This window comes from Pelodiscus sinensis, chromosome 16 (genome assembly GCF_052426305.1).
Source record: "Pelodiscus sinensis isolate ZL-2025 chromosome 16, ASM5242630v1, whole genome shotgun sequence".
In the NCBI taxonomy this organism is placed as follows: domain Eukaryota; kingdom Metazoa; phylum Chordata; order Testudines; family Trionychidae; genus Pelodiscus; species Pelodiscus sinensis.
The window spans coordinates 14,083,270-14,371,627 of record NC_143067.1 but is presented as its reverse complement, the minus strand read 5'-3'; the positions used below and the strand labels follow the sequence as shown (position 1 = coordinate 14,371,627).

At 46.4% G+C, this 288,358-nt stretch overlaps 1 protein-coding gene across 5 annotated transcripts; it reads left to right on the top strand.

Moving 5' to 3' along the window:
* Positions 1-84,908: 84,908 nt before the first annotated feature.
* Positions 84,909-266,748, top strand: JADE2 (jade family PHD finger 2). Of its 5 annotated transcripts, XM_006116053.5 has the most exons (13): positions 85,982-86,564; positions 101,050-101,107; positions 108,683-108,768; positions 138,177-138,334; positions 188,790-188,959; positions 220,030-220,241; positions 227,436-227,603; positions 229,445-229,561; positions 238,080-238,541; positions 250,664-250,781; positions 256,767-256,895; positions 261,163-261,975; positions 262,727-266,748. In XM_006116053.5, exons 2-13 carry the CDS (start codon positions 101,050-101,052, stop codon positions 262,729-262,731), a joined length of 2,496 nt encoding a protein of 831 aa, XP_006116115.2. In that variant the 5' UTR covers positions 85,982-86,564; the 3' UTR covers positions 262,732-266,748. The 5 variants fall into 5 exon arrangements, with proteins under 5 accessions (XP_014425488.2, XP_006116117.2, XP_075756510.2 ...); XM_014570002.4 differs by lacking the exon at positions 85,982-86,564 and adding an exon at positions 84,909-85,091 and having other exon boundaries at positions 261,163-266,748; XM_006116052.5 differs by having other exon boundaries at positions 261,163-266,748.
* The last annotated feature ends 21,610 nt before the right edge of the window (positions 266,749-288,358 follow it).

Sequence of the window (288,358 nt, the reverse complement as noted above, 5' to 3'; positions counted from 1 at the left end):
TAATTTTTCCTTCTCTCTTCCATCCAGTTGCTAACTTTTGTGTTGCATGCAATTCAGCTCTGTAACCAGCACTTTCATTTCAGTGTCAGTTTTTCATCTCTTTACTAGCTTATGGCTAAAACTGTCCTTACAGCAGTAATTGTACAGTTACTTACTTTCCAGTATAATTGTTTTGTGCTGTCTTTCTCTAGCTCTCAGATTTCCCTAGGGGAAGGGCTTCCTGCTGTGTCACCTTGATAGAGCCAGCCTCAGAATTCCTCTGCTTATTGTACAGCCTCAGAATTCCTCTGCTTATTGTACAGCCTCAGAATTCTTCTGCTTATTGTACACATCTTCATTGCAGGTGCAAAAATCAGATGACAGGTGCTTCATGAGGCACCCTTTCAAGCTGCGATGATTCCTTATTCCTACCTCATATGTTGCTTGCATCACTGTTGAAACTTACCAGCTGGTTACTCAGTTGGTAAGTGGAAAGTAACATGTATTGGCTTACACACCCTTAAGAGCAAGGTCTAGACTGCAAGCTTCTTTCAGAAGAAGCTTTTCCGGAAGAGATCTTCTGGAAAAACTTTTTTCGAAAGAGAGTATCCACACAGCAAAAACGCAACAAAAAAGCGATCTGCTTTTTCGAAAGACAGCGTCCACATTGATTGGTCGCTATCTCACATAGAAGGCCACCGGGAACCAGTTCAGGCAGGGCATTAGATCAGCAGTTGCTTCCAGGTACTGTTGTCTAAGGCTAGCTGAGACTCGTGCTTAAAGGGACTCCCATGGACAGCTGTTTTGCTACTTCTGCTGCCTGCTTGCCTACCTCTCCAAGGGACAGCAAAGTTTTAGCAGTGCATGCTCTGGTTGCCCAGCTTTTGGATGCCACAGCATTATTCCTCGTGACATGGAGCCGGAGCTGCCCCTGGGTATGTGATGGCCCCACAATGCCATGCTGCAGTTTCTGCAGCAGTTTGTGCAGGCTGCCTTCATGTCCCTCCACAAGCTCGACACCGAGCTCATCCTTGAGACCCTCTCCCTGTGTGTGGGAACAAGACCCTTGCAACTGCACCCCACAGTGGAGAGATGGTTTTGGAGGCTGGACACCAGTTCCGACTGGTGGGACCAGCTGGTCATGGAGCGGTGGGACGACCAGCAGTGACTCCAAAACTTCAGCATGCAGAAGGCCACCTTCATGGAGCTGTGTGCCTGGCTTGCCCCTGCCCTCTGTCGATGGGAAACCTACCTGCTGCCCATCATCCCCCTGGAGAAGCGGGTCGCCATTGCCATCTAGAAGCTTGCCACCCCAGACAGCTACCGGTTGATGGGCAACCAGTTCGGTGTGGGAAAGTCCACTGTTGGGGCCCTCCTCATGGAGGTAAGGCACTCTCAGGCTGCAGTTCCTGCATGGGGGAGGAGTCCTGGGAAGGGGGATCCTAGGGAAAGGGGTGTGGGGGTGGGTTAGGGGTAGGGGGGAAGCCCCGTCCCCGGGGGATTGTGCCGTCCTGCCCTCACACAGCCCTGCTGCTGGTGTGGCAGCCTCATAGGAGGTGGCTCCTGAGGTGTTTGGGAGGGGAGGAGGGCGGGCACCTCCCAAGGGCTCAGGCACTCCCTCTCATGCTCTGTTTTATGTGTGTTTGTTTGTATGCTTCTGCAGGTTGTGAGGGCCATCAACTCCATCCAGCTGTGCAAGGTCATCTGTGTGGGAAACCTGGACCCAATTGTCACAGGATTTGCCACCCTGGGGTTTCCCAACTGTGGGGAAATGATTGATGGAACCCACATCCCAATCCACACACCATATCATCAAGCCACCCAATACATAAATCACAAAGGCTATTTCTCGATGGTGCTGCAGGCCCTGGTCGACCACTGCAGACGGTTTACTGACATTTTCGTTGGGTGGTCGGGCAGAACACACGACGCCCATGTGTTTAGAAACTCCAGCCTGTACCAGAAGCTGGCACATTCTTCCCTCAGCGTGACTTTCAGGTTGGGGACGTGCAGATACCACTGTGTATCGTCGGGGATGCAGTCTACCCCCTAATGCCTTGGTTCATGAAGCCCTACACCAGCCACCTGGACCCCACCTGGGAACAATTCAGTGCCTACCTCAGCCGGGCCTGAATTCAGGTCAAATGCTCCCGCCTCGACATGGGGGAGCACAACATCCCCGAGGTGGTATCAGCATGTTGTGTACTCCACAACATTGTGCAGAGGAAGGGGGAGGCCTTCCTACTGGGGTTGGGGGCAGAGGCCGGCTGGGGAGGGAGGGCCTTCAAGCAGCCGTGAACAACTGCTATCCGCCAGGCCCATCAGTTGGGGGTGGGTACCCAGGAGGCCCTGAGGGAGAGTTTCTCTCAAGGACCCCAATAACTCTCCCCAGTGCCTCCCCACTAGGGGCCTGTGCCTTGCTCCCCTATATCTTTCCCACCACAAGCCCTCCCTTTCTCCCTTCCCTGTACTCTCAGTAAACACATCTGTTTTGAGTTGAACAAAACAAACTTTGTATATATATTTTTTATAATAAACTGGGGAGGATGGGGCTGACAACCTGGATGGGGGAGAGAGGAGGGTGCCTCAGGGCTGGGAGTGGCTTGTGGTGTGGCTGGAAGTGCCACCTCCCTTTAGGGGACCTTGGCGAACTTGAAATTGGGTGGGGTCTGGGCAGGAGGGGGGGCTGGAGTGGGGTCTGGTATGGCAAGGGGGCAGTGGGAGGGGGCATAGGCATAGCAGGGGGGCAGGAGCAGGGACAGGAGTCGGGCGTGCCATCATTTCCTGGATGGTGGCACACATGTTTTTGCCCTGTTGCACAAGCTGGTCCCCCATGTGGTTCCGCCACTCAGCATCATCCCGGACTTTCTGGGCCAGAGTTTGCTGCATGTTGTGCAGGATGCCCACGTGCTGCCTCGTGAAGTCCTCCTGGATCCTCCTGCATTTGTGGCTCCCCCAGGGTCAGGCAGCTGTCTCCGATGACGTGGATCACCCCTCAGTGAGGGCTCGTCCAGCTGTGGAGAATGAAGAGGGAGAGGCGGTCAGTCATCCATGCAGACATAGTCCCTGAGGCCGTGCCCTCTTCTGTGAGCTGCGACCAACAGTCCTCGAGCCAGAGGACAGGGAGGTCCTGGGAGCAAGGCTATGTGTAGCTTACCCAGCAGGCCCTGCCTCACATGGGCCCTGAGGTGCTTAGGGGGACCATGCTTCCTGCTTCCCCGCATCCCACGGACAAGCAAGCAAGGGAAGTGTCTGGCCACAGTGGGATCCCATGAGCTGGAGAGGGGCCTGGAGCAGCCTGGTCTTCCATGGGGCCCGCACACACACCTGCATCTGGCAGCATTGTCCGTGGGAGAGGGTGGTGCCTCGCACGGGCAGGCATGCCCATGTGCTGTGTGCAGCACTCCTCAGTCTGTGTGGGGTTGTGCGTGCACCCTGGTGCCCAGCCTGCTTCCAATGGTGGCTGGTGGTGGGAGGGCATCCCCTCAGAGGTCAGACGTGTGTGTGGCCACCTCTGAGCCTGTGAGAAGGAGCCCGGAGGTACTCCGGGGCTGCTTCCTGAGGCCGTGTGGTGCAGACTGACGCTGCACTTGCTTCCATGTGCATGGACTGCAGCAAGATGTCCAGGCCAAGCAGGCCAAATGATGATTGCACCCCATCCCCTCTGCGTCTGCCTCCCCTGCCCTGTGTGTGTGTAAAACTGAGAGCACTCACCTGATAATCCCTCCCCACCCTCAGATGATGCCTGGAAGACAACCAGGGTCAGGGTGACCATGCTGGCCATGTCCTCCTCCTCCTCCTGCAGCTGATGATCATCCTCCTTTTCTTCCTCCTCCTCTTCGGCAGGGAGCTGCAGGCAGGCGATGACAGATGTCTGTAGCCCTGAGTCCACCATCACAGGTGGGGAAAGAGCTTTCAGTACCCCCCCAGGATTTGGTGGAACTCCTGGTAGTAGGGGAAGTAGTGCGGTTCTGCCTCAGAGTGAGAGCTGCGCTCCCTGACCCTGGCGGAGCTCCTTAACCTTGCTTCTCACCTGTTCTAATGTCCATGGGGCTGTCTCCTCTTGGCCAGAGCCTCGGCCATCCAGCTGTATATGTTGGTGTTTCGTCACTGGGAGCAGAGATCCTGCAGGGTCTCTTCCTCCCCCGACAGCTCGAGGAGGGACAGGATCTCCGCTCCGGACCAGGAGGGTGTATGCCATTTGGTGCCCCTGGCTGGGTCCTGGGAGGCTGGTGGTGCTCCCTGTGAGAGCCAAAGGGATTTGGGGAGGGCTTGTGGCTGAGCCATGGGTGGCAGTCAGAGCTGTGCAGTGAGGTGCAGCTCCCAGGCCCGGCTCCCTGCCACAAGGCTTGTACCGGGTGGCTGCAGCTTTAAGAGCTGCCAGGAGACAGGAACTAGAGTTTTGATTAGTTTGGATGGAGTAGCCAGCAGGGCACCTGTGTTATTTCCTGGAGGCCTCTTCTTTTGAAAAAACACCCTCTTTTGTGTCCACACATGCCCTTTTCCAAAAAAGCTTTTTTAGAAAAAGGCTTCTTGCTTGTAGAAAGAAGTTTACCACCATCAGAAAAACACCTCTGTTCTTTCGACTTTGTCAAAAGAACTCAATAGCAGTGTGGATGTAAGTATTGTTTTTCCGGAAAAACACTGCAGTATAAACCCACCCTTAATGATGAAGATACTTTATATTTCTGTAGTAGGTTCTGTGTGAAGATTCCAAAGCACTTTGCAAACTCTAGGAAGAATGAGACTCTGCCTTTCTTTTATGCCACAGCATGTCTTGACCTCTCCAGCTCCTTCTTCTCAGTGTTGATTATTACCTCTTCTCTCTTGCCGGGGGGTACGTCTACACTACAGCGCTAGTTCGAACTAACTTAGTTCGAATTAGTTAATTCGAACTAAGCTAGTTCGAACTAACGCATCTAGAACTAAAAACTAGTTCGAACTAGCGTTTTGCTAATTCGAACTAGTAAGTCCACATTGAGTGGACTCTGAACAGGGCTTAATGATGGCCGGAAGCAGTGCCGGCAGGGCATAAAAGGAGGACTTAGAGCATGGAGATACTGTCTCAGGCTAGCCGAGGGCTGCGCTTAAAGGGTCCCGACCCCCACCCCGGACACACAGTTCTAAGGGGTGCCCCGCTTGCAAAGAAGTTCTGGCTTGGAGTGCCCTGAGTGCCCACACTGGGCACATCACACCACTCGGCCATCAGCCCGGCTGCACTTGCCGCAGGCTGCCATCTGGGGAGAGGGAGTAATTGGGGGGCTGCAGGAGAGCTTCCACCCCCAGAAGCCCGCAGAGCCAGCCCAGTCCTCCCCATCGGGGGCTCGTACCCCATTCCTCCCTCACCTCCTTCCACTTGCCCTTCCCTAGCCCCCCTTCTTATTGATGTACAAAATAAAGATAACGTTTCTTCCAACATTGACTCTGTCTTTATTGAAAAAAACTGGGGGAGACTGGGAAAAGGAGGTGGGAGAGGGGAAGAGAAAGGCTGGGAGAGGGGAGGGCAACTAACATGATCAGGGGTTGGGAACAGGTCCCAGATGAAGAGAGGCTACAGAGACTGGGACTGTTCAGCTTAGAAAAGAGGAGACGGAGGGGGGACAGGATAGAGGTCTCTAAAAGCAGGGGTTGGGTGGAGAGGGTGCATTCAGAAAAGTTCTTCCTGAGTTCCCATAAAGAAGGACTAGAGGACACCAAAGGAAAGGAATGGGTAGCAGGCTTGAAACTAGTAAGAGAAAGTTGTTCTTCTTCATAAAGCAAATAGTTAACCTGTGGAACTCCTTGCTGCAGGAGGCTGTGAAGGCTACAACTAGAACAGAGTTTAAAGGGAAGTGAGATCAAGTCATGGAGGTTGGGTCCATGGAGTCCTATTAGCCAGAGGGTAGGAGTGGTGTCCCTGCCCAAAGTTTGTGGAAGGCTGGAGAGGGATGGCACGAGACAAATGGCTTGGTCATTGTCTTCGGTCCATCCCCTCCAGGGTCCCTAGGGTTGGCCGCTGTGGGCAGACAGGCTACTGGGCTAGATGGACCTTTGGTCTGACCCAGGACGGCCATTGTAAGCTCAGGGCTCAGTGTCGGGGGTCTCAGTGGACCCCCTTGATTTTCATGCACACCTGGTCCTGGGTGGCCAGGCTGGCAGCTCTCCTGCCCTAGACGGCCACTTTCCTGTGCCTAGTGCGGAGATCGTGGACGAGGTCCACGATGTCCGCACTAGCCCAGGAAGGTGCCCGCCTCTTGCGGTCCAGGGCAAGCTCCCGGGAGCCGCCAGCCTGGTCCCGGCAAGAGGGGGTGGGCTGGGGGGCATCGGGTGGCTGGCTCTGTGCCGTGCCAGGTGCAGGGTCTGCTAGCTGGGTGCTGGCAGGCTTGCACCTGGCACGGGCACCGTAGCCAGCCCGTGCCCCTTTAAGGGGTCCGGGGCCGGGAGGGGGGCATAGAGTTTCCCTGGTGTTGGCCAGAGTGGCCACCAGGGAAACCTGGGGAGGGCTAGCCTCCCACTAGTTCGAACTAAAGGGCTACACAGCCCTTAGTTCGAACTAGCTAGTTCGAACTAGGCGTTAGTCCTCGTAAAATGAGGTTTTCCTAGTTCGAACTAAGCGCTCCGCTAGTTCGATTCAAATTCGAACTAGCGAAGCGCTAGTGTAGCGCATAGGAAAGTTAGTTCGAACTAACGTCCGTTAGTTCGAACTAACTTTCTAGTGTAGACATACCCTGGAAGATTTATGGGGGCCATGAACCTGTGTAAAATGCTTATTTCTCTTTATGTACTGTGAAGAATGCACCCAGGAATAATATATGATGAGTGCATACCGTTTCTCCTTCCATGTGCACAGAACACATAGCTTTTTGAAGTAATGTGAGATATGAAGAACAGGTTGACTTGCATTGATGAACTTGCATATGAACCGTTCTAGCAGTATTTATGTCCCTTATAGATCAGCAGGGCTTGACAAACCACAGTGAAATCTACTCACCAGTCCCGCACTGCACATGCGCCAGACCTACATTGCGCATGCGCGTGCCCCTGGTAAACGGGGTGACCGGCTGAAATCTACTCGCCATGGGCGAGTAGATTCACTGATGTGTTGAGCCCTGTAGATGAGCATACAAAACTAAAATGTAACGTTCATAGGAGTAGAGGTTGCACCAGGGGTAGACAATTTTTGATGGGGGGGCCACAGCAAGAATTCGGTAAGTGGTCAAAAGCCGCACTTTTCTACTATATTAATGGAAGCAGTGCGGGGTTTGGGAAAGAGGTTGGATGAAGGAGGGGGTTGTGACCTGGGGCAGAGGCTGGGCTGCAGGAGAGGATTCTGACCTGGGAGGGAGAGGTTTAGGAGGGGGTTGTGACCTGCGGCAATGGGTTGGAGTGTGGAAGGGGGTAGGGTGTCAGGTGCAGGGTGGCAGTGGGACCCTTGGGCAGGCTCCCTGAATACTTCAGCCCCACATGTTGCTCACATTGGCTGGCTCCTGGGGCCAGCATGTGTATTTGTGTGTGGTGTGCCCTTTGGGGGGAGGGCACAGCGGGTCTCGATATGCTGCAGCCACCTTCAAGCACTGCCTCTGCAGTTCCAATTGGCTGATTTCCAGCTAATGGGAGCTGCGGGGATTGTTCTGGGAGTGGGAGCAGTGCACAGAGACTTCCCTCTCCCTAAGGGGCATGCATTGCACAAAGACACATATCCTGGCCCCTGCAGCCAGCTGCTTTGAGCGGTATGTGGGGCTGCAGCAGCCAAGAAGCCTGCCTGATGGTCCCACTGGGCTGAAGCAGGCTGGACCCAAATGTTTGGCAGGTCCGACTTGACCCAGGGGCTACATTTTGCCCATCTTAGAAAACCACTATGTTAAAGCATGAACGAGCTACCCCATGGAAGATGCTTTCTGTGGATTCCTCTAACTTTAACACTGTTCTCTATGCATTCTTCTAACTTTAACACTAACAACTGTGCTTGGCATCAGGTATCTGGGCAGTACAAGAACAGGCTAAATAGACATTTGTTGAAGTCTTTACTTTAAATCTTGAAGTGGCAGTTTTGCCCAAATAAAAGTAAAATCTAAAGACTTCAGCGTAATGATTACACCACCAGAAGCGTCCATAACTGTCCAGCTCTCAGACAGCCACTCTGGCAGAGCGAGATTAGCAGTATAAGAAGTTACTCTCTGTGAATGCTCTGTTTACTGTTTGTAAAGAGCATTCCAAATGACGATAGAGTCTATGGTTAGCTGAAGAGTCACATAAGTGAGGTCTGCCAAGCAAAGCAGATGTTCCAAGTATCAGGTTCTCTGAAGGAACGTGAGCCCCTCCCACTGTCTACTTGACAGCAAGAAAGGAGTTAGCATCACCAAATGATTTAAATATGTGCTCCTTCCCAACCCAAATTATGCTGAGCTTTGCAGGAAATAAGACACACCGCAATAACTCCATGCTTTTCAGACTTTTCTTTGCCTTTAACTTAACTTAATGACAGACAAGCTGTCACAGTCCCAAGTCCTCTGCATTAGCTATTTTGAGGCTCTTGTTCCTGAGAAGATAAGCTTTACAGACTTTGTGTGAGACTCAGGAAAACAGGACACTGCTTTCTCATTAGCTCTAGGGCTTCCACAAGAGAGAAATAGAATGACCATGAATTTTGGTATTGTTGTGACAGAATGATGTCTCTTTGCTATAGCATTCCCACAAAATGACATTAATTAAGGGGAGGGGGGAGTAAACCTTTTCCTCCCATCCAGAGGAAGAGGCCAAAGAACCAAAGTGCAGCTGTGATTGAACTATGTGGTGAAATGTGTAATTCTGTATAGCAGGGCTACTCAACATGCAACCCCTGGGCCACCTGTGGCCCTTTTGTTTGCAGCCCACTGTGCGTTTGGGTTTACATGGGGCTCAAGACACAGCCTGCGGGTGGGATCCTTTGAACATGGCCTCCACTGGGAACACGCTTCACAACGGCAAGGCGTTTCCCAGGGGGGTGAGCATTGAAAGATGCAAGCGGCTGGGCTGGCTAGAACAGACAGGTACAGTGTGTCAGCATTTCTAGCCCCCTGGGAGGAGGAGCTGGGAGCACCGGGGCATTGTGGGAAGTGCTTTGTATTCATGCCCATCAGTGTGAAAAAAGCTATTTGCATATATATTTGCATGTATATACAACCACACTTAAGTTGCGGCCCTCAGCATGTGCTGAGAGTATCATTTGGCCCCCGGGACTTCCAAAGTTGAATAGCTCTGCAGTATAGTATTAGATACCACAGAGGTGAATGTGCTGTAAATGCTTAGACAGACTAGAGTAAGTTCAATTGTTATTCAGTATAAGAATAGATTCTTACTTGGTACTCTGGGGTCTATACCTCAGACCACAGCTACTCATGAACACTGAACTGTGTTTTAATTATGTTGGAGAACTACTGGGTTGTATTTCTGGATCCCTTAACATAATCATGTATATGGGACTATTTTCTTTCATAGACTAAAGGTTATATGGAAGTCTGTAATGCAAAGAGAATGTATTTACGGCAGTACCTAGAAGTTGACATTTCAGCATATTTACACTTTCCATTTTATAATATGAAAACAGATATTCAGGAGGCTTTTCAGCTATATAGGAGGCTAAAGTGACCCTGCAGTAGTTACCAAATGGTTAATACAAATAAAGTATTTTTTATTTGAAAGTGTGCAGAGGTGTCCAAGTCTGTTTTATTTACTTGAATATGACCATGTTGCGGTGTGATATATTTGTGTGTGTGTGTGGCTTCATGTCCATTTTTGTCTTTACTTTGTACTTAGTATGTAAAATTCAAGGCCAGAAACTTAGGTTTTGGTTGTTGGTTTTTTTAATAAGTGTAAGCCTGAACTTTCAACCACAGCCTCCAGGTTGTCACACAAATTTTGCAGGCTTTATTAGTTAGGCATGCAAAATGGGGGGTGTAAAATGTGGAGGCTTAAGCAAAAATTGTGTCCTGTATTACTCAGAATTCTGTCTTCCACATCAAAGTCTTTATCCCAATTTAACACCTAGGGTCCCATCGTATGATGGGAAGTCAGTACATCAACCCAGATCATGAAAGAAGGTGGAGTGCAGGGACTTCATGTAAGTGTGCCATTTGGAAATGCATTAAATTAATTTCCCCAGGGTGAAAATAGTAACTACCTTCTTATTACCCAGGGATGGATGTGGACATGGAGCGAAGGTACTGAGTCAACAATACAAAGAGTTCATGATGTTCTGTTTTAAATGTGTGCAGAGAATGAAGCTTCTTCTTCGAGGATGTCCCCGCGGGTGCTCCACTGTTGGTGCTGGGCTTGCCCCGGCGCCGCAGACGGAGATCTTTCTGGAAAGCAGTCTCTGGCTGGACCGCGCACGTGCCGTGCTGCTCGCGGCATTCACGCTTTTTTGTGAGGTGCGGTCCGGCCCCCGCCAGTTCCTTTCGACCGCCTCAGGCTGCAGATAGATGGAACTGTGCTCTTTGGCAACGGGCGTCTTGCTGTGAGTCTATTTGTATAAAGTTTTTTCTCTCTCCTTCCTTCCCCGGTTGTTCCCTTCTACCCTAGTTTAAAAAAAAAAAAAAAAAAAGAGGAAAATACAAAAAAAAGAAATCTCCTTGTTGCGCCCGTTGGCGAGTTATTCCTTGTTTCCCCTGTTATTTCTCTTCCCACTTATCCCAACCTTGTTTAAAAAAAACCAAAAAAATGGAAAAGGAATCTGTAAATAAGCCTGAGGTGAGAGCAGAACTCTTAGAATGCCATCCTCACCGGGCTTCAAAAAGTGCAAGAAATGCCATGAGGCAAAGCCTGCCTCTGACAGCCACAACCAGTGTATTAAATGCTTGGGGGAATCTCATGTACCCCAGAAGTGCTCACAGTGCTCCAAACTAATGTCGCGAGCACACAAAGACAGGGAACGACACTTACGCACGTTCTGATTTGATAAGGCCGTGCAACAGCAAAGCTCTTCACAATCTGAGCAGCATTCAAACACGAGGGCGTCATCGCCTGATCCGTTGTCTAAGAAGAGACCCAGACCATCTTCAATGGGGTCTCTCCCGATTTCTACCCATAGCTGAGTCAGCCATAGTGATAAGCCTGGCACATCCGGCATGTCGGCATCGCACTCTATATCCTCAGCAAAACAACCGCCTCCGGCACTGCGAGTAGCTTCGGACTATCAGCAACTAAACCCTCGGCACCGAGGGATGTGGTACCCAGGGCGTCTTCGGCACTGATAGTGTCGGCACCGAGCACCATCTCGACACCGACCCAGGAAGTGGTGCGGGGGCAGACATCACGTGATGTGCTCCTCGCAGAGGAAGCAGCACCGGGCATACCGGCACCGACGAACGTCTCCCACCGCTCTATTGTCAGCTGCACCGATGCTCCGGCACTGTTGATACTCCGGCACCGTCAATACCCGCGTGCCGAAGCACGTCCCACTCGCCCATTTTCTCGCTGGCACCATCGCCATCCCCTCCGGCACCACGATCCCCAAGCTATCTCCAAAGCCCTCATAAATCTCCTGATCCACCAAGGGATAGTCCATCTCCCTTTCTTGCGGCATTTCCCGTGCGGGATACTAGACTTTATAGACAACGCTCCTTCTCTCCTGTCCCTTCAGCGAGTTCCTATCATCAATTGAGATCCCCGGGTTCCCCACGCTTTCATCACTGGCAGCGTCACCCATCTTACTACCCTGAGAGATGATCGCCCTTGGATAGACTCTATCACGCGGACGACCGCTATTTCTGTGACCCTCACAATAGATATTCCTACTACTACCGTTCTCTATCACATTCCTGTTCTCGATACGGCTACAACTCCGCTAGACATTCACCTCTCTCTGCTCCATTTACTCCACCACTCCAGAGCACACTGCCGCCTTGCACGATTTCACAGGTCTCTCACATACCTCCCGACGATCGACCAACCGAGATTTCTCCTGAAGAGTCCTCACCACCTGATGAAGCAATTGTTCCAGACCAGGTTTCACCACCGGACAACCTGCGTCAATTTCAAGAGTTGTTTAAGAAGGTTGCTATCACACAGGAGATACCACTCGAGGAGGTCAAAGACAAACAACACAAGCTGTTTAAAAATCTACAGCCACAGCATAGGTCTTGCCTTGCAATTCCTTTGAACGAAGTGCTCCTTGACATTGCTGATGAGATCTGGCAGACTCCAGCATCAGCCTAACTCACTGGTTGTTGACGCAGCCCAACGACGATCTAGGGCTCTACAGTTTAAACAACCAAACAACGATAGAGAGAGTAAAAGATTGGACCTCTTTGGTAGAAAGGTCTATACATCTGCAAACTTGATACTTTGTATCACGAACTACACAGCTCATCTCTCTAATCATGTGTTTGACACTTTTTCGCGACTACGCTCATAGACTACCTGCTGGAATCGAAGAAATCTATCCTCAAATCCATCATTCCGGAAGGATACACGTCAGCTAGGACATCGCTGCAGATGGCTACCAATGTGGCAGACACGGCGGCACGTTCCAGAGTCACTGCCATAGTAATGCGCAGAGCCTTTTACCTACATTCAGCAGATGTACCCAAAGAGTTACAATCAAAGGTTGAAGACTTTCCTTTTGAAAGGGACAACCTCTTCACTGTAAAGACTGATACGGTTCTACATTCTTCCAAGGTTTCCCGCATAACATTGTGCACCCTTGGGATGGATACTCCCCCATTTAGAAGAAAACGTTATATCCCTTATTAATGGAGGTACGACTACTCTTATGCCCGTCAACAGTGGCTGCAACAACACATGCAACCTCAGAGGCCCTTTGACAACCAGCGCTCTCGCCAGGCGCCACAATGTTGATGCAACAACAACAACAACAACTGCAACAGGATCACACCCAATACCAAACAGCAAGTTTGATATTTCGGTCGAGGGCACGCATCCACCTCCGAGCAATGTCATCCAGCTACCCATCCGCATATTCCACCAACGTCTGAAGCCCTTCTTCCATCAATGGGCAAAAATCACCTCGGACAGATAGGTAAGGGAAGTTATCTGAACAGGCTACACAATACCCTTCAAGTCTATTCCTCTCACCTCCCCTCCTAACCCATCCCTTTTCAGGGACCCCTCTCACGAAACCCTTCTACAAGAGGTCTCTCACCTCCTCTCTATAGGAGCGATAGAACCGGTCCCACTAGAATTCAGGGGCACAGGATTTTATTCCCAGTACTTTCTCACCCGAAAAAAGTCAGGGGTTGGAGACCGATATTAGACCTACATCATTTGAACAAGTTCCTCTGAAAATAAAGGTTCAGGGTGATCTCACTCGCCTCCATAATCCCCACTCTGGAACACAATTGGTTTGTGGCCCTCAACCTTCAGGATGCTTATTTCCACGTATCCATCCATCCAGCCCACAGAAGATTTCTGCGCTTTGTTCTCAACACAGACCACTACCAATACAGAGTGTCCCCTTCAGCCTCTCTTCTGCCCCCAGGGTATTCTCAAAAATCCTGGCGGTAGTCGTGGCCCATCTCCGAACACGAGGAGTAATTATCTTCCCATACTAAGATGATTGCCTTCTCAAGGCATGATCTGCACTTGAACTTCTACACATGGTTCGTATTACCAAACATGTCTTCCATGCCCTAGGACTCCACATAAACGAGCAAAAGTCCACTTTGCACCCTACCCAGAACCTGGAGTTTATAGGAACCTGACTTGATTCCAGGGCCTTCCTCCCACGTCAGAGATTCAACGTCATCCAAGATCTTATTCAAATCATCATGGACAGCCCTACAGTCCAGGTCATAAAGTGTCTGAAACTTATGGGCCACATGGCCTCCATGACGTATGTGGTGCGCCATTCCAGACTGCATTTTCGTGCTCTCCAGTACTGGCTGTCACAGGTGTACAATTTTACGGGACACAACTTTCACAGGTCGGTGTGCCTACCATGACCCGTCCTTCAATCTCTTCTTTGGTGGACGCGCCCCCACAATCTCCTGTCAGGGGTGCCTTTCCAACAATAGCACAAACACCAGATTACAACAGATGCCTCCCTTTTGGGATGGGGCGCTCATATGGGCACGATTTCAGCGCAGGGCCAATGGTTGCCATGGGAGTCACTCCTCCATATAAACGTCCTAGAACTGAGGGCTATATTCAACACCTGCAAATTCTTCCGCGATTATATACAGAATTCAACAGTAAGGATCCTTACCGACAGCATTGCAGCGATGTACTACTTAAATCGCCAGGGCGGAGCCCGTTCTCGATCCCTCTGCATGGAATCCATCCGCATGTGGAACTGGTGCATTCACTACAGTGTAACACTTATGGCGTCTTATTTACCTGGCCAAACGAATGTCACTGCCGATTTCCTCAAAAGACACTTCGACATGAAGCATGAGTGGGAAATCTCCGACCAAGTCCTTTGACCAATATTCCATCTATGGGGAACTCCCACAGTAGACCTCTTCGCCACATACCGCAACAGGAAATGCCTCAAATATTGTTCGAGAGCGGGTCTCAACCAGGGTTCCCTGGGCAATGCCTTCCTCCTCAGCTGGGAAGGGCCCGTCTTATACACATTTCCTCCAATTCCACTCATCCCAACAGTCCTACAGAAACTTAAAGCGGTCCGAGCCAGAATTATCCTGATAGTCCCGGCCTGGGCTCATCAGCACTGGTATCCCTTTCTCCACTGCATGTCCTTACATGCACCAATTCGCCTTCCAACCCTCCCTTATCTTCTTACTCAAAACAAGGGCCACCTACGGCTTGGCTCCTAACTGGTTAAACCCTTCAGAGGCTTCATGATCAGCCTCAGTGCAACAAGTCCTCATACATAGCAGAAGACAGACAATGCGAAATACTTACCTCTATAAGTGGCGTAGATTTGCTTCCTGGTCTCTCATAAACCAGCAGCTTCTGGAAATGGCTCCTCTCCCAGTCATCTTGGACTATACACTCCATCTAAAAAATACAGGATTATTGTTATCTTCGATTAAAGTGCATCTTGCAGCAATCTCAGCATTCAGACCCACAACTGAAGGGCTTTGGACTTTTATATCGACCGATCAAAACCTTTCAGAAGAACGGACCATCTGTTTGTGTCCCTAGCAAACGAGTCAAAAGGACAACCATTGCTGGCTCAGCGAATTTCGAAATTAATAACCAACTGCATAAAACAAGCCTCTAACCTTAAACGTATTCCACTTCCGGTCCAGCCCCAGACTCACTCCATCAGGGCTATGGCCTTTTCCACCACTTTTCTAAAAGGGGTCTCCTTAACGAACAGTTGTAGAGTAGCCACTTGGTCCTCACATATAACCTTTGTGAAGCATTACGCCATTATCCAAAAGAGACAATCCGAGGGGGCGTTGGTGATGGCGGCGCTCTCCACAGCAGACAAATAGGGACTCCGTTTCTCCCTCCTTCCATTGGGGTGATTATTGCTACTCAGTCACCAACAATGGAGCACCCGCGGGGACATCCTCGAAGAAGAAAGTGAAGTTACTCACCTCGGTGAGGTAACTGTCGTTCTTCGACATGGTGTCCTCACGGGTGCTCCATTTCCCGCCCTCCTCCCTGCTTCGGAGTCTGTTTTCTAGTTCTGTCTTGCAGACTTTGAGGCAGCCTCAAGGAGCTGGCGGGGGCTGGACCGCACCTCACAAAAGAGCGCGAATGCCACGAGCAACACGGCGCGTGCGTGGTCTGGCCAGAGACTGCTTTCCAGAAAGATCTCAGCACCAACAGTGGAGCACCTGCGGGGACACCATCTCGAAGAACGACAGTTACCTCACTGAGGTGAGTAACTTCACTTTCCATTTTTCCAGGAAGAAGCAGGTCTTCTAATGAGTGTGAATAGTACAAAGGAAAACTTTTTTCCTTTTGGTGGAGGAATGTATGCGAGTGCTGGGTGTGATATTGAGTTGGCAGACTTAGGCTACATCTGCACTGCATCCCTCTTGTGCAAAAGCCTATGCAAATGAAGCACGGATTAGCATATTGCCACACTTCATTTTCATAATTAATTAGGGGCCGTTTTTGCACAAAAGCCATTCTTTCTCATTTTTTCAGGAAGAATGGCTCTTGTGCAAGAAGGTGTTTTTGCACAAAAAGGAGCTGTGTAGACTGCTCCTTTTTGCGAAAAAGCCTCTTGTGCAAAAACGGCCCCTAATTAATTATGCAAATAAAGCATGGCAATGCGCTAATCCACACTTCATTTGCATATGCTTTGCACAAGAAGGAAGCAGTGTAGAAGTAGCCAGAGAGGTATATGTTTAAAGTTTACAGCAAGGATATCATTTGACTTGGAATTGTAATTAATCTTTCTTAAGTGACCACCTAAGACAACAGAACAAGTCAATTGCTTTATAAATTAGTCTTTAATTACTGGTTGATCAAAAGTGCCCTAGAAACATGGCGATGATTTAAAGTAAGATGGGATTCTTGCCTGTTGTAAGAGTTTCTTTGTTTTGGATTCATGGTATATTATGATGTCCCTATTCTAATCTGCTTTTGATACTCAGATATATGTGGTGACTAGTAAATGTGACAAGCCACAAAACCTTAGCCATCTATCATAAATAAAACTGAAAATAGACATTTTGGGTCCTGGATAAAGTTTGTACCCTTTATGGCTAGGCTTTGAGTGAAACTTTAAAAGAAGAGATGATCTCTTGCCCTAGTACAGGGCAATTTTTAAAAGGGGGGCACTTCATAAATTTCCTAAGTGGCTCCAGGCTGCCCTGGAAGACATGGACCTCAGGCAGAAGGGGCAGGGGCAGGAGACTTCTCATGCTCCCGCCTTCCCCTCACAGACCCTCATTGGCATAGGGATGGGGAGCGCGTAAAGTCCCCCTAAACCCGAGAGAATCATCAGCTGTTTTAAAACAGCTGGTGGTTCCCTCTGATGCCCTGCGCCTCTGGCGTAGCCAGAGAGTTTGCATACTTCCCCCTGCCAGGCCAATTAGGACCTGGGTGCGGGGGAGCACACAAAGTCTCTTGCCCCCTACCCTGCCCTGCCAACTGGCCTCTCTCTAGCTGTCATATGCCCTTGGCGGGGGAGGAGGAGAGGAGGAGGAAGCGATATGCGCACTTGAGGAGTACAGGAGCTGCCGAAAAAGCTCCCTGCTGTCGGCAGAGCCGCGGCTACACTTTACTTTCACTTTCGAAAAGGCACGTGATCGGCATAGCGCCCGAGCGTGAGTATGCAAATGAAGCCCAGGATATTTAAATCCCGGGCTCATTTGCACTTCCGAAGTGCTTGATTTGCATCCCTCTGTCAGCAGAGGGATACAGTCTAGACGTAGCCTAAGAAATGGATACTCTACTCTAGGAACAAGCAAGTCCTTTTCCTATAGCAAGACAAGTGTCTTGGAAATCCAGACACTCCCAGACTTTGGGAAGGGAGAACTCAGGATTCAAAGCTGGATCTGGATGAAAATTTCACAGTGAAACCTGTGTCTTTAGACTGGGCTGAACCAAAATTCTGAAAATGAAGCATGCTGTTAGAACAGTGTGGAGGAGCTTGTATTACTACCTGTATGCTGTACTAAGTCTGTAGAGAAACAATGGATGCTGGAGCAGCCCCTGTCTACGGAGCACCCGGACTTGCTGAAGACTTGGAGCAGCTCTCTGCCCGCAGCATGTGAAAAATTGCTCCAGCCCCTGCTGGTTAACCAGAATGGGTAAGAATCACTCATTAAGGGTGATGCTAACCAGTTAGCCTTTCACATTCCTAGACCTTATAGTAATCTTTGGAAAGTCAGAGGATCTGTTATTTTTATCAAGACATCCTGTTTTATGTATTGTCTTAGCTGTGATGTAGGTGTGGTTTTAGCCATGAGAACTGGGGAGCTGAGCTGTCACATTATAAACCTTCCCCACGTACAAAGAAATTATGCTGAGCCTAACAACTTCTGCTTCAGCAATGCCATATGACTCACAGCTCCACCTAGGACCTTCCTTTCTATTCGATAATATTTGATACTGCAAATTCTTTTACAGTCCTAAATATTTTACATATTGGGCCAGATAATTCAAAATATGAATATACTTTCCAAGTGGAAATACATTTTTCATTCTTTTTCTGTCTGCATTCCAGCAGCCATGAAAATTGTAGGGCACTAGCTCTCAGCCTTCCTGTGTCTGTTTCAGGTTCCTAGTATAGATCACAGTTTGGTTCCATATTAATACGACTTCCCTCTACAATAAAGTTCTTCAGTTTGGCCCCATCTCTTTTATTGAGGCTATTATAAAATACAAAACAAAGTTCTCTGTGTTGAAAATTTCAAGTTTCCTATGTTTTTTATAACTGCTTCAGCCATGCCAGAACACGCAGGGACTGAATCATTTTGAATATGCTGAACCCAAAATATAAGACAATAAAGCTGTACAAGACTGGGGTAACAGCGGCATGCTAACAGCATGACTCACCACTACAGCATCTCCTGCTGGTCACTCTGGGAATTAGCTCTGCTCAATGCTGGAGCACCCTCTTCCAGCTGTTGTCTCACCTACTGTTACCTGTTCCCTGCTAATGGCTCCATTACCTTATGTTAGGACCTACATTCTTCCCAGACCACGGCACACTTCCCTCCAGGTACTGCCTCACAGCAGTGCCCCCACACTCTGGAGTCCTCCTCCTCAGGGAACTCCCTCCTCCCAACCACCTATACTCACCTGGCCTTAGTGACCCTAACTGCCAGTCATCATCTAGCCCCTTACCTCAGAGGCAAACTGCAATTTGACATGGCCACTCATCATAAGCAAGGAGGTGAGGGCCTGCTGCCTTTGCCTGCCCTGGCTGTCTTTCTGCAGCCCTACTATCCCTCAGGCCCCTGTCATTGGACCTCAGCCTGGGACTACTCAGGCCAGTGCTCCCCTGGCTCACCCTGCCTTTCCTCAGCATTGCTTTGTTTGTGGTACCCTGGCTGGCAATCACCTAGAACATTTCCCCTCCAGGGCAGGAACAAGAGTGTGCTCAGCCTGGCCAGCCATCTCTTTTATACAGCCCTCCTGAGCTCTGATTGGCTGCCATAAGGCCTCTCATGATTGGCCCCTAGCTACAGCCCTCTCCCAGGGCTGTTTTTAACCCTTTTTATGCCTGGAGCAGGGTGGCCACCCTGCTGCACACGATTACACAGTACTTGGGAGCTACATCATCTGAGCATGAGGTCCAGCGGAAGAAGTTTCCGTTTCTATGGATTAATTAGTTTTGTCTTTGTTTCCTTGTATCACATTTCTGCTGCAATTGTTCTTTCTGGATCTTCAGAACAGCAACAAGGATGAAAAGCTATAGTGACCCAAAAGCTATAGTAAAGGCAATGACTGAATGGATTGTGGAAACTGAATGACCCTCACACCTTGAATGAGGTGGATTGAATGAAGAGAATTGAGGCAGAAATATAGGACAGCCTGCCATTAGAGATAACAGCACTTAGATTCTGTGATGATGGACACTGTATAAACACTGTGTCCAGTATGGGGTGCTTCAGCCAAAATACATCTGGCATTCTTCCAAGTTATTTTACTGTTTACTATATAGGAGCAGTCTTGGGAATGTGCAATGATCCATCTTGAATGGATGGGGTGCTTGGCTCAGGATGTAATCTGCATTTTGAGACCTGCATTAAAGACGAATGGCCGCAGAATATTGGATTTTATGCAGATTAGATATTGCCCTAGGCTCCTAGACAGTTGACAGAATGGTGCTCAGTAGGGCAAAGTTTGGGCATCCTCACTGTACAGTATTCCTTCTGATGGTGTGGAATCAGTCAAATGCAGTAATTACAGTAGATTCTTGACACAATGTAATCAGCTCATGTAGTCTAGTGCTAACGTTCCCTGTTGCACTCCCCCACGTCATCTTCAAATTTCCTTGGTTAACTTTATGAGCTCCTGAGCAGAAGGCTGAGTCATCGCACAGACCATTGGCTTTATCTTTAATAAAAAAAGTTTATAGTCTCAAAAAGCTGCAGGCCCATATGGTTTCATATCTGATTTGTTTCAAGACATTTAGGTAACAAGTTGAAACACTCTCCCTTTGACATATGTTTGGGCATGGATGGGGGTGGATTTCCTTACTAAAGGCATCTTCCTCCAGCCTTTGAAGACAGTGATACTGTCTTTGATGCATAAGCAAAGAAGGGGCCTATTCTCATGACAGTAATATAACTGTATTTCTTTCACAGATAACTTGACTGTAGGATGTTCTTTACAGTTTGTCTAGGAGTCTGGGGGAAGAGTCTTGCCACACATTGCTAATCCTAATCAGGCAGAATGTATTATAATGTGCAGTACAGTATGTGTCCTCTCATTCATACACTGCACTCCTGCTTAAAGTCAGGAAGCCTTTTCATCTTAGAAGATAGAATAACTTTTAAGTCTTAAACCCATTTACTTTAAAGAGAAGCTTTGTGAGATTAATCATGAATGACATGGATCCAAAGGATTTTGTAAAAAAGGATCTTTTGCAGGGACTGGGAACTTTTGGAGAAGAGAGGGCACTCTCTAGTGACCTCTTCTGGACAGTGCTTGGAACAACTTCCTTAGGAGAAAACTCCAGGCCTCTGAAACTATGGCCTCTATTTCAGTGTGATGTGGAGCAACCTTGGATGGTAAAAGGGAGTTAAAGTGACCTGTTGGATGCTCGGATAAACCCCCAAAATGATACATGATGTTATACTATCAATTGCTTGGCAGAGGAAGACAGTTATGTTTTTGAGCCAATTATGAAGCCTCTTTCAGAAAGGATAAAGTGACATCTAGGTATTGATGTGAAAGGTTTTAACCACAATGCTTTCCACATACAATACTTATGTTACCCAGAGGCACTAAGACCCAGGGCGGCCCGTGAGCCTAGGTGAACTAGGCAGTTGCCTAGAGCGCCGCTGGCCCGGACACCCAATGATGACGTCACGGGGCACCGGGGTGCCCCGAAATGACGTCACGGCCATTGACGCCGTGCGAGGGGGGTGCCAATTGCGCTGCCCACCTGGGACACCAGCTACCGCACCTGGCCTCGGGCCACTCCTGCTGAGACCACTGACAAAGGGAGAATGAAGTCTGCGCTACAGACTTAGTTAAGGGCCAGTTGGCTTTGGGGGATCATTGACAGGTAGGATTGAACCTGTGCATTAGGAGCTAAAGGTCTACCGCAGGAGCTAAAACCTAACTGGACTTTAGCTAAGAGCAGATGTCACTCACTCAGTGATCTCAGTGTCTCTGGGTTAGCTATAGGGGTATGTCTACACAGTACTGCATACCCTGAAATAAGCTACGCAATTCGAGCTATGCAAATTGTGTAGCTTATTTCGAAATAGCTTATTTTGAAATTTGGCGTCGTCTACATGTAACCCACACACCTAGTATGGTTACTGAGTACTGCAAGTGGCACCTAGACCACTGCAACAGTTAACATCAAGAGACCTCTACAGCATGAGCTGGGAGCCAGCTGGCTTTTAGTTCAGAGGGTAGAGGCTTCTAGAGTCAGCTTCCGAAGGTCCCAGGTTCAAATCCGCCGTGGTGGTGGTTACATACACAGCACTTATTTTGAAATAAAGTACTATTCTGCTGACTTCTTTAATCCTCGTACAACAAGATTTACAGGAATTCTGAGTAAGAAGCCCGTTGTTTCAAATTTATTTTGAAATAATGGGCTTCTTGTGTAGACAGCACATAATGTTATTTCGGAATAATGTATGCTATTCTTAAATAACTCTGCTGTGTAGTCATACCCCAGCTGACTTGATAATATGCCACCCCAAGCATCCTCTGTCGTAAGGACTGTTTAGATGAACAGTTAATGCATAGCAAGGTGGGGGGTAAATTTACATCACACTGTCTGAGTGGCCCCTGCTGCTGTGTGTTGCCATTCTGTGATTTTATCTACTTCTGTTTCAAAATAGGTGGATCAAAGTGCACTGGGAATCTTTTAGTGTGTGGCAGCACAGTCCACACATACAGTTAGTGGGTGGCAAGCTAGTGAGACAATTGTGCATCCCACTTTGCATGCACTAACTTTCATCTAGATAAGCTCTAAATCTATCCTGAAATCTTTAGACATTTGAGTAATTAATATGAAACATAAAGTTTATGTTTGTTCCAAATCAAAGTCTCTATGGGTAAATCGATACTGCCCACATTCTAGCACTACTGCAGCACTGTGATGGGGGCAGTGTAATCATGCTTTATCATTGGGGGGCGCTTTTCTGATGATTAAAAATAACCACACCCCAAATAAGGGGTGGTAGCTTTATCGCTGGGAGCCACGCTGTCTATGCTGGTGTTTTTCAATGCTAAATTTTGTCACTCAGGTGTATTTTTTCACGCCCCTTAACAACTAACAGTTTAGAGCGGAAAGTGGCAAGGTAGACTCAGCCTGAGTCTGAGCTTTCTTACTTTAAAAGAAACCATAGTCATTAGTTATTTCCATTTATTGTTCCTGATACTGGGCTTAAATTCCAGATTGAATACAGGAATCTTAGAAATGAAGGAACCAACACAGCATCCTTTGAATCATTCTTTCCTTTCTACAATGTTTGAATACAGGGTGTGCATCTTAATGTAGACAGAGTTCTGCATGAGTAGGGAGAACAGACTCAATTTCAAAAGACTTTCCGTATGGATGGGGGAGGACAGTTTCTCACTAAACAGAGGTCTACTGATTTGGATTTTCATAGAATCATAGGACTGGAAGGGACCTCGAGAGGTCATCGAGTCCAGTCCCCTGCCCCCCATGAAAGAGGTTTAACCAGGTTGAAAGAGGTTTAACCAGAGGTGGGCAAAGGGGCCTATGTGGGCTGAATTTGGCTTGCCAAGAGGGTTGATTTGGCCCGTGGCTGCCCTGCCACTCCCTTGCCACTATGCCAATCAAGACCTGGGGATGGGGGAGCATGCTAGTCTCCTCCCTCCACCAGGGGCACATGGCATCAGAGGGAACCACACACCCCTGATGGGGGAAGGAGACTTCACACACTCTCCCCCGCCCCCAAGCCAGTCAGGGCCTGGTGGCGAAGGAGCACATGAAGTCTCTGGCTACCCATCCTGCCCTGCCAGGAGGGAACTGTGCACCCCTGGCAGGGCAGGGCGGAGGAGCCAGAGACTCTGTCTGCTCCTCTGCCTCCAGGCCCTTCCCAGCAGCGAGGGGAAACAAGATGCCTCCCAAACTAATGGGAAAACCACCCATTCCCTCCCCCCCATGCTTCTTTCTAGTTTTCTTGCTTTGCTTTCTTGGGGGGGGGGGGGGGAGGGAGGGAGGAACGCATGCCCTGATTGGCCTGGGAGTGGAGGGAGCATGGGAAGTCTTCTCACACCACCAGGGGTGCATGGCACCTAGCTGTTCAAAACAGCTGACGGTTTTCTCTAGGCAACAGGTGCCCTGGCAGAGCTGAGTACAAAGACTTCATGCTCTCCCCCACCCCAGGCCAATCAGGGTCTGTGGGCAGGGGAGCACTCAAAGTCTCCTGCCCTGCCCCTTCTACACAAGGCCCCGCCCCTTCCAGGGCAGCCTGCGACCACTGCAGAAATTCCTGAAGTGGCCCGCTTTCAAAAATTATTCCCCACCCCTGAGTTTAACAGTAATGCAACTGTGTGTGGAATATGGGTAACTCCTACCCAATGTTAAAAGGGACCACAAACATTCATGTGTGAGGGAGGGGGCAAGTGCCCTTGGGGCAGTCACTGGATGTGTTTACCTTCTTGAAATAGATAAGCCTCATTAAAGAGGAATGTTATTCAGAGGCTATGCTATTCATGCTTCCCCTGCCTATAACTTTCCTAGGGCTGGGGGCGCGTTTCTCCAGTTCAGTTCTGCTAGATAAATACATTTAACTTCTCCTTGGCAAACATGCAATTCCAGCTCAAGTCTTTTTATAATGGTCTGAATCAAAACCTTGGATCAAGGGCAGCATTGGGGAAGCTTAAACACTGCCTTGTAGCTGAAGGCACTTGGAAGAATTAGCTGACCCTTGATTAAGTCCCCTGGGTATTCAGAACAAACAGATGTTCTTGTATTTCACTGAAGCTGTTTTAAAATTGTCATTTGAGAAGGCTGGACAAGCCTAAAATTCACCCAATCTTCTGTGTTGTACCTCCCAGGTGTGCGCTTTGCTTACTGCCCACTCCTTTCGCTTTGCAACCTTTGCAAACTGGCCAGAATATAATAATCCTGCCCTTTGAGAGGAGGATGGATGTACAATTCAAACCAGTGCCTACTTAGAAAGGATTGGGCTGGCAGAATTCAGGGGGCGGAACAACCTGAATGTGGCAAAAATGTATAGTTTAGTATTGGCTAGTATTGGTTATAAGACTATAAATATGATGCATAATGATTTCATATATAATGACTTGCTTATAAGTTTTGTATGCTTCTATTTTTCTCTCTGTGTCTCTCATGATTAGATAAAGTTTACTGCAAGAACTTGCTCCCTGTTAGCATTACAAATTAAGTTGTACCTCATGTCTGCATCAGAAACTAAGTTGTGTCTTCTCGTAACTATTAATCTTGCCTGAAACTGCACAATTGTGTGGTGTGAGTGGAGGATGTGTGTGTGTAAGTGTGACACCCATCACAGATGCCCTGGTGATCAAGAAGAAGTGGAAACTTGGAAGATAATGAGAAAACATGCATTGTTTGTCTAGGCTAAATTAAATTAGCAGCACTGACAACCTTGGAGACAGGCAGAGACCCCCAAGAGTCAGAGACAAAGATGGAAAGCCTGACAATCACCATCAAAGGATAACTGGAAAACACAGATTAACACCTCTTAAGGATAGATGATTGCAGCATGACACTGCAATATCCATAGACCCAAATGGGAACTTCCATGTATAAGAAGGGGGGCTCTGGCCATTGAACTCTGGGTGCAGTCCTGCAAACCAAGCCTCAGAGGAGTCTCACAGAAACCCCGACGCCTCACTTGGGCAGCCTTGCCTGGCCAGTAAGACTGACTTGAGCCACAACAGACTGGTAACTGCACCATCTGCAGGACCTGTGTGTGTGTGTGTTTGTCTTTATAAAGCATATGCTAACTGCTTGTCTACTGTATTCTCAATAAATGTGGCGTATTGCCTTTTCCCCGAAAAAGATTCCGTGTGCTTCTTATAAGCATAACATGAATATGCTCACATCATATGTACAGTTGCCATTGGTTGCACTGGCGTAGGTGGTTGGATGGCTGTACTGTTTGACAGCCTTCTGTCTGGTGAAGCCAAACATATTTTTAGATTTGAGAGGAAAAGTTTTAAAAGTAGATTAATGTTGGCCATTTTGGCTTTGTACCTCATCTGGATGCACTTTTGTTACTAACCAATACAGCACGAATTACGAATTGCAAAGGTGAGCGTAAAATCCTGTTGTTGCTATTGCTCTTTTATTTATTTTAATGTCTCAATTGTGGAAGCATCTATAGGTCTGTTGTACACTTTGAAATTTGAATTTGGTGAATATATAAGCTTAATGTAGCTCTCTGGGGTGGCGACTATATTTTGGTTCGATGTTTGCATAGCACCTAGATCTCCAGGTCCATGATTAGAGTGCTTAGGTAGCGTGTTAATATAAATGATGATGAGGATAATAATAATGAAATAACAGTCAGTTATATTCACTATCTTAAATCTTTATTTTTTATACATCTTGCATTTTTAACTGTACCACTTCCTGTGCATGTTCCTAAACTGACTAACCACAAGATTATATTGCTATAACCCTCATCTTTCCTCACTCCATCCTCTTCCTTCTGTTAGTCATGCTCATGGGTGGCACATGAACCGCTAGCTGGAGGATGCTAGACCCCCAACCCTGCCCCTTCCACACGAGTCCCTGCCCCTTCCATGCCCCCCGCCCCCTGAATCCAGAGTTCTCCACCATAGCCACCAGCTTCCCCTACCCCCAGGCTGGTTAGTGCCTGCAGTCCTCCTAGCCCCAAACCACTGGGAGGGTGAGCATGTGGCAATGCTGCTGCAGCCTCCCTAGCTCCAGGAAGGCTAGCAGCATGGCCCCAGCCCCTGGAGACCAACAGCACAACCAAAGCAAGGCCTGAGGAGGGTGTGGGTGTGGCCCTGGCTATCTGGGGAGGCACAACCTCCCCCAGGCCTCTAACCACCACTCATACTCATTTTATCCCATGAAAATTTAGGTTTGGGATAGGGACAATGTCTTCCTATGACTTCTGAAAAATGTTTAACACACTTTTCAATGCTGTAAAGTAATAATCATTAATTGCAATTAACAAATGCCAAGGCTGTTCTGGGGGATTTTTTTTCTGGGAAAGTATCTTTACATGTGTTTTACCCTTATTGGATATTGGCTAAGACATATGCTAGTTCCAGGTATCTATGAACTTTGGATGAGAAGTGGGGGTTGAAATTTGTGTCCAAATATTGCAGCTGGAACTTACCTCTGATTTACATTTTCAAAAAGTTCTACCTTCTTCATATCACTAAAGTTCATAAAGTTAGAAAGAGTCCTTTATAAGCAGAGCTGTGTGTGACTGAAGGTACCCCTCTGTTCACACCCCAGACACTATTGTAATAATCATTGTACAAAATGTGCCTTGAGGTATCATTTGAGAACTAGTAATTCACTGATTAATAATGTGTGTAGTAATATATTAAGTTATAAACAAGCTGAAATTAGGTCTGAAATGATTTTACAGCAAGTCTGGATAAACCAGTTTCTCAAAGGACAAACTGATACAGCTGTTTCTTCAGAGGGGTAGCCAAGTTAGTCTGTAACTGGAAAAACTTAAAAAACAACAAATAGTCTAGCAGCACCATAAAGACTAACAAAACATGTAGATGGTATTTTGAGCTTTTGTGGGTACAACCCACTTCTTCAGATGAATGGAGTATTAAACATCCAGTTCCAAAATAAATAGAGGATTGGCGGTGGAGGGGAAAGAAAGTGTTCGGCTAGACTGCGGGGGGGGGGGTTGGGAATTGTGACGGGGCGCCACGACCCCGCACTCTAAAAGCCCCCATGCCAGCCCTGTATGGGAGGCAGCGAGCAGGGAGGAGCGCAGGCGCAGTGTGCTCCGACGCCGCCAAACAGCAGAGGTGGAGGACGCCCAGGGTGACATAGGTGCTGCCCCATGCTTTAAGTGGGTAGGCGGTAGCTCAGAGGAGGAGGGAGGTAAGGAGACATCAGCCGGGAGAGAAAGCAAGTCGCCCAACCTGAGCGCGGGAGATTTAATGAAGGGAGACTGGCGATTAGGGGAGCACAGGAGGAAAGGTGCAGCACGAGAGGCCAGGAGCATAGGTAAGGGGGAGAGGAAGCAGCCCGGGGCGGGCATATTTAGAGAGCCCGTGGGCTGGTGTGTTTCAATGGGAAGCCCCGCCAACCGGACCAGACTGGGATACGTCTGAGTCCTTAGGGCCCTGGGCTGGGGTCTATGAGTGAGGGCAGGCTCGGACACCCCACTCCCCACCGCCATAGACAGCTTTGTCATGTGGGTCCCTGCATGGGCAAACTAACCTACGGAGTGAAACTGAGGAAGGAGATTCAGACTGTAAAGTTATGGGTGCGGGATAAAACCCAGGATTGTGGGGACACGGGGGGCAAATAGGGCCACAGGGTGACGGAAAAACGTTACAGGGATAGCATCCCGAAAAAACTCCGCCGCGTCCAGGGAACGCGTCTACTCTTCCACTTTTTTTTGTGGAAGTGTAAACGCGCTCTTTTGGAATCGCTGTCTTCCTCATTCTACGAGGAAGAAGGGAGCTTCTGAAAGAGGGTTTCTTTCCAACATTTGGCCCAGTCTAGATGGGCCAAAAGTTGTAAAAGCCTCTTCCTACAAAAGAATTGGAAAAAGGTATGCAAAATGTGGAGTGCATTTTGCGTACCTTTTTCCAACAAAACTTGTGGTCTAGCCGTTCCCAAAGGGAAAAAATAGTGAATTAGATTGACATACATCTATGTCATCAAAGATGATAGGCACTCACCTACCAAGTAGCCATTCTTTGGCAAGGAAAGGGGGCAGGAACAAACAGAACTGTGTCTTAGCAAACAGTAGCAGCAAGGGTACCTTTTTATCATGAGACTTTGTCTGTGTCCTCACAGCAGGAATTAACTTTATCTAGGGAGAACCCTTGGGAAAATACATTTAAAAAGGGGCACTGGACTGTATATAAAGTGAGGGGCAGAAAAAGTATTCAGCAGTGTTATTGGGAACATGCAGTAAGGGATTTCATTTAGAACCAAGTCTAGTTTAACTTTTAGTTATAGGAAGTGTTTTATCTTTAGTTCGCTTTTACCATTTCTGACTTTAATGTTGTATATTCAGTCTCACTTAAAACCTCTCTGTTGTAGTTAAACAAAATTATTTTGGTCTTTAATCAAAGCTAATTCAGAGTTATGAACTGTGTGGGTAATTCCATTAAGGGTGGTGAGCTGTTGTATATTGATCTTTCTAAGGGGCAACAGACCTATTATATCTGAAATGTCTGGAACCTATGTTTTCGGGGGAAATCCAGAACTGGGAGTGTGTTGTGGGTCACCCTGCAAGTGGTAACCACGGCTGGTGGAAGCAAGAGCTGTGACTGGTGTGTGGCTAGCAGGCTGCAGCTGTACACAGACACTATAGGGTGTTATGTGCAAGGTGGAAGATTGTGAGTGGCCCAGGAGGGAGCTGCAGCAGCAAGGCCTCCTGAAGAACTTGAGTGCTATGCAAAGGTGGTACAGCCCCCTCTCCTGTCTAGATTTCACCCTGTAGCAGTGTTCCCTGTAAGCTGAGTGCTTGGGCAGCCACTTTGGAGAGATCCGGGTGCCACTCAGTTGATTAGCTGAATGTCCACAGCCAGCAGCATGTTTTTCTACTGGGTGGTGCACATTTGCACATGCCTCAGTTCACCTAACAAAATTTATTCTGTACACAGATAGAAAAAATTAGAGGGAGATTGCCCTACAGTGTCACATTTAGCCACAACCAACCACCTCATTTTTATTTGCAAAGAGACAAATATGCTTTCCAATTAAAGGAAAGCAGAAAGAACAAATGTAAAATCTTCATCATATACAAAGTAGAGTGTCTGTTTCTCACATTATATGACCCTCTGTCTAAAATTGCCTCACAACACTCTACTCTCCTTGAGAGTGTGATAGAAATAGCTGGTTTAAAGGGGCTGGTACAAATAAACTGCAATCATAGTATTGTTTCACAGTTACACAGCCATGTGCATCACACCCCAAACTTTAGGTAAGATCAGTTATAAAACTAATGGTGAGTCTTTGGTCCTATCTTGAACTATGAGCAACAATTCTCTGTGCCATAACCTAGTGAAGCTATTGGATACAATGTATTTGGGAAAAGTGTTTTCTGCCATTAAACCATCTATCCTTAGTGGAATAATGGGCTGCAATGGAACGGCTGATAAAAGCTTTAAATGCACAGCTGCTGATGCAAAGCTATAATGCCTATTTAGTTTGTTTAGTTTGCTATCACACAGCATATAAAACAGTTACCGCTTGCCCTTTGATCAACATTTTTTGGTATAAACTGAATCTGCTGACAAATTCTGTCACCAAAAGGAAGTTCAGCTCTTTGATTAAATAAAAGGAAACACATGAAAGCGGAGAGTTTAAAGATGCATGTAAATAGAACAGAATTTCATTTTACATAACTTTCTTCATGCTCAGGGTATCTCAAGGCATTTGACAATGTGATGAGTTTGACAATTATGGGATAGTGTCCTTTTAGTGTAGGCTGATGCAGCAGCCCAGACATGCTTAAAAGAGGCTCACGCATAGTCCTCTTTTGAATGAGACTGGGATGCTAGCCAGAGCATTAGGTTTTAGCCAGTCTTTAATGTAAGTGCCATTGACTTTTTAATATCTACCTGGGGCAGATGCCAGAGATGGTCAAAAGTGAATGTTTCATCAGAAAGATGGCACTTCAAACAGCACTGCACCTTTCAATACTGTACAGGCAGTCCCCGGGTTACATGGATCCGACTTACATCGGATCCCTACTTACAAACGGGGTGAGGCAACCCCGCACTAGCTGCTTACCCCCAGCAGACCAGGGAGACGCGAAGCTAGCGTCCCCCCCCCCCCCAGCAGACCAGGGAGATGCGGAGCGGCTATACTCAGCAGACACCTCAGCTTGAGAATAAAGGACTGACGGAAGTGAGGTGTGGGAGAATAAAACTGAGCTCTGGAGAATTGTTTGGCTAGAGTTTCTCCTACAATATGTACCAGTTCCGACTTACATACAAATTCAACTTAAGAACAAACCTACAGTCCCTATCGTGTACGTAACCCGGGGACTGCCTGTACTGTGATGTCAGCAGGGACACGGGGTGAGACTTGAGCAGATGACCTTGGCATTAGGACACTGACCTATAAGAATGCAACGTGAAAGCAAAAACATCCAAAGGATTCAACTGAGTATAGCTTTGCTTTTGGAGGGGTTAATTTGAAACAAAACTCAAAGTATATTTCTGGGCCTGCAAACTCCTCTGCTCAGACTCTTCAAAAAAGTTGGCACAAGCCCCATTCAACTGAAACCATTGCTTTTCCCACCACTTTGAGACATATGAAAGAGTGTAGGTCCCAAAACACAGGTAAGAGGCTATGTCTAGACTACAGGCTTCTTTTTTGTAGACTTGGGTACATAATACCCACACTAGCCTTTACCATTGCTAGCATGCCTGAAAATAACAGGATAGATGTGGCATCATGGATTTCAATCATGTGAGTAGATACTTAGGTTCTGGACAAGCTTGTACAGCCTGTGCTGAAGTGAATGCTACACAATCTACACTTACCATTTACACTTTGGGTACGTCTAGGCTACATACCTCTTTCACAAGAGAGCATCTAGGGTGTGTCTAGACTACATGCCTCCGTCGACGGAGGCATGTAGATTAGCCAGATCGGCAGAGGGAAATGAAGCCGCGATTAAAATAATCGCGGCTTCATTTAAATTTAAATGGCTGCCCCGCTCTGCCGATCAGCTGTTTGTCGGCAGATCGGGGCAGTCTGGATGCGCCGCGCCGACAAAGAAGCCTTTCTTGATCGGCACAGGTATGTCTCGTGAAACCAGGTTTACCTGTGCCAATCAAGAAAGGCTTCTTTGTCGGCGCGGCGCGTCCAGACTGCCCCGATCTGCCGACAAACAGCTGATCGGCAGAGCGGGGCAGCCATTTAAATTTAAATGAAGCCGCGATTATTTTAATCGCGGCTTCATTTCCCTCTGCCGATCTGGCTAATCTACATGCCTCCGTCGACGGAGGCATGTAGTTTAGACGTACCCCTAGACTCCTTAAAGCAGATAAAAAAAGCGATCTGCTTTTTCAGAAAAGAGCATCCAGACTGCCTGCAAACTCGTGGTCGGGCTGGGCACACGATGCCTGCATCTTCCGGAACTTGGACCTGTACCGCAGGCTGCAGGCTGGGACATTCTTTCCGCAGCGCAACTTTGCGGTTGGGGGTGTGCAGATGTCTATGTGCATGGTGGCAGCCACGGCCTGCCCTTTATGCCCTGGATCATGAAGCCCTACACTGGCCACCTGGACGCCAGCAGGGAACAATTTAACTCCCACCTGAACTGGGTTCGCTTGCAGGTGGAATGCGCCTTCAGGCGTCTGAAAAGGAGGCTTAGGTGCCTGCTCACTAGCCTGGACATGGGGCAACGCAACATCCCGAGGTGGCTGCCGCCTGTTGTGTGCTGCACAACCTAGTGGAGAGGAAAGAAAAGGCCTTCCTCCCAGGGTGGGGGACATAGGGTGTGGTGGAGGGGAGGCAGTTTGAGCAGCCCCAGACAGCTGCCATCCGCCAGGCCCACCAGTCAGGATTGCGCATTCGGGAGGCCCCGAGGGAGACATTCTCCCAAAGAGCCCTATTACTTTCTTCAGGGCCTTCCAAATGGGGCCTTGCTCCTTGCCTCCTGTATCTTCCCCCCCAAACGCATCCCTGCCCCATTTTGTGGACATACACAGAGAGACAGGTGTGGTTTTCAAAATGCTTGCAGTTTAATGCAAAGTTCTATGTAGCAAACAGTAACACTTTTGTTATGAAAAATAAATTTTCTTTTACAAAAATAAAGTGCTTCCCTCACTGGTAGGAAGGGGGTTGTAAACCTGGAAGCAGGGAGGGAGGCTCAGGGCTGAGGGTGCAGCCTGAACGAATAGCTCCTGCCACCTCAGGTATGGGTGACTCATTGGAGACGGCCTTGCATGCTGCCTGGGGCAGTAGGGGGCTGGGCAGGAGGTGGGATTGCACTTCGGTCTGGGATGGCAGGGGAGGAGGGCAGGAAGAGCAGCAATAGGGACAGGACCGGGGAAGGCCATCACCTCCCGGATAGCAGCACAAATAGCGGTGTACTGCTGGACCAACTCGTCCAGCAAGCGATTGTGCCACTCTGCCTCTGCCTGTATCCTCTCTGACAATGTGTCCTGCATCCTTTGGAAGACCCTGATGTGCTGGCGCGTAAGTTCGTGATACGTGCGCCAGTGCCGGCGGCTTCCATGCAGACGACTGGGTGATGGGACAGGTGTGGCTCGCCCCTCCTGGACAGCTGGTCCAGCTGTGGAGGACAAGAGGGAAAAGTAGTCAGTCATACATGCTCACACTGTCCCTGAGGGCGTGCCCTCCTTGACAGCATTGAGTACCTGTTCTAGGGACAGGGAATGCTGATGTTCTCTCCGCAAGGCCTGGTGTGGCCTGGCCAGCAACCACGGCCTCACTGGAGCCCAGAGCTGTACAGGCCACCAGCCTGCCCCCATCCACACACACACACCATGGCCAAGCAGCACAGAGAAGTTTCTGACCAGTGTTGGTTCCCACGGGTTGCAGAGGGGCCTGGAGTTGCCTGGCTCTCCCAGGGCCCCCAACCTATATGCCTGTACCTGGCAGCACTGTCTGCAGGAGCAAGTGGTGCCTCGCACGCTTGCGGGGGTAGGACGGCCCTCCCTGGTGTCGGACATGTGTGGGACCCCCCAAGCTGTGATCAGCATGATGCGCCATGGTAGCGCACCATCCCCTGTGCTCCCGCCTCCCCTGCCCTGTGTGTGTTGCGACCTCAAAGCACTCACCTGATGTTCCCTCCCCAGTGTCCAAAGTTGTCTGGGAGGCCACCTGCATCTGGGTGTTGGACTCCTGGGTAAGGGTCACAACGCTCATGGCATCCTCCTTCTCCTTGTCCTGGAGCTGCTGGTCTTCAGGGGTGTCATCCTGGAGCTGCAGCCGCTGCTGTACAGGTCTCTCCATCCCCAACTGCACAACTTTCTCCAGAGACAGGGGTTCCCCACCCCCTAGGATTCGGTCAAGGTCCTCATAGTAGGCACAGCACTGTGGTGCTTCCCCAGAGCGGGAGCTGCGCTCACGGGCCCTGACATACCCCTGCCGCAGTTTCTTGACCTTGGCTCTCACTTAGTCTAGGGTGCGGAGGTGGTGGCCTTTCTTCGCAAGGGTATCGGCCATTCGGCCATAGATGTCAGGATTCCTCTACCTGGACTGCAGGGCCTGCAGAGACTGTTCCTCGGTCCAGAGCTCCAAGAAGGTCTTTATCTTGGGGCCAAACCATGATGGTGCCCAGCGTTTGGTGCCCCTGGCTTGGTCCTGAGATGTGTCCCTGGAAGGGCCAGGTTGGTCTCGGGGGGCTTGTGCCTCTGACATGGCTCTGTGTGGGCCTACCAGGGAGAGCCAAGCCGTCAGGGTCTTGCTGGGAGCTGGCTTCCTGCCACAATGCTTCTCCTGGCCGCCTGTGCCTTTAAAACATGGCAGCAGACAGGAACAATAGAGGTGCAAGGACTGTGAAGGAGTGTCCATCGGGGCTTTTTCCTGGAGGCCTCCTTTAAAAAAAAAAAAAAAAAGGCTCCCCCGCATCCACACATACCTTTTTTCGAAAGATCTCTTTCAAAAAAGGTGTTATTCCTCGTAAAATGAGGTTTACCACTGTCCAAAAACCATCATGTTCTTTCGATTTAATTTTGAAAACGCGGTGGCAGTCTAGACACAGGTGAAGTTTTTTCGAAAAAACTCTGTAGTCTAGATACACCCTAAATGTACAGAAATGGGGTGTGTGCTTATAGAGGATATGGGTGACTACACACCAAAAGTTAGATATGCACAAAATGGGGCTCGATTATGTACTTATCCCTTTTGTGTCATCATAATTTGATCAAAGCAAACAAACTAAATCGCGGGGCGGGGGGGAGGCAGGGAGCAGGATGTGTTCCTAGAAGGACCGATGATAGCTAAATAAAGAAACATGAGAATTGGAAAAGACTCCAAAGACTGGAAAGTGCCATAGTTGTAGACAAAATACCAGATGGAGAATCAAAATATTTCAGCTGGAGGACTGGGGAGTAGATACGATTTGACAGGAGAAGCCTTCATTAAGTTGTTGAATGAGAATAATAACACTTAGCATTCATACAGTGCTTTACAGTTTCAAAATCTTCAAATAAAAATTGATTTTTCCAACATTACTGATAGGCTGGCAAGAAAGTATTATTATCCCCATTTTACAGATAGAGGAACTGAGATGTGAGGGATCTGATTCTGACCTGACTTCCATCAGTATCAATAAAAAACAACTACAGTAAACTACCGATAATCCGGCACCTTTAGGACCTAGGGGGAGCCGGATTATCATATATGCTGGACTATCGGAAGGGTTCACCAATGCAGTACCAAGCTAGGGGATGATGTGTGTGCCTCTCTTCCTCCCCACCCCCTCAGGATCAACTCCTCTCTCTCCTGTCCTCATATGCATATCCTGGACCTTGCAGAGAGGCCTCTCTAAATCCCAGGAAGGAGATACTGGTGTTGTGCAGGCAGCTAAGCCTCCTCCCAATACAGGTGGAATGAGAGCCATGCCAGGTGACATCCTCCCAGTGCAGGTGGAATGAGAGCCGTGCCAGGTGACATCCTCCCAGTGCAGGTGGAATGAGAGCCGTGCCAGGTGACATCCTCCCAGAGCAGGTGGAATGAGAGCCATGTGAAGAGACATGGCATGGGCTCTCATTCCACCTGCTCCATTCCAGGAATAAAGGGGCCTTATCTCTTTGCCCCTCTCTGGGCAACAAAAATGGGGGCAGGGAACAAAGAAGCCTGAAAGTGGATTTAATGTAAATGAGAATCAGGCCCAGGAAAAGCATGCTACAAAGTAAGAAGCCACAGGGTAAAAACTCTGTTAATCATCTACCTTTGATATTTCCAAACTGATTTAAACTGGGCTCACACCCAGGCACCCACTGATACTCACATTTTAAAATACAACATACTAGAGGTCCTTAACTGAAATAATTTTTGTTTTTTCTTAATTTAAATCATTGCTGTGGAGTGGGGCTGGAGACGAGGGGTTCAGTATGCAGTCTGCCCCTGGGAGAGAGGACTACTCCTTACCTCTCTCAGGGTATGTCTACACTACCCTGCTAATTCGAACTAGGGTGGTAATGTAGGCATACCGCACTTGCAAATGAAGCCCGGGATTTGAATTTCCCGGGCTTCATTTGCATAAGACGGGCGCCGCCATTTTTAAATCCCGGCTGGTTCGAACCCTGTGCTACGCGGCTACACGCGGCACGGGGTAGCTAGTTCGGATTAGGCTTCCTAATCCGAACTAGCTGTACGCCTCGTGGAATGAGGAGTACAGCTAGTTCGGATTAGGAAGCCTAATCCGAACTAGCTACTCCATGCCGCGTGTAGCCGCGCGGCACAGGGTTCGAACTAGCCGGGATTTAAAAATGGCGGCGCCCGGCTTATGCAAATGAAGCCCGGGAAATTCAAATCCCGGGCTTCATTTGCAAGTGCGGTATGCCTACATTACCCCGCTAGTTCGAATTAGCAGGGTAGTGTAGACATACCCTCACTGCGGCAGCTTGGGGCCTGTCCATGGACAGAAATGCCTGTCCATGGATGCTGCAACTGCAGCAGGCACAACCAGTGGAGGGGAGCATGTCCCCTGGTTGGGGGACAGACACACAGAGAGATAGACACATAGACAAATTCTCTCAAATATAGAGTGGATAGCTGTCCCTTTCTCCACTCCTGCCGCCCCAATGGGGTTATAGCTGCCCAGTCTCCATCTCTGGTTCTTTTTTTGCCCCCTGTGGTCATTTTACAGTATAAATGTGCCTACTTGCAGACCTCACCCTTTCCATTATATGCATTCCAGGCACATACCATTGTCCTGGAATAACCAAACCCTCACCCTGTTTTAAGTTATGATAAGAGGAAGCAGCATATCAAATTTGGTGATCCTGGCTCTTAACTCTTAAGGGGAGTTTTTGAAAAAACAGACTCATGGACAGACAGACACTCAAACACTCTCAAATATAAAGTAGATTTACTGTAAATATTTTTATTGTTTGTGACCCAAGAAGCTCTTGATATCAACTGGCAGAAGACACAGGCATACATAGGGTACAGAGATCCTATGTGTTCACCAAAAAAAAAATTGTCTAAAGACTTTAATAAAAGCCTGAGTCACGCTGGTCATCATAATCACTGACAGATGTATATACAGAAAATATGTGAGAAGTCATGTATAAAATACTGAAAAATACATTTTTAAGGTCTGAGTTAAAACAGGTCACCAACAGCTAATCCACATACTCCTGGCAGATGGGGGGAAGAGATGCTTATCTCACTCTGGCTGGTCAATTGCAAATTGACTATTGTATTGCTCACAATGGCTAGTCTGAGGAAAAGGCTCATGCATACATTGTGGGGGCTGGAGGAAAAAACAAAAACTGCAAGAGATATTCTGTTTAGGGGTAAGAGAATGAACTTTTAAAAGAACAGATAACTCCCAGGTATTCCTTTAGTCTATGGGGATAAACTACCAATGGGCTTGATCTTATGAAAAGGGGGGTCTTGACCAAACTGGATGAAAATGCTTGGGAAAGAACTTGGGGTAAGCTATCTAGTGGGGAAGAGGACATTGCCTCATTAGTTGCTTAGACTCTAGAAAGCATGCTATAATTTTGTTTTATATGTAGCTGCTAGCAGATTTACCCGGCATTGCTCGTATCGTTTTTTTAAACTTAATTTAAGTTTTTAAAATGAACCATATGTGCCATTATTTTTTGAAATTACAGTGATTACAGAATGTTTTCTGCATTTTTCTTTTTGGTCTCCTTCATGTATGTATTTTGAGTTTTTATTTATTCTACTATATATTTTAGAGAGTTTGTCTGTCTGCCTGATCAAGAACTCCTCCTAAACGGTAAGAGCTAGAGCCACCAAAGCAATCCCATTCTAGGCACATCCCATTTTCCTGGCACAACCAAACCATTACATTGCTTTAAGTTATAAGAGGAAGTTGTATATCGAATTGGTGGTCCTAACTCTTACTGTTTAGGAGTTCTTGCTCAGACAGATAAACTCTCTAAAATATACAGTAGATTTGTTTCCAATATTCTTGCTCAGTGTCATTTGAATCTCCATTCTTTGATGATACATTTATTCTTCACCTTTGAGGATTGGACCTTTGTTGATGAACAACTGTTCTGGCCCAAATGCATTTCCACTCTCTGCGTTCCATTAAACTATGTACATGCTAACCTGGTGTAGAACTTGGGCTACTTCAACCCTTAAAAATCTTGCTGTTGTGTGATGCAGGGTTGGGACACCTCAGGTTCTTTGGTGGTTTACTTAGCACACAGCTGAATAGAAGATGGTGGATTGGCTGGTATAGCTGAGATCTTAATATAGCAAACTGCAGTAGATGTCTGAAAAACCAGAGAACCACCATCTCAGGTGTTTCCAACACTCACGAGGCAGATCTGCACTTCAGGGAAGATGAAGCAGCAAGGATGGAAGTAGAAAAAAAAATCATACTGCCAAGCATGGGAGTTTTTATTGTATTGATTAGCTTCTAATGCTCTAAGCATAGACATTGAATAGAATGTTAAAGTCCTTTGAAACAAAGCTACAAGTATTAGCCAGTTATATTTTATCTATGGCCTTTCTAATATTAAAACCATTAGATTTTTATTTTATTATTTTACATCTGGCAATTTTTATTTAGTTTCTAAATGCTGTTGAAACTTGATTCATAGCTATTGCTCACTCATTGGCATTAATGTTGTATTGTGAGTAAAAGAGATTCTCCATTGGTGTTTTTCACAGCAGCTAATACCAAGACACAGCCATTGCATTTGACGGATCATTGGAAGCTGATGAAAGCTCCCTACTCAGGAACATTACATCTAATAAATAAACTTCTGAAAGTTCTTCAAATAAAATCAAAAGCCTCCTGCAAAAGAAACAGAGAGGTAGCTGTGTTAGTCTGTTCTTGGTAAAACAAAAAAAGCACTTTAAAGACTAACAAGATGGTTTATTAGGTGATGAGCTTTCATGGGGGCAGACCTACTTCTTCATAAATCCTGCAAAAGAGACAGGTGAATGATTTCAGAGGCCCAATTGATTGGAGGTAATCCCCTTCAATTAGTTGGGTCACATTTATTTTCCCATAAAAAGGGGCCTTTTGATTCAGTACTCCTTTCACCATGAGAAATGTTCGAGTTTTAGGAGGCTCATACTCCTGTGAAGTTGAGATTCAAGTTTGTGGAGAAGCACTGAAAAATCTCCTGTTGCATTTTGCACATACATATCTGGTAGTGGGCCATTCAAAAGATGCACCAGTATGTGTCACTTGTCTGAAACTATAATTCAGCTCTTTGAACATTTTCTCATGATTTCCATTAAATATTATAACTGTGTGAATTGTTTTGGTCTTAGTTCTGTTTACTGCATATAAGGAATATTGCTTGCTGCAAAGGAATTACTCACAAGCTACTCTGAGTAAAGTTGCAGTCTTATCATTTATAAGCAAGATGCCTTCATGTAGATTTTATATGCAGCAATGCAAACCAAGGTTTATCAGTCAGGCTATGTCTACACTACAAAGTTAATTCGAACTAACAGCCTCCCACTAGTTCGAATTAACTTTAATAGGCGCTACACATGCAAACCGCTAGTTCGAACTTAATTCAAACTAGGTAAACCTCATTCTACGAGGACTAACGCCTAGTTCGAATTAAGTAGTTCGAATTAAGGGCTGTGTAGCCACTAAATTCGAACTAGTGGGAGGCTAGCCCTTCCCAGCTTGCCCTGGTGGCCAGTTTGGGCCAAACCAGGAAAACTCTTCTGCCCCCCTCCCGGCCCCGGAGCCCTTAAAGGGGCATGGTCTGGCTACACTGCATGTGCCAGTTTCAAGCCTGCCAGCACCCAGCCAGCAGACCCTGCACTTGGCACGGGATGAGCCAGCCACCTGCTGCCACCCAGCCCTCTCCCTCTTCCCGGGACCAGGCTGGCAGCTCACAGGAGCCTGCCCGGGGCCGCAAGAGGCAGGCGCCCGCCTGGTCAAGTGCGGAGATCGTGGACCTCAGCAAGGTTTGGGGGGAAGCCTCCAACGTCCACGATCCCCGCACTAGCCACAGGAACGTGTCCGTCTACAGCTGCATGGCTGACAGCCTGGCCACCAGAGGCCACATGTGGACCCGGGAGCAGGTCCGCTGCAAAATTAAGGACCTGCGGCAGTCCTACTCCAGGGCCTGCCAGCCAGGGGCCAACCCGGAGGCCTGCCCCCACTTTGAGGCCCTGGACCGCAACCTGGGGGCTCACGCCGTCCATGCCTCCCGGGTGGTAATCGGCCCCAAGGCAGAGGGACCCATCCCTGATACGGAGGAGGAGGAGGACGCCGAGAGCCAGGAGCCTGCAGGGAGCCTGCCCAGGACCCAGGACCTAGGACCCCCAAGGCATCCCACAGAGCACATCGGCTGTGTCGTCCGAGGCCGAGGAGGGCTCCGCATGTGAGTGCCATCATGCTTCCCTTATGTGTACGGGGTGGTTGGGGGAGAGGGAGCCCAGGAACCGTGCGCCTGGGCCTTGCCCACCATGGAGCAGCAGCTGGGTGTCATGCAGGGGCCCTGGCCTTGCAGAGGGGGGCTGGGTTTCACCCACCTTGTTCCCAGGGAGAATTGACCACTGCTCTTGTTTCACCACAGCCGCAGCACCTGGGACTGCAGGGTGCACCACCCCGCCTGCAACAGCCACCCACACCCGGGCCAGCAGGCACACCAGGAACCAGGAGGACTACCAGCGGCGGCACCTGCGGCTCCTGGAGCACCAGCTCCGCACCCAGGACCACTGGGTCCAGGAGGACCTGCAGCTGCGGCAGTGGAGTTTGGAGGCGCTGGAGGAGCAGGGCCGTGCCCTCAGAGGCCACCTCCAGATCTTGGTGGACAGGTTCCTGCCTCCTCCTGCACCAGCCCCTGCGGCCGTCCCAGCTCTCGCTCCTCCTCCCCCTCCCGCTTCCTCCGCACCCCCTGTCCCTCCTGCCCTACCCTCCACACCCACTCCCCTCCAACACCCCCGCACCTGCAGTGCTGCGAGACGAGAGAGCCAGCAGGACCCCCAAGCCTGAGCTTTTCCTTCCCTTCCTCCCCCTTCTAGCTCCCTCCTCCCAGGTTTCCCCCCTCCCCTCTCCCATCCTCATTTCTCCGTGCCCTCACCCCAGTTAAGTAAAATATAAGAGATTTTGGTTGTCAAAACAGGTGTGTTTATTTGACATTAGGAATGGGGGCTAGGGAGGGGAAAAGGGAAGGAGGGGAGGGTGGAAGAAGGCCCCAGTAGGGCATGCAGGGAGAGTTCAGTCCTCCTCCTCCACTTGGAAGCTCTCCCGCAGGGCTTCCCGGATCCGGATGGCCCCCCGCTGGGCTTCCCGGATGGCGGCGGTGCGGGACTGAGCATACTGGCAAGCCATGCGGTCAGCCTCAGCTATCCAGGCTTGTAGGAAAGCCTCCCCCTTCCGCTCGCACAAATTGTGCAGAACACATGCCGCCACCACAGGAGGGATATTGTGCTCGGCGAGGTCGAGGCGGGTGAGGAGGCACCTAAATTGTGTTTTCAATCGTCCGAAGGCCCCCTCGAACACGATGCGGGCCCTGATGAGCCTGGAATTGAAGGCCTGGCAGGAGGAGTTGAGGTGCCCCATGTATGGCTTCATGAGCCAGGGCTGTAGGGGGTAGGCCGCATCCCCCACCAGACACACGGGCATGTCCACGTCTCCAACCCTGATGTGGTGGTTGGGGAAGAAGGTCCCGGCGTGCAGCCTCTGGCAGACAGAGGAGTTGTGGAACACCCTGGCATCATGTGCCTTGCTGGACCAGCCCACATTAACGTCCGTGAACTGGCCCCAGTGGTCACACATGGCCTGCAGGAGGATGGAGAAGTACCCCTTGCGGTTGATGTACTGGGAGGCCTGGTGTTCCGGGGCACGGATGAGGATGTGCATCCTGTCGATGGCCCCCCCGCAGCCGGGACAGACTGAACCCTCCGGTTCGGGGCACTTTCGCCTCCTCCTCCCACCATTTTCCCTGGGGCGGCTCATCCCCTCTTTGCAGCTGCCCTCCCCCCCGGCACAGTGGCTGGTGAGTGCTGTACCTGCATGAGCACTGCTCCGACGGTGGATCTCCCCACACCGAACTGGTTCCCGACGGATTGGTAGCTGTTAAGCGTGGAGAGCTTCCAGAGGGAGATGGCCACACGCTTCTGGAAGGGGATGGCGGGCCTCATGCGAGTGTCCCGTCACTGCAGAGCAGGGGCGAGCCACTCACAGAGCTCCAGGAAGGTGTCCCTCTTCATCCTGAAGTTCTGGGTCCACTGTCTGTCTCCCCAGCGCACCAGGACGATGTGGTCCCACCAGTCGCTGCTGGTGTCCAGACGCCAGATGCGGCAGGGCCCGCTGGCATCCGGGCACTGCTGCGGCTCCTCCACGGCCCCCAGGGACGCCAGGTGGAGAGGTAGGGGGCTGACGTGCACCAGGTGGTGCCAGGCAGCCTCCAGCCATTGCTGGCAGGCTTGCAGTAGCAAGTCCAAAAACTGCACCAGAAAGCCCAGGGCGAGCTCTTGCTCCATGTTGCCAACTGCGGCGGCGGCCCCAAAGGGAACCACCGACACAGGCAGGCGCAGAGAAAAACGCTTTGCTGTCCCTCGGCGAGGTAGGCAAGCAAGCGGAAAAGCTGAGAACCGGCTGACCAGAGGGGTCCCTTTAAGCACGAGCATCAGACAGCAGCCACACAAAGCAACTACTGACCTGATGCCCTGCCAGAACCGGTTTCAGCTGCCCTTAAATGCGCCCCAGCGTCCAATCGGTGTGGACGTGCTAGTTTGAATTAGCAAAACGCTAATTCGAACTAGTTTTTAAGTCTAGATGCGCTAATTCAAATTAGCTTAGTTCGAATTAACTAATTTGAACTAAGTTAGTTCGAATTAGTACTGTAGTGTAGACATACCCTCAGATATTATCTGAACAGGCCACATTACAAACCTGCTCATTATTTACTGAACAGTGACTGTGCTAGATTCTGTCCAAACATACAAAAAGTTACTGTCCCTGGCCTTAGGGCTTCCATTCCATATTAATGTAGCAGTTACAGAGTTACACATTTAAAAGTGTAAAGATACGTCTATACTTGCTCCTAGTTCGAGCTAGGGATGCAGATGTAGGAAACCGAAATTGCTAATGAAGCGGGGATTTAAATATCCCGCACTTCATTAGCATGATCTCGCTGGCGCGTTACTTGGCTCAACAGCTGATTCGAACCAGGAAGTGCGCTCCTGGACGCGTTAGTTCGAACCAAGCCCCTTGGTTCGAACAAACATTACTCCTCCAAAAATGAGGAGTAACGTTAGTTCGAACCAAGGTGTTTCATTCGAACTAACGTGTCCAGGAGCGCACTTCCTGGTTTGAATCAGCTGTTGACCGGAGTAACGCGCCGGCGAGATCATACTAATGAAGCATGGGATATTTAAATTCCCCCTTCATTAGCAATTTTGGTTGGCTACATTTGCATCCCTAGCTCGAACTAAGCAACAAGCGTAGACGTACCTTGAGAGGGAGAGACGTATTAGTCTGTAACTAAAAAACTACTAATGGTCCTGTAGTTTTGGTTAGTCTTGCAGAGTATGTCTACACTACAAAGTTAATTCGAACTAACAGATGTTAGTTCGAATTAACTTTGACAGGCGCTACACGAGCGCTCCGCTAGTTCGAACTTAATTCGAACTAGCAGAGCGCTTAGTTCGAACTAGGTAAACCTCATTCCACGAGGACTAAGCCTAGTTCGAACTTCCTAGTTCGAATTAAGGGGTGTGTATCCCCTTAATTCGAACTAGTGGGAGGCTAGCCCTCCCCAGGTTTCCCTGGTGGCCACTCTGGCCAACACCAGGGAAACTCTATTGCCCCCCTCCCGGCCCCGAAGCCCTTAAAGGGACACGGGCTGGCTACGGTGCCCGTGCCAGGTGCAAGCCTGCCAGCACCCAGCTAGCAGACCCTGCACCTGGCACGGCTCGAGCCAGCCACCCGATGCCCCCCAGTCCTCCCCCTCTTCCCGGGACCAGGCTGGCGGCTCCCGGGAGCTTGCCCGGGACCGCAAGAGGCGGGCATCCGCCTGGTTTAGTGCGGACATCGTGGACCTCGTCCACAACCTCCGCACTAGGCACAGGAAAGTGGCCATCTAGGGCAGGAGAGCTGCCAGCCTGGCCACCCAGGAGCAGGTGTGCATGAAAATCAAGGTGGTCCACTGAGACCCCCGACCCTGAGCCCTGAGCTTACAATGGCCATCCTGAGTCAGGCCAAAGGTCTATCTAGCCCAGTAGCCTGTCTGCCGACAGCGGCCAACTCTAGGGACCCTGGAGGGGATGGACCGAAGACAGTGACCAAGCCATTTGTCTCGTGCCATCCCTCTCCAGCCTTCCACAAACTTTGGGCAGAGACACCACTCCTACCCCCGGCTAATACCACTCCATGGACCCAACCTCCATGACTTGATCTCACTTCCCTTTAAACTCTGTTCTAGTTGTAGCCTTCACAGCCTCCTGCAGCAAGGAGTTCCACAGGTTGACTATTTGCTTTGTGAAGAATAACTTTCTGTTGTTAGTTTGAAGCCTGCTACCCATTCCTTTCCTTGGGTGTCCTCTAGTCCTTCTATTACGGGAACTAATGAAGAACTTTTCTTGATGCACCCTCTCCACACCACTCATACTTTTATAGACCTCTATCCTATCCCCACTCAGTCTCCTCTTTTCTAAACTGAAAAGTCCCAGTCTCTTTAGCCTCTCTTCATATGGGACCTCTTCCAAACCTCTGATCATTTTAGTTGCCCTCCCCTCTCCCACCCTCTCTCTTCCCCTCTCCCACCTCCTTTTCCCAGTCTCCCCGAGTTTTGTTCAATAAAGAGAGATTCTATTTTTGACCACACGTTTTCTTTATTTTGTACTTCAGGAAGGGGGGCTAGGGAAGGGTAAGTGGAAGGAGGTGAAGGAGGAATGGGGTACGAGCCCCCGATGGGGAGGACTGGGCTGGCTCTGCGGGCTTCTGGGGGTGGAAGCTCTCCTGCAGCCCCGCAATTGCCCCCTCTCCCCAGATGGCAGCCTGCGGCAAGTGCAGCCGATCTGATGGCCGAGTGCTGGCACCCCTGAAAACTGTCTGTCTGGGGTGGGGGTTGGGTCCCTTTAAGCACAGCCCTCGGTTAGCCTGAGGCAGCAGCTCCATGCTCTAAGTCCTCCTCTGATGCCCTGCCGGCACTGCTTCCGGCCATCCTTAACCCCGGTTCAGGGTCCACTTAATGTGGACATGCTAGTTCGAATTAGCAAAACGCTAATTCGAACTAGTTTTTTAGTCTGGATCCGTTAGTTCGAATTAGCTTAATTTGAATTAACTAATTCGAACTAAGTTAGTTTGAATTAGTGCTGTAGTGTAGACATACCCTAACATGCTACAGGACCATTTGTGTTTTTTTAGAGTTACATGTTGTGACTCTAAACCACTATTCATCTTTCTGCATGCTGACCTACTGTTACACATTGCAAACTATAGCTGCAAGATGCACAACAGCCTGATAAATGTGGTATACATATTTTCATCCCACTTGTTTAACAATAATCTGGGTTGCAGTTAGGTTTAAGAATCAATTAAGGAAATGCCACTTTTTGTGGCTACCCCAGTAAAGCACTAAAAGTTAATAGCTCAAAGAGCACATGTTGTTTAAGTAGTTTTGTCTTAATTTTATTTGCTTTAGACTGCAACATTTTTAGGAGGCTCATAGAAGGAAAGAAATGATTGTTTTTAACACAGTCAGGTGGATAAAAAGGATCAAGAGTAAAAAGTCTTAAATTGCCAAAAGTACTTGAAAATAAGTACATTTATTTCTGATCTGCCTCAACTTCTTTGTTTATAGCGACGTTTGTATTACCATTGCTCCCACAATACATATTGGTGACTCACAGTGAAAGGTCTATAATAATGTTTAATTGCTCTGACGTCATTCCAGAACCACTATTTATTGTCCAATCCACCACCTTTATAGGCATTTTATTATATAACTGGCAGTGAGAAAGAATCAGTAAAATTATTTGTAAGAGAATCTGAATCAAATAAAATAAGCAACAGAAGAGCATAATGAAGTAGGATGTACCAAGAGCTTATATGCATCCTGCATATGGTGGTACATAACAGAAGGTATGTGAAAATTCATTGACATACTTTGTCATGTGATAGTTGTCAGTAAAATTGATATTTTTCTTCCTCTAGTTCATATTGTCAGTTTGCCCTCAGACCTGTGCTATCATTCCCAATGACCTTCCACTCTCAATTTAGCCTTGCATCACAATCTGATTTTTTTTGCCTTGCCTGTATTGTAAGATAATATGGCTTCCTCTGTATTAGCAAGGGGACATGTAAATTTACAGTGCGACAGAAATTATTTTTAATAGTTATGGCCCCCATTTTCCAATGTACTCAACACTTGTCAAGTCCTATTGTCTCAGTGAGGGTATGTCTATACTACAGCACTAATTCGAACTAACTTAGTTCGAATTAGTTAATTTGAACTAAGCTAATTCGAATTAGCGCATCTAGACTTAAAAACTAGTTCGAATTAGCGTTTTGCTAATTCGAACTAGCATGTCCACACTGAGTGGACCCTGAACCGAGGTTAAGGATGACCAGAAGCAGTGCCGGCAGGGCATCAGATTAGGACTTAGAGCATGGAGCTGCTGTCTCAGGCTAGCCGAGGGCTGTGCTTAAAGGGACCCAACCACCACCCCGGATAGACAGTTCTCAGGTGTTCCCCGCTTGCAAAGCAATCCTGGCTTGGAGTGCCCTGAGTGCCCACACTCGGCACATCACAGCACTCGGCCATCAGCCCGGCTGCACTTGCCGCAGGCTGCCATCCGGAGGGGGGCGTCAATCAAGGGGCTTCAGGAGAGCTTCCACCCCGAGGAGTCCGCAGAGCCACCCCAGTCCTCCCCATCGGGGGCTCGTACCCCATTCTTCCCTCACCTCCTTCCACTTACCCCTTCCTAGCCCCCCTTCCTGATGTACAAAATAAAGGACACGTATGTTCAAAAATAGAAACCCTCTTTATTGAACAAAACTCGGGGAGACTGGGAAAAGGAGGTGGGAGAGGGGAAGAGAGAGGGTGGGAGAGGGGAGGGCAACTAAAATGATCAGGGGTTTGGAACAGGTCCCATATGAAGAGAGGCTAAAGAGACTGGGACTTTTCAGCTTATAAAAGAGGAGACTGATGGGGGATATGATAGAGGTCTATAAAAGCATGAGTGGTGTGGAGAGGGTGCATAAAGAACAGTTCTTCATTAGTTCCCATAATATAAGGACTAAAGGACACCAAATGAAATGAATGGGTAGCAGGCTTCAAACTAACAACAGAAAGTTGTTCTTCACAAAGCAAATAGTCAACCTGTGGAATTCCTTGCTGCAGGAGGCTGTGAAGGCTAGAACTAGAACAGAGTTTAAAGAGAAGTTAGATAAATTCATGGAGGCTGGGTCCATGGAGTGGTATTAGCCAGGGGGTAGAAATGGTGTTCCTGGCCTCTGTTTGTGGAAGGCTAGAGATGGATGGCACGAGACAAAAGGCTTGGTCACTGTCTTCGGTCCATCCCCTCCAAGATCCCTAGGGTTGGCCGCTGTTGACAGACAGGCTACTGGGCTAGATGGACCTTTGGTCTGACCCAGTACGACCATTCTAAGCTCAGGGCTCAGGGTCGGGGGTCTCAGTGGACCACCTTGATTTTCATGCACACCTGCTCCTTGGTGGCCAGGCTGGCAGCTATCCTGCCCTAGACGGCCACTTTCCTGTGCCTAGTGCAGAGGTTGTGGATGAGGTCCATTATGTCCGCACTAGACCAGGCAGGCGCCCGCCTCTTGTGGACCTGGGCAGGCTCCTGGGAGCCGCCAGCCTGGTCCCGGGAAGAGGCGGAGGGCTGGGAGGCAGCAGGTGGCTGGCTCGTGCCGTGCCAGGTGCAGGGTCTGCTGGCTGGGTGCTGGCAGGCTTGCACTTGGCACGGGCACCGTAGCCAGTCCGTGCCCTTTTAAGGGCTCCGGGGCCGGGAGGGGGGCAGACAAGTTTCCCTGGTGGTGCCCAGAGTGGCCACCAGGGCAAGCTGGGCAGGGCTAGCCTAGTTCAGATTAAGTGGCTACACAGCCCTTAATTCGAACTAGTTAATTCGAACTAGGCTTAGTCCTCATGGAATGAGGTTTACCTTGTTTGAATTAAGCGCTCCGCTAGTTCGAATTAAGTTCGAACTAGCGGTTCGCGTGTGTAGCGTCTATCAAAGTTAATTCGAACTTACATCTGTTAGTTCGAATTAACTTTGTAGTGTAGACACACCCTGAGAGCTTTGGGGCACCAAGCACTTTTTGAAAATTGGTCAGTTTTTTTAGGTTACCTGAATGGGAGACGCTGGGTGCTGCTCAATAATAATGAGCCCAATCCTGTTGGCTCCTTACTCACTATAAAGACATTCTGAGTACAGAATTTGGGGTTTGATCCAATAATAACCCCAGTAACTTTGGTCAGAATTTGGTTCCAGGTTTTTAGTTGGAATTGGCATTTAGTGAGACTGCTGTGACTGCTCTTTTGCTGAAAGGAATCCTTTCTCATAGCAAATGTTGGCCCTGGACAATAATACTACAGAGAGTATCTAGAGAACGAATGCCAGCCTAGCAGCATTACATAGGCCCCTCCCAAATCACATCCATTTCTCAGCTGTTACCTGCCTTAGGTGTTAGCAAAATCATATTTATTTACTTCGCTATGTTGCTTTAATGAAAAAGCTACTTAAAACAAATAGAAGGACATTTGCAACCAATTACATTATTGCTGATCAGTCAGATTATAAAATTATGGTTAGTTATGGGCCAAACTCTGTGCTCACTTATATTCCTTGCTATCCCACTGAAGCCAACCATGTTGCGACAGTGTGCAAGTCAATGTGGAATCTGGCTCACTATTCTGTAAATATACCCTTGGGCATATTTAAAATCATGGTTTTAAAGCCTTTATTTCTCTCAACCACAAGCGAAGTTAATACTCCAGCACCAAATTCAGGGTTGATCAAATTGCTAGCAAGCAATCTCTTTAGGGGGAAAACTTGCTTTATAATCTGACTTCTGGAGAGGATTGTAGCAAAATTGCTGCTTTCTCTTCCATGGTAGAGGCACTTCTTTGGTGTTTTAAGCACTGCTCCTTTTTTCTTAATGAATTCTGACATTTCAGCCTTGTTTTGGAATAAAGTACTTAAGAAACCAGGCTCTTCTGAAGCAAAGTTTGATTTAAATTAATTAAAACAGGGAATTTTCTAGTAACCTGAAAACTCTCATACAGGGCTAGAGCCAAGATTACAAGGAATTTTTCACTATGGGATCCACGAGTCACACACTTTTCCCCCAAAAAACAACTATTTATATTGCCTGTCATCTTGTATTTAATTCTTGTTAGTGTTTCTGTGTAGTATTCAACAGCCTGTGTGGTTTGCACCAGTGGTGACTGCATTCTAATGGTACCGGTAGCTCCTGTCTGCTCCTTTTCCACCTCGCCGGCATGTTGTGAGGCTTCATTAGCTAATGGGACATATGTGTTACCCAGTTAGAGTACATCCATTGAGCCCAGTGGGGTTTCACACCTGGGAGAAAAGAATTTGTCTTACTGTGTGAAAAGTGCCTTAAAATGCTCATAATAAAAAATGCTATATATTGTGAAGTGTTATTGGGCCCAATCCTCCCATCTCTTGTCTGTTTTTACTCATCATAGTTATACAATTGGAGCTCCCATTGGGTTTGGCACTGTATGGAGGCACAGAGACATTCTCTGCCTGGAAGGGCTTGTAGTCTAAAGACACACACAAGCAAGGGGTAAGAGATGGGGGTACAAGCAGTGAGGCATTGACATCACTTTGTTAGTTACATGGATTGTAGTGATTGGGTGTGGGTTTTTTTTAATTGAAGGCAGATACAGAGTGTAAGAAAAGGAAAGTACCATGAACAGGGACAGTCACAGCTCACACTTCAGCCATGCTCCAGGCTAGGTTTTCTAGGCAGCCTAGCAGAAGGGAATGTAGAGGAAGGGTTCGAAGCAGGATAAAGCAGTGGCTGTTGGGAATTTATCAGGGAGTTCTTCCCACATAAGGGGCAGTGTGGGGGAGAAGCAGGGAGATGTTTAAGGAAGAAGCTATGGCAGTAAAGGCTGGCAATGCTGTTGGAATCAGGTTGTGGTTGGTGACATGGTATGTTTGTGGTTCAGCTAGGACCGGTAGAGGGACTATGTTCTGAGCTTAAAGGGAATGACAAGAAGCTTGTGTTTGATACAGAGGTAAAAGAGAACCAGTGGCAGGATTCAGTGGGCTGATGAGGTCTTTGAGGGTAACAAGTTTGTAGTCAAGCCCTGAAAAGAGAATGCTGTGACAGTCCAGTTGTGATAAGAATTGGATGAGAGTTTTGGCTGTGTATGCTGAGATACAGGCTGGATTTTAGGGTTGTTGTGTAAGAAAGTGTTGCAAGATTTAGAGAGGTCCTGGACATGTGGATCCAGTGAGAGGGCTGAGTCAAAGAGGGCACTGGATTATGGGCCTGAGAGACTGGGAAGATGGTAGTGTTGTTCACAGTGACAAAGAAAGGTGGAAAGAGGACGATTTGTGGGGAATGATCAATAGCTCAGTTTTGGCCATGCTCACTTCATACAAGGACCTGTTGAGCCCCATGGAGTGGAAATACAAGGCCAGGGTCCTTGCATAATGCCCTTTATCCCTATGTGATCTGCAGGTGTGAAGCCGGGCGGTGGGGCAGGTCAAGCCTTTCTCAGCCTCTACATTAGGGGTCAAACCATGCCAACCCTTGACAGAAGAATTGCAAAGTAAATCTCTCAGTGGTTCCTTTTCCATATATGAGAGTCATCTGGCATTCCTCTGGAATTCATTCTTCAGGGGTGGGAGCTTTGACCCCTTTGGAATAAGTCAATATTCTGTTTCCTAAATCCATAGTTTCTCCCATGATCCATGTGGTTCTCAGGGATGCCTCAGAGGAAAAGACCATCCACACAGAGATCCCTTATCTTTGTTCTGCTGTTCATGTTCCCGATCTCTATCGGAGCTGTGCTTTTAGGGACTTCTCTGGCCACTGCTGCTCCCAGAACCCCAATCTGGGAAGGAAGGTGGTTTTTCATGACATGGAGGGGGGACTGTCTGTGGGTTTGATTCAGGGGAAACCATCTTACACAGATTATCATTCTTTAGCAGGTACATTAGGGTGCTTTCAATTCCCTTTTCTTTCCATTGTATTTGACATTTCTGTTTGACTATTTTTTCCCTGAATTCTTTCGATGAAAGAATATTCACTTTTGTATCATTGTTTTTCTCATGGCTTGTCCCGTGTAATGAAATATTAACAAAAGTGGGTGGCATGCAGGGTTAGAAAAAAAACCCCAAACTTTCCAGTTGGTCCAGTCTTTTACAGTTTGTAAATATGTACAGAAATCTCACACTAACAAGCTTTCTCTTGAGATTTCAAGGGCTTCACGCTACAGTTGTGGAAGAAATACTAAGAGAAAAGTTTTATCCCTTCGGATTCTGGTCAGTACTCAAACCATGATTTGCTGAGGTACGGAGAAAAAATAATAACTAAAAATAGATGTGCAGTAAAACATGACCAAGCCACTGAAAAAGGTTCCATTGATCTTGAATTTTGCAGAAAGGCTGGTTCTTATGTTCAAGCTGCTTTGCCCATTCCTTTTGAAATATAAAATCTAGTGGTGATATCTTCCTAGAAGGCAGTGTGATGAGTAGCTTCAGTATTCAGGCAGGATTCTTCATTGATGTCCTGCTGACTGTAAAAGATAATCAGCTGTTTGCTCTTCTCCAAATCTTTACATCTAGAAATGGAACAAAGATAATTTGTTTCCTTGATTAATGTATTGTGGTTTTTTTGTTTTGATTTTTTGTTTTTGTTTCTAGTGCAGGGAGATGGTGAAGAGATGTGTGTAGCTACGGTGAGGAAATGGGTGGTGTAAATATAGATGCACATTATGTTTATAAATCAAAGCTCAGTGAGTAGAATTCTGCCCCAGTTATATCAGGGTACGTCTACACTACAACGTTAATTCGAACTAACGTAGTTCGAATTAGTTAATTCGAACTAAGGTAATTCGAACTAACGGATCTAGACTAAAAAACTAGTTTGAATTAGCATTTAGTTAATTCGAACTAGCATGTCCACATTAAGTGGACCCTGAACCGGGCTTAAGGATGGCCGGAAGCAGTGCCGGCAGGGCATCAGAGGAGGACTTAGAGCGTGGAGATGCTGTCTCAGGCTAGCAGAGGACTGTACTTAAAGGGTCCCGACCCCCACCCCGGACAGACAGTTCTCAGGGATGCCCCGCTTGCAAAGCAGTCCTGGCTTGGAGTGCCCGGAGTACCCACACTGGGCACATCACAGCACTCGGCCATCAGACCGGCTGCACTTGCCGCAGGCTGCCATCTGGGGAGAGGAGGCAATCGGGGGGCTGCAGGAGAGGTTCCACCCCAAAAGCCCGCAGAGCCAGCCTAGTCCTCCCCATCGGGGGTGTATACCCCATTCCTCCCTCACCTCCTTCCACTTACCCTTCCCTAGCCCCTTTTCTTGATGTACAAAATAAAGGACAATTGTGTTCAAAAATGGAATCTGTCTTTATTGAACAAAACTGGGGGAGACTGGGGAGGGGAAGAGAGAGGGTGGGAGAGGGGAGGGCAACTAAAATGATCAGGGGTTGGGAACAGGTCCCATATGAAGAGAGGCTAAAGAGACTGGGACTTCTCAGCTTAGAAAAGAGGAGACGGAGGGGGGACAGGATAGAGGTCTCTAAAAGCAGGAGTTCGGTGGAGAGGGTGCATACAGAAAAGTTCTTCATTAGTTCCCATAAAGAAGGACTAGAGGACACCAAAGGAAAGGAATGGGTAACAGGCTTCAAACTAGTAACAGAAAGTTGTTCTTCACAAAGCACAGAGTCAACCTGTGGAACTCCTTGCTGCAGGAGGCTGTGAAGGCTACAACTAGAACAGAGTTTAAAGGGAAGTGAGATCAAGTCATGGAGGTTGGGTCCATGGAGTGCTATTAGCCAGGGGGTAGGAGTGGTGTCCCTGCCCAAGGTTTGTGGAAGGCTGGAGAGGGATGGCACGAGACAAATGGCTTGGTCACTGTCTTCGGTCCATCCCCTCGAAGGTCCCTAGGGTTGGCCGCTGTCGGCAGACAGGCTACTGGGCTAGATGGACCTTTGGTCTAACCCAGTACGGCCATTGTAAGCTCAGGGCTCAGGGTCGGGGGTCTTAGTGGACCACCTTTATTTTCATGCACTCCTGCTCCTGGGTGGCCAGGCTGGCAGCTCTCCTGCCCTAGCCAGCCACGTTCCTGTGCCTAGTGCGGAGATCGTGGATGAGGTACATGATGTCCGCACTAGCCCAGGCGGGTGCCCGCCTCTTGTAGTCCCGGGCAAGCTCCCGGGAGCCGCCAGCCTGGTCCCGGGAAGAGGGGGAGGGCTGGGGGGCATCGGGTGGCTGGCTCGAGCTGTGCCAGGTGCAGGGTCTGCTGGCTGGGTGCTGGCAGGCTTGTACCTGGCACGGGCACCGTAGCCAGCCCATGCCCCTTTAAGGGCTCCGGGGCCGGGAGGGGGGCATAGATTTTCCCTGGTGGTGGCCAGAGTGGCCACCAGGGAAACCTGGGGAGGGCTAGCCTCCCACTAGTTCGAATTAAGGGTCTACACAGCCTTTAATTCGAACAAGTAAATTCGAACTAGTCTTAATCCTCGTGGAATGAGGATTACCTAGTTCGAACTAAGCGCTCCGTTAGTTCGAATTAAATTCGAACTAACGGAGCGCTAGTGTAGCGCCTATGAAAGTTAGTTCGAACTAACATCCATTAGTTTGAACTAAGTTTGTAGTGTAGACATACCCTCAGGGACCTTGTAGCTTTGTATGGAGAGAAGGTGAAATCCTGACTCCATTGAAATGAATGGCAAAACCCTCATTGACTTCAGTGGGGCTAAGGATTTCAGTCAGAATGTTTACATTACTGTTGCACTTATTATATACCTACAAGAGAAAAGACTGACTCCCACCAAAATACATTAATTGGCAGCCCCATGAAGCCAGTAGCCTTGCAAGGCTGCCAGCTGGGCTGGAGCAGCTCCCTGTCCATGGAATCCATCTTAATTGGTTAAACGTTATGTAAATGTACTGTTTAACTGGTTAACTGATTAAACGGGATTTTACATCCCTATATTGGAGAACTGTCGTCTGCTGCGATTTCTATAGAAGGCAGCTGTGTGGTTGGCCGAATAATCTTTTGAATCTGGTGTCCTCTAATCGGTGAGGTTGTCCATTGACAATATTTCAGGAGGTCCCATAAACTCAGAGAAGGAGGTTCTTTTCCTCTCAAATGATTTAATGGAGCTTCTGGGAGATCTGAAAGCATTGTTAGAATGATTTCAACAAGGCTAGCATTTGCCCCAAAAGTATTTGCCGCAACAAGGCTAGTATTTGCCGTTGCGATCATATACATCCATTAGACATTGATACTGTATTTTAGTAAGAGTATTTGGCAATTGTGTAATAATTTTCATGCCTAGATTTCAACATGTTTTGCAATGGTAAGTACCTACCAGTTTAGTGCCACTGGTAGTCATGGTTATTATCCTCATTTTACAGATGCTGCAACTGAGGTATACAGGTGAAATGACATGCCAAGGTCACACTGTGACTCAGTGGCAGAGCCTAGAACCTTGATCAATGTTCTGTCCAATGAAATAGACAGCCTCCAATGTTATAATATGGCAAGCCCACTAACAGTTCTGTAAGACAATTATCTGTTGTATAATGCAAGTGGCCAGATTGCTGAGCTTCAATGTGCACTTGTGAATTACATATTTATACCAAAACAAAAGGAAAAACTATGTAGCACTTTAAAGACTATCAGGATGGTTTAATAGGTGATGAGCTTTCGTGGGCCTATGAAAGCTCATCACCTATTAAACCATCTTGTTAGTCTTTAAAGTGCTACCTAGTTTTTCCTTTATTTTTTAAGCAAGATCAGACTAACACGGCTACCTCTCTATTAATATTTATACCAAGAGAGGTATTTCCAAAAGCCTTTGATTCAAAACGTTTGTCCTCCTAACCCAGAAAGACTGTATTTGTATAAGAGGCCAAGTAAAGTGAACAATACCTGCTTCTGCAGAGACATTAAGTGCTAGTATTTTGTGGTCACTTGCTGCTTATCCTGGGCAGGGAAGATGCACCTTCCTCAGAAAGCTAACAATGAAAGCTTTTGTGGTAACATCTGTTCTTTGAAAGTGACAAAGTCGAATCATCTGCAGAAGCAACTGTTCTCCTATCAGACTAAGGGATCTTTCAAAAACAATTAACACTACAGCTTAAAAAAAACACAACTAGAGTCTTCGACCCTCTTTGTATGACTATTCTAGGTCCTTATCTCATCCCTATCAAATTCTAACAGATCAGTTTTCTGGAGATTAGTCATGGAGTTAAGGAGGTTTTAATCTTCAAGTTGCTGATTTTAATCCTACCCAAAAGGGCAGTGATCAACAGAAACTGGCTGTTCAATGACAGGGTAAACAGAGTTGGGAGTATTGGCCCAATTCCGGTGGACAGGAGTGCATATTACAAAAACATGACAAATGGCACTCAACTGGGACTCATCTCAACAGTGAGGCTGAAGATGTATTAGTATGGACTTTGAACACCTCCCCACAGGTTGAACCTCCAGGTCTCGGTGAGAATACATTGACTGGGCAATGTGTCGAAGCTCTCAGTGCTCCTGACTGCACCAAAACTACATGCATTTGCAAATATGTACGTGTAGCTAACTGTAACATTGTAAGTCTTTCAGACGTTATCTGAGGAAGTGGGTTACTAACAAAACACTGTGCTAATACAGCTTCTTTATTTACTGTGAGAATCTGAACATCACACTCATTTTCACACCACCTAATATTAACATTCAGGTGTTTGGGTAAACTGGTAACTTAATGCCCCAGGGATTTAATTACCACTACTGTGTAATCAGAACTAAAATGTAGAGAAAGCTGTAGCTTTTAAAATCAACAAGAAATGTCATTCTCTGCAAAGCAGTCACTAAGGAGAAGTTACACAGCGTACTCTTAAATGTTGTGGTTCTTCCTATAACTGAACTTACAAGTCTTCTATTACTAACAATTTTCTTCCAAAGCTCAAATTTTCTTTAGTGATTATCAGACTTCACAATCTCTTGTCACTATGTTTTAATTTTGCTCTCTCTATAATTTCCATCTTAACATGTGTGGTATTGAATTAAAAGGCATGTGCACTGTTGGAAATGGAATTCCTGATTTTCATGTATTGGCAGAAAGCATTTGTCTGAACTATGGCCTTGGAAAAGAAGCCACAAAAGGCTAAATAGTCGCCTGCCACAAGAAGGTAGAAAGAGCTTGTAGATCTTAGCTAATGGGATCTGGGTCGTGTGACATTGTTCTCTTTTTCTTGGGACACCTTGGATGGTTGTCTGCTGGAGAACTTTAGGGTTAGAACTCTGTAGGTTTAAGGCAAAGGCCAGGAGGGATTTGATTAGCAGACCAGCATGGCACATCATTCCCTGCTGGCTCTGCAGATATCCTACAGAGAATGCTTGAAGTAGCATGAACTCTATTCCATCCCATCCACAACCACAGCTGCTATTCCTCAACCACCTGGGGAACTCAGGAGCATGCATTCAGGGACAGGGCACTAGTGGGGCGATATAGAGAGGGGCCTTCCATTTGCATTCTTTTGTCTCCATAATTATAGTGTTTCCATTCTCCACAAGGGCTATGAGAAAGAAGGCGAATATCCACAGTGCTCAGAGGGTGTACTCCACAATCTCTCCTACCTGCGGGAACAAAGGGTTACACACAGTGCATCTTCTGGAGGAGTTCCCTAGGCCCTTGGCCCATTGCTGGATGAGCCAGGTATAAATTCTTATGTCTTGCAGATCAGAGAGATGACTTGGTTCATATATATTTATGTTTTGTCCATTTCCTAATAAACAAAGGGAGACTTAGCTCTAATATTGTCTGCTCTCTCATTGCCAAAGGAAGGGTTAACTGGTTCCCTGTGTAAAAAACAAACCAAGTTGCATCTCCGCCCCTATCTGTCAGAGGAAATAAGAGAGGCCCTATTAACAGGCCTTGTACAAACAAAGCATTGGCCGGGGCTAGTGCCAGCTATTACCATCCAGTAGCATTGTTTGTTTTTCCATGCGCTTTATCTTACAACTGAAATGAGAGGGCTAAAAGGGACTTCCTGAATGTTGTGTAACATTCTGTGTCTGTCAAGGTGGAAGACAAACAAACTTGACTTTGACCTTAGGAAACTTTTCACAGGCCAGGTTGGTAGATGTCTGCGGGAGTCCAGCCAGGGAGGCTATATGCTTTCTCCCTTAGGCTACGTCTAGACTGCAAGCCTTTTTCGAAAGAGGCTTTTCCGAAAGATACTTTCGAAAAAGCTTCTTTTGAAAAAGAGCATCTAGACTGCAATCTCTTCTTTCGAAAAAGTGAGCCGCTTTTTCAAAAGAGAGCACCCCGGCAGTCTGCATGCTCTCTTTCGAAAAAGCCCTGTTTGCATTCAAGAACGCCTTTTTTCAAAAGAGCACTTTCGAAAAAAAGCATTCTTCCTTGTGAAATGAGAAGTACCGCTGTCAAAAGAAAAGCCACGTTCTTTCGATTTAATTTCGAAAGAACGCGGCTGTACTCTAGATGCAGGTGACGTTTTTTCGAAAAAAGGCTACTTTTTTCGAAAAAACCCTGTAGTCTAGACACAGCCTTAATGACTGAAGACTGCAGTGGATCTTCCCTGGCAGCTATACCCTTTCAGAACCAGCTAGGAAGTATGAGATTTGGGTCTTCCTAAATGGACTACTGTTTGCTATTGGTACTGGAGAACCCCAGGAAAGAACTGCAGTAAGAGGAGGCCAATATCTTACCAAGAAAAGAAGGTGACTCCAGTTCACACCTAGGCCAGATCTACTCTAGACCTGGAAGACTGGATTAAGGTACACAACTCCAGCTAGGTAAAATATGTAGCTGGAGTCAGTTTACCTTAAGCTGAGCTTGGCACTGTCTTCACAGAGGGAGGCTGATGGGAGCAAACACTCCTGTCAGCTTCCCTTACTTCTCTCAACTGCGAGGACCAGCACTGACCGAAGCCTTCCTCAGGTCTTAACTAGACCTGCTAAATCGAATGCCAGAAGATCGATCTCCAGCGTGGTAAATGGAGACATGGCCCTAGACAAAGAGACCTAGTTAGGCTCCCCAGCAATGTTCCATCTACATTTTTCCATCCACGTGCAGAATACATTTTGTTATGTGTGCCAAAGCATGTGAAGATGTGCACCATCTATAGAAACACACGCTGCTGGCTGTGGGCAGTGTGGGTGCTTTACTAATCAGGTGGGTGGCATTTGAATCTCTCGTGGATGACCGCTCAAGCACTCAGCTTACAGGGAACACTGCTTCCCAAGGCACCTCTACACTGCATGCTTATTCTAAAATAAACTATTTTGAAATAGAACGTCCACACTCATTGGACGCTGAATCATATATAAGGCCACCCGGAAGCACTTCAGGCAGGGTATCAGGACGGCACTCTCTTCCTGGAGCTGCTGCCTGAAGCTATCTGAGGCTTGAGCTTCATGGGAACCTTCTGTACAGCCTAGTCTCAGGCTCTTCTCCTTTGCCTACCCCATAGAGGGACAGCAATGCCTTTCCTTTGCCTGCTGTGGTTGCCCTTGCAGACACCTCAGCTCTCTAGCCATGGAGCCTGCCTGGCCTGTGAGCAGTTAACGGCTTATATGTCTAAGTGCACTTCCTGCTGCAGTTTCTGCGGACTGCCTTTCAGGCCCTGCAGGAACAGGACCCCCAGCTGTTTATGGGGCAATACCTCTCTGCTCTCCAGGTGCTGCTCTTGTAGCTTGACCTCACCCTTCCTCCACTGCACATCAGGCACCGCTTCTTGTGGCGACTGGACACCAGCGCAAGCTGGTGGGACAAGATTGTCCTGGAGTGGTGGGATGACCAGTAGTGGCTCCAGAATTTCCGTATGCAGAAGGACACCTTTCTGGAGCTGTGTGAGTGGCTCACCCCTGCCCACAGGTGATGGAACACCCACATGAGACCTGCCATCCCCCTTGAGAAGCAGGTAACCATTGCCATCTGGAAGCTGGACAAGTACCGATCTTTAGGGGACCAGTTCAGCATGGGGAGATCAACTGTCAGGGCCATGGTCATGCAGGTATGGCGCTCTCGTGCTATTGTCCCAGGAGGGGAGTGAACTGTACTGCTAGAGAGGGGCTCCATAGGCAAGGGGGAGAGCGTGATGGTGGTTAGGGGGTGTGGGGGTGTGGAAGCCCCCTATTTGGGAGGGCTACAGAGGAAGGGAAGCTATAGAGTTCTGATGAGCGTGGAGAGTGACCAGCAGGGCACCTGTGGGATTTCCTGGAGGCCTCTTATTTAGAAATAATTCGAACTGCCCCTTTTATATACTTCCTGTTCCGAAATAGCTATTTTGGAATAGGCGTTATTCCTCCTAAAATGAAGGTTACAGAATCTGGAATAAGGCACCTAATATTTTGAAATGATTTCAAAATAATGGGCTTGCTATGTAGACGTTCGCGTAGTTATTTTGAAACAACGCTAGTTATTTCGAAATAACGCTGCTGTGTGGACATGCCCCCAGTGATTAACTAAAGGCTTTAACAATTCTTATTTTGAATCACCAAGTTCACCTCTCCCTCATTGTTACAAACAGCTCCATACAAAGGGAAAGAAGACTGCTTTAGAAACCTTCACTGAGAATCTTCCAAATATTTCCCTGGGTGTTTTCTCTGTGTGGAATAGCACCAAGGATATGGCTAAACTACAAGTTTTTGTCAGAGAAAAGTAGGCAAAATGCGCTCCACATTTTGCGTACCTTTTTCCAATTCTTTTGTTGGAAGAGGCTTTTCCGACATTTGGACCAGTCTAGGTGGGCCAAATGTCGGAAAAAAACCCTCTTTCGAAAGCCCCGTTCTTCCTTGAAGATCGAGGAATACAGGGACTTCTGAAAGATCACGTTTTCTCTTCTGCAAAAAAAAGTGGAAGAGCAAACACATTCTCTGGACGCAGCAGAGTTTTTTTGGGGATACCTCTGGTATCCCCAAAAAAACTCACAGGCTAGCCATACCCAGAGAGGCCAGACTTCGATTTCTCAGCAGCAGAGTGTGTCATTGCCGAGAACAGCAGTGGATGGACCCAAGAGTCAGCAAACTCATTTCATGTAAGACGTTGATTCCACGGGGATGGGCGCATAGCTAGTTAGTTAAACAGAACCTGAGGTAATTGAAATTGTAAGCTGCTGTACTAATGAGCTGTCATAGTCCCTTCAGCTAGGTGGGCCTCTTCCTAGCATTTCTTTTAATATTTATTAGCTGGTATTTTTACACACAGATTTTTAAATAGCCAGTGGCAGTCCTGGCCCAAATCACAGCAAAACAAGTGACATCTCTCTGGTCTTCGTCTCTGGGGCAACAAGAGGGACCCATATACAAGGACATTTTGCAACTCATGGACCATTCTGGTCTCCCTTTCTTCCTGCAGGACTAGAAAGAGAGGAAACAACACAGTGAGACTGCCTTCTCCCTCTCTGCAAGCATGACCAGAAAGTCTGATTTTACCCGTGCACATGGTTGCACATGCTTGAGCCCTCTTGTCAAGGACCCTGCAGATCATAAGGCCCGCCCGGCTTGTGCATTCCTCTTCTGACTCTTACCTATTCCATTTTGGATTTCTGCTGCTTACACTTGATTATTGTAAATCCCATAGAGATCTGATTGCCACAGGCCCAGCCAGACCAGATAAAAAGCATCCTTCAGGATCCCCAGCACTATCCCAGAAACTTTCCTGACATTAATGCAAGTATGCATGGAGGAGAGCGGGAAGGGGGGAAGAGAATACATTATGGAAATGACAAAGCAGTACTGGGCAAAAAACAGCCACTGCTCTCCACTGCTACAGCAGCCCCAGAAAACAGAAAAAAATGTTTCTACCCTAATTGTGAATACCTGGCTGCTGTAACCAATGGGATATGGGGAGATCTGCACTAGCTAATGCTGGCAGTCCAACAGAACCCATCAGTAACAGGCACCCTAGTGCGCACTAACACTTCTGGAAGCACAGCAGACTGAAAAAAGCTTAGAGCTCTATTTTCACCAGCACATTGTCCAGGTTGGTATGGTACACCAGCCCGTTCAGCTTGCAGTGAATTTGTAGTGTAGCAAGACAGTTCGGGAAAAACCTTCATGGCCTGGTTTTGCTCTTACTCTTAAGCTCCCCATTGTTATTCTAACATTTCCCTTCTCCTCCTTCCCCTCCTTCCTTTGGCAGGACAAAGAAGCCTAGGAGGCTTATCTGCTCTGTCTCCCTGAGTATGAACAGTCTGTGTGCCGAAGTACCTGTCACTATCACATGCCAGGTTTCCTTTGTGTATTTGTTTTTCCCCTCAGCAGTTTGGCTTCAGGCTCTCAGCCCTGCCTCAGGATCTTATGCCAAGGCTGATGCCACCACCTTGGGGCAGGGCAGGATGATATATATACATTGATCAAGGTTCCCATCCCTTCTTTTAGGCCACCTTCCCCCCATCCCTGGCAGCATAGTGTAAACCCCAGAGGACCCTTTTGGAAATTAAATGTGTAACTCGTAGAATCTCATTTTCTTCTGATGATAGAGATAAAATTAACATGAAATCCTCCTCCCACACCTTGGCAGCTGCCACCATCACTGCCCCGAGGCTGGGGAGTGTACAGCCTTTGCTGGGAAGGTGAATCTAGCTTTTGTGACATGGGTGGGGGGTAGGGCTAGTGCAAGTGACACTCGACTACAGTGGATAACCTGCTACCTCGTTCCTCCCCACAAATTGCAACAAACTCGGATTTCCAGGATCCGAGGAAGGGAGCATCTCAAAGTCTGAACCCTGATTTCTCATCTGACAGCACAGAGCACTTCTGTTAGGCCACCAGGCTGAGATCTCATGAGTTGTTGCAGTTCTGCACTAACTGATGGTGACCCTGGACTCACCTCCCAAGGTAGCAGCTAAACTCTCTTTTATCTGGTCATTAGACCATTTCTCTCCATAATAAGAAAGTCATTAACATTAGCTACCAGGTACAATTGATTTGAAAATTATAACCTCCTTAAAGTGTGCATATACTGCGTATCCAGTGTGTTAGAAATCTGACATGTACAAAGTGCCTCATTGATGGTTGTGTGTCTATAGTACGACACATGAGAAGACTTCCAAAATATATGAAACCTAACTTCAGGTATTCCATTTATGGGAGAGTTGAGCAGCATGAATGTTGTTACTCTGGCCCACTTCCTAAAAGTAATTTTGGTTTAATAGCTGATGTGTATCAGGGCCTACACCTTGCCCTGGTGGGGAAATGGACTTGATCTAATAGGCCCTTGTTGTGATATTTTACAAATATAGGGCACAACCTATAAGTCCTCATATTTTTCATGCAGGCCTGACTCACATAAGGACCCACTGACTTCATGTTGCTTTTGTCGAGGGGTTAGTGATATCAAGGTCTTTAGAATCTGGCCCAGATGTATTAACTCTTGAAGTTATATTATACCTCACTGGCAGAGTCTCTATATATAGAAACCATCATCACACTTATCTAGGTGCCAATTCAGCAGAATAACCACCATTGTGCTATCCATGCATGATGGAATTCAGCAGAATGGATTCTTTTTGCTGGTTTTGACAGTGCAATATGTTCATTGCAATAAAGACCGTATCTGGAGAAGGGGGAAGGTTTGGGAGAAGAGATGAGTTCAGTTTTCCCATGATTAGATTAAGCTGCTGATGTGACATCCAGGACTGGAGATATTGGAAGTGCAGACTGAAATGTGAATTTGGATGGAGGGAAATGGTTGAGAATGAAAAGATGGGTATACAGATTTATGAAGCATAAAGAAGGTAGTGGAAATTGCCCAGAGCACAAGGTAGGAGGGGGAGAAGAAGTGGATGCATTAAAAAAGATGCTAAAGGAATGGCCAAAGAGCTAGGAGAAGAACCAGGAGAGGACAGCAGCATCCAAACCAATGGAGTACACGACTTTGAGAAGAGCTTAACTGATTGCCAAAAACAGCAGAGATATCAAGGAGGATGAGGCTGGAGCGGGACCTTAAGATTTTCTCATGAAGAAGTTGTCCTTGAGGAGAGCAGTTGCAGTGAAGTGGAGAAGGTGGAAGCCCAACTGGAGGGAATACAAGATGGAATACCTGCAGAGCTGTAGACAGCGTATTCAGTAAGTTCAGGGATGAAGAGGAAAAGAGAAATGGGGAGAACCAGCATGCTCATACTGTGAGGAGAAGACACCAGGGGAAAGCAAGATATTAAGGAGGAGAGCAAGCCGGGGGGGTTAGGGAGGTCAGGAAGTGGGGAGGGGTGAAATGGAATAGGTCTCAAAATATTTTCCAGAGATGAGTGTCATTATCCCTATTGTACAGATGAACAAGCAGAGTCAGAGAAGATGAGTTAGCAGCAGAGTTAGAAATAGAACTCAGGTATTTTAACTCCCCAACACTATTTCCCTGTACCTTCTGGTGCTCGGTACCTCTCAGAATCAGCCCTCAAAGTGGTACATTCGATAATGGATGTTATTATGTAGGAGCAAAGTTCAACTATAAGGGTACATATACACTGCACGGCTATTTCAGGATATTGAAGGTATCCTGAAATAGCTACACCGTGTCTACACAAGCCACCTGTTATTTTGAAATATTTTTCAAAATAACGGGTGTGTTATTTCAGCATCCTGGGATCCTTTGTTCCAAGAGGGTTAAGGGATGTCTCAGAATAGTGTGTTATTTCGAAATTTGGCACTGTGTAGATGTGTCAAATTTCAAAATAGAATCGAAAAAACATATCTTATTTCGAGTTTAGGGTGCTGCGTAGACGCACCCTAAGAGGGAATCTCTTACAAGCATCTTTTCTTCCCATTCCACATGTAACCACATTCTGCCATACACTAATCCCATAAAGAGAACTTTTTTTAAATAAAATTCTACGCAGAACATTTTTTTTCTACTGTAAAGACAGTACCCGTTGACTTAAGAAAATCATCTTAAATTGTGGGTGTTTTTTGTAGAACATGTTCAGATTAATCTGAAACAAAAAAATGCTACCTGTTCTTTTCTGGTCCCTGGCAATAGTGCAAGTGAGAATGTGTAGGAATTTAATTCTTTTAGACATGCATCCTGAAAGTGTTACACTTACAATTTTCCTTCAGAGAGCCACATTTTGTTACCAGCTACACCACTGTAAATCCAGAGTAGCAGAAATAAAGACAGCGGAGTTATTCCAAATCACACTATGTAAATGAGGAAGTGGGTCTGGCTCACGAAAGCTCATCATCTAATAAACCATCTTGTTAGTCTTTAAAGTGCTACATAGTCCTGTATTTTGTTTCAGCTACACCAGACTAACACGGCTACATTTCTATCACTATGTAAATGAGATTAGCCCAAATTAATTATTAGCCCTATTCTGAAGTTTTCTGCAGTGCTGCTGTGCACTACTAAACAGCTGTTGAATTTTGCATTTGGGTGACTGCATTTCTTTTGTGAATTAAATGACCCCTATATGTAAGGTAGCATTCCCCACACGTTCTGCACTCAACCAGTTGGCAAACTTTGGTATCACTGCAATGCAAGAAAGAGGGCCTGTGTAAATAATTAGGTTATGTCTACACTACAATGATCCATCGAAAAAAGGTACGCAAATTGCGCTCTGCAATTTGCATACCTTTTTCCTATAGTTTTTTTCAGAAAAGGCTTTTCTGAAATTTGGCCTGTCTACACTGGGCAGAAAAACCACCTCTTTCAGAAGAGCTCTTCTTCCTAATGTGAGGTGGAAGACGGTGCTTCCAAAAGAGCACATCTCCTCTTCCGCTTTTTTTTGCAGAAGAGCAGATGCATTACACGGAGGAGTTTTTTCTAGATACCTCCTGTAGCACGGAAAAACTTGGTAGTGTAGACATAGCCTCAGATGGTGATGATCTTCACATAGTCTGTCGCTCATTTTGGGAGGCATTTTGTGGTCCTTTTGAAAGAATGGCATGTGGGCCTATTTCTGCTCACACTGACTTCTATGGGAAATATGAAGATTGGAACCAGATCTGGATCAGTACTTCTCAGGATTCAGAGAAGTAAGGGATGGGGGTTTGGATCCAACATTTTGTTTATTGTCAACCTCTAATATAAAATATTAATTGTAGGGCTGATTCTCCAGTCCTCAAAGGGCCACATAAGCATATATAAGATTGCACACTAACAACCTGATCCAAACCCCAGTTAAATTAGTGGGAGCTGCAAGATACACAGTACCTTTTGCTATGCATTTACATGATTAAATATGGAGAATGAAAAATCAGTATCAACTCCCACTGGTTTTATCTAAATTCTTAGACCAGGCCATCTCATTTTATTTATGTCCAAACATTTGTTATAATGGAAATAAAGTAACTGTGAGACTCTTTCGGACATGATAATGGTTTTCCATATTGAAAATAAAAGTCCCTACTTCACCATTTATATTCTATAAAAGCTTCACATTTATATTACAACAGGAGACGATTCAAGTGACATTATCTGATAAATATCACATTAGACAGCTGCAATTTACAATGCATATATTTTTAATGGTGCTTCTAACCTAAATTAAATGCTCCTAAAATATGGCACTTATGGAAAACAAATGTGTGTTCTAGCAATTTTGTTGTTCGGGGTACACTATTCTTTAAAAAAAAAAACAGATAACATCTTTATCCTGTCATACAGTAAATTATGCACTTTCGCTTTCCTCTGAGAATTTATTCACTGAAATGGAAATGTCTTTTTTACATGTTCATACCTCCAGAGAAATAGAGTGAAATTGGCTAAGTTAAGTTATATACAGAGCATCTCGAGGGAATCCATATAAAATATGGAATTTCAGCAGTCTTAATACTTGTATTGTTCATGTATCTTAAACTCAAATGGTGCATTGATGGTGGCTCAGATCCTTAATCTTTAACAAAAGTGGGAAAATAACTGCATTCTGTAAAAATACCAGACAAAGCTGGTGTTTACTCATCTACTACTGACATCCCATCCCTCACTTCCAGGAAGTGATATCACAGAAGAAAGGGGGAAAGCACCATTTTTTCCTCATATGCTGTTTTTTGATGTCAAAGAGTAAGGCCTGGTGTATACATTAGACCAGCAGATCAGTTTAAAGTACACAACTCCAGCTACGCTTACCTTAAGCCGCGCTGTGGTGGTGTCCACACAGCAAGAGGCTGATGGGAACTGGTGGGGGCTACCCTCAGCATTTGATTTATGGGCTGTCAGGGCTGATCATCTCTCTGGCACTCTGAGTGCAGAAGATGGGGGCCCGCAAGAAACCCTGAATACCTTGACTCTATAGACTCTGCTTACAAAAAAAACCAAAAAAACAAAAAACAAAAAAACCCACCCAGGCTACGTCTAGATTGCATCCCTTTCCTGTAAAAGGGATGCAAATTAGACGTATCACAATGCTAATGAAGCGGGGATTTAAATCTCCCCCGCTTCATTAGCATAAAAATGGCTGCCGCTTTTTTTCGGCAGGGAGCTTTGCTGGAAAAAAGCGCCAGTCTACACGTGGATCTTTGGGAAAATAAAGCCTTTTCTGAAAGATCCCTTATCCCTTATTTTAAGAAGGATAAGGGATCTTTCAGAAAAGGCTTTATTTTCCGAAAAATCTGCGTCTAGACTGGCGCTTTTTTCTGGCAAAGCTCCGTGCTGAAAAAAAGCGGCAGCCATTTTTATGTTAATGAAACGGGGGAGATTTAAATCCCCGCTTCATTAGCAATTGCGATACATCTAATTTGCATCCCTTTTACGAAAAAGGGATGCAATCTAGACATAGCCCCAGAGTCACAGATGCACTGGCTCTGAGAAAAATTTTCTTATTTTCATAATAGCTTAATACGAATTAACTATTTTGAATTAAGTTAACTCAAATTAATGCTGTAGTGTAGACATACCCATAGTGAATGAGGGAGGGAAAGCATAGATTCACACAGAAAAGTTTAACCAAACAACCAAAACTAAGAAAAATGCTGTGATTCTGACTAAATACACATTTTCCCTTTATTTACTCACAATCCCTTCCTGGTTCAGTCCACTTCCATGCTCCGAATTCCTTGGAGGCATGGTAGTTCTGCCTGGGTTTAGTCATTCTGTGTCTCTCAACTCCTGCCTTAATTTCCCCACACAAAGAAAGCAGGCAATGTATCTTATACCATTCAGATTTCAGCTATGTATCCCCATTGGTTCTTCTGGCCCCCTGCTAACACTCTTGCTACCTGAGTTTAACCCCATAGTCACCAGGTGCTGGCCAGAACTCCTCCTATCCTTTACATGGCTCTACATTAGACCTACTAAATCGAATGCTAGAAGATTGACTGCCAGAGAGTCAACCTTCTTGCTGGTGGAGACATGCCCTTAGGGATGGAGCTTCTTGTATTTCACTTTTATTCCCCCCCCCATAAGAAGTGACAGCAAGGTGTGTATGTGTGTGTGTGGGGGGGGGGGAATAAAATTGCTGGCTTCCCTGGGAACTTGGGCCCAGGAGACAGGAGCTGCCTTTGCAAATAAATGGCTCTATAAGAGTTTATTTTTGGAATATGCCCAGGGATGTTCAGGGCCTAGACCAGGATAGCATTCCCTTGCTGGAAGCCGATGTTGGGAAGAAAGAGCTACTTACTTTCCCTTTTGTCAAAGCTATTAGGCTCAAATACCTTCATTTTTTAATTTTGTTTCTTTTTTTATTTATGTTTCAAACCATGTTTTAAAGATGAGTTGGAATGCTTTATAAAACAAATCCTTATTTTTCATGTTAATTATTATAATTAATAAGACCTTTTATAACTGTTTCTTTGATTGTGTAAACTGCACAGCTGCTCCTAGCACTGTTCATTTTGGAGTCTACAAATGTTTCCTTTATTAGCCAAATGTCGTAAGTGCTGCACTCAGTTGTATTGTAGGGGCTTCCCTCCCCCCATTATATTTTAATTTTAAAAGTTTAAAATGTTTCCAGAAGGTGAGAAGAGGAATAAAACTGGGGTTACAAGAAAAAGTACATTGCAATGGAATCTATTGTGATGCCTAAATTATCCACACAAAGCATAAGGAGATATAACAGCTCTCCAATCACAGCCACAGCTCATAAAGCTGTTCAGCTCTCTCACAATGCTTCTGATTTCCCTAAAACGACTTTTTACACTTGTAGTTTCCTTGAAAACTGTAACTCTTGCAATGCAGGAATCAAAGGAAAGGTTTGCTGCATTTGACTCCAAGGTAAATTTGCTTTCTAATAGAATGCAGCAAGAATGGGAAGAAAAAATGGTTCTTTTATATAAAGACTGTAGGATCTATCTCCCCAGATCATTCTATTATAGCTCATACTAGAAGATAGAAATTATTATTTATTACTAGAAAATTTACCTGGTGTTGCTTGGGTCCTTAATTAAGTTAATTCTTGTTTTTTAGAAATGAAAATGTACATGCTTTCTTTAAATCATTGCTCTGGCATAGGGCAGGGGATGAGGGGTTCAGTATGCAGGCTGCCCCTAGGAAAGAAGACTATCTCAGCTTCTCACTGCAGCTTGGGGCCAGGTGAGAAGCACCTCTCTCCGGCTGCTGCAGCTCCAGCAACCACAGACAGGGGGAGAGGTACATGTTCCCCTGCTGGGGTAGATCCAGTCCTACAAATCTATTATTTTTGCTTTTTGTTTTTCTGTATCTGTTTATTATCCTGAAAACTTACACTTATCTTAAAAAACAAAAATTGCATAGGCCCAAATCCTCAGCTGTAGCCAAACAGTTGACAAGGCAAATGGGAGAGGGGTACACAAATGGCATTAAGCCACCTTTCTGCTTCCCAATCCAGCTTGCTATGTGCCAGTCCAGTCTCCAGATGTAAATTAGAGCAGTTCTCAGGTGGTTCTAACTTCTGCTGACTGTCAGATCCCCCACAAGGCAAATATAGCAGGCAGGAATCAACAGGATCCTATTGCCTACCCCAGCTGCAAGTTGTGCAATGCCAGAAAAGTTAATATGACAACTCTGTGTCATCAAGGATCTCTACATTTTGATGACCCTCCAGTGGTCATCAACTCTGGCTTTAGGCCACTTTGTGCTGATGATGTGGAGAGAAATGGGCCCACTTGCAGCTCAGAATCTGAAACTTATTTGTTCATTGCAATGCTTGTCAGGAATTTCAGAGCTCTTAAAAAGTCATAAAGAGGTTGTTTCTGAAGGTCTTGAAAGTGATCTGAAAGTGATTTCCGATGCTATATTGCAATTTCATATTCTGTGAAGAGTGCAAGCTTACTCTTACTGACCTGTTCTGCTGTTGAGTCCAGTGTTAATAGACACTGCAGATTTTAAATCTGATCCACAAGTAGACAAAGTTTGTTCCTCATTTCTCTTCTGTGAGATCAGTCTGCCCCATGATGATTAGTGGTCTTAATCATGGTGACAAGGGTTAGCATATGCAATTGTCATGAGATAATTTAGATGCAGTATTTTATGTCTATTGTCTTTGATGCTGTTAAAATATTTCTGAAATCGTAAAAATGAATGTTCACTAGATATAAATACTGTAATCCAACACTGATGTCAATGGAGTTGTACCTGCTTATGAATGCAGTTAATTTGTTCCAAAGTATATTATTGGGCACCACAAACAAATAATTTTGATGGCAATTTCATGGTGCTTTTAGGGACCCATCTTTACTGAACTTAATTTTTGATGCAAATTATATAAAATATCAGAAATATCTTCATGTAAAAATATCATGTTAATTCTAAGTATTTGCTCATCATCTCAGACCTTCAAATCTATAGGGAGTCCACCATTTTTTGCCATTTATTTTGGTGTTGTGCTGCTCTGTTCAGACTTCTGAGTGTCATGCTGACAGATTTAGCTTCTTTCTCTATTGTTCTGTGAAATGTTTCAGTTGCCGTCTTTTTCTCTTCCCAGATGTTGTCCATAGTACCACTAGCATTGGCAATTGTGTTAGTGGATCCTCAAAACATGTCCTAAATCTGTCCATTGTCGTCATCTTAACATTTTTGATTATTTAAATTGGTTTGCTCTACTTAGAATTTCTGATGTTGCAAGAAATACTTTCCAATGAACTCTAAAGACATTTGCTTTGGGATGAGTTGATCTTGTCAATTTTTTGTAGGTTTCTAAGACTTTTCTCTATAAAGAAGGACAGCCATACTGCTGGTGTTAAAAAATCCAATTGTTGACAGTACCAATCATGCTACTTCTTCATATCTAAAACTTGTTTGTTCCTCTCTAAGTTGAAGGTCCACATTCTATGGGCATGTCTAAACTTACTGGAAGATCAACGCTCTGAAGGTCGATCTTTTGGCATTCGATTTATAAGTTCTAGTATAGCCCCGTAAATCGAACACTGAAGGCAACCCCCGCTGGTGTTCAGTACTCCTCTTTTTGTGATGGGACTGTTGGCTCCCATGGGCCTCCTGCAGTGTGGACGGAGCCAAGGCTCAGCTTAAGGTAAGCCAACTACAGTACTTTGCATAGCTGGAGTTGCATACCATAAGCCAGCCTTCTGGGTACAGTGTAGACCTAGGTTAGGTGTTTCTTGAAAAAAATTCCAGGATAATGTTGCACGTGGTTTTCCCAGGCACTGAGCGTCACATGATTCCTCTTCAAATTATTGTAGTCAGTAAGGTCACCCATCTTTGGCAATATCACTATGAGGGTTTTCTTCCATCGGATTGAGTTCTTTTTTTGATTTCATGCTCTAGCCGAAAATACAAGGAAAATCTGCAGGGGTGGTTTTGTTTTTTAGTTATGCAAAAATAAATACTAACAGTGTTTTGGTGAATGAAGAGGAAAGAAAAATGTTGCTTGTTTCTTCCCCAGAGATCATATTTCCTCTTGTTGCAAAAGTGCTTATTTTAACATCAATCATATTAGTCTGTGCTGTGTAGACAACTCTGGGGTTTTTTTTAGAGGATTTGTGCTACATTACTTCTTCTACAATGTTTTTCTTTTTTTACTATTAGATTTATTTCTCTGATAAGCAAATACCAACTGACAACATTCTGTCAAAGATCTTCATAACTGTCACATAAATGTCATTTCATATACATAGGCTATTCAGTTTACATAACATGACATATATAACAATTATATACACAAACTATGTTAAAAAACATTGTAACCTTAATAAAGTGATGAACTCACAAATTAAGAAATGACAGAATTCAAACTGCCTTAACCTTAATTTTATAACCTTAATTCAGCCCCCTGGTGCACACAGAATCAAAGAAATGTAAGACCCGAAGAGACCACGATAGATCATCTAGTTCAGTCCCTTGCACTGAAGCAAACTACAGTTTGCAGGCTGCATCCAGCCCACCAGCCATTTTAATTCGGCCCTTGAGTTCCTGTTTGGGTGCAGAGGTAGGGGGCATGTCATAGTTCTGTGTGGCTCCTAGAAGCAGCATCATGTCCCCCTTCCAGTCAGCTCCAATGCAGAGGGGCATCCAGAGGACGCCATGCACTGCCCTTGCCCCTTGGCTCCCATTGGCTGGGAGTCTCAACTAATGGGAGCTGCATGTGTGGCACCTGCAGATGGGGGACAGAGCACCGAATAGCCTGGCTGCGTCTCCACGTAGGAGCTGGCTAGAAGGGGGACATGCTGCTGCTTCTGGGAACAGCTTGAGGAGATAAGCACTGCCTGGAGTACCCTAGGGTGCCCTGTGCCCCACCCCCCTGCTCAAGCCTTGATTCCCCCTCCTATCCCCTGAACTCCTTGGTCCCAGCACCCTAACCCCCTCATTCCCAGCTCCATCTCAGAGCCTGCATCCCCTGCCCTAGCCCACAGTCTCTTCCTGTACTCAGTTCAAGCCTGGAGCCCCCTCCTTCATCCCAAACCCCCTCATCCCTGGCACTATCCTAGAGCCTGTACCCCCAGCCAGAGCCCTAACTACCTCCTGCAGCCCAACCCCAATTTTGTGAGCAGCCCTCCATACAATTTCCATATCTTGATGTGGTCCTTGAGTCAAAAAGTTTGCCCATGCCTGATCGAGGCCATCACTGACAGGTGTTTGTTCAACCTGTTCTTAAACCTCCAGTGACAGATCACACAACTGCCCTAGGGTATGTCTACACTACAACGTTAATTCAAACTAACTTAGTTCGAATTAGTTAATTCAAACTAAGCTAATTCGAACTAACGGATCTAGACTAAAAAACTAGTTCGAATTAGCGTTTTGCTAATTCGAACTAGCATGTCCACATTAAGTGGACCCTGAACCAGGCTTAAGGATGGCCGGAAGCAGTGCTGGCAGGGCATCAGAGGAGGACTTAGAGCGTGGAGATGCTGTCTCAGGCTAGCAGAGGGCTGCGCTTAAAGGGACCCGACCCCCACCCCGGACAGACAGTTTTCAGGGGTGCCCTGCTTGCAAAGCAGTCCTGGCTTGGAGTGCCCTGAGTGCCCACACTGGGCACATCACAGCACTCGGCCATCAGACCGGCTGCACTTGCCGCAGGCTGCCATCTGGGGAAGGGGGGTAATCGGGGGGCTGCAGGAGAGGTTCCACCCCCAGAAGCCCACAGAGCCAGCCCAGTCCTCCCCATCGGGGGCTCGTACCCCATTCCTCCCTCACCTCCTTCCACTTACCCTTCCCTAGCCCCTTTTCTTGATGTACAAAATAAAGGACAATTGTGTTCAAAAATGGAATCTGTCTTTATTGAACAAAACTGGGGGAGACTGGGAAAAGGAGGTGGGAAAGGGGAAGAGAGAGGGTGGGAGAGGGGAGGGCAACTAAAATGATCAGGGGTTGGGAACAGGTCCCATATGAAGAGAGGCTAAAGAGACTGGGACTTTTCAGCTTAGAAAAGAGGAGACGGAGGGGGGACAGGATAGAGGTCTCTAAAAGCAGGAGTTGGGTGGAGAGGGTGCATACAGAAAAGTTCTTCATTAGTTCCCATAAAGAAGGACTAGAGGACACCAAAGGAAAGGAATGGGTAGCAGGCTTCAAAGTAGTAACAGAAAGTTGTTCTTCACAAACCACAGAGTCAACCTGTGGAACTCCTTGCTGCAGGAGTATGTGAAGGCTAGAACTAGAACAGGGTATGTCTACACTACCCCCCTAGTTCGAACTAGGGGGTTGGTGTAGACATACCCACAGAGTTTAAAGGGACGTGAGATCAAGTCATGGAGGTTGGGTCCATGGAGTGCTATTAGCCAGGGGGTAGGAGTGGTGTCCCTGCCCAAGGTTTGTGGAAGGCTGGAGAGGGATGGCACGAGACAAATGGCTTGGTCACTGTCTTCGGTCCATCCCCTCCAAGGTCCCTAGGGTTGGCCGCTGTCGGCAGACAGGCTACTGGGCTAGATGGACCTTTGGTCTGACCCAGGACGGCCATTGTAAGCTCAGGGCTCAGGGCTCAGGGTCGGGTGTCTTAGTGGACCCCCTTGATTTTCATGCACACCTGCTCCTGGGTGGCCAGGCTGGCAGCTCTCCTGCCCTAGACTGCCACTTTCCTGTGCCTAGTGCGGAGATCGTGGACGAAGTCCACGATCTCCGCACTAGCCCAGGCGGGTGCCCGCCTCTTGCGGTCCTGGGCAAGCTCCCGGGAGCCGTCAGCCTGGTCCCAGGAAGAGGGGGACGGCTGGGGGGCATCGGGTGGGTGGCTCGAGCCGTGCAGGGTCTGCTGGCTGGGTGCTGGCAGGCTTGCACCTGGCACGGGTACCGTAGCCAGACCGTGCCCCTTTAAGAGGTCCGGGGCCGGGAGGGGGGCAATAGAGTTTCCCTGGTGTTGGCCAGAGTGGCCACCAGGGAAAGCTGGGGAGGGCTAGCCTCCCACTAGTTCGAACTAAGCTTAATCCTCGTAAAATGAGGATTACCTAGTTCGAACTAAGCATTCCGCTAGTTCGAATTAAGTTCGAACTAGCGGAGCGCTAGTGTAGCGCCTATGAAATTTAGTTCGAACTAACGTCCGTTAGTTTGAACTGACTCTGTAGTGTAGACATACCCCTAGCTACTTTACTCCAGCACTTAACCCTTGTAGTCCAGAAGTTTTTCATAACATTTAACGTCAAACTCTCCTGCTGCTTTTTAAGTCTGTTAGGGTATGTCTACACTACCCCGCTAGTTTGAACTAGCGGGGTAATGTAGGCATACCGCACTTGCAAATGAAGCCCGGGATTTGAATTTCCCGGGCTTCATTTGCATAAGCAGGGAGCCGCCATTTTTAAAACCCCGCTGGTTCGAACCCCGTGCAGCGCGGCTACACGGGGCTCGCACTAGGTAGTTCGGACTAGGATTCCTATTCCAAACTACCGGTACACCTCGTGGAACGAGGAATCCTAGTCCGAACTACCTAGTGCGAGCCCCGTGTAGCCGCGCTGCACGGGGTTCGAACCAGCGGGGTTTTAAAAATGGCGGCTCCCCGCTTATGCAAATGAAGCCCGGGAAATTCAAATCCCGGGCTTCATTTGCAAGTGCGGTATGCCTACATTACCCTCCTAGTTCGAACTAGGAGGGTAGTGTAGACATACCTTACTTCTTGTCTTCTCCACGGTAGTTAGGAGAAAGGGGGACCCAGACCCTCCCACACCACTGGGTTCCAGCCCAGGGCCCTGTTGGCAGTGGAGGATTCCGCTGCCTGCTTGGCGGGGATGCCGGCCAAAATGCGCCGAGCTCCCGGAGGACAATCCTCCACCCTGGGTTACGTCCTACTGTTCCGGGCACGCTGCTCAGCTCCCGGGGCATTGCTCGGTGGGTCGGGTCCTCCCAGACAGCCCCCCCATTGGGCAGTCGCTGTGGCTGCTGTGGCTGAAGCTGTTCTGAGGCTCAGGCCTGAGCTCCTTCCCCTATGGAGGTCAGCCCTTACAGGGCTGCTCCAGAGGCTTTTATAGTTTGTCTCCAGTGGTACATGCCCAGCAGGGCTATGGGGGCGGGGCCTTCTCAGCCAGTTGTGGCTTCAGTGCTGGGCTGAGGCGCCCTGTGACACTCCCTTCCAGTCCTGTGGGACTGTTGGCACCACACCATTGAGGATGTGAGGAAGGAAGTGCCCTTAGAAAGTGGCCTCCCTTTTCAAAATACAGCTAAAAGCCTTCAAAGTCCCATACCTTGGATCATAACATTTGGTTTGAGGTGATTGAAATCAGAACTGTTTTTGGCCTGCTGTGAGTTTAATTCCCACTTTATTTCCATCAGTTCTCTGAATAATTTATTAGAGCTAAAGGTTCATCACTTGCTCTCTGAATTCTTTATGTTTTTGTTGAATTTACCAATTTATCCTTTTGTTCTCTTCATATTACCTGTACAATAGTTTTTCCGGTCAGGGCTATGCATTAAGGATTAAATGCACTGGTGAGGTGGCCATCAACCACACTCAGTATTTAAGCCCCGAGTTGGAGGCCATATGGAGGAGCTATGTGCACAGTAGCCACTTTGCCAGGAGCTCTGCACATATCCTGGGCGCTTCAAAAAGAGTTTGTGCTGACCAGAGGAGGGATCATCAGATCCATATTTAAGTAAATGTGTTGGCTGCAGTGTAAGTGGGGTGAAGTGGCCACTCTTGTAGCACAGAGACTGGAAGAGTAGCCCTGGGACAGGGAGGGTCTGTTTTGCAGCCTAACAGTCTGGTTGTAAGTGGAAAGGTGAATTTAAACTCTACCGCCCACTTACATTTCTGCATAAGTCGATCACTCAGGGTTTATGCAGCTTTGTATTGCATTCCTTTTAATCCCAGATTGTTCCTAGGGTTCTGATTGCCTGTGATTTAGTCTTAAAATGTCCTTAGTGCTTTTTTAACCATGAATCAGTTATGTATCCTGTAAATTTTTATGGTATGTATATTTAGTTTCATATAGTTTAATTGATTTACCGACCATCCACTAGAGCTGGAGCAGCCGCTGCCGCCATGCAGGTGGAGAAGCAGCTGCCACCATGTGGCCCTAGTATCTGGAGCAGCCATTGCTGCCACATGGCTCCAACCCCGGGTGCCGGTGGAGCAGCCACCATGGCCCCGCAGCCCCACACTGTTGACTCATGTTTAACTTGTTGTCCACTATAACTACGCTGACAATCCGTCCCGGAAAATCTGGGACAGTCCCATTTTTAATCTCCTGTCCTGGTGTCCCCATGAAGCACTGAAATGTGCTGAAAAACCCTGAGACTTCAAATGCAACTGCGCGCGGTTTCCCCTCCACCTCCTTCGCTGGGGGAATAGGAGTCAGGGACATTCCCTACTCAATAGAAACAGCAGGAGGCGGTGCCTGTTGGGACACGGGAAAGCAATTGATTTGTGTGTGCGCGTGTGGGGGGAACGCAGGGAGATGGCATGGGGCTCAGCTGGACTACGAAGTGGGGTTCTGTGACGACGCGTTAGGGTTCTCCCGCCTCCTGCACCCCTGTAGTGGCACGAACAGACTCCACCAGCCAGTAGAATAGAGGGAGTTTATTGCCTCTCCAGGATACAGCACAGCACAGATGTAATCTGGTTACAGGGCAGGCCTAGGATGCCTCAGCCCCCCTTAATATGGGGGAGTCTGGGCTCCTAAATCCCAGCTTGTTGCCTAGGCTGCTTCCTCCATGATACCAGACAGAGACTAACCAACTCTCTTCCAGCCCTGCCCCCCCCCAGCCAGGGCTGGCATTCCACCTTCCTTTGTTCCTCTCCTTGTGAGGTAGCTGGTCAGACAGGTTGAGAGACCCCTTTTGCATAATGACTCATCCCCTGTTCTGCTGGGCCGTGGTACAGACAGCAGCCAGTGGGGGTTACCACAGCCCCAGCATAGGAACCAGCACGGTACTCCCACTACGTCACAGGTTCCAGGAAAGAGAATATGGGGCTTAGCTGGGCTGCAGAGGAGGGGACAAAGTGCCAGGAACCTGGGCACAGAGCTCAGCTGAGCTGCGGGAGGTGAGGGGAGGCACACAGAACTGGTGTGGGGCTCAGCTGGGCTGTGCATGATGGGGGTAGGCACAGGGAATAGATGGGAGGCTCAGCTGAGCTGTCAGGGTGTGTGTGCAGGGAATCGGTGCAGGGTTCTGCTGGGCTGCGGGGGAGGGAGGTGCCAGGAAGTCTAGTGTTGGGGGGGAGGTGGCATCAAGGGGTGTGAAATGACCTCCTCTGGTTCAGAAAAATCCTTCACTTGGGACCAGTCAAGTCCCAAGGATACCGGACCAGGAAGTTCCAACCCCTATTCCAAATCCCCTCCTGCACCCTCCCTCCAGGCCTGACATCCTACCCCTAGTCCATTCCTGCACCCTCCACCTTGACCAGACACTCTACTCCTATCCTGTTCCTGCATCCACCATTGCTCCTGCATCTCCCTCCTGGCCACTCTACTCCCAGCCTGCTTCTGCACCCTACATCCAACCCAGACTTTGCCACCTCTCCCCCTTCTGCACCCCATCTCCCTCAGATCCTGTACCCCATCCCTATCCCATTCACTGGCAGCTCCGTCCCACACACTGAACCCCTCATTTTTGTCCCCACCTCAGAACCTAAGGGGGTCCATAAAATTCATCAGAAAAGTAAATCTTGCCTATAGGAGGTCCTGAAGTTCAGTCCTCCCTGTCCTTTCCCCTAGCCCTGTGGAGTGCCAGAGGAGTGAGGTGTCTGAGCTGGGGGTTTTTGCAGTTTTTTTGTTTCTCACTTGTATGGTCCCCAACTGATTTTTCTGTGTGTCAATGGCCCCCGACCCAAAAAAGGTTGCCTACCCCTGCCATAAATAAAGAAAACATTGAAACCTTTTGTGTTGGACATAAATTAATATTTTACTTTATTTAAAACGAAGTTTGATAAGCTAACATGAGAAAGTTAAAATGCTTAATCTGTTTAATAATTTAAATTAAACTGTTCTCCCTAGCTGCAGCACTAGCAAAATGGCTCAGGCATAATTATGTAATTAACAGTGAGTTTCCATTAGCAACTGGTGGTCCACGGAAAGGTTTATATTGAGCCAAGTGGTACATGGGTCAAAAAGTTTGAGAACCACTGAAATAGAGGCACCCTAGGCCTCTCCACCCAAGAGACCGCTGCAGGCTCCCTACTGTTCCACAAGAGCCCACAGAGAGATTGGGTCTGTTACCCACGCCAGTGAAATAACCATGCCATTCTGGTATGAATGATGGACAGACTCACTGTGAGTCTTCCTCATCCAATCAGTTGATGATTTAATCAGTGTGTTAAGATGCTACGTGAAAACACTTGGCGCATCCACTGAAAGGCAGGATGTATCATCTCTCTACAGAGAGGGTTGTCATGACTTGTGTCTCTGGTGAACAAGCCCTTTGTGAGCTCTGTGAAGAGATGAGATGTTTTGACTTTCAGTTTCAAGGGATTTGTTCTTCTGTTTTTGGGTTTCGTGTTGCCTAGACCTCAATGGAGTTAGCTGTGATAACTTATTTCTGAATTATACTGACACATAAAGTGAAACCTGTGCTAAAGACCCCACATCCATTGACAAAGAGCTGCTGTCAGAAGAAGTCAATTCAAAGTCTCTCCAATTTTCTTCAAAGATTGCCTCTACCAGGCAGTGGGGCTTTTTCTGATTGGTCCCTTATATTTTTGAAAGATGACTAAATGTTAACTGGAGCTTCTTGGATAATATCAACAGATTGCTTTAGGCCCAATCCTAGCTTAAAATTTAAATTGGATCAGGCCCTTTGTAAGCAGGTTGGGAAGTGGTCTCATTTGGCAATTATTATTAGGCATTATTTACATAATATAGGCATTGCCATCATGGTATTGGCACATACATTTCTCAGTACCTTTACATATAAAATAGCCCAGCCCCATTGATCTTCATGGGAAATGTACCTTTCAACCAGTGGTGGTGAAGTTTTGTGACATGGTCTCCTCCACCTTGTAATTGTTATGGTTACTTCAGTATTGTCATTATAACTTGTGGAAATGGGGGCACTAGATAGTTTTGCAGCAACTTCAAAAAATGCAGTTGCAGTACATCTAATTAGGGATGTAAATTCCCATTCATCAGTTAACCTGTTAATGATAGGTCACATTGGGGCTGCCGCTGGCTCCCAGCCCCCTACGCAGCATCCCCTGTCCACAGCAAGCTGGACTCCCCACGGTGAGAGGCTGCTCTGGACACTGGCACAGTCCCTGCCTGTGGGACCTTCCAGCTTCTCCATAGACCGGGGCTGCTCTGGACAAGAGCAACCCCTGTATGCAGTAGGCCTCCTGCAGGGCTGAAGCAGCCCCCCCACCTGTAGTAGATGGGAAGCTGCTTCAGCCCCCTCTGATTACCAGTTAATTGGAATAGGTAAGCATCATCTGTTAAGAGGACTAAGGAAGTTGTCCCATGAAATTGTGGGACAGTTCTGGATGATTCCCAGGCCCTGAGTCAAATGCAGCTGCATCCATACTGCAAAGTAACAGGTCTCGGGTCCTGGATCTCCTCTTGAATCAAGGTTGGACCCCCTAGTGCTGCAGTGTCCTGAGACCCTAGGTCTGAGGTCTGGGTTAAGGCAACTGCAGTATAGTTGCACAGGGGTCTCAAACCCATCCCTACTGGTAAAGGACAGTGGGAGGAGTTCTTAGAGGGAAGTCACATGACACCCTTTACTTCTCGTCATGTGTCCATCTTGACTCTAGAAGTTTTACCTCCATCTACTACTCTAGAAGGACTTCCTGTGGCAGGCAGGCGTGATCTAAAGAGTCATGGGCATGGCTAGTAGTGTTAGGGGGCACGGCTAATGTGTCCCTATTTTTGGTTCAGAAAATATGGTCACTGTAACTCTAACCCCTAAATCCCTTTCAGCAGTACCCCTTCCTAGACAATCAGTTCCCATTATGTATGTGTGAAACTGATTGTTCCTTCCTAAATGGAGTACTTTGCATTTTTTCTTATTCAACTTCACCTGTTTACCTCAGACCATTTCTGTAGTTTGTCCAGATCATTTTGAATTTTGACCCTATCCTCCAAAGCACTTGCAACCCCTCCCAGCTTGGCATCATCTGCAGACTTAATAATCGTACTCTTCATGCCATCCTCTAAATCATTGATGTAGGTATTAAAAAGAATCAGTCTCAAAATTGATCCCTGCAGAACCCTACTTGTTATGCCTTTGCAACATGACAGTGAACCACTGATTACTATCTGAGAATGGTTATCCAGCCAGTTATGCACCCACCTTATAGTAGCCCCATCTAGGTTGTATTTCCCTAGTTTATTGATAAGAAGGTCATGCGAGACCGGGTCAAATGCCTCACTAAAGTCTAGGTATACTACATCCACCGCTTTTCCCTTAGCCACAAGGTTTGATGTCCTATCAAGGAAAGCTACTTGATCGGTTTGACATGATTTGTTCTTTACAAATCCATGTTGGCTGTTACCTATCACCTTATTATCTTTCAGATGTTAGCAGATGGACTCCTTAATTACTTGCTCCATTATTTTCCCTGGCACAGAAGTTGAACTTACTGGTCTGTAGTTTCCTGGGTTGTTCTTATTTCCCTTTTTATAGATGGGCACTATATTTGCCCTTTTCCAGTCTTCTGGAATCTCTGAACCTGCATTATGATACAGGTTTTAATTACATATTCACATATTAATTTTCCCATATGGCTTAAGCCTCATTTAGTGCACAGGATGGACAATAATCAATTAATAAGCATTTTTTCGGTATTTTTTTATTCTCATTCAATGTGTAGCCTCAGGCTTTATATACAACACACTATTCAAATCCTGCTCTGAAAACAGAATTATTAATTTCCTCTTTGTCTTTTCTCTGGTACTTATTACTATAGTATCCAAGTGATCTGCAAACATTAATTAATGTAAAACCTCTGCGGTGAGGAGGTAGTAGTATTTCCATTGTGCAGATGGGGAGTAGAGGCAATTAATGTAAAAATGCATCCACTAATTTTGGGTGCCCAATTTGAGATGCCTAGGCACTTAGCAAAGAACACTTAGCATTATATGCTACTTTATATGTTTAAATACAATCTGGGTGCCATGTTTCAGAAAAGATGTGGAGAAATTGGAGAAGGTCCAAAGAAGAGAAGGTCCAAAGAAGAGCAACAAAAATGATTAAAGATCTAAAAACTGAAGGAGGGAAGATTGAAGGAACTACGTTTGTTTATTCTAGAAAAAAGACTGAGAGGAGACATAATAACAACTTTCAAGTACCTAAAAGGTTGTTACAAGGAGAAGGGAGATACATTATTCTTCTTAAACAAGTGATTATAGGACAAGGTGCAGTGGGCTTAAATTTCAGCAAGGGAGGTTTAGGTTGAACATTAGGGAAAACTTCTTATCTGTCAGGGTGGTTAAGCTCTGGAATAAATTGCCTGGGGAGGTTGTGGAATCTCCATTATTGGAAATTTTTAAGAGCAGGTGAGATCAACACCTGTCAGGGATGGTCTGTAGGATGCTTGGTCCTGCCATGAGGGCAGGGGACTGGATTTGATGGCTGCTTGAGGTTCCTTCCAGTTCTAGTATTCTATAATTCTGTGATTCCCTTGACTTAATTTACAGTGCTTAGTGCCTCTGCAAATCATCTCCCAGATTCTCAAGTTTGGCACTAGAAAATGAGAAACACACAGTTAGGTATTGTCTGTGAAAAGATTTAAATGACTTGCTTAATATCATCCTGTAGTTCTGTAGTAGTAGCAGGGATAGAATACAGTTCTCCAGAGTGGCATTCAACTGTCTTAACTACGAGATCATTCCTTTCTCTTCCTCCAGTCTCCTGCTTCATTCACTACATACTTTCCAACTTCTGCTACAAATGAAGCAGGGTCCTATAGAAAACAGCCTTCTTTACAGCACAGCCCTGCTCCATCCCTAGAGCAGGTGCATCCTGTGCACAGAATAAGGCTGGGATGATGGAAAAATAGTGTTATCACATAATTTTAGACTGGACCATACTACATATGTACAATTGGAACAAATTGAGGTTGCACAGGCAAACTCCAGTCCCTGTCTCACCAGACTCCTTGAATATGTCAACTGCATTTTTCCCATCTCCACTAGCATTTGAATCAGATGGCTTCTTTCTCTACAATGCCTAGGTACCAGCAAGAAAGGGTTGATGAAAATACAAGAGAAACAGGCTCCTTCCTCTTAGTTCTAGTGCTTGGCTCAACACTAACCTGGGCAGCTGGAAACAGTCATTACAAGTGTAAGGAGGGCCTGAATCAATGCCTCCAATACAGTTCATGCTGGATTGGGAAAGAAATCCTGGGTGTGGTTAGGTAAATACTCTTCACTCAGGTTGCTTAGGCCTGCAAGATATTGTTAGAATGGTGTATTGCCCATTTTAACCAATTTGGCTGTTGTGGGGGTCACAATAAATGTTAACAATAAAATGCAGGAATTGTAAGATATGGCCACCAATGCTTGCAGTTATTGTGGGAATGCACAATGCAGAAAAGTCGACTGTTTTTAACTCAGAAGGAGAGATCCTGTCAGTGTAAATACACTTGGATGGACAGAGACTGCTCTTTCAGAGCCCTATAGATGAAGCTAGGGAGGGAGTCAGCAAGCTGCATGCTCTCCAGCCATGAGCTGTAAGACTGGTTCAACCTGTTTCTCCCCACTGTTCCAATGATAGAATTAAAGAAAGGCTCCATAAGGGGTCTTTTTTGTATGTAAATGTACTCCAGTGGATGCTAGAATCTCTTGTGGCTGGACTGTATTTTGGGCCAAGAGCTGAAATCACTGAGGGCTGAAATCACTAGGTTTGGCCCAGAGCCATATCCACCATAAACCAGCTGAAGATTCAGCCAGCAGGGCGGTGATGGTGAAGTGTGAGGAGTGGCCAGCGGAGTGGCAACAGAGAGGGGTGATGAATGGCCAGCAGAGCAGTGCCAGAGAGCAGTGAGCAGGTGGATGGCAAGTGACCAGCAGAGTGAGTGAGATGCCTTCTACTCCCCCTCCCCGCCCGCCCAACTCAGGAGGGGAGGTGAACTCTGCAGATGCACCTGTGAACTCTGGTCTGCCCTGACCAAGGGCAGCGACTGACGGGGGGGGGGGGGGGGGGAACGGGACGGGACAGAGAAGGGTTTGGCATGTGAAGGGGACAGCTATATTGCTGGACTTGAGAGCCAGAGAGGAAAAGGACATTGCCCAGCCTACTTGAGCTGGGACGTTTACTTGTGGTTTTGGTTATGAACTCTGTTTGTGGTGTTTTCCTATGGACTTGGTCTGTGGTGTTTTCCTAAATTAATGCCACGTTACTTCCCACCCTTTTTATTAAAGGTTTCTTTTCTACACTCAGACTCTGTGCGTGTGAGTGGGGAAGCATTGCCTCCTACAGGTGCCCAGGGGTGTTGTGTGGGGGCTAGAGACCATTCTGTGTTGAATAGACGGAGAGGAACCCCTAGATATTGAACCTGGCCCTGGCTGCTGCTGGTGTACCTGGCAGAAGGGTTACATAAGGAAAGCTCTTCTGAGCCACCATTGCCTAGGCTGGAGCATATTCAGTCACTGTGGCTTGGCCACATGATTAATTTGGTCAGTTGCAGTAAGAACTGTGAGGGCATGGTACATGCTCAGGAGGACAAAGTCTTAAGGAGACTTTAGCTGCTAAAATCAAAGAAGTCTCTACTGAGTATGTGCAAACTGCAATTTTGCAAGGTTTAAAATAAGGATGGATTTTCACAGGGATGGCAAAATCACATCCTAGACACAAAAGTTATCCCTGCCCCCACCAAATTTCAGTTCCCTGCTGCAAAGAATGGGGGCATTTCAAATAAAAGATCTCAAGGTATTTTTAATATGTGCAAAACAGTACATTACTATATTTGCTTAATTTTGTTCTTGGATATGCCTCAACTGAATTGGCTGAGCAAAAAAAAAATATATATATATATATATATATATATATATATATATATATATATATATATATATAGCACACACTCAGCATGGAAAATTGCATTGCAAATGGTTAAAATTTGACAAAATTATAAGTAACTGAAACCAGGTTCTTATAACAGGAACCTTTTTAATGGGAGGTGCTGCCAGCTCCCACTCAATAACTAATAGGCAGTTTTAGGTCTAATCAGTTCAAAAGAATTCTTTCTAGCAGATGATGTTTGAAAGAAGAAAGTGGACTCTATTGTTAAATATACTACAGTATTCTCCAGGAATGGTGTCAACTACTGTTACTTACAACAGAGCTATTGTAGTGTTTTTTGACTGTTCCTGTGGAATACTGGAACATATTTGAATGCTAAGGTACATTTTATACCCTTGTAAAACTAATTCATTTAGTGAAACTTTTCAGTTTAAACTAGTGGTTCTTGAAGTGTGGTCCATGGACCACTAGTAGTCTGTGACCATCTTGCAGGTGGTCCATGGGCTTGGGGCTCACCCCCCTACAGCTGGGGAGCCTATGCTGGTGCTCCAGCCCTGAGCCCCCCTGCAAAGTTGGAGCGCCAGCGATATCTTCCCACTATAGGGAGGGGAGGGAGGCTGGCTGTCGGAATGGCAGTGCAGGAAGCCTCTCTCTGGAGGCTTTCCCCACTGCTCCCATTGGCCAGAATCATGGACAATGGGAGCAGCAGGGGATGGTAACTGGGAGTGGTGGGAGGCACTGAGGCAGGTAAGCACCCCCATCCCCTTCATCCTCAGACCCTGCACCCCCATCACCCTCACACATGCCTTCCCACTGAGACCCTCCACCCGCAGCCTGTTCCAGCACTCTCGCTTCCACCCAGACCTCCCGCCCCCTTCCTGCTCCTGCCAGACCCTCCCTCCCCCCCAGCACCCTCCTGCACTTTCCCTTCCACCCAGATCCCCCAACCTGCTCCTGCCATCAACCTCCTTCCTGGCCAGATCCTGCCTCTCCCCAGCACCCTCCTGCACTTTCCTTTCCGCCCAGACCCCCCAACCTGCTCCTGCATCAACCTCCCTCCTGACCAGATCCTCCCCCCCTCTTGCGCTTTCCTTTCCACCCAGACCCTTCAACCTGCTCCTGCATCCAATATCCTTCCTGGCCAGACCTCCCCCCTCCAGCTCACTCCTGCACCCTCCTCCCAGTTAGACCTCCCCCCCATCCCTTCCTGCATCCATTTTGTCATCATGGGTGGTTGGCAGGTGGTCCACAGAAAAGTCTGCATTGAGCAGGATGGACCATGGACCAAAAAGTTTGAGAACCACTGGTTTAAACCCATATTTTAATACGCTTTTTTGAAAAACAGCCAATTTTAATTTTCATCCTTCCCTTTTGGAATAGTAAAGCATCTGTAAATTACTTGACAGGATCTGTGAGCAGTCACAGACAAGATGGAATAATGAGGGAGCAGCTACTGTATATGAGAAAACCTAAGCAAACTGCAGTGTTTATTTTGAAGACGTCTCCATTAGAGGGGGGGAAAAAAAACAGCACAAACTGCCTTAAACAACCAGACTGTTTAGGAAGGTTGGGCACCACCTCCCCCCACTTCCTCCCCTCCACCCAAGATTCCTCACTGCATAGAAATAACTGTTCTTCCCACCGAGTAGGTGTCTAGTTCAAGCAGCCAGTGGTGGGTGTGGCCAGCTAGATACTGGCGCTAGGTCCTGCTGCTGCCACCGCCACAGAAAATACAGAGGCAAAGCTGAAGCAATAGCAACAGCCCCTTCGAGAAATCAGTAACCGATTGAAGCACATTGTTTGTGGCTGACAAGGTCAAAGGGAGAACAACCCTGGAGAGCCGCCCGCCCTCCTTCCCTGGAAAACTGTGCAAAGTTTGTGGTGTTTTTAACCCTTTCTGTTTTTGCGGGTGGGGGCGGAGGGTTTGGGGGAAACAGCCCCAAGAAACCAGCCCGAACAGATCCTAGCACCACAATGTTTTATTTTCAAATCCCTCCTCTCCGTTGGCTTTGCTAACCGCCCCCCCCCACCCCGCCTTCGCAGCCTGTAACGGCCCCTCCCCCGCCCCCTTCTCCAGAAGTGATCAAAATAACAAGGGGGTGCAACCCCGTGTGCTAAGGCGGTGGGGTCTCAAATACCCTCATCGCCACCCTCCCAGCTACCCAGCGAAGTTTGTTTGTCAAGAGGAATAACCCTCGGTTGCATTTTTATCCTGATCTTGCCACCCTCCCCCTTCCCCACCCAGCTTGCACTTTCAGGCACTTCTGGGCCATGCACGCCCCCTTTTGCCCCTCCCGCGGGTCTCCTGCAGGATTTTGGGGGGTCCCTCTTTCTGCCTTGCCCAGGCTCTTGTTATTTGCAAGAAACGTCCTTTTGACGCAGGAGAAATGGCAAATTTTAAGTACGTCATTAATATGGCGCCAAAAGATTTTTTTTAAGTATAAGCTTATTTTTTAAGGTTGCAGCAGCAGCCCAGTGTACGCCTGTGCACAGAGCGCGGCGGAGACAGGGGGAGCGAAGCACAGGGGGGGAGAGGAGGTAAAGTGTGTGCGCTCCACGGGGTGAGTGTGCACTGCTGCGGGCGAGTGTGCTGTGTGCGTGTGCGAGGCTGGGGATCATTGCGAAAGCGACCTGATCAGACTTGTACAGCGTGTGCGTGTGTGAGCAACGCGACCCCGCTACAGCTGCTAGTCTCTATCCAGGGCAGAAGAGATGGGGACCCAACGCATCGGGGGGAGGTGAACAGCGGGGGGAGGGGGGGGCTGGGTGGGGAGGGAGAAAGGCACCACATGCACAAACACAATCAGAGATGGGACCCGTGTCGGCTGCACCTGGACCTGCTGCTGCTCAGGAAGAAACAACAAACAAGAAAAAGAGAAATTGAAGACAGAATTGGGGGGGAGGGAGTAAAATAAGCCTTCTTGAACCTCCTCCTAATTTAAAAAGTCACTTCTCCGGCCCTCCTCTCTGCCTCCCCCCAAAATAAAAGGGCAGCAGCAGAATTTGTTGTGGTTGCAAAGAGATCCTAAGGAAGTCTGGGTTAAAAAAGAAACAGAAACACGCACATAGGGCTCGCTGGATCGTGCACAGAGCGGCCATCTCGGCTGGAAGCAATTCTTTGGGGTTTGCATCCATGGAGTTACTTTGTATCCACTCCTAAGAGGAGGGTGTCATCTTCGGATCCCGCAGGGGGGTTATTCCCCCCGCCCCAGCAATGATACCAGATTGATCGTGCAAAGGGGGTTTCCTGGTCGTTTCAGTCGCTGGAGCATCCCCCCGCCCCTTCCACACTCCTCTTTTGTAACCTGAGGGACAGACTCAACTCTTTGGACCCTCTCCCGGCAAAGGTAAAGGATGAAGGACGATTGCATTTTAGATTGCTTTAATTTGCAGCTGATCTTTATTTTGCATCTCTCCAGCTCTTTCCCCCCGCCCCTCATTTCGCTGGGCTGACTGCTAGGAGGGAAGGTGGCGGTGGGAAGAAATGTGCAGCATTTTACCCAGCTAAATTGCGCATGTTGGCCACTCATGTTTTAAAGAGTAAAGGGGGAAGCAGCAGGAATGTAAACAAGAACTTTTAAAGGGTCGGCGCAAAAGGTTTTTATTTTTTTCCAAATTAATGACTGCGGCAGATCTCACCCCAAACCACCTCTGGGTTGGGGAGCGGGGGAGCACCACAGTTTATTTTTGCAGCGGGCAAAGCAGTCGGGCACCAGGGTGCAAAGGGATCCGGACGGTTTGGTTGGGGGTGGGGGGAGTGTGCGCGAAGGGAGAAAAAAAAAGGGGGGGGGAGGCTGTGAAAGGTGCCACCGCCACGGAGAGACACGAGTTTCATTTTGTTGATACGCAGCACGTTTGGGAGCCTTGAAATTCTTGGAGCTGGTGCACATGATCTGCTCCTCTCACGTGCTGGGGCTGCCAGGTCCCTGCCAAACCCTGCACGGACCCAAACAATGCGCGGGGGGGGGTGGGTGTGGAGAGGCAGGCTGCTCTGCCCCCACTGGGGAGGGGGGACGACATTGGATCCCGGGGTGCGCTCTCTGGGCGCCCCGGGGTTGCAGCCCTGCCGTAGCGAGCGGGTGGGGGAGGGCCCGCGGGCGAGGGACGCACGCTGCTGCTGGGGGCACGGGGAGGTTTGGGAATGGAAATGTACAGGCAGCGGGCGGCCGCGGCAGTCCGGCTGCGCGTTGGGGACAGGACTGTAGGGGGCATGGCTGTTGTTTACCTTCTCAAACTCTCACGGTTCCCGGCGGGCTCCTCTGGGGGCGTCTCATCCTCTCCTCCATCTCTGCCTGCCCACCCCCTCGCTCATCCCTCCTGCCTTCCCGCTCCCGTGCATTCCCTCGCGCCCCTCCTGCAGCCTGTTCCTGCTCTCGCTGCACGCCGGGCGTTCTCATCCCCGCTTCTCGCCTGGCAGCTCTTCTGCTGCCTGCCTGCCCTCGCTTGCCTCTCTGGCTGGGATCTCAGCCATTCTCGTGCCTTTTCGCCCGTGCCCCATCTTCCTCAGGCCCCTTGCCTGCGGCTCTCTCTCGCTGGCTCGAATCCCCCCTTCCCCTTCTCTCTCCTGCCCCCTTCACCCCTACCTGTCTCTCACGGCCCCTCTCCTGGCAGGTGCCCTTCTCTCACGCTCAGCCCCTTGCCAACAGCCCCCGCTGTTTGTTTTCTGCAAGGATCACGTCTTTCTTTCAGGGGATGCATTCAGCAGCATTTGAGGAAATCTCTTTAAGCTAGGATGGGAACAAGAAGTCCTGACATTGAGCAAGGGATATCCCCTCTGCTCTCTCCCTTTGCTGCGGGAGAGACGTAGACATCCTCCAAAATGTCCTCAGATGGGCGGGGGAGAGGGGGTGTTTAGACCTGAGCGCCTTAATACATCCCTTCCCCTCCTGCTCTAACACAACCACCCTGCCCCCACCCTTCTCTGTCGCACTATCTCAGTCTCATCTTCACTCTTCCATGGTCCAATCCTTTCTATGTTCCCTCTGGCTGGCTCTGATTCCCACACCCAGTTTCTTCTCAGGGATGCACCCCATGTCTCTAGCGTTCTTCACTGCTACCCACAGTTTCCCACTGGCCTCCTGGTGCCCACACTTTCTGTCCCTGCCAGCATCTCACTGGCCCCCTGGTGTTTACCTGCTTTCATTCTTTCACTGATCTCCTATCTTCCTCTTTCTATTTCACTGGTTTGTCTACGCCCCCATCTGTTTCAGGCTTATTTTTCCGACTTGTTCTCCTCTTTCCCTTCCTCTAGGGGGAAGCAAAACGCATCCGAGATAGCCTCTTCTGCAATGTTTATTTTGCAAAGCAAGTACCCTGGTTCCTTGTATCACATGTGCTCATAGCTTACAGAAATAGGCATGAGCTCAAGAAGGTTTATTTCCCTCTTGAATAACCAAAGTGCTAGGGATCTCGCCAGTGTCTCTGGGGAATCATTTAATGATCAGCATTAGCCTCCTACTTGCACAATCTTGACCATATATTTTACAAATTGATGCATCTCTTTGGTGGAGCAACTAATGGAATTTTAATTTTAGGAAGTGGGTTTACATTTAATTTGGAGCTAATTGCCTTTTCAAATGACAGTGAATCCATCTGTCAACTCCCCTCTTTGAAAGGTGCTATCAGAGTGAAAAAGTGTGGGTAGTTGAGAGCTGCTTCTGCAGGGTGCAAAAGCTACTGAATTTTCAAGCTCAGCTGTAGTTGTGGAAGTCCCCTGTGACTCTAAGTCCCATTATAATCTTTTGAACAGCCAGTACAAATCTCAAACTACCTAGCAGGATGCTCTTTCCAAATACCAAATCAATTTGTTTCCCCTTACCACCAACTATCATTACAAAGAATGAACTTGCTATTTTAAATCTGGATCCTTCTTACCAATGAGATATTTGGAAATGAGGATTTGGCGCTAAATATCATATGGAGCTCAACCTTTCTCTTAGTGTAAAGAACCTTGGTCTTAGGAACTGTGTTTGATCTTTAAGCATTTATTAGCCATTGAGGTTAAAGTAATTGAACTAGAAGTGAAAATAATTTGCGAAAAGGTTACAATCATTGTTCGGTAGGAAAGTTCAGGTGGTTTTCTGCAAATTGAGGTTATGTCCAAAATCTGGAGGGTGTAACTGAGTTAAGGATTGTGGGCATGGAAGTGGAATTTAATACAATCCTGATTCTGCTAATAGAGCATTTGGCCCCAAAGTGTCTGAAAGTTGCCTGATGTGTTCCTCAAACTACCAGTTTAGCAAGGACTTGTCCCGTGGGATTTTGTGCATGTTCTGCAAGGTTCTGAGTGCCCTTAACTCCCCTGGACTTCAGTTGTAGTCGAGGGTGCTTAGCAACATATAGGACAGATCCATGATTCTGTGCATATCATCTGGTGCCTATAGGGCCTGAGTTACCTCTCTGATGTCCCTGATGTGTTTAGATATGTGGCAAGAGTTGGCTCATGAGAGGATGAAAATAAAAGTCAGAAAAGGAAAGTAAAATCATAAATATTAGTAAAGAAAAAATCCCCTTCTCGATATGGAAAAAAATGCAAAGCAGAGGAAGTAAGCGGGAGTTGTTTTGTTTTAAATTTAAATGAGATTAAAATTTGCTGCCACAAACTTGCTTAGTGTAGAGAACAAGGACACTTGTCTCTTCCTGAGACACTTTAGATGCCCTTTGCTCTAACACTGAAACTGACTGCAACCCACACAGAAATAAATGGGTCAAATTCACCGCTCCGGATGCAGGGGGGAGCTGTATGACACCACCTATGCCTGTGGGGATGCTGCTGTAGAGGGTGCGTTCATCCCCAAAAAAGGGCAGCATTAAACTCCAACTGAGGCATCTCATTTGAAGTCTGCTCAGGGGAGCCAGCAAGCCAAGACCCATCCTGTTTCAGGCTGTCTACACACACTTTTGCAACTGTGCTAGCTCCAGGCTGCCCATCAAAGCAGGGGTTGTGGGTGGTTTGCAATGCAGAGGGCAGAGGTGGGAAGGCTGTGCAGGAGGGCACCAGAGGGCAATGTTTTTTTCTATAATTAACAATGCACAGTGTTTTTGCTGCAGAGAGAGTAAACCAGAAGGCAGCACATGGGGGACTGATCCTAACTTAAAAATAAGTAATGAACCACAGCTGTCTTTTAAATAGATGCAGTGAAGTGCTGAAATAATAGCAGGGATAATCAGTGGAACAGATTTATGGCACCCCTGGTTCTTAACTTCCCTTTTCCTTCCACTGGCCAGTCCTCCCTGCAGTCATATCCCGCAGACCCTGTCTGTCTCCATCTTGTTCCTGAGCACCCAGCTAGCCAAGATCCTGATCTCTCCCTTCCTCTTCCTCCTTCTCTCCCAACACTCTCTAACATTAAAGGAAGAGTCCCCCTCTGCTTTTCTGTCCCTTAATCCAAGCCTTCCCTTTCCTCTCTCCCAGGAATAATCTCCAGCAGTCTCAAGTCTTTGCTTGCCTGCCCTGACTCCTTTCCTGCACCCAGGGGCAGATGAGGATTTTGCGGGGCCCAGGGCAGCACAATTTCGCGGGGCCCCCCTTTGACACGGCACATGCGCTGGGCTCGGGGCGGCCGCCCCGCTCACCCTGCCCTATATCCGCCACTGCCTGCACCTCCTAGCTGCCTCCTCAGCCAGACTTTACCACCAGGATCTAAAAAGCAGGAGATTGACCATGATCTGCTTGGGTACCAAGACATTCTCAGTTCTCTGGACTGTAAGATTCCTTGGGTTTCAAGGTCAGGGTGCCCCCTAGGGTGGCAACCAGGGAATTGGTGCTCATGCCTGGTGGGTTGATCAGGCATCATGGTTCACATCCAGGTCACTGTGCAAGTGGTAGCTCATGCTTCCTGAGTGGGGCTTAAGCAAACTGTGGCTTAGGCTTCCTGCGTAAGAACCAAACAGATAAATAGCCAATGGCTCATGCAGTCCTGAATGCCGGATTAGTGGTAGGGGGACCTGGGCCTGCCCTACTCTGCCAGATCCCAGCCCAGAGCCCTAGGAGCAGTGAGTAGCCCTGCCGCAGACTAGCCAGGGAAGCGTGAGATTGCTGCCTTGTCTCTTGGCGGCACAGTGGAGTCAACATCTCACTTCCCTGGGCTACTTCCTACTGGCAGGTGGTGGGACTGCTCCCAGGCTGCTGGGCCCTGGTTCCTCTTCTCCAAGTTGAGTGCCTTGCTCTCTGCTTCCTCTCCAGGTCTCCGTCTCCCAGGGGAGCGGGTGGCCTTCTCTCAGACCAGTTGAGGGGGACCATCATCTGCCATAACTGTTCGAGGGCTCTGCTGGCACTTCAGTACCCTGGGAAGGACATCAGGCTCCTTTTCTGGGCCAGAGTTGAAAGATCTGGCCTTATACTTTCTGCTCTCTTCTACATCCTGAGAGGGGGTGATGGAGCTGGGTCAGCAGTAGGGATGTTAGAATGCATTTACATTGGGAGGGGGAAGGAGGGAGGTGGCTCCCTGGGAGCCAGTGCCTGCAGGGAGCCTGCTTAAAATCCGGCTCCCTGCAAGCACCGACTCCTGCCTGCCCCCACCACCCCTCCTCCGGCTGCTGCCTCTGATAAAGTGGCAGGAGTGCAGGGAGGGGAAGGAGGAGGGGGCTGTGTGTAACGGTGAAGGTTAACCGATGAGCCCATTTACGCGATTACACTATCACATCCCTAGTCAATGGAGCTTCCAAATTGGATTAACTCCCTTTGGGTATGTCTACACTACCCCGCTAGTTCGAACTAGCGGGGTAATGTAGGCATACCGCACTTGCAAATGAAGCCCGGGATTTGAATTTCCCGGGCTTCATTTGCATAAGCCGGGCGCCGCCATTTTTAAATCCCGGCTAGTTCGAACCGCGTGCCGTGCGGCTACACGCGGCACGGAGTAGCTAGTTCGGATTAGGCTTCTAATCCGAACTAGCTGTACTCTTCGTGGAATGAGGGGTACAGCTAGTTCGGATTAGGAAGCCTAATCCGAAGTAGCTACTCCGTGCCGCGTGTAGCCGCGCGGCACGGGGTTCGAACAAGCCGGGATTTAAAAATGGCGGCGCCCCGGCTTATGCAAATGAAGCCAGGGAAATTCAAATCCCGGGCTTCATTTGCAAGTGCGGTATGCCTACATTACCCCGCTAGTTCGAATTAGGAGGGTAGTGTAGACATACCCTACAAGACAGAACCTAGATGATTTACCATCAGAAATAGTGAATTGTGGGGGAGGAATTGGAACCAGTGTGTGTATTTTCTTGTCAGGCTTTAATAATGTTCTGTAGAGGTTTGTTAACCATGTGAAGCTAATTCAGGCCTGGTGCAAGTGGGAAGCAGTGCAACATCCAGTAAAACTTTGGGAGCTGCACTTGGTCATGACTAGGGCTGTTAAATTTAGATTAATTGACTAATCGAATAGTCAATGCAATTTGATAAGGGTGCCTCCGCCTTTGAAGTGTAGCAACAGCCCCAGGGCCTCCATGCGGCGCTGCTGCTTTGAAATGCTGCGGAGAGCCTGACGCCGGGCTTCCTGCGGCATTTCAAAGCAGCAGTGCCGCATGGAGCCCAGGGTACTCCCCAGCTGACCCCGGGTTCCATGCAGCTATGTCACTTTGAACCATCCCCTCATCCCCCCCCTTGCTACCTCTTTCTGATAGAGGCATCGGGGGAAGCGACTAGTTGACTAGTGTGTCGACTATCAGATAAGCATTTGCTTATTGGGTAGTCAACTAGTTGTTCACATCCCTAGTCATGTCAGGACTGAATTTGACCTGTGGCCTTTTTGGACAGCAACGCTGCCCTTTAACTGAAAAGTTTGTTCTCTTGTTATCATAAAACAATCTGATACAGCAAATGCAAAAGCCCCATTGGAGTTCTTGAGAGTTTTGTCTGAATAATGACAGAGATCTGTAGAATTTGGCTCCAGAAGTGCAAAGATGAAATTTATATCACAGTCCAAGGAAGATGAATGACCCTGTGAAAGTATAACATCTAAAATCTCTCCCTCCTCTTCTATGTTTGTTATATCTGTCTAATTCCCTATCAGACATACCTCAAAGCAAAGCAAATACAGGCAGTCCCCAGGTTACGTACAAGATAGGGACTGTGGGTTTGTTCTTAAGTTGAATCTGTATGTAAGTCAGAACTGGCATCCAGATTCAGCCGCTGCTGAAACTGACCAGCGGCTGACTACAGGAAGCCCGAGGCAGAGTTGCTCTGCCCCGGGCTTCCTGGAATCAGCCACTGATCAGTTTCAACAGGCTGAATCTGGACTCCAGTTCTTACATACAGATTCAACTTAAAAACCCCAGGCGTCCCCAAGTCAGCTGCTGCTGAAACTGATCAGCGGCTGATTCCAGGAAGCCGGGGCAGAGCAACTCTGCCTTGGGCTTCCTGTAGTCAGCGCTGGTCAGTTTCAGCAGCGGCTGACTTGGGGACGCCTGGGGCAGAGCAGCTTGGGTGCTGCTGGGTTGCTCCAGTAGCGCCACTCCTCGGCGCTACTGGACCATCCCAGCAGCACCCCAGCTGCTCTGCCCCAGGCATCCTGATTCAGCCGCTGCTGAAACTGACCAGCAGTGGCTGAATCAGGATGCCTGGGGCAGAGCAGCTGGGGTGCTTCTGGGTTGGTCCAGTAGCGCCCAGAGCGGGCTGTGGGACCAACTGGCAGTGCCCCAGCTGCTGTACCACAGGCGTCTGGAGCAAAGCCGCGGAGCACGGGGGCAGCGGGACAGCCCAGACGCGCCGGGGCTGTCCTGCTGCCTGCGTGCTCCGCGGCTTTGCTTCCCGTCTCCCTGGTCTGCTGGTCTCCAGCAGACCAGGGAGACGGGGAGCAAAGCCGCAGAACACACCAGCAGCGGGACAGCCCCGGCGCGTCTGGGCTGCCCGCGTGCTCCGCCGCTTTGCTCCCCGTCTCCCTGGTCTGCTGGAGACCAGCAGACCAGGGAGACGGGGAGCAAAGCCTCTGAGGATGCCGGCAGCGGGACAGCCGTGGCGCGTCTGGGCTGTCCGCTGCCCACGTGCTCCCCGGTTTTGCTCCCCGTCTCCCTGGTCTGGGGAGACGTGGAGCAAAGCCGCGGAGCACGCGGGCAGCGGACAGCCCAGACGCGCCGCGGCTGTCCAGCTGCCGGCATCCTCAGAGGCTTTGCTTCCCGTCTCCCTGGTCTGCTGGTCTCCAGCATACCAGGGAGACGGGCAGCAAATCCCGTTCGTAACTGCGGATCCGACATTAGTCGGATCCGCGTAACTCGGGGACTGCCTGTAGTTAATACTGAAGGGAAAACATTCCCCTTTCATTTAAGTCACAAAAATGGAAGTAACTGGGGTTGTTATAGGAAAGTTATAGATTTGGAATAAAGTTTCACAAGTTGCCACCGGGGCCACTGATTTCTATTTGTATTTCTGTTTCTTTATGTTAGTGTCAAACATGGAATTGGTTTCTCATAGCTCCCACTGCAATTTAGCAAGAAAACATAGAATTCAGTGTCTTTTTCACCACTAAATAAGACATCATTAGAGAGGGAAAGCTATGAGCACAAATAAGTTCTTAGGATAAGCATATACTCTTAGTCCCTAAAAAACCAAAACCAAAACAAAAAAAATCCCAAAACAAGCCACAAATATATGATAATCAAATAATTTTTATTGGAATTTCCTCTCCAGAGAATGTATTTAGATCCATTAGAGTTTAATAAAAGGGGTCTACTCGTGTCAAGTCAGTATAGGAATTTGTGAATATAGTTTGCTGTATTATTCTGTCTTTCATGTTAAAAAATACCTCTATGGGACAGACCTTTGCAGTCAAAATTATATTAGCATCTTATTTTGTTTGTGCTCCTTAGTGACCTGCTGTAGACGTGATCTTAATAATTGACTGCTTGGAATGCACTTTTGAGAAAGTAACTGGAGCATTGTTAGACCATGGTCTTGTGCCTAAGTATGAACTGTAAAGCTGAAATCAGAGGGGATGGGATGTCAGGCAGATTTTTGTGCTGTGGCCCCCATGTTCTGAAACATGTGAAGTCTTCTGCTACACTGCTTCATCTACCATATCCCAGAATGCTTTATTCTAGCAAATACCAAATGTTTCATTGCAACCCCAGGTACTTGTGTTGCCACAGTGTGATGGTGTACTTTGGAGACTAGATGCATGGGGATGCTCCAGACCAGAACCTCTTCCCAGGAATTTCTGATGAGCTAAGATGTGCCAGTAGATTTCCCAGAGCATGTGACAGGTGAAGGGATAGTCAAAAAGTATTTCATTTCTGAATGTCCACCAAAGCCTGGGTCAGAGCTAGACTGAGCTTTTAGGAGAATCCAGGGGTATGGCAAGGCTCATAACTACACCACCTGAGATGGACTATTGCTCAGAACTATCTCTGTAAAGCAGGGTTCCTCTGAGCTCCTCATTTGTGGTGGAGGAGGAGTAGATGCAGCATATACTTCCCCCCGCCAAACCTCCACCTCATAGAGAGGGCAGAGCCATGGCTCCTGGAAACTCCCTTCCACATCCTTGCCCACTCCATGCAGGGGGAGTAGTGGGTATTTAGCCTTGTTCCCTCTTCCCACCTCCGCCTATGTGGACCCAGTCTTCAGGGAGTTCCTCTGAGGGTATTCAAGGCAAGTCATGGCACTGCTATCCCCTTACTTCTTAAATATGTAGACCCGTGGCACAATGTAGCCTAGGGGTGGGGAACCTTTTTTGGGTCGGAGGCCACTGACCCACAGAAAAATCAATTGGGGGCCACAAACATGGCCCCTGACTGAAAAGGAGAAAGACGCTCCCCACATTCCCCTCACACACCAGATCTTGGGGGGGGGGGGGAAGCTAGTAGATTTTGTGTGCTCCGGCCCTGTGATGGGGTGGGGACTGGAGCACCAGCATGGGCTCCCCAATGCTGGAGAGGGAGCCCTGAGCCTCAGGGGCCAGATCCAGCAAGCTGGGGGCCAGATCTGACTCCTGGGCATGAGGTTCCCCGACCCTGATGTAACCCTTCATTTTCAGTTTAGTTTTGTTGTAGGTCCCAGAGTTAATGTGTCTCAGTCTGACCATTTTAATTGACTTTAGGCTAAAGGGGACTGCCATGTTTATTCATTTAGCACTTATGAACATTTCCCAGCCTGAACCCTGACAATGCTGTACAGGTGACAGTTTCACTTTTTTATGTAGTCCATGCACAAGCAGTTTTACTTTTAGGTGTTCAGGCACCACGGCAGTGTTTTAGTGTTAGAGTTGCAACCACTTCTGGGGGATGTTCATTTGTGTGTAAAAAAACCCCACATCTTTTCTATTTGAATTTTTAAACAAGCATACATAAAAGCCTTTCTAATGGCCTTTGCTTATGTAAAACCTAAGTTCGTGGCAAAATTTGACCTGGCAGTGACCTTTTAAGAGCATTATTTTTTTCTATTTGTTTCTGACTTTGAAAAAGATGCTCTATGCTCCATTAAAGGTGAAATGAAATTAAAACATGAATCACAATTATTATTTAAAGTGTCACGTGTGTGTGGATTTCAAAAATTACTGAGTATGTTTTCAAACCAAGCTGGTTGTGAAAACTTACTTCACACCCCAGGCAAGGCTTGCATCCAGGCTGTTACAGTTCTATTTTCTGTGCTAGAGATGATGACATAATTAAAGAAATGTAAGGAATTTCGCTCCCTGAATTATTACGTAGCATGCCTGAAGGGAGGGTTTAGTAATCTAATCAGCAGGATGAAGTTACTTAGACTCCCTGGAATCACATGTTTAAATTCTGGTAGAGTTGACTCAGCTATTTATTCCTTCAAGACTAATGAATTGAATTCCATGTACTTCACTGCGTAGGGGCTCTCAGACAAGACATTTGAAGCAGCTTTCTTTCTGTTCTGCATAGAAATTAAAAACCCTACAACATGTTTCCTAAGAGCTGTGACTAGTCCAGTGCCCTTGGCTAAAACTTCATCTTCCTTCGCTTGTGCCATACTTCATCCGCTCCCAGATCTGGAGGCATTTCAATAGTGGTATATGTTTACATGACCAGATTCTGCTCAAATTAATGGAATTAATCCAGATTTATGGCAGAATTCTGTATAGCAGAATTTGTGTTAGATGGTGCGATCCTGGTTCCACTGAAGTCAGTGGCAAAACAATTGACTTATGTAGAGCCAGGAATTTACCTATGCTGTGTAAATCATTTTGGAATGAAAGATGCTGTGTAAATGTAAAATGGTATTATATACTGATCCTGTAATCTTTCTGTATTTAGAATTCACATGAATTTTGATGGGGGAGATGTGTTTGGAATATCTGCATTATTGCCTTATCAGATTAATGTTTTCCCTTCTATAATGGCTTCCATCCAAGGATCTCAAAGCATTTTATGAACACAAATTAAATTTATCCTCCTTTCTCCTGGGGACAGGGGAATCTGAGCCTTATTTACAGGTGAGGAAAATGAGTTACAGAGAAGTTGAGTGACTTGTCTTATGTCACTCAGAAAATCTATAGTACAGTTGGGAATAGGACTGAGGGGCCAAATTTAGTCAGGGTGAAATCAGTGGAGTTTTCAACAGAGTATGCCAGAGAAGAAATTAGTCCTAGTTACCTGATTCCTAGACCTGTGCCTTGACCACATAACCATCCTTCTTTCCTTGGTCAAGGCCTCAGCAGTCAATGATACCATCATGTCTTCCAGGAGAACCTTAGGTGGTTGACACATGCCTTGGTGCTCTACTGGAAATTCCATTGGGTGCTACTAGAATGCTCTGGTTGTCATGGCTTTCTGTTTCATTCTGCTAGCTTATATTTCTTTCAGCTGTATGTAGAATAGCCGTAGGTGTCGGTCAATCAAAAGCCCAATCATTGCACTCCCAAAATCCTGTGTACCAATGAGGACCAATAGGAACCAGTTGAAAAATGTCCAACTGGAATTTCCACTAAGGATAAGAAAACTGCTGTTAAATAACTCTTCAATATCTTTTCCCCCAAGCAAAATCCAATGGCTAGTAAGCACAAGACTGGTTTAATAACATCTGTTTCCTCTTGAATCACTCCAAGTATTGATATTGCCATATTCTCAAGGAACATTTTTAATCATGTTATGACAGAGCAATGTTTTGCCACAACACTGATAGTTAAATGTTTATGTTACTTTGTAGTATTATCCCTTATAATGGTGTGATAAAACATTGCACGCATACTGAGAAATAAAGACATTGATAGGATTTTATATGTTTACTTATTTGTGGATATACTCCAAGGGAAAATGGCCTGCTATGGTCTGCTGTCAAGTGTGGGTTGTTGCTAATAGCTACTCTCATTAAACCATACACACAAAATACATACTAAAGTTTTTATTCTGTTTTTCCTCCTAAGATTTTAGGAAGAAAGGAGGGGGGATGCATTTAAGTCCTCCTTAGCCTTCTTAGAAAAAATAAATTATTGGGAGGGTTGCCATGACTGTGTGTGTGTGTGTAATATCTGCTCACATTCCATAATAAAATATCTTAGTTTAGTCAATAAGGGTATGTCTACACTACCCCGCTAGTTCGAACTAGCAGGGGTAATGTAGTCATCCACGCTTGCAAATGAAGCCCGGGATTTGAATTTCCCGGGCTTCATTTGCATGAAGCTGGCCGGCGCCATTTTTAAATGCCGGCTAGTTCCACGAGGCGTACAGCTAGTTCGGATTAGAAGCCTAATCCAAACTAGCTACTTGGTGCCGCGTGTAGTCGCGCGGCATGGGGTTCGAACTAGCCGGCATTTAAAAATGGCGCCGGCCGGCTTCATGCAAATGAAGCCCGGGAAATTCAAATCCCGGGCTTCATTTGCAAGTGCGGATGATTATATTACCCCTGCTAGTTCGAACTAGCGGGGTAGTGTAGACATACCCTAAGACTTACCACTTTTCTTCTGTAGCTCTAAAAGTTCTGCCCAGAGGAGGGGCAGTACCATTTTCCACATTTTATAGATTGGGAAACTGAGTCACTTAAAAAAAAAAGTCTCTTAATCTGGATGGTTCAGTTTTTGTGGGTCCAATATTACACTCCCAGGATCTGATTGTTGGGGCTTTTGAACACTCACAGCTCCCACTGACTTCAGTCAATTCTGTGACTTCTCGAAGGTCACAAAGCAAGTCAGCTGCAGATGAGGGAATATCTAGGGGGCTGATGGCACCCAGAGATTGGATTGCTGAACTGGGCAGTACAGGAGGCCATCCCTTCAAATGTTTGGGGAAATTGCAGTTAGTGCAGGATTTGGCAGCTCAGCTGAGTGCCCAGTTCTGCCCCATCCCCCACAAACAGGTAGGTGAAGAGGGGCAGGAGGGTGGGGCATTGTTTTTCAGACAGTCGCCACATTACCCCATGATCTTCTCCTACTTCCATTTGATTCCCAGGTGAAGTTTATTGGCTAGTCACTTGGAGACCTCTCCGAGGTTGTGTGAGTCCTCAGCAGTCCTGATGTAGGATGAGTAATAGACCTGGGAGGGGGCTGGGGCAGGGCGTTCTTGGTGAGGGGCTCAGGTCTCCCACCTTGATTTGCTAGAGACTGGATTTTGTGACCTTTGGGACACAATGCAAGACTCAGGTATTCTCAGGCTTTGCCGGGATGGATGAGGGTTGAGATGGAGGTCTTGATGAAGGTTACATTCGTGTTATAGAAAGGTCAGTAGGAGGTCTGTGTTCTGGAATGTATATTTCAGGTATGTATTAGGCATGTTAAATATCAGTGAATTGAATAGTCAAGTAACCTCATGAATTCTTATCTGTTAGTTGACTAGTCTATAGTCCCCGAGGGCGGGGCCAGCAGCCAGTGTGCTCCAGCCTCACTCCCGAGAAGACCCCTGCCACTCCACACTGCTACCTCTCTATCAGAGACAGCAGCGTGGGGTGCCAGGTGGGAGCTGGTCCGCAAGGGGAGCCAGTTTAAAAACCAGCTCCCCTCACAAGCCAGTTACCTGTCGCCCTGTGCTGTTGCCTGTGATAAAGAGGCAGTGGCGTGGGGTGGCAGCAACCCCAGTCTAGGGGATAGTCTGAGCTCCGAGACCCGGTGTGCCTGGAACTTGCCTGCCCGCCCGGTTCCTAATATGCTTTAAATGCAGAGCCACAGCAGGGTAGGTCCCAAACCTGTTGCAGCCGCTGGCCACCCTGCTAAAAAATTTACTGGCAAGTGGGGGTGGAGGGGAGGAGGAATGTGTGTAGTCTATAGCATTAACCTGTAAGCTTTTGCTTATTTGTTAATCAACTACACGTTTACATCCCTAGTTTGTATGGAATGCATCTAGGATTTGACAGGCATGTGTGAAGTCTAAGTTGAATGGATATTGTCTGAATGAGCAAGTAAAATGATGAGTCACAGGGTGACCTACTCCCTTTGAAGTCAATTGCAAAACTCCAATTGACAACAGTAGAGCTCAGACTTCACCCGCAGACCCTATTGAAAGTGCATAGATCCATTTCTTAAATCTATTCCCTTCTTCAAACTATAGCTCTCTTGTCATATTCAACAAGTGGTTGCTACTTGCTTCAGTATTTCAGTCCTTAAGTGCATCTTTTCATGGGTTCTCTGTGCTGTAGTGGGGAGCGTTCTTCACAAGTGCATTTGGTTGCCAGACATGAATGGGTATTAGTCGAATTCCCATACAGAGAAAAGTGACAAAAATATGACAACATCCTTGCCTCCTAGCAGCAGACAGACTAGGAAATTTTGCCACCCTTACAGTTTTGTGAAGTAGGGAGTCAGTGTTGTTCTACATTCTTCACCCTCGATATTTCTCTGTCATAAGGGGAAGTATTTGCTAGCATGGTAGGGTTAATGTGATGCATAGATATTCAGAGATACCGTGATGAGTTTCCTGAACAGTAAGTGTAACATTCAATTTCTTTTGTTACAGATGGAAGAGAAACGAAGAAAGTACTCAATCAGCAGTGATAACTCAGACACCACTGACAGTAAGACCTTTAATTCAAGGCTTTGAACAAGATAACTAAAACAATTCACCTCCAGCAGGAAAAGCATTTGAATAATTATTTTGCAAAGAGTTAGGAAAGCTGCATTTACTGGGTAGTGTCAGTACAATAAATTGTGCATTGGGATCCATTTTCAGAAATGCATAACTGATGTACAATGAGTTGATATCAATGTAAATGTGTGGCTGTGGGCGTCTCTTATCTGATAATAGTGTCCTCCTCCCGTGAGCAGTTTGGGCAAGAGAGCTACAAAGCAGCTCTGATCACAGAACTTCAAATAAAACAAAGCCCTTATTAGACAGGACACTGCAAACTGTTTTCTCACTTTTATTACACTCAGTGTGCCTTCAGCTTCAGATGGAATCATGTTGATGGAAAGTAAAGTTCCTACAGGGTAACTATGTATTGAACACTCCCTGTCGTCTCTGTGGAAATGGATCCCCTTGATTCCTCACCATGAGAGGCGGATTAGATTGGAAAAAGGCATTAAGGCCTCAATTCAGCAAGGCATGTAGGATTATACTTAATTATAAGCATGTGTTTCACTTCATTCCCTATTCAGTAACACATTAAAGCACATGCTTACGTGCTTTGATGAATCGGGGCCTTCAGAAATAACCTTGAGAATGCCCTCCTCTCCTACTTGCTTCAATGCCATTACCTGCTCCTGGAGAACTGTAGTGTCCCAGAGACCCTATTGTAACCCCTCAGCTGATCTCTACAGATTTCTGTTTGTTTCAGACATAGTACTAGTAGCCCCAGAAACAAATAAGTAGACATGGGCTTTATTGAAGTCTAGGCACCTTGCAGGATCAGACCATTAGAAGGTTGAAGACTAAGGGTACACCTGAGTTATTCCGAAATAGCTTATTTTGAAATAGAGCGTCCACACTACAGTGAAGCCTCAAAATTAGTCTGAGGCAGGCTCTCCTAATATGGATGCACTATCTTGATTTAGAGCCCCAGGAAGCACTGGGGAGAAATTTCTTGGAATGGGACTGGTGAGGAGCTATTTAGAAATAGGAGCAGTGGAGCATCCACACTGAAGCTATTTTGAAATAGATATTTCGGAAGAGGAGTTATTCCTCGTGGAATGAGGTTTACAGAAGTCAGAATAAACTGCCTGTTATTTCAAAATTATTTCGAAATAATATAATTACTGTGAAGAAACTCGCATTGTTATTTTGGAATAATGCTAGTTATTCTGAAATAATGGTGCAGTGTAGATGCACCCTAGGAGATTCTCAGCCACTTACATTAAAGTCATGGCCTGTTAACAATGTTCCCTCTCATTTTTTTCCCACCCGCGTGCAGAATAAATTTTGTTATATGCACTAAGGCATGTGTGGATGTGCACCACCAGTAAAAACACATGCTGTGGGCACTCTCCTAATAGGCTGGGCTGCATTTGAACCTCTCCTGGGTGGCTGCCCAAGCTCACAGCTTACAGGGAACGCTTCCTGTCAGTTCTAAGGATGTTAAGAAGCAGGTAATTGACTAATTGTGTGCTTGATACAGTTTGTATCGAGTACATGATTAGTCGATAAGGGACTCCGCTGCAGCTCCGCAGTTTAAATGTAGTAGGAGCTGGGTGTGCATCAGGGGTAGGAATGGGACATTTAAATCACAGCGCTGCAGCGGGAGTAGACAGGGGACCTGGTGTGAGCTGGGACTCAGCAGTCCCGACTCGCGCTGGGTCCCAGACCATTGAGCCTCTGCCTTTTAAATGTAGTAAGAGCCGGATGGCTCCTGGAGTCGGTGTGAGCTGGGACTGAGCAGTCCTGGCTTGCACTGGCTCTGGGACCGCTGTTGCTCTGCCTCCCTTGCCCCTCCCCCACACCACCGAGACAGTGCTAGGGGGGCAGCGGGGGGGGGGGGGGGGGAGAAGTAGTTGAGTAGTGACTTGACTACCCAATAAGCCTCCTTGAGTAGTCTCTCACATCCCTAGTCGATTCTTTTTCCTGTACGATTTTGTCCTTACAAGGGGGGTTTGATGAGCTAGAGGGTAGTTGCAGGTCCCACAGCTATAGCCAGAATAACTGCCCTCCATGGTGGGAATCGTAGGAGGAGGCAGCACCAGTAGGGCTGTACACCAATGTAGCAGTAGGGCTCCTCTTTTGTAGTCAATACCTTGTATTGACACTGGGGTTTCTATACAATGAGTCAGCGAGCAAAGAGCAGCACTGATTTTGCTTCCTAAACAGGTCCTTGCTGGCACCATGTGCAGTGACATGGTGACATCTAAGTTGCAAAGACTTCACTAGTGGAGGATGAGTGGCCTATCTCTGGAAATGGTTCCTGGAGACAGTAGTGTTTTGAAAGGCTTGAGGATTATTAAGGATGGGCTGGGAGCATGAGATTCATAGTCCCACAGTTTAGCCTCTGTGAGATCCTGAATGCTGGTAGGAGCCTTTGATTTAACAGCTTATTGAGGGACCTCAAGACCTCTCAGTATGTGCTGAGTAGAACCATTAATGGCTTTCCCCCAGATCTCAGGATTCAAAGGTTACCTTGTGTTTTTGTCACTCATTTAATTTAAGCCCCAGACTGCAATGTTCAGCCAGACTGTGCTTAGGTCTAGTGTTCTGGATGGCTCAAGGGTTATCAGTAGGGTACAGACCTTTCACTTATAGGTTGCTTATTCAGGTACTGTATAGCCCAGGTGAGTGATGGCTCTACAGTGTCTTTCATGAAGTTGGTTCAGTGAGGTGAGTGTTTTCTGGGAAACAAGTGTCCACACCATGACATGATTCCTTTTTTGTGTCTTAGCCAAGAGCAGAGTCTATATTATATCTCATGGAGTTTGCCCCTGCTTATATGGAAGGTCCGTGGCAGGACTGTGGGAGTGATGCTTGCTGTGTTGCCCTTGCCCTTACTGTACCTGGTCTCTGGATATCAGGTCTGTCCAGCTCCCGCTGGAGTCTTTGAAAGTTGGACTGGGCTCATATAGAGCAGTTCAGGCTCCAGGGCTGCTCCTGTCAACAGCACAAACTTCTCAGAACGTAAAATAAATAAAAAAGCCAGGATTTCTGATCTCGGACTCTGGGTTTTCCCTTCCTTCAGAGGCTAAACTCCAATTTCTCTCCCTTTAATCTCCTAAGATGCAGAGGCTTACTAAACCTAGTAGTGTTAACTAGCTTCTGAGGGTAAGGCATATTTAATCATGGTATTAAACAACACGGACTTATCTCTATTGGACTTTGGTATTTATGCAGCAGGTAATATCTCAGCTGTTGACAAATGCTCTCCTGCAGTGTAATTGTAAACAAAACTATGACCTTTACTATGCCTTTGCCAGAAAAGAGATGGAAGCCTGGTCTATTATCTTGGTTCAAATGGTTTTAATGCCACATTGCAGTTTGCTTTGAGGCAGGTAAAGTGGGAATTATTGATTTGGTCTCTTCAGTGCAAATTATGGGCCTGATCCTGTAACCCCCGTTCCCTGAGGAAGGCATACTGTTGTGATTAATAACTGCAGTCTTATGCTGTGTCCTGTACCCACATGTTCCCTTAATACACCTTTGGAACTCAAAAGTGGTTTATATGTATATTGAACTCCAAAATTTGGCCTTACATTGCTGCAATGAAAATTAGTATTGTTGTCAGCAGTTGTCACAGTGAAACCTAGTCTGCATTCCGCCTCCTGCAAAAGAAATACAAGAAATAAAAAGGCACAAGACAAACTAACATCTCTTTTCTTGTGTCCTAAAAATCAACACAGCTGAGATTTAGCAAGGCATGGGAAGGAGTTGATTTCAAAGCCAGAATTCCCCACCCAGAATGCCTGAGGGAGAGGCAGCAGGGGTACCTGCTGATATCAGCTGCCACAAAGGAAGTATGTAGGAGAAGGTTTCTCTGAGACAGGGTAGTGAGAATTTGCAAGTGCCAAGGATAAAAACTTGCTGTTGAGACAGCTTGTATTTTATTATATTCTTAACAAGTGACCAGTTATTCTGGGGAGATTTAGGACAGATAATCCTTGAATTATTTAGCACAACAGGGTGTTGGTCTCCCAGGGTTCTTGCACACTTTGATGCACACTCTGGGCCCTACCAGATACAAATAATTGTGATCTTTGAACAAAGGGCTAGATTGTCTGGTGGTGTAAATCAGCATCACTCCGTTGACTTCACCGACTTACACCGAATTGGCTGAATGATACCAGCCTTCGATCTTTAAGCTTTTTTGAAAGCTTTGTGTTAGGTTGTGTATCTGCCAGCTTCTTGCATGGTTTTGTTGTGTTGATATACAATGTAGAGTTGTCCTAGCATGTGCCCATTCAACCATTGGGTTAAGTTATCAATGGCATTTAATTCTTAGTAAACATAAATGACGGTTACCCTGGACCCAGATATAAAAGAGCTATTTATAGCGGTATGCGCGTTGCTGTAGATAAGATTGAGGTGTCATGATGATGATATTTACATTTTTGTGTTATTATTTATTACCTAATATGTACAGAATTTATTATTATTTTTTGAGACTTGGTACTGCACAAGACTCAAAATAAGAGAGTCCTTTAATTCATAGTGTAATCCCAGGGTAACGACAGTTTTACCGCTGAAATGTGATGAGAATGTTGTGTTTAGTTTAGGGATGTAATAGTGTAGTTGGTTAACCGATTAACCAACAAGAAAAATAAACTTATAGGTTAATGCCATAGACTACACACCTTGCCCTTCTCCCCTTCCTTTCCCTCCCCTACACCTTGCCAGTAAATTCTTTAGTAGGCTGGCGAGCAGCACAGCTCAGTCCTGGCTCGCGCCGGGTGCAGGACCTAACCCCTGCTGCGGCTCTGCATTTAAAGTGTATTAGGCAGCCCGGCTCAGTTCTAGTTCGGGTTGAGTCTGGGAGCTCAGCTTCCCCCTGGACAGCAGTGCGGGGCAACAGGCAGCCGGTCCACAAGGGGAGCTGGTTTTTAAACTGGCTCCCCTTGAAGACCAGCTCCCGCCTGGCACACTTGCTGTAGCCTCTGATTCAGAGACAGCAGCGTGGAGTGGCAGGTCGCTCCACAGGAGTAGAGCCAGAGCACCCTGGCTGTCAGTCCCACCCCCAGGGACTATAGAATACAGGCAGTCCCCGGGTTACGTACAAGATAGGCACTGTAGGTTTGTTCTTAAGTTGAATTTGTACGTAACTCGGAACTGGCTCCAGATTCAGCCGCTGCTGCTGAAACTGACCAGGGGCTGACTACAGGAAGCCCGAGGCAGAGTTACTCTGCCCCCAGCTTCCTGGAATCAGCCACTGATCAGTTTCAACAGCGGCTGAATCTGGAGCGTGGGACAGAACAGCTGGGGCGCTGCCGGGTAGGTCCCCCCAGGACCAACCCGGCAGCATCCCAGCTGCTCTACCCCAGGCGTCCACAACAAAAGCCTGGTCTGCTGCGGGGGAGGGGGCGCATTACCTGCGCCCCCCCCCCAGAAGACCAGGGAGACCCGGAGCAAAGCCGCAGAGGCGGCTGGGTCCCGCGCCTCCAAGGCTTTGCTCCGGGTGTCTCTGGTCTGCTCAGGGTGTCCCTGGTCTGCTGGGAGGGGTCTCCAGCAGACCAGGGACACCCGGAGCAAAGCCGCAGAGGTGGCGGGGTCCCGCGCCTCCAAGGCTTTGCTCGGGGTGTCCCAGGTCTGCTGGGGACCCCCCCCCCAGCAGACCAGGGACACCCGGAGCAGCTTTTCTCGCCCCGGAGGACGTGGTGGCAGGACCACTGCACGTCTGGGTGGTCCCACCGCCCGCGAGTTCCGGGGCGAGAAGAGCCCCGTTCGTAAGTGCGGATCCGACATAAGTCGGATCCGCGTAACTCGGGGACTGCCTGTAGTTGAGTAACCGATAAAGAATTCATGAGGTTAATCGACTATTCAATTAACCAATATTTAACATCCCTTGTTTTGTTCCCGAGTACAATGTAGGGTAACTTTTCACTAGGTGCAGCTGTGTGCTGAGGGAGTACCTCTCGGCTTGAGCATTAAGAGACATGATTTCTAATTTTGGCGATTTCTTTACAGGTTTATCTGAACATCAGTTTTGCCAATGCTTTGAGCCTTGGCAGCTGAAGTCTAAGTATGGATTTGGGTGCCACTTCATGCACCCAGGTTAAAAAATTTTAGCCCAGAATTGTTATTTTGTCCCCTAAAAAGCTGTCCGATTTCAGAGGTGCTGAGTCATGAGAGCTAGCAAGCCCCTCTTATTTAAGTGAAAAAATAAGTGGTTGAGTGTCTGCCTTTAGGCAGCCGAGTTTCAAAATATTGGTCTGAACGTCTGTGTGCCTCTGTTTCCCTATCTCAGAGGGGGGATAATAATGCTCACGCACATTAGTAAAGCACTTTGGGATTTAAAAATGCTAGATAAGAATTATCTAATTATATTTTGTCTCAGTGTCAGTCCCAGTTCACTCTCACTCCATACAGACTTGATGCTCTTCATGTCAGCAATTGGCTTCAGAAATGCCCAATAATGGAATTGAGATTAGACTGACGAGAAGTTGACTGCCTTTCATTTCTAGTTTCCTGGTCTCCTAATATTTTTTTTTGTTATTTTTGGTCTTTTGTGGTGTGAAGTGGACTTTTAATTCTCATTAGCAGCAGATTGACAGTGCTGGAGCCTGGAGAGCTCTGAGTATCTATAGAGCAGGGGCAGCGCGGAGAACAGTTGTGCTAGGTTACCCCATGCCATCCCACTCCCATGCTTCCACCCTCTACTGGGGGATCACTGGGGAGGATGAGTAGACAGTTGATTCACCATGGCCCCCATTCAGTCCTTAGTCCAGGGTTGGTCACAACGGCCTCCACAGCCGGCTCCAGCCTGCCAAGTGCGCTCCTGGCAGGATGGGAGGAGACTTTGCGTGCTTCCCTGCCCCCAGCCCTAATTGGCCTGGGGGTGGTGGGAGGAGCATGTGAAGTCTCCTCCCACCCAGCGCTTCTGAGCACCGCACGCTCCTTGCAGGATGGGGGCAGGGTGGGAGACTTGGCATGCTTCCCCCTCCCCCAGGCCAATCAGGGCTTGAGGGTGGGGGCGGCGCGTGAAGTCTCCTCCTGCCCTGCAAGGGGCTCAGCATTTAAGTCAACTGCCAGCTGCTGCTTAGCTGGCAGTTGACTCTAAGCACAGCACTCCTTCGGAGGGCAGGGGCAGGGGCAGGGAGCGAGAGACTTCATGTGTTCCCCCTCTCCAGGCCCTGATTGACCTGGGGACTGCAGGGGGGAACATGCCAAGTCTCCTCCCACTGCCAGGGGTAGGGCTACCTAGAGGGAACCGCCAGCTGTTCAGAACAGCTAGTGGTTTTCTCTGGAGGGGGGGGGGGGGCAATCAGGGTCTGTGGGTGGGGAAGCACAGAAGTGTCCTGACCCTGCCCTGTCTGCCTGAGGCCCCACCCCTTCCGGGGCAGCCTGGGGCCACTTCGGAAATTTCTGATGTGGCCCCCAGGTCAAAAATTATTGCCCACTGTCTCCCAACTGAGTATCCAGCAAGGGGGCCCCTGTTGTGATGGTATTTTTTGTGACACAGATGCCAAAAAAGCTGTGGTCACTTTCTTCTGCGGGTAACTCTTATTTTTGTGTGTCATTTAAGGTCACACGACATCCGTGTCAAGATGCTCCAAAATTCCAAATACAAAATCCAACTGGTCAAGACAGAAGGAGAAGAAGCCCTCTGAGGTTGGTTGCTCCTCTTGTTTCTAATCAGTCCCTACTTCGGTAACATCAGTATTTGTCCAGGTGTAATGAAAACCAGCATAGCCACGGCTAGCAGTAGGCAGAGTTGCTAAAGCCACTTTCCACTTGTTCCTCTGAGAAACTCCATACGTCTGTCAGCATGCGCTCAGCAACAGAGGCACGTTGCTCTTCCCTCTCCCCGCTGGCCCGTTACAGCTGTGACACTCCCTGCACATGTCTATTGAGACTGTTATGACAGCATGGAGTTACGGGGTGAGTCGTGAATAGCTGGGAAGTAGCAGGATGGAGGTGGAGCTGGATAGGGTCCTGTGTCAATAGGGCCCTTCCCTCAGGGATCCATAAAAGTTGAGCTTGCCTTGAGTATATCAGCCAGAAAGCTGGCCTGACAATGGCCTACAAGCATCTCCAGTATGTCGTAGAGATGTAATAGGCTCCTGCCCTGCTCCTGGCTCCTGGGGAGCCAGCTGCTACCTTGTGCTGCTGGCTCTGTATCATGACCCACAGCCTGCGACAGCAGCTGGCTCCCTGGGAGCAGGCTGGGAGCTAGGTGTGAGGCTGGGAGCTGGTATATGCCAGGAGCTGGGTTAAAAGCCGGCTTTTGGCAGGCACCAACTCCTGGAAAGCTAGTGCTTCTAACTATGTAATGGCTGGATTTTTCAGTGGTTTCATGGTAATTTTTTGGCAGTTTCATGGTAATGGTTAATTACTTGCGTTTTAACATCCCTAGTATGTCATGATGCTGCTCTCCTAGTAAAGTGTCCCCTGGATTCTCTGTGAGTAGGTTTGGGTTTTATTACAGTGTATTTATTTGCCCAACTTTCCAGTGATCAGCTGCCTGGCAAGTTAGCCTAAGGCCTTGCAGAAGGAGGCATATCCATCAAGTATTTATATTGCTGTCATATAATTAGCTGCCCCAGTAGACTGTAGAATTTGACAAAGTAAAGTTTGAGTTAATTGGTCACATGGGTCATATACATTAGAAGTCTCTGAGGTCAGAGAGGGAAGTATCCTCAGTTTAACATAGAGATTCCCCTCTTCTGGATAATTAGGGTGTACTGGGGACTATTAAATATGAGCTAATACAGTGGAGGTAATATTTAACCCAGAGGAGGAAATAAAGTTTCATTATTTTCCTTTTCATTCCGCTGCGGGGCACACATGCATTAGGCTGAGGTTGGTGGCATATGGCCTTTTGCCGTGCCATTCCCTTGTTCAACTAATAGGGGATAAAAGACACTGTCCACGTTGCAGCAGAAATTGTGCTAGCTGTAACACCCACTGCTGGCAGGCTTTCAGCACAGTTTCTCTGAGCCGGTTGGAGAGGAGCTAGTTTTTCTCTGAGAACCATGCTGTGATTGTGTTATAATACCATCCTGTAGCATGGAGTGAAGCTGTATCATGTTTTGCCTAGCGTGGTCCTCAGACGTAATTCCCATGGGCATGGAAACTATACTAGCAACAGCTGTGTTGTAGCAACAGCAGCGTTTAAAGCTAGTCATTGCTATCTTGGTTTCATCTGTAGCGTGAACAGAGCTTAAAAGCAGAGCCAGCCTCCCTTTCCATTGGACACAGGTCCATATACAGACTTGTCTCTGAGTTTAGAGAAAGGGGTCTCAAACTTGCAGCCTGGGGGTCAGCCCTGGCCAGAGCAGTTTCGCAATCAGTCTGGGGAGCAGCAGCAGGCTGTGGGGGTGAGGGGCTTGTCCATTCCCATCACCCTCTCCCTGCTCCTTCCCACCACTGACCATCTTCTCCCCCCCTCATTGCACCAAGCGGGGGGCCTGGTACAGGGCAGCAGCAGTAGTCAAGCCTGCTCCCCACTTATCGCTGCAGGGAAATCTGCATGTGTGTGACTGCAACAGTCTTGCTTTTTCCCTCGTGTATAAGTTACTACAGCTTAGGTTCTGTATAGATTCCTTTAGATTTCCTTAACCATCATGTGCCTTACAGCCCCCAGCCTTACACTTCATCTCTCAATTTGGTCCAGTGAGTGCATGATCCTCCATGGCAACCTTAATTTGCATCACAGTGGGTAGATATTTGGGGGTGGTTCTCAAGGGCCTACATTCACTCCCCAGACTGGATGTGCTGGCTCCTCCTCACTGGGACAGATCTAAACAAACCAGTTGACATACGTCTCTATAGCCTGAGTGCTTTTGTCTAAGTCTATGTCTACAGTGCGGGGTTTTTTCCGGCAGAAGATATGCAAATGGAGCAGTCATTTGCATATCTTGCACTCTCATTTGCATATCCTCTTCCTAGCCTTTCTGCAGACGAGGTTTTGTTGTTAAAAAGCTCTGTGTAGATAGGGCCATTTGTCGGAAAAAAAACCCTTTTGTGCAAGACCCTGTAAACCTCATTTTTTGAGGGATAAGGGATCTTGCGCAAAAGGGCCTTTTTCTGACAAATCGCCCCATCTACAGAGGGCTTTTTATCGCAAAAATCTCTTCCACAGGAAGGATCGGAAGAGGATATGCAAATGAGCATGCAAGATATTCAAATGAGCGTTCCATTTGCATATCTTCTGCTTGGAAAATCCCCACAGTGTAGATGTAGCCTGAGAGACAAGCTGTCTGAAGAGCTGCTGTGGCAGCTGAGGTCAGCGCAGGGACTCTTCAGATAACCCTAGCTTTAAAAATCTGAGGGCTTCTGAGAGGAGGGCTTTTCTCTCTGTGACTCACATGTCTCAAAGTGCCTGAGTTTGTTGATCTTTTAAACCCTTTGCAAGATCTTTCTCAGCTGTCAGAGCAGGCTGATAAAATAGGTTCTCTGTTATGTACATGGTCCTTGAGAGAGAGGTGGCTGGGGACAAAAAGCAAAACAAACAAACCAAAAACCAAAAAGAGGAAACTTGCAGCATTGTGTCCTCCCTGGACACAGTGGCCACATCCTCTAGAACAGCTGTTTCTGCCTACATGTGACACATTTCAAAAGGCATCGGATTAGTTATTTGTGAATTTCCAACCTCTAGAAGATCTAAGATCACAAAGAGTCCACATTGGAACCCCGTTACCACAGCAGTCATTTGAATTACTCATCACAAACCAAAGAGGAAACAAGGGCCGTTTAGCATGGCACTGCAGAGTGGGAAAGCTCTATCATTTTCATGCCACAAGTGCCATATTTCACTGCCCGACCAAATACAGTTCCCTTCTGAAGTGTCATGTGTCAGGAATTCTTCCTTTGCACTAGACAGACACATCTGTTCTTGCTGCTCTATAATGTAAGTTGAAAAGGTTACATTTAGAAGCCAGATAGAATATGATTATCCATGCTGAGCAGTAAGGAAAATAAACCGATGTTCATCTAGTGATAAAGTAATTCACTGGAGATGGGACTGAACCAAACCCCCGGGTTCTAGTACCCCTGGGCTGTGAGGAAGTTCAGACCCAGGGCCAAGTATTGCTGCTATCGTAACTGGAACCAAACCCAGCTCTGAGCACCAAAGCACCGTGGGAAAAGTCACACCTGGAGCCATATCCAGCTCTGCAATTCGGCAGGTTCAACAGTTAGTACAGACGAATGGTGTCAGCTTTCATCCCAAACATGGCTGCTTTATGAAATGCCATATACAGGGGTCCGTTCTCAAACTAGTGAAATGTACTCAGCTCTGGAGCACTACCCAGCTATTAAGACAGAAAGTGAAGGAGGATGTCATGTCTCAACTGAAACTGCAGGGGGAATTTTGGGAGGCAGAGTGTCATTACCCAAGTTGTAATTTGGCCACTTGACACTTGTGCTCACAACCCAGCTCTTTCAAAAAGTGTCATGGGAATTTTAACAGTCATTAATGGTCAGAATCTCAGCTATATATTTCTCATCCACCATCTCTAGTAGGCTAGTCCAATCCACACCCACTTGGGGCACTGATTCTTTGGTTTCTGAGGGCATGTCTAGACTATGTGCGGCTTCCAAAAGAAGATACGCAAATTCAGCTCGAATTTGCATATCTTCTTCCGTTTTTTTTCTTGGAAGAGGCTTTTCCGATATATATGGCCCATCTACATGGGGCCAAATATTGGAACCCCCCCTTCGAAAGCCCCTTGTAAACGTCCTTTTAGGAGGAATAAGGAGGCTTTTGAAAGATGGGTTTTTTCCGACATTTAGCTCCGTGTAGACGGGCCAAATATCAGAAAAGCCTCTTCCGGGAAAAAAAATGGAAGAAGATATGCAAATTTGACTCTTCTTTTTGGAGCGTCGACTAGTTGACTAGCTGCTTTCATCCCTACTATGGAGTGTTTGCAATCTGAATGTGGATAGTTTGAGCCCATCTCTTGCTGTTAACCTTTATGGCTTTGGCGGGAACCCCTGCTTTTGGGCATGCTACTATGAAAAGATCCTGGAAACCAGTGATTTCATGTTCCTGGGTAAACTCAAGCCTCTTTCAACTCCCCTCTCAAAGCTGTGTTCTTGCTTTACTGTGATTAGGTTGGGGGCTGAGGTGCCATCTGCATTTCCTATGAAAACAAAGGTGTTCGTGTTGCATAGTTATTAGCTAGGTCAGGGGTGATCTTTATTATGAAAGACTCTGTGACAAAGGATTAGCCATACACACGGTAAACCTGATGCACGGCAACTGGAAAAACAAGCTTCTTAGCATGGAAAAGTACTGAGCTGTTTGTAAACATCTGTGGTGCAGGCTCTTGCCAAGGGAGCACACTCATATTTATTAGTGCACATCCTGGACTCTTCTTTGATACAGTACAGACCCTGGGCTTGAGTCTCCATTCCCCTGCACCTTGTAGAGCCATTTACCTCAGGGCAAAGCTTACGGTCACCCTACCCTGCAGAGCAGCTAAGCAGTCATGCCCAGGGAACTGAAGTAGCCCTGCTACAGGTGGGATGGGTCAGATCCATGGGCAACCCTTCCCTTGGTTTGTCCTTGCCCATGCCCCTGCCGCATGCGAGCTGCCGGGCCAGCTGGTTTTCATGCCATGGGTGAACACTTCTCCCCAATCCAGCCCTTGCATTTATATAGCAGAGCCACATTGATTCAGCTGTCAGCAGAACCTTATATCCACGGTGTGATTATCATCCTCAGGCCTCGCTCTATTTAGGTTTTTATGACCTCAGTTAGGCTACGTTAACATTGCATCCCTCTTGCGCAAAAACCGATGCAAATGAAGCATGGATTAGCATATTACTGCACTTCATTTCCATAATTAATTAGGGGCCATTTTTGTGCAAGAGGTTTCTGTGCAAAAAGGAGCCATTTACACAGCTCCTTTTTGCGCAAAACCCCCCTCTTGCACAAGAGCCGTTCTTCCTGAAAAAATGAGGAAGAACAGCTCTTGTGGAAGAGGGTTTTTTTGCGCAAAAGGAGCTGTGTAGACTACTCCTTTTTACGCAAAACCTCTTGAGCAAAAACGGCCCCTAATTAATTATGGAAATGAAGTGCGGCAATATGCTAATCCACGCTTCATTTGCATACGCTTTTGCACAAAAGGGATGCAATGTAGATGTAGCCTTAGAGCTCAAGCTTCCTTGAACCCAACACCAGCTTGAGTTAAAGTCAAGTTGTCCTGCCCAGTCCTGAGTATGATGTGTGGGTCTCCCAGTAAGCAGAGGGCCCCCAAAAGATGGGGCCCACTAGAGAATGTGGAGATTTGTCCCTCTCTGCTCTTGCTGCTGCAAGAACAGGGTAGGCAGGGGATGCCTATGGGATGTGGGAGAAAGTTCTCTCTCTCTGTGGAGTAGGAGCTGAAATGGGCCTGGACCACAAGTCTCCAAGCTCTGCTGCATTTGCTCTCTGCACAAAACCTGTGTTGCCTTCAGTTGATGGGTCTGTGTGGCGTTGTGAGATGGATTTAGTTACTGGAAATTCCATGCTGTAAGAAAGATTTCTAGGAAAGCTACCCAGCCAAGTAAGAATGGTCATATTTGCTGAGTCGTGTTAGGAAACGCAGAGGCCTCACTGAGAAATTTGTAAATTGAATCCAACGTCTTTGTCAATCTTCCCAAACCAGTGTGGTTACAACAAATTAATGCCATTGTCTTTTGATTTGCTGAGAAGGATGAAACAAAGATGCCTCCTGTTCCCACTTTAATTTCAGTTGTTCACTGAACCCCTGGCATCCAACAGTTTGAAAAGAAATGAGAAGAGATTAACGGATACCAGATTGGCTTCCAGAGGAACAGATTAAGTCTCTTTTTTCCCCAACAGACAGATAATATTAGTGCTTACAGACACACAGCAGGCATTGCTATATTTCTTAGTGCTGCTGCTGAATATTGCCGCCTCATCTCAATTCAGAGAGAACTAGATAAATGTGACATAATGCAATTGGAAAAGAAGGTCACTGGCTAGAGCAGTGGAGGCAGAAGTGAAGTTGAAATGGACAAGTAAAGTCATTAACTGTCTGGTCACCAGCTGGATGCTGGTGCAAAGGGAACATGCACAGTGGAATAGCATCCTTAGAGCTTCCATTGCTGAAATCACAGCATTGTTTTCTCTTTTAACAAAAGCATTTGTAAATTACATGTGTGATGGATGGGGTCACAGAGATCCCCTTGAGACTGTCCCTGGAGGGGCCGATCTTACCACTGAGAGGCTACGTCTAGACTGCAGGCTTCTTACGCAAGAAGCTTTTATCGGAAGAGATCTTCCACATAAACTTTTTGTGCAAGAGCACATCCACACTGCAGAAGCGCACCGAAAAAGCAATGTGCTTTTGCGAAAGAGTGTCTAGACTGCATGGACGCTCTCTCGAAAGTAAGCTCTGATTGCTATGCACAGAATGGCCACCAGGGCAACCGTGCTTTTTCCTCTTTCCTCTTTTTGCACAAAAAACCCCTCTTCCCCATCCACTCCGTTTTTTCGACTTTTTTGCGCAAACATGCACTTGAGGTGTGGACGCTCCGTGAGTTTTTTCGGAAAAACGACAATTTTTCTGAAAAAACTCTCTGGTATAGACATAGTCAGACTGCCCACCTGCCCCCTGAACCCCTCTCCCCTGTTCTGCTGAGCCAGAAGCTCTGGTTTCCTCCAGTAAAAGTACAGAGTTGGTGTCACAACCCACAACAAAGCAACACAAACATCAAATCAGTTCAGGTCTGGGAGGGCCTAGTCACAGGGAATGGACACAGTACCCAGGTGCACATCCCAGTGGGACCAGAAGTCCAGATAAATCCATCTTACTCAGTGTAGAAATTTTTCACAAAGCAAGCTCATATGTTCACCCCCTTTAATCAATTAAAGACAGATACACACAGCTGCTGCCCTCCCTCCCCCAGCCCGTAACAATTATTTACACTGGGTTTGATAATAAACAAAAGTTACTTTACTGAGTATAAAAAGTGGGATTTAACTGCAAGTGAGAACAGATAGTTACTAAGCTAAAATAAAACAAAGCCCACCAGCTAAGCCTAATACAGTAGGGGTATGTTTACACAGCATCCTAAACTTGAAATAAGATACGCAATTTGTGCTATGCAAATTGCATATCTTATTTCGATTGTATTTCAAAATAGCGTATTTCGAAATTTGGTGCATCTATACATCGCCAAATTTTTAAATAATGCACTATTTCGAGACATCCCTTAACCCTTGTGGAGCGGGTGTTACAGGGTTGCCGAAATAGCACGCCAGTTATTTCGAAAAATATTTTGTGCGTGTTTCAAAGATGCAGGGTGGCTATTTCGGGATATCTCAGGTATAAATTTCTCACCTTAGTTCTCATTTCAGATAAAGCCCTTCTCAAGCCAGAGCTATTCTTTCTCTGACCCAGGTCCAGCAGCTCCTCTGCATCCCAGTTGTTAGAGTTCTTTTGTTTTCAGGTGTTTTCATGTATCCACTTTTGGAGGGGAGCTGTCTGTGAAGCCAGCAGAAAACAACCTTTATTTGCTTACCATTTTTTATATAGAATTTCCCCAGGACAGGAAGTCTTTGTTCTATTTCTCACCCCCCTGTGGAAAAGTACAAAATTCAAGATGGATTTCAGCATCAGGTGACATGATCACTTGTCTTTGTAGAACCAACCATAGCCTAGGCTTACAGGAAAAGCAAGACTACTCACAGATCATTGTCTTGAATACCGGGCCATAAAGTTCTTTGAATACTGCTAATGACCTTTACTAGCACATCTAGGCTACGTCTAGACTGCATCCCTCTGTCGACAGAGGGATGCATATCAAGCACATAAAAATTGCTAATGAAGCAGGGATTTAAATATTCCGCACCTCATTAGCATAAACATGTCCGCCATTTTTTCTCGAAATGAGATTTACAGGATCTGTCTAAAAAGGCTTTATTTTCGACAGATTGTGTCTGGACTGCCTTTTTTTTAAGAAAAAACTCCCTTTCGAAAAAAAGCAGCGTCCATGTTTATGCTAATGAGGCACGGGATATTTAAATCCCTGCTTCATTAGCAATTTCGATGTGCCTAATCTTCATCTCTCTGTCAACCGAAAGGTGTAGTCTAGACACACCCCTAGATGTATAAATGGGTTTGTACTTCATAATTCTAACTTCACATACAAGAATGATACATGCACACAAATAGAATATATACATTCAGGGGATTACAAGCTGTCCAATGATAGGTTAGATGCCCCATTTTTATGGAACATAGTTGAGTTATGCATATTCATATTCAAAAACTTATTTCCACAAAAATATGGAACACCACAATGTGCTTGCGAAAGTGAGGGGCCAATAGTACTGACTAGAGCCCAGTATAAAATCCTGCAAAACACAACCGATCAAACAGGATGACTTAACTGGTTATATTGGGTTTACTGTAAGAAAACCTTCCCAATGTAGCTCTGTCAGTCCTTTTCCTGTGAGCCTCCTTTCTCTCAGTCTATTCATTGGCCTTCCTACACCATCCTGATGTGCTGCAACCATGGGGAGCTGCCCATTTTTTTCTGCTGGTTGATTTCTTGGTCCCTTACCTGAAACATCCTGCTGTTCCAGGGGTGGACCCCCCACAGCCCTGCCAATGTGCCTCAATTCTAACCCACAGCGCACTGTTAAATGATCTCTCATGTCTGCCTATGGATGGCTTGGAAACCACCTACTTTTAAGTGAGATGAATCAGACTTCCAAACGAAAATGGATTTATCACCAAATGAGAAGATTTTCAGTAAAGTTTGCATTTCGGAAGCCATTGCTCTTGGTGCATTGGCTGTTGCTATGTCTTATATAACATCAGTCGAAACGGTAGTCAGAAAGAACAGAATGTTATACCTAACACCAAAAAAACCCCAACCCCCCAGCAAAAAACCCCTGATAGATTAGTCTCCAAACCCAAAAAGCATCCCCCTGTCCTTCATGCTGTGAACCATTGTTCCACAGTCACAAAAGAAATTGCGACCATCATTCATCGCGCTGTACATACAGCTAAATGGAATATGTGAACTGTAGAGAAACTGTCCACAGTAAATCTTGGTTACTGTGGTGGATAGAAAGACATCAATGAAAAGTTCCAAATTATTAGGTCTACAAAGGGGAAGAGATTCAAACATGAGATTTGAAAAGCAGATAACATCCCTTACATTTCCGCCTGTACTGCACCCTGTCTCACCAGCTTCTGTATTCTGCATGCACTTGATTTTGAATGATGGATACAATTTCCCTCCAGTTTCTTGGCAGTGCTTTGCAGTACAAAGGACTTTGGAGTGGCTTTGATTTATTTCTGCTAAAACTTTTTAGGACAAAAAAAGTTTCGCTTTATAAATTAGGTATGAGTGTTGGGTGCTGTTGTTTCCTACAGTCAGTTTTGAAGCAGTAGCTTACAGTGTCCTAAAGATTTCATGTAGGGCAGGGGGGCGGTTATCATTCTGCTTTGAGTTATGGGAACTGAAGACAGTGGTGCCACATGAACGTAACTGAAGGGGCAGGATTAGGAATACAAATCCCCACTCAGACAGAACTGTTGAGAAGGATTTAAGGATTTGGTCCGATGGTCACTTCACATTTTATTGAGTGAACTGCACATTTCCTGTATGTTCTGCCTTCTCCCTGGCTGATGTATGGACAAGGGACATTTGTCAAGGCTGGATTTCTGTACTAGAATGGCAGCTGGCAAAGGAAGGACATGATAAATGTATTTCAGTGTGAGCCCAATCCCGAATCCAATGATATTAATGGAAGTCTTGCCACTGACTACTGCAGGATACTGGATCACTCCTATAGGCATTAGACACAGCTTATTACTTAGAGAAGGGCAAGAATTCTGCAAATCCATATTCTGGTATTGGAGGATCAGGTGACTGGATTCCAGGATCTTTCTGACCTAGAGGGCTTAATGCTATGAGATCCTGAGACCTTCATATGAGGTCACTCAATGCATAGTTTTTACAGAGAAAGGCTCCCAAAATCTGGCCCGTAGCACTGCACCTCCATGTAACTGTGTGCATTTTACCTCCCCATGGAATGTGGACCGCTACGCGTCTGGTACAAGTCTGTTCCTAAGAGAATGGAGCTGGAGAAAGAAGTGCTGCACTTGCACTTGCTGATTGCCAGGAGCAGTGGGGTAAATAGATATCACATGCCTCTGGGGCTATTAAATAATAATCATTGTAGAACTGTAGACGTTAGAGATGGAAAAGACCTACTGATACTGTGCATCCTTCTAGGATGTGTTAGGTTAGGCACGTTCTGGTCTCACACAGCATAGCATAATTTAGTGTGCATTCTCACAGCGCAGAGTTCTTACACAATAGTCCCTGGACTCGCTGCAGTTTTAAAAGCTAATTAAAAACCGTGCTAGGCGTGTGTTTCTTTAGTTTAGATTTAAAGACCAAAACAGATTCAGCTCCTTGGATTTCAGCCAGAAGCTGATGTCTCACAAGTGGAGACTAGTTACTAAAGGATCTGGAGCCAATATTTTAAATTGATATTTGGGGCTAACCAGATAAGTGGCAGTTTCATTCCTACGATGCAGTTGTCTTAAAAGGATGGTTCTCAACTAAGAGTTGAAAGGAGGAGCAGAAAGTTAGCAAGACTGGTTAGGCTGCTTTATTTGAATTTTGTGAGCAAAGAGCCTTGAAATCGATCCTTGAAAGTTTTGCAGAAAGCTAGTGAAGAGACTTGAAAATGGAGCCGATGGCAGAGAAAAATGTGAAGCAGTAAAGAAATGGAGCAGAAGTGTTTTGCACTAACTGAACCCTCTGAAAGGCAGCACGTTCTGGGAATCCTACAAGTAACAAATCGGACCAGTCAAGTGTAGATGTGACAAAACCATTGACTATCATCCCCAGGTTTTTCTTGTTTCACTGGGTTTCAGAGGTGATAAAAGGAAGTCCCAGAGGCAGAGAGACAGTGACTTGTCAAAGGACAATCAGAGGCCAGTGTGACACCGAAGCTTTCTGTGTTTTAAATGGGTGTTGTGAGAGCACAGGGGAACTCACTTTCAGGAAATTCAGATGTAAAGAAACCCCATTTGTAGTGAAATGGAACAAAAGGCCCAGATCATTACAATGCATCACAGTGCACACAGCACTGTTCTGCTTGTAGTAACTCTGCTTGCAGCAAGAATTGTTTGCACTTATATACTACTGTCCATCACAGTCTAAGTGCTTCACTAGAATTGGTCCAGATACTCAGCATGGGTAAACCAGCATAGTTCCTTAATGTGCACAGGAGGTTTAACAGGTAGATCGATTTAGGGCTTTAATTCGAAATACCAGGTCCCTGCCACGTGTAGACGCGGGCAGTTAGTCTGGACTTGTAAATTTCCAAAATAAATAAATAAATAAATAAATAAAATGGCGACTGGCCGGGAAGATGCAAATCAAGCGTGGGATATTTAAATCCCGGGCTTGATTTGCAACTTCGAATGGCTACATTAGCCTCCCTAGTTCGAACTAGGGGGCTAGTGTAGACATACCCTTATGGAGTCAGGCCTCTCGTCTTCAGATGGGGAAGGGTTTCTCATCTTAGTTTAAGATCCCCACAAAGATCAAACCACAACTCTCCCTTGAAACAACACATAATTCCTCTGAGCTGGGGCTTCTGCTGTTATCTGGTCAAGTCCTTCCATGGGGGGGTAGGTTCTGCTAAGACTTGGCACTCCTGCATTTTGGAGCCTCTGCCATGTAGGAGTTTTTTTCCTTGATTTCCTCAAAGTTAAAAAAAGGAGATAGATAAATTCATGAACCCATCAATGATCCATCAATGGCTGTTAGCCAAGATGGTTGGGGATGTGTTCCTCTTCTCTGTCAGAAGCTGGGAATGGCTGACAGGGGAGAGATCACTCGATAATTCCCTGTTCAGTTCATTCTCTATGACGCATATGGCACTGGCCACTGTTGGCAGACAGAATACTGGGCTAGATAGACTTTTGGTCTGACCCAGTATGGCCGTTCTTGTGTTCCTTTCTTGGTGAGTCCCCTCCCCTTAGAAGCCTTTGCTTTCTGTGTTCTGGGGGCTGTTCCTTTCCTCAGGCGCCTCTGTTCTGTAGCCCCATCACATTGTCAGGGGACTTCCTTACCTACTTAATTGTTGCCTCACTTCCCCTTGTCAGAGGTATCCTCTGAGGAGTAAGTTCTACAAATAATGATACAGGTTGCACCTCTGAAAACTGGCACTCTTTGGTCTGGCAACATCAATTCTCCTGGACCAGAGAGCCCTGGAGCCTAATGGCAGGAGGGCCATCCAGGGGCAGCAGGGTAGGCAACCAGGCTGGGGGCAGGAATTCTGTAGCTGCCGGTGGCAAGTAAGGCTGGAGCCAGAACCCCCAAGTGGAAGCCAGCGGAGCCAGGGGGGCAAGAGACTGGAGGCAGGGTGTCTACTGGGGTGATAGCCTGCCAGCTGCAGTGGGCTTTGGGGCTGGTGGCAGGGGACCTTCCCTGGTCTGGCAAAGTCTCTCATTCGGGACTGGTCAGATCCTGAGGGTGCTGGACCAGGGAGGTCCAACTTGGGCTTGTCATTATCACTTGTTTATGATGACACCAATGGCGTGCTAGATGCTTACCACATTCGGAGACACTCTCCCCTCAAGACTGGCCATCATGAATGCAGTCAGTCTGGGCTAAGCCAGTGCTGTGGCAGGTTGAGGACATAGCTGGATATGACGGATTGGACTGAAAACCCTGGCCATGCTAATACAAAGTGGCTCTCAAAGATAGCTTGCATACACTAGCAATCAGAGGGTTTATGGAAGAACCAAAAAACACAGCACAAACAGAGCAGGGTGTGCGCGCGGCTGCTCATGAGAGTCCCTGCAACAAGTCCGTGTTTGATAGTGTCCAACGTTGAAACAGCTAAGAAGAGAACAAGAGAAAGTGAATCTGTGCATCTGGTGAAAAGTCATTTCAGCTGTGATTAATTGATCTGAAAGCATTTCTCATGTGAATGGACTTATAAGTGGTATTGTCACTGTGGTCAAACACTTTGGCTGTGTCTAGACTGGCAAGTTTTTCCGCAAAAGCAGCCGATTTTGCAGAAAAACTTGCCAGCTGTCTACACTGGCCACTTGAATTTGCGCAAGAACACTGACGATCTAATGTAAGATTATCAGTGTTCTTGTGCAAATACTACGATGCTCCCGCTCAGGGATAAGCCCTCTTGCGCAAATGTATTTGCGCAAGAGGGCCAGTGTAGACGGGGAGGACTGTTTTGTGCAAAAAAGCCCCGATGGCGAAAATGGCGATCGGAGCTTTCTTGCGCAAAACCGTGTCTAGATTGACACGGATGCTTTTCCGCAAAAAGTGCTTTTGCGAAAAAGCATCCGTGCCAATGTAGACGCTCTTTTCCGCAAATGTTTTTAACGGAAAAACTTTTCCGTTTAAAGCATTTGCGGAAAATCATGCCAGTCTAGACGCAGCCTTTGTGTTAGGTTCCTGGCTGGGCAACTGCAGGAGGCAGGAGCCCAGACTTGATGGGTCAATAGTCTGGTCTGGTTTGATAAGAGTCAGTGTTCTTCCCTGGATAGTGATAGAAATGTAGCCGTATTAGTCTGGTGTAGCTGAAACAAAGAACAGGACTATGTAGCACTTTGAAGACTAACAAGATGGTTTATTAGGTGATGAGCTTTTGTGGGCCAGACCCTGGCCCACGAAAGCTCATCACCTAATAAACCATCTTGTTAGTCTTTAAAGTGCTACATAGTCCTGTTCTTGCTTCCCTGGATAGACGTTGTAAGGACTAGTCAGTAATGACAGCTGATGGGCCAAATCCATTTGTGGTGTTAGTCCACTGACACCATTGCATTTACACTGGGGATTCACCCAGCCTCCTCTTCTAATACCTGAGACAACATTTTCAAAGAAAGGCCCATTTAACAGGCGCAGTAACAACTCCGGAATGTGATGAAGCTTGCTGGTTGCACTTTTGAAATGGCTGAACGGGCACTGGGGTGGGGAGAGTGAACATGTGTCTGCAGAGTTCTCTCTCTCTGCTCATCATGCTAGAGGGATTATTTTTTGGACACTGACTCAAGCCAAGAAACTGCATGCCAAATTGGAGGATTATTGTCTTCTTCAGCATTTAACATGCTCAAAGGTGGAGGCAGCAGGACATCTCTGTAAAGTGGTCATTACAGACCCGGGGCTGGATTTGAATTTAGGGCTGAAAGGCTCCACGCCTTGAGCTCGCTAGTATCCCATAGCTTTAAATCAAAGGTGTAAGGAAAAAGGAGAGAGTATTAGCTAGAGTCAGGAAACTAAGAGGGATCTTTTGCCAGACAATCCCATCTGATTCTTGTCTTTTGTAGTTCAAATCCAGGCTAGAAAAAAATTAGCATTTTGCTGAAACAAGGCACTTGACAAGCCAGAAAATGAGGGTGCTCTAGTCTTTCAAACAGAGCTCAGGTCTGGGTCAGGTGCTCCTGTAGCGAGTATGAAGGTTTGGAAAATGGGATCCAGCTCTGAAATCAACAGGATAAGAAATCTCAGTCATAGGAAGATGTGACATGAGAAAAGGAATCTGTTTGAAACCAGCAGGTGACATTGAACTACCAGCATTTTCCTGCCCCCAGCAAAATGTCCTGCAGCACTGCCCCATGCTTGGCAATGCATCACCATTGAATTAACAATACTCAGCACCAGCTCTTGAGAGAAATGTTACTGGTACCATGATCCATCTCTGGACAGGTCAGCAAGGAGGGATTTAATAGGGAAGTATAATTTTCCAACTGCTGACAGATTTATCTCCCTTTTTATATTTCCTATGGCAACATTTTAAAAGCCCTTTTATTTTTTCTTTCCCTCACATCCTACTGTGAGACACTCTTCATCTCTCACTTTGCAAACCCCGTGAAGCAAATAATGTTTGAAATTGGCATTGGGGTTGTTATTTTTTATGTGCTTTTCTTTTCCGAGGAGCACATTCTCTGTGCTTTCAAGTCTCACAGATATAGATTCCTAACCTCTGTTTCCTCCAGCTCAGAAGTAAAGAAGTGGCAAAGTGACAGGAGAGACACTGAAGGATTTACTAATTCTTTTCCCCTCTTTAATGGTGATGCTGGAGTACACCAAAGACTGCCCTACTAGGTATTTATTTGACTGAGGATGGATCACTTGATTCTGCTCCATCTTCCTGCACCTGAGCTCTGGACAGTCAGGCACCAGAAAAGTTGTTTTGAAATGTGACCCACATTTATACAACAGACCTCTCTGTTTCCTTTTCCTTTCTGCTCTTCGTGCTTTGCTGGAACATCTCTACAAAACTTAAGCGAGTAAGTTGAGTTACAGTGTGTATGCTTTGACTGCCAATATGTTTTTAGCACTAGGGTACCAATACATGATAAACTTTTTAACATTATTGTTCAGAAATGTGGGGAAATAATCTTTAATCAGCTAACAAAGAACTGCCAGAGGCAGAGCAAGGCCTATACCCCACTGTAAAAGAGGCCAATGGAAAGTTTCTCAATGTAGCAAGACAACAGAGGTTGACAGAAACCATATATAATGGGAAAATGCCAAGTGACTGAGAGATGCATAGAAGAGCCTTACTGAAGGGCAGCATGTATCCCCATGCAGACAGCCAGCATGTCGTCTGGGTGTGTGATATCAGCACACCAGGAGTGAAGCAGGGACCTCCTGGGCCAAAAGCAGCTGCTGCTACAACTTGAACTAAATAGCCAAGGCTCCCAAGCTGGGCCTGAAGCAGGCTCATAGCGTTTATCACTGGTGGGGACCCTGTAACACGCCAGTCATTGGATTATACGTACATCCCATAGGATCTATTTTGAAGACTTACAGGACTTGTGCTGACCCTTTGTGAAACGGTGAATTTTACCCCACTGTGATTTTAAACTTAGTGTGCAGGAGCCTGAAGAGAGGTTAAGGTGCTTTCAAGACTGAGTTGCAGCCCCTCAGTGGAGGAAAAGAAGGAAGGGGAGAGGAGTGAAAAGAGTGTGACCCAATCCTGGTCAGGAGTTGCTGGGATGGCAGCTCTGGAAGCTGACATCGTCTGAATAGGGATATGGTGATGTGTTGACTGTTCAAGACCGGAGTGCGGGGGGGGGGAGGCACTTAATCTTAATGGGCAGCATGAGGCCTGGGTCACTTGCTGGTTTGAATTAAATGGTGGGTGCTCTATAACCGGATATCTTTAAATCAAGTTGTGAGGACTTCAGTCACTCAGAGTATGAGGATGGATATGGCTTTGTGGCCTGTGATATGCCGGAGGGCCAACAAATGACCATGATGGTTCCTTCTGGCATTAAAGTGCATGTATGAGTCTGTGAGTGCTGTGCTGCCCCACAACCTGCCCCAGCCCTGACCTGCAGGGACCACCTCTCAGGGATGAGAGGAGAGTCAGTGCCCAGGGCCTAGAGTCCTAAGCCTTTCTGTGGCAATTGCCAAGAAGAGTTTGGTTCATACTGTTTTAAGAAAACATGACATTATCTAGCTGCTGGGCCTTTAAGATCCGGGAGAGGTTCATTGCAGCTAGCATGGAGCTGAAGGTAGGAATAGACTTGACAGGCAGGAGGCAGTTCCCCTCAGTGCAGAAGATGAATACCACCTACACCCCATATCTGAAGTGGGGGATTAAATGAGGCATAGGCCCAGTGCCACACCTCAGAGCAAAGGTGAATTTCACCTGCTTTGCTTATCAGGCCGTGGTCCATTTCTTGCCATTTTCTTGTTTTCTTTTCTTTTCCTTTGGATTAGCCTTCAGCACAGAGCGTGATTAGTTTATTGGCAGCAGTGAAAGTAACTTAAACTTTCTTACAGGTACTCTCCCTACCAGCTCTTTAAATAGCTCCCTGCTGGCTTTTGCTGTAGCTCAGCCAGCTCTTGCCAGAGCCGTGCACCAGGCCGCCCTCACTTCCCCCTCCGTTTATTGGGTATCCAAGTATGCCAGTTTTGCTAATGTCTTACTGTAATGCCTGGCAGTAATGCGCCTCCCTCGGACTTCCTTTTGATTCTGTGTTTATTCTTCAGATCTGTTTAAAACATTATCTGCCACTTTCCGGAATAGGTGGCACATAAGAGCTTTGCAAATGGCATATTGAAAGCACACGACGATTTGATTCTGTGTGTGCCTCTCAAGATCACAGCGCCATGGAAATGCCATTCATTTTCATTGGGATGATATTTAATGATGGTATTTATCATATTAAAGCAAGTGTCAAGGCAGAACCAATAATGCAGGGGGGAAAAGCCAGCGGGAAGAAGAAAGATGCCTAACCGCTGTAGCATTGCTAAAGATTCCCAGCCTGAGCTCCGAGAAATGATGGAGCTTGTGGCAATCCCGCATCTCCTGACATGGTTGCTTTTAGAGAAAGAACGTTGGTCCAGGTGTATGAGCTTTATGCTAGAGGAGTGAGGCACCTAAGCACTCTTTTCTGGAAGAGGTATGGCATTCAGAGCTGGTTATAAGGGAGCAGCTAGGCAGAGTGGCACATGCCTTTTAGCAGTTAGTAACAGCACCTGCTGTGATCCGGGTGTGCCCTCCAGATATTGAGAGTAGGTGTCAAAGAAAAGAAAGTCAGGAAAGGGGGAAATTGGGTGATGAGTTACCTCCTCCTCCGCTCCTTTTGTTAGAGGGAGTGTGATGGTGTAGTAAGAAGGTGTTGCCTGCTCCTCCAGATCCACTGATGGAGATTGGAGGTGGTGCGAGAGGAGAGTCAGCCTGGGAGCTGCAGAGCTTGCATGGGAGATGGGGCCACCAAAAGGAGATGGGCCTGATTTGCTAGTGCTTGAGGCTATCCCTGGGGTAAAATTTTCAAACACATTTATGGGTCCAAATGTGCAGATAGGGAGCTTTTCAAAAGCATTTAGGCAGGTTAAATGTCATAAGCCCCTTTGATATCAGTGGCAGACGTTGAACCCGCTGGAGTGTTTTGAAATTGTGGCCCTGGGGCTTTGTCCCCTTCCAGGTAGACAGAGTTCTCTATAAACTGAGATTTTGATTGTGCTACCTCCCAGTTCAGTGAAACACAAGAGGGAGAGAGCTACCCTGGCTGGTACATTTCTGAAGTCACTACAGAGTCGCTATAGTTTGTCTCATGGCTCATGTTGGTTATTAAATTAGAGTTGTAGCTCTTTAAACAGTTCACATTGTTTGAAGAAGCAATTAACATCTTCCAAGCAGATCAGCGGAACTGGTGTTGCTAAGCAGCAGACCTTTAAAGACTATTTGTCAATTTCTGTAGAAGGGAGGAAATAGTAAACAGTCCTATTGAGAGAAAATTGCTTGTTTTCTAGTACACAACTTTCCCTCCACCACCAGGTCCTCAGTTCATCAGTGCCCAATTTATCCTTTATTTAGTTTTCATAAATAATTCAGAAGAGTTTGAGTAGAATAATTGAGTCTTTTCCCAACCCTAATCCCAGACAATTCAAAACAAAAAGACATTTAGATTACAATTTGAGCATATTAGCTGCTGGTAGGTTTCCAGACAACTGATCTGCTTTCCTTTAGAATTTCTGTGGCATTCTATCATTTCTGAAGTGTTCTGCTTTGATAGTTAGTAATTTATGCATTTCCAATTCTTCATGAAAAAAACCCAGGCATCATCATGATAAGTGTTGGCACACTTGCTGCCTTTGAATATGGAGGCTTATCTGTCTTCCAAGAAGGACTAAATAAGCGAAGCAGTACTATTGCAAATCCAGCCTGCAATGTGCCTTATCATCTTTGGGAAACAGATAAAATCATACTTATTTGATTTAAAATTAGAACTAATCTTCTATCCCAATGTGAGTGGAAAAGCCAGAAGGGACAAGTTTGGGAGAAGATTTAGTGCAGGAAGACACAGGCCTGTGATTTGTGTAATACATGGATGAGAAGATGTGCAGAACACTGATTTGCTACTCCTTTTTCAATGGGAAGATCTGTGTTATTGCACTCACAACACCGTATACTTCACTTCAACCCTAGGATCTTATAATCCATTTGCAAAGTTGTCTCTACCTTTACTCAGACTAGTGACCAAAAGCAGATAAACTGCATGGTGTAGCCTTTCAATGGAGATACTACCAGGGTGCAAGACAGTCTCCAGGCAGTGAAAGAGCTGTGACCCTTTCATGCAACCATTCAGACTAAGAAAGAATTACATAAATAACCCCAAGTAGCAGCTGTACACAAAGCAAAATGTGTCATTCTTAGTCGGGTGAGGAGCTGTGTCCACAAAGAACGAAGATCCTATCCACACAGCACACACAAAGATAAAATGAGTTCACTTTGTGCTGCAGGAGGAGCAATGAATTTTTAATGCTTTTTATAGTTGCCTTTGTGCTCCTATGCCATAAAAGTTTTCCTGCAGACAGAGAGTGGCACTGCCTACCAGCAAGTTTTCCTGCAGACAGAAAGCATTGGGAGCAAAGCGGCACTGCCTACCAGCAAGCGACACTGATCACCAGTTTTAGGACTACTTTCCTCCATTCAGAGCCTCCTTTCAGTCCACTGTCTGCAAAAAGCCTCCAGATGGCAGGAATGGGGTTTTCTTTAACGCAACAATGACGTATTACTTAGCCATACTCGACTCTGATGATGTTCGGTCCATGAATGACAGCTCGCCTTTGAGGGAGTGTGTTTGACAGGTACTGAGATATGATGATGATATGGACTTATAAATAGAGAAACAAATTGATAAATGAAACTAAGCTTTATTTTCTGAATCCTTACTACAGCCATTAGGGTGATCTATATAATTGGAGAATCCGTTGCTTTTTTTATGTGGGCTCTAAAGAATCTGCAGTTTTTAAGATGTAACATGACCTATAGAGACAACGAACAATCCAACATTTAGTTTTCCATACTGCATGCTTATCTACATCCATCACATAGAGCACAAGACCTGACTGGTCTTCCCATCTCTGCTACAGACTTGTATGACTCAGCAAGTCACTCTGAATCTCTGTACTTCTATATCTTTGATGAGTGCATAACTGGTTGGATAACAGTTGCCAGAGGGTAGTTATTAATGGTTCACAGTCATAACAATTGGGGTTCCACAGGGGTCAGTCTTGGGACCAGTTCTGTTCATTATCGGGCCTGTATGCAGGAATTTCTGTGGGGTGCTTTTTTTGTGGAGTGCAAGGGTGCGAGCGCACCCCACTATGGTCCCCCAAGTAAGTGTGCTCCGGGCAGCCAGGGGAAGGAAGGAGCGGCGCACTGCCCGAACCTCCCTCCCCCATGCTTCAGCCGGCCCGGGGAAGGTTGGGGCTGATTTCCCTCCCTCCTGAGGTAAAATCAGCCCCAGACTTCTGCTGTCCAGCTGGAGCATGAGGGGGGGAGGCTCAGGCAGCGTGCTTCTCCTGCCTTTCTTTGGCTGGCCGGAGCATGCTTGCTTGCGGGACTCTCACCCTTTGCACAACTCCCCTGCATACTGGCCTGATTCATCAGTTCAAATTGCTAACTGGAAATATGCCTGTATTTGAAGCCACATTCAGAAGCTGTTCTCCAGCTTTATTCTGGCTGTGCTCTGGAGAACCACGTCTACCCCCATGCTGGTAGCCGAGGGGCTTCCACAAGCCTTGGTAAGAAGGGGAAGTTTGACTTTCAGTTATCTCCCAGAAACACGTTGGCCGAGGTACCGTCTTGGATAAATTGTATTGGACCAATCTAAGTTGGTGAGAAAGACAAGAGTTCTTCAGGTTTGGGAGATATACTCAGAGTCAGTGTCACTGTCAAATAGTGACATGCACCTGACGAAGTGGGTCTTTGCCCACGAAAGCTTATGCTCCAATAAATCTGTTAGTTTATAAGGTGCCACAGGACTTCTCGTTCTTGCAGATTCAGACTAACACAGCTACCCCTCTGATACTGTCAAATAGAAAATGGAACAGATGGTCTTAGCATAAATAGTTAACACATTTTTCAAATGACCACTTAAGGTGAAGTGGCTCCTTAACAACTCCCCAGTCATGTGCTAGTTAAAGGGACCACATATTGTTGTAATGAATCATAAATCCAGAGAGTCTGCTCATATTTTGTAGCATCTAGCAAAGGTATGAATGTAAGTTCCCAGGTGCGTTTTTTTGAAGCTGTTGTGCACATTTCCTCTGAGGGCAAGGCCTGAGGGATCCGATACAGAGCAGCGGCTTTGTGAAAAGCGTAGCAGCGTCAGAGGCATTTCCAAGTCTGCTTGGATCCTCTTGCCCTCTCTGAGAAAGCCTCAGCAGGACCGGACACCACCCCGTTGGTCCCCTCACTTCCTATGGGACTTGCATGTGGGACTGAGGTGACAACAGTGAAGGGGGAATCACTCCTCAGAAGTGGGGGTGGATGGGCAGAGGCTGTGGCTGAGCAACAGACCCCGCTAGAGCAGCAGTGGCCCCTCTTGCAGCAACTCCTGTGTATCCTGGCAGCAAAGGGCAAGGAGTGGAGCACTCACCTCAGCTGTGGAGAGGGGAGGGAAAAATTTACACTCTTGGGCCCTTCCTGCTGCTGCCAGCGGCCCCCCCAGCCAGTCCCACCACCCGTCCTGGGGCACAGCCTGTCTGCCTGGCGGGCAAGGGGCTCTCATGCTATTGCTGCGGTTAGGAGGATACTAAGCTGAGCAACAGCCCCCCTCTCCCCTCACTATGAGACCTTTGAGACCCAGATGGAACGAAGGTCTCAGAGGTCTCCCTACTTTTGCTGTGTGTAGTTAGTCCATACCAGGGGTGGGCAGTTGTGATCTGGGTTAGGGGACCAGGCCATAGAGATCTGAGCTGTGAACTAGAGCAGGGGATTAGGGGGCAGAGGGTTTCAATTGGGATCTGGAGCAGGGGATTGGGGTGCAAGAGGGGGCAGAGGGTTTGGGTTGTGATCTGGGTTAGGGGAATGGAGTGCATGACCTGGGAGGGGATATGGGTGCAGAAGGAGGGACAGAGGATTTGAGCTCTGACCTGGGGCAGGAGATTGGGGTGTAGGATCTGGGAGGGTATATGGGGGCAGGAGGGGGCAGAGGGTTTGGGTTATGTGGGGTAGCAGGGCAGAGGGGTTGGAGTGCCAGAGGCAGGCTGTAGCTGGGGGACTTACCTGCTTGACTCCCAGCCAGAAGCCTTCTAAAGGAGACCTCCCTGCCTGCCCCACCCCACACTGACTGTAAGTGCCATGTGGTTTTTGAACAGCTACAAGCCTGAGGGGAAGGGGGAAGGGTGGTTCGCAAGCTTCCTGTTAACAACAGGAAGTTCCCAGTGGCCAATGGAAACCGGCCAATGGAATTGTGCTGAGGGCGGGAGCAGTGTGTGAAGGCTCCACTAAATCGAACTCAAAGGATGCCCCGTCAGCACTGCTACTCCTGCTACTCACAAGAAGTAGGGGAAACTGATGGGAGTGTTGACTCCCATCGACCACCTGCTGTGCGGACAGTGTGGAAACACATTTTAAGATACGTTGACTTCAGCTAAGTAATTATGGTAGCTGGAGTTGCGTATCTTAATTTGACCTTCCACTGTAGCAGAGATCAGGCCGTAGCGCATTCTTTTATATGGTGTAAATCCAAAGTAACTCTCTCATGTCAATGGAGTTAGTAGCTCAGGGTAAAACCAGAGTGAGACCATCAGCTCCATAGTCTTCCCTTTCTGCAACAATATTTTTAATTTTATAATTGAATCTTTTATTTTTAAAGCATTAAATATTCCTTATAACTTAGCCTAGTCTTTTTTTAATCTTTCTGTTAATTAAGAGACTAATCAACACAGCACAGTTGAACTCGTGATCTGTTGCACCTCTAAATATCAGATGATACGTAACTTTTATACTGATGGCAGAGGTAATTACTTGGAATAGTTTCTCTATGAGGTTAAGTTGTCAAGAAAGATGATGAGGAGATGTGGAACTTTTTGCTTCTAAATCACCAGTTTAAATCAAGTGATTGGGAGTGGCCAAAATTGCCTTGAGGTAACAGTTCTCTGGCTTATGTGCTGGGATTTGGTGGAGTTAGTCTAGTTATTGTTAGACAGATGTCCATATCCTAATGTCACTGTCACAGTTGGCATTTCCACTGACAATCTCAGTTTGCCTTCTTACAACAATCCTCAATGAATCCTCTAACTCTGAGTTCTGACGCCGCACTTGTCAGTTGCGGACAGAAAAAATGTAAGGGTGGTTTCCCAAGAGAAAACTAAAATCCCTGGGTGATGCTGCAGACATGTTCGAGCTGGGGTCCTGGTAATTCTGTGTCCATGACAGGTTAGTGTAATTGCACAATCATACTGCAATAAAAAAAGTAATTGGGAGGAAGAAAACATTCTTGAATTTCCACATGAGCTGTGTTTTTCTCAGCGGTGTTTTGTCCTGCGTTTGACTGCTGAGCCAGAAAATTCCTAGGCAGATTCTCATTATTTGCACATCATGAAGGAGTGATGTCATGTTTGTGATTACTTATACAAGCAGGTCTTTGAAGTCAGTATCATCCCCAAGTAGCTGATGTGGGTGGATGGAGCACCAGGAGGAAGAGGCTGAAAGTACTGATTTGACGAGGTCGAGTAGCTGAACGCACACTTCAGTAAGCCAGCAGCGATCTAAAAGGCAGGCAGTGCCTCTGAGACAGACTTCAGACAAAGTTAGCAACTGTTTCAAAGAGAAAAACTTGGCTCTGCATATCTCTTGCTGTTGTCCTGCTTGTTATCAAGTATCAATTTGTTCTTCACCTGAGATTCTCAGAAGGTGAAATTGCTGAAGGCCAGCACAAGATCATGAATCCCACTTAAGCTTTTCAGTTGAGTCTAAGTGGGACCTGGTGTTTGGATCCTCATTTTATAAGGAGTAAAGGTAATTTCGAAAGAAGGGTTTTCTTTCGAAATAACCGCATCTAGACAGCATTTCTTTTTTTGAAATAGGGTATTTCGAAATAGTGCCCGGAAGCGATTATGCAAATGAAGGGTGGGAAATTCAAATCTGCGCTTCATTTGCAATTTTGCTCAGCTACATTTGCGTTCCTCTCTCTAAAAGAGGAATGCAGTGTAGACATACCCAAATAGAATTATTCCTTGTCCTAATGGACTAGCCAGCTGGCAAAATAAAATGTTCAGGTTGATACTGAATCCTGTTTGCTTTATAGCCTTTGGAAACAGCCACTTGGTGCTACTGAGTAACATAAACAGCTTTTCAGTGTGAATGGTGACATTGGGGACTTCAGATCTATCACTAAAAGGGCATATACATACATTGTGTTTTAGCACATGCATTAGAGCAGCAATAGGTTTATTTATTTTTTGTCAGCCTTCGTGTTGCTTGGTATTCAAGGATGGAAAACTGTAAGGTCTGTGACATCTTTTTCACATTACTTCTTATGTTTATTTAGCATTTATCTTAATGTTATTTTAATTTTTCAGGCTAGCAGCATCATAAAATATTACTGCAGTGTTCTTAACAATTAATTTATATTGGCACATGGAGACTTCAAGGAACTTGACCTTTCTCAAACCCAGCTTTGCTCTGACTATATAACATGTAGGCTGTTAATTATGTTTTTATTGGAAGATGCAGCCAGACTGGGTCTGGGCAGTTCCATTTAACTCTCTATAAATGTGGTCAAAAATGTCTCCAAACAAATGCAGCAGGGGAAGGTTGCTGCTGCTGTTCAAAGAGGTAGCAATATAGAAAAGGTTGTTTATGTATTTGTATTTAGCTCTAATTGGGTTATCAGCTGAGGCTCTCAGGATTAAATGAACTGACCTAAATACTGAGTCTCAGTTAGGGGTTAATGTCTATTTTCCTATATAGTATCTGATTTGGTTTCCAAAATACCCTCCAGGACATTTGATCTTTGTATTGAAAGTGTGAAGCCATCCTGGAATCATTCATTACAGTTCATGCCAAGCAATAGTTAGTTTGAGAATAAGCACTGAGAACAGATTAAACAGCATCTGAAGAAAACACCTGATCCATCCCAGCCTCACATAAGGTAATGCAGAAGTAGCCTGAGACAGATTGATTAGGGCTTGCTGGTGTCTGGGTATTATTGCTGGTATTGTGGGTTATTATTTGAGTAATAACAGATGGCGGAGAAAAGGAGAAATCATCCATTTTCATTTACAAATGGTTCTTTATTCTCCAAGAGACAGGGTAGCTCTAGTTAAATCGTTGCTGTCAGGCAATCCCCTGGAAGAAAAACCTTATTTACCACAATCTGTTTTATGGAATTATTTTTTCCCCTACAGTGAAACCTCAGTTGGTCCAGGGGCAAAATGGGAAGGGGAGATGAGCAAAATCATTATCCCAGGGCTGGAGAATTCTCCGAGAGGAGGGGCCCAGTTGAGCAGTTTAATGGGTCAGTGAGAATCAGAGTGTGTTCGGCTGCAGGCTCTGGCCATGTAGGCAGGCATGTATACCACCATTTACTTTGATTTTTTTCCTGTTCACTAAACAAGCTATTTTTCCCCAAGACTATAAACAATAGCCATCCCTTTGGGAAGCCAGACAGAATATTAAAGTGTGAAACAGCTTTATAACCTAGTCATTCCTTTGCATTTCCAGCAAACCGGCGTGCTGTTAGTGAGCCCCAAGATGGGCCAGGTATTGTTCTTAACATGTGAGTCATCCAATAACCGTTAGCAATTAAGACCAACAATTGCAAGCTCGTCAATTTCAGAAGTGTTGCTGACATTTCAAAGAAAACCTTAAAAAGCAGTCTGGTCATATTCTGGAATAAATTTCCATTTTCTTCCTTCGCTTTTTATTACTAGACATACTGAAAACAGAAGGCCAGAACCCTAGCTGGTGTAAACCGGCATATAAAGATTTATGTCAGCTGAATATCTGGCCCATCTTCATCTACTCCTTTGGGATCTCTGGACAGTAACACTGCAGAGCATTTAGGATAGTCTGATCAAAGCTTCTGATACTTTGTGAGACAGATCCTGGTCTCAGTTACACCAGCGTAAACCCAGAATGTCAGTGATCCTTGCTGCTTTTGGTAGGGGGGGAGGAAGGGGAAGGGAGGATCAGGACAGGAAGAACATGATCTTCCTCCTGGAGAACATGAGGACACCAGCCACCTCAAATGTCTTTCTTGATAGCAAAGCTTATGAGTGGCTCTTGTGACATCTCGGCCCCAAATAGCAGGAATCTCACAAGGTTTCCGCCATGGGACAAAATCTTCTCAGTTGCCAAGTCAGAAGCTAAGTTTGGAATCAGAAATCCAGGGGCAGGTTTCAATACTCAAGCTTCCCAGACCAGAATTCTTAGGAATTTGGATTCACGTGTCCATTGACCCCAAATATGTAACGGGAAGCAGGAGCAGTGACTATCCTAGTTATGGGTACAGACTCTGTTCTCAGCCATTTGCAGCTTTCTGAAATAATCACATTATGGGATGAAATTTCCCAGATTTAGTCTTTTTCCAAAGGTAGTATTTCTTAGGAGTCCAAGGTAAATGAGTCACACAGCTTTTTAATATCCAGGCAATGCAGGGGGAAAACCCTCATTAAAAAAAAGTACATGCAATGTTTTTGAAAAAAGTTGTGGGATTGGAGTGGCTGGAGGTAGAAAGTTTTCCCACACTCTTCCTGCTGTTCTATTGGGGGCTTGCACCCCAGGTGTTGCTCTCTGGGATTGAAATTGAAGATAACCTCTGAATGATTCCTTACACCTTTTCTCCCCAGGTACACACAGTGAGGGTCAGCTATTTCACCCCCTTATAAACTATTTGTCTTGCCCATTAAGATTTATAATTAACACAGGAGTTTTCCTTTAACGATGCTGAATGTAGCTCAGCCCATTGTTTTTCAGCGTGTCCCTGAATTTCTGTGTTGCAGAGTTCACTGGCAATGCTGTGTTTACTTCTGAAATGGGAGCAAGGTCAGAGTCAAAAAATCTGGCTGTTCTTAAGTTCCTCTGCATTTGCAGGAGCTGCTCTGACTATGTTTTAACACTCACGAGTTTTAGAAAAAAAGACCCAGAGTATTTTGTATGAGAATTGTGTTGTACCCTGAAAGGAGCAGTTTCCAAAGGCAGATCCTAGAAGAATTTTGCTGATTTCTCTGCATTTGTAGCAGATAATAAAAACTAAAACCTGCATGGGAATCGGGGTGACTGGGTGATATTCACTACAATTTTATCTGTATCAGCCATTCAAGAAGAAAGACACCAACATGCCTCTAGAACGTTGAGTGCAATGAAAAAACAAAGTCATTGTATTTTGTGTTGAGCTCAAAGTAGATGTTTGCATGAATATGTTAAATCCACATATCTCCTGGAGGATAATAATACACCCTTTATTTTACCCTTCTTTACATTAGCAATCTTTTCCCCAGCATTGATTGAAGTATAAAGCCTGACTGTCACATGTACCCAATCCACACTCATGTAAAATGGAGTTACTCTTGATTTACACCTGTGTAGGTCAGATAACAGTCATGCCCAATATGTTTACATATCAAGATATTTGCTGCTATTTCAATCTAATCTGACAAATGCTTAACACAGCAGGAGGAAGAGAAAAAAAGAAAGTGAATCCCAGGCTACATCTAGACTGCAGGCTTCTTTTGGAAGAAGCTTTTCCAGAAGAGATCTTCCGAAAAAACTTCTTCCAAAAGAGAGTGTCCACAGTGCAAAAGAGCATTGAAAAAGCAATCTGCTTTTTTGAAAGATAGCGTCCATATTGATTAGACGCTATCTCACATGTAAGATGTGATTACTATGGATGGAGTGGCCACCAGGGCACCTGTACTTTTTCCTCTTTTCTCTTCCTTTGAAAGAACTCCCTCTTCTCCGTCCACACATGCCTTTTTCTAAAAGAGCTCTTCCAGAAAAAGGTTTCTGCCTTGTAGAAAGAGGTTTACCAATGTTGGAAAAAAACCCTCTCTTCTTTTGATTTTTTTTAACGTGATTGCAGGGTGGACGTAAGCGAAGTTTTTTATGAAAAAGCACCATTTTTCTGGGAAAAAAACCCCTCTGAAGTGATATTCCCTACTCATATAGGCCAGATGTGCTGGTCATCACGATTTGATATTCTAAGTGCATGAAGTCCCATCTGATAGTTACCTGCACCTCCCATGCTGACAGACTTCTCCTGCTCCTGGAGAGCAGAATAGTCTGTAGTTTGTTCCCTCTCTCTCCCCTGCATTCTCTTCTGGTGATTGTGGTCCATGTTCATCTAAACCACCAAGTTCCAGGATCTGAACCTGCTCAGAAACAATGAGACCTCCCCGTGGAAAGACCAGAATTCCCTGGATCGTTTTGTCTCAGCATCTTTAAGCAGAGATGACTCGGCAATCAGTTGCAGTCAGCAACTTCCCCTCTCTGAGAGTGTGAATACCAGGAAAGTAAAATAATGTGAGAGACTCAGGAAATGAAGAGACACTCTGTGAGAGCCGTGGCGTTCAGTCCTGTTCTTTGAGCAGGCCCTCCAAGAGTCTGTCCCCCTAGCACTCGCCCTAAGTGAAGGGGAAGCTGAGCTGAAGATAGGAAATGTTCTTGGAAGCCCTTGCGTTGTAAGTAGGCCCACCGGGGCACGGGAATGACAAAAAGGGCAGTCGCCTCTGGACCTGGTGATTCAAAGGGGCTCAGGGATCCTGGCCACGGTTGTTGCTACTGCGGCAGCAGATGTGGTCAGGGCCCCAGGCCCTTTAAATCGCCCCTGGTGCTCTGCACAGTGCACGCCATGCAACTCTCAGGGCTGGGGAGGGAGCACTGCATTCTTGGTAGCGTAGTGGACTGGCTGCCCCTAGTCCCATTCCTTCCACCCTAGGCCCTTCCAGGAGCACAGAGCCGCCCTCCCCCACCTTTATCCACGGGACTGTGTTGGTTGTCGGCTCCCTTGGTTGTAATACAAAGGACCCTCCCTCCAAGTACTTGTGTCAGATTGAGGGGAAATTTGTGTGGGGGAAAACAGAAGTTCTGATGCTATATCCTCATGTGTGACCAGGAATTTACTTGTTCTTCACCTGCCTCAGGTGGGTCCCTCTCTTTTCTCAGGCCTGGCATGACTGTCCTGTTGGGAAATCCCTGAAGACAGCAGAAACACAAACACTAGCTTGCCAGGGGAATGCGAATGCCCCCGTGCAATATCTCATCTCTGCGGAGTCACTTAAGGCCGTCTCATTGTCTTTTGCTGTAGGTTTTTCGTACTGATCTGATAACAGCCATGAAGATCCCTGACTCACACCAGTTGAGTCCAGATGAGTTCTATATACTGGCTGATCCCTGGAGGCAGGAGTGGGAGAAAGGAGTCCAGGTCCCAGCGGGCGCAGAGGCAATACCAGAACCAGTGATTAGGTAAGTGAGCACAGTACTGATTGTGCTGCTAGATGCACACTCTCTTTTCCAGTCCCTGAACAGGATACTTATTTACTTGGCATTTTTCTGCTCGTCTGTTTATTTGAGGAGCTTCCAAAATAATTTGGGCTTCTAGTGCTGTCTAAACTGCAATGTAGAGCAAATAAAGCAGGCAGGCCTGGAGCTGGAACTAGGTGGAAGTGAGCCCTAAGCTGGTAAAACAGCATCAGTCCCAGGATTCAAATCCAGTGGGAGGGGGCAAATGATCAAATGCAGTAGAACCAGGTGACGCTTCCAATGCAGCAGTAGCCTGTGCTTCTGTGAGGACAGTCAAGGCACTGTGGAAATGTGCAAGAGGAGACAAGTGAAGGGCAAAATCCCTTAGTAAGCAAGTAATATGTATGCGAGAACATAGCCCTCTGGCCAGACAGAAGCCTGGTTTTATAGGCTCTCAGACCTAACGTCATGGTCCTGGAAGGGCACACTGCACTGTACAAGCTTTGGAGCATGCCAGAGGCCATCCATGCAAGTAGCTTAGTTCGGACCATTGCAGAAATCAGCTCTGTAATGGGTGATAAATGTTATGCCACGGGACCCAACATTGCCATTCAATTGATTCCTTCAAACGAATCCTTCTGTATGGCCTGAGAATGTGCTGGTAGCGGGCTGAGGTATTAGCTTGAGGGTGGGATTTGAATTCAGGCTTCCCACCCCTGCCCTTCAGATGTTATGACCGATATGTGAGTGCTCTCCTTTGAATTGAGTCCTCTCTCTCGGATTGCTGGGCATGAGTAAGAGGAGCACTCTCGGGGGATACCAGCTTAGAAGGCTTAGAGGGGATAAAATACACATAAAAATCCATGCACACGTTAGCTTCTTCAGTGATGTATGGGCATGCAGTGTCTGCCGGGGAGAGCAGCACCTGTGCTAGACTCCCACAGGAATCAGTGGAAGCTAGCACTTGGTAAGGGCTGTAAGACTTGGCCCCATAACTTTAACCCACTATCTTTTAGTGCAATCCACTCTGACAGATTGCGCATGTGGGAATAGGACGCTGGGGAGCAGCGCACTTAACCCCTGTGACGAGATTACATAATACATGCTGAACTGCAGGACAACGGGATCATGACTCTTAGCTGGTGGGAGTATTCAAAAGTCCCAGAATTTGGGTCATACGTCTCTTAAAGTACGTCAAACAACTACTCCCTTGGGACTCCATTGGTACATGTTGTATCTTGTGAAGGGTAATAAATATAGTCAAAAATATTGTTGCAGCGTGATGCAAGAAGGGGGAACAATTTGGTGTTTCCCTCTGGCTAGTAAGGGTAAGAGAAATATTAGTGATAGGAATCGTAAGAAACACCATCAAGAAAAAGTGTCTGGCATGAGGTCTTTCATGACCTAAGCCTACAGTTCAGACAAAGCTAAGCAAATTATATTAAGGATTTGGGGTAGGATCAGGTAAGTTGCAGGGCATGGCTACTGTCCCCACAACCCTCCGGCTTTATTACTGAACACCAAACTCTATTTTTTTCTATTAAAATTGACTTCAGTTCTTCCCTTTGGCATATTATGACACCCAGCTGTCCACATTATCAAAACTTTGGGTAAGTTATCTGCTATATTCCAGCAGGCTGCTGCCAGCAGTGTTTCTACCCCTTGAGCTATTTTCCTTTTTTCTTTTTCTTCCTTTTAAGTTGTATGAATCATTTGGATAAGAATATCAAAGATCTTTGGGTTCCAGGCCTTGAAAATGGTACAAGTTATCCTGGAGTCCCTGTATGTTGTTAATCTTTAAAAAATCAATTTAAAAATGCTTTCACGGAACTCAGCAGGGGGAGATGACTTCAGATTATATGCAGGAAATTCTGCTTTGCTCCTCAAATGATGGAGGAATTTCAGTAAAGTCAATAACTTCGTCTGAAGCACAGTTTGTCCCTCAGTGACAGCTGCTATTGCAGCTGCCGGCCAAAAGTTATGAAGTAAACTTTTGTATGCACATGCCCCCCCTTCCCAAGAGAAAATATAGAAATAAATGAAACTTTAATGAGAAGTCTGAATACATCAAAAGGGAAGTTGTAAAAAGGGACTTCTGAGTTGATTTACTCCCTGAAAAACACCTGTGTGTGGATTCTCTTATTTTAGTCATCTTCGATAGCTAACAATAGTCTGAACCCAGCCTCTTGGACTGAAGGCTGCTTTTGGCTTTATTTCAAGATGAAAAGTGATAGTTTGGCATTGCTTGTGCAGTCAGTGCCCATCTAAAACCAGCCTGAGCTATCATACTAGGATTTCACATTTTTGCAAAATACTTTAGTTTCTAGGCATTTTGTGGGCCATCTTTTGTTTCCTAGCTTTGTGAGCCAAATCATCCTACCCATGCAAGGAGCCAGGGAAAGCCTGGATAGCAATAGAACCTGCCCAGGTGTGCTGCACAGATGGAGAGACTGCACAGAGGCCCTGTGTTTTGTTGTGCACTGGGAAGGATGGTTCTATGGGGTCAGAGGATTGGGTTGGGACAAGTGTGTTGTAGAGCATGGCCATTGTGATCACAGTGACCCATTTACACTATCCTAAGGCCATGTCTCCACTTGCCTCGCTGGAGGTTGATCTTTTGGTGTTTGATTTAGCGGGTCTAGTAAAGACCCGCTAAATCAAATGCTGAGGGCACCCTGTGTCAGCACCAGTACTTCTCACAGCTCTGCCTCTAGGGACTGTTTGAGCATTCACACAGCATTCCCTGTGTTCTGGTTAGATTCCCAATGCCCCACCTCCTCATATCGTTCCTCTATTCACAGATAGACCCAGCTCCCCTTGTGCATAGGAACCAGGATTTTGCCTTGAGTCACTAAGTGGAAACGGAAACCACTGTTTCCTGTATCGCTAAAGCAGGTGCGGCCATGCTGTCCAAAGCAGCACGTGGTATTTCAGCAGGGCAGCTTGCAACAGCCTTCATCTTCAGTCCTGAGGGAGCAAATGGAAACAGTCTCTCTCTCTCTCGCTCGTTGAAAATTCCCCAGGAGAGTTCATTTTGACAGGGCCCAATCCACTGTTTCCATGCTGTAATTTTCACCAGTGCAAAGTGAGTGGAATAAAGCATCTTCCTTCCTGAGGTAGCACTGTACACCCTCTATGCGCTCCCTTTATCTAGCATTAAGTGACTGTGCCTGGTGCAGGGTTGTGGTGAATCGGGCCCACAGAGGTTAAACGGTGGTAGTGGCAGATTTTCGCTTTTATATCCCACAAGCATCTTTCATTGCACAAAACAGGAAGCACAGCAGATGTATGTGCATGCCCTTCCTCCCCCCAGCTCCCTGTTTGGTACAGTCATTGGGCTAGATGTTTTCCATTTTTTGATGCGTTAGTCACAGCAGTTTGCGCTGCTAGCTATGGGTCAGAACAGGACCCCCTGCCACCTCCTAGTTTAAGAGTAACCCAGGAAGGAACATGGCTCCTCTTAAAACTTGTCTTCTCTGGGAGGCCAGGGTGAGACAAGTGCTCTTCACCTTGCTAACTGCATTTTAGAGGATTGAAACGACTAATATTCTCAGGACTCGCAATTTGACTTTTCCCCAGAGTGAGGGCTTAACTTTTCCCCTGTCTATCTCCGTCAGGGGTCGTTAACTGAAAATTGAAATTGCAGTCAGCTCTCTCCCCCAAACATTTTATAGTGCTAATCTCATTTCAGTTCTGAGCATAGGAATAGTGTGTATATTTGCCAGGGCATAAATGCACCATTTAGTATATGTTAGAGAAGAGAGGTTAAAACGACTGGGACTTTTCAGTTTAGAAAAGAGGAGACTGAGGGGGGATATGATAGAGGTCTATAAAATCATGAGTGGTGTAGAAAGGGCGAATAAAGAAAAGTTATTTATTAGTTCCCATAATAGAAGAACTAGAGGACACCAAATGAAGTTAATGGGTAGCAGGTTTAAAAGAAAGTTCTTCTTCACACAGCGTGTAGTCAGCCTGTGGAACTCCTTGCCAGAGGAGGCTGTGAAGGCTAGGACTATAAGGGTATGTCTACACTACAATGTTAGTTCGAACTAACGGACGTTAGTTCGAACTAACATTCATAGCCGCTACACTAGCGCTCCGCTAGTTCGAATTTGAATCGAACTAGCGGAGCGCTTAGTTCGAACTAGGAAAACCTCATTTTACGAGGATTAAGCCTAGTTTGAACTTACTGGTTCGAATTGAGGGGTGTGTAGCCCCTTAATTCGAACTAGTGGGAGGCTAGCCCTCCCCAGGTTTCCCTGGTGGCCACTCTGACCAACACCAGGGAAACTCTATGCCCCCCTCCCGGCCCCGGAGCCCTTAAAGGGGCACGGGCTGGCTACGGTGCCCGTACCAGGTGCAAGCCTGCCAGCACCCAGCCAGCAGACCCTGCACCTGGCACGGCACAGAGCCACCCACCCGATGTCCCCCAGCCCACCCCCTCTTGCCGGGACCAGGCTGGCGGCTCCCGGGAGCTTGTCCTGGACCGCAAGAGGCGGGCACCTTCCTGGGCTAGTGCGGACATCGTGGACCTCGTCCACGATCTCCGCACTAGGCACAGGAAAGTGGCCGTCTAGGGCAGGAGAGCTGCCAGCCTGGCCACACAGGAGCAGGTGTGCATGAAAATCAAGGGGGTCCACTGAGACCCCCGACCCTGAGCCCTGAGCTTACAATGGCCGTCCTGGGTCAGACCAAAGGTCCATCTAACCCAGTAGCCTGTCTGCCGACAGCGGCCAACCCTAGGGACCCTGGAGGGGATGGACCGAAGACAGTGACCAAGCCATTTGTCTCGTGCCATCCCTCTCCAGCCTTCCACAAACTTTGGGCAGGGACACCACTCCTACCCCCTGGCTAAGACTACTCCATGGACCCAACCTCCATGACTTGATCTCACTTCCCTTTAAACTCTGTTCTAGTTGTAGCCTTCACAGCCTCCTGCAGCAAGGAGTTCCACAGGTCAACTATTTGCTTTGGGAAGAACAACTTTCTCTTACTAGTTTGAAGCCTGCTACCCATTCCTTTCCTTTGGTGTCCTCTAGTCCTTCTTTATGGGAACTCATGAAGAACTTTTCTGTATGCACCCTCTCCACCCAATCCCTGCTTTTAGAGACCTCTATCCTATCCCTGCTCCATCTCCTCTTTTCTAAGCTGAACAGTCCCAGTCTCTGTAGCCTCTCTTCATCTGGGACCTGTTCCCAACCCCTGATCATGTTAGTTGCCCTCCCCCCTCCCAGCCTTTTTCTTCCCCTCTCCCACCTCCTTTTCCCAGTCTCCCCCAGTTTTGTTCAATAAAGACAATGTTGGAAGAAACGTTATCTTTATTTTGTACATCAATAAGAAGGGGGGCTAGGGAAGGGTAAGTGGAAGGAGGTGAGGGAGGAATGGGGTACGAGCCCCCGATGGGGAGGACTGGGCTGGCTCTGCGGGCTTCTGGGGGTGGAAGCTCTCCTGCAGCCCCCCGATTGCCCCCTCTCCCCAGATGGCAGCCTGCGGCAAGTGCAGCCGGGCTGATGGCCGAGTGCTGTGATGTGCCCAGTGTGGGTACTCCGGGCACTCCAAGCCAGGACTGCTTTCCAAGCGGGGCACCCCTTAGAACTGTCTGTCCGGGGTGGGGGTCGGGACCCTTTAAGCGCAGCCCTCGGCTAGCCTGAGACAGCATCTCCACGCTCTAAGTCCTCCTCTGATGCCCTGCCGGCACTGCTTCCGGCCATCCTTAAGCCCTGTTCAGGGTCCACTCAATGTGGACTTGCTAGTTCGAATTAGCAAAACGCGTTAGTTTGAATTAGCTTAGTTCGAATTAACTAATTCGAACTAAGTTAGTTCGAATTAACGTTGTAGTGTAGACGTACCCTAACAGAGTTTAAAGAGAAGCTAGATAATTTCATGGAGGTTAGGACCATAAAAGGCTATTAGCCAGGGGATAGAAATGGTGTCTCTGGCCTCTGTTTGTCAGAGGCCGGAGAAGGATGGCAGGAGACAAATTACTTGATCATTGTCTTCGGTGCACCCTCTCTGGGGCACCTGGTGCTGGCCACTGTCGGCAGACAGGCTACTGGGCTTGATGGACCTTTGGTCTGACCCAGTACGGCCGTTCTTATGTTCTTAGGCCCTACAATACAGCTTTGCTTTTGTTGTCTGAATATTTTTTTTTTCCATTTGAATGAATGATTTAAAAAAGAAATAACAACCGTATCTCAGGGGGTTTGGGGAATCAGGAAGCTGTACCTGTTAAGGAAAAAAGTCCAAATCCAGTTACAGTAATATGGAGCCTATTGGGCACTCTTCTGGCTTTCTAAAAACCTGTGCTCAAGTACACAACATAGAGAGTCTGGTTCTCATTTATGAGGCCATTGGAACAGCTGTAGCAGCGTAAAGAGACTTGAAAACAGGTAACGTTCACCCTTTAACACTCAGAGAAGGGTAAAGTGGCCATTGTATAAAGGAGAATTAGGGCCATAGGTTGTAGCCAGCAAGAAGAGGAATGCTCTGTTTTAACTCAGTTGTGCTAATGCTGTCATTTTGACAGTGATTTGTATGTGAAATTCCTAGAGGGGAGGAGAAGCCTCGCAGAGGTCTGGGTGCTGCGGACTGAGGCAAATGGTGCGTCATAATATATTTAGCAAATCGTACTGCAACCCACAGGAAAACAGATTCCATCTCTGGGGAGCTAGGGCACAGTTAGACAATGAGCAGACAGATATTTTGTGGAAGGGGGGAGTGTTACTTCCTACCCAGCAAGTCAGTCTCTGGCTCCCAAAGGGATTTTATAGCCAGCTACTGCCATTCTTTTCATCTTTCAGCTGGGATTTGCAAAATGAACTCTTCCTACTTGTGCATTGCCTCTAGGTCTTGCAGATCCAAAGCTGAAAATTAGATTCGGAAACATTTTATTTTCTTGAGCTCTGAAATGTCAAAGCTGTGGGTGAGGTGGAGAGAAACGGATTTGTTTTAAGGGGCACTTGCCCCAGAAAGCAATCATCTGAAATGACTGAAATCAAGAGCCACCTTAAAACAAATGGATTGCTGAAGGTGAGCACTGTGGAGTAGCAGGTGATGTACAGGATCCAGACATAGAGTTGAGCACCGCGAATGGAAGGTGCAGAGCAGAGACTCGTCTTTTGGCTCAGCGGCATGTTGGCTTGGCCCTCACTACTGTCTTGCATAATCCAACGCTGAAACCTGATTAATTCCATTGAATGTTTCAATGTTGTCATTGTCCATCAATTCATCCGCCTTGTCTGACAGTCTGTGAGATCACCTGTCGGGCAGTACTTATCAGGGCTGTTTCCTCTAGCTAGCCGCTTCTAGTTGACCAGTACCTGATAGGGTTTTATTTTGTATAGATGTGTGCCAGAGAGTTGCCCAGAGTTAAAGAGGCCCGGCACAGATCTATAATACCCTTTGAAGCTGAATGAAAACAGAGGAAATGAGCAGTTAAAAGCAAGCTTCCTTGCTGGTCAGCACTGGAATCACAGGATGGCATGCTTTGCTTACTGGGCTCATGCTAGCATTAACCCACAGCTGTACATCTATAGGAATCTGGTAATAATGCCAATACTTTGCCTTTTTATGGAGCCTATAATCCGAAGACCTCACTATACAGCCGTAGAATGTAACTTTGCCACTCCTGTGTGGGTAAACTGAGGCATGGGAGGTTGGGGGGGGCTAAGTGGCTTGCACAATGAGGGTACGTCTACACTTGCTCCCTTGTTCGAGCAAGGGATGCAAATGTAGCCGACCGAAATTGCTAATGAAGCGGGGATTTAAATATCTCATGCTTCATTAGCATAATCTCGCCTGCGCGTTATTCCACTCAACAGCTGATTCAAACCAGGAAGTGTGCTCCGAGGCGTGTTAGTTTGAATCAAACACCTTGGTTCAAACTAACATTACTCCTCATATTTTGGGGTTTGAACTTCCTGGTTCGAATCAGCTGTTGAGTGGAATAACGCGTGGGTGAGATTATGCTAATGAAGCGTGGGATATTTAAATCCCCGCTTCATTAGCAATTTTGGTCGGCTACATTTGCATCTCTAGCTCAAACTAGGGAGCAAGTGTAGACGTACCCAGAGTTAGTAACAGAGCCAGGAATACATCTCAGTAGTTTCAGCTCACAGGGTATGTCTACACTACCCCCCTAGTTCGAACTAGGGGGGGTAATGTAGTCATACGGAGTTGCAAATGAAGCCCGGGATTTGAATTAGGAAGCCTAATCCTAACTAGCTAGTCCGTGCCGCGTGTAGCCGTGCGGCACGGGGTCCGAACTAGCCGACATTTAAAAATGGCGCCGGCCGGCTTTATGCAAATGAAGCCCGGGAAATTCAAATCCCGGGCTTCATTTGCAACTCCGTATGACTACATTACCCCCCCTAGTTCAAACTAGGGGGGTAGTGTAGACATACCCACAGTGCCCTGTGATGTAAGATACGCTGTCTCCTCTATGTAGCTGAGTCAGGGAGTTTTCAGTGCATGGCTTCCCTCAACAGTGTCTGTCATTCTGTTGGTAGGCAGAAAGAGTTTGTTCTTGATGAGTGAACACAATCTATGATGACATGGTTTGAATGCAGGCACTGAGCAAAGTAAAATAAGAGTAGGAGGGCGCAGCCAAGTTAATGGGAATTGCCCACTGTCACCCAGTGAGTCAGAGGCAGAACTGGGAACAGAGCTCATGACTCATGACTCCCTATCCTCTGCTCAAACTACAAGAAAACATATCTCACTGTTGTATGTGCCTGTGGCCCTGTGAAGCCCCCTCCTGTCTGAACAATGAGAATAGAGAAGTGATCAGTGTGATTTGTCCCTGTGGATTTGCAAAGAGATGCAGCCTACCCACATCTGCTGGCCATGTAGGCTGGACTTTTCTCAGTCTGAGATGCTGGCTGACTTTTGACTTTGCAGCTGCTTCTCCTGAGGCTCAGCCACAGAAGGGGTAGTGGAGGATTCTGCAGCAGCTTATGTGTCTCTGTAGTAGTGGTGTTGGATTTTTTTCTGTCTGATCCAATTTGGGTTTCTCTTCTGGAGTCTAACAAAGATGTGCCTCCTCTTGGTAAGTCTGGGTTTGGAGTTGCGGGGACACATTCTATAAAGGAACAGACATGATATAGTCTAGCGCTTTCACAAGGAAATACTTGTGTGCCAGTGGTCTCAATACCTGGGCACTCTGGCCTTAAATTTGCCTCCGTTTGTTACACTATCATACATAGATTCCTCTGAAAATCAGGACTAAATCCTGAGGCTTTTAGCTGATCAAAAGTAGGGGTGAAAGTAACTTAAATTTCGTACAGATACTGTACTATCACAACTCTCCCCTTGCCCCGGGAGGGTGCCTCAGTGCAGGGGGGTTTTGCGATACAATATACCTGTAAAAATTTTAAGTTTGGGATGGAATACGGAGGGTTCAGGGCAGAGGGTTGGCGTGTGGGCATGCAGGAGTCAGGACACAGAATTGGGGATGTGTGGAGGTGCAGGAGTCAGGGTTGGGGTACATGAGGAGTTCAGGACATGGGGTTAGGGTGTGGGAGGGATGCAGGAGGCAGATCAGGGGATTGGGAATATTTGTGGAGGTGCAGGAGTCCAGGCCAAAGGCTGGGGGGTGCAGGAGTCAGGGCTGGGGACGTGGGGAGGTGCAGAAGTCAGAGTTGGGCTGTATGAGGGGCTCAGGGCAGGAGGTTGGTGGAGAGGGGGCAGGAGGCAGGGCAGGGGGTGGAGGGAGAGTCTGTAAGGGGCCCTTGAGTCTGCCCTAGGCCCGCTCTTTAAAGAGCTCGCCCCAGGCTGGCTCTTGCCAGAGCAGTGCACCGGGGCGCAACCCCTTACTTTCACCTCGGATCAAAAGATAAAAAAGTCCAAATGGAAGTGGCCTGTATCTGCTTAGGGGATCAGAAACCCTGGAAAAAGTGATGTGGGAAGAAATAAAACTTCTTGGATTGCAGGAGCACCCTGGGCCTCTGTAGGGTCCCAGTGCAGCCATTCCCAACTCTGGCTGTGATGGCCTGACCTCCCTAAGAATCAGTCTGGGTGGCATGCAACTCCTCTTTGCAGGACAGAGGTTCCCATGCAGCTCTTGTGGCCCAGTGGGTGTTCTGCAGTGAGAAGTAAATAAAACTGAGTCGCAGCCTATAAGCTGGGCACTTCTGCAGATGCTCAGGAGAGATTCAAATGCTGCCCAGCTGATTAGCAATGCACCCCCAGCTTAGGTTTTGTGTTTCTACTACACGTGCACATGCCTCAGCGCACATACAATTTATTCCACACATAGATGAAAAAAATATGCACATGGATGGAAAAGATTAGAGGGGACATTGGGAGCAGCATCTGAAATAGACATTTAAAAATCATGGCAACCTGAGAGGTGACTCTATGCCAACAGTTGGTATCAACAGTCATGAAGCCCTTACTCATTTCGGGCACTCAGACAAAATGTCCATTGGATCTACCTTGTACCACACGATTCCCTGTTTGCAGGCTCCCATCAGAGCACTACTTGATAAGCACAAGTGTTGTATTAGCAGTGTGGATGGGGTGTCAGACCTCTGGGGAGTGGTATACCAGGCATCATTGACTGCTGGTGTGACATCATACTTTATTACACCTCCATGGTCAGACCCTGAGCTGGTGAAATTGGTTTCAGTTTTCCTGGGTAGCCTAAGGCAATCTTTGTGAACTGCAGTTTCCTCATATATAAAATGTGCATCATTTGTATACTAATGCAAGAAGTATGGGTAATAAGCAGGAAGGACTAGAAATGCTAGTCAATGAACACAACTATGACATAGTGGGCATCGCAAAGACTTGGTAGGATAACACACAACTGGAATATGGATATTGAAGGATATAACTTGCTCAGGGAAGACAAGCAGGGAAAAAAGGGAGGAGGAAGAGTTTCTTTATATATCAGAAATGTATATGTCTGGGCTGAGGTTGAGATGGAAATAGGAGACAGACTTGTGGAAAGACTCTAGGTAAGGATAAAAGGGGTATAAATAAGGGTAATGTCGTGGCAGGGGTCTAATGAAGACATGGGTGGTTAGTGCAATTAGGTCTGGGGGAGGCAAGCCCCTCAGCCCCACCCTCTCTGCTGAGCACCCCCCCATGGGGAGGGGAAGGAGGCTGGGCAGCAAGCCGAACACACACACCCAGTCTCCCCGGAACAGAGCACTGGGGAGGGAGAAGGCCATGCAGCTCCAGCCTCCCTGGCTCCTGAAGCACAGGGAGGGTCAGTTCTGGGGGCAGCAATGCCTTCCCCCACCTACACTACCAGGCACCCACGACTGAAGATCATCTAACCAGAAAGAAGAGGTGGATAAGGCGTTTTTCGAACAACTAAAAAAATTACCCAAAGCATAGGACTTGGTGTGATAGGGACTTTAACTACCTAAACATCTGTTGGGAAAATAACTCAGCAGGGCACAGATTATCCAACAATTCTTGGAATCTCTTAGAGACCATTTATTTCAGAAGGTGGAGAAAGCTATTAAGGGGAAATTGCTTGAAAATTTGAAAGTGGAAGACAGCTTGAGTAAAAGTGCTCATGAAATGATAGAGTTCATGATTCTAAGGAATGGTAAGAGGGAAAGCAACTCAATAAAGAAAATGGATTTCAAGAAGGCAGACTTTAGCAAACTCAGGGAGCTGATAGGTAACATCTCTTGAGAAGCAAGTCTAAGGGGAAAAACAGTTGAAGTGAGTTGGCAGTTTTTCAAAGAGATATTATTAAGGACACAAGAGCAAACTATTCCACTGTGTAGGAAAGATAGGGAACATTGCAAGATACCACGCTGTCTTAACCAGAAGATCTTCAATTATCTCAAATGCAAAAAAAGAGGTTTACAAAAAATGTAAACCTAGATGAAATTACAAAGGATGAATATAAACAAATAACACAAGCATATAGAGACAAAATTAGAAAGGCCAAGGCACAAAACTAGATTAAATTAGCTAGAAGCATTCCACAAATGCATTAGAAACAAGAGGAAGACCAAAGACAAGGTAAGCCCCTTACTCAATATGAGTGGGAACAATAACAGAAAATATGGAAATAGCAGAAGTGCTAGATAAGGATGTTAAATATCCTTAATTGAATAGTCGAATAGCCTCGTGAATTCTTATCAGTTAGTTGACTCTTTTATAGTCCCTTGGGCAGCCAGTGCTCTCTGGCCTCACTCCCAAGGAGCCCCCTGCCACTCTGTGCTGCTGCCTCTGTATCAGAGCCAACAGTGAGGGGTGCCAGGCGTGAGCTGGTCCTTGAGGGGAGCCAGTTTAAAAACCAGCTCCCCTCGTAGACTGGCTGCCTGTTGCCCTGTGCTGCCCTGGGCTGCTGCCTCTGATAAAGAGGCAGCAGCACGGAATGACAGTAGCCCCTGTCTACAGGGTGTCTGGCACGAGCTGGAACTGAGCTGAGCTGTCTGCCCACCCAGCTCCTAATACACTTTAAATGCAGAGCCGCAGCAGGGGAAGGTCCCGGACCCAACATGAGCCAGGACTGATCCGGGCTGCTGGCCAGCCTGCTAAAAAATTAACTGGCAGCTGGGGGAGAGGAGAGGGAAATGCATGTAGTCTGTGGCATTAACCAATACACTTTTTGCTTAGGGTTAATGGTTAATTGAGTACACTATTACATCCCTAGTGCTAGCTGCCTTTTTTGGTTCAGTTTTATCAAAAAGTTTAGTAGCAGTTTGCTATCTAACTTAATGAATGCCAGTGAAAATGAGGTAGGATCAGGAGCAAAAATAGGGAAAGCACAAATTAAAAATTATTTAGACAAGTTAGATATTTTCAAATTGCCATGGCCTGATAAAATATGTCCTAAGATACTCAAGGAGCTAACTGAGTAGATAGCAATTCCAGAATACTGGAAAGGGGAAAACATAATGCCTATCTATAAAAAGGAAACTAAAGACAACCTGGGGAATTACAGACTAGGGATGTAAGCAACAGTCAACTATCCGATAAGCAAATGCTTATCAGGTAGTCGATTAGGAACTAGACTAGTCGCTTCACCCTCCTTGCTGCCCTCCTTGCTACCTGTTGCCTTAAAAGCCGGTTCCCCCCACCAGCACTGTCTCCACGGTGGGCAAGGGAGGCAGAGTGCAGTGGGGAAAAGGCACGAGCAGGGATTGAAACAGTCCTGCTCATGCCGGACTCACTATTGCTCCTCTCCCTTTGAAATAGAGCTGTCCATGGCTCTTGTACATTTCAAAGGAAGAGGCATAGAGAGGAATCCTCATTGTGCATTTCAAAGAGAGAGGGGCAACGAGATCGTGAGCGCCCCCCGTTATCAACTAATCGAGTAGTCGATGGAAATTCCATCAACTACTCGATTAGCTGATTAATCGAAATGTAACATGTTTATTACTGAAGTTAAGCTGACTGGTTTGTATTTGGAAAGATAATAAAGCCGATAATTAAACAATCTGTTTGCGGGCACCTAGAAGATAATAAGGTGATAAGTAACAGTTGCCATGGATTTGTTAAGAACAAATAGTGTCAAACCCATCTGATAGCTTTCTTTGACAAAGTAACAAACCGTGTGGATAAGGGAGAGAAGTAGTAAATGTAGTAAATCTTTACTTTATCAAGGCTTTTGATATTGTCTTGCATGACCCTCCCATAATCAAACTGAGGAAATACAACCTAGGTGGGGGTACTATATGGTAGGTGTATAACTGGTTGGAAAACTGTTCCTAGACAGTAGTTATCAGTCATTCACAGTCAAGCTGGAAAGCCTGTCAAGTGGGGTCCTGCAGGGTTCAGTACTGGTGCTGGTTCCATTTAATATCTTCAACAATGATATAGATAATGACATGGAGCAGGGCTATTCAACTTTGGAAGCCCCGGAGGCCACAATGATACTCACTGCACATGCCCGAGGGCTGCAACTTAAGCGTGGTTGCATAAACATGCAAATATATATGCAAATATATGCACATAGCTTCTTTCCCACTGACGAGCATGAATACAAAGATTAAGGCAGGACTACACAACACGCAGGCCCCATTTAAGTCAGTTCTGCTGATATTAATAAAATGCAATATTTACCCGATTTCCACCCATAGGACAGCACTTTTCATGAGCAATGACAGTCCAAGAATTTAACTACTAAAATGCATATCAACAGGAGATCATTATATTGACTACTTTTTTGTTTTGGCTCCCACCTGCGGGCCACATGTTGAGCCCCACGTAAACCCAAACCGCTGCAAACAAATGGGCCACATGTTGAGTAGCCCTGACATAGACAGTACACTTATGAAGTATGCAGAAGATACTAAGCTTGGAGAGGTGGCAAATGCTTTGGCAGATAGGATTAAAATTCACAATGATTTGGTAAAAACTGGAGAAATGGTCAGAAGTAAGTAGGATGAAATTAAATAAGGACAAATGTATAGTATTCCATTTAGGAAGGAGCAGTCAGTTACACAGATAAAAAGTGGGAATGATTGCCTAGGAAGAAGTACTGCAGAAAGGGATCTGTGGGTCGTAGTAGATCACAAGCTAAATATGTGAGAGAGGATAACACTATTACAAAACAAAACATAATTCTGGGATGTAGTAGTAGGAGAGTTGTAAGTGAGGGTATGTCTACACTGCAGCACTATTTCGAAATAACGAGTACTATTCTGAAATAACTTAGTCCGCGTCTACATAGCAGGCAGTTATTTCGAAATAGTGTCAAAATACCGTCAAACTGGAAGACTTCTTACTCCGACTCATGTAACCCTCATTGTACGAAAATTTTAAGAACAAGTTAAACACCTATTATAGATATTCTAAATAATAACTTACTCAGGCCTTGAGTGCACGGGACTAGACCTCTCAAGGTCACATCCAATCCTATGATCATGTGATTCTATAATACTTCCCTTCCTCACAGGATTGTTGTGAAGATAATTAATTAGCACATATGAAGTGCTTAGTACTCTGGGAGTGGAGGGGGTCATAATATCTTGCATGGTGAATTGCAAAGGGCTGGTAGAGCTTTGCCTGTGCACATCATTCTGAAGTACATCTGAGAAACCCATAGAATCGTGTGTTGTTTCGGAGAAGCATATTAATGTCAGTGAAAGGCAGGTTGGTTCTCCTATTAGGATATTTTCTCTGGGTTGACAGTGGGCTGCCATGAATTGACTCTGCGAAAAACTCCCATGCACTAGCTTGTTACAGTCAAAAACATCCTCCTTGATTTCAAGATTCAGGACGAATGCAAAGGATCATGAATATAATTAAGAAAATGTTCTTAAAACATGCGTGGTTGTATGTTGTTACCTCACATACCCCTTCAAAAAGGTTGTTTTTATTTATTTATTATATCTTGGATCCATCCATCCATACAACAGAGGAGAACTACACAGTCTGGATCATATTTGATCATAATGATGGTAATGTAAAATTCATACCGAGGTTGAGCTTTTTGCAGCTCTGCCTATGCAGCTTCATTAAGAGTTTTATAAACGATATTTGGCTAATTTCTGACCAGCTGTAGAATCACAGTCATATGCTCTGAAGCTCATAGTATCGGCAGATGTGTGCCTACTGCTTGTCAATTGCAAAACCTTTCTCCATTGTCCTTTAATAGACGGATGCAAATGAGTGTAAATCTGTTTGCATTATTGAAATAATTCTGGGAACATTATCTGGCTTAGATAATTAATTCCAGATGCTTTAATGTTAGTAGCTTGGCTCCAACTGTATGGAGAGGCAACTTTTCTTCTTTTTATATCAAGAAAACATACGCTCCAACTTCTTTGGTTTTGCTAGTAGCAATTCCAAAATATAAATTGCTTCATTAAATTGAAATCAGCAAAATGTTAGCAACTTGCCTCCTCTGTTTTAGAAGAATTAGCATATAGTTTTGCTCTCCAGACATCTACCTGCAGCCTTACAGTATAGGCAGGGGGAGCCCAATGTAGAGTTAATGTGGGTATAGCAGATAGGGCATTCATCAGACGAGGCAGGAAACCTGTGATATCTGCCACTGATTTGCGTGTATTTGTATGCCCTTTCTCTGTCTTGTCTGTTTAGATGGTAAATTCTGGAGCAGGAACTGTGTCACCATTGTGTTTGTACAAGGTTGTCCAATCTCAGCTTGCACTTCAAGGATTTACTTCTCTACTTTTAAAAAGAAAACAATGTTTTTTACAGATGGCTGGTTGGCTAGTGCTGAAAGCTGGTAGGATATAGGGTTGACATGTTTAATATAAGCAGGACCGGTCAGAGTGTTCTGAATGTAGCTGTTAGAAGGGTCTCACTTTTTTGGAGCACTGAGAAATAGAAGCTCTTGGAGCAAATTCCCATGTGAACCAACTGAACTAACTGGGGCTTTGTTCGCAGTGTTACCATATTTAAGTTCTACCACCTCCACACCAAAAGAGATCAGGGTGGTGAAATGCTTATTTACGATGAAATGTTCAAAGGAGAGTTTGTAGACCCATTACCAGCACCTGCTAAACAAATGACTTAAATATATGACTGACACACATAGGAAAGGGAAGACAGTTTGAAGGCTAATGAGTGGGTCAAAAAGCTTATGCCTTTAGGATTATAGGGATTCTAGCTCTTGTATTTCCTCAATCCCATACTTTAGGAAATCTGCTAAAATGTAGTGGATATTGTAGGTAGCGTGTAATTGAATAGTCATGTAACTGCACAACCTTTTAGAGATTACATGACTATTTGATAGTCCCTGGGGCAGGGCTAGCAGCCAGTGCACTCCTGGCCCCATTCCTGGGGAGCCCCCTGTCACCCCACACTGCTGCCTGTGATACAGAGGCAACAGCACAAGGTGTCAGCAGCCCCTGTCTGTGGGGGTCCCAGCTCCCCATGGACAGAGGCTGCTCTAGCATGCAGTGAGCCCGGGCCCACCCAATCCCCATCCTTCTCCTGCCCTCCACAGCAGCATGGGAGGGGGCAGGCAGCTCCTGCCTGGCCCCCTTGCCTCTATAGGAGGCAGCAAGGGAGGGGCAGGTGGGTCTGCAGAGCCAGCAAATGCAGAGAGACGCTTAAAAGTCAGCTGCCCATGAGTATGGGCTCCTACCTGCTCCCTAACCCTCTGCGTTGTTGCTTCTCTCAGAGGCAGCAGCGCGAGGGGGTGCAGGCAGATCCAGTGCTCATGGAGAGCTTGCTTAAAACCAGCTCCCCACGGGCAGGCTCCTGCCTCCCCCCCACTTGCTGCCTCTATTGATACAGAGGCAGCAAAGTGAGGGGGGGGTGTAGTCGACAGGATTAACCGATAAGCCTAAGATTATCAGTTAATTGTGTAGTCGACAACATGCTGACATCGCTAATTGTTAGGCAGCAGAAGAGAGAACTGATCCAACTGGTATTGTAACTGTATTTTATATAATTTTTCTATTTATCCTCCATATAATCAGCAGTTACAGTAAATCACAAACTTTGCCATGTCACCTTATGAGTCATTTTATATTAACTCTCTACAGGGGTGCTTGTTGGGATACTGCTGTTTTTAAAGGACTTGGGGAACAGACTGGCTCAAAGGCTTTGTAATGATATTTACCGCCTTTCAGTTCTAGGTTATTGATATAAGTCTAGCCTAGATAAGCATCAAAAGCCCTTGTTATCTTCTGGGTTTTTGGTTAGAGGGCTGTGTACAAAGGTACTGAGGTCTTTCTGCAGCTCCTCCAGGCAAAAGTTTCCAATGTGGGATAATACGGGCTCAAGAAGTTAAGGTAGATTTCGGCTCCTGTTACCTTGCAGGGCAAGGAAAAAGAAAAGTGAGGTCAGCCCTTTTTATCTAATTGTTCACAAGGATACATGGAATTGCACTCACCAAAGATATAGTCTGTTGCATGTTTTGTTTTTACCACAAAGAAGCCAGTTCATTGGCTTTCCTAGTCTTCAGATATGAACATTATAGCACATTCTGGATGGATTTAATGAAACACCTGGCATTGGGTACTATTGGAAACTGAGCTAGGTAGACCTTTGATCTGACCCAGTATGGCCTCTTCCCTCGCCGCTGCCCTGGGGATGCTGAAACACATGCTCATCTCCTCCCTATGATGGTGATGAGGCTCCTCTTTCTCCTCCTTTCTCTGGGGTGGGGACAGGGCCTCAGTGGAGGGGGCAGGGCTGTAGGTGGGACTGGGGGCCTGGCTCCCCCTTGAAACTTCTCAAGTCTTCTCAAATGTTCTGTGGCAGACGATGTGATGGGCACTTCTCCTTTTATAATAGCATAGATTCAGGAAAATACATGTTCTGTTGGTCAAGCCAGTCTATTTCTTCATCCAGTAACTACTTTCCTTGGAACTGGTTGGTATGAGACCTGAGTTATTTTCTGGTCATTGAACAAAAGTTGAGACTTAAATAATGTATTTGTCCAGCTAGCCTCACTCATAGCCTGAACTGTAAATGTGAGAAGGACATGAACATCAACACTTTGGACTTGATCTAGTCTTCTGAATATCAGGCTTTTTTATATGGTGATAAACTGTTCAGAAGCGAAATTGGAAAAGCTGTCAGGGTTTAACAAGGTGGCTATTTAGTGCCTCCTGTTCACTTGTTTTTCTTTTTTTTAACACGCCAGGGAAGCGTGAATCAGTTTCTGCTTAGAGGATTAGATTGTTCCAAAGGCCTGGAAGCACCCATGCTGGTTACAGATTGTTAATAACAGATATTATAGAGCCAGAAGGGGAAAAGAGAGTATTTTCTCATTGTACCTCTTCATTGAGATTTGGAGATTCAGCTCTGTTTCCATAAAAGGAACAGGATTGGAATACCTATCAATGAACAACTTGTGCCGATATTTGAAGCCCCTATGTCTTGCCTTTAATGCCTGGTAAAGAAATACAGAGATTTTCTTGTAGAGATTTGCAAACCCTAATTGCAAGATGCTTGGTAGTGTAACAAATCCAGGATGAAATGAAGGAATCACTGAAGAGTCAAGTATCAGAGGGGTAGCTGTGTTAGTCTGAATCTGCAAAAGCGATGAGGAGTCCTGTGGCACCTTATACACTAATAGATTTATTGGAGCATAAGCTTTCGTGGGCAGAGACCCACTTCATCAGACAGGCATCTGATGAGGTGGATCTTTGTCCATGAAAGCTTATGATCCAATAAATCTGTTAGGCTATGTCTACACTTGCGGCTTCTTGTGGGAGAAATATGCAAATGAGGCTAAGCGTGGAATATCGCCGAGCCTCATTTGCATACCTAATGAACCGCCATTTTTGCAGAAGAGGCTCTTGTGCCAGAAGGAGCTGTCTACACAGCCCCTTCTTGTGCAAGAAAAACCCTCTTGTGCAATGCCCTTATTCCTGAAAATAATCAGAGTAGTGGCATTGCGCAAGAGGGTTTTTCTTTCGCAAGAAGGGGCAGTGTAGACAGCTCCTTCCAGTGCAAGAGCCTCTTCTGCAAAAATGGCGGCTCATTAGGTATGCAAATGAGGCTCGGCGATATTCCATGCTTAGCCTCATTTGTATATTTCTCCCGAAAGAAGCCGTGGTGTAGACATAGCCTCAGGGTGTGTCTAGACTACAGGGGTTTTTTTCAAAAAAACTTCCCTTGTGTCTAGACTGCTGCTGTGTTCTTTTGAAAGTAAATCAAAAGAGCGCAGCAGTTTTTTCGACCATGGAAAACCTCATTTTACGAGGAACAACGCCTTTTTTTTGAAAGTGCCCTTTAGAAAAAACGCATTACTGAATGCGAACTGTGCTTTTTCGAAAGAGAGCATCCAGACTGCCTGGGTGCTTTCTTTCGAAAAAAGCGCCTTGCTTTTTCAAAATACTGGCTATAGTTTAAATAAATGCTCTCTTTCGAAAGAGGCTTGTAGTCTAGACCTCCTCGTAGCTACTGAAGGGTCAAAATATCAACTGCAAGCAGAGACCCTTAATTAAGTCAATGGGAGTTTTGCTTGAGTGAAACTGTTTCTACCCTCTTCTTGTACAGAGCTATTGGTTAAACTATCAGGAGAAAGCTATTCCTCCCGGTCGGGGGAAAATTTAGGCCAGTATGTACAACCCTCACTCACATCACTCAGATGAAGAAGAAGAAGAAGAAGAAGAAATAGTGCCATTGGCTTCTTAGGACTGCTTGTATGAGTAAGCAGGGCTTGACAAATTATACAATCTACTTGCCCGTGGCAAGTAGATTGTAACCCGGAAGAGCCGGGTTCGGGTGATCTGCGCATGCGCAGATCGCTGGACAGCGCGGCTGGTGAGCGGGGCTCGCCGCGGTTCGGCGAGCCCTGTGAGTAAGGATTACTCGTGAATGGGAGTTGGCAGATCTGGCAACTTCCTTTGTGCCAGAAATCTACCTGCCTAGCCCTTGCCTTCTAGAAACATACTTGGTGCAGCCTCTGGAATGAATTTACACCACAAGAATGAGCAATTTGGACCAGTTGTCAGACTGAAACTGATAAATATGCAGGTTAGCTTTCGTAATACTTCCCCTAGTCTGGGCTGTTGTCATTAGCTGGGAACTGCGAATATGAAGTTCTGTAAATGTACTAAGACACTTGAATTGAGTGGTTTTTGGGTCAAACAGCCAATCCAGAAATACTACAAATTCTTACTTTTCTGAACAAAACAGTCCCAGGGAAGCCAGCTGAATATGTTGTTTTAACTGATTTTCTTTGTAAAGAAATAGTTTTCTCGCCAAGAGTATGCAGGGGCATACCACACCATAGTTTTTCTTCCTGGGACCAGCATCACCAAGAACTTCGCTGGGCCATCAAAAATGTTCTTTGGCTGAAAGCACTAAATATTCTTCCAATCTTTCTCTCAAGGAATTCTACTTGCACTCTTTAAAAACAGTATAGCCCAGATTTTGCTGTTAGTTACTCCAGTTACAATTCTCCTAACAATTGCTTGTGATAAAAGTTAAACTAGCACCTCTCGGGTGCTACATATACCCCCTGGGTGTGTCTAGACTACATGCCTCCTTCGACGGAGGCATGTAGATTAGCCAGATCGGAAGAGGGAAATGAAGCCGCGATTAAAATAATCGCGGCTTCATTTAAATTTAAATGGCTGCCCCGATCTGCCGATCAGCTGTTTGTCGGCAGATCGGGGGAGTCTGGACGCGATGCCCCGACAAAGAAGCCTTTCTTCATCGACACAGGTAAGCCTGGTTTCACGAGGCTTACCTGTGTCGATGAAGAAAGGCTTCTTTGTCGGGGCATCGCGTCCAGACTCCCCCGATCTGCCGACAAACAGCTGATCGGCAGATCAGGGCAGCCATTTAAATTTAAATGAAGCCGCGATTATTTTAATCGCGGCTTCATTTCCCTCTTCCGATCTGGCTAATCTACATGCCTCCGTCGAAGGAGGCATGTAGTCTAGACACACCCCCTATGTTGAACTAACCCAGTGCAAAACATCTGTGGTTGACTATAGATAAAAATATTAATGTATATAATCCATTATTAATCTGAAACTTGGTTGCTACACAATTATAGGCCACTGATGCAGCTAATCCAGGTGACTTAACTACCATTTTAAAATCAAACCACTGTCAGCTATTTTAAAGTATCTTCTTGGTACAAAGTTCCTTATTTGAGCTGTGAATGAACCCATAGCCTTGGAAGTATAGTTGTGTGACTGATGGTTTTACAGCCCTGAATAGCAGCTATGATAATGTCATATCCAGGTCTGAAGTATGACGCCAATCACCATAGTGTCGAGGCATGACTAGACTAAGGGTCATGCCGTGTGTAAGTGCCACTGCAGTTGTTGGCATTGATATCATTTCACCATTGTGTATGATTCCATCATTTTCCCTTATGTCACTTGGCAAATCTGCTGTAGGACGCAGTACTGATAAAGTGTAATAAATCTATTATCTTAAATTCATAAGAAGATTGGGCATCTGTTCTGAATGGCCCACCAGATTCTATTTTAGTAAACAGATACAGCCCTAAGAAAATGAAAATCGTCTCTTTAAATTGCAGAATGCTTTTTTTTTTTTTTTTTAAAGTTCTAGTGTGCTTTAGAAGAATTCCCCCGTGAATAAAGCTGGCAGTAATAACAATATCAGCAGCCACTGAAGGCTGCTGGCAGAGTTATCTTTCCACTGACTTTCCTAAGCTGATTTATTTATGGGCACTGGACAAGACTAATTTAGTCTGGAATGTAGGTAAAGAGATGATGACTGACTAAAGCCTTTGCTGTAATAAAATTAGGTATTTGCATAAGAGAAGCACTATGTGGGATAATTTATCATTTCTATGTAACACGTTGAAGAGAAACATTCTAGATATAAAAAATAAAATAAAATGCTCAGCTGGGTGAAGCATTCAGGTTTTAGAGATGATTAGCCATGGGAACTCACTGAGTAATTTTTATTAACATGAAGTATCCTCCTGGTCCTCAAGAGTGGTGGAACCCACTTAGTGCTCCTTCAGAAGTGCCTCTCAGGCCTACCTCATGACTAACGGATCCTGGATTGATCACAATTCCCAGACCTTAGTTTAACTGGGATTCTTGGTTGATACCAGATTTTTGAGATTCGGTGCCTACACCTTAGAGCTGGGTATGTACAGGAATAGCTCTAGGGGAAACAGTTCTGTTGCAAAGAGCTCCCAATACATCACCGTGAAACGTAACGTAGATGGAAATAAAAGGCAAAAGAAAAAGACCTAGCCATCAAGGGGAAATGGATGAGCCGTCCCCACCCCTCAATGATCAAACAGTACGGACCATAATCAGAGCCCCTTGAAGCAAAGTGGCTTCAGCTCCCAGTGTCCTTGCTGGATTCTGTGTGGCCACTGTCCCGAGAGCCAGAAGCACTATGGATTAATTTAAAGAACAGAAGCTTTATAATAAGGGTGGGGAACCTAAGGCCCAGGGACTAGATGTGGCCCCCGGCTTCCCTGGATCCAGCCCCCAAGGCTCAGGGCTCCCCACCGTCATTGAGACGCCCAGGCTTGCGCTTCAGCCCCCCTTTCACTCCTCGTGGGGCCGGAGCACACAAAATCTACTAGCCTGAGCCCCCCAGGCTCCGGTGTGCAAGGGGAATGTGAGGATTGTCTTTCTCCTTCTCAGTCGGGCTGCAGGGTGGTAGCAGGTCTGGCTGGTGCTGGAGGGGTACTGGTGCTGACTCCCATCTCCCACCCATGGTGAGTCTTCAAGGAGTTTAGAGGAGTCCTGCGCCTCACTGACGAAAGTGCCGTATTCAGTGTTGTGCTGTCAGCTCTTCAGGTGGCGCTGGAACGAGGCACAGGCTCCGCAGCAGGGGAAGCTCAGGGAGTGAGACTTTTCTTCTCCCTTGGGTGGAACCCTACAAGTTGCAGGGTCTGGTGGCTGGCAGGTTGCCACTTCTCTTTTCCTGGTGTACCTGGCTTGTGACTGCCAAGGAGATGGGGTAGCATGTGGCTCCTTTCCTTAGCCCAAACCCTGTGGTCAGGCAGAACCTTTCCCTGCTGCCTCCTTGAAGGCAGCTAGCTTGGGGCGAATTCTTACGTGAGCCTCGAGTGATTCAGATCAGCTGGGATTCTTTCCTTCGGCTCAGTACGGACACAGAGTATCTGCTCTCGCTGTTGGGAAATGAATCACTTTCCTTCCCTTAAAATGTGCTTATCTAGTCTCTGTGTAGCCCCAGGCATGAACACGATTTCTTGGGCTTATGGTTAGTTATCATGGCTGCCCTGCTTCTCCCATTCGTGGCTCAGACAGTGCTTGCTGTGTGGTCACAGGTGTCTGTGACAGGCCATCCTGTGATGTCCTACGGAACTTTCAGTTCCCTTGTGCCTCCTTCTAAGGTCCTTGCACAGGAGTGCCAGGCAGCCTTTCGGCTTCCCAGTTTCTGCTTCTGGGCTATTGTGGGGGCTGCTACTTTAAGCCTCATTGTGATGCAGGTGGTCAGGCTTCCCTAGACTGAGCACCCAATAAACTGGCTGGAGCCTAACGCAAGGTTGAGAGTTGAATCACAATCTGTGAATCATCTCTGTATTGTGCTTCCTTGCATATCCAGTATTCAGTAAGCTCCAGTGACTCAGCTGCCCGGAGTATATTAACCTCTTATCTCTGGAGACAGCAGCCTGTACCAGTCCAGGTTATGGACAGTGAGAAGATGATAAAGGAATTATTGCATACCGTATCTGCTCCACTTTCTGGTCCTTAGCTAAAAAGAATATTTCCGTTCCCAGTTATTTAACTTGATCGTTGCTTTATCCTGCCAACTTCTTCCTTCTTCTACCAAAAGGGGCATCTTGTATGTGATAAGGAGTTATCACAAGAGCATGTCTGGGCATGTAAGAAATCAGATTGGCTTCTGAATATGAGGAGTATTGGACAGTCATCAAGTAGGAGCATCTGTGACCTAAATTTTGGAGCATTGGGCTAAGAGTCGTGGGCTCCATTCTGAGTCTTCGCTGCATGGGCATGTCACATCACATCTCCGTGCTTCTCTCATTTCACGAAGAAAGCAGCAGCAACGATCCCCCTCCCCATATATAATGTGCTTTGCAAGCTATGGGACACAGAGAATTATCTAAGGATGAATTATAATTGTTAACCTTACCTGCCATCTGTGTTGGCTCCAGTGGTGCATGTAACAGGTATGGCTTCTCTGTGTGGTTTGTGATGAGGAGCTGATAAATATAACCGCAAATGAGAGAAAGAGAGAAGAAAAAGTGTGACTTTGAACTGCAACTGAACTTGACCAGCTTGGGTCTCATTCACTGAACCATCAAACCATCACTTTCTCTCCTGTTTCCTTTGTCCTCCCCTTATTCCCTCTATTAGAAAAGGCTGGTTTCTTCCCTCTTTCAACACAGGGTGATTCAGAGCATTAAAAAATACCATTTTTAAGATGCAGTGCATAGAGTCATCAAATCTGTGTATGTAGGAGGTGGGCACTTAGGTACCTGTAACTCAGTCATTTCAGGGAGTTTGCCCAGATGAAAAGGGAAGCTATAACAGGCCAGTTGTACCACACCCTGAGCAGAGCCCTCAGAGGTTTCCTGTTCTAACATCACTTATTAGCGTCTCCCTGAGATGACTCATCTCTGTCTGTCATCCATCATGTCACTGCAACTGCAGGCACAGACTCACTGCTTTAAATGGAAAAAAATGTATCAGCCCACTACGAAGGATATCAGGCCGCAATCTTAATGTGCTGCATGATCTGCTGGCCATGTGATTACCCTAAGCAGACACAGCTACTAACTATGTCTCCCTTTCCAGTGTGACACTAGCACTGGATGTAATCCCTAATCCCCTAGCTGCTCTAGGTCCACAACAGCCCCAGGGTTCAGGGCTCAGGTTGGGAAGCTGGTAGTTCAGGGCTAGGGGGGACGCTGGTGAATTTGTCTCCCTTGTTCTCTCCCAACAACCATCTTCCCTTCTGGCTCAGCATGCTAAGGGTGTGTGGAAGTAGGGCTTCCCGTGGGCTGTTTTGGAGACTGAAAGGAGGCAGATGTGGTCTGGCTGCAGGAACTTTATTCAGGGGGAAGGGGCTGGCTCAGTTCCAAGCCCAGTGAACCAATCAGGTCTGTGTTCTTGAATATCTCTGAACGGACGGATGCCCTCAGGGTGGATGCTCTACATTGCAGCTCCATGAAATGACCCCTTCTGGTGGTCTGTCCCTTAGCTCCTGAGCCCCTTCTCTGGATTGGAAGAGGTGATGTTCTCTTAGGAAAGAACGCCCATTTTAAATGTTGTTGTGTTCTCTGAAGGTGCCAAATGGACATTCCTGGGGATCAAAGTCCATGCCTGATCCCTAGCCCCAGGGGTGAGAGAGTAGTTCATCAACTATGGCACATTCAGCTTATACACGGGGCGTGCGTCTAGACTGGCAAGATTTTGCGCAAAAGCAACTGCTTTTGCACAAAAACTTGCCTCCTGTCTACACTGGCCGCGAGAATTTGTACAAGAACACTGACTTTGTACTGTACAAAATCAGTGGTTCTTGTGCAAATACTCCGACGCTCCCGCTCAGGGCTAAGCCCTCTTACGCAAGTATTCTTGCACAAGAGGGCCAGTGTAGACAGGCAAGTTAATTTCTTGCGCAAGAAAGTCCAATGGCTAAAATGCCCGTCGGAGCTTTCTTGTGCAAGAGAGCGTCTACACTGGCACGGATGCTTTTGCACAAAAGATGTCTTTTGCGCAAAAGCATCTGTGCCAGTGTAGACGCTCTTTTGCGCAAATACTTTTAACGGAAAAACTTTTCCGTTAAAAGTATTTGCGCAAAATCATGCCAGTGTAGACGCAGCCTGAATGTGTATATTATTATTCAGCCTCTGTCCTCAGACTATTAATGGCAGTGCCAACTGTTGAGAGGTGGGAGACTGTGATGTGTGTATGAGACCCACCACCATCTCATTTCATGTAAGTGACCATCCAGGTTTACCTGTTGGTTGCAGCTGACCTGGGCTGAAGTTGAACCAGTCACAAAAAGCTCTGTAATCCAGAAATCTGAGGCATTCAGTTCTCACCATGTCATGTTGGAAACTTTCCCTTTTCATGTGTGCAAAGTGCTTTAGAACAAACCTTGCTACTTGGATTAGTATTTTCTGGATTGTTTGTGTGGATAATTTTCACCAGCCAGTATCACAGTTAAACATGGAGGTAGAGTAATTGTGCATATAAATGACTATTTAGACCTCTAAGTCAACATTTTACCACTCACCTACTTGGCATTTCCTGTTCAAACAATCACTACTCTTGGGTATGCGAAATATGTGCACATATTTCTGAATGTCTTAGCTTAGATAGTAGTACAGCTCTTTCAGGAAATCTCTCTCTTCTTACTCAGTTCTCACTCAGGAAAAACCTCCCATGAAAGTGAGAGGGCTTTTACCGGAGTAAGGAATGCAATATCTAGCCATCAAGTTTCATCTCTCTCTCAGATCCATATCTGAGATGAATAAAACAATCACTTTTTAATGGAGTAATGATTTTTTTTAATGCACTGTATTTTACTTAGTCACTTTGAGGCCTTTTCTTTTTTTTTTATTGTTTTCCTTTTCCTTTCTGGCATTATTTATCCACTGCCCACCCTCCTCTTTTGGTCCATTTTTAAATGATTCCTCTTCCTTCTTCCTAGAGGTATTAATCACCCAGTCCTTGTGTGACTTTTTCCGCTCTTCCCAAGGGTTATGATCTGTTCTCTTATTGTCCCATACCCATCATGCAGAGCCTTTAATGCTCCAAACTATTATGTTATTCATGTGTCTCATCTTCCACGGCAGGTTCATCACTATATAACGTTGCTTTCATCTCCCATTGCTCCCTATGTTAAACATCCAGAAGTTCCTTTCTCGGCTTTTCAAAGCACATTATTGTTGCATCCTGCTGACAGCCTCCTTGTTTACTTAGTTATTAAGCCCTGTACTAGGGACAGGGCAAAGATGCAGCAGTGCAGTGAAAACTTCTGCCTCAGGTGGCTGCAGGCACCACTAGCCAACAAGCTGTGGGGGAACACAGTCTTTGTGCCATTGTTGAAGAGGAAAGGTCCGTATCTCCAGCCAGTGCAAACTGGGGATAGAGCCATGACTCCCACCCATTTGAAGAAGCTGGTGCCAACAACAGCACTTGGCCGGGTGAGTCCTGGACTGCCTAGTTTCTGCTCAGAGGGAGGCTCTTTTCTTACGGTAGTGTGGTGGGATAAACTCAGTGACATGCAAGGAGCCCTATTGATACCAGCAGGGGTTTGAATAGGAGCATAGACTGGGCTTCTACCATAGACTTTGTTGGAAAGCAGTAGTGCTTTGCTTTCGGATACAAAGGCAATAAGTCCTTACCAAAACCATCAGGCACAGTGGTTTGTCCCAGTGGTCTATCCAGTCCATTGTGTGACCGGTGTTAACGAAGCCTGAAAATAAATACTGTAATTGCTTTCCTTCATAGCGACTCTGAACCTGCTGTTAAAACCCAGAGGAGGACTAAAGCCCAAAATAGGAAGCCCACTAAAAACTCCGTGGGGCAGGAAGACTCCAGATGCTGCATGGGGTTCCTGCTGCGCGGAAAAACAAGGAATTTGGAAAGTTGCTTTTTTTAGCCTCCAACTCTTCTGCTGTTTGGATTACAGAAACCTATCTGAGTTGTTAGACAGTGCCAGCAATCTGAGTCCATTAGCTGTCTGCTCCATAAACGGCACAGGAATGAACTCGTAGCCTTGAGTTTAATGTTTACCTGACTACTTCTGTTTAAACAGAAGAGGTTAAACTCTCTAAACAACCCAATAGAAACTCTTCAACACAGATAAAAGGAAACAGCAACACAGTCAATTAAAGTAATTAAGAGCTTGGCCTTCACTTTCTATCGCAAAACAAAATCAATGTAGGCTCAGAGTGTGTGTCCTCTAGGCAGGCAGCTGGTGGCAGGGGGTGGCTCTTCCTAAGCCAAAATCAGTGTAAGGGCACAGAATAGCAGCCTTCTTGCTTCTGTCCACTAACCCACATTCCTTGGCAAGTTGAATGGGCATTTTGTCAACCTCTAGAAAGCCTGCTCCCTTGGTGTCATCTCCCCCTAATATCAGCTATAAATTGGTTCTCCCTCCTTGAAAACACCACCTCCCAAACAGTAGCACAATAACAGACCATACATATCTCTCTTTGGGGGCAGTATTGACAGAATTATGGTAGTGCTGACCCCAAGCATTCAGGAGTCATGAGTCAGACTCTAAGAACCACTTTGGAGATTCTTTTGAATGTCCTTCAGGATCTTCTCTACAGCCAGGAGACACTGAAACTTTCTTTTTGGCTTTTAAAACTATAGCTGAGAGTCTTACTTAATCACTGGATTCCAGGAGCCTGGCGCTTGAAGAAAAAGACCAAATATTGTGGAGCTCACAGTAAAATCAGGATATTGGTCTCACTTGCAGCAGCAGACACCATCCTCATTTGCATTTTTAAACCTCCAGTATTGTTCAGGATTGCACTGTGTTAAATAACCTTTGTTGGTGTCTGAAAGCATAGGGACATGAAGCAGAATGTCTCTTCCTGATGAAAATTGTGTAGATATCACAAGGGGCTATTATTCTATACTTCTGAGGTGGGGCTTTCCTACTACTTCTTCCCACATTCACACGCCTGTTATAACTCAGGGTTGCTTAATTTGCTAATGGATTTGTCAAATCAGAGTTGGCAGGAGCTGACTTTGGAGCAGTACAAAATACTCCAGGCTAATAATGATGGCTTCTATGATTTTTCCTCTTTCTAGAAAACAGAGATGCATTTCCACTGCAGTGTGTTTGAGCAGCATAAAATCACTTCCCAAGTGAAACAAGGTTATGGCCCACTGCCAGCAAAACCTCCGCCTGCCTATGTAGATCTTCCAGGTTTATAAGTCAGTGGAAATGTGAATGAAGCCGAGTGGCAGCAGTGTGTATCATTTGCCTGATTAATTGCACTGCAAAGAAGTATTATGGCCACCGGCAAGGGAAGTTGATTAGCTTTGGGATCGGTCCCCAAATGGACACATTTAACGCAACAGAGATAACCATGGCAACGTGTCTGGCATTTATGTGCAGGCAGCTTGGGCATCTGAATCAGAGAAGTATAAGACAAAATGGCTGCTTGGTAAAAGTCCGCACATATTTTTAGGAAGCTGTTTTTCTCTTGCATTCTGTTCCTACTCTCTCATTCAAGAAACAAGCATCAGAACCGAAGCAGGGACAGCGCATGGGGAAAGATTTTTCAAAAGGAAGATAGTTTGCGGAGTACAAAGAAATGTTGTTTGTGAAAGACCAGGCAGGACTTAAAAGGAAAGCTCTGCTGGCTGCTTTCAGGAATTTAAACGCAAACGCTCAGAGTGAGAGTGAGGATTTTTAAAATGCAGTGTTTATTGTTATATACTAAGGCATTGCCCTTCCTTCATGTGGCTGGAGAATTTGCTCTGTGAGCCTGATAAGGAAGATGGTCCATCACCTTGACAGGCAAACTTTGGCAACTTAAATCAACTCTTCATTTTCTAATTCTGTAAGAACATTTGCCTTGTTCTTTAGATTTATGGCTTTCAGGTCTTCAGTTTTCATTTAGCTTATAGTGGGAGGGGGCCTGAATTGCCATTTTTTTATGTTGTTATAAATGAACGGTGCAGATTTTTCTAATAGGTCACATTACTAAGGCGTTGTGTACTCTTAAAAGTTTAAAGCGCAGCCCTTTAAAGGGTGGCCATGGCAAGAGTGCTGGGAGAGGGCACTATGTAAACCACTTCCATGAGAGGAGTAGCTAACAGCCCTGGGAGTGCAGCTCCCAGCACTGTAACCTGGTTCCTACTGGCGCTTTACAGCACTGGACAGTAAATCCTCGCCATTTGTGGTGGATGCATTCCAGGTACCACCATGGATGGTGAAATCCATGAATACAGGGTGTGGCAGCTCCTGGCCACCCTGATGAGCTCCCCATAGCTCCTGAACTCACAGTGGCTGCCAGGAGCCATGAGAAACTCACCACAGCGAGCTCACTGGCAATAGGCTTCCCCCAAGGCTATGTCTCCCTCTAGGCCAAGGAATGGGGTAAAATGGGCATATGGGAGAGACTTATGAATATGTGACATCACAAATAGCGATTAAGCAGATCATGAGGATCTTCTTTAACTTGCTGTGCAGGGTGTGCGTGTTTTTTCAGTCCCCTGAGCTAGAAAATTACAGCACTGTAAAGTGCCAGTGTAGACTTAGCCTAAATTGAGGACTTTCTTGCTTTCGTTACACCCTTAACCCCAAGCAATGTCTCTGCAGTACCTTATCCCATGCATCTGTGTACTAAAAAACTGTGTGCATCTGTGTACTACGGTGTGTGTACACCCTACAGTCTCAGGTTTCATACTTTGTCCCAGTCACCTTGCCTGCATGCAGCTAAACCCCTAGGAAAACAGCAGATGCAACTGTATTAGCAGACACAGTTTAAAAGTGCAGATACCGTTTCCCTGGCCATTATTTAGCCATGTTTTAGATCAGACTTCTGCACATGGTTTTCAAAGGGTCATTCTGAATACAGATGAGCCTGGCAAGCTGCATATGAACTGTGTGAATGGGCACCCTGTTTACACTGGGTTTATTAAAGCTAGCGCTCCCACCGTGGACAAGTGAAATGAGTTATGAGCCCTCTGCTACTTTCCCCCCCCCCCAAGAAACATTATTGCAAAAATCCATGACTTAATCCAACATATTCGGCAGCCTCCATTAGGAGAAGCCTAGGACTGAGTCTACATGTAGACATAATTGCCTGTTGCTACTAGCAAGGGTGGTCATTGTCAATTCAGACTATAGCGACTGACAGTAGATGCCTGGATTGTTACTTGGCCTCAAGACAAACAGGGCATTTCAGCATCCAGTTCTGTCAGCTGCATCCGTGTTATTGTAAGATTAGCTGCTGGCGCAGGACATAGACAAATGGTCAGGGTGGTTGTGCTGGGAAACAATGCAGCATTTCCTTCCCAAGACACAGCGTCACAAGTGAAAGTGTTTGAGTCACCACCATGAGCTCTCATTTGCACTAGAGCAGAATGCTGGATTATATTCTGATTGAATAGCATTTTGTAATCATTCTGCACATTTCTACAGGAGGTCCAAACCAGTGGTGAGCCTGCGGGCTGCACGTGGCCCATTGGGATTCCATGTGTGGCTTGCAACACCCCCTCTCTGCTCCCACGCCTCGCGTGCCCTGGGGTCTCCACACTTACCTACTCTTCCTCCTCCCTCCCAGCACTTCTGGAGCACCATGAATTGGCTGATTCATGTCCCATCTCCTCCCCCTCCTTCCCAGAGCTTGAACTCCTGGTTCATGGCACTCTGGAAGTGCTGGGAGGGAGAGGAACAGGGGTGGGACATGCTTGGGAGAGGAGGCAGGGAAGAGGCTGGGCAGGGATTTGATATTGTAAAGTAAGTGTAAATGTTTCTTTTTGTATTATTTGCAGTAAATGACAGTTCTACGGGTTGAATCTCTCATGTCCGGCACCCTCGGGACCTGATTGGTGCTGAACCAGAGAATTTGCAGAGTCAGGGGAGGTCAATGTTATCTAGCAGCATTACCAACACTTCCCCTGCTTACTGGGCCCTTAGAAGATGTTTAGGGGTAAATTAGAGCTAAATAACAGCACAGAACACTGAGAGCCAGGACTGGTGTCTAAACAAACTTAATGAGATTGCGGGAGACTTGGCCACGCCCATGATACATGGACATTCCGCTAACTAAAATCGTGCCAGACCCCGGATGTTGCCCGAATAGAGAGTGCCGGACTAGAGAGGTTCAGTCTGTATGAATATATGAATGATTAAAGCATTTCTACTTGTTTTAAAATATTCAGAATGCCATATAATAATGTATTTAATCTTATTCTTGGGGTCATGGTTAGTGTACATGACTGATTTCAATCTTGTGGCCCGCTGAGATGAAGGAGGACCACTCATTCGGCCCACTCACTAGCCTTGTTGCCCATTGTTGTCCTAGATCAGGGCTACTCAACTTTGGAAGCCCCAGGGTCCACAGTGATACTCACAGCACATGTCGAGGGCTGCAACTTAAGTGTGGTTGCATATACATGCGAATGTGTATGCAAATATATGCAAATAGCTTCTTTCCCACTGACGAGCATGAATACAAAGATTAAGGCAAGACTACACAACATGTAGGTCCCATTTAAGTCAGTTCTGCTGATATCAACAAAATGCAATATTTACCCGATTTTCACCCATAGGACATCACTTTTAATGAACAATGACAGTCCAGGAATGTAAGTATTAAAACACATATCAACAGAAGACTACTTTATTGACTACTTTTTTTTGGCTCCCACTTGCGGGGCCGCATATTGAGCCCTGTATAAATTCAAACTGCACTGCAGGCTGCAAACAAACTGACCATGGGCTGCAAGTGGTCCCCTGCCGCATGTTGAGTAGCCCTGTCCTACACAGTGGAGAACATGGTTTCTAACACATTGCTGTCCCAGAAAATCTAAACCTTACCCTCAGTAAATGTGAAGAAAACATTCAATCATCTATAACTGTTCCACTTAAATCTCACAGAAATGCTATTATTACAAGTGATTGGAACAAGTGCCGCATTCTTTTTTGCATCATCTCATATCAAATAGTATTGATCCTGATTGAAGTGGTAGCAATGAGTGTGTGTTCCCATGCAGAAAATCCAGAGTAAGGGTTTTTTGCTTCCCAAGTCTGAGATGCACAGTGCAATGCTATACGGCAGGATATCCAGACTTGGGTGGATTCTGAGTCTTAGGGTTAGGGTTTAGGTGTAAATCTGGTGTAATGCCACCGAGGTCAGAAGAGTTACACTGGCATAAAACCAGCATCAGTTATATTCAGGTTCCCAGTTTGTATCCTGTCTCTGTACATCTAATCGAGCAGAAACTTAACTACACTGCTAAAGTAGACGTTGAGTCCAGGATGAGCTCAGCTAACAATTATTGAATCAGTTTAATTTCACGGTAAGATCTTGATAGCAGAGTTTGTCTCCATGGGTATGTCTACACTACCACCCTACTTCGAACTAGGGTGGTAATGTAGGCAACTGGAGTTGCAAATGAAGCCTGGGATTTGAATTTCCTGGGCTTCATTTGCATAAAGCCGGGTGTTGCCATTTTTAAATGTCCGAGGAGTAACGGTAGTTTGGACTAGGAAACGTAATCCGAACTACCTAGTCCGTGCCGCATGTAGCCGCGCGGCACGGAGTCCGCACTAGCGGACATTTAAAAATGGCGGCGCCCGGCTTTATGCAAATGAAGCCTGGGAAATTCAAATCCCAGGCTTCATTTGCAACTCCGGTTGCCTACATTACCACCCTAGTTCAAACTAGGGTGGTAGTGTAGTCATACCCCATGAGACTAATAGGAACAGCTTCACACCAATTACCCAGACATTGCCAAACTCTCTGACAGCCTCAGAATCAGTTCACTACTTGGACAGTCAGTTTAAAAAAAAAACTCACCATCCAACAGCTCTCAGTGTCATCACTGGGAGCTGATGAATCCTGAACACTTTTGAAAATCCTGGCCTTATTGTGCAGAATGTCAGTTATAGAATCACAGAAGAGTAGGACTGAAAGGGTATGTCTACAGATCAAAGCTATTTCAGGATACCAGAGGTATCCTGAAACAGCTACCCTGCGTCTTCACAAGCCACCCGTTATTTTGAAATATTTTTTTAAAAAACAAGCCTGCTATTTTGGCATCCCGGTAACCCTCATTCCACAAGGGTTAAGGGATGTCTTGAAATAGCACTTCATTTGAAATTTGGTGCTGGTCAGTTTCAGCAGCGGCTGAATCAGGACGCTTGGGGCAGAGCAGCTGGGGTGCTGCTGGGTTGGTCCAGTAGCGCTGAGGAGCGGTGCTACTGGAGCAACCCAGAAGCACCCCAGCTGCTCTGCCCCAGGCGTCCCCAAGTCAGCCGCTGCTGAAACTGACCAGCGCTGACTACAGGAGGCCCGAGGCAGAGTTGCTCTGCCCCAGGCTTCCTGGAATCAGCCGCTGATCGGTTTCAGCAGCAGCTGACTTGGGGACGCTTGGGGTTCTTAAGTTGAATCTGTATGTAAGTCAGAACTGGCGGTCAGTTTCAGCAGCGGCTGAATCTGGATGCCAGTTCCGACTTACATACAGATTCAACTTAAGAACAAACCTACCCTATCTTGTACGTAACCCGGGGACTGCCTGTACTTGAAAACTGTTATCATGTCCCCTCTGAGTCTTCACTACTCCAGATCCCAATTTTTTCAATCTTCCCTCATAGGCCATGTTTTCTAAACATCTGAGCATTTTTGTTGCTCTTCTCTAAACTTTCTCCAGTTTGTCCACATCTTTCCTGAAGTGTGGCGCCCAGAAGTAGACACAGAACTTCATATGAGACCATATCAGCGTGGAGTAGAGCAGAAGAATTGCTTACATTCCTGCTACTACATCTCATAATAATGAGCTTTTTTTGCAGTGCTACACTGTTGACTGGTGTTTAGCTTGTGATTCACTATAACCCCACAGATGCCTTTTCACAGTACTGCTTCCTAGGCAATCATTTCCCATCTTGCATGTGTGCAATTAATTGTTCTTTCCTAAGTGGAGTACTTTGCATTGATAGAGCAAGGCTTTGGGCATTAGCAGTTCTTATTCCTGACTCTGCAGCTTGTGACACCTTGGTTCAGTTATTTGATTTCTTGGTGCTTCAATTTCCCCGTCTAAAAATAGGTAGGGTGTTGCTTACCTGTTTCAGAGAGGAATTGTGAAGCTTAATTAACAAATATTTGGAAAACCTTTTGGGATTGTAAGAATATAAGTGCTATATATAGTAGATAAAAAGAACCACTGTTATTAGGATGCTGGAGTCCTGCCTAATGAAGGGAAGTTCCGCAATCACATAAGATTTAGAGGTTCTTCTTACAGGAGACACTTTGTATTAATATTTATTTCTTACAATTTTCTTAGTAAGTGTGAGTAAACTGAAGTTGAACAGGAACCTTGGAAACAGTATCATATTGTAATAAATAAATACAATAAGGCTTTTTTATTTTCCACAATGTGACCGAGTTAGACTTGGTAAGATACGTTCCATAATACCAGTGACTTGTTTTAAACATATCGATTGAGGCTAAATTATAGTGCATAATGCTCTGTATCGGTTACATCTTTCCACATTAATAAATATTATCTTAATAATCAGTTAATGTGAAGGAAGCAAACAGTATCTCTTCCATAAAATCCAGTTCATTTTGAAATTAAGGAAATTAATGCTAAAGTTTATATTGAAATGTTGGAGAAACCATAACCTTCCATTGATTGTGACCTTAGCAACCATAGATTCCAGTCTGCACCTTTGGTATTCTGGGGATCTCAAAGCCAAGAGTTAAGTACTATCTTGCATTTTCAAGTTCTTGGTATATAGCTAACACAGCTTAGTCGTGTGATTGTAAGATTGGGTGAATGCTCTCTTCTTTCCAATATCTTAACACTGAGTTCAGCAGCATTGTATTTCAAATTCCTTTTTGCAGAGGGGTACTTTGGATGATATACAGGGCCTATGCATATCAGTGTTTCATTAACACACTGGGGTTTGTGCCTGCCTAATTCCCCACAAAAATGCCAGCACTTTGAACTTGTAACCTCAGCTATCACAGGGCAGCATCATAAGGTACATCTACACCGCGACACTATTTCGAAATAACAAGCACTATTCTGAAATAACTTAGTCCATGTCTACACAGCAGGCAGTTATTTCAAAACAGTGTCAAAATACTGTCAAGCTGGAGGACTTCTTACTCCGACTCCTGTAACCCTCATTGTATGAGGAATAAGGGAAGTCGGAGGAAGAGTGCTCTGTTTTGAAATAAGTGCTGTGTAGATGCTCCTTATTTCAAAATAAGGTACGCAATTGATGTGTGCAGATAAGGTATGCAATTGAGTTACGCCCTGCAGTGTAGACACACCCATATATATTGAAAAAACATCAAGGATTCCTCCAGCCACCATCAGTTTGCACTTGTTTTTCTGTCAGACTTAGTACGTTCTCATGGCTGTCAATACAGTAAATTGCCTATGCAGGCTGTGCCTTTGACAGTCGCACAGAACGTTAATCTTTCACATTTATGCTGGGCTAAAAATAAACCCTTCTTCCTGCTGAGGCTCAAAGGCCAACATTTTGTGCATCACCAACTGGACATGTTTCAAAGTATCACCTGTTGCAGCCGGCAGTTCAGTAAGCAAGTTACATAACTAGGACTAATAAAGGCTGACAGCCTGATTGTGCTGTATATTTCCCTGTATCTGTTCAGGCATTTCTTTGTACCAGTGACATAGGAATATTCATTGAAATTGGGTATTTTTTTCCAAAAGAGCATTAAGTTTTCCTAAGGGTCACTATGCTCAGCCTATCTGTTGATTTCCCGTAGACCTGCTGCCTTGCATTGCTAACCAGAAAGGTAGGTTAATGGATAAAGACAGTGTCAGTTCTTACTGGTCCCAGGCAAGTTGCATTAGTGACTCCTATGATCCAGGTGATTGGGTGCTCCTTAACTTAAAGCACTGAAACTCGCCATTGATTTTCATAAGTCTGAGCTTTATTGCTCATGCCTGCATTCTATGAATAGTCATTCATAGAGCCCTCATCCGCAGCAGTCAGCACAAAATGAGTCACGGAGCTCTGCATTGACCATCCACAAATGTGATACCTGTGGCTATACAGCAAATATCTGAAAATCTGCAAGATTCTAGATACAAAATGTGTATCCACATCTGCATCCACAAAAATTGAACCATGGCTATCGACATCTGCAGATGCAGATACCTGCAGATATTAAGTAGATATCCATGGATTTGCAGGGCTCTAGTCATACAGAACATCCCAAAGACCCGAAGACATATCCTAGATTGCACCGTGCTCAGTGTAAAACTTGGGAGGGAATCTCTAAGGGTATGTCTACACTACCCTCCTAATTCGAACTAGGAGGGTAATGTAGGCATACCGCACTTGCAAATGAAGCCCGGGATTTGAATTTCCCGGGCTTCATTTGCATAAGTCGGGCGCCGCCATTTTTAAATCCCGGCTAGTTCGAACCCCGTGCCGCGCGGCTACACGCGGCACGGAGTAGCTAGTTCGGATTAGGCTTCCTAATTCCACGAGGAGTACAGCTAGTTCAGATTAGGAAGCCTAATCCGAACTAGCTACTCCGTGCCGCGTGTAGCCACGCGGCACGGGGTTCGAACTAGCCGGCATTTAAAAATGGCGGCGCCCGGCCTATGCAAATGAAGCCCGGGAAATTCAAATCCCGGGCTTCATTTGCAAGTGCGGTATGCCTACATTACCCCGCTAGTTCAAACTAGCGGGGTAGTGTAGACATACCCTAAGGGAATCTCTAATAATCTAGTTTCCAGATTATTACAGTGGCATCTTTCATTGGCTGACAGACAGGGGTTTTCATAGTGCATTGCTTCTTGAAGTCACCCTTTGAATCTTTCCTGGAACTTAGCTTGCATTTTGCTTCCGTAGCAAATAATGATACTTTGCCATTGTAGAGCACTCTTCATCCATAGCTCTCGAGGGACATGTTTACACTGGGGAATTATTTTAAAATAACCCCCCTTATTTCGAAATAACAAGATGAGCATCCACATGATCAAGCCTGTTTTTTCAAAATAATAACTCCTACTTGTGAATAGGAATAAGCTTATTTAGAAATAGTTATTTCAGGAGTTATTATTTTGAAATAACTTATTTCAAATAACCTGGTAGTGTAGATATATCCAGAGTGCTTTACATAGAGGTTTATAGGTCAGTTCACAGATGGAGAAATCAAGGCACAGACCGATTAGGTGGCTTGCACAAGGTCAAGCAGTAAGTCAGTAGACAAAACAAAGAACCCAGGTATCCTGACTCCCATGCTATGGCTCTGTTTACTGAGCCAAATAGTCTCCTCTCTTATTCCTGCAGCTGAAATATTGTGTTCTGATGGCAGTGAATTAAGATACTATTTTGAGACTTGAGAGACCTAGGTTCAGTTCCTTGCTCTGCCAAAGTCTCTCTCTATCACTTGGGCAAGCCACTTTATCTCTCTGTTACTCGGTTCCCCATCTGTATAATGGGTATAATAGCACTGATGCATAGAACTGCCAAGAGGGTAAATACTTTAAAGGCTTTGAGGCACTCATATTACAGTAACAGAGGACACATTACTTAAGATAGATGGGGTTCATTAATGTTGTACTGTGTGTAGTCAGTACAGATTTTGGCTCAAAGATTTCTCAGCTGCAGCCCATCTTGAATATAAAGCAATTAGTCATTTCCTGTTTCCCTGTCCCCTTCCTGCCATTCACACTCTCTCAGAGGAGAACCCCTTTCTGCACGTGTTAACTTATCCCTGTCAGTGAACAAGCATAGACTAGAGATGGCCATGCTGGCTTCTTGTTCCAACAACCCCATTCCTGTCCCCTTTATGAGCTGTGCAGGGAATGTGTCTTAGAAGTGTGCATGTCCTTTGAGGGATTCTTTGGCAGCCCCATTTTAAAATCAGTTATAAACACGGAGAGCGGATTTGATTGTCCTTTCATTTACACAAGTGTAACTCCCTGGCTTCTGGGAAGCTGTTCCCAATTCACAGCGAAGTAAGTGAGAGGAGAATCAGGCCCTTAAGTTTGGCATGATCAGAAATATCCCCAGCACAGATGCTTTTTGGAAGGCTGTAATACAATAAAGTCTGTTGCTATGTGCTTGTTTGTTTCCTTGCAGAATGTTTGTATATTGACATTTGTGTCATGATGTGATATTTCAAGGAGGAAATGTGATCTGTGCAAATATTGCTGCAAGCTTCAGCTCCTGAGTTTGCAGAGAGCTGTCAGAGCTGGCACTGCACTTTGCTTTTCAGTTCTAGCTCTTCCTGCGATTGCAAGTCATTATGTGTGACACTGTTGTCATGTACATGGCAAGTGTGACACGTGATGCTATAAAGTTGCTAAAGTATACAGCGAAATTGACAGTGAGTGTCTGCTCATTTCCCATCCAGGAAGTTAATGGCAGATGAGGCAGCTTCTCTTCTCTGCTCTTCTCCCAGGAGTATTGTGAGCGAGACCTGAGAAGTCATTCTTCCGCTCTACTCTGCACTGATTAGGCCTCAGTTGGAGTATTGTGTCCAGTTGTGGGCACCACATTTCAAGAAAGATGTGGAGAAATTGGAGAAGGTTCAGAGAAGAGCAACAAAAATGATTAAAGGTCTAGAAAACATGACCTAATGCGGGCAGAATAAAAGAACTGGGCTTGTTTAGTTTAAAAAAGAGAAGACTGAGAGGGGACATGAGAGCAGTTTTCGAGCATCTAAAAGAATGTTGCAAGGTGGAGGGAGAAAAAATTGTTCTTTTTGGCCTCTGATGATAGGACAGGAAGCAATGGGCTTAAACTGCAGCAAGAGAGGTTTAAGTTGGACATTAGGAAACACTTCCTAACTGTCAGGGTGGTTAAATACTGGAATAAATTGCTTAGGGAGGTTGTAGAATCTCTATCGCTGGAGATATTTAAATGCAGCTTGGATAAACATCTATAAGGGTATGTCTACACTACCCTCCTAGTTCGAACTAGGAGGGTAATGTAGGCATACCGCACTTGCAAATGAAGCCCAGGATTTGAATTTCCCGGGCTTCATTTGCATAAGCCGGGCGCCGCCATTTTTAAATCCTGGCTCGTTCGAACCCCGTGCCACGTGGCTACACGCGGCACGGGGTTCGAATGAGCCGGGATTTAAAAATGGCGGCGCCCGGCTTATGCAAATGAAGCCCGTGAAATTCAAATCCCGGGCTTCGTTTGCAAGTGTGGTATGCCTACATTACCCTCCTAGTTCGAACTAGGAGGGTAGTGTAGACATACCCTAAGGGATGATCTGGATCAGGAGTGGGCAATAATTTTTGACTGGGGGCCACTTAAGAAATTTTTGAAGTGGCCCTGGGCTGCCCGAGAAGGGGCAGGGGCAGGACACTTCTGTGATTCCCCACCCATAGACCCTGATTGGTCTGGGGGTGGGGGGGGTGCAAAGTCTCTTCCTCCCCCAAAGAGAACCGCTAGGTAATCAGAACAGCTGGCAGTTCCCTCTAGGCGCCCCTGGGGAGCAGCAGTGCTTAGAGTCAACCCTAAGCGCTGCATGCCAGAGGGCAGGGTGCAAGAGACTTTGCACACTCCCCTCCCGCCCCCAGGCCAATGAGGACTCCGAGGCAGGCGTGTGCACAAAGCCTCCTCCTCTCTCTCTCCCCCCCCCTTCCCCCCGCAAGGGGCTTGGCACTGAAAGTCAAACACCAGCTGCTGGTAGATATGACTTAAGTGCAGCACTCCCTTGTAGGGTGGGGGCAGGGATGGAGAGATTTCATGTACTCCCCCTCCTCCAAGCCCTGATTCACCTGGGGACAAGAGGGGAGGAGTGCGCAAAGTCTCCTCCCACCACCAGGGGCGTCCCTAGCCCTGATTGGCCTAAGGGCAAGGGAGTGGCATGGCCTCTGAGGGCCGGGTCAACCTGCTTGGGCTGGATCCAGCCCATGGAGGCCCTTTTGCCCACCTCTGATCTAGATGGTGCTTGGCCCTGCCGTGAGGGCAGGAGACGGGACCTGATGACCTCTCCAGGTCCCTTCCAGTTCTAGGATTCTGTGATTCTCTTCATCCTGGTTCTTACTACACAATGTCCAGAATCATTCCGGAAGTGTGATATGTGACCAGTGTTCCCTGTAAACTGTGCACTTCTGCGGCCACTGAGGAGTGATTCAGATGCCACCCAACTGATTAGCAGAGCACCCACAGCTAGATTTTGTTTCTATAGGTGGTGCATATCTGCACGTATCTCGATGCACATACAAATTTTATTCTGCACATGGATGGAAAAGATTAGAGGGAACATAGTATGCGCCTCCTTTCATTGCAAAGCATCCCAAAGAGCCCCACTCACTATATACATGCAGCAGGGCAGCCACCTTCTGCAGTACTATCTACAAGGATTCCTGTGCCATCAGTGTAGTAGATAGCTTGTTTATAGCACATTATGAGCAGTGTGTCACATAGAGGAAGTTTTGGTTAGGACATCCCATCTCTTACAAATGGTGTTCTGGGGGCTTGAACATATACACAGAGCAGACAGAGCCTTGATTTAATGTCTTCTCCAGGAGCAAGATCTGATATTTTCTGCGGTGCTGTAAATTATAAATAATTGTCTCTGATGCTAGGGACATGACAACCACAGTCAGAATCTGGCCCACATTAAACATTGTAATAATCAATGGGGCTGATTCTCTTCTCAGTTACACTGATGTTATGCAAGAGTTAACTTCACTGAATTCAAAAGAAGTCTTTTGTATTTAAGGGAGAACTGGGCACAGATTATTTAGCTGGAAAGGATAAGGAAGTGAAATGACCTTTTTAGAACATGATTCTATAGTTTCAAAGATATTTTGATCTGAGTGACTCCAGGAACACTTGAATAACTCCCTTGTAATAGCTGAGGTGTATTGCAATACAGAACTAGATGTATCACTGGTGGGAATTGGCCTATGGTGATTTAGATCAATGCAAGATATAGCTCATATTCTGACCTTTAATATTTCCAGTTAGATGCTCAAGAATCCAGTCCAAGGCCCATCAAAGTCTGTAGGAGCCTTTCCATGAACTTTACTGTGAATTGGATTGGACCCTGAATTGCAAAGTCTCCCCAAGAAGATCTCCATATGTGTGCATGTGGGCGGGGGGCAAACTAAGAGGAATTCTCAGTGAGTTTCTGCTTGGTAGCCCATCAATTCATCCTGAGGTGCCTCAGGAGTATGTCGCTGTAGCATTATACATTCCTATGTAGAGCTTGTGCAGGTTCAGTGGAAATGGTGTGGAGTATGACAGTGGTTTTCAAACTATAGGTTGCAACCTAGTCCTGGGTTATGGAATGTTGAGCACTAGGTCTCATTGCTGCAGTGGGATCAGGTGACCAATGGGGGTGCTAAGGCAGCTGCCTGCCTGTCCTGGCACTGCAGACAGCACTGTGCCCCAGAAGCAGCCGGCAAGAGGCTGGGCTCCTAGGTGGTGGAGAGAGCGTACTGGGCTCTGTGCACTGCCCCTGCCCCGAGCACTAGCTCCGCACTCCTATTGTCTGAGAACCTGCTGCTGGGTATTTCTGGGGTGCAGCGTGGTCAGTGGTGACAAGAGGCACGAAGTTGCCTTAGCATCCCTGCTGCACTGCTGACTGGGAGCCACTCAAGGTAAGCCCCTCCTGCCCCAGCCCTGCCCCCCCAATCCTCTTCCCAGAGGTGGAGCCCCCTTCTCCACCTCAAAGCTCTCTTCCTCAATCCACACTCTAGTCACATGATGTTGGGTTGCAGTATCAACAATTTTCTGCAGCTGGGTCATGAGAAAAAAAAACACACTTGGAAACCACTGGAGTAGAGGACTACTCATTGTTTCTAGAGAGTGGAACCACTGACCCCATAGTCTCTCTCCACTAGTAGAGGGTGGGCTGCAGAGGCTTCCCCATGTGATGGGTTTGGGATGTGAGAGTTTGGTGTTTGGTGGCTGAGCTGAGGTTTCAAACTCATCTCACCTAAGACAAAGCATTAACCTCACATTCGTTCAGAGGGTGGGTAAAGAGCTCCAACCTTTCATTCTCCCCCAGAGAGGAACAGCTTCAAAATGCAGGACTTGCAGGCAGATTCTGATCTGCTGTAAGGTAGTGATTCAGTGTTATTCAGTGTAAATGAGATTGGTATCTGGCCTGTCATTGTTTCCTAACTGGGGATTTTAAGGTATCATCCCATATCATCCAGATTGCTCACCCACAATTACAGCTGATCAAATGTGGCTGCTTGGCACTCCTCCAGAAAAGCCTTGTCAGTTCAGTGCTTTTTGCAAGAGTGTTGGATCCCTGGGGTGCACGTATGTGATCATTCCCCAAAACAAAGGGCGGGCCTTGTTTTTGCAGAAGACCCCCAGTACAAAATACAATAGGCATGGCCCCATCACCTTCTTGGATTGCTTCCCCCACTTATCTGGTACTGGGGCTGGTGGGATAAGGTGTGATTGGGAATGTGCAGATGAGCCTGTTAGGCTTCAAGCCTTGTCTGCCTGTTAAGGTTGCCAACCCTCCAGGATTGGCCAGGAGCCTTCCAGAATTGGCATCCATTTCCCAGTGAGTATTGAAAGCCATCCTGGAGATTTTAATAGGATAGTTTAAGAAAATGACATTCCATCATGTTGGGGGAGAGGGAAAAAATCTGCCGGAATAGTTTTCAAAGTTGGCAACCCCGCTGGGTAGCTGCTAACCTGCCTAGTCACAGTCCTTTCTGGTTGGCATAGGTCAGCATCTACTCATTATTATGGAAACCGAACCTCACTGAGCAAGACTTGGTTCCTCAGCTCCTTGAGAAGGCAACTCTTCCCTTAACGACCACATTCTTCTGCTTCTAACTTCATAGTGTAAAAATAATAAGAGTTTCATTGGCTTCTCGTCCCCGTCTGATAGCCCTCAAAGTAAATGACTGTAATAGCTGTCATAGCTTGGCTTACCACATCTCATCAGAGTCTGGAGTAGCCTACTTTTCACTTGTGCTTTTTCACATTAGATTTCCCAGCTCTGTACAGAGCAGTTTATATAAAAATCCAGGGTAGCTATTGCTTTCCTGAAATGGCACTTTGTCCACGTGATTATTCTCAGTGATCCTTCAGTGAGCTCCGAGGGGGGAAAAACCCTCTGATATCACAGGGACCAGTGTGAGGAGATTGATGCAGACAGATTTAGCCAGAGGTAGGGTTATTTGTTTGACTTCGGAATCAAAACATGTGGGAGGCTGCTGCCAACAGACATGCAGTAATGCTCGCAAGACAGGAAGAAATAAAGGCACCACATGAAGAGGAAGAATGGCTTAATACTTCATGGTCTGAGAGGAAAGTATTTAATTCCTCGGAAGATAGATTGTTCCCACAGAAACCTAGGCCCAAAGCTTTTGTATTGGTCGTTCCTGATGGCTCTCTTAAAGTCTGGGATTCTGCTGAATGGAGTGTGTGAAGAACAGCTGACTTTTTATTGATAGCAATCACCTACTTTGAAAAAGAATAAGATGTGTCATTAAAAATGAATGGCATGTGATGTCATGTTTATTATTCCTGAAGCCAGTAATAGTAGGAAGCTGATTTAATAGAAGGCAGAAAGTGGCTTAGGCCTCAGCAAGAGGGAGAGCCAAGCTTGGAACTCAAGAGTTTCTGACTCCTGGGCTTGTCTTCAGACCACTGGGCTGCTTTGTAAAACAACTTCAGCTGCTCTGTGTTTACATCCTTGAGGACTGTGGTGCATGTGCTGTAAACACAGGAGAACAGCCTGCTGAACGAATGGCTCCTAAGGCTGTTGGACATGGTGGCAGAAGGGGGGTAAGCCAGCAAGCTCTCTCATGCATTGTGGGGAAAATGCATTCAGTGACAAAGGCAAGTCTATACTGGCACCTAGCAGCACTGTAATTTTCTGGCTCTGGGGTGTGAAAAAATATTCCCTCCCCCATCCCAAGTGCAGCAAGTTACAGTGCTATAAAGTGCCAGTGTGGACCAGGCTACAGCGCTGGGAGCTGTGCTCTGAACACTAGTAACTTCTCCTCTTATGGAAATGGTTTACCACCTAAAACCCCGAGCCCTGGTCTACACTAGGGAGTTATTTCTGAATAACCCCCCTTATTTTGAAATAATAAGCAGAGTGTCCACAGTACCAAGCCCGTTATTTCGAAATAATAGGCTGGTTATTTTGAAATCTGTACTCCTGCTTTCCGCGGGGAATAAGCTCAGGACTGGCCTTACCATGAGGCAAACTGAGGCGGCCGCTTCAGGTGCCAGACTGTGGGGGGGGCGCCACTAGGACCCAGAGTGTAGAAAATTGTGTCTGCTGCTGGTGCATCTGTATTCTCTCTGCTCTAGATGCACAGAGGTGACAGAGCAGTACCATGAGAGGAGTAGAACAGGAAGAAGGCAGAATTGAGACCTTTCAAAGTTCTGGCGCAAGTGTGGGAGCATGGGGGAGTCATTTGAGCTCCCTGCCTCAGGTGCCAAAATGTTGTGGGCCGGCCCTGAATAGTTATTTTCATAGTTATTATTTCAATATAAGTTATTTCAAAATAATTTCCTAGTGTAGACATACATGCGCTGGGAGAGCTCTCACCCAGCACTCATGTCGTGGCTACACTTTGAGTTTAAAGCGCTGTCATGGCTGTGCTTTAAACTTTTAAGTGTAGACAAAGCCTGACACTGCCACAAAGAACTAACAGCTGCTCTCTCTTGTATTATTGTCATGTTGCCTGGGGCTAAGGAATTCCCTGAAGGGAGCAGTAAAAATAAATGAAAGACTTGTGGGACCACCCTGCTTTTAGAGTTAAGGAGAAGCCTTGATATAGCTGGCCTAACACAGTTCAGTGCACTGTGTGGGTTTTTTCGTGCCAGAGGCTGCCTCAGACATGTTAGTGTGCCTAGTAGGTTCCAGTGTAACATAGACCTGCCTGAGCCAGGGAAAAGGAATAAATAGAGCTCTAACTGGAGTCGGGTGGCCCCCTGTACATTTGTGCTAACTCTTTATCATTTCAGGATCAAACTTGCAAATAAAAATGTTGCCCATTTGGGGCTCTTTACAAGGATGTTCCCTCTTAATTTTTTCCATCCATGTGCAGAATAAATTTTATGTGCACCGAGGCATGTGTGGAAGTGCACACATGCTGTGGACTGTGGGCGCTCTGCTGTTCAGCTGGGTGGCACCTGAATTAACCCTGAATGGCTGCCCAAGTGCTCATCTTATAGGAAACACTGCTGTACAAACCTTCAATACATTCTGCTCAGACTAAAGTGATGGAGAGTGATTTCTGGGAGAAAAGGAATGTGTGGAATGGCTGTTAATGTTACTTCCTTCCTGTCCGTAGATAGCTGTGTGCAGGGAGTAATGGCATCACAAGCATGGGCAGCTTTCCTTTGCAGAACTAGGTGACTGGGAGCATCATTAAAAAGGGAGAGGGAAGACAAACTAATTGTAGAGCAGTATAGAGAGTTTAAAGCATTAGGAATCAGGATTCCCGGGTTCCATGCACAAGTCTTTCACTGCCTCATCATGTGGACTGGTTTGGACTGATTAGTATGTTCCATGATCTATAAACTGGGCTGTTGTGAGGCTCTGTTCATCCATGGTTGTAGAACACTTGGGGATTCCTAGATGAAAAGCTCTGCAGAGCTACAAACTGTTCTTGTTTGGTGCTAAGATGCCTGTTTAACCGTTTTCTACATATGAAAGCCAGGATTTAGGAAGCATAATGGCACAATAAGGCATTTATAGAGCTGGGCTTCTGAAAGCACAGCGGGCAGAAGAAGGCAAGACCTCCGCCCTGTATTGGCAGGCTTCCTTGGAAAGGAAAGCGCTGTTGAGAAAAGGAAAGTCCCCAGATGATCCCAGCATTTTCAATGGCTGTTGCGAATGCTTATGCAGCAGCTCTCTGAGCATGCAGGTGAGTATGCGGCACAGCGGGCTCTCAAGCTGGAATCCTGTCTCCGTCTCAGAAAGCCTGGTGATTAGGAAGCCAGATGCACAAAGGGGGTTTACTTCATTATGTCACTGAATGGAGCCTATACCTCTCTGTCTAGTTTCTAGCTAAAACAAAGGGACTTTGTGCACATTGAGGGGTTACAGCAACCTAGAGGGAGTTTGGAAAACTTGCTCCTCGTGTGCATCCCCCAAACTCACTCCTTACAGTTGAGTAGCCCAGCCAGCACAAACACATTCAGAGCTGCTTCTGGTGTCAGTCTAGAGTGTGGGCCAAGTTCATTCCTTGTGGGCCAAGTTCATCCAGCGAAGCTCAGTGACTTCAGTGGAGTTACATCTGTGGTATTTTGGACTCGCTACATGTTTCCCAAAATTAAACAGAAAATGCCCCAACCAGCAGATGCACACTTTACTTTCTTTCACCTGTGCTTTGACTATAAGCTCAGTTATCTCAATTCTTTCAGTGTGCAGTCCTGGAGTTGGGCAAATACGCCCCTGATTGTAGGGCTCTACTATTACAGCAATCTTCATATATGTTTCAAAATGAACTTACAAATATCCATGCTGTCTCAGCCAGAAGTGTGCATTAGGCTTTATTGCTAATCCGTGGGATTCGCATTCACGTACCTTCTGCACTAATGCTTTCCACTGCTTCTGTGGATCACCAAGCAGTGCAGAAGATCTCTGGGCCTGATCTTGTGTTAAGCTGATGCCCAAAGGACACAACCAAACCTCGGTCCCCACTGTATCATGTGTTCCATTTATACATTTTAGGAGAGAGTTCCTACCCCAAACATTTGAAAGTGTAAATAGACAAGGCAAAGGGCCAAAAAAGGGAAGGATGATTCTTCCTACTTTATACGTGGGAAGCAGAGAGAGAATAAGGGCTTATCTACACAAACCAAAGAGTTTCTGGCAAGCTGCAGGGGAAACTCCACCACAAACTAGTCTTTCCATGCACTCTCTGGACTCTGCTGATCCACATTAACAGTTTCAAAGAGCATTAGATCAAAGTGCATCAACAGATTGTTATTGAGCATCAGCAGGGTCTGCATGGCCAGTTAGCTCATGGCAGGCTAGCGCAGGTAGAGTCACACCCCACCGTGCCACAAGCTAAATGTTTGTCTAGACAAGCCCTAAGTGACTTGCCAAAGCAGTCTGTGATGGAGCTGGGACCTAAACCCTGCTTCAGGAGTTCCAAGTCAGGGCCTTAGCCACCAGACCATCCTTCCGCTCTTAGAGCAATTTCAGATGCTCAAACCCTCTGTGAAGCAAATAACTGGTGTTATCCCTATTTACTGATTGAGAAACAAAAAGATAGAGAGGGTAAGAGACATGCCCAACCTCACGCTGCAATGTAGCGACAGAAATAGAAATGCAGCCCAGGCCCCCAGAATCCTAGTCCCTTGCTCTGCTAAATAATGCACGTCTCTTGTGGATAGTATTTTATTGCACATTTGGAAAAGCACAGCCTCACCAGTACCTAAAAGCCTAACACTTAGCGAAGTTGAATGTGGATATTTTTCTGTTTTCATGGGTTTTTTTTTTAAACATATCAAAACCATTCTACCCACCCTCCCAAAAAAGCTCGTTTTGGTGTCATGTCCTGTTTACCCTGACACGACCTTCTCTTTCTCATCACATGGCAGTCACCCCACGCAGATTGCAAGCAGTGCATAGTATTTTTTACAGCAGTAATAGCATCCTCTAACTCTTTAAACACCTTCCTTTATCCACCACTTTAAGCAGCTGAGTTGTTCTCCTGGAGGCTCTTTATTCCATTTTATTTTAGGGAAATGAAAATTAGTGATGTGTAATTGCTCATTGGTGGTTTCTTTACCTCTCTTTGGGCTGTCTTGTTGACCATCTGCTTCCCAGCTAGAGGCAATGCCACGGTATGTGGAGGGGAAGCCAATCCATGCCCTGTTTGTGATGTTACAGCTCATGGGACATACTTAAAAAGATGCAGGGCACATGTTCTACTGCATTCATCACTGCTTGTGCAAATACATCACTTAAAAACAACACCTGCAATGGCAAAGATTTCTGTGGGTTGGTAGATAAATGACAAAGATTTAGCATCCTGTCAAAATAGCCAGTAACTCTCAGGGTCTCCCACAATGCCATTGTTCCTTTTAATGGAAAGCAGTTGAGGCTTCAGATGCAATAATAAGGTGATGTCTGAAAAAGAGTTTGCACTTCCCATGGTGCCTATGCAGTACAAGTTTTATCTTGCAAAGGTGCATTCTGTCCCAAGGCTATGTCTATACTGCAGGCTTCTTGTGCAAGAACATGTGTTCTTGCGCAAAAACTTGCAAAGCATCCACACTACAAGCCCATTCTTGCACAAGAAAGTTTACAGTAGATTTGTCAGAAGAGAGAGCTTTTTGTGCAAGAGTTATTCCTCTTCCCATGAGGAATACGCCTTTTTGCGCAAGAGCACTTGCACAAAAAGGCTAGTGTGGATGGGAACCAGGGTTTCTTGTTCAAGAAACCCCTATGGCTGAAATGGCCATCAGAGCTTTCTTGCGCAAGAGAGCACCCACACTGCCATGGACGTTCTTGCACAAAAGCAAATGGCAGTGTGGACGCGCTCTTGCACAAGAACTTTTGCGCAAGAAGCCTCAGTGTAGACATACCCCAAGAGTGTCTTCAGTGTGGGTCACTTGAACGTTGAGATTTGCTGTGAGGTCAGGGATAAAATACATGAGGCTTTGCTTCTGTGCTGAACATTCGGCATTCTTCTCATTTGTGAAGCCATTGGTACATGAATAGGGACCCTGATGTTTACAAAGACACAAACACCAGTGTCAGCACAGGAGAATTTTCTTCCTGTGTGTTAGGCCTAGTCTGCACACAGATTGTGTCACAGTATAACTGTGTCAGGCAGGTGATTTTTTTTTTTATTGAGATCTACTGTAGAAACCCCTAGTGTGAATGCAGTTATAACAGCATCCGAGTGCTTGTACTAGTGGAGCGTATGCCCCTTCTCATGCAAGAATACACTGTACCTATGTATGGACTTTTATACCATGATAACTGCATCCATACAAAGTGGGGTTCATGGCCCTAACGCTAATGATGTAATAAAATGATACAGTTTTTGTGTGTGGGCAGAATCTTTGACTTTTTAAATGTGTTTTGTGTCAGAAAAATCGTCGAGATTTCATAAGCAACCTGTGGTTTTGGGAGCTCATTTTTGGGGGCCCAACCCAGACACTGGATTTTCACTGGGTTGTTGCTCAGCACTGCCTGCATGGGTCAAGTCAGGCCTCCAAATTTGAAGCACCCCAAATCACTTATGAAAATTAAGTTATAAAAATTAGGTATGAAAATTTAGGCATGTGCATAAGAGCCATAATACTGCACGTGCTTACCTTCAAGTATGCAAGTAACCCTGCTGACTTTGATGGGACTGCTCATGATGGGATTACTTAAAGTTAAGCAGATGCATCACTGTTGGTGGAATCAAGACGTCAGTGAGAAACAGTTTGGGGTCAGGTTTCTAATGATAGATTCTTTTTACCTACTGCAGCTCTTTCTCATGCTCTCCTTTTCTTCTAGGATAATGCCCCTGCTAGAGCAGTCTCCTCCACAGGTTTCTCCAAGCAGACTGTCTGTCTCTGAGATTTCGGAGGTCAGCAGGACATGCGCACAAGGAGTGAGCCGCTACGACCTGGATGAGATTGATGCTTGCTGGTTGGAACTTGTGAACATGGAGTTCAGGGAGATGGGTAGGTGTTGCTCTTATTTCTCTGCTTGCCAGGGTGCACACAGAGTTGGTTTTATGCCTTATTAATGATGAAAACAAAAAAGGCTGAAGCCTTCAGTGCTGCTTTCAACCACTAGAGCAGGGTTTCTCAAATGAGGTTGTGGTTTATTAGTCTCAGCAGGTCACGTGTTGGTTACGGTGGGGTCGTGAGCTGTCAGCACCCAGGGTTGCCAATACAAAAAGTAAAGCCACTACAGTAGAGCAAGGGGGTTGATTTACAGAACAGATAGCAGAATCCTGACTCCTGGATTCCACTGCTCCCTTTAAGTCCATGTCCCTCTCCAGCTACCTCTCCATTACTGCTCCCCAAAGCACTGTACTGAAGGTAGTGCCCCTTGGCCAGGAGGGGCAAAGGAAAGGTACCGTAGCAACATCTACTCCTCTTCCCTTGACTCTCACCAAAGTCACAAAGACCCTGCTCAGCTCTCTTCAAACTGACAGATGGAGTCAGAGGAAAGAAACGTCATTATTTCAGTCCAGACATATGCAGCTGAGGAATACTGGTCATGGGATGTCTCTCATTTTCCAGTTGTCTGTACATGACACAGCATGGTTTTGCTAGCGTAACTGTAGTGTTCTATCACTGCACATTGGAATATATTTCAGTTAAACAGAAGTGGGACTGGGAATTGGCCCTTTCATGTTTATGATGTTCTGCTGGGCAAATCTATTAGCACTGAACCAGATGTGGTCTCCTCACCTCAAAAAAGATATTTTGGCCTTGGAAAGGGTTCAGAAAAGGGCAACTAAAATGATTAGGGGTTTGGAACGGGTCCCATATGAGGAGAGGTTAAAGCGACTGGGACTTTTCAGTTTTGAAAAGAGGAGACTGAGGGGGGATATGATAGAGGTCTATAAAATCATGAGTGGTGTGGAGAGGGCTGATAAAGAAAAGATATTTATTAGTTTCCTAAATAGAAGAACTAGAGGACACCAAATGAAATTAATGGGGAGCAGGTTTAAAACTAATAAAAGAAAGTTCTTCTTCACACAGCGTGTAGTCAACCTGTGGAACTCCTTGCCAGAGGAGGCTGTGAAGGCTAGGACTATAATAGAGTTTAAAGAGAAGCTAGATAATTTCATGGAGGTTAGGTCCATAAAAGGCTATTAGCCAGGGGATAAAATGGTGTCCTTGGCCTCTGTCTGTCAGAGGCTGGAGAGGGATGGCAGGAGACAAACCGCTTGATCATTGTCTTCGGTCCACCCTCTCTGGGGCACCTGGTGCTGGCCACTGTCGGTAGATAGGATACTGGGCTAGATGGACCTTTGGTCTGACCCAGTATGGCCGTTCTTATGGGTTGTACAATCCTGGGGAGAACTGATGGAGTCACTTTTCCTCCCTAGTACCATCCTTTCCAACCCTGGCTGGCTAAGGGTTACTGTGTTGTGATTACAACCACTTAGCTAAGAATAGCAGACTACTAGTAATTCAAGTATAAACATTCAGCTTTTCACAACACTGATTGGAATTTACTGACATAAAGTGCTACTCCCAGCAAATGTGGTCTACAAGAGAGAAGGGACTAGCTGAGATATATAAAAATCTTAAAAATAGAATCTTGCATTTCTTATTGGGAAAGACTGGTTCAAACGTACAGTTCATGAGATAAATTCTGCATTGATCTATACCCGTGAGAACCTCTGTATTGTGGTGGGATCACACAGAGCGTAAATCAACACAGAATTTGGCCCTATATTTTTATTGACCTTCTGTTTTCAATGACTCTCTGCTTTTTTCATTGACTAATGTTTTAGTTCTATTTTGCTGTCATTATCGCCATATGTATAAAAGAATTCTAGGAGTGCTCTTGGAGCCTGATTAACTATGTTAAACATTCATTGCCTCTCAGTTACTCACAGGCTGTGTCTAGACTGGCAAGTTTTTCCGCAAAAGCAGCTGCTTTTGCGGAAAAACTTGCCAGCTGTCTACACTGGCCGCTTGAATTTCCGCAAGAACACTGACTTCCTACTGTCTGAAATCAGTGCTTCTTGCGGAAAAACTATGCTGCTCCCGTTCGGGCAAAAGTCCTTTTGCGCAAAGCTTTTGTGCAAAAGGGCCAGTGTAGACAGCTCAGATACGTTTTGTGCAAAAAAGCCCTGATCGCGAAAATGGTGATCGGGGCTTTTTTGCGGAAAAGCGCATCTAGATTGGCACGGACGCTTTTCCGCAAAAAGTGCTTTTGCGGAAAAGCGTCCGTGCCAATCTAGACGCTCTTTTCCGCAAATGCTTTTAACGGAAAACTTTTGCGTTAAAAGAATTTGCGGGAAATCATGCCAGTCTAGACGTAGCCACAGGATATGTCTACACTGTAGAGTTTTTCTGGAAAAACGACCATTTCTCCGGAAAAACTACATTTACGTCCACACTGCTATTGCATTCTTTCGACAGAAAGTCGAAAGAACGCGGGGGAGGCGGGGGTTCTGAGATTGCTCTTTCTACAAGGAAGAAGCCTTTTTCTGAACGAGCTCTTTCGGAAAAAGGCGTGTGTGGAGGGGGAAGAGCGGTATTTTGGAAAGAAGAGGCCTTCAGGAAAAAGCACAGGTGCCCTGGTGGCCACTCCATCCATTGTAATCACAACTTAAATGCAAGATAGCGTCCACATTGATTGGATGCTGTCTTTCAAAAAAACAGATCGCTTTTTCAATGCGCTTTTGCTGTGTGGACGCTCTCTTTCGAAAGAAGTTTTTTCGGAAGATCTCTTCTGGAAAAACTTCTTCCGAAAGAAGCCTGCAGTCTAGACATAGCCATAGACCGTCTAGCCCATGTTAGCAGCTTCAACCCTATAGGTATCACACCCTGGATTTGCCGCAGGTTTTGAAACATTAGTGATTGAGTCCAAGTTTTTACACTGAGTAAACCACACAGCCATAGGAATCGTTCCAGTCAGAGCTGCTTTGAAATGTCTGTCTTCAAAAGAACCAAGCTTCCTATTGCTCCAGAGATGAAGTTTCTGTTTCTGAGAAATCACACTGTGCCTCCTTTCTGAATCTGCGGGATATTGTTAGTGTTGTTGCTCTTCACACCCTCTCTCGAGCTTGGTTGCTTTACAAAAGAACTGCTTGTTGCCAATGAGATAGCTGTATCTCTGTTTCCCATTCTATTTTGGAATTGTCTCCAGGGCTCCTACATAGTCAACGGCCAGAGATTCAGCTGCTCCAGGATTCAGTTTGGTTGTGTTAAAACTGATTTGGCTGCTCCAAGACTCAGCTCGATTGCATTAAACTGATTTGGCTGCTCCAGTAACAGTTTGGTTGAGTTAAAACGCAGTTTATTGTTTCTTAGAAGCATCACGTTACAAGAACAGTGTCTTAAAGGGTTTTCAGATGTGGTGCTGCCACATTGTTAACTTTCAAAACTGAGATGAGAACACTTGCTTCACAGCTTGGGAAGGGAAGAGAAGTGATGTGCTAGCCGGCACCACAAGCAAACAGGGTCTCTTGCTCGGCCGGAAGTTGCATATTAACTTTAATCTCATATTTTCCAAACTTTAATATTTTAGATTAGATAGATTGTTTTACAAAAACAAATGCAACAAGATATGTTGCTTAATTTCAAAGAAAGAGATTAGGAAGGGGAGCTGCTTGTTGCCATAGTGCACAGTGCAGATATTACTCTCTCTCTAGATATATACAAAAATTTCCTGAGGGATGACAGAGTGACATCATCACATCACTCTGTGTCCTGCAGGACAAATTTTCATCCTGCCACCCTTCCACCCTCATGGTGCCATGTGGCCTCCCCCCGCCTCCTCCCCAGTGCCTGGGGGGAGCTGGGGCTGCCACGGGCTTGGCCCAGCGCCACCAACCCCCATGGCGGAGGTGGGGATGAGAGACCGGCAGTGGCATGGCCTCAACCCAAGCCCTCCCCGGCATAGGGATATAATAGTGTAGCCCAGGGGTTTCCAAACTTTTTTCAAAGAGGGCCAGATTTGAAGAAGTGAACATGCATGAGGGCCGGGTCGGAGGCGGACGGAGAGTGCAGGGCACGCCGGCCTCACGGCGGCCCGGGGGCAGGGCGAACCCGCAGCTGAGCGGGGCTGCGGACGTGCCCTACAGGGCAGGCTCTAGGACCGCGGAGGCCATGGGCGGCGGCGGCGGCGCGGCCAGAAGCGGCGCACTGGGCGCGCCAGTTCAAAAGAGCGCCGGGGAGCCAGGAGAGGGGGAGGAAGCGGGGGCCTTATTAAATCGGAACAAGGGCCGCAATTGGCCCACGGGCCGGACTTTGGACATGCCTGCTGTAGCCCATTAACCAGTAAGCAAAAGCGTGTGGGTTAATGCTGTAGACCAGTGGTCCCCAACCTTTTAGGTTGTCGGGCGCCAGGGGGCGTGGCCGTTTGCCCGCCGGGCGCCAGGGGGCGGGGACCGGAGGCGCCCCCCCATCCACGCGCCCGGGGGCGGGGCCCCACCTACCGCGCGCTCGGGGGGGGGTCCCCCCATAGCTGCGTGCCCGGGGGCAGGGCCCCCTCTAAGGGCCGCGCGCCCGGGGCCGGCGCTCCCCGTCACCCCCTCCCTCCCGCCGAGTCCCGCGCGCCCGAGGCCAGCGCTCCTCCCCCCCCCCCCCCGCCGAGTGCCGCGCGCCCGAGGCCGGCGCTCCTGCTCCTCCCCCCCTCCCCCGCCGAGTGCCGCGCGCCCGGGACCGGCGCTCCCCCCCCTCCTGCCGAGTGCCGCGCGCCCGGGACCGGCGCTCCCCCCTCCCGCCGAGTGCCGCGCGCCCGGCGCTCCCCCCGCAAGCGCCCATGCGCCATGTGCCCGGGGCCAGGCCAGCCCCAAGCACCTGGCGGGCGCATTGAAATGCCCCTGCGGGCGCCATGGCGCCCGCGGGCACCGTGTTGGGGACCACTGCTGTAGACTACACACATTGCCCTCCTCCCCCCCCCCCCCCGCTTGCCAGTACATTTTTTAGCAGGCTGGCCAGCAGCGCAGCTCAGTCCTGGCTTGCGCTGGGTCCAGGACCTACCCCTCCCCCTCTCCCCCCCCCATTTAAAGTGTATTAGGAGCCAGGCGGGCAAGCAACCTGGCTCAGTTCCAGCTTGTGCTAGGTCCGAGAGCTCAGCTCTCCGCCCCCTGGACAGGGGCTGCTGCCACCCTGCGCTGCTTCCTCTGTTTCAGAGGCAGCAGCACAAGGTGACTGGCAGCTGGTCCATGAAGGGAGCTGTTTTTTAAACTGGCTTCCCTCGTGGTCCTGCCTGACACCCCTCACTGCGGCCTCTGATTTGGAGGCAGCAGCGCGGAGTGGCAGGGGGCTCCTCAGGAGTGGAGCTGGAGCGCGCTGACTGCCGGACTCACCCCAGGGACTATCGACTAGTTGAGAAACCGATAAGAATTCGTGAGGTTAATCAGCTATTCAATTAACCAATATTTAATATCCCTACCCTGGCAGCTGGGGTAGAGGGTGGGTGCTGAGAGACAAGTGCTGGCGTGGCCTGAGCCCTCCCCAGCGATTGGGGGGTGGCTGAGAGACCAGCACGACCCCAGCCCTCCCTGGCAGCCAGGGGAAGAGCTGGACCTGCCTACCCCCAGGGGGAGGAGGGTTGGCAAGCTTAGCCAGCAGGGAGCACAGCCCCCAGTAGTATCTTATTGTTATTACACTTGTACCTCCTTGATCCAGGTGCCTGTGATCTGGGAACACCCCTGGATTGGATCCCTGCTTGACCCCAGGGCTGGCTTCCACTGCAGGGGTGGGGGGAAGCCCCTAGCTTTGCAGGCTGTATCCAGACAAGCTGTAGGCCTGTGGGCGTTGCCTGGCAGGGGGAAGATGAAGTGGCTCCACGCACTGCTTCTCTCCCCCCCCCCCCCCACTGGGGGAACGGCAGCACAGCAAAGTGCTTATGTGGAGGCTTTTCCCCCGCCACTCCCAGTCTGTGATTCATGGCCAGGGGAAGCAGTGAGGGGTGGGTCAGGGAGCGGTGGGGCCACATGTGCCCCCAGGAGGAGGGCGCCAGGTAAGCACCCCACCCTCATCCCCCTCATGACCAGACCTCACACCCTCTTCCACCTCACACATCCTCGTTCCCTTTCTCCCTCCCAGAATCTACACCACTATCCCCACCCTGCCCCCGCACCCTCCCTCCCATACTCCGTACCCCACCCCCAATAAAATGTACAGTGCATTAAGGATTTATCTTATGGCATGTTATACATGTTGTTTATAACTCAGGGGTGGGCAAAGGGCCTTCTGTGGGCCGGATCCGGCCTGTGGCCACCCTGCCGCTCCCCCACCCCCACGCTAATTGACCTGAGAGTGGAGTAGCACACGAGTGTGCGGCAGCTACAGAGATACGCCAGCTGTTTTAAAGCAGCCAGCATTTATCTCTAGCTGCCATGCACCTTTGGTCGGGGGAAGAGCTTTGCGCGCTCCCCGCCCCAGGCCAATCAGGGTGGGGAGCACGCAAAGTCTCTCCCGTCCTGTCCCTGCCCTGGTAGGTGCGCAGTGGGTAGAAAGACACCCCTTTAGTTTTAAAACAGCCAGTGTGTCTCTCTGTCTGCCGCGTGCTCTCCTGTCCCCAGGCCCTTATTGGCTTGGGGGTGGGGGAATGGCAGGGAGGCCACAGGCTGGATGCAGCCTGCAGAGGGCTCTTTGCCCACCCCTGGGCTAGAGAGAAACCCTGGCTGTTTTAAAACAGCCAGCTCGTCTCTCGAGCCACCATCTCCTACTGCTAGGTGCCTAGAGGGAACTGCCAGCTGTTTTAAATAGGGTTGCCAGGTGTCCAGTTTTGAACTGGACAGTCCAGTATTTGAACTTTCTGTTTGGGAAACAAATTGAGAAAATAGAACTGTCCGGTATTTTCTAAATAAGTTGTAATGTAGATTGTGATGCAATGTCAAGTGTGTCCGGGACTTTTGTTGAAACCATCTGGCAACCCTAGTTTTAAAACATCCTGTATTTCTCTCTAGAGGCGGGGGAGGGAGGGTGAAGACTTCTCATGCTCTCTCACCCCAAGCTAACTGGGGGAGGGAGGGGACAAGAAGTTTCCTGGCCCTCCCACTTCTGCCTGAGGCCCCTCCCTTTCCCAGGTGGCCTAGGGCCACTTCAGAAATTTCTGAAGTGGGCCCTTTTTAAAAATTATTGCCCACCCCTGCTATAATGGTTTGTACATACAAAAGCTTTCGTAATAGACTTTGTTTACTCTTCATTATGGTGAACTCCCATTATCCAGAAAATCCCATAGGCTGGCATAATCTGTTTCCCAAGGTTGCCGGATGAAAGAATTTCAAGTGTACTAAAGAGGCCTAGAGTGGATCTCCTTCAGAGATCACAGCCCAAGACTTCGTATTGTTGGGGGTCTGTGTAGAGACTGTGAGGTATACCCGCCACATCCCTAAGGAACAAGCCTGCTGCCTCTGCCATGCCTCCAGCCCTTGCTGGACCAGACAATGGGAGAATTGGACTGGCTTGCCAGGGGAAAGAAGTGTTCCAGTGCAGCCCTGATCTAGGACTCAGGAGACTGACTCTGCTATTGACCTTCTCTGTGACCTTGGGCAAGTTGCTTCACTTGCCTGTGTATCTTTGTGCCCTCTGACCCTTTGTCTGTCTCGTTTATTCAGATAGGAAGCTCGTGGGGGCAAGGACTGTCACTTACCATGTGTTTGCACAATGGAGCCCTGACATCACATGAGGCCTCTCAGTGCTGCTGTAGCCCAGATGATAAACAATAAAACTGAATCCACAGATTCCCAATCGCAGTAGTGCAAAGAAACCATGAGGCCAGATCATCAAGACAGTAACGATTGCCTTATTCTTTAATATTCTGGGCAGCGATTTGAAAGCAGTGTCCAGTCTGTGAAAATGATTTCCATGAGCTCCACTGAGAACTAAGGATGTTAAGGAATGGGTATTTTGTACACGATTAGTCGGATAAGGGGAGGCTCTTGCTACATTTAAAATGCTGAGGCGCAGCAGTCCCAGTCCCACACGAGCTGGGACTGCTCGGTCCCAGATTGTGCTGAGTCCAGCAGCCCCTGTTTGCGGATGCCCAGCTGGCCACGGGTGGGGGCTGCTCCGGCAGCAGCTTCTGGGGCTGGCTGCAGCCAGGGGCTGTTGCCGGAGCAGCCCCTGCTCGCACCAAGCCTGGGGAAACCGGCTTTTAAGCTGGCTTCCCCCAGCACCAGCTCCTGTTCCCTCCACCCTTACCGCCTCTCATAGGGTATGTCTACACTACCCCGCTAGTTCAAACTAGCGGGGTAATGTAGGCATACCGCACTTGCAAATGAAGCCCGGGATTTGAATTTCCCAGGCTTCATTTGCATAAGCCGGGCGCCGCCATTTTTAAATCCCGGCTGGTTCGAACCCCATGCCGCGCGGCTACACGCGGCACGAACTAGGTAGTTCGAACTAGGCTTCCTAGTTCGAACTACCGTTACTCCTCATTCCTAGGACATTGCTGGAACAAACTGAGGTTGGTGGAGTTACACTGCGATGAAGTCTGCCTAGCTGGCAAAATTCTGCTGTTCAGTATGATAATGGGCATGTCCCATTGATTGTACAGAATTATGCCTGGAGGAAGAGCTCTTTGCTGGTTGCCGGTTGGTTCTAATAACAGAACCAGCAAAGCATGCAGCCCATGAAACGTAAACTCTGAGGGCTGAGAGCTTCCCCCGGTAAGAGCAGGCCTGTTGATACGTATCAGAGGGACTGGCGACAAGACATTTTCCTTGACGAGAACGTGGTGTTACAACTCGCTCCCCTCACTCACTTTGCTGTGACCGGTTCTGGAACCTGGGGTGTTTCTTCATCAGTCACACCTGGCAGTGGCAATCCCTGGCACTACAGCTAGAGCTGTGCCGACCTTTTGTTATGAAAAGGCTCATGATTTTCAGTCACTTCCAGGCTGAGCTGTAGTCAGACTAGTGACCTGGCAGTGAAAGGCACTGTGGCCAGTCATCACTCCCTTAAGCCATCTAGTTCCTGATAAGGCTCCTATCTTCAAAATAATATGCAGACCTGTATTATCATTGTCTTTCATGGGTCACCCTGGTTTACTCAGCCAGCCTTTGAGTGTAAATGACTGATACACCTCAGTCAGCTGGTGCACGCCTCCTGTGCAGCTCAGAACTTCTCTCAGCTGATTTCTGATACAGTATGGATTCAGTCGCCATTATTTGGGAGAGGCAGCAGAGATTAAATTGAGTGGGAATTATTGAGCCACAGCTCTGCCTCCAGCGGTCTGATTTCCCCTATCACTGCACTTGTCCCTAACGGGTAAAAGCTGATTAAAGGCGCTATCAGTAACTTCCTCCCATTAGACCAATACCTTTTCCCTTGGAAATAGAAACCATCGCACGGCAGATGGAGTGGAGCTTTGGAGAAAGGTACCCAGACATGCATTCAAAGTAGGGGTGTGACACAAAACAATTGATCAGCCAGTCTATTCACTGAACTTCCACAGCTGCGCTCGCTTGTGTGTCTGCTACTTTGTTTCACTGCGTCACTGGATATGATTTTAAACATTGGCATTTTTAAATAATACAATAATTGTTTTTTGGGCCCTGAATCAGATTCTTGTAGATTCAGAAAGGGTATGTCTACACTACCCCGCTAGTTCGAACTAGCGGGGTAATGTATGCATACCGCACTTGCTAATGAAGCCCGGGATTTGAATTTCCCGGGCTTCATTAGCATAAGCGGGGAGCTGCCATTTTTAAATCCCCGCTGCTTCGAACCCCGTGTAGCGCGGCTACACGGGGCTCGAACTAGGTAGTTCGGACTAGGGTCCTATTCCGAACTACCGTTACTCCTCGTGAAACGAGGTGTACCGGTAGTTCGGAATAGGCACCCTAGTCCGAACTACCTAGTTCGAGCCCCGTGTAGCCGCGCTACACGGGGTTCGAAGCAGCGGGGATTTAAAAATGGCGGCTCCCCGCTTATGCTAATGAAGCCTGGGAAATTCAAATCCCGGGCTTCATTAGCAAGTGCGGTATGCATACATTACCCTCCTAGTTGAACTAGGAGGGTAGTGTAGACATACCCAAAGGAATATACCAGAGGTGGCTCAACTGTGCTTCATGCGTCTCTTTTACAGTTAAGTGTTGCTCACAGAGCCCTTCTGCCCATCCAGTGGGCTGAGGAGGACAGCTCAGGGTTTCTGCCCTGCAGTGGGCTGGTGGGGTTAGAGCAGCAATGAGCAACTTAGGCTAGTAAGTGCACCGGAGGAGTGGCCCTATTTCATCTCAGTGGGCTGCAAGATTGTTATAACCAGGACAGTCTCCTGCCCTTGCTTTAGCTGCGTGTCACTTTAGCAATACTGTTAGGAAACTACCGGTTAGACCTGACTGGTCCCGAAGGAGAGAATTTGCCGGAATTTTCCCCTGTCACCACCCCCAAGCCCATTGCCTGCTGCTGGCCGGATGCCCCAGCAAGCACCCTGCCTTGCCCCGTTCCCCAGCCTTCCTGGGCTGCTCGCCCAACTGCTGTTGGCTCACTCGGCAGTCTATGCTCCAGCTCTTGCCATGGGCTCTGGCACCGCTTGCCATGAGCTGCCATGGGACTCTGGCCCCAGCCCTGCATTCCCAGAGGCTGCTGCAGGGCCCTGGCTTTGGCCCCATGCTCCAGGGGGCTGCTGTGGGATTCCGGCCCCGTGCTCCCGGAGGCTGCCGCGCAGCTGAGGGCTGCCGCGGCGTTCCAACCCCATGCTGCCATGCTACCCCTAGCTGGGTGGCCAACCCTGTTGCCCCAGCTCCTGGCTGGCCCTCCTGCCATTAGGCTCCCGGGCTCTCTGATCCAAGAGAATCAATGTTTCTGGGCCAGAGTGACGGTTTTCAGAGGTGCAACCTGTAGCAGAATCTGGCAGCCGTGCTCATAGGCAGTGGTAAACAAAATGTCTCAGGGGTCACACACAGAGCCTCTGATGGGCCACAGGTTGTCCACAACTGGGCATGGGGCTTCTGCCCAGTGGGGAGTGGAGTTAAGGAACTTCAGCCCTGAGGTAGACTCCTGATGGGGCTTCAGCCCTGCTTGTTGCTGAAGCCCCTAGCCTCTGCACCCTGCTGCAGAGCAGAAACCCCGATCTTCGGCAGGTGTGCCTGGATCTTGAACCTCTGAAGATTATTGTTTGCAGCTCAGTAAGGGTATGTCTACACTACAAAGTTAATTCGAACTAGGGGAGCACTTAGTTCAAACTAGGTAAACCTCATTCTATGAGGACTAAGCCTAGTTCGAACTTACTAGTTTGAATTAAGGGGTGTGTAGCCCCTTAATTCGAACTAGTGGGAGGCTAGCCCTCCCCAGCTTTCCCTGGTGGCCACTCTGGCCAACACCAGGGAAACTCTATTGCCCCCCTCCCGGCCCCGGACCTCTTAAAGGGGCACGGGCTGGCTATGGTGCCCGTGCCAGGTGCAAGCCTGTCAGCACCCAGCTAGCAGACCCTGTACCTGGCATGGCTCGAGCCAGCCACCCGATGCCCCCCAGCCCTCCCCCTCTTCCCGGGACCAGGCTGGCAGCTCCCAGGAGCTTGCCCAGGACCGCAAGAGGCGGGCACCCGCCTGGTCTAGTGCGGACATCGTGGACCTCGTCCACGACCTCCGCACTAGGCACAGGAAAGCGGCCGTCTAGGGCAGGAGAGCTGCCAGCCTGGCCTCCCAGGAGTAGGTGTGCATAAAAATCAAGGTGGTCCACTGAGACCCCCGACCCTGAGCCCTGAGCTTACAATGGCTGTCCTGGGTCAGACCAAAGGTCCATGTAGCCCAGTAGCCTGTCTGCCGACAGCGGCCAACCCTAGGGACCCTGGAGGGGATGGACCGAAGACAGTGACCAAGCCATTTGTCTTGTGCCATCCCTCTCCAGCCTTCCACAAACTTTGGGCAGGGACACCACTCCTACCCCCTGGCTAATACCACTCCATGGACCCAACCTCCATAACTTTATCTCACGTCTCTTTAAACTCTGTTCTAGTTGTAGCCTTCACAGCCTCCTGCAGCAAGGAGTTCCACAGGTTGACTATTTGTTTTGTGAAGAACAACTTTCTGCTACTAGTTTGAAGCCTGCTACCCATTCCTTTCCTTTGGTGTCCTCTAGTCCTTCTATTATGGGAACTAATGAAGAACTTTTCTTGATGCACCCTCTCCACCCCACTCATGCTTTTATAGACCTCTATCCTATCCCCCCTCAGTCTCCTCTTTTCTAAACTGAAAAGTCCCAGTCTCTTTAGCCTCTCTTCATATGGGACCTGTTCCAAACCCCTGATCATTTTAGTTGCCCTCCCCTCTCCCACTCTCTCTCTCCCCCTCTCCCACCTCCTTTTCCCAGTCTCCCCGAGTTTTGTTCAATAAAGAGAGATTCTATTTTTGACCACACGTTTTCTTTATTTTGTACATCAGGAAGGGGGGCTAGGGAAGGGTAAGTGGAAGGAGGTGAGGGAGGAATGGGGTACAAGCCCCCGATGGGGAGGACGGGGCTGGCTCTGCGGGCTTCTGGGGGTGGAAGCTCTCCTGCAGCCCCCCGATTGCCCCCTCTCCCCAGATGGCAGCCTGCGGCAAGTGCAGCCGGTCTGATGACCGAGTGCTGTGATGTGCCTAGTGTGGGCACTCAGGGTACTCCAAGACAGGACTGCTTTGCAAGCGGGGCACCCCTGAGAACTGTCTGTCCGGTGTGGGGGTCGGGTCCCTTTAAGCACAGCCCTTGGCTAGCCTGAGGCAGCAGCTCCACGCTCTAAGTCCTCATCTGATGCCCTGCCGGCACTGCTTCCGGCCATCCTTATCCCAGTTCAGGGTCCACTTAATGTGGACATGCTAGCTCGAATTAGCAAAACGCTAATTCGAACTAGTTTTTTAGTCTGGATGCGTTAGTTCGAATTAGCTTAGTTCGAATTAACTAATTCGAACTAAGTTAGTTCGAATTAGCACTGTAGTGTAGACATACCCTAAGTTTGGCCACCCCTGGAATATACTGTAGCCAATCTGACAGAGCAGTACTGCTCTCTTTCTTACCCTACGTAATATGGAAGTCAGATTCAACACCTCTGAAGAAGAAAAAAATGTTTTAACATGATTCTAGTCTGTTCAAGTGTTACATCTCAGATGCTCAACTCACTAAGCCACAATCTGTGAGGCTTGTAGTTTGTGGGGTGTTTGCTCTGCGTGATAGCTCATTAAAATGCCATTGTCCTGAGAATACCACTGCTCCTAGAGGGTCCAAAAGCGTAGCGGGTGCCATTTCCTTTGCATCAGACCTTTCATCTGGGGATCTCACAGCCTTTTAGAAACCTTAGGTCTCTCCCCTTGCACAACTTTTATACTAGTGTAATCCCATTTACTTCGGTGGAAGTATTCCTGCTTCACACTGGTGGGTGGGAGTAGAGAATCAATCCCATTGGGTCTCAGAGTAGCCCTGTAAAATAACTCTGGTTTATTATCACCTTGGGGACTTGGTGTTGTCACTCTGGGATAGTAGTGGAATCAAATAAAACCCTCATCTCCTGACATACGGTGCCCTTCACTAACTGCATCCTACTGCTCTGTCATTGGCTGTCTGCTGGGCCTCTTTTAGACCCTGCTTATACCGGGGTAACTCCATTGACTTCTCTGGCATTAATCCTGATTTACATTAGGGCTCAGACCATTTGGGAGTAGGATGAAGATACCAAGGGGCTTTCTGTCCCCACACTGCAGTCTGTTTCACACATGGTGCTCTTGTTGGGATATGTGGAGGCCCTGTCCTTTTTGTAGCGGGTGCCATTTCCTTTAAATGACAGACTAACTTCCCCCTTTTAATTGCCTTCCCACCATCCTGCAGCCATAAGGGATTGTTAATGTACAAAGGCTCTGACTGGAATCTTCTGCTAGTCATCTACTGTTAATGGCCATAATGGACTATTTACCCCTGTGCAATCCATACGCAGAGCTCCCATGTTGTGTGGTTTCACAGAGCTGTTCAGCTTTGCAGCTGAATCCAGGCTTGCGGTAGTTACTGTTAATCAGTTGAGAGAGCTTATTTTCATTAATAATTCAGGCTGTGTTTGGATTTTTAGTTTAGAGAAACCTTGTCAGTTTGGGGCAATTTTATAACCTATCTGTACTGCAGTCCACATTCATAGGTACTGTGTGCTTCGCTGAGAACATAAGCTCATTGCACAATCAGTTTAAGGGTGGACTTGTTTGATGCTAATAGAAAAACCAGCAAATTCTCCACCACTTCTCATTGTATTAACAGTTTACAAGGGAAGAACGTTTAATGCACAGAGTGGGTGCATATCTACAATGTGGAACTAAGGGTGTGGGAGATGCAGCAGCGCCCCCAGTTTTTGTGGGGGTGCCACCTGCTACCCCGTGTCCAGCATCCTACAGTCCCAACTGCAGCACCCGTGCCCAGGGCTCTGTTTGCGGCCCCACATGCATGGTCCTGGCTTTCTCCGGCCTCACACTTGAGGCTCTGCACTTGGGGTCCTACTGTCGCCAGCCCCATGCCCAAGGTTCAGCTCCTGGCTGCTGCTGACCTCGTGCCTAGGGCTCTAGTCACACCAGCGCAAATGGAGTCCCAGCTACCATAGGCTCCTCCCAGGAGTTCTGCTCCCAGCCCTGCACATGGGGTCCCAGCCTTGGCCCCCATAAGCTTCCCCTTCCCCTGTCCAGAGCCATAGCCCCGCTCCTGGCCCCCAGCTCGGAGGGTGAGAGGGATGAACAGGATTTAGGGATGTGTAAGGACCACTGGCTTTCAGCACCCCCACTGTAAAAAATGTTCAAGCACCACTGGTATGGAAGTATCTTGAGAACACATTTAGGGCCAGATACTGGTCTCAGATGTATCAGTCTGAATTAACTCCATTAGTGTCAATGAGAACAAAGTGTGGCTTTTTGTTATTTAGTAGGCCAGCAGAGCACATGCCACTTTGCAAATGGATATGACTTCTTTTTTTTTATTTCAGTCATTGGGATGGATTATTAATGATGCCAGGCCTCTAAAGGCCTCTGACTGAATTTGTGGCCCCATTGTGATAGGCACTGTGCATGCACATGGGAAGAGGCAGCCCCTGTCCTAAAGAGCTGGCAGTCTAAAAAACAAGGCAGGCAAACTGTGGAAGGGAAAACCAACACACAGTGAGATGAGGTAAATAAATGTCTTACTGGAGAATGACAGAACCAATTAGAGTCCAGGTGGCCTCACTCCAGTGCCCTATCCTCTAGTCAATACTATTTCCTCTTACACCTCTCCTCACAGATGCAATAGATCAATAAAGGCCTGCATGGGCTTATCTGACAGCAGAAATCAGCCTATAGACCTTTATTAGGCTGACTGTTTTATTTCCAGGCTGCCCATTAAAAAAGTTAGAAGGAGGAATCAGTGTCAGATTCTGAGACTATTATTCCGGTTCAGGAGCATCTTACTCCATGAGGAGTCACATTAGTTTCAGCCAGATTACTCATGGAGTAATGTGAGATTGCATGTGAGTGAAGGTGTCAGAATCTGTCCCAGAGATGACAAAAGTTAGGCAGTGTTTCTCCAGGGAAGAAGAAGAAAAAAGAAATGAAAGATGCTTAAAATGATAATCCAACCTAATTTTGTGTGAAAATAACCTTGGCCTTTACGCTTATCTCACCACAGTCTGTTAGGGAATCCAGATGTATTTGCAGGTAGCTGTTTCATAAGCCATTGGCAGAGGTGAAGCACATTTCCCTGAAAATGAAAGCGTTAGATGATCTAACTCTGTGTGGAGGCAGACTACAGGAGCAGCCCTCTACTGTTCCCTTAGCAAATAGGTTAGCAGGTTCTGCAGAGAGCAGTATAAACACAGGTTGTAGCTGGCTTAGTTTTTGGCACAATCAGTTTTTCTGTATGGTTGTTTATCACTTACATAAACCCTTTAAAATAATTGCATCAGTTTCAAACAATATTCAGAGTCTAGCTGCTGCAAGGGATGCAGTAGCTTTAATCAGAAGTGCCCCAGGACAACTCTGCAAGTCAGAAGCATTATTATAGAAAGAGCAGATTATTAAGTGGCTTCTAAAACACTTTGTCATCATCTGAAATTTGAGCAATAATTGATGTCAGTGGGTGGCATAAAGGGTGATAATTAGTTCCTGTAAATCTTTGAAGTGTATTAGCAGGATATGATTATAGAGAATACCTAGAAGTTTTGTTGCACATATTTTGGTCATATGCAGATCGTATGCTTATTTATTTTATTGGTCTCATTGTAGATTGAAGTTCAATTTATAAATGGTTAACATATGATGACTAGATATCATAAGCATGTTGTAGAACATGGGTAATTTGGGTTGTAAATAGTTATGAACACATAAGTGGAAGATTGTATCTACTGTTATAAACCATAGTTATAACCAGTCTACTCACCTAATGGAGTCTATAACAATTGATTAATCAGTTATTAAAACATGTATTAATAATTTGTTCTTTATAAATGCTATCTTAATATAGAATGTGAGCACGTTATGTGTTAATATTTCTGTGCTGTGCATCACAGCACTCTCTTGAGTATTTCTCAGCATCCCCAGCAGGGAAGGAAGTATTGTTACTCCCCTTTTTACAGACAGGGAGCTGAGGTACATAACACTTGTGACTTTCCCACAGTCACATATTAATTTTGCAGCAGAGCCAGGAACAGAACCCAGACCTCTTGAGTCTAGTGAATGACTTCACCACATGAACACGAGGCTACAGTTTTCAAAGCTATCTAGGGTATTAGATGCATAGCTGCCATTGTAATTAATAGTGATTATATATCTAAATCACCTACAGTGCTTTGAAAATCTCATTCTACATCAGCATCATTGCATGGTTGGATCACTTTCAGCATCCCTTGGCTACAAGTTCCATGGGTTGACGAGGCATTATGTGAAGACGTAATGCCTTATGTTAATTTTAAACATTCTGCCTATTTATTTCATTGGGTGATTCTGATTCCTGCATAATGTGAAGTGATAAATAACCCTTCTTTATTCCCTTTTTCAACATCATTTGTGATTTTAGAGATCTCTGTTATATTCCCCCCTCCCTTAGTTACCTCTTTTCCAAACTGAGCACTCTCATGCTACGTCTACTCTGCAGAACTATTTTAGGATATCTCCGATATCCAGAAATAGCTATTCCGCATCTTTTGAGCACACCCGTTAATTCAAAATATAATGGGCTTACTGTTCCAACATCCCTGTAAAACTCATTCCACGAGAAATAAGGGACATTTCGGAATAGTGATTTATTTTTAAATTAACTTGAAACAATCTACACAATTTGCATAGTTTATTTCAAGCCCCAGATACAGTCTAGACCAGTGGTTCCCAACCTTTTACAGATGGACCCATTTTGACAATGCAGGAAGTCTTGGTGACCCAAGGCAATTCAAAAACGGGGGGAGGTGGAGGGGTAGAGCCACCTAGGGAGACACTTGGCGACTCTTTTGAAATGTAATGGTGACCCATATTTGGGTTGCGACCCATAGGTTGGGAAACCCTGGTGTAGACACACGCTCAGTCTTTTTAGTCTCTCCTTATATGGAAGCTAGACAGCTATTCCATAGTCCTTCTTGCTACCTTTTCCAATTCTTGGATACCTTTTCTGAGATGGGCAGGGCTCGCCGAACCATGGCGAGCCCCGCTCGCCAGCCGCGCTGTCCAGCCATCTGCGCGTGCGCAGATTGCCCGAACCCAGGTCTTCCGGGTTACAATCTACTTGTCCCGGGCGAGTAGATTGTATAATTTGTCGAGCCCTGGAGGTGGGGCAACCAGAACTGCATGCTGTCCTCAAGGCGTGGGCATACCTTGGATTAATATAGTGACATTATAATATTTTCTGTTTTATTAACTATCCCTTCCCTAATGGTTCCTAATATTATTGGTTTTTGACTACTTGTTTGTTCATAGCTATTTTATCTCCAGGCATACTCCATAGAATAAAAGGATTTATTGTTTCAGTAAACTTACTTTAGTGAAGAGCAGTTTTGTTGGAAGTAAGTTGCAGTTTTGCAAAAGGTGGCTCCACCTGTCCCACCATATCAAGTACATTCAAACCAGAATGCAGAAAGGTGTAGAATGTATTTTAGCAAAAGAATGTCACTTCTCAACTTTCATCCTATAAGGGAATATAGCTAGTAGTTACACCCATGTCTGAGTAGGCTGAGTAGCCTGAGGAGATATAGGACCAGCCCCGCCCCTGGCATGGAAATGAAGTTAAAGGTCAGGCAGGTAGAGTGTAGAACAGCTAAGCTATACTATGAAGCTAAGCTAATAGTTGATCAAAGTGCATGAGCAGCAAAGAAGACCTTAGAGAGAACTAGAACTAAAACTTAGTTTCTTAGACTAAGCAATATGAATATTTATTGGGTCTTGTCATTCCTTGATTCTGACTCGACCTATCATGACCATATTTTATTTCCTCACCCTACGAATTTATGGGTAGTCTAATTCTGTAAGTTAGTTAATTATGAAGCTCAATACTACATGTTAATGAGGATTATCTTGTTACTAAAACCATCCTCTCTGACCCTTTTAGCAGTTTCTTTGCTTTGCTGTTTCTTTTGCGGTTACTGACTGATTCTGGTGTCGGGTGAACCAGCTCAAAATAGGTATAGTTCCTCTATCTGGTTCCCCCAAAGTTGAGGGATACTTGAGCAAGCATTGTATCTGGGGCAGAGGTTGCTTATGCAAACTCCTATAATATGCTTTAGCTGTTCATACAGGATACAGGCCTGTAGGTCTCTACCATTACGGCTTAATACCATGAATACCTATAACACAATACCTACTATATCTATACAAAATATAATGAATAATAACTGGAGTTACCCAGCGTTGCTCGGGAAACCAGAGGAACAAAATGTAGAAAAACAGTAATCCATTATCTTTTTTTGAATGGTAGAAAAGTTGCACTGATTTCTATAGGGATTAAAATATAGGTCCGCGTCATCGCTGGAGGAAGGGGGTGCGACCCTGGATGGAGGGGAGGTTTCACGCAGGAGGGGGTGCCCCAGCTCGCGTCTGGGGCTGCAGGTGCCGCGGGGGGTAGGGTGGGTGCCTGAGCCATTGTGGGGGTCGGGGCACTGTGTGCCAGCACGGGGTGGGGAGAAGGTCGCTTATGTAACCTCGCGGGTGGGAGGAGGCAAGTTCCAGACAGTACTGGGGGCCACAAGCGGCGGGCAAGGAGGGGCAGTCCCTGTAGTGCAGCGCGGTGGGTTATTTTTTGATTTTTACAGATTGAGCTCAGGCCTGATCAGGTCCAAAAGTACCATAAAACCTTCTCCTGGATGAAAGGTTATCCCATGCAAAGTTTGGTTGTGGTAGCTCGTATAGTGTTCAAGTTATTAGCACACAAACTTACCAACATTCTTCTTTATATATTAGATAATAATAAATTAGTATAAATTAACCCAAAAGCATGTTATCTGATATGTCAGGCAAGCAACTTAATCTTATAGGCTGTAGTTCTGAGTTCAGCTCCAGATGGAGCATTGTGAAGTTTTCACATTCCCCCCCCCCCCCCCCATACTTTATGAAATTGATTAATGGCTACAAATATGCATAACATGAAGATGCTTTGGATAAAATACCTCATGTAAGCTATCAATCTTAATGTCACAGTCTGGTGGATCTGTATATCTTATTTTGGTGTATGTATCATTCTTGTATGTAAGGTTAGAAATATGGAGTATGGAATGGCTTATGGTTTTAAATGTGCAAATTAAAGCCATTGAAGGTGTTTCCAGTGCTGGGACACCTCAGTGTTTGGGTAATCACCTCTAAATAGCCTCTTTTGTCCTTTAAGTCTCAGCAGTGGTTGGTCTTAGAAAAATATGTGACCACCCCAACTGGCAGGGTCTGGACAGGTAATTTTCCATGGAAGGGGAGAATGTAGAAACAAAGAATTCCCACCCAAAAGAAGGGCTATTTAACATGCAAAGTTTTCATGCTCTTTGTCTTTGGCTGGCATGTCATCACCAAGAAGTTAACCAGAGACCCCAGGGAAAATGATCTTCCCTGGCTTGGAGGTTTAGCTGAAATAAGAACTGTTTTGGGGTATGTTTGCAATAAGGTTTAGGGTATTAGAACTCACTGTGCGTTTTCTGTTACTTAAAATTTGTAATTTACTTTGATCTGCCTGTTTTCACTTGCAATCACTTAAATCCTATTGTTAATACTTAATAAAATTACTTGTATTGCTGTCAAGCCCAGTGTAAATAATTGTTACTCGGGGGAGCAATCAGTGTGTACATCCTCCTTCATTGTTAAAGGGGACTTACCTGAATGATTTATCTGATTTATTTGGAGTTCTGATCCCATTTGGGAAGTGGGTTTCCTGAAGCTGAACCTGAGACTGCATTTTCCTCAGACCTGAAGAGTTTCAGTGTTTGTATTGTTTTTTGAGGGGGCAATGATGTCAGCTCTGTACCTTGGCTAGGAGAGACCAGGAGATCTGGCCCAGCAGGACAGGGTGGTGAGAAGTCCCAGAGAGCAAGGAGGCGAGTGTCAGTGGCTTTGTCAGCACTCCGGGAACTGCCCCCCCTCCCAGGGGTCTTCTGTGACTGTACCCCATCACAAGTACCTTTCTCCTACTTCCTTCAGAATCTGACAAAGAAGCTGTGACTGTCCTCGCAGTGAAGGGGTAGTCAAGTTACTTGTGGTTTGGCCTTTAGGGAGTTGTATGAGAACTGGGCCTCTGGTCTCTCCACAGAAACTGGCCGTGTCATCTGAGTCAGCGTGGTAACCACAGCGCTGAGGCCTCCAGGATTTGATGGAGATGAGTCAAGAGGTTAATTCTAGGAAAGGAACATGATGGGATCCTTAGGAATCTACCAATAGCGCAGATGACCCCACAGTTGTGTGGGTAGGGAGAAAATGAGGCTTTTTAGCATAATTCTCTGTCACATGCCCAGAAGGCACGCATAAAAAGAATAGCCTCCTGTTAGGAGCCAGCTCCAAATAACAGGTATATGTTCCCCTTTCCTAAATCATATCTGGAATGGATTATAGTCTCGTAACTCCACCCCATTTCCCTCCAACCCTTCTCTGAGGGCTTGGTTTGGTTGGGTACGTGGTACTCTCTGTCTTCCCCCTGCCCTAAACAGTAGTGTCCCTGTCTGGGAAGAGAGAGGCTATCAGCTTTACCTTTGCTTGTGGACTCCCTAGAAGGATGTGGGAATTATACTTTTCAACTAGGGATGTGAACAGATAAAGGATTAACTAGTTACCTGGTTACCCAGTAAGCATCACCCCTTACCATGTAATGGTTAATTGGTTCCCTAGAAGCCCATGGCCCTCCACAGGCAGACGGCTACTCCAGGCGCTGCTGGGCTCCCACGTGGGGCCTCCAGCTGTCAGCCAGCCCCGTGTGGCTGGCTGCTGGGGCCGGCAGCCAGCCCTGCACAGGGCTGGGAGCGGGAGCCTGGTGGGCTAGGGGCTTCTTCAGCTGGGCTGGAGCCGTCCCCAACCCAGGATCCCGCTTAGTCAGTTAACCGGTCAAACATTAGGTTAACCTAATGTTTAACCAGTTAACTGATTCATTAACGGATACAACTTGCATAGCTTCTACAGCATCCTCCCAGGCAGGACTGCACGGGGAGAGGTCGAGACAGTGCCCCCCAGGCTGCTGCTTTCCCCCCTTCAGCACACTACAGTGCTCCAGAGCACTGTGTGCACACGGCATTACCTGGGCCTCCCTGCGCCCCACGTGGGGCAGGAAGGCACCCCTGCGCCTCCCCGGCCACCAGGGTTAGAGCTGGGCCTGACACGCTCTGTGGCCAGGAGCGGGAGGCTTAGGGTTTGGGAGGGGAGAGAAAGGGCCCGGGTTGGTGGGAGGGTGAGAAGGGACCCTGTCTTGTGGGGGAGGGGAAGGGAGCAGGTGGACCTGGGCTGGCAATGGAGGAGGGAGAAGGGGCCCGGGCTGGTGGTGGAGGAAGGGAGAAGGAGCCTGGGCTGGTGGTGGAGGAAGGGAGAAGGAGCCCGGGCTGGCAATGGGGGAGGGAGAAGGGGCCCGGGCTGGTGGTGGAGGAAGGGAGAAGGAGCCTGGGCTGGCAATGGGGGAGGGAGAAGGGGCCCGGGCTGGCGGTGGAGGAAGGGAAAAGGAGCCTGGGCTGGCAATGGGGGAGGGAGAAGGGGCCCGGGCTGGCGGTGGAGGAAGGGAAAAGGAGCCTGGGCTGGCAATGGGGGAGGGAGAAGGGGCCCGGGCTGGCTGTGGGGGAGGGAGAAGGGGCCCGGGCTGGCGGTGGAGGAAGGGAGAAGGAGCCTGGGCTGGCTGTGGGGGAGGGAGAAGGAGCCCGGGTTGGTGGGGAGGAGAAGAGGGAGAAGGAGCCCAGGTTGGCCAGGGGCGGGGGAGAGGGACCTGAACTGGTGGGGTGGAGGGAGAGAGAAGGGACCTGGGCTGGTGCAGCCGCAGCCCAGCACTCTCCGGTGGCCAGGAGGGAGAGCTGCCATTGCCTCGGCCCCCCCCCCCCCCCCCGCAAGAGGGGGGTTGGCCAGCGCAGCGAGCAGTGGGCACAGCCCCCTAGTGATTCATAAGCCATTAATTGCCGAGTACCCATTAAGTACTGTTGTCATTTCAGTAGACTCTAAGGTATTCTGAATAGAGCTTCGCAAACTAATTCCACATGTAAATGCATCTGTACAGAATATGTTTGTATGTGCCTGATGCCATATAAAAATGAAAAATTTTAAAAAGTGATCAGTTAGTGCTCATTCATTACAGATGTTGCTTGTAAATTTCAAATGCTGTTCAGAGGCTGAAATCTGCTCCTGAGTGCCTGTCCAAGGCTCCCCTGGAATCAGACTCACTTTCAAAGCTAAGTAGGACATTTGGGTTTTAAACGGTGAGATGGGAGAGGTTTGACATCGACATGACCCTTCCTGTGCGTTAGGCGGGCAGTGAAAGGGTATCACTATCAATTAAAAATGCACACACTTCACATAGGGAAATGGGCTGTAACAGACAGGGAAAGAATATACAGTTGCAGGTATAAGAAGTTAGTTTCCACTTGGAGTGTAATGGGCACTCTGCAGACACCAATATGATCCTGCCTCCGGAGTTTGGGGTCAGTTTTAGGTTTCCTATGGAAACCAGCCTTCCCTCTTTCTCCTAATTCATGAATAGCAAACATTTAGCCACACTTTTCATAGTAATGTCTGAGTCCTTGTCAACACTATGGCTGTGTCTACATTGGCACCCCTTTCAAGTAGGAATAAGAAATCCTCCGGAAAAGGGCTTATTTTCCGGAGAATCACGTCTAGACTGGCGCTTTTCTCCAGCTTATCCCCAAGCCGGAAAAAAGCGGCAGCCATGTAAATGCAAATGCCGCGGGGGATATTTAAATCCCCCACAGATTTTGCTATTCAGATGTGTCTAATCTGCATCCCTTTTCCGGAAAGAGGTGCAGTGTAGACACAGCCTATGAGATAAAGGTTAAAGCTGATTTTTGGTCACCGATTTTGCAAAGTCGAAGGTCCATCTTCCCCACTGTGCGCAAGAATTCAACGTAATCCAAAGTAGCGCATCCCCATTAGAGAGATTGCCGTCCACTTTAAGAGCTATGCATTGTGGGTAGCTGTTCCACAGTGCCTGCACTGCTTTGCATTTGGGGTTATAGTCCCAGTGCACTCTGGGACCAAAAGTGTGCAGCCAGTGCTTATGGGTTCATGGTGTCAGAGTCCCATAATGCGCTTGTCTACTCCCTCCCCCCTTGCTTGAGCTCAATGGGAAACAGTCTTTTCATGCCTTTTTTTGGTCCATGCAAACATCATAGCAGTGCAAGCATAGCCCCCTTCATGGATCCCATTTTGCATCAAACCATTGTGATGTTGATGTCTACCATGGTGCACCTAATGGTGCAGTATTTCAAGTGTGTAAGGACATCACTACGCCGAAAAGAAGAAGAGAAGGAAACTCCTCCAACTTGGAGTGCCACAGGCATGCTGTACAGGCAAGCCCTTGCTTTGAGCCAATTGGAAACTTAGCCAGAAATAGATCCTCTGAAAACAGTGGAACGCCAGTTGTGGTGCTGTGAGACAAGCACAGACTGGTGGGACCACATAGTGCTGCAGGTGTGGGACGATCAGCAGTGGCTGCAAAACTTCCACATGCACAAGGCCACTTTCATGGAACTTTGTGAATGCCATTCCTCTGGCCTGAAGCGGAGAGACACCCAAATGACACCTGCTCTAATAGTGGAGAAGAGTGTGGCAATTGCCCTGTGGAAGCTTGCAACACCAAACAGCTACTGGTTAATTGGGAATAAATTTGGAGTGGGGAAATCTACAGTGGGTGCTGTTGTTATACAAGTAGCCAAAGCGATCAATACCATTCTGCTACGGAGGGTGGTGACTCTGGGAAATGTGGATACCGTAGTGCAAGCCTGGGCAAAATATGGCCTGCGGACTGAATGCAATCTGCCAAGCCACCGGATCCAACCCACGGACGCTGACAGGAGCCCCAGGCAGGCTCTCTGCTTGTCTTGCCCCACCTGCTCGCTGCTGAGAAATGTGGTATCTTTAAAAACTCTGAGTCTGGAGGGGAGGGTGGAAAGCTTTAGGATCTGTTTCCACCCCCAGCACAATCCCATTGGCTGGTTTCTGGCCAGAAACTGGCCAGTGGGAGTTGACTGTTTCAATAACAGGCAGCCACGAAGCACAAGGGGCTCCAGCGCACTTGGCTGCAGCCTGTGTAGGGGTGGGGCAGGCAGGGAGGCTGATTCAGGAACCAGCTGCTGGCTGGTAAGTCTCCTGGCTGGGGCTTGCCTCTGGCTTCTCAGTCCCTCCCTTCCCCAACCCTCTGCCCCCTACTCCACATACCTAAATCCTCTGCCCCCCCCGTACCCAATCCCCACCAAGATCAAGCACCCCAATCCCCCGCCCCAGATCACAGTCCCCTCCTACTCTAGCTCACAATCCAAATCCCTGCACCCCCTCTTGTACCCCAATTCCCTGTCCTAGGTCACAATCCAACCCTCTGCACCCCAGTCCAGTGCCCCAGGTCACAACTGCCTCCTTCACCCAAACTCCCTCCCTTACCCCATACTCCCTTCTGCACCCCACCTCCATCCCAGACCCCACACCTCCTCCATTAATATCATGGAAGAGTGTAGCCCTCTGCAACTTTCCAAATTCTTGGAGTGTCCCCCCCTCCCGTCAAAAATTATTGCCCACCCCGCCATAGTGGATGGCTTTGCCACAGTGGGGTTCCCTAACTGCGATGGAGCGATAGATAGAACACACCATCTTGGCCCCCACCACCATGCCAAGGAGAGCGTAAACCACTAGGGGTTCTTCTCTATGGTGCTGCAGGCACTGGTGGCTCACAGGGACCATTTCACTGACATCAGCATGGGATGGTTGGGAAAGACGCTTGACACGCACATCTTTAGAAAGATGTATGCTGGAACTTGTTTCCCAGACTGAAACATTGGAATCAGAGAGGTGGAAATGCCAATAGTGATCCTTGGCGATTCAGCCTGCCTCTTGTTTCCATGGCTCACAAGCCGTACATGGGCAGCCTAGATCACAGAAAGAAGTAGTTCAACTACAGGCTGAGCAGGTGCAGAATGGTGGTTGAATGTGCTTTTGTGCATTTAAAGGGAAGGTTTAGTATGCTGTGTGCTCCATAATATTTGCGAGAGCAAGGGTGAACATTATCTGGCAGGGTGGGGGCCTGAGGTAAAGCGCCTAGACCAGGGTTTCCCAACCTATGGGTCGGGACCCAAATATGGGTCGCCATTACATTTCAAAAGGGTCGCCACGTGTCTCCCCAGGAGCCAGACACATATTTTTTGAATTGCCCTGGGTCACCAAGTCTTCTTGAATTGTCAAAATGGGTCCCCATCTGGGAAAGGCTGGGTACTGCTGGCCTAGATAGAGAGTTTGAGCAGCCAGACACCAGAGTGATGAGAGCAAATCAGAGAGGCTTTGAAAGTTTTATGAATGGCCAGTTTTGAGAGTCATGCAAGTTGCTTTCAGCCAGGTGCCCCTGCAGTCAGTGAGTTTGCCTGTAATCCCCCGCCCCATCCCTCCCCTGCAATACAAGCAATAAAGAGGCTGTGGTTCAGAGATCATGTGTTTTTATTTAGGGAATACAGGAGGCACAGAAAATAAATCCATGGTGGGACCTGAAGGCAGGGGGATGTCAAAAAAGCAAGGACAGCCTTTTGCCTCCCGAAGGCCTGGAGGTTGATTGTGAGACTGCCCTTGAGTTCCTCCACTTCTCCCATGTCCTGGGGACCCTGGGGGTGGAGGCTATAGAACTGGGTGAAGAGGGAAAGTTATTTTGCATGGGATGAGAGGGGTCCCTCTTCAGGCTCGCTGCCAGGCACTCCACCACAATCGACAGGGACGAAAATATATTCTTCTGATGCTTTGTTTGCAGTTCCCTGCACACTTTCCTGTTCTGCTGCTCCACTATCCTCTCCTCCTGCTCCATCCACGTCTCCTCTATTCCATTTGCGTCTTAAACATGGCTTCCCTTGTCCGTTTTCACCTGCAGATTTGTGCAAGCTGGATAGCTGCTGAAGCCGGGGGAATAAACAGCAATCTACTTGCTTTCCCCTCCTTGTAACAAAAAGTTACAAGGGCACACGTTACAGGAGATACATCGTGGTGCCTAAATTCTAATCTGTTAACATACAGCAAAGGTCTCCCTACAGACAGTGAAGATGTGTTCTGTGCCAGGCCAAAGTTAAGCTTTAAAGCAGCCACTGTGTAGCAGACGCACAACAGAGATCTCAAGGGACCTTATGGACTCACCAGATTTGGAGGCAGGCATGTTAAGGGACCTGTCAGGGTACAGTCCTGCAGCAGGGATGGCGAGGGAAAGGCAGCAGCTCATATGGCTTCCCTCGCCGTGTCTGCCACATCCCGCTTCCCAGAAGAGTGCTACTCTTCCATTCCACAGGAGCCTGCAGGTGGGAGGACAGGAGGGAAGGAGGAAGGGGGGGCCAAAGGCTGAAGCCATGCTAGCAGCAGAGGCAGCAGTTAGCTGACAGCTTCCCCTTCATCCAGGTTGCCATTCAAGATATGAGTCTTCTCCGAATCACATAGAGTGATAAATAGCCGAGGCTGACTGAATGTGGTCGCAAACCTGGGCCTTATGCTGCAATGCTTTGTGCTGCAGGGATGTGATCCCACTTACTGCTGGCTTGGCATGGGAAGGCGTCTTACTGTGGTGGTTGGAATCAGGCAGCCTCCCCAGAAACCTTGTGAGAAAGATCAAAGTGTTCCCATCTGAGAGCTTCCTGGAGATACAGAGGGAGGTTCCTGCTCCACCTCCAGACATGTTACTAAGCTGTTCCGGGCCTCCTGCGCTGTGCACGCACAGACCTTGTCGCACATCACACCAAGTTGCCTTAACCCATTTGTAGCAAGAAATGGTGAACTCACCAGAAGTGCCCTCCCCGGGATCAGTGCCCAACTGAGAGATGTCCTGGGAGGAGGGGATTGGCTCCAAAGTGATAAAAAGTTCTTGGCTTTTGCTGATCACTGGGTGGCCATTCTCCTCATCCACCACCACATTGTCCTCCATGCTGCTGCTCCGAGTGCCTTGGGCAGACTCCACAGTCGGGCTTGGGACGTTGGTCGGGTCCCCCCCAGGTTCACATGCTGCTGGTCGTAGAAGTGGCATGTTTGTGGCGATGCACTAGACTGTCTGTTTGCCTCCTTTGTTTTACTGTAGTATTACCTCAGTTTCTTTATTTTAACACAGCATTGTTGGGTGTCCCTGGAGTATCTTTTGGCCACCAGGCACTTTTGTGATCTTTGCATAGCTCTCGGCATTTCTTTTGCTATTTTGGCACTTCAAGAGGACTCTTCTCCACATGCCTCAGTGAGGTCCAAGATTTCCTGCATGCTCTTTTGCACTCCTGGGACCTGGAGCTCATGGGACTTGAACTCATGGAAGTCATGACCACGTGTGCTGCTCAGATATGCTGCCAACTCTGAGGTGTGCTCACAATGCTGGCCACACGGGAAATGAAAATCAAACTTTCCAGGGGCTTTTCCTGTTCATCTGGAGAGCAGTAGAGGTACAAGTTCTGACCAGAGCGGCCACAGTGGAGCACTGAGGGATTTCTTCCAGAGGCCAAGAAGATTGATTTTTTTCAACGCTGAGTCTCCACTACCATGGTTTTGACCAAGCAAGGTCAAAATTTGCGTTACTCCTTGTGAAAAGCAGGAGTACAGAAATCGACTGCAGTGGCTTTAGCTGCAGAGGGGCTTCTCTCCACACAGCAAGCCAGCTCAAATGGTCAAAGTAAAATTAATGGGAGTAGTAGGAGAGGAGTAGGTTGTGCCATCCTTAAGGATGGCATGTTCCCTTTTGGCACTCCCCTGCTGTGATGCAATTCCCAGCCCAAGCCAGTGGCTAAATCTAAGCTGGCGCATGAGGCATCTTTAAACAGATTGCCAGCGTATTGTGATTGAAATGGTGAAATGATTGCAGCTCACTAAATGCCTGGGAGGCACCAAGTGCCAGATTTGGGCTTTGAAATGATCAGGCATCCATCTGTTGGGTTCACTCGCAATAAAACAGGTAATGTCAGGCTTCGTTGCATGTTGTGGCATAACAACGCAAGCCCTTGTAAGGGCCTGATACGGAATGGGGTTGACTGGCTTAGATTGTAGCTCAGATTGACACAGACGTGTAAAATGCCAATCTGAATGTTTGCATCGACTTGTCAAGCCAAAGTAAACTGTGCCAATGGAAGAGCGTGGGAGAAGAAACTAGAAAGCAAGACAATGGCCTGTTTGTTTGCCCACTTCTCCCAGCATGTGCACTCTGTAATTGAGGGCGTTTTTTTCCCTGCATGTTATTGGATCATTAGGACATTGTGCAAACGGAACACATCCTACCAGCTTTAATCAGCAAAACTTCCATGGAAGGCATAAGGAACTTTGCTTGGGGACTAGGGACTGAATCGTGGTCCTGTTGATATTCCTTTAAGTTTTGCCATTTGGCATCAGTGGGCTCAGAATTTAGGCCTGGGTGAGAATTTCAAGATCTGACTTAGTATTAGCTCACCATACAAAACCTATGCACTATATAGTCCCTTAACTTTGTAACATGAATATACAGTAATGGTCCAAATCTGTTGTAAACTGCAGTGGCTTGTTACTGTAATTATTGAAAATTGCAGTGTTGGGTTGTGTTTTGATTTGTTAAATAAAGGAACCCTTGTACACTGAAGCATCATCACAAGTCAAGTTTCTCTGCTGCCTTTATACACAACACAGGTCATCTGATCATTATTATAGATGAAAGTTCAAACCTTCAATTGCTACTTTAGACATGCAATGTTTAGTTGGAAATCACCTTTACCCAGCCAATAAAAAATATTCCTGACCTGTGGGTGTTGGTTTTTGTTGTAATTCTGCTTCTCACGCCTCCTGGGAAACATCACATAGACTCTGTGGATGGTTTTTTTTTTCACTTCACTTTTTCTTTCCTTCATTACCTGACATGACTAAATGCTGTTTGCAGTCTCCTAATTGTTATGCAAACAACTATGATCTCACAAACAGGTGAGGGGAGACACAACAGAGGAAGATGAATTTCTAAGCAAAAAAAAAAATCTGCATTTCATAAAAATATCCTTATTATTATATGGATGAGCCGCAGGAGTATTTGCTAATACAATGTTTTTTTCAGAACCTCCGCAAGAGACTCCCTGATCTTGAAGTGATGAAGGTGAACCACCGTTAGGCTGTGTCTAGACTACACCTCTCTGTCAACAGAGATGTAGATTAGGCATGTTGAAATTGCTAATGAAGTGGGGATTTAAATATCCCGCACTTCATTAGCATAAACATGGCCATTGCTTTTTTTTTTAAACGGAGCTTTTTCGAAAAAAACGTCAGTCTAGACCTGGATCTTTCGAAAATACAACCCTTTTTCAAAAGATCCCTTATCCCTCATAAAATGAGGTTTACAGGATCTTTCGAAAAAGGGCTGCATTTTCAAAAGATCCGCGTCTAGATTGCCATTTTGTTTTTGTTTTTTTTCGAAAAAGCTCCATTTTGAAAAAAAGCGGTGGCCATGTTTATGCTAATGAGGCACAGGATATTTAAATCCCCACTTCATTAGCAATTTCGACGTGCCTTATCTACATCTCTCTGTCGACAGAGAGGTGTAGTCTAGACACACCCTCACTGTGTAGCTAGACTTTCCATGAGATCGAGAACCATGTTCTGCCATTGATCCGTGAGTTGAACTCTTATTGACTTCAGTGCAATGGCAGGAACTGGCGTAGAAAGAAGCACCTGAAATGGAAGATGGTGAGAGACTGAGTTCATTGGAACACTATTCAGCAATGGCAACATTTCACTGTCACAAGCTACTGCGGTAGCATCCCCATGGGTAGCAATGATTGGCAGTATGGATAAATCACTGCCACCATGGGAAAGTGATATCATCCCCATAGTTGTCACGGAGGGATCAGCCTCTGGTGGCTGTATACTCACCACTAGTTTTCATTAACGATGCTAGTGCAATGGGAATAAAAAGTGAATCAACGTATACAAGCTAAAACGTCCTCCTGTATCTGACCTTCTGACAGTATTTGTACTGACCAGAAACAAAGAACAATGTTAGTCTCAATTTCAGCCTTCAGCTCCCAATTTACTGTTGTGTTTAATTAGCCTTTGAATGGTCATTTTTCACAGTCTTAACAAATAATGCATTGACTTCGCATTGCCAAATCTTGTCTGAGCCCTTCCTGCAGCAAGCATCTTTGCAAGACTTGTCTCCTTGAACATTTAAACTGTCAGCCCCAATTATCTGCATTGATTCAGCTGAATGGAGATTTTTCCTCTCTGCCAGCAGCAATATTTTGTTACATTCTATGAAACATAAACTGTATCCACCGTTAGAAATGGCAGTTTTCTGAATCACAGATCTTCTCATCCTCATGAAATCTGCCTCTTAAGTTAAAGCCTAAAATATCTCCTTTGTGAAGTAACGACTTTTTGCAAAGATTCTCCACAGGGAGGCCTCTGTGTGCTTCATCCCAGCAGGCAACGTGTCCTAGGGATACCAGGGCTGGTGACCCTTTGTTTTTCAGAAGCGAGATGCGTTTCTTTGTTTGGCACAGCCGCAGTGTCATTCCTCTGCCTCTTGCCTTTCAGAAAAGCCACAGCTGGATGAGATCACTTTGGAGAGAGTGCTGGAGGAGCTAGAAACGATGTGCTACGAGAACATGAACATTGCCATTGAGACGGAGGAGGGCCTGGGTATTGAGTACGATGAGGACGTGGTGTGCGACGTGTGCCGGTCCCCAGAGGGAGAGGACGGCAACGAGATGGTTTTCTGTGACAAGTGCAATGTCTGTGTGCACCAGGTGAGTGATATCTCGTCATCCATGGGCTAGCGCGATGGGGCATAGCTGGCCTTTGACTAGCTAGAACAAACACAGGCTTGTCATTGAAAGTCTGCAGTAGCAAAGCATGGTATTGGCTTGGGCGCCCTCTGCTATTCCTGATGTGAGCAGAGTGCTTCACCCCAACTCTGCCCCTGAGGTAAACTTCCAGAGGCCCTCTTAACTGATTGTGCCTGGGTTCTTTGGCCTCTACTCAGGGTTGTACTAGGGATGTAACTGGTTACCTGGTGAGCATTAGCCTTACCGGCATGCTGACCCAGTAACCAGAGGGCTGGGCCCAGCAGGAGCAGTCCTCCACCCATGGAGGAAAAGCCCGGAGGAGCCTCCTGTCTGCAGCAGCTGGCTGGCAGGATTGTGACCAAAGGGCCCCTTCCTGGAGCTGCCTCCCACCTTGGGACCCTACTGCCAGCCACTCTGCACCAGCCCTCCACAGTTAACATTATAACATTTGACCAATTGACGTTTTTAATGGGTGTACATCCTTAGGGTGTACAGTCCCGCATGGGGACAGTTCAGAGCTGCATCAGCCCTTAGAAGGCTGATGCTCTCAACAGGCATATGCTTTAATGAGAATACAGAGTACAAAGCAGCATGCTGGCGTGGACACGGATGCTATTGCTTCACTTATGGAAGTGGGTCTCAGCCAGGGGTATCTGCCCCAGGGGTAAGCAGAAGTTTTCCAGGAAGTGCATCCACTCATCTAGATATTTGCCAAGTTTTACAACAAGCTATGTAAAAAACAGCAGTGAAGTCAGTGCAAACTAAAATTTCACAGAGACAGTGAAAACAATGAAGAGTCCTGTGGCACCTTAAAGACTAACAGATTTATTTGGGCATAAGCTTTCACAGGCATGGGTCTTTGCCCTCGAAAGCTGATAGTCTTTAAGGTGCCACAGGACTCCTTGTAGTTTTTGTAGATCCAGAGTCACATGACTACTGCTCTGATAAGAGACAGAGATGTATTTAAACTGTTGTATATACTATATTAGGGTATGTCTACACTACCCCGCTAGTTCGAACTAGCGGGGTAATGTATGCATACCGAACGTGCAAATGAAGCCCGGGATTTGAATTTCCCGGGCTTCATTTGCATAAGCGGGGAGCCGCCATTCTTAAATCCCCGCTGCTTCGAACCCCGTGCAGCGCGGCTACACGGGGCTCGAACTAGGTAGTTCGGAATAGGAAGCCGCGCTACACGGGGTTCGAACCAGCGGGGATTTAAAAATGGCGGCTCCCCGCTTATGCAAATGAAGCCCGGGAAATTCAAATCCCGGGCTTCATTTGCACGTTCGGTATGCATACATTACCCCGCTAGTTCGAACTAGCGGGGTAGTGTAGACATACCCTTAGACTTTCTTAACTTGGGCGGTGGTAAGGCCAAGAGGGGTGTCATGGGATGGGTTTAATGAGGTCCCAAGAGCAGGGCCAGCACGAGTCCTGCAAAGCTGAGATACATGCTGAAGCACAAGCCCTGTTGCCCAGGGCCAAGCAGAGTCCTGAAAAAGGTACAGTAGTGTGGAAAGGCAGAGGGACTGTAGTTTTGCCTAGTCCTTCCCTGGGTCATGCATTAGAACAGGGATGAGCAAGAGGCCGCTAGCAGGCTGGATCCGGCCCACGGCCACCTCGCCAGCGCCCTCACTACACAGCGGCTCACCCGCTGGCTGCTAATTGTGCTGGACGCTGGATGGAGAAGCTTTGTGTGCTGTCCCCGCTCCCTAGCAAAATCTCTCAGCTCCCATTGGCCAGTTTCCAGCCAATAGGAACAGAGAAATTTTGCTAAAAGCAGGGGCAGCGAGCGAACCCTCTTCCCTCCCTCATCCCTGTGCTGGAACAGAGCTACGTGGAGCAGTCAGCCCAGTAGACAGGCATGGAGCCTGTCTCAGGTTCCTACAGGGCTGCTGGCTGGGAACCACCTAGGGGGGCTCCTCCCAGCCAGAGCCTGTCTATGGCACCCCTTCTCCCCCGAGCCCGTCCTCCCAACTTCCTGCCCCAGGTTACCACCCAAATCCTCTGCACTCCTTCTCTTCCCTTCTCCCAGGTCACAACTCCCTCTCAGACTCTGCACCCCCTCCTACACACTTCCCCCAGGACAGAATCTTCTCCTGCACACGTACCCCCACCCGGACCCTGCACCCCAAGCCTCTGTCCCAGATCATAACCCTCTCCTTCACCCCACATTCCCTCCTGCACCCCAGTCCTCCCATGCTCCCTTCTACACCTCCACCCATTGTCCCAGACCCCACATCCCTTCCATAGAAGTGCAGTCCTTGAACAATTTCCAAAATCTTGGAGTGGCCTCACTCCTGCATTAGGAGGGAAGGTTCCTTGAGCCCTCTGTCTCACATGTTGCCTATGAGCCAAATAGCAGCTGGCTCTGAGCTTTGACTGAGGATGTGACTTCACTTCTCGGAAGACCAAAACTGTAGCGGTTGATCTTTCAGAGTTCGATTTAGTGGGTCTAGTAAAGACCTGCTAAATCAAACGCTGAGGGTGCCCCTGTTGATGCCGGAACTCCTACTTCTCACAAGGGGTAAGGGAAGTGGATGGGAGCATTTCTTCTGTTAACATCCCTCTGTGGAGATAGCGCCTAAGGTCAAATTAAGGAACGTTGACTCCACCTACGCAATTAACGTAGCTTGGAATTGCGTATCTGATTCAACCTTCCATATAAGTAGTCACATCTGCATTTTGGGCATTAATGATCATTAAAGCTCCTGTGGGAACAGTTAGACCAGGCTTAAATAAGTCTCTCTTGGACCTCTTCAAGGCTTTGAGTAAAGATGGAGGAAAACATGAGTAAAGATGTCATGATTTGGGTATGGTGCAGCAAACATCACAAGTACATGATGCACAGTGTGCATCTCTATGTTCATAGAGGGGCGCACTTTGTTGATGACACCGTGCCCAGAACATCTAAAGAGCAAAAGGGGGGGAGTTGTAGACAATGTTTCCTCTAATATTGCCATCCATGTGTGGAATAAATTTAGTTATGTGCACCAAGGCATGTGCAAATGTGCACCACTAGGAAAAACAAACCTAGCTGTGGGCGTTTTGCTAAACAATTGGGCAGCATTGGAATCTCTCATGAGCAGCCGCACAAGCACCCAGCTTACAGGAAAAATTGTTTGTAGACTGCTCACCGAATATTTGTATCTCTGCTTACCTTTCCCCGCCTTGTGTTTGTCTGTACCCATTACTATTTATCATAGGCTGTCCCTTTGTCTAACTTCATTCTGCAGTCTCTTGACTCTTGTTTTGTCCGCTACCTCCACTTTGCAATATTTTCACCCCGCCCTTTCCACTTAATGTGCCAGCTGCCTTTCTGTCTCCCCATTAAATTCTCCCATGGGAGATTTAATGACCATAAGTGCCCAAAATGCAGATGTGGCTACAGAGGGTCTCTTTAATGCATCACTTGAGATCCATCACTTATTGATGGATTGGACAGAGCATTAGTCTGTACATTGGAGGCAACTCTCCTTCATAGGCCAGAAGGGTGGCCTAATAGGTTTCTCCTTGCATCTCTTCCAAAGTGCTAATTTTTTAGCATTGCATTGTGTGTATATGGAACCACCTGACTTCAGTATCATTCTCTTCCGTGGCAGAGTTTATGGTTCTGTTGTCAGATTGGATTGGATTTTTTTTTTTGCCAGAATATTTGTTTTATAGAATTGAGTTTTAACACTCCTAGGAATGTGAATGGGTAACTTAATGCAGACATACAAATGACTGCCCATGATATTATCATATTATCATATTATATTGTATTATTATTATTATCAAGCATCACCCTTATTGAGTAGTGCTTACTGGGTAACAGTTAACCATTACCCAAGAGCAAACACTCTGCCTGTGGCCTGCTGTGGGCAGAGGGCTGTCCTTGCCCTCCCCTTGTCCCCCTCTTGCTGCCTCTTCCAGCCCCACACAAGGCTGCCAACTCCCAGTGCAGAGTTGGAAGCAGCTAGGCTGGAGTAGCCCCTACCTGCGGTGCGGCCTACTACCATTTAATCAGTTAACCAGTTAACTAATAACATGGGATTTTACATCACTAGCACCTACTACTTGCTGCAAGAAAGGAAGAAATGTGATAATCTCTTGGGCAGTCATTTGTATGACTGCATGCATGCCATATTGTGCAGGCATGAGTGTTGTGAGTGAACGTGTGTGTGCTCACATACTCTAGAGGTGCAAATTTTGCTGCTAAATAAAATCCATATTGAGTCACATTTTTAGAAGTAACTTGAGTTTCTATGGAATGTAGGCTCTTAAGTCACACAGGCACTTTTGAAAATTGTATCCGCTGTCACTTCAAGGGAAAGAAAATTAGTTAGGTCCATAAATATCAGGTCAGTCATCTGATACCGATATTGATTAGCTAGTTTGAGGCATCTGGTGAAAACAAAGGGTACCTCTTTAGATTCCTCTGCATATAGCATTGGTAGTTGTCTCTCTTTAAGGGGTTCTGTTGCTGATCTTCGCTGGCAGGATTTGCATCAGAGCTTCCAGGACTTGGGGGATCTTTTAAGCTATTTGTTGTCAACGTAGGCGGATGTTTTGGATGGCTTTCATCCGTGAATCAGATTCTTCAGAATATCAAGATGATTCAGAATTTTCATTACAAACCCATGGTGGAAAATCCAGGCAGGAAATATCACATTTTCCCCGTAAAACTCAGGCGTGGAAGCAGCATGTCTTCCTTGTGCAACCCAGGCATGGAGATTGTGCTTTCCCCATATAACACAGGCTGGGGACAGCACACTTCCCCCATGCAGCACACACATGGAGACAGCATGCCTTCCTGTTCACCCCAGGTGTGCAGATAGTGTGCCATCTCCGTGCAACATGGGTGTGCAGAGAGTATGCCATCTCCATGCCACATGGTGAGGAGACAGTGTGCTTTCTCCCTGTAACTCAGGCAAGGAGGGCAAGTTCAGGGAGGATTTTGCTCATCAGTGTATATGCCCACTGCCACCTGAAAGCAGAATGTGACAGGTAAGTAACGTGTGTGAGTGGCGCTAGGGGCTTGCTAGGATCCAGTGGGTCTGCTCACATGGGGAAGGGGGGCTTCTTCTATGGGTAGGGGCCACAGTTAGACACTAACAACCCGATCCTGTGCCAATGAAGTAAATCTGAGCCTTGACTTCAGTGGGTTTTGCATCAGGTCTTAAATGATCAGCTAAGTCTCCTGCTACTCTACACTATCTGTGAATTAATTAGTGGCCTAACTCAGACTTTAGGCAACAAGGTTACAGAGTGTGTCCATCAGGGTAATGGGCCAGTGAGTCTATTCCTTACCCTGTCCCTCTGCAGTCCCCATCACACATTTCTAACCTCTGAATTCTCACACATTCAAACAGGCCAGGATTTCCCCACTCCCCCAGAAAGAAAGGAGTTGTTATCAGGCCCAGCCAAAGAGTTTGCAGGGCCCAAGGTGGCACGCTGTGGTTGGCTGCACTATATGGCTCCCAGCCAGGGCAGCGAGCGAGCGAGCAGCCGGCTGGGCAGGCACCAGGCAACGTGGGGCCCTGAAGGCACAGAGCCCAAGGCAACCGCTTTGTTTGCCTTGCCCTAAGGCTGGGCCTGGTTGTCATGTTGGCTTAGCTGTGTTTCCTCTGGAAAGAGCAGCATCTGGTTCCTGCTACATGGCCTGTCATGTCAGGCAGGCATGCTGAGCAGATAGGCTGTCTCGCCCCTGGGAAGCTCACCTACCCAGTGCTGATCCTCCCCGCAGAGCGGGTCACCATCATTTTCTGTGCACCGTCAGATTTTATGAACCCTTTAAAAATGAGAGACGTGAAGATAGAATGAGCTGGTCTTGATCTGTGCACCACGGAGTGTTTTTGTGCATTTCCCAGTCAGGCTGATAGCAGGCGGAGATCTTACAGCAGTGCTGCCGTCCACTTTGCAAGGAAAATACATTTTCATTGCAAGATCTTTACAGCTAGCACCTTTTCATATCTCCAAGCAAGAGACAGTGTGAAGTGCATCACTGGCTGTTTTGTGCAAGAACACCCCATGCTGCGATGTTCCTGCTGTGCCGTTTACAGAAATGGGAATGTCAGGAGGATGGCCTTTAAAAGCAGTTGAGTGGGGATTCCTCTCTCTTTAAGAGTTTGTTCATCTTACTGTACCTCTGGCCAATGAAATCCAGGCTCTTCAAACACTGCTTCCAAGATGAATGAGCATGAAAGTGAGAAAGAGGATATTGGATTTTCTTAAAAAGCACTGATGCAATTGAAATGACTGACATACTAACCTACAAGCCAGCTACGTGTCTCAATCCACCCGAAGGGAATGCACGGTATCTAGGACACCTTGTAAATTCTGATGCTGCTCAGATTAGAGCGCGGCTCTATCTTTCTGTTAAATGTATGCAGTCCATTGAGTGGGTCAGGTGGAGGACCTGCAAAATCCATTTTCTAGCTTATAGGGGTGGGGCAAGAGTCTGCACAGCATCACCTACTGTCATGGCAGATCAGTGAAATGAATGCTGCCAGTCCTAGCAGAGCTGGTTTTATATTTCCTTTAACCTTTCAGACATCTTATTCAGGGGGCTGCTAATGAGAGGGAGAATCTTTTGCCTCAGATCAGAATAGGACCCGGACTTGGAATGACTGAAAGTTATTGCTATTCTGCTAGCTGTTTGGTAACCTGTGTGAAGTGAGCCTGTGGTCTAAGTCTGATGCCTGCTGGACCGATGTCCTCATTTCAGAGTCTGCTGTCTTGCTTGCCCACTCCATTGATGATCTCAGCTTAGAAATCAAGGCCTGTGAGAGAAGAAGTCTCTCGAGGGCATTAGCCCATTAGCAGAACAACCCTGGGAAGTTTGTGCTGCTGCCGCCAGGCATGATGCAAACATGGTTGGGTATCCAGGCCTTTAATTAAACCACAGGCCATATCTCTAGGGGTCGAGCATTAGGCTAGATAGATAGATAGATAGATAGATAGATAGATAGATAGATTTAATTTAAACCAGTTGTCTGTGATTGATTCATGTCTGCTTTTAATTGTTATGACAATATGCAGAAGCCATGGCATTAAGCCATCTGTATAAAAATATTCAAGTAAATGAATAACTACAGGAGTATATTGGTGGGATGCCCTTCCAGAAGAATATGTGGGATAACTAATGCAACAACTCTTGTGTTTGCATAGGCTTGCTATGGAATCCTAAAGGTTCCCATTGGGAACTGGCTTTGTCGAACCTGTGCCCTTGGAGTTCAGCCCAAGTGTCTGCTTTGCCCGAAGAGAGGGGGAGCCTTGAAACCCACCCGGAGCGGGACAAAATGGGTCCACGTTAGCTGTGCCTTATGGATCCCAGAAGTAAGACTTTGTTCAGCTGTTTTCCAGATGTGGGTGGGATGAGCTTGGATATGGATTATAGTTGGTTGTAGCATGCCCACTTCACCACCATGTACTTTTATTGCTTGTTTCAAGCGTTCAATGGTAAGGAGCAGGTAACCTCAGCTGGCATTTTCAAAGGACCCTAATGAGATTAGGCACCCAAATGTCTTGGAAACAACCTAACTCTGCATATACATAAACCTTTGGAAATCAGTCCTGGTGATTTCCAGCACTCACCTTAGAGCTTTCACTCATTGTCTATGCAGCATTTCCAAGCTGTGCTCATAAAGACTGGGCGAGATAAGAGCAAAGATGCCAAGGCATGGGATAGTAAACCAACAGCAGGTAGAATTGTAGTTGCAGGTACCTACCCTCCTGCTCTCTGTGCCTCCCCTTTCTGCTTGTATCCCCTGGGGAATGTTGTTCTTGTTTATATCACAGCTGTAATGTTAATCTCTCCATATTAATGAGGAATCCTTTCCCAGATGGAACATTTAGGAGTTGTTTTTTAATTGTTACTGAACATACACCCACCTAGCTGATGTAGGTGCACATATAGTGCACACATGGCACTCTGCCTCCCTGCAGGGCAAGTGATTTGGAGGGTGTGTTTTCAAGCAATGCTTTAGTATGGGGGGAAGGTAGCTGCACTACCCCTCCTGGGGCAGCTCAAGTACATGTTGCCCTGCACGCAGGCTGGATTGCTAGGGGATGATTCAGTCCTCTTGCGCACTGCCAGGGAGAGCAGACATGCCCAGCCGCTAGCTGGATGGGGGTCACATAAAAGCAGATATGCCCACTCACCACCTACAACACACCAGAGCTCAGAGGAGGTGAAATTCAGCCCTACTCTCCGTGTTCCTGCCATTTCGTTCATCTTCATATCTGAGTGTTTTCAAACGACTCTCGCCACATCAGCGAATCAGACTTTGCATTATCCCAGGGAAAAAGCATGAGGGTAAATGGTACAGTCCTAGAATCCTAGAACTAGAAGGGACCTCAAGAGGTCATCAAGTCCAGTCCCTGCACTCATGGCAGGACCAAGCACCATCTAGATCAGGGCTACTCAACCTGGGGTGCGCATGCGGCCCGTGGCCCATTTTGTTTGCGGTCTGCAGTGCGATTTGGGTTTACGCAGGGCTCAGCACGCAGCCTACAGGTGGGATCCTTTGAACATGGCCTCTACTGGGAACACACTCTACAATAGCGAGTCAATATAATGCTCTTCTGCCAATATGCGTTTTAGTAGTTAAATTCCTGGACTGTCATTGCTCATTAAAAGTGCTATCCTATGGGTGGAAATTGGGTAAATATTGCATTTTATTGATATCAGCAGAACTGACTTAACAGGGCCTGTGTGTTGTGTAGTCTTGCCTTCATCTTTGTATTCATGCCTGTCAATGTGAAAGAAGCTATTTGCATATATTTGCATATATATTTGCATGTATATGTGACCACACTTAAGATGCGGCCCTCAGCATGTGCTGTGAGTATCATTGTGGCCCCCGGGGCTTCCAAAGTTGAGTAGCCCTGATCTAGATTATCCATAGATGTCTGTCTAACCTGCTCTTAAATATCTCCAGTGATGGAGATTCCACATCCTCCCTAGGCAATTTATTCCCGTGTTTAACCACCCTGACAGTTAGGACGTTTTTCCTAATGTCCAACCTAAACCTTCCTTGCTGCAGTTTAAGCCCATTGCTTCTTGTACTATCCTCAGAGGTTAAGGAGAATAATTTTGCTCCCTCCTCCTTGTAACACCCTTTTAGGTACTTGCAAGCTGCTATCATGTTAACATACGTCCTCTGTGTTGTGACTAGGTTAGCATCGGATGCCCTGAAAAAATGGAACCCATTACCAAGATCTCGCATATCCCAGCAAGCAGATGGGCTTTGTCCTGCAGTCTCTGCAAGGAGTGCACTGGAACATGTATTCAGGTATGTAACGCTGCTTAATAAAGCCAAGGGCCAAGTTTTGCTCTTGAGAGCCCTGTGCATGAACTGGAGGGCAAGATTTGTCTTGTCAGTTTGAGAACAAGCTTTCTTAATCACTGATGGGTAATAAAAGTAACAGGTGGGAGCACAAGGGCCCATCAGTTGCCACCAATTGTTGTTCGTCCTCTTTTAATACATTAAATGCTGCAAGTCTAAATAAACTCTGTTTACCACCATGACGATACCATAGTGACTGTGTAGTTACAGAGACTGAGAATGATACTATTCTAAAATCAGAAACCAGCTGTATTAAGTCTTGGTACCCATGAATTGGAAAGTCCCAATATTTCACATGCCTGTGCGGCTAGAAATGAATCTTTTCCACCATTGGAAAGCCAAAAAGTTTAGCTTTCCAGTGTTCCAAAGAACTACACTTGATTTGAGCCCTACCAGCTCGCGAAATAGAATTTATATACCCCTATTTTGTACCTCTTCTGTAACACCTGAGTGAATCACAGCAAATATCCTATTCCCTACTCTTCCCACAGCAATGCCATGTTCCCTCTAATGCAGTGTTCCCTCTAATCTTTCCCATCTGTTGGTGGATTTTTTTCTATTTATATTTGGAATAAATTTGTAAGTGCACCAATACCTGTGTGAATGTGCGCCACCAATAGAAACCAGACCTAGCTGTGGGCGCTTTATCAATCAGCTGGGTAGCATTTAAATGTCCTAAACGGCCTCAAAAGTGCACAACTTGCAGGGAACACTGGACTACACACTTTCATTTTGTGCTGTGGAAAAACACAGCTGTTATAAAAACTTGTGCTAGATGAGGACCCTGATTCTAGGAGATTCTGCATGGACTGTAGAGTCCCTGCTCAGCAGGTGCAGAGAGCTCAGAAGCAGCCGAACAGATGTGGCTCTTCTGTGCCTGGTGGGAGGATCAAGGGTTTGTGGAACGTTGCCAACAGGGCAGCACCACTACAACCCTCAGAGCTCAGTCCCATATGGCTCCCTCTGCTTCCCTCTCGGTTTGGTGGGGAGAAGGTGGTGCACTGGTGAGCCAGGGAAAGAGCAGAAGAAGGGCTGGTGCATTTGCTGCTGCCCAGTATCGTTAGCTATCACTTCCCACACTGAGCCAACGTGCAACCTCAGAACTGCAATAGCAGCCATAGAGCAGCTCTCAGGCTCCATGAACTTGGGAAAAGTTCCTTCCTCAGCATGTGCCTGCACCAAGTCTAACTACACAGGCCTGGTGTTGAGGTAGGATTTAGCCCTTAAACATCATCCATAGCAGTCTACTATATATTTGAAAGAGTCTGTCTGTCCGTCTCTCTGTGAGTCGGTTCAATAACGCCTCCTAAACAGTAAGACCTAGGACCACCAAATTTGCTATGCAGCTTCCTCTTATCCTAACTTAAAGCAAGCTCAGGGTAAGGTTGTTCTAGGAAAATGGGATGTGGCTAGAATGGGTTTGCTTCTCAGAAAACCATACAGAAAAGAGACAGACTCACCAGACAGGTGAAAGGGGCTGGCTGGGGACACATGCCCTCTCCTGGACTGCCTCCGCCCCAAGCATCCCAACCCCCAGAGGGACTGAAGGGCTCTCCCCTCCCCCTGAATTCATATGAGAACATTGCTGGCTGTTCACCTTTGTCATAGAGTGAGGGGAAAGTGCACAGGTGGCTGCATTCCTTCCTCTGGCTGAGGAGTGCAGGGGACAGAGTAACCTGGACCTGCCCCAGCCAAGGCACATGCATCCCTCCCCTGACTGTGCCCGACGGAGCTGTAGCATCCATGAAGAGGTGCTTCTCACCTGGCCCCACGCTGCTGTGGTGGAGAGGGCTCTCTCCCTGGGGCAACTCTTCATTTCCTGTCCCACCCTAGAGCAAGGATTTACATGAAGCATGCACATTTTCATTTTATTTTCCAAAAAAGCACAAATTAATTGAGCCCAAGCAACACCAGGTAGATCTTCTAGTGATATCTAAGTGACAGAGTTATAACCGGTGGAGGAACAGTGATATGTCTTATGGATCGAAAGAGCTGCAAGCCTCCACAGTGTTTATGCAATGGCAGTGGTTTGGCTACTTTAAAGGGAGCTATTGAAAAGCAATCCTTTTAGCTTGAAATGAGAGCTCACCATATTTCTTTCAATCGCCAGCATTGACTCACTTCTTTTTTGATGGCTCTGGGTGGGTCTGTTTATTCACCCTGCCAGATGGAGATACTGTGTCATAATGGCAACTGCTTTCAAAGAACGGAAGGGCAGGGAAACGAGTCAAACAGACTTGGCAGCATCAAAAAGAATTCAGATTCTCTGAGACTTCATCCTCTTAGTACAGGCATCACACATTAACTGCGAGCACCTTTGGACTGAACGGATTTGAATTAAAGGTCACCCGAATTGGAACAGAGTTGTATTGTCTCATGCGCTGACAACTGACAGTTTATAAGTCTTCCTGTGATTGCCACTGGAGTGTTTGTCAGTGCCACCATAGCTCTTGCAGAACAGCTCCGTTGAAAGGAAAAGGAATGTGCAGACGGTGCCTTTATTGAAGGATTTAAGGGATGAATAAGCAGCAGATTCACACGTAGAGGTAAATAAGCGTTGTATCCTTTCATCAGAGGAACAAAGGCCTGTGTTTGCAAAGCCCTGATGTTTATGTAATATATTTTTGATCAATGCCTGTTTACACAGGTGAAATCTAACTATCTTTCTCACCACTATCATTTTGTGACAGCTTTAAAAAAAGAAAATCTATTTGCTATAGTACTTAGACCCAGGTCTTCTAAGATATGTGGGTACCTAGATACCATTGATTGAAATGAGTATTTGGATAGTAAAGGTGTGTGCAAGTGAGTTACAGCTGGAGCATTAGAAGATGCTAATTTCAGAGACTTTCAGTGTTAGAGTTATGTCTACATTACAGAGCTTTTTCGGAAAAATGTTTTTCGGAAAAACGTTTTTCGGAAAAATCTTCGGTTACATCCACACTGCAATGGAAAAAAAAAGAAAGAACAGAGGGGTTTTTCTGACATTGGTAAACCTCTTTCTAAGAGGAAGAATCCTTTTTCCGAAAGAGCTCTTTTGGAAAAAGGTGTATGTGGACAGGAAAGAGGGAGTTTTTTCAAAAGAAGAGGACAGAGGAAAAAGCACAGGTGCCCTGGTGGCCACTCCGTCCCTAGTAATCATAGCTTAAATGCAAGATAGCATCCATTCAGTGTGGACGCTCTCTTTCAAAGAAAGCAGATCGCTTTTCTGATGCGCTTTGGCAGTGTGAACGCTCTCTTTCGAAAGACCTTTTTTTGGAAGATTCCTTCCGAAAGAAGCCTGTAGTCTATACGTAGCCTTAGTGGCCAGTTTGACCGGGTTTCCCTGCCCTGCCAAAGTAAGACTCTCAGAGGTGAACTGTGGATGGAGAACTCCTTCATCTTGAACAATCAAGGGGAAGCCGTCTCATTTTCATTGCTTTTCTCTCCTGGTGCATGGAAACAGGATCACATTTTAATAAATGGAGACTTCTTGCCCACGAATTCATATATAGTTACTGCAGTTGCATGTGCGAATGGAGCAAACATTCATGCAGATTGTATCCTAGTCATCTAACTAGGCATGTTCACCCCTGTCTGTGGAATGTACGTGTGCCCCCAGGCTCCATATGTCTAGAGAATTTGCTCCACATAAGCTGGCAGTTGTATCAGCATCATGTTAGGCAACTAAGGGGCTAGTTTGGAAGGAACTTGTTTCCACGTAGCTGATATTAGCTGATATTTCTTCATGCAGATCATTATCTTCTCCTAGTGTTTGCTTTTTTAAAAAACGTGGGCCAGAACTGCATAGCTCCATAAAGCCAATGTCAGTTTATACTAGCTAGGAATATAGCCCTGTCTGCACAGTTTTCCAACCTTCTGTTCTGGGGAAATTATGACTCATAGTGGTTCTTGTGGCTAGACATGAGAATGTGCCAAAAAGAATGCTGTATCCTCTTGGCATTTTCTTATTTACATTGCTGAACCAAAGAACAAAGTGCAAGGAAATGAACTGATTACATATCCCGAAGGTACTGCAAGTCCTGAGAATGCTGTGCACTCTAACCAGTAAGACAAGCTCCAGCTCCCATGGCAGGTGAATTCTGGGATGGGTGGAGTATCGGACACTTATTGGCAGAGATTGTCAGTGCCCTTCTGTGAGAGGGCCAGGTGCCAATTCTCCATAAATTGACAGCAGTTCGGCCTTTTGAAAACATCATCTCTTGATCCTCTTGTCCTTTAGCCTTCCTTCTTTGGTTAAGTGATTTTGAAGGTTACAGGAAAGTGTCATCATCTGCCATTTAAGTAGCTCCTTAACCTTTTTCAGTTCGGTTTTGGCTTGAGTATAGAATAAAAACCTTACTGGTTTCATCAGGAAGTGATAATCCCTTGGCAGTGGATAATGATCAGGTGTCCCTGGGACAGACCTGCTGCATGGATAAGAGACCAATGTCTTTGCAGATTCTGCACCAAGCCAAACTCAGGGAGAAATGAAGACCATTTGATCACTAAAGATTAACATGCATTTACTGGAGCACCACAGCTATGTGTGGGAATGTATTTCCCAAAGTCTGCAGTAGATAAGTCAGTTAGTGTAGACACAAAGGGAACCCTTCCATGTTGAAAACTTACAAAACTATTTTTTGGGGAAAATGGAAATGAGGCCAATGTGTACTCTCCGTGATCCCAGCTGTGATATTCTTCTTGCTGCAGAGGTATTGAACCAATACCCCCGCATGGTGCTAGGACAGTTGTGATGCTGGAAGTGCCTTCTTCCAGAGGAGACCTAACACTACTGCCCAGACTATGGTGCCTTGGCTATATTTCAACTTTAGTAATTTCATTCTCTCTTCCTAAAATACCCCCCACTCAGTTCTGTTGGATACTTTACATTTTCATCCCCATGTGCCCTAACTCTGTTGTGTAGTATTGTGGTGGGCTCTTACACAGCTGACATTCTACAGCGAGGGGTGGCTGGAATTCATCGGTGAATGAAATATTCCCTGTCTCTCATCTCGTGTGCAACTCCATTGGCTTCACTGGATTTGGGATGTACTTGGTCTCTTGTCTCCAAAGTACTTGGAGATATTTGGGTGAAAGGTGCCTGACCCACATACAATAATCTTCAGAGGTTCAAGAGCCAGGCACCCCTACCAGGGCTTGGTGCTTCTGCCCTGCAGCAGGATGGTGCAGGGAGTGCTCCACGAGAGACGCTTTAACTGTCAGAGGGCTGCATGTGCCTCGGGAGCTGCAGTTTTTCTGCCCCTGTGCTTTACAGTAACATTATCACAATGTCCTGTTACTGTCATAAACATTGTGAGATCCAGTGTGCTGCCCCAGCCTTCCGTGCTTCGGCTCATTCAGTGTGTCGGACTGCAGCCTCCCCAGACACAAGCTCATTCCATTGGCATTCTGCGCTCATGAATGATTTGATGGATCAATATGTTTTTATTGCCAATTTATGCAAGGTCCTTAGGTAGCTGCTGCTGAACAGGTAGCTTTCATTGTTGCCCTGTCAGCTGAGCTTGCTAATTATTTTCTATTTGCATTTGGCGCACAGTCTCTGAGAACTGCTGCTTGCCATCTGTCAAAGGAGAAATCGAGGACAAGTGTCATTCCGTTTGTTTTATTTCTAAGGTAGTGCAGGTAATCCTTCCTGCGTAAGGGGCGCTCTGTGGGGTATTGTTCTGGGAAAAGCCACAGGCATTTGAATAATGATATTAATACTGTTAGTGACGTAAATAGGTAAGGAGGACGGCAACACTGAGCAGCCATTTTATTAGTTTGAATGGTTCACTAGAGCCCGTTATGGGTGGCTACTGTTGTTACTGAACAGCAGCTATTTATGCACATAACAGCACAAAGAATTTGGTTTAAAGTGCCCCCAGATGTTACTCCAATATAGATACGATTGACTACCTCAGTAGCTAGAGAGCTCAGTGCAGTAAAGTAGCCACTTTGGCAACTAGACAAGAAAACTCAATCAAGGTCAGTTACAGGTTTCCAGCCTTAAAGTTCCATTAGAGTCAGGACAGTGACTCCATCAAATGACATTGTATCACTTTGTTGTATTTATTCTGTCCCAGTGGCTTTCACAGTAAGCGTACACAGCTTAAGAGACAAAGGACGATATGCTAGCTCTACCAACAAAAATCTGGAGTCTGATGACCAGGCTGGTAGCCTCATAGCACCAACAGAAATAAAGATACTGTATTCAGAACTTTGCTGGCACTTCCGTCAGTGATTTGGCAACCAGTAGTCCAGTTTACACTGCAGTAGCAACAGTGGTAACCATTAAATCATCCCCATTTACCAATGGCTATCACACAGTGGTATCTGATGTACTGGTGTTGTTTCTCAGTGTAGGTAGAGGGAAACACCATGGTATCTTAGCAGTGCTCTGTAGTAACGGTGGGTAAATACTCAGTTTTTAGTGGAAGTTGCTGATTTTGATACACAGTGACATTTAAATCTGTTAAGAGGGGGAGACGTGGATTCAAACATGGTTTGGACTGTGGTTCAAGTGGGCCCAGTAATCTCAGTCTAATCCTGAGAGGGTTTTTGATCCCATGATGTCCAAACTCTGAGCTATATGACCACAAGTACCGTAACACAACTGGGAGTCCCTCTCCATCAGAGATGTATGCACAAAATTAATAGCAGGAGTGCTAGCAGTCAGGATGGAGGTAACCCAAAGCCGACCAAAGTCATTGCAAAGCTTTCTGTTGATTTTAATGGGGCTTTGGAAAGCTGTGTGAGAGGTTAACGAGGACACCACTTGCCTGCTCTATGCCTGATGTCTAGTAAGTTGCTTTCATAAGCACCAACAAATGTATAAACAAAGTCAAGGGGAAATATCTAAAGACAGGAATGTTGAAAGCAGGGATCCAAGGGCGATGGGACAGAGATAAAAAACAATAGCGTTTTTGCAGTTTACATACAATTGGAATTTAAAAAAAATTACAATTTGCCCTAAGCCAAACCAAAATGTGCAACATCCCTGTATTTTTGTCATCAGCCTTCAGGAAATATATGTTTTAAGGTGGTGGTTCATGCTGGAACAGCTCACTGTCCCCTCTTGGAAAATGTTTTATAAACTACTAAATGTGGTGTTGACAGTAATAAGCCCCTTGGAATGGCTTGTTATTGCCATTTAACTGGTCATTAGCAGCTGAAATAGACTGATTTCATATGGATTATGGCTTAAATAATTACCTGACACTCTGAGCCATTAAAAAATAGTTAATGAACAGAGGAGGGCTGGGGAGGAGAATGTGCTAAAATGTGTACAGCCCACGTTAGTTGAGAAATACACTTGCTTCAATGGGATCTCACGGTTTAGGTTTTGCTGATTGTGGAATCCAGACTGAGTAATTTAAGTACGAGGGAATTTAGGAAAATTGTTTAACATTTTAATTTCCAATAACTTCGAACAGCAAGTTAACCCCGTTGCCAACTTATATGTTCATTTTCACATTGTCTGTTCTAAATCAGCTATGGTTCCATTCCCCCCCCCTTTCTTTTTTTCTAAAGCTAATTAGAGGGAGTGGAATTACAATAGGAGCTGCTTACTTATTAATGAAGGCACTGTACTCTATAAGCATTAGAAGCTCCTGAGATTCCTGTTTTACCTAAGGACTGTGACCCCTACTGTAGACTTCAGATAAAATTAGCAAGCTAGTCTTTAGAGTTAAAGAAAAGGAAACTAAGGTAATTTAGAGAAAGAAATTACAGTAAGAAACAAATTAATTCTCTATCAGGAGAGGCTCATTTATCCAATTACAGTCATTTGTCTATAATATTGGACCATTGTATTGACAAGAACTGTATTGACTATTTGATTGGATGAACAATCAGAAAATTTTTCTAATAAACGAGAAAGAGGCTGGGTTTATGTGTGGGGTATGAGAGGGTATGTCTACACTACCCCCTAGTTCGAACTAGGGAGGGTAATGTAGTCATATGGAGTTGCAAATGAAGCCTGGGATTTGAATTTCCCGGGCTTCATTTGCAACTCCGTATGACTACAGTACCCCCCCTAATTCGAACTAGGGGGTAGTGTTGACATACCCAGAAGGACTATAGGGATGAGATGGAAAGGAACCAAGTGGAGGTAGCAGGTGGATGAAGATTCTTCTACTTGAAATGAAGGTGACTAGCCTTACACACACAAGATTTGGGAAATATACTCATTGCTCAGCCTGGTGTCTGCTGTCTGTACAGTGTCAAGTGCTTATGGCTTTTCTTTGTCAAGTCGCTGGGTGCCCTGGAGTAACATGCAAAGTGCATTACATACAGCAGGGTGATTTCTTTTATAGGCAGGCTGGGCTTGCACATCTTGTCATTCGTTTGTAATGGTCAAGTGCCACTGCAATCGGTGATGTCATGTGTACCGTGATTTAACAGGAGTGAGCGAGTTTCTTCAGTGTGTCGTGACGGGCAGTGAGTGAAATAACCTGGGTTCCCTGCTTTGTCTTTCTTCCAGTGTTCCATGCCCTCCTGCATCACTGCATTCCACGTCACTTGCGCTTTTGACCACAATCTCGACATGCGAACTATTTTAGCAGAGAACGATGAAGTGAAGTTCAAATCGTTCTGCCTGGAGCACAGCAGTGGGGCCACCAAACCTCCGGACGAGGCACGAGCAGAGGCAGACCAAGCCCAGCTGGACTTAGAAAAGGTCACACTGCGGAAACAGAAGCTCCAGCAGTTGGAAGAGGACTTCTATGAACTTGTAAAGCCCTCTGAGGTAGCTGAGAACCTCGACCTAACTGAGTCGCTGGTGGATTTTATTTATCAGTACTGGAAGCTGAAGAGGAAGGCGAATTGCAACAAGCCGCTGCTGACACCAAAAACTGATGAAGTGGACAACTTGGCTCAGCAAGAGCAGGATGTGTTGTACCGACGCTTAAAGCTCTTCACACATCTCAGGCAAGATCTGGAGAGGGTGAGTAAGACTTCTGGTTTAATGACCTCTTCCAGTGGTGGGCAGCCTGCAGCCTGAGAGCTGCATGTGGCCTATTGGGGTTCTGTGTGTAGCCCACAAGAAATGTTGTTTTCTGTTTCCCATGCTCAGGGTTGCCAGATTTTGCTGGATTTTACCTATATAGGGTCTTTTTTTCCTTCCTACCGGTATTACAAAAGTGACACACACACAGAGCCAGAGAACATGAAGTGAGGTTCATGTTGGTTGCTCACAATATTGGGAGAGCCATGTGCTCCTTCTTTATCCAATCAGAGTGCTGCAAGAGTTCAGTCAGCACACCCTGCAAATTCTAGGTACATCAGCAGTTAGCAAAACTATCCCAGGAGACCGTCTTGATTACAACAGTCTTGCAACTCTCTAACATGGAGGGCCACTCATGCGGCCCACTCACTAGCCTTTCACTTACCTACTCTGTTCTACTGGAGCTTCTTTAATATGGGCCAATGTCTGTTGGAAAACGTTGTCTTCATGTCTGTTGACCTAGTTAGATTTCCTTGACAGTCATTTCCCTTCCACTGTTTAGATCCACGGAAAAAACCTCAGTCAGTTACATTTCTGATCTGCTTGTTTGTTATCAGGAGCTAGGATTCTGCAAAACACAGCTTGTTAGCAGGGCAGTACTCATCAGTCATCCCACTTCTTACATTCCCTGTACGAACAGAAGTTGCATGGACCTGGCCCAGTCTATATCCTAAAGGCCATATGCATTCATCACTAAACCACCCGTGCAGCCAGACCAGTTCTCGGCATTCTCAGCAAAGAGAACAAAGACTGAATGTGTATGGAGTCCAGACTCAACTCGTTCCTCCAGAGGGGGTCCCCCCCGAACAGAGGAGAGACGTGCTGGCAGTGCAGTGCAGCCAAAACCAACACGGCTACTACCTGTTTGAGGGATGAAAGTCTGGTCCTGCTCTCTTAGAACTCCAGGGGTGCAGGATTAGACCCAAAATAGGAGGTTGGCTACTGTTGGTAAGCCAGCACCTCCCACCAGCATGAGATTCACATTAAAAACAGAACTGTAATTTACATACTTTCTAAAAACAAAACAATAAGGACAGATAAAATGTAGTAATGAGTTACAGGCCCATGAGACTGAGTCTTTCATGGCTTCGTGCAGCTGTCTCTATAGGAGGAAATCAGTAGAGGTCTGCACAAATACAAAATGTGTATCTGCATCTGTATCTGCAAAAATGAGTCACGGATATCCACGTTGATATCCATGGATGCAGATACCCGCAAATATAAAGCAGATATCTGCACATGTGCAGGGTTCTAGGTACAAATTTTGTATCCGCATTCATATCTGCAAAAATGTACTGCAGATAACCACATCCACATCTATGGACATGGATATCTGCGGATTTGCAGGGCTCTAGAAATGGGCCACTTCCTCTGGGAGATCACTGAATGGACAGAGCCTTATGGCACGTGCTACTTGGGGTGTATCACATCAGACTTTGCTAAGGCAGGTTCACTGCACCTCATACCATCCCAGGTACCCTTTGCAGGCTGGTGGGCCCATAGTTTGACCTGTATCTGATGTGAGTTTGCGGAGGGGAGGAAACACCCTGCGGGCTTCTGCCTGTTGGCTTTTTAAGGAAGAATCAGTGTCAGCTAAATTACAGTAACAAATGATTGTGACGGAGCTCTCACACTTCATGCTGCCTGCTCTCCCCTGGTGCGTCTGCTGCTGGCTCAGCTTGTTTATGCAGGCAGCAAAGGGAAATTTATAAGAGATCTGCTCTCTGAAGCACCAGGCTGCCAGCACTCTTAGATTCTTGTAAATTTCACTTTAATGGCTGCATACAGGAATGAAGCTGACAGGAATAGTAGGGGCAGCAGAGATTGTATGAGCAGAGGGCAAGGTGCCAGGAAAAGAGCAGACAAATATAGGAAGGGGAAGCAGCAGTGCAAAATCTGTACCGAAATGACACGGAGTTGCCAGGGGACAGAGGGGGTGCCAAAGCACTGAATGGTTATTGGAAACCATTGTAATAGGAAGGAATAGTGCACAGGAAATAGAATCACAGAGTTATGGGAAAAGCCTATTAGAGCATGGGGTGCATGCCCTGAAAATACAGAATATAGGCCTTCCTGGAGGACATCATAGATGCTATGGTGTCTACACAACTGTGCCAAACTTAAGGCATGGATTATGGGAAGTGCTTATATGATATTGACATGACGCTGGACAGGGCTAGAGGGAAACTAGGACTTTGTTTCTTCTGCTACAGACCGTCCCACCTCCCTGTATTCCATACTTCTCCTGCTCACACTGCCAACATACAAAGTGCCAGATCCTCTTTTCCTTCAGGCAATGAAACCAGGAGTGCACTCTGCCTGAATCACTCAGCAGAGGAGACAGCTGAGTTCATCTGGGGATTAAACCGGGAGCAGAGAACACTTGCTGGCCACCCCTCAACCACACTTTGCCTTGATCTTCCAGGAGGGAGGAGAAGGAACAAGTTGGGCTCTGTCTGCTTCATAAAACTGGTGTGAGACTTAGTGTTTGTTTAGTACTTTGAGCTCCAGAGAAGACAGGCCCAGTAGAAAAGTAGATTATTAATTATTATTATTTCTAGGACAGGGAATGTGTTCGCCTTGACCAACGTGCTCCCCTGGCGTCCATTATGGCTTCAGGTGTCAGGTGTAGCTATTTTACTAAGAATGGGATTTAAATCAGGTACATTCAGAACGGTTCAAAAGTACTCTCCAGATGCTGTTGTTTTTCAGGAACATTGGGCCCACCGATAAATCGTTGCCTAATTGATGTGAAAGCCAGTCATCCAGAAATGTATTACCATTGAATGCAGCCTAAATTGAGCTGCTTGCTTGGAGGATTTAGATGCCAGCTTCGATCACCCTGGTCTTTCTCTCTGCCTTCATGTAACTCACTTAGGCTATGTCTACACTGCACAGTTATTTTGGAATAAGTTATTCCGGAATAGTTATTCCCGAAGAGCACATCAACACTGCAGGGAAGCCTCAAAAGTAGTCCAAGGCAGGCTTCCCTAATGTAGACGTGCTATCTCGATTTAGAGCCCCAGGAGGAATAACTTAGAATGGCCATGGTGAGGGGCTATTTTGAAATAGCAGAAGTGGAGCATCTCCACACGCCTTATTTTGAAATAGGCATTATTTTTCGTAGAATGATGTTTATGGAAGAATAAGCTGTCCGTTATTTCAAAATAACAGAATTGCTATTTAGACGCTTGCATAGTTATTTCAAAATGATGGCCGTTATTCCAAAATAACTTTGCTGTGTAGACACACCCTTATAGGTCCTTCCCCAGGTAGAAGCCTTGCTGGAGGCTGATCTGTCATTTGAATCAAGTGGTGTTTCTATGGAAATATTAAATCTTCTGTCTCCTTTGGAGTATTGTCAAAGTACATCTTCACCTACACTATCTGCTCCTCCCTCTGTTGTTAAACTGCCCTGATGTTTAGATCAGTGTAACATTTTCTGCTGAGCTCCTCATACACACCAGAACCAGGATGTGGCTGGTACAAAATCCCGCTCTTGAGGCTCAGACTGGCATGAAGTAGAGCGACCTTGGGTGCCAGTCAGAATCCTTAATATCATAGCAGGGCAGTAGCCCTAATGTAGAGTCTGAGGTGAGTTTTCCGTTTAATTGCTAGGTTTTCTGCATGTGCTAAAAACCACATACTTATGCAGACTGTCTTGAACACTGCTTCAGGGGGTAGCTGAGGGTATGTCTACACTGCCACCCTAGTTCAAACTAGGGTGGCTAACGTAGGCATTCAAACTTGCAAATGAAGCCCGGGATTTAAATATCCCGGGCTTTATTTGCATGTTTCTGAGCTCCGCCATTTTTAAATGCCCCGTAGTTCAAACTACCTGCTCACGGCTACATGTGGCATGGACTAGGTAGTTCGAATTAAAGCTCCTAATTCGAACTACCATTACTCCTCATTGCAGGTGTACTCCACTGCAATAAATCCCGGGCTTCATTTGCAAGTTTGAATGCCTACATTAACCACCCTAGTTCGAACTACGGTGGCAGTGTAGACATACCCTGAGTTAGTCTGTACGGGTATGTCTACACTACCCTCCTATTTCGAAATAGGAGGGTAATGTAGGCATACCGCAATTGCAAATGAAGCCCGCTGATTTGAATTTCCCGGGCTTCATTTGCATAAGCCGGGCGCCACCATTTTTAAATCCCGGCTGGTTCGAACCCCGTGCCACGCGGCTACACACGGCACGAACTAGGTAGTTCGAACTAGGCATCCTCATTCCATGAGGAGTAACGGTAGTTCGAACTAGGCATCCTCATTCCATGAGGAGTAACGGTAGTTCGAACTAGGAAGCCTAGGAATAAGGACCTGAGAATAAGATTTTCTGCATCTTGTAGCATTATTTGCACACACCGGTGGCTAAAACTAAGGCCCTGGTCTGCCCCAAACTGATGTCACCCTGTCGGGTTCAGTCTTAGGTGGTGTCCAACAACCACTGGCTGCTTCAGAAAATTAAGATTTTAAAAAGCTATGAGGGTCTAAAGTAGCTTTGCTTTGGGCAGTGTACTGCAAGCTATGAATGTGCCATGAGTTTGGTGCCATGATGAGCAAAGGTGATCTCAGTGGCAGAGATGTTCTTATGGGTGAGGTTGTTAGATCCTGGCTTGTTTGTATTGGAGATGCATATAGAAGAACAGAAAGAGAGACAAGACTAGGGAGAGTGGGCTAGAGAGCCTTGGGATGTAAATTACATGACCTAATGCAGTGGTTCTCAAAGTGTGGTCCATGGACCATTAGTGGTCTGTGACCATCTTGCAGGTGGGCCATGGGCTCGGGGTACACTCCTGCCCCTGTAGCAAGGAGCACGTGCGGGTGCTCCAGCCTCACACCTCCTGCAGCAGGATTGGCTTCCCACTGCAGGAGGGAGCCCTGAGCCGCAGAGGCCAGATCCAGCTCACAGGGGGAAAAAGCTCTGCACGCTGCTGCTTCCCTCTCTCCCATCTGGGGAACAGCAGCACTGGAAACCGCTCAGGGAGGCTTTCCCTGCTGCTCCCATTGGCAGAATCCCAGCCAGACGCCCATCCTCAGTCCCACCTGCACCCAACCTCCCAGCCAGAACCCCCACCCTCAGCCCACTCCTGTGTCCTATCTCCCACCCAGAGCCCTCCCAACCTTAGCCTGCTCCTGCACCTTAGCTCCCACCCATATCCTGCCACCCCCTCCCATCTTACACCCATTTTGTCATCATGAGTGATGGGCTGGTGGTGCATGGAAAGGTTTGCATTGAGCAGGGAGGGTCAGGGGCCAACAAGTTTGAGAACCACTGACCTAGAGGATATTTGCCATCACTTTTAACATCTATATTTCTAAGACTTTTAAATTTCCTTTTCAGCAAATTTCATCTACGGAAATGCCCACTCTTCCCAGAATTCTAACAGGATCTTTTCTTTTTTTTAATCTACTCCTAGTATTGGTTTGTTTAAATCAGCTTCAACCAAAGCTCTACACTTCCCAGGGCGTCAGGTCCGCGTCAGAGATTGGCTGGCAGAGGGAGGAGGGGTGTTCGTGTAAATAGCAGTCTCTGAGCATTGGGCAAATAATGTTTTCTTTCAAAACTACAAAGTCATAGAGAAAAGCTACCACCAAATGTTTTGATTCACAAGTTGCCAGAGGCAGTTGTTTCCCTCATAAAGAAATTTCAGTTTGATGTTTGCTTCAATACAGAACAAAAAGAAGGGCACGTATTAGAACATACAGGATATAAATCACTTCTTTATATTTGCATCTACGATACTAAAAAGAAGAAAAGCTTTCCCTCCGACAGAGTGCTTCCCAGTTGTCCTGAGGTAACGCCAGGGTGCCTAGATGTTTAGATAACCACAGATGAGTTTGTAGCTTACAAAGCAAGGTCCTGCCAGTAAAGCCCATCACGTATTGATACCAGAAAGATGTAATCATATTGGAGGGAGTTCAGAGAAGAGCCACAGGATTGATGAAATGGCTGATTAAAGAGCTAAATATGTATAATATGGCCAAGCAGCGGGAAAAAAAGAGAAAAGAAGAATCACCTAGAAACTGGCCAGGACACAAACCTGCTAGGGGAGGGAATAATTATTTTGGGGGCTTGCTGGGAGATATCACTAGCAATAACAGAATCCAATTGAGAAAGGAAATAGGCTGAATATTGGGAAAACTTCCCGGTAGTGAGATCAATTACTCTGAGGAATGGTTTTCCCAAGAGAAATAACGGATGCCTGGCTGACTGGGACAAACTGTTAGAAAATGAACTGTGGGTAGCAATCAAGCACTTTCAAGAGGATGGTCTAGATAATTTAATAGGTCTTCTCCATTTCTGTGGTTCTGTTACCTCCCTCTCTCCATGTTTAACGATTTATTTTTAATATTGGGAAAAAAAACATGCCATTAGCAAATGGCCATGATTGTCCTCTTGCATTCAGAGCCTTTGAAAAGCATAATAATTGTTTGAGCACAAGGACTCTGCTTCTTTAATTACATCACTTACAAGCAGTTGTTTTGTTTGCATAGTATGTTATTTACAATTCAGATCCTGGAAGCTCACTGTTAGTGTGAAAATTCATGGGCATTAATTCATTGGTAGAGAGCAAGCAAATGCACAGCATTAGGCGAATGTAAATACTTGACCTCTCTGTTACCACAGGCAATGAAGCTTTCAGAAAAAGCTTGTGACACAGTGTGGTAGCCACACTGGGAAAGGTGGAGTGTGGAGGAGATCAGGTTTGATGTGTCACTTAGAGACACAAAGGCTCCTGAACATTTGGGCTGTGTCTAGACTACAGAGGCATGTAGATTAGACAGATCAGCAAAGGCAAATGAAGCCGCGATTTAAATGATCGCAGCTTCATTTACATTTACATGGCTGCCGCGCTGAGCCGACAAACAGCTGATCAGCTGTTTGTCGGCTCGCCGCTAGTCTGGACGTTCCCCCTGTTATTCCTCGTGGAATGATCATTTAAATCGCGGCTTCATTTACCTTTGCTGAACAAACAAATCTACATGCCTCTGCCGACAGAGGCATGTAGTTTAGACGTACCTACACAGCTCCTTCTTGCGCAAAAACCGCCTCTTGCGCAAGAGCCGTTCTTGAGCATCTTTTTCAGGAAGAATGGCTCTTGCGCAAGAGGGGGTTTTTGCACAAGAAGGAGCAGTGCAGATGACTCCTTTTTGTGCAAAAGCCTCTTGTGCAAAAAGCAGCCGCTCATTAATTATGCAAATAAGGCTTGGCGATATTTCATGCTTAGCCTCATTTGCATAAATCTTGCACAAAACCAGCGCAGTGTCGACATAGCCTTACAGTCTAGGTTATCTGTGTTTCATAAAAAGGTCTGCTAAGTGGGAAAAGGAAGGAAGGAAGGAAGGAAGGAAGGAAGGAAGGAAGGAAGGAAGGAAGGAAGGAAAAAAGAGAATTTATTGGTGTCAGCACAAGTTATTGACAATTTCTTTATGGCCATTTCAGTTCAATGTCAGTTCCTGGGAGCTAACTTTTGCTTCCTGGTTTATTGCCTTCAGCTTTGCTCCTGAGTCTCTGTCTAGCTGTGGCTTTTGGAAAGTCGGGAGGCTGAGTAAACACTCAGGCTGTGTCTACATTGGCACCCCTTTCCGTAAAAGGGATGCTAATGAGACACTTCGGAATTGCAAATGCTGCGGGGGATTTAAATATCCCCCGCGGCATTTGCATGAACATGGCTGCCGCTTTTTTCCGGCTCGGGGTTTTGCCGGAGAAAAGTGCCAGTCTAGACGGGATCGTGCGGAAAATAAACCCTTTTCCGGAAGATCCCTTATTCCTCATTAGCATCCCTTTTCCGGAAAAAGGTGCCAATGTAGACACAGCCTCACTGTCAAGTCAGATTTGATTCTATTACCATTTTCTGTTTTACAGCAGAGACAGTACCTTTCCTCTACAAAATACTGACCCTCCCCTCCAAGATGTAGCCATGGAGACAGCGTCATGCTGTCACTCCAACCACAAATACTGTAGGCTGACAAAACCTGTAGTGCTTACATTCAGCGCAAGACAAATGTTTGCTGGTATCGCTTGGCAACTGCACCATCTTTCCAAGCTGCCAAGGGAATTTTGATCAGTAACCTCTGCATGTGCATCTGACATTTAACCAGCAGCACAGATGTTCAGCTTACACATTGGGGACCAAATCCTGCCCTCACCAATGGAGCAATGGAAAACGGAGAGGAAGCCTACTGCCTTTTTTGTTTCAGGGATACTGCTGAAAGGTGTCCTTTGCACCCATCGTTTGCCAGTCAGTAGTTTGCAGCTGATGGCAGCTTATATGGGGGTGAACTTGCCACCTGACTCACAGACCCATCGCTCGTGGGGACCTGAGTTGTGGAGCTGTGGCTTTAGGTGTGGCCAGTTTCTGGGTCTCTCATTACACCCAGCAGCAGAGGGCAGGATTGAACCTGGCACTGTCAGAACAAATACTGCATTGAGTTCCCCACATACACTGAGCTCATCCCATGTAAATGGAGAGATCTTGAGTGGGCTGAGACAGCGTATTAGTGAGAGCAGAGCGTGGCTCATTCAGTGCCTGGAAGAACCAGGAAATACGTGGGCTCAGGACAGAAGCAGACAGGCGTCTCTGGCCTAGTCCATGCTACCCTGCCCCACATTGATCTAACCTGTGCAACTTCAGCTACGTGACTAGCGTTGCTGAAGTTGACGTACTTACCGTGGTGTCTTCATGTGTTAAGGTTGGCAGGGACTGCTCTTCTCGTCCTGGTGGAGTACTAGAATTGACAGGAGAGCACTCAGAGTTCCATTTATCATGTCTAAGCAAGCACAATAAATCAATTGCCGGTGGATCGATTGCCGCAGGGTTAACCCACCTGTAGTGACCAGGGCTTGTCCCCTGACAGTGCATGGAAAAACGCTTGAACCATAAACAAAATCTTGTTGGAGGAAATCAGTTATTGTGTACCCTACACTGGACTGGAAGAGCAAACAGATGAGGGCTGCAGAATTTTTCAGTTTGAGGACTGATCCTGAATTCAGGAGTCAGACCTCAGCTGCTGGTGTCCTGGGATTACCCCAATGGGATAGCTGCAAGGAAATAATTTCACTCTTCATCTACTTTTTCTTCCCCTTCCCGTCAGTCTGTGGCTCGCATTGCTTGTCCATAAGCCATAATACAATTCTGACTGGGCACAGGTTTTTCCTTTCCTGTTGAAATTCTTGAAGTGTACAATAGTTAGCATTTCTCGAGAGTGGAGCCGGGAGGTTACAAGAATTGGGACAATTTCGACCTTTTGATGATTGAGCTTATTTCTGAAGCTTTGGCATTAGCACACAGGAGATTTCTCTTTTTGAACAAAGTTCTCCATGTTGGACAAAATACACTAGCAATTAAAGGCAAATATTTTACTCCTATGAATAAACAAAATATAGAATGGGCAAGATTTTTAGCTAGAGTATTTTGGCATAACTCCATCAAAGTCAGTGGAACTAAGCCAGCATACATCAGCTCAGGTTCTAGCCCAATATCCATTCAGTACTTCCATGTATTTCATTTTTTGTGTTCTTGAGCCTGTGTCTAGACTACAGGCTTCTTTTGGAAGAAGCTTTTCTGGAAGAGATCTTCCGAAAAAAACTTCTTCCGAAAGAAAGCGTCCACACAGCAAAAGTGCATTGAAAAAGCGATCTGCTTTTTCGAACGATAGCGTCCGCACTGAATGAACGCTATCTCGCATTTAAGCTGTGATTACTATGCATGGAGTGGCCACCAGAGCAGCTGTGCTTTTTCCTCTTTTCTCTTCTTTCGAAAGAACTCCCTCTTCCCCGTCCACACACGCCTTTTTCCAAAAGAGCTCTTTCAGAAAAAAGGCTTCCTCCTCGTAGAAAGAGGATTATCAATGCTGGAAAAAACACTCTGTTCTTTTGATTTACTTTCAGAAGAACACAATTGCAATGTCGACGTAACTCAAGTTTTCTTGGAAAAACGGCCATTTTTCCAACAAAAATCTGCAGTCTAGACATACCCTGAGTCTGTTTTAGAGTAACTGCCAATTTTAAGAGGAGTCCCTGATTTGAGTAGCTCGTTATCCTAGGTGTGCAAATATATGCAGCAGTAACACTACATAGAAGGTAACATCCTGACTTGCTTAAATCATTGGCAAAACTCCCATAGATTTCAGTGGAGCAATGATTACACTTATTAAGCAGATTTAAGTTTTAAAAAGACATCCATAAATGTTTGCTAATAAACTGTGTTCTGTTTGTACTAACCTTTTCCTACATTATAAATAATTTTAATGTATTGTATTTAGATCTTACAACTCATATCGTTTAATTGATTTACATGCATAATTCTCAGATAAATGCATATTTAACTCCTGACAAGTATCAGAGGCCTAGCCGTGTTAGGCTGTATCTGTGAAAATGAGGCAGCTTTATTTGGGCATAAGCTTTCGTGGGTCTAAACCACTTTGTCAGATGCTTGGAATCACTTTGTCACTCGTGCAACTAATGAAGTGGTTTTGGTTCACAGAAGCTGATGTCCAAATAAATCTGTGAGTCTTCAAGGTGCCACAGGACTCCTGGGGTATGTCTACACTACCCTCCTAGTTCGAACTAGGAGGGTAATGTATGCATACCGCACTTGCTAATGAAGCCCGGGATTTGAATTTCCCGGGCTTCATTAGCATAAGCGGGGAGCCGCCATTTTTAAATCCCCGCTGCTTCGAACCCCGTGTAGCGCGGCTACACGGGGCTCGAACTAGGTAGTTCGGACTAGGGTGCCTATTCCGAACTACCGGTACTCCTCGTTTCACGAGGAGTAACGGTAGTTCGGAATAGGCACCCTAATCCGAACTACCTAGTTCGAGCCCCGTGTAGCCGCGCTACACGGGGTTCGAAGCAGCGGGGATTTAAAAATGGCGGCTCCCCGCTTATGCTAATGAAGCCCGGGAAATTCAAATCCCGGGCTTCATTAGCAAGTGCGGTATGCATACATTACCCCGCTAGTTCGAACTAGCGGTAGTGTAGACATACCCCCAGTTATTTAGCTCCTATTATTGTCATGGAGGGTAACTTCTTCATTGCCTAATCCTTCAGCCCAAACTCATGCAAAACTCCTCTTGATTTCAGTAGAACTAGGGTGACCATATTTCCCCCACATGTGGGGCTGGCCTAAGCCATTCGCCTAGGGCAACCCACCCCACCCTGTGCAGAGCTGGTAGCTCTGTTCAATTGAGCCTGTCTTTCTCCGGCACAGGGCTGGTCTTACTGGCCTCTTCCCACACCCCCAAACAAGACACATGCCCACTTTTGACAGAAAAGTTGGGATGGCCAGGACAGGGCATACAAAGGGGCTGTCCCAGGCAGAACAGGACATATTGTCACCCTAAATAGAGGTTGAACCTATGGATCAAAACTGCAGCATTGAACTCAGGGGACAATATACCACTTAGTCTTTGGGTCTGTACAGTTCCTATACCAGTTATGACCCAGATCCATAGCTAGTGCCAGTCAGTGATTGACATTAGCTGAGAACCTGTCCTGATAGTTGGATACTCTCATCATTTTTTGCCTGCCAAACCTTTACTGTGGTCCTTACATATCCACATATAATTGCATAGAGAACTCTACAGACATTAATTCCTTCCTTTTGTCTGTCACAATAGTCATCACACTAAATCAGGCAAATCTGTGGACCACAGTGGTTGCAAAACTCATTCCCCAAACTGGGTAAGTTGGTAGTGTAATTTACCCCTCCCCACCTCTCCTTGAGTCTTGGGCACATCTGAACTAGAATATCATCCAGCTGAGCATGAGGTGAACAGACAAATGAGGAGAAAAAGAAGAGTGTGTGCAATGGTACATGGTGGAGTCCTGGTGCATGATTAAGATTCCTAGGCACTGCTGTAAAACACACAACAGAAACAGTAATACTTATTATTATTATTAATTAATAATGATTTATGGGAGCAGCAGAAAAGACGCAGCATCCCGAGAGCAACCTTTTGTCAGCTGACTCTTCAGTAGCATTGCGGAGCAGCTGGGGTTCTCTCAGAGTCCACGCACAAAGTGGAAACTCTTTCTGATGTTTCTGCAGGTTAGAAATCTCTGCTACATGGTGACAAGGAGGGAGAAAATGAAACACTCCATTTGCAAACTTCAAGAGCAGATCTTCCATCTTCAAATGCAGCTCATCAAGAAGGATCTTTATCCAGGTAGGTACTTCTGCTAATGGCTTTGGGAGTACTTGTTATCACCTATGCTTTCAGTTCCACCATACAGTAGGAAACGTGCAGCTCCAAACCCACAGAGGTGGAAGCAAAAGCATCACCAGATTAGGGCTTTCCTTTTTTTTTTTATGGTGATAACCATATGGTTGAGCTATCATGTGGAAATGACTTGTGAGTTTACGACCTGTGTAGGGTAGGCTTGTGACGGCACAGGACTGGGGTTAGTTCAAGCCTCAGTTCACCATAGACTCATTGTGCTACCATGGACAAGTCATTTAGGCCTTCGTTCTGCCCTCTCATAAAAGTCAGCCAGGGTACGTCTACTCTGCAAAGCTGGTATCCCGAAATAGATACCCCACGTCTTTTGAATGTGTCCGCTATTGTGAAATATAGCGGACCCGCCATTTTGGCATCCCTGTAAACCTCATTCCATGAGGGATAAGGGGTGTCTTGAAATGGCGTGTTATTTTTAAATTTGGCACTGTGTAGACGTGCCAAATTTCAAAATAGCCTATTTTGAAATAGAATCAAATAAGATACGCAATTTGCATAGTGCAAATTGCGTGTCTTATTTCGAGCTAAGGGTGCACTGTAGACGCACCTTTAAAAGTTGTTCCACCCGTTAAGTGAGGGCAGAATACCCCAGCTAGCTCTGGGCAAGCTGCATCGTACAAACAGCGTAGATATGGCAGCATGAACAGCAGGAGGGGACTAGCCACTCTGAACATGATCCGACCCATGATTCTAGATATGAGTTCGGGGCAGCAAGCCCCTCCTACTGGTCTCACTGCCACTGCTATGCTTCTGCTTTTAACATGTTATCTTGATCAGAGCTAGCATGGGCTATCTGCTCAAGCTGGAATTTACACCTTACCTCTGAAGTATATGATGCCCTCAGTTTCCCCAACTGCAAAATACCTCCTTCTCCTTTCTCGTTTTGATATCGACAGGGGATCAAGCACTGTACATATTGAGTATTCTGATTATTAGTATTTCATTAAGAGAAGGGGAATGTACATTTCATACCCTGGGTCTGCTGAAAGCCTCTGCTGATGACTTTCACTGACCCGGTACAAAGTAGATCTGTTATCCCCTCAGAGTAGTAAATCCTACTCATTTTGCTGGATAGTTAAATTAAGACGTCAGTCTGGCTGTGGAGCACATTGTTCCTTTCCACCTCCTCCTCATCCTGTTTGGGTGATGATTGCAAATCATGGGCGCACAACTAGTGAGATGGGTGTTTTTAGTTGTGGCATATGGCTCACTGGCATGTCTTAGTAGCAGTTGCATTGGCTTCTTTACAGTTGCCTCTGGCGCTGTTAAGAATCAAAGGTTAAGCCACGGGTGGGATATCTTTTGCTCCTTGATGCCACCTCCTTTTAACACCAATTCCCAGTAATTCACTCAGCCACATGGATCTATTAGCAGAGAACATCATATATACAGTACGAGATGCACTTGGGAGCATTTTATTAAATAGCAAATACAGAATTAATTTTTTTTTAAAGCATGCAATGATTGAGCCCACATCTCCTACATCCCTCTTCCTTTTTTCCAGTGGCAGCACAAGACTCAAAAACCAAGGCTGCATAACAGTTTTTCTAGAAACAGCATCTAGCTCTGCAGCAAGACTCCTCTGCCAGTTGTTGTTTGTGGCTTTGGAATTGCTTCTGAAGCCACCCCATGTTTGGCATTTCTGAGAAAATGTCTGGACTACACTTTCCCTTACAAAAATTTCCTTTGACTCAGATTTTGAGTCTGAGAAATGTAGTGTTGAAAAGTTTGTGACTTTGATTCCATGCAAATTCTTCTTGCTAGCCTGACCCAGGCTGCTTTATAGCACAGAGAGGAAGGTCCAGTAATCATGTACAATACGGTCTAGCCACGGATGGGCTCAAGCCACAAAATATTTGATACTGGTTGAGTCTGACCATCCAGGACACTGAGTACCTTCAGTGGAAGTTTCTGGTGTTCAGTACTTCTCAGGATAAGAGCTACCCTTTGGATCCAGATCCAAACTATTCAGAGTTGTGGGAACATTGTGTCCTGAGACTTTGATTGGGGCCTATGTTCATGCTGAGCATTTGCTGATCCCACTGGGCAGATTTTGACAACTTTTTGTGTTTACTGAAAGACACTTTACTCTACAAGTGATCATATTGCAGTTAGAGGAGCTATCTATTGATGGTGTGAATAAGAGTAGACAAATCATAGAAATCATAGGGTTAGAAGGAACCACAAGGGTCATCCAGTCTAAGCCCCTGCCAACATGCAGGCAGGGTATGTTGTGACTAAACCATCAAATATAGACAGTATCCAGCCTCCTTTTGGAAACCTCCAATGAAGAAGTTTCCACGACCTCGCGAGGCAGGCTGTTCATAGTCCTACTGTCCTCACAGTTAGGAAGTTTTTCCAGAGATTTAATCCAGCTTGTTGACTTTGAGTTGTGAGTCCTAAGCATCCCCCTAAAATTAGGTGTGCTTCTACAAAGCTTAGGGTGTGCTGACCAACGGGGTTGCTTTGAACCCTTACCTACCTTGAAAATAACAAGATTCCCATGGGACAGCAGCATTTGAAGTCCCAATAAGAAGTGCTCTGAATTACTTGAAGGAATGAGGAGTCTTACAGCTATAAAATTGCAAGTGTTAAAGCGTGCATCGGAGCAGTAGGTATTGTTTGCTTAAATAAATGGGAATGATTTTCAAATGGACACTTGATCATGATTTTATTTCCATGGAGGAAATCAAGGTAAACTTCTTTGTAAACCATCATGAACTACAGAACTCCACAGCTTTGTTCAGCAAAGGAGAATAAAGCATAGTATCAAAATGAAGCTCTCATAAGTGTGTTGGATAAATCAGTGGAAGTAGCTTCCCTCAAGAGAGAGCAAGTGTTGTAGATAGGGTGGATTATAGTACAGGGACTATTGGGGTACAAAGTTGTCAGTTTCTGAGACATATTTGATTATTTACGTACTTTTCTATTGCATTGGCTCTTACTGCACACATTAACTTGGACATCTGTGTGCTACCCTGAGACCTGCAGGACTTGGCTTTGTTTTTCACCATAGGACAGGCCTTTTTTTGTGTTACGAGCCAAATAAGTGGAGTTGCTTTATGTGGCAGTAACTAGTCTCCATTTTGTTATGGTACAAGAGAGGCACTGTTTTAAGGCCCAATGCTATCAAATGCTGTTGGCCTCCCTGAATTAGTGAGCACTCTCAACCTCTGTCAATTTCTGTGGTTCTTGAAGATGCTCAGCGTCTGGCAGGATCAAGCTCTTAGATAATTTGTTGTTACATTTTACTGTACTGAATGTGGAAAAGGAAATTTTTCTCCTAAAATTTCCTCACCAGTATTTTCTCCCCTGACACTTGATTTCATTGCCCTACATAGCAAGAATTTTGGGGGAAAGCAAGAAATCTGTATCACTCTTCCTGATTGAGTGAAGTCACTAATTATTATGATGAATGGCATGTAATCAACACAACCTAGTGAAGTTACCCCAGATGTGCATTTGTACACTGTATTTTTGGAAGGGTCATCTTCTAAAACTCAGGGAGGATTGTTTTCCCACTGATGAATGATCATTTAGGCAATACATTCTTATTCAAGCTGTTAGGAATTGCCAATGCATATCTCATATATGTCTTGCATTAAATGTTAAGTAGACTCCCGGCTGTAAAATGTGGCTGTTATTTTGTCAGGCTCCTTTTGAAAAGATACCATTCATATTTCTGTTTAGAACCACTGTGACGTCTAAACAAAGTCATATTTTTGTGTGTAAGTCAAGTGAAAAATGAGTCTGTTTGGAACTTTCCCCTGTCTTCTGGAGTTACTTGGCAGGAATATAACATATATCAATCTTTCTTGCTTGCTTTCTGTCCATTGCTCATGAAAGGTCCTGGATTGGCAGTCCTGGAAATGTAAATCTTCTCTTAAGCCAGACCCACAGATGTTCTCAGTAAGGATCTTAAATATCAGTTAATTGAATAGTTGAGTAACCTCATGAAATTGTATCAGTTAATCGACTAGTCTATAGTCCCCGTAGGCGGTGCCAGCAGCCACTGTATCAGAGGCAGCAGCGCAGGGTGCCAGGTGGGAGCTGGTCCACAAGGGGAGCCGGTTTAAAAACAAGTTCCCCTCACAAGCCAGCTACCTGTCACCCTATGCTGCTGTTTCTGAGAAAGAGGGAGCAGTGCGGGTGGCAATAGTCCCTGTCTGAACTCCCGGATCCGGCGTGAGCCAGAACTGAGCTGGGCTGCTTGCCCACCTAACTCCTAATACACTTTAAATGCAGAGCCGCAGCAAGGGTAGGTCTCAGACCCGTTGCAAGCCAGGACTGAAGCCAGGTGCTGGCCAGCCTACTAAAGAATTTACTGGCAGGGAGGGGGCGAGGGAAATGCGTGTAGTCTATAGCATTAACCTATAAACTTTTGCTTATCGGTTAATTGGTTAATCGACTGTACTATTACATCCCTAGTTCTCAGTCAGCTGTAATGCAAATGCCACTACTACATTTCAACCTAGAGCAAGGGTCTCAAATGTATGGCCATGAGTATGAGACCTCTGACCTAGCGAGACTGCCTCTAGGGAGAGAGCAGAGTTCAGTCTCCATGGCCCACCCAGCTCGCAGCCTCTCTGCAAAGGCTAGCAATTCTGTTGATGGTTTATAGAAAGCCGATACCTTCCACCGGTAACAGCATAGACCCCTTAAAATTATTTCTCAGTTATCATTTTACAGCTGTCTCATGATCACAACTTTTGTTCAGTGCCAACTTGGGTCAGCTTCAAGTTAATTATCAGAAAGCTAGAAATCACATTTCAAATTCCTCCAGCCATCCAGGTGCATACATTTGCTTTTAGGGCCCTGCTCTTTCCCCACTGAAGATTATCAGGAGATTTAGCATGAGCTGCTGCAGGAAAAAAAATTGGGCCCTTAATGAATATGTAAAAAGCTTTGAGTAGCTCACCAGGTAATACAAACTGTTCTTTTCAGAGAGCACATCTTAATCCTGTTCACCCAAGAGGAATAAATCCAGTACATATGCAAAACCATTTAGTATAAATTGATGTTTAGTTGAATGTCCAAATAGCTGTGATATATAGTTTTGGTTTTCAATAGCCAGGTTTCAGTAGCCAAGTGTCTGCTACTCCATTTAGTTAGATTTTATACCATATTTAGAAGTTTTGTTTTTTTCATTGCTATACAGTGCAAGCAAAAGTAGTTGTTATATCCAAAAGATCAAATAAAGACTGACCTGCTTAAAAGTGCTGCCAATAAGATCTTTGACAAACTTGTTTTGTGACTTTATACCAGCAGTGGGAGAGTAGTTGTCCATTTCCTTGTACAGTATAGTATACGTTGCAAATTTGCATTATACAACAAGATGTAAAGTTTGGAACTGCCTCATTCTTTTGGGGTGTTTATATGTAGGGGTTTGGTTTCTAAGCACTGTATTTGCTGAACTGAAATCTTGGTGCCCAAAGGCCTTGATCCAGCAAAGCACTTAAGCATGTGCTTAATTTCAAGTAAATGAGCAGTCCGGTGATTTCACCGGAACCGCTTGTGTTTAAAGTTCAATTTGTGCTTAAATGCTTTACTGGATCAAAGCCCAAGTTTCTTCTTTATACAGTCTCTGGGACTGAAAACCTTTCTTTAAGCTAGAATGGTCTAGTGTCCACTTGCCCAAAATGCTGGTACACTTGTCTCCTGCAGAGTTCTTGACCCAGGTTTGCACTATGGTTACCAACTCTCCCAGTCAGACAGATTACGCACCATTTGCGACAGTGGCGTCCAGTCCAGGAAAGTTGGCAAGCGTAATTAGCACTGGATCCTGCGATTGTTTCACCAAAGGTGACTAGCAAGGATTCTTCAAGTTCTTAATATCATCCTTATCTCAGTGCTCTGGAATGCACCAAGTTCCCTGGTGACATGAGCTCACATTTCTTTTTTTTCTTTTTTAAACAGAACAAACTGGGAAGAGAGCAAAAGGAAAGAAAAGTGACCCTAAAAGAAAAGGAAGAGACAGTAGAAAAAGTAGTCCCGAGAAAAAGGAAAAAAGGAAATCGGGGAATGAATCAGTCTTGGGACAGCTGGGTAAGTTTACATAGCTCTGAAATATACTGACTGCAGAAGCCAGAGCCATAGAGTTAAAGGAATTCCAAAAGCTACATTTATTCTGGTGGGTAGAGACAAGGCTGTCCTTAGCCATACACAGAGTATGCAGCTGCGTAGAGCCTCCAAATATTTGGGGCACCACTGGGTCTTAACGTCCACCCATCTACCTTTTCCTATCCCTGTTCTATGACTCTGCTTCCTCCAGAGAGGATCTAGTTCACTTAAAAGTGAAACCCCTTGCCAAACCTATTAGCAGAATTTAGAACCTGTGAAGAGCCATTCAAGTGGTAATGAAGCCATGTAGTAGGCATTTGCAAACTCCAGGTATATACTGTCAGTTTCTGAATTTACTGTGCTTGTCTACAGAGCTTTAGTTTAAAAGTTGCATTAGTGTGTTGTGAAGACCCCTTGATATTATAAATGGAGCCTATTGTTTGCAGACTGTCAGCTAGTAGCACAAAAGCTTGTGAAGTGTTCAGCTATCAGGGTGAAAGGGTTTTAACTCCAGCTGGAAGAAGGCATTAGAATATTGCACTGTGAAATAGTGATTTTACTTCCTGGCAATGTCATCTGACTTCTCCACCTGTTCCTTCCCTGCATAGTGTGTAACATGCGTCCTGCTGCTGCTTGTGAGCAAACTGCATGGGCCATGTGTTTTAGTTCAGTGCCTGCTGCACTATGCCTCTGTGCACCTCCAAGACAGGAATTAGTTATTCTAGGTGGCTGCTGCAGGCAGTCTCAGACCAGCTAGGAGATGGATACACAATGACATTGCTTTCTCAGCACTCCTTCCCATCTTTTTCCATGACAGAAGCATAAAGGGCCTGCCTGTGAACTTCCAACCCTGGGTTTAGTAGACCAATGCACAAACCACTGAGCTATCCTTCCTCCTCAAAAGAAAAGTTGTAGGAGAAAACAAACAGGATTTTATATGAACAGAAAAGGCAAGAGAAGGACATACATAGGCCTCTCTTCTTCCCTGCTCTAACCCCTTTCTCCTGTCCAGAAGTTCCTGCGATTCTGTGCATTAAGTGGATATGTAGCACATGAGCAAGCCCCCTCCCTCCCATCAAATATAACCCTCAGCTACATAGCAGATGGAAAGCCCTGAAGAAAAAGGGCTTTTCCTACAATTCCCCTAGCAATTCTACTTTCTGGTGTTGATTAATTGACATTTTAATCCCCCCTTGCCTCAGATTACTGTGAGAAGGTGCAGAAACTTAATTTGAGCACCAGCAAGGGGTTAATTCTTTGTTCAGCTCTCCCACAGGTGTGATGTCATAGCCCTTGGACTGGCGGCCCAATCAGCAACTTAGAGGAAAACCTGAGAACACTATAAAACAGCTCCCTGATCCTGGAAAGGGAAAGAACTTCTGGATGGGGGAGGGAGGTTAGAGCAGGGTAGAAGAGTGGTCTATGTATGTCCTTCTCTTGCCTTTTCTGTTCATATAAAATCCTGTTTGTTTTTTCTTACAACTTTTTAACTCTGGAGTCTTAATGGAAGACTCTTACTTAGGAAGGACATTTTCTGTTACTATTTAGATCAGCTGCCCCATTCTACTAGCCTACAGCCCTCCCTTGAGACAGCTTAGGTAGTGCTTTGACAAGTTGTGATATTTTAGTTATTGTCTGCAGCACTGGTTCTCTCCTTTCTCTCTCTTCCCCTCCCCTCCCCCCCCAGCATATCCTACACCTACAGCAGCAAGTGCTTTAAATCAAAATAGTTAATTCTGTGCTTGGCAGAAATGTTTTCTTACTCCGTGTGAAATGGAGATCCTGGGCCATGTGTCCTGCCCATTTTAAAAAAAGGGGGTTGACATTTTAAAACAGTGAATGATACAATCCTCCCCAGGATAATAACAGCCTAAAGACATGATCACTGGATGGGGTAGGGTGGGGTGGGGTGGGGTGGGGTACCTCAGGCCCAGCTTGCCTGGGTCCAGCACCAGAGGTTGAGGGCTCCCCCAGCATTGGGGAGCCTGTGGTGGTGCTCCAGCCCCCTTTCTGCCTCCACTGTGGGCTGAGGCACACAAAATCTACTAGCCTAGGTCCCCATCGGTTCATGTGTGTGAGGGGAATGTGAGGAGTGTCTTTCTCCTTCTCAGTCAGGGTTCACAGTGAGGGTTTTTTATTTGTGTGTAGCCCTGACTGATATTTCTGTGGGTCAGTGGCCCCTGACACAAAAAAGGTTCCCCACCCCTGACTTAGTGCCTAGCACAGTCTCTCCCCAGGCCATCTGTGGTTTCCTTTTTGAAAAGAGGAAAACATTTTGCATATAAAAATCTGCCCTTTTTTAAAAATAGGACTAATGTTTTTATTATTCTTTCCTATTTATTGAGAGCAAATCAAGACACTTTCAAACCTTGCTGTGTAACTATCAGAAACCAAACAGTCATTACAACAATGAGCTTTTCTTTGGAGACATTGTGCAGGATCATAGACATCAGAGCTCTCTGTTTAACAGGGTGTTACCATAGTACACAGTGAGGATCACTGCAACTGCTGACATGAATGAGACCAGTTTTTAAAGTAGAATTCCAGTGGGTTTCAAGCATAGCAAGTAGAACAGGCACACACCTGTGCTATTTGGATATCTTCTTTTTCCCCTCTGCCAGTGCAGACGTGTCCCCTCCCATACATTTTAAAGACACTCCTTTATCTACTTTGAAAAGTTCTAAGTAGTGGTGACCTCTTCCACTTCCTGAGAGACGATCATACTCAGGCAAAGCTCAGTACTAGGAAATTTTTCAACCAGAGTTTTCCCTCTTTTACTTCTAGTTCATCCTCTTTGTGCTACTCCAAATAATTCCTCTCCACTATTCACAGCTTTCACGTATGATGGTTCAAATGCCTGCTGCCATCACTTACTGAATCATGCACATTTAGCTGCTTGAAACACATGTTAGTCCCTCCAACCCACTGATTGTTCTTGCTCCAGTTTTGCCTGTCCCTTTTGTACCTATTGAATGCAGCATACCAGGTGTCCCGTGAGAAAATCCATCTAAAGAAACAGTGGCAGGATATGACCAAAGGCAAAAGAACTATAGCATGGACTTTACTAGTTGTGATTTTGAAGCTCAGTAGGTACATGTTGCATAGACCTGATTTTTTACAGCACAGACTGTTATCACACTTTCGCTTTACTCTAAGGAATTAAATGGTATAATCCAATAATTGAGTCCAGATGCAATAATCGTCTCTTTAAGGATTTATCAAATTCTTAGGAGCAGATAAAATTGGTCCAGTTTGCTACAGTAATATGAACATGAAAAGTATCAGGTTAAGAATAGGATTGGCTCCAGTGTTATTTCAGAGCAGTTGGGAATAGATTAAAACTTCTCTCTGTAATGGCACTTATCACAGCCTGTCTTTAGAAATCTGGCAAACTCCTACATCAATGCCCATAACAACAGTAGACCAAACCATCAGATTCTTACGCGGTTCTTAGGCCAAATGTCCACTGACATCAACGTGTTTAGCCAAGTGAGGGTTCTGGTTCAGCCCAACATTTGAACCCTCAAAACCAACATGAAATGCTGTTAGCGCTGTTCCTGTTTTGTTGTGGCTGTATACCTGCATGTTAAGACAATCAGCCTTTTTACATTTGAGGAAGGTTTCTGTACTCACATTTGCTTAATCCATGCTCAAAAGGCACTTATGCAAAGCATCTGAATGACAGACAACCAAAATGAATGGTCCAAGGCAGATACTTATTGGAGGAAGCTGACGCTGCATCCACTATTGACCTGTTGACATACTGAACATTGGATGTTATCTTATGGCTTAGTGGATTGCATACCATCATGACCAGTTGATCCCTCCTTTATACTCTGCTCCATAAAGGGGACAGTCCAGTAAATTAATACTAAATTCATCTACAATACTTAAAGGAAACTTTTCTTTACGCAGTATATAATCAAACTTCAAAATGTGCTGCAACAGATGGGAAAGAAGCAGTTAATATATGTACATTTTGGCAAGGAGTCCTTCATTTTTATTACCATTAATAATTACCATAACCATTATCACCTGAAGTAAAGTAGGCTTGTCATTTACCCACATATTACATGATGTAGGGTGCATTAGAATAGACATTGGCACCCCTCCATGTTTGCTGAATACTAAAAAATTGTTTCAGATTCCTTGCTTCCATTTAGAGTTTTGATACTGCATTGATACCTCTTACCATCAAAGCACAAACCGAATGATTCTGACTTCTCAGACTTGTCTTTTTTTATTTTTACAGGTTTGTCAACTTCCTTTCCCATAGATGGGACCTTCTTCAATAGCTGGTTGGCTCAATCAGTTCAGATTACCACTGAGAACATGACCATGAGTGAGTGGTCCTTGAACAATGGCCATCATGAAGACAACACTCCGGGCCTTTCAGAGGAGCTTTTACAAGATGAAGAGACCTTGTTAAGTTTTATGATGGATCATTCTCTGAAGTCCCCATTTAAGCATAGTGATGGAACAAAGAAAGTTAAAAACAAAACGAGAATGAACACTAAGAAAAAACTGTCCAGGAACGACTTGAACACAATCTTCAAGAGTCACCAAGAAGAGAATTCCAATCAGTGGACTAACAACAACATGACTAACTTATCAGATGACACCACAAAGCCCTTTGCCCATGATTCAAGAGCTAGCAAATCAGAGAAAGGAATGGTGAAACTTCACATCGACCGCAAAGGGGCCAGTGAAATAAAAAAGACAGCTAAGAAGGGATCTTCGCACCCTCTCCCAAAAGCAAATGATTCTCATGCCTCATTGTGTCTGAGAAGCTCCTTAAGCAATGACGAGGAGACAGTGAATTGTGCTCAGTGTGAGTCCAGTTCTCTGACTAAAGTGCCTGACTCAGTAGGTAGTCCGAAAACGGTAGTGAAGTTCAAGTTACCAAAGGAGAGCAGAGGGACTAGGAGGTCACAGATCCAGAAGCCCGACACTGTTAATGGGCCTCCAGTCAATGAAAGGTCAAAGGTCATCTTGCATCATTTTGACAATGAGACTGATGGCTACTTTTCTGATGCAGAAATGAGCGACTCCGACACAGAATCCGGTAATGGCAGAGTGCAACATAACCAGTTAGATTCAGGAAATGAGGATATTGTCAGAATGAGTATTTTGGCATCGTAACTCCACCAGATATCCCAACTGTGACAGTTTGATGAGGCCTAAACCCAGTTACAACTGCCATGTTCAATTTCTTCCTGGTATCATGACAAAGAGGTTTTTTTTAATATGTATATATAGTTTAAAATTCAGCACTGTTGTCTTTCTCTTCTCTATATGCCTGAGATACAGCTTAAGCGTCACACCAACATAGATTACTGTAACAGTAGCTGTCCCTTCTTAGTTAACTTGCATATCCCTATTAAAAAGAAATGCAAGCATGCGCATTAAGGGACTTATGCTTGCAGGCAATGAACAAGACTTCCTAGATTCTTAATAAAGAGGTTTGATTTTGCCAGTATCCGTTGTTTCTGCAGGGATGACAGTTTTATGGGCATTATTTAAAGTCAGACAAATTTCATTCTCTGCCTGGGATTATTTGCCCCTGTGTGTCAGGGTATTGGGGTACTGTGATAGCCACTGACACACACACACGACTTACTGAAAAAATCACTGTCTTGTATCTGCGTGTGTGTGCGTGTGCGCACAAGGTAGTAAAATAAGCGATACTAAAAAAAATATTTTTTTTAAAAAAAAAAGCACAAAAAGCTTATTTGAAGAAAGCACTTATGGGTAGAGGAAAACAACATTCTATTTATATTTTATTAAATCCTTTATTTTTTTTCTCACCTTTCCAGTTTGATCAGAATCCGTCCAGGGGCCAAGAACCACGATTTAGCCCTGCCACTACTACAGTCGGCAGCACTGTAAACAGTCTTCAAAGGCTTTCAGTAGATAGAAGAGACACATATCCGTGTCAGAGCTGCAGTGCTCCACAAATATTCCTCCTGAGTAGCTATGGGTATTTATTGATGTAATGTAAACCTCAGAGGGCCTTTGAATCCTTTAAGGTTATTTGAAAATGTTAAGTGATTTACTCAGGTTCATTGATCAGAATTTACCAAAACATTTGGGCCAAGATGGAACGGGAAAGGGGGGGGGGGGGGGATTTCTTCCAAAACAGGAGGGTTGTAAAATATCAAATCAGTTTGGCAAAAGAACTTATTCCAGCACATCATCTTTATTCACTGGGATTGTGTTCAGCTGTGCTGGGAGCTGTACATTAGAGCCCAGCAGGTGGCTATTTTAAATCTCGCTTCCATCCTGCCCTGCAACACACACTCCCGACCACTTCCACAAGTAGGGCAGTGGGCCCCGTGGGCTCCTGGTCCCACTGCAGGGCTCCTGTACATGTAAACTCACCATGCACAAGAGTGGACAATTGACCTTCAGCCTCCATGCATTGTCCTTTAGAGGCAATTAAATGATTTGCCTTTCTCATTTTGTTGTTCTACTCAATACTGTTACTAAAATGATACATCCGTCCCTCCCCATCCTTTTTCGTTCTTTGAATCCTAGTTACAAGCTGTTGACTTGATGTAGGAGGGTGATTCACAAAAGCTGACATTATAAATATTATAATAATTTAATGCATAAAATGTCCCCTATAAGCCTTAAATGTTGTTTAAAAGCCTGTGCTACCTATGAGTCAGGCACATTTCCATGTTTGCACTTAATTGCACCATTATTTCAGTTTTGGCTTCAAAGGTCACAGTTAAGTCATGCTACATGTTTTATTGGAGTGACCCCAGTGTGAGCTCAGGGAACAAAAAAACAAAAAACAAAAAAAATTGAATTCACTGAAACTTTTTTCTGTTGTTGTTTTTTAAAAATAAAAAAAACCTGGGACACTTCTGTAACTGGTAAAACCCATCACTTTAAACAAACAAACACAGAAAAGGATGAGTCAGTCAAATAATTTTGTGTATGCCAAAGAATATTTTGACAATAAAGCAGCACAGCCAGAAACCGGAAACTTGTCATTTGGGAAAATTGCAAGTTATTTAGCAACAAAGGACTAGAGACACATTCATGACACAAAACTGAGGTGTTAGCTTCCAAGCTTGCTGACGGGGATGCTTCTGTCACTGAAGCTGCATCCTACCGTTTTGATTTCTGATGCTTTTTGCTCCTTTGACCTTGAGCTTTCTTTTAAATTCCGTTAACTTTGAAAATTGACTATCTTGGCGTTTTAAAGTAAATTGTCTTTACTGGCCTTCAAAAATCCTTCTTCTCAACTATTATCAACTTAGTATCAGATTGGAGTGAAATTAATACAAAATTGGCTAATCTCAAGAAATCAACTCTAAAACCAAACATACCTGGGTGTTCTCCTCATTTGATATATTTTATACAAATTATTATTTAAAAAAGGAACCACCTAAAACCTGGTTATAAATTAGCATAATCTGAGGCTGGAAACTAAAGTCTGCTCATTAATTAAGGCTCAGTATGTTCAGATATTGTTAAATACAGTAAATAGGACTTAGTTTATCTTATCAGGCTTGCTAGCTTTAGCTACCGTATCCTAGTATAAGAGTCATAACAATAATCAATATGCTGCCTTTCAATGAATCTTGCTTCCGTGTGCTTCACTTCAACAATGGTAAAAAACCAGACACAAATCTCACCGTGCACAGCTTCACTCATTAGCTTCTGCATTCCTTGCTTGCTCAGTACAGGAGAGCAAAAGGGAATAGACTTTAAAGAACAACCAAACGACAGTGGCACCATGTTTCTGTTGACTCCAACGCAGCACTGTGATCCACTCCATTGTTACTGTGATCAGGAAGTAGTTCAAAACCAAAAAAAAAAAAAAAGAAAAAAAAAAGAATCCCCCAAAACAGTTGAAAACAGCCACCAGACATTAGGGCATTGTGATTTTGATCAGGGATTAAAATTACAGAGGGGGCCAAATATGGAAATGAACAGAGAACAGCTTATCAGAATTACTGGGAGAGAAGACTCCAAAAGAGGGTTTACCAGGCAGTACAGAAGGTGTGCACACTCTGTGAGAGTTCTCAGTTCTGTATGTAGATGCTGAACCCTTTGTCTTTTGACTTGAGTTAACTGTTGATATTTTGTATAATTGCTGTGGGATTTATTTGAGTGGATTCTTTCATTTATTAGAACCAGTAATAACAATCCCTTGAGTGTCCTGGTTTAACAGAAGAGCGCTGGGAATAAATCTAGGGTAAAGCATGTTCTCAGCTGGACCCATACTGCACCTTTGGCATCCACGGAGTTGCATGGGCCCCATATTCTACTCCATAAATGAGGTGGGGTCCACACTAAGATAGGCTTACCAGAAGGTGTTTTGCTCAAGACAGCTAGAAAATCTTCAGACCTCCACTGGCCGCCTGCTACTGCTTCCTGGGGTGTGAGGGCTAACAGCAGGCTGGCTAACAATGAAAGAGATGACCAGGAAAGGGGAATGAGCTTCCAGGAGAGGAAAGGTAGGACAGAGGACTTCACTGTGGGCTGAAGGCCAGATCTAACCCCACTTCCAATCGGGACCAAGGCCATTTCACAGCCACTCCAGTGGCCTCACCAAAGCCCCGAAAACTTAGCTACTATTCAGTCATTAGGCACCTGGTTCCTAAGAAACACTCCACGTGTCCTTTGCTCCTATGCTCCTACCACCAACTTATTTCATACCAGAAATGTTAATAATTAAGGAAAGAAAAATGTACAAGGAAATATTTTTGATGTATTGTAAATGTATTTTGAAATGAACAGAAAGAAAAAGTATAATGGTTTATTTTATTAAACGAATGTTTGTCTTTAAGATGATATATAACTGCAGGTGTTGACATTTGCACTGTAAAAGGGACCTGTTTCCTTTGAAAAGCACCACCACACTTGTGGGTTAATGTGATAATGCACATAGCTCTGATCAACACTCATTTCTAATTCATAGAGAACAACCCAAATTAGTGTTAAAGCATTGGTGCCCAGTGGAGTTTCTTGAAGACAGTTTGGAGATCACACTTTAATTTTTCACCCCATATATTTTTGGTTTTTTTGGGCTAGCTGTATTTGGGATATTTTTCATGTTTATTTTTTAAATGTCTAATATTTGGAAGACCTTTCCCTCAAAGCACAATAGCAAATTAGCCTTTTTAACATGAGCGAGAACAGAAGATTTCTCGCACATTTTGCATTCTTAGTATTTTCATGAACCCATCATTATGTTATCCACATCAGCCTAAGGACTAGCAACTGGCCATAAAGGAACTTCTCTGTCTGTTGCCAGGGCAGTGTGTTAATTTTGGTTGTTCTTTAAGGAAATTCCCATGTACTTTGCTCCATTCCACACACGAAACAGACCCGCTTCACATCAGTTACAGGAAACGATATGAATGTCACAGGAGGAGAAATCCTTCTGTTTTCTTTGTTTCAAAGAACGTGATGTGCCATTTGTTAATATAAAAGAGAAATATTGAAATATATTGAAAAGAGCAATTTTAAATTATTTTTGGCTTATGTTGCAATATTTATTTTCTTGTATTAGAAATTCCTTTGTAGAGAAAAAATGTATTTTTCATTAATGCAAAAACCTATTTCTCCTTTTTGTACATTTTCCATGTTAGTTAATCCTTAAAGCAATATAATGTATCAAACTTGTTCCGTGTGAGACTGTATTATGCATGCTGTTTGTGTTGCCTTGCAGTAGCTCTGTCTGCCATTATTTTCATCATGTTTAGATTTAGTGTATGCTTTAATACACATTGGGACCATGGCCCATTGCTTATGAAAAAAACTTTGCATTCCTCAATGTGTTGGCAAATGCAGTCAATAAAGCAGTGTTTTATGTGTACATTTTTGTTTTGAGTATTGTCTAGGCAACAGGTTCAAGTGTAGCAAATTCACCTTGGTATCAAAGGACCCAAGTCTTCCAAGTGGCTTCCTACCTTAGTAACGAGAAGAGTTTGGTTTGTACTACAGATATGACATTCATTTGTTTCTGTTAAGGTTGGTTCACTTCTAGGTCCCTAATAGCATAATATGTAACTGCTCAGCTCTTTGAAAGAGCAATAGATTTCCATCACCCCACATAAGTTAACCATTAGCATTCGATTGGAATGTGTCAGCTTTGTAATTTATTGCTTTGGGGAGAGGACTTAAAAAAGGCTTTATCAATGTTTGGAGGTGATGTGGGATCTGTTTGTGTCCATTCTGAACAAACTTTATTTACTGTAGTGTCTTGCAGGCAAATATATCCCAAAATGTTTTGGAGATTATAGTAATAGAAGCAGGAGACAGTATTAAAGAAGCAGTGGAAAAGAAATGTCAGCTGAGATTTGAAGAGACAATTGTGAGATGGAAGCATATGAGGAAACAGTTCTGAATGACAGGAGTTGCAGAGAAGAAGGTTCTCAAATGAGGGGTAATTTCACACTAAAGGAACAATATCATACTCCATTTGCTATTCACAGCAATAAAACCCAAGAGAATTCATAAAATGAGGATTTTCTCTTGCTTTCCATTTGGGTTTCAAATAATAGCGATACGACGACAACTCCCAACAAGAAAAAAAAGGCTAAAATTACATAAATAGTATTTGGACTTATGGGAAGAATTCATCTTCAAACAATCAAGCCTCTACTGAGCGTATAAAGAAATTGCATCAGTGAGGGTGAGAAATATGACTAGCAGTGAAAGAATTATTTTCCATATATTTGTCATTTCTAAAAAAAATGCTGCAACTCTCATGCGGCACATACACAACTCAGAGAACAATTATGGTAAACAAACAGATATCAGAAATGGAGCTCTGTTAAGCATGGCTCCTACTCAGCTCCTGCTTTCTTATCTACCTACCTATCTATGTGGGCCATGTTCCTCAGCACAGTGAGTAAAAATGCCAGCACTCACAACGCCCATTGATTTCTGCTGGGCTGTGGTATCGGAGACCCTCTAAACATTAGGGCCAGTCTGTCTTAAACTGGGCATTCCAAAACCTAGGCACCCAGAATTAGTGAACACTTAAAATGGTGGTCATACTAAATGCATGTGCTCCCATGTCAGCAACAGGCTTGTGTTGTAGGGATACCAGTAACTTAGAGCTAAAAGGCCTGCCATGCCCCTGGTGACTTAAAATACTACCACATCCCAGCTGATCTCAGTTATCAGAGTAGTACCTAGGAAAAGTGGTCTCACAAAAATCTTGACTCCCCGCCCCCCATCCCCCCAGTAGGTATTGCTGTATGGAGCAAAACCAAAACCTGTAACTGGATACCAGGGTAAACAACAAAGAATAGATGCAATAGAGCCCATGTGTCTATCAAAGCTATGTGTGTGCACAGCCAAGTTCTGACAAACTGTAGCTTCCACATGCAATTGCAATAAGCTAGTCTACAGTCCACAAAGACATGGATAACTGACCTTATGGTACTCTCTAAAAGGAAATAAAAATACCCACCAAATAACAGGTGGATAAAGATATGCCTTGCCAACATTTGGGATCTGGGAATATCTCCTATGACAGACCCAGGGCAGCTGGCTACAATAGTTCAGTGGGGTGCAGACATACCAGGAGCTGGGTGAATGGTTTTCTGTTTCCTGCATAAACTGCCAGAGACTGGCCATACACTCAAGACAGGCAAGAACCTGAGGTTAAGTCTAGGTTGCCTGAAGCAGCAGACTAATTAGGCACCCTAGGCCAATTAAGGCCTGCTGGGCTACTTTAAAAGGTTTCCCCTAAGGTAATGGAGGGGGAAGGAGATGAGTGAAGGACTGAGAGGAAGAAGTGTTTTGCTGGAGAGATGGGGATTGCAAAAAGGAAAGAGTGTTTGTGCTGAAGCAGGAAAGATTTGCTCAGGTACCAGGGAGACGTTACTAGGGGAGCATTTGGGGAAGCGGCCCAAGGGAAAAGCTGCTGTATTGAGGTTAGGGGAGAAACCCTGACAGTTGCTGCCACCTAGGGTTCCTGAGCCAGAACTCAGAGTAGTGGATGGGCATGGAATCCTCCCAACCCCCCTCATGCTACTAAAAAAGTCTGTTCCTGGAAAGAAAGGCCAGGTTTACAGGGGGATTTCGCCCCAATCCTTTGACTTTGCCAGTGATGAAGATGGCTCAGTAAGCTGTGACCGTGGCCTCTAGAAAAGATATGAAGCAGTGCAGAGGTCACAGTGAGACTCTGAGGCATACAATAACTGCCTAGAAATGCAGGACCCCTTGGGCACGGCTGAAGCTTTGCCACACTCCATTGTGCAAAATATTGCCCAGGTGGGCAAATTCCCATCAGCCGAGAGGGATCCCCTGATGGGATCGCTACCTTGATGTGGTTGGGGGCTTGCGTGTCTCAGGGATCCTCAGAGCTACGCCAGCGGGAGCTTAGTCCTCCTGGTAGGGCCATCCAAGCCGGACAAAAAGCAATTCCCTGGTCTTCCAGGTTGGAGGTTGGGTGATGGGCTAACAACTCATCCCCGTAAAAAAAATTGTTACGGAAACCTCTACATTGTTCAAAAGCAAAACCATCTCAGTCCAGGGAAGACCAAGGGCTCCTCAGCAGAGGCTTATGACAAACAACAGTCAAACCCAGAAGGACCCTGTCGTACCGATGACCCTTAGTCGATCCCAGACTCCCCTGGGGAGTAAGCTGCATTCACATAAGAAATGCATGATGATTGGCACGTGGAATGTAAGAATGCTGAGAGAACAAGGGAGATGTGCACGAGTGGCAAAAGAAATGCAAGCATACAAACTCCATCCTAGGCATTTGTGAGGCCAGATGGAATACCTTTCGGGAGAGTAGGCTGCAGTCAGGAGAGACCTTATTATATTCAGGAAAAGAGAAGGAAGATGACATCCATGAAGCAGGAGTAGTTCTTCTGTTGTCCAAAGAAGCCACCAGAAGTCTGATAGAGTGGGAGCCAGTATCAGAGTGTCTGATCAGAGCCAGATTTGAACCCCGATTCCATCATATGGTATGTCTAGACTACAGGGTTTTGTCAACAGAAGTTTTGTTGACAGATACTGTCAACAAAGCTTCTGTCAACAAAGAGCGTCTAGACTACATCCAGTTCTGTCGACAAAGCAAGCTGCTTTGTCAACATACCAGTGTGGACACAAAGGAGAGTGTAGATGCAATAATGCCTTCTATCGACAGAACTCTGTCGACAAAAAGCGTTATTCCTCATAGAATGAGGTATACATACGTCGACAAAACTGCTGAGTTTTGTCGACGTTATGTCGACATAACTCAAAGGCAGTGTGGACGCAGGTATAGTTTTGTCGACAAAAGTCCACTTTTGTCGACAAAACCCTGTAGTCTAGACACACCCATAATGTGCTATGATCCAACTAATGCAGTGGAAGAAGAACAGTTTTATACACAACTGCAATCGGTGCTTGACAAGATACTTAGACACGATATGCTGATCCTGATGGAAGACATGAATGCCAAGGCAGGCAGTGACAACACCGGTAGGGAAAAAGAAATGGGAACACATGGTTTAGGCCAGATGAATGAAAATGGTGAACTCCTTGTGGACATGTGTGAACTTTAATGAACTTGTAACTGGAGGCACAACTTTTCCACACAAAAATTGCCATAGAGTAACTTGGGTATCGCCTGACAATCGTACACAAAACCAAATCAACCACTTTGCAGTCCGAAGGAGATGGCGGAGATCTCTAGAAGATGTGCATGCTAGGTGTGGAGCAGACATCAGATCAGACCACCACTTAGTAGTTGCTAAACTTAAAATGAAACTTGCGGCAAGAAAACAACAGCCCAGCACAAGAACCAGATTCCATGTGGGGAAGCTGAGGATACAAGAAATGAAAGAAGCCTTGCAGATTACCTTGAGCAACCGCTTTGAGGTACTTCAAAGCAAGGAAGGAGCAGAACAAACTGCGGAGGGTATCTGGAGCTTAATGAAGGAAGCTATAGTGGAAACATGTGATGTGGTGTTAGGGCACCCTTCCATTAACTGGAAGGAATGGATCACAGATCAGACATGGAGAATGATCAAAGAACAGAAGGCACTCAAACAACAAGTCAACCAAGCAAAACCAAGAGGCCAGAAACAAGCTGCATCATCCAGATACCATGAAATCGCTGGGGAAGTAAAGAAAAGTCTCTGCAGGAATAAGAGAAATTTCATCAATGAGGTTGCAGAAAAAGCAGAGGCAGGGGACTTGAAAACCCTGTAAAACAACTCGAGTCTTGAGCGGAAGGAAGAGAAACCCAACCAGACCGGTTAAAAACAAAGATGGTCACCTAGTTACCTCAGTGGATGAGCAGCTAGCCAGAAGGAAGGAGCATTTTGAAGAAGTGTTTAATAGACCACCAAATCCACTACCGCTAAAAGCAGGAGAACCCCTAGACATCAACACTGGGACAATTACAAAAGGGGAAGTCTACAAGGCAATAAGGAACCTAAAGAATGGCAAGGCAGTGGGACCTGATAATATTAAAAGAAGCATTAAAAGAAGGAGCTGCTATAGCAGACCAGCTACACAGTTTGCTAAATCTGATAGGGTATGTCTACACTACAGCACTAATTCGAACTCACTTAATTCGAATTAGTTAATTAGAACTAAGCTAATTCGAACTAGAGCATCTAGACCTAAAAACTAGTTCGAATTAGCATTTTGCTAATTCAAACTAGCATGTCCACATTGAGTGGACCCTGAACCGAGGAAGCAGTGCCGGCAGGGCATCAGATGAGGACTTAGAGCGTGGAGCTGCTGTCTCAGACTAGTCGAGGGCTGTGCTTAAAGGGACCCAACCCCCACCCCGGACAGATAGTTCTCAGGGGTTCCCCGCTCACTTGTCTAACTCGATGAGGGACAGCAAAGCAGTCCTGGCTTGGAGTGCCGTGAGTGCCCACATTCGGCACATCACACCACTTGGCCATCAGCCCGGCTGCACTTGCTGCAGGCTGCCATCTGGGCGGGGGGGTCAATTGGGGGACTGCAGGAGAGCTTCCACCCCGAGGATCCCGCAGAGTCACCCCAGTCCTCCCCATCAGGGGCTCGTACCCCATTCCTCCCTCACCTGCTTCCACTTACCCCTCCCTAGCCCCCCTTCCTGATGTACAAAATAAAGGACACGTGTGTTCAAAAACAGAAACTCTCTGTATTGAACAAAACTCGGGGAGACTGGGAAAAGGAGGTGGGAGAGGGGAAGAGAGAGGGTGGCAGAGGGGAGGGCAACTAAAATGATCAGGGGTTTGGAACAGGTCCCATATGAAGAGAGGCTAAAGAGACTGGGACTTTTCAGCTTAGAAAAGAGGAGACTGAGGGGGGATAAGATAGAGGTCTCTAAAAGCATGAGTGGTGTGGAGAGGGTGCATAAAGAAAAGTTCTTCATTAGTTCCCATAATAGAAGGACTAGAGGACACCAAATGAAATGAATGGGTAGCAGGCTTCAAACTAATAACAGAAAGTTCTTCTTCACAAAGCAAATAGTCAACCTGTGGAACTCCTTGCTGCAGGAGGCTGTGAAGGCTACAACTAGAACAAAGTTTAAAGAGAAGTGAGATAAATTCATGGAGGCTGGGTCCATGGAGTGGTATTAGCCAGGGGATAGAAATGGTATCCCTGGCCTCTGTTTTGGAAGGCTGGAGATGGATGGCACGAGACAAATGGCTTGGTCATTGTCTTCGGTCCATCCCCTCCGGGATAGCTGGTGTTGGCCGCTGTTGGCAGACAGGCTACTGGGCTAGATGGACCTTTGGTCTGATCCAGTACGGCTGTTCTAAGCTCAGGGCTCAGGGTCGGGGGTCTCACTGGACCACCTTGATTTTCATGCAAACCGGCTCCTGGGTGGCCAGGCTGGCAGCTATCCTGCCCTAGACGTCCACTTTCCTGTGCCTAGTGTGGAGGTTGTGGATGAGGTCCACGATGTCCGCACTAGACCAGGTGGGCACCCGCCTCTTGTGGCCCTGGGCAGGCTCCTGGGAGCCTCCAGCCTGGTCCCGGGAAGAGGCGGAGGGCTGGGTGGCAGCGGGTGGCTGGTTCGTGCCGTGCCAGGTGCAGGGTCTGCTGGCTGGGTGCTGGCAGGCTTGCACCTGGCATGGCCACCGTAGCCAGACCATGCCCCTTTAAGGGCTCCGGGGCCGGGAGGTGGGCAGAAGAGTTTCCCTGGTGGTGCCCAGAGTGGCCACCAGGGCAAGCTGGGGAGGGCTAGCCTCCCACTAGTTCGAATTAAGTGGCTACACAGCCCTTAATTCGAACTACTTAATTCGAACTAGGTGTTAGTCCTCGTGGAATGAGGTTTACCTAGTTCGAATTAAGCGCTCCGCTAGTTCGAATTAAGTTCGAACTAGCGGTTTGTATGTGTAGCACCTATCAAAGTTAGTTCGAACTAACGTCTGTTAGTTCGAATTAACTTTGTAGTGTAGACATACCCATATGGACAAGAGAAGAGATTCCAAAGGACTGGAAAAAAGGGCTGCTATTGAAATTCCCTAAATCCGGTGATCTGTTACTGTGTGAAAAGTGGAGGGGGATTACCCTCCTGTCCATCCCAAGCAAAGTATTAACCAGAGTCATCCTGGAACGAATGAAAGATGCCATAGACCACAAACTATGAGAAGAACAGGCAGGTTTTAGGAAAGGATGATCTTGCACAGACCAGATAGTAACACTTCAGATCATCGTAGAACGATGCACTGAATGCCAAATACCACTCTATATCAATTTCATAAACTTTATGAAAGCCTTTGACAGTATGGACAGACAGTCCGTCTGAACCATCATGCAACATTACAGGGTTCCAGGCAAAATAATTATCATCATCAAGAAACTGTATGAAGAATACTCTTGCCAAGTCATCCATGATGGTAAATTTTCGAAAAAATTCCAGGTCAGAACAGGTGTATACCAAGGCGTCCTTCTTTCTCCATTACTCTTCTTGGTTGTCCTAGACTGGGTCACAAAAACAGCATATGGCCATCACCTACAGCCCCCAGCTAAAACCTCTCCAATGTATCATTAGTGATCTACAACCCATCCTGGACAATGATCCCTCGCTTTCACAGGCCTTGGGAGGTAGGCCGGTCCTTGCCCACAAACAACCCGCCAACCTGAAGCATATTCTCACCAGCAACTACACACCGCACCATAATAACTCGAACTCAGGAACCAATCCTTGCAACAAACCTCGGTGCCAACTCTGCCCACATATATACACCAGCAACACCATCACAGGACCTAACCAGATCAGCCATACTGTCACTGGTACATTCTCCTGCACATCTACCAACGTAATATATGCCATCATGTGCCAACCATGCCCCACTGCTATATACATTGGCCAAACTGGACAGTCCCTACGTAAAAGAATCAATGGACACAAATCTGATATTAGGAATGGCAACATACAAAAACCTGTAGGAGAACACTTCAATCTCCCTGGACACACAATTGCAGATCTAAAAGTAGCCATCCTGCAGCAAAAAAACTTCAAGACCAGACTTCAAAGAGAAACTGCTGAGCTACAGTTCATCTGCAAGTTTGACACAATCAACTCTGGATTAAACAAAGACTGTGAATGGCTAGCTAACTACAAAAGCAGCTTCTCCTCTCTTGGAATTCACACCTCCAGATCAGCTACTAGAAGTGGGCCTCATCCTCCTTGATTGGATCCACCTCATCATCTCCAGCCTGATTCTGACCTGCATATTTATACCTGCCTCTGGATATTTCCACTACATGCATCTGACGAAGTGGGTCTTTGCCTACGAAAGCTTATGCTCCTACACTGCAGTTAGTCTATAAGGTGCCACAGGACTCCTTGCAGCAAAAACAGCATATGTTGACTCAGGAAGGGGACTCCAATGGACTCAAACTAGGAAACTTGAAGATCTAGAGTTTGCAGACGACTTAGCCATGCTTGCAGATAAATTAGAGCATATGTAAGAGAAGACGGATGCCCCACAGGAAACAGCTGAGCGAGTGGGTTTCAAGATTAGTCAAGAGAAGACCAAGTTGATGTGCATTAACAACAGACAGGAAGGTGAAATTACAATAGAAGGAAAAGCAGTGCAAGAGGCTGACCAGTTTATATACTTGGGGAGTGTTATCAGCAAGAATGGGGCAACTGAGGACATCAGTGCGAGAATACGAAAGGCGCAACAAGCCTTTGCCATACTACGACCAGTCTGGGGTACAAGAGCCATTTCAACAAGAACAAAACTACGTATTTTCACTTCCAATGTGAAATCAGTGCTGTTGTATGGCTTGGAGGTGTGGCGCATTGTCCAGAGCAACGCTAAGAGAATTCAGACATTTGTCAATAAATGCCTTAGACATGTTCTCCAGCTAACGTGGTACAATAGAATGCCAAAGGAAACCTTGTGGACCAAAACAAATCAGAAACCAATAGAGGTTCAGATTAAGAAGAGAAAATGGCGATGGGCAGGCCACATCCTGCGTAAGGACTGTGAGGAACGTATCATGAGACAAGTGTTAGAATGGAATCCAAAGGGGAAAAAGAAAAGGGGACATCCCAAACAAACATGGGGTTTGTCTACACTACAGCGCTAATTCGAACTAACGGATCCAGACTAAAAAACTAGTTCGAATTAGCGTTTTGCTAATTCAAACTAGCATGTCAACATTAAGTGGACCCTGAAGCGGGGTTAAGGATGGCCGGAAGCAGTGCCGGCAGGGCATCAGATGAGGACTTAGAGCATGGAACTGCTGCCTCAGGCTAGCCGAGGGCTGTGCTTAAAGGGACCTGACACCCACCCCGGACAGATAGTTCTCAGGGGTGCCCCACTTGCAAAGCAGTCCTGACTTGGAGTGCCCTGAGTGCCCACACTGGGCACATCACAGCACTCGGCCATCAGACCGGCTGCACTTGCTGCAGGCTGCCATCTGGGGAGAGAGGGTAATTGGGGGGCTGCAGGAGAGCTTCCACCCCCAGAAGCCCGCAGAGCCAGCCCAGTCCTCCCCATCGGGGGCTTGTATCCCATTCCTCCCTCACCTCCTTCCACTTACCCTTCCCTAACCCCCCTTCCTGATGTACAAAATAAAGAAAACGTGTGGTCAAAAATAGAATCTCTCTTTATTGAACAAAACTGGGGGAGACTGGGAAAAGGAGGTGGGAGAGGGGAAGAGAGAGGGTGGAAGAGGGGAGGACAACTAAAATGATCAGGGGTTTGGAAGAGGTCCCATATGAAGAGAGGCTAAAGAGACTGGGACTTTTCAGCTTAGAAAAGAGGAGACTGAGGGGGGACAGGATAGAGGTCTCTAAAAGCATGAGTGGGGTGGAGAGGGTGCATCAAGGAAAGTTCTTCATTAGTTCCCATAATAAAAGGACTAGAGGACACCAAAGGAAAGGAATGGGTAGCAGGCTTCAAACTAGTAACAGAAAGTTCTTCTTCACAAAGCAAATAGTCAACCTGTGGAACTCCTTGCTGCAGGAGGCTGAGAAGGCTACAACTAGAACAGAGTTTAAAGAGAAGTGAGATCAAGTCATGGAGGTTGGGTTCATGGAGTGGTATTAGCCAGGGGGTAGGAGTGGTGTCCCTGCCCAAAGTTTGTGGAAGGCTGGAGAGGGATGGCACGAGACAAATGGCTTGGTCACTGTCTTCGGTCCATCCCTCCAGGGTCCCTACAGTTGGCCGCTGTCAGCAGATAGGCTACTGGGCTAGATGGACCTTTGGTCTGACCCAGTACGGCTGTTCTAAGCTCAGGGCTCAGGGTCGGGGGTCTCAGTGGACCACCTTGATTTTCATGCACACCTGCTCCTGGGTGGCCAGGATGGCAGCTCTCCTGCCCTAGACAGCCACTTTCCTGTGCCTAGTGCGGAGGTCGTGAATGAGGTCCATGATGTCCGCACTAGACCAGGCGGGTGCCCGCCTCTTGCGGTCCCGGGAAAGCTCCCGGGAGCTGCCAGCCTGGTCTCGGGAAGAGGGGGAGGGCTGGGGGGCATCGGGTGGCTGGCTCGAGCCGTACCAGGTGCAGGGTCTGCTAGCTGGGTGCTGGCAGGCTTGCACCTGGCACAGGCACCATAGCCAACCCGTGCCCCTTTAAGGGGTCTGGGGCTGGGAGGGGTGCAGAAGAGTTTCCCTGGTGTTGGCCAGAGTGGCCACCAGGGCAAGCTGGGGAGGGCTAGCCTCCCACTAGTTCGAATTAAGGGGCTACACACCCCTTAATTCAAACTAGTAAGTTCGAAATAGGTTTAGTCCTCGTGGAATGAGGTTTACCTAGTTCGAACTAAGCGCTCCGCTAGTTCGAATTAAGTTCGAACTAGCGGAGCGCTAGTGTAGCGCCTATCAAATTTAATTCGAACTAACGTCCGTTAGTTCAAATTAACTTTGTAGTGTAGACATACCCATGGTGATGAAGCTTCCTGGACGAAGTAAAAGTAGCTGGCTTAATGTGGGATCAAATCAAGACTATCGCTAAGACTCGCTAGAGATGGAGAATGACTGTGGAGGCCCTGTGCTCCATTAGGAGCCCAAAGGACTAATAGATAGAATAGACAGAGGCAGACACCACTGCTGGTCAAAGTCAGATTGCAGTGAAGGGCAGTAAGGTTGTTGTAAAGGGAGACAATATTTAGTAACCACTACACTGATGACTGAGGACAAAAATATGCTTGTAATGTTCTGCCAGCCAGTAGTGGAAGGACCAACAGGCTATAAAGCAAAAGCCTTTAGACAACTCACCCTGGTCAGACTAATGACATAGGACCGGTTTCCTTTGTTTCAAGATAGTTGTTTGTCACACTTTGCCAGTCAGAGGTTAGGGACACATAGGCTACGTCTAGACTACAAGCCTCTTTCAAAAGAGAGTGTCTAGACTACAAGCAGATTTTTCGAAAAAGCGAGCCACTTTTTCAAAAGAGAGGCTAGATGCTCTCTTTCGAAAAAGCACAGTTTGCATTCAATAGCGCCTTTTTTTCGAAAGATTACTTGCGAAAAAAGGCGTTATTACTCATAAAATGAGGTTTACCATGATCGAAAAAACTTCCATGTTCTTTTGATTTACTTTCAAAAGAACGCAGCTGCAGTCTAGATGCAGGTGACGTTTTTTCGAAAAAAGGCTACGTTTTTCGGGAAAAAAACCTGTAGTCTAGATACACCCATAGAATCATAGAGCTGGAAGAGATCTCAGGAGGTCATCAAGTAAAGCCCCCTGCCCAAGGCAGGACCACTCCCAACTAAATCATCCTAGCCAGGGTTTTGTCAACCCGAGACTTAAAAACCTCTAGGTATGGAGATTCCACCACCTCTCTAAGTAACCCATTCCAGTACACATCAGGTCTCATAGACAAAAGCAATTTTAAAAACAGACCAACGGACTAACCAATAGCTTTGTGGAGTAGCCCGATATAGCACCAGCATGGATTCATACTACTCAGCCAGTATTACGGCGTGATAGAAAAGCAGTCATGATGAGTGTTGCAAAGTGGCCTTTAGTCCACATAAAAAAATCACATCCCAGCATGAACTGGAAAATACCTTCATGTGCTTCTGCATACCACTGAGATGCAGGAGTTCAGTTCTGAGACTCTGATTTGAAAGGCATAAATATCAAAGAGCAGCAAGGAATTGTACCAGATGGAAAAAGGGGAGTGGAGAGGGCCCAAAAGGAGCAATAAGATGAAACTGCCTGGTGTATAGGAATTTGACTAGCATCCTCCTAAATAGTTTGTGAGCCCTATTGTGGCCCCTCGTGACTTCTGTTTCATAAGCTACCTGAATCCTGCCAGAGCATCAGTACATACATGTGGCTAAGCCTTGGATGTAATACCTATGTTTAGCAAGCAGGTATTTGCACCCTCTTGCGTTTGTGTGGTTCTTTCATTTTATCTTACTGGAAGACATACCCCGCATTTCCCAGGTCCTTTAGGACAAGGGTCTGGAAGTGTGGGGGTGTGCAGGAGTCTCTCCTCAAGCCTCTGGCTGGCAGGGGCCTTTTCTCCCCAATCCCCTGGTGTGGCCAAAGCCCAGGAGGAGAAGGGTTTTGGGCAAGGGGGCTACTTACCTGGTCTGGTGGCAGGCAAGAAGGCAGAGCCCCAGCCTTGCTATCTACTCTCTTGGTGGTGTGGCTGCCCCCAGCGGTCTCTCCGCACGATAGCTCTCTCCTGCAGGCTCACTGCCCCCTTTGGCCTCTCTCAGTATTGCGTCCTTCCTCTCTCTGCCCCTCCTTTCCATGTTATGGAAGAGAGACGCATTCCTGGCATTTCCTGTTTTTTCCGGCACAACCAAACCCTGGCTTCACTTTTAGTTAGGATAAGAGGAAGTTGCATACCAAATTCGGTGGTCCTAGCTCCTACCGTTTAGGAGGAGTTCTTGAACAAACAGACTCCAGACGGACAGATGTTTCTAAAATATGTAGATAGATGTAGCACAAAGAACAGAGGACACAAGCATCGCCAAGCAAAATATAGGCAGAGAGTCAGCAAAAGGTCCAAATGATGAGAGCTATACAACTGCCAAATAGTCTCCCAAGGAAAGTGATGGGGACTGTCACTTGGGACACTGACATTAAATTCCACAAAACGTTCAATAATACAGGGCACATTCAGGCATTGAGCATAGAAAGTAAATCTCATGTTGCATGATTCTTCGGGCATTTGTTCCCAGTGAGAACACCATTTTTTAGTGCACATGTAACTGCTACCCTTTTTACATGTTGAATGCATGCCATGTATAAACCACTACCTTTTTATTCTAAATTGTGTAACAAAATATTTCTTGTGGGAGAAGGCAGTATTTACTTAAACATTTTTAAAACTAACGTTACCACTTCATTGTAAATGTCACTGGGAATAAATAAGGGGTTTAAAACTGGGCTAATGGATTTATTTTCATCTGAATAACTGATCTAAGTATTATAAGTTGAAGTAGTCTAAACTCCAACTTCTGCCCGCTGACTGTTAACTGTCTGTTTTTCATTGCAGCTTTTTTAAACCCATATTCATTTTGTATACAATTCCGCATTTGAAAAATTAACTGTCTCTGTATTACCAGAAAGACCTTAAAGCAGGGTGGACAATAATTTTTAAAAGGGGGCCACTTCATACATTTCTGAAGTGGACCCGGGCAGCCCCAGAAGAGGTGTGGCCAAGGGCGGAAGGGGCAGAGCCATGAGACTTTTCACGCTCCCCCCCACAAACTCTGATTGGCCTAGGGGGTGGGAGAGAAACAGACAGTGTTTCCCTCTAGCCTCCATGCACCCTTGGCGGTGGGGGGGAGACTTCATGCGCTCCCCCATCCCCAGGTTTCAATTGGCCTGGAAGCAGGGTAGTGTCAGGGTAACCATGGACTGGATCCACCAGCTTGGTGGACCGAATTTGGCCCATGAAGGCCCCTTTGCCCATTCCTGCCTTAAAGCCTAGTTAATAGACTTGTTTTGCTCAATGTATTGTCAAAACGATTACTTAAACGAATGCGAGTATTTTTTTTCCCTATTCTGTCTTTAGCTAATGCATTTGATCACGAACACAGAAGGCTCCAATCATGAAATTGCAGACCTAAATTTGGGTCTTTTTTGTTTGTTATGAAAATATGGAGGAGGGAGAAGGAGAGGGACAGGACTAAGAATCTAAAATGCCACCTTATTATATTTTGTTATAAACAAAAGATCAGGTTATTGCAAAGTAAGGATTTTATTTCGTTAGTCATTTGTTGCTCACCATTGCCCGAGGCTGCTCTGTTATGAATTTTCAAATACTATTGACTTTCCAACAAACCACTTCATGTGCCATTGTGATACACTCTGTTAACATCCAGCACTAGCACCTTTGTTCTTTTAGGGTTGTTCTTTAATGAGTTTGTCATCTGCTCTATGCAGGAGAATATTAAAGAATTAGATTTCAAAAGAAAAGAGTCAAACACCAAATAATGAGTGTTCTTTCTTTCTTTCTTTCTTTCTTTCTTTCTTTCTTTCTTTCTTTCTTTCTTTCTTTCTTTCACTTTGAAAACATTAGCTACCAATTATTATTATTATTATATTTAGAAAACTGAACATTGAGATAATTTTCCAGAAAACTTAAACACCATGGCTGTGTCTACACTGGGCCACTTATTCCGGAAAATCAGCCGCTTTTCCGGAATAAGCTGCGAGCTGTCTACACTGGCCCTTGAATTTCCGGAAAAGCTACGACGCTCTACTGTACAAAATCAGCCGCTATTCCGGAAAAACTATTCTGCTCCCGCACGGGCATAAGTCCTTATTCCGGAACACTGTTCCGGAAAAGGGCCAGTGTAGACAGCCCAGTAGTCTTTTCCGGAAAAAAGCCCCGATCGCGAAAATGGCTATCGGGGCTCTTTTCCGGAAAAGCGCGTCTACATTGGTCACAGACGCTTTTCCGGAAAAAGGGCTTTTCCGGAAAAGCAGCCTGCCAATGTAGACGCTCCTTTTCTGGAAAAACTGAAAACGGAATAGTATTCCATTTTAAGCAGTTCCGGAAATTCATGCCAGTGTAGACACAGCCCATGGCTGTGTCTACACTGGGCCACTTATTCGGGAAAAGCAGCCGCTTTTCCGGAATAACTTGCCAGCTGTCTACACTGGCCGCTTGCTTTTCCAGAAAAGCAATGACAATCTACTGTAAGATTGTCAGTGCTTTTCCGGAAAAACTATGCTGCTCCCGTTCGGGCAAAAGTCCTTTTCCGGAAAAACTGTTCCGGAAAAGGGCCAGTGTAGACAGCACAGTAGTCTTTTCCGCAAAAAAGCCCCGATCACGAAAATGACGATCAGGGCTTTTTTCCGGAAAAGCGCGTCTACATTGGCCACGGACGCTTTTCCGGAAAAAGTGCTTGTCCGGAAAAGCATCCTGCCAATGTAGACGCGCTTTTTCTGGAAATACTTATAATGGAAAACTGTTACGTTTTAAGCATTTCCGGAAAAGGGTGCCAGTGTAGATGTAGCCCATGTATTTAGCAGAAGAGCTGTGCAGAGTGGATTTGCTTGTACAAAGGGTGCATCCCAGGTGGTCGATAACTGAGCTAAGCCTCCCCTTCCTCCCCCATGAGGTGGGGGAGGGGAGCCCAAGCTCCCCCCAACCCCGCTGGGGGAACGGCAGTGAGGTTTTCCCCACTGCTGCCATTGGCCGGTGCTACCTGAGCAGCGATCTCAGCGGCACCCAGTGGGGAAGCAGAATCCCGCATGCCGCACCGTTGCTGGGAGCCCACTAGTGCCATCACTGGTCTCCAGCCCCTCCTGAGGGGAACCAGCTCCACTAGACGAGAGATCGGCATCTGCCTCCCTGTGCTGCACCATGGCGTCTGCCTGTGGGCCTTGCTGCCTCCTGGAACTGCCCGGCAGAGGTGCCGCACCGGCTGCTGGAGAAGCCCTGGAAGCAGCAGGGCTGGTGCTGTCGCACTGTGGGGTTGGGGAAGCATCCAGAGGAGCCCAGACGCCTTTACCCCATGGGACCTGCCTATCCCGCCTTCTGCTCAGCAGTGCAGGCAGCTGCATTTCTGAGGTGGGGAGGGCTGCTCTGTAGGCAGCCACACAGACCAGGGCTCCTCCAGAAGCCAGGCAAGGGGGCTGCCTGTCTCCTCAGGAGGTCAGAGGGGTGCAGCCAGAAGGAGCAGAGTCACTAGGGGACTCTGTCCCCCACCTTCACCGAAGAGCTGGTGTAAACAGAGAAACGTTGCTGTGTTGCACTGTGCCCAGTGCACCCCACCCCTGGCTTGCTCTGTACCACTGCAAAAACGATGTGGAATCTCAGGATTTCCTGTGCTGACAAGATACCATTTGGGTTGCCATAAACCACAAAGCCAGTGCAGAGGACAGAGGAGCCCCCCAACACAGAAACAGGTAGCAATTCTAAACATTTGGCTTTCTGTTTAGAAACAACAGCCTGTAGCATTGTGCTACTTCTGGTAGCAATATATTATAGGAGCAGTGCCTGCTACTGGTAGCACACTCTTACAACGGAGCAGCTCTCTACAAACTACTGGACAAGGGGGGCACGACGCCAGATAATCATCCCCCCCCCCAACTCCAATCCCCCTCACTCACCCCCTCGCCCCGCCAAGACCCTACACTCCCAGCTTGCTTCTTCTCCCTCCTGGCCACACTCTGCACCCTCCCTTGCTCCTGCATCCCCCTTCTAGCCAGACACTCTACCCCAGCCCTCTCCTGCACCCTCCTTTGCTCCTGCACCTCCCCCATGGCCAGATACCTACCCCCACCCTGCTCCTGCATCCATCATTGCTCCTGCACCCTCTCTCCTAGCCATTCACTGCACCCTTCCTTATTCTTGCTCCTCCCCCCCAGCCAGACACCCTACTGCCAGCCTGCTTCTGCACCCTATTTCCCACCCATGCCTTGCACCCTCACCCCCTCCTGCACTCCACCTCCCACCTAGATCCTGCACCCCCATCCCTATCCCACTCACTGGCAGCCCTGAACCCCAGAATCTCAGTCCTCCCTGTCCCTTCCCCTCACCCTGTGGGGACTGGAGTGCCAGAGGAGTGAGGTGTCTCAATTGGGGGGCCACTGAGCAAGAGGTTGAGGGGTTTTGGAGGAGTTTTTTTGCTTCTTGTGTGGTCCTCAACTGATTTTTCTGTGGGTCAGTAGCCCCAACCCAAAAAAGGTTCCCCACCCCTGTCATAAATAAAGAAAACATTGAAACCTTTTTTTGTTGGACATAAATTAATATTTTACTTTATTGAAAATGAAGTCTGATAAACTAACATGAGAGTTAAAATGTTTAATCTGTTTAATAATTTAAATTAAACCATTCTCCCTAGCTGCAGCACTGGCAAAATGGCTCGGGCATAATTATGTAATTAATGGTGAGTTTCCATTAGCAACTGGTGGTCCACGGAAAGATTTGCATTGAGCCAGGTGGTCCATAGACCAAAAAGTTTGAGAACCACTACTATAGAGGCATATCTTCTTCCATTCAATGGTTAACTTTTGACAAGACGCAGAAGAGTGAATAATGATGCTGGGATGTAGCAACATGCATAATGCTGGATGTGTCATCTTTCAGACAAGGTCAAGTGCTTGTAGACAAGGCTCGGCCAAAAAAACGTAGCATTTGTAGCAGAGGTGAAAGGAAGAGGGAGCGCTTTGGTGCACAGCTCTGGCAAGAGCTGGCTGAGCTGCAGCAAAAGCCAGCAGGGAGCTATTTAAAGATCTGGCAGGGACCCAGGTTCCAATAGGACAGTACCTGTAAGAAATTTTAAGTTACTTTCACTGCTGATTTGTAGAGAAGGAATATCTTTATAGAGAAGGAATACCTAGGAAAGTAGTGGAGTCTCCATCCCTAGAGGTGTTTAAGTCCCGGCTTGACAAAGCCCTGGCTGGGTTGATTTAATTGGGATTGGTCCTGCCTTCAGCTGGGGGCTGGACTTGATGGCCTTCTAAGGTCTCTTCCAGCTCTATGATTCTATGATCTTTGGTTTTAGCCCCAGGAATTGCCTTATGGTGGAAAATATGTAAAATTCCATCCTCTTTTTGTGGAAACTACTAGAAACTGGTTTGCTTCATGAGATACAACCCCAATCACATAGGAAGGGAAACAAACTAAAATGAGATGGCAAAGCACAGTTAAGTTAAACATTCACATGAGAAATCAATGCAAAGAAAAGCCTTACATGTAAATCAGTAAAATCAAGAAGGTAAGATTGCAACTCAAAAACTTCTTTCTTCCAATGCTCCCTACTACAAGCAACACCCAATCAAATGAATACATAGTTGCATAAAAATGCATTAAATAATATGCATGAGGCAACAATATCTGCTCATAGACTTTACATTAGCCTTTACTTAAAAAAAAAACAAATAGTCTGGTAGCACTTTAAAGACTAACAAAACATGTAGATGGTATCATGAGCTCTCATGAGCACAGCCCACTTCTTCAGATGACCAGAGTGTTGGAAGTCCAGAGCCAGTGGAAGGGAGGAGACAAAAAGAGGCAGTGGGTATATAAATATCAAAGGGAAAACCAAGCTGGTATGTAACCTAAAGACTGGATAGTTAAAGGAAGCAGATAAGGATCATTAGTTAGCATTTAGAGAGGAAGAGTACTAACACCAGAATCTACACAGACAGAGAACCACTGGCACCTTCATTGTTTGAAAGACTGATAATGTCCCAGCCATCTGGTATCTCGATTCAAACTATTGGCATGAGAATTAAACATGTGAATGAATAGTAGTTCCAACCCTTCCCTGTGTATTTGGCTTGTGAAATTGGTCTGTAGCAAAACAGCAACTTTGAAGATCTCTTAATGAGTGACCAGACAGATTAAAGCGTTCACCAACTGGTTTCTGTATGTTCCCTTTACGGATATCAGATTTGTGTTCATTGATTCTTTCCCATAGAGACTGTCCAGTTTGTCCAATATACATTGCAGTGGGCCATTGCTGAAATTTGATGGCATGGATCACATTACCGGATGTGCAGTTAAATGAGCCTCTGATCTGGTGGCTTATGTGGTTGGCTTTACATTAGCCTTTACATTAGCCTTCACACAAGCGCTGAAGAAGGAAATTACCGATTGAACCTCCCTACTCTGGCACTCTCTGGTCTGGCAACATCCGTGGTCCAGCATGATTTTAGTTAACCAGCTGTCCACTTATCATGGGTGTGGCCAAGTTTCCCATGGCCTCAAAGTTTCTTTACAAGCCACCAGTCCTGACTCTTAGTGTTCTGTGCTGTTATTTAGCTCTAATTTACCTCTAAATGTCTTCTAAGAGCCCTGTGAGCAGTGGAAGTATTGGTAATGTTGCTAGACAACATTGACTTCCTGTGGCTCGGCAAATTCTTTGGTTTGGCCTGGTCAGGTTCAAGGGTGCTGGATAGAGAGGTTCAACCTTTACTGACATTTACCTCTAAAAATACATGTTGAACCTCTGAAATCTGGGATTCTCTGATCCGGCAACATCCATGATTCTATTTCTCAGAGTGAGGACATGAATATGCACATTACATCCTGAACTCAAAGTCAGGTGAAAGAAGATATGATTGGGAAGCATGTAGTAGAGCTTCTTGCGGAAATACTATTCTGCTCCCGTTCAGGCAAAGGTCCCGCAAAAAAGCAAAAATGGCGATTGGGGCTTTTGTGGAAAAGCGCGTCTAGATTGGCGGAAAAGCGTCCGTGCCAATCTACATGCTCTGTTCCGAAAATGCTTTTAACAGAACATTTTTCCGTTAGCATGATTTTCCGGAAATGCTTTTAATGTAGACGCAGCCAGTAGGTTTTGTGAAAGCCCAGTTGAAAGAAAGCCCATCCCAAATGTATGGAAGAATTTAGAATTTATCCTTGTTACTTTTAAGCCTGATAGTCTGTTCAAATCTTGAATGAGCGATGGACTGCCATTAAACTTTTTATGCACTTTTTATAGGAAGATATATATGGGATGGGCACCAGGGCTGTGACTGTCCAGCAGTCAACAAGGAAGAGAAGGAATTAAGGGTGGATAACCAGACTACATTCCAATTCAGTGAGAACATTTAGTGAGAGCAATCCCATACCTGAGACAACAGAAAGCATAACCCAGCAGAAATGGCTCAGCTCTTTATTTCTGCTTCCCTTTACTACAGCCACCTACTGGTTTAAAAAAAAAGAAAGAAAAGACACCTTCTAAAGTAAACATTCTGCTGTATTTAATATTCACATGCAAATCAAAGAGCTGAAGAGCCTACCATCATAATGTGAGTTGGTCGTGGGCCCAAGGAAATAACAATAAAGTTACATTTTGCCAGACTGGGATGAAATATTGGGTATTCCTGTTGTAAACATGAATAATGGTCATAGAACAACTGCCATTCTACTGAAATGTTGCTTTTTGTTAAGTGATAACATCTAGCAGCGGTTATATGGTGCCACTAGGAGCAAGAAGCTAAATTCACACATGCAAAAGATAATCAGCCAGCCCCTTCATTACTATCTATTGTTCAATCAGATCTCAGGAAATTAGCTGTGTGAGGCCTGTGAGTATCTAGGAAAAATGTCCACTTGTCATTATTCTCAGCTCTTATAAGGCAAGAGCCCCATTAAAGATAGCCCAAGGAAATCCCAGTGATTTAGATAGCTGTAGACACCCAGCACACCTTCAGTAAACCAAACGGTCACTACAATTGTTGTGTAATGTATTTGCTGAGGAAGAATCATAGACAAACATTACTATCACCACAAAAATCTTCAAAGCCTGTTCTGTGTTCACCCCTTTCCTAACTGTAAATCAGACTTTAAAAAAAACCAATGAGGAGTCCTGTGGCACCTGAGGGCTTGTTTACACTATGGAGAAGATCAAACCTCCGAAGGTCGATCTTCTAGCTTCGAATTAGGGGCTCTAGCGTAGACCTCCAAAATGAATAGTGAGGGCAGCGCCGTGCTGGCATCCTGAATTCCCCACTGTGTGAAGAGTATGAGAACATGCTCCCAGCGACCTCCTACAGTCTAGACACCATGGCAGCTCGGTTTATGGTAAGCTGAATTCAGCTACGCATTTTGCGTAGCTGGATGACATTCCTTAAGTTGACCTGCCTGTTCTAATGTACACCAGGCCTTAGATACTAACAGATTAATTAGGGCATACGCTTTCGTGGGTAACTCAGACTGACGCAACTGATAGAGAGCGGCCATTTTACTCCTAATCCCTGATTGGAAGGCCGGTCTTCTGACATATTTTGAGATAAAGGAAGTGATAGTCAGGGGACAAGCACATGAAATAGGCCTAAGGCTTTCAGAAGGCTTTTAAGAGCAAACTCATGAGGCTAACTCATATAAAAGACACAGGCAAACTGGCCTTTCTGTAAGATGATTTTCCACCCTTGTCGCCCCAACATCATTCACATCATCATCTCTAGAGTTTGGCTGCAGGTTTCCTAGTGGGTACCATTATCATAACAATGTTTTACTTGTCAAGTCATGTTATGGACGAACTATTCTTCTGTTAAAAACAAAGCAAAGCACCAAGCAGGTAGCATTGCCATGCAATTCAATACCTGGGAATTTGTCTGTGGACAGCAGCCCAGTAGATTCTGTAAAATACTGTGCTGATTCCTGTTTAGTCCCAATTAGCATAAAGAGGCATTTTAGTTCAGTCCTTCAGTGCAATTGCAAAATAAATGTTAGACTATCTCTATAAGTTTTGCATAAGTATTGTAAGTGCCAGCATAAATACTAATGGAGCAAATATGGCTGTGTGTCAGTAAATCACCAGTGAAGGCTATGAAGATGAATTAATTTAGCTGTGACTTATCTTGAAGAATTGCAGTTAGATCTCCTTTTATTGTGTTTGATTAAATACTAATGGCATAACTTAATTTTCTCTAACCATTAAAAACTGGTAGTACAGTACTTCTGCATAAATGCCTTTAATTTGATGAGTGTGTATTTAATATTTAGTCATCCAAGGATAATATATTTAAGAGAGCTAGTTTGTCTACTAAAAATAATTTCTTCCTCCTGGATTTCCATGTAGGTTTCTGAAATTATGTATGTGTCTGCTGAGATCGCAACAGATGACTATAAAACAAACAAA

Bases quoted from the DNA above. Each gene is read 5' to 3' on its own strand.
- JADE2 (XM_014570002.4), top strand. From the start codon at position 101,050: ATGGAAGAGAAACGAAGAAAGTACTCAATCAGCAGTGATAACTCAGAC. The intron at 220,242-227,435 runs GTGAGTGATATC...GTGTTTGCATAG, and splicing joins GCAATGTCTGTGTGCACCAG to GCTTGCTATGGAATCCTAAA. The intron at 238,542-250,663 runs GTGAGTAAGACT...ATGTTTCTGCAG, and splicing joins TCAGGCAAGATCTGGAGAGG to GTTAGAAATCTCTGCTACAT.